This window comes from Zootoca vivipara, chromosome 4 (assembly GCF_965207765.1).
Source record: "Zootoca vivipara chromosome 4, rZooViv2.hap1.1, whole genome shotgun sequence".
NCBI classification, from domain to species: Eukaryota; Metazoa; Chordata; class Lepidosauria; order Squamata; family Lacertidae; genus Zootoca; species Zootoca vivipara.
The window spans coordinates 55,752,536-56,016,574 of NC_142587.1; the positions used below are offsets into that span (position 1 = coordinate 55,752,536).

At 40.2% G+C, this 264,039-nt stretch overlaps 1 protein-coding gene across 3 annotated transcripts; it reads right to left on the reverse strand.

Annotated features, from left to right (window-relative positions):
* Positions 1–16,490: 16,490 nt before the first annotated feature.
* On the reverse strand, positions 16,491–217,297 carry NCAM2 (neural cell adhesion molecule 2). 3 transcript variants are annotated; one of them, XM_035116298.3, is made up of 18 exons: positions 216,426–217,297; positions 119,699–119,773; positions 114,672–114,878; positions 113,943–114,086; positions 106,925–107,062; positions 105,227–105,344; positions 101,613–101,773; positions 99,398–99,543; positions 84,042–84,192; positions 70,406–70,593; positions 68,714–68,810; positions 64,315–64,488; positions 57,572–57,691; positions 55,821–55,942; positions 52,170–52,350; positions 20,711–20,915; positions 18,971–19,090; positions 16,491–17,451 (listed from the first exon to the last, which is right to left on the reverse strand). In XM_035116298.3, the coding sequence occupies exons 1-18, from the start codon at positions 216,475–216,477 to the stop codon at positions 17,340–17,342; spliced, it is 2,511 nt and encodes an 836-aa protein (XP_034972189.2). In that variant the 5' UTR covers positions 216,478–217,297; the 3' UTR covers positions 16,491–17,339. The 3 variants fall into 3 exon arrangements, with proteins under 3 accessions (XP_034972189.2, XP_034972190.2, XP_088524106.1); XM_035116299.3 differs by lacking the exons at positions 16,491–17,451; positions 18,971–19,090; positions 20,711–20,915 and adding an exon at positions 36,412–36,671; XM_088667980.1 differs by lacking the exons at positions 16,491–17,451; positions 18,971–19,090; positions 20,711–20,915 and adding an exon at positions 36,412–36,674.
* Between the last annotated feature and the right edge of the window lie 46,742 nt (positions 217,298–264,039).

Genomic DNA, 264,039 nt, shown 5'->3' on the forward strand with positions numbered 1-264,039 from the left:
TTTTTTTCTCAGAAATTATTTCCTGTAGCACAAATGGATGAACTTTTGCCTATTAATGACTAAAATGAGGTATATTCCATTGAAATATTTAAAAAGGTTACACACAAACCGTTTTTATTTTTTTTGTATGCCATTTTACCATTTCATAAAATTGGACTGCAAGAAGATCAAACCTATCCATTCTGAAGCAAATCAGCCCTGAGTGCTCGCTGGAAGGACAGATCCTGAAGCTGAGTCTCCAATACTTTGGCCACCTCATGAGAAGAGAAGAATCCTTGGAAAAGACCCTGATGTTGGGAAAGATTGAGGGCACTAGGAGAAGGGGACAACAGAGGACGAGATGGTTGGACAGTGTTCTCGAAGCTACGAACATGAGTTTGACCAAACTGCGGGAGGCAGTGGAAGACAGGAGTGCCTGGCATGCTATGGTCCATGGGGTCACGAAGAGTCGGACATGACTAAACGACTAAACAACAACAACAACAACAACAACAACAACAACAAAATTGTATTAACAATTCTATATATATTTCGTATCAAATTTGGACACAACACCACATTCCACAATGGGGAGTGTTCCTAGCAACATAGGGTATACAAATGTCACACCTGCGCAAGGTAAAAGCCCCTTTTGGGGACCTCAAAACTCAGCCAGCAGACCCTGCCGGACATGCTGGGAAAAGAACCTACAGGAGAGGTAGCAAAACATTGTCCTCTAGCGACATCTATACTGTTACTGCAGCTAAAAAAAGCTTCCTTGTGTGTTTGATGACCCTATATAATGTTGTATATATGTGACTCTAAAGCTTGGGTTCAATTTTATATCTGCTTAAAGGGACTTCAAAAATGGTCAAAAAACTGATAATTTTTTAAAAATCATTTTGTGTGAGAGGTTTTTTTTTAATCAAATCTCTTTGAAAGTAAGATTTTATCTAATCTTTAATGTAAACTCATCAAATTATGATACAGGGAAATGAGGTTGTAAAAAAGTCATCACCCTAATGTGTATTGTTTAAAAGTGACAACTACCTCGTCATTCTTAAGTGGATGGGGGGGGGAGGCATTGAGAATGATTTTATTGAATACCAACTATTAATTGTAGTGATCAGTCCATTTTATATGAGCCAATAATCTATTTTAGCTTCTCTTTTGCCCTTTTCAAACATGCCTATCTTAGATAAGGTCTAATCCCCCCCCCCGCCTTTTGTAATTGCTTTATTTTTACTATCTTCTCTGGCGGTATATTGTTCTGGAAATTAGAAATGTCTTCTTCATCCTTTCTGTGATATCTTGAATGATTCAATTTCACATAATTAGATTTTAAACACCACCATGTCTTTAGTGAAATTTCTTTGATTCGGCAGAAGCAGCCTCTTTTGTAAGACAACCTGTGCTTCCACGATGTATTAAAGATGCTTGATGTTCATTCATCGTTCTGAGTTAACAAAAAGTCTTAGTGCAATATGCAAACTGTAAAATAATAAGGATGCTCTTAAAACTGGATAACTTTATAGATTGCACCCACCCCCACCCCCTGCCAAAACCAAACATATCCACACTTAGGGGATAATAGCTGATGGAGAAACAAACCTCATCCAAAAACCACAATCAAGCTTTGAGATCCATAAAACACATTTGTTTGTTCCTCAGTTATATATAACTCATTGAAAGTCAGGATCACTTACATTTCCTTCAGAGGAAAAAAAATCAATTCAAAGTCATTAATTCATTTACTCTGCTATATCAACACAATTTGCCAAACACCAGATACTATATTAAATGCTTTCTTAATCTTTATTGTTGTTGTTATTACAATGTGGTATTTTCCTCTCCAAAGAGGTTTGCTTAGTGATACTGTTCCAACTCTGCTTATCATTCAATTATTTATTAAATTTATACACACACATCCCTCTGGTCCTTTCTCCAGAAGGAGGCCAGGACAGACAAGCATAGAAAAGATAGAACAATTAAAACGTCTAAACCAGTTCCAGAACAGACAGACTAGGAAAAATGATATAGTGAATATTTGCATAATTTTGAGAATATATAGATACTGTCTAATTGTAAGTATTGGCACCATGTAAACCAAATCAATCTCCACTCAATTTTTGCTTTCCAAAGGATCACCTGGGGCAATTAATGTAAAAATTTCCCAGCATTCAAGTGCCATAAGTCAAAGGACATGTTTCTGAACCAGGAGCTGCCTCTACTTGCAGAGCCTTATCACACATTGTAGAACCCTGTATAACCAGTACTTGACTGGTGATGCCTAGCTGTTATATTTCATGCAGTTGTGTTCATATGTGTGCTAAGAATTATGGCTACATAATTCTCTTAAGGCTTTGCAACGGAGCAAGCTGTATATTTAAACAAATGAAGAATACTGTGACTGTTATGAAAGGTAACTACAATCCCCTGAGATTATTTCACATAGAAAGCTCAAGGCAAGGAATGTATCAGTTTTAGATGAATCTATCCTATACTTAAAAGAATTAGCTTTGGGATAGTTTTTTTGAAAGCATTTACATTCACCGTTTTGACATTCCACTCCCTCAACCTTTTCACTAGAGAATGAATAACATGACACCCTAACTTTAATACTTTTTTAAAAAAAGATGGTCCTGTGATTTAAATAAGGGTTATTTTCAGGTAAGAATGCATTGGATTGCAACCTTAGGCTGTCATGTAGCAGATAGACTGCTTAAATCTTACTGTAGTCAATGTGATTTAAGTGGCTTAACAGGGTGCACAATTTTTCAGCTGGCATGTTCCAAAGGACAGAAAGGCAAATTTGGAAACCACGGATCAAAGCAGTCAATCCACACTATTACTACATGAACTAAGGAAATAAGGCAGGCAGGCAGCTTGCCTGCCTTATGGGAGAAGGAAAGCAGAATGAGAGAAGAACATCAGGAGAATTTTTGGCAAATCTCAAGCAACAGATGTGTCTGGGATTCAGAGCTGTCTCAGGGACAATTGCTAACATACGGATGGACAGAGGGAAATGTGGATTAAAATATAAATAAATAATATGCTGAGTGGAGTGCAGTGACCCAGGAGAGAGAAAACAACAAGACATTCTATTTAGAAGGAGCAGATGATCAGGCTGGCTGATCAGGAAATTAAGCTGTTGGGAATGATGGCTAGATTCCGAGTGCTTCTAGCCATGTCAACACATTGTTCCTGGTGTGGATGGGCTCCGGTCCAGATCTTGATCGTTCCTGCAGCATTTGCTCCTGTGGTAAGCAGTGAAAAGGGCTCAAATCAGTAACATCTGCTAGGATCATTGAGCACCTTGTTTGCTAAAGGCTTGAAGGGGCAAAGCCTATGATAGCTCATCTGTTCCTGCATTGTCGTAAGTGGGAAAGCAATATTGGATTTCACAGCACACAAAGAAAACAAGAACAGCAAGAGTTGTAAAAACATAGCCTTCTTCAAAAGGGCCAGTGTTTGTGTCGTTTAGCTTCAGAAAGAAAATGATAGGATACCGTAATAGTTCATCTAAACGTTTTAAATGACTGCTCCTACACTTGTACCTAGAATAAGCGTACATTTTCCCACAACATTCCTGTGAGCATTTTAATGCAGGGGTGGATTAATCTGTCAATTTCAGTATCTCCCAATTTCTAATTTTTCTAATCTGATTTTTGTGGGGGGGGGAGTTCACATGAAAATCCATACCTTTTTTTGTCTGCATTTCTCCTTATATCTTTATTTTGGCAGCCATTTTCTATAGTATAATGCATTTTTGTACATTTTGTGCTGTACTCTTATGTTAATATATGTTTTTTGGTATGCATATTTTGTCTGAAAAACTGCATCACAAAATTTGGATAAGGCAAATTTCAAAAGACAGCCATGCTCCGAAAGAGTGAATTGGGTAGGTTCAAATAAAAATGTGAATTTCACAAATATTTCCTCAATCCCTAATGTAATCAATTTTACTAAATGGGTCTGTGTGGCAGGATCTCATCTTGCATATACTATGGGAACTGCATGTAGTCTATTTCTGAAATTTGTACAAAGTCTCATGGGCTCACACCTATTAAATGTTTTCCCAAGGGAGACTCATGTAATACCTATCATAATTTCTATTCATTTATTTTCCCAGGCTTTAAAACATCTTAAACAGATGGGAGTACTGTGTTTTATTCTTCTGTGCTTTCAGGCTTCCAACAGATAGGTTTTACTTCTGATCTTCTTGTTGTTGTTACTGCTGATAATATTTTCAGTGTACTGTATGGTTCCCTGAAGGAACCATTGTGCTGTGACAGTGCAGAATGCAAATTCTGAAAGTGAAAATAAATAAATTACTGCATTAACACACACAAAGAAGTTAATTGGGTTTATTTTTTTATAGAAAAAAGGGGAGCCAGAACTCACCATGGATGCCTCCCTTGTTCACTTATAATGGCAATGGTACCCACCTGAGAGGAGCTGGAACAGAGTTTCTGTGAGTTCCGACTGAAAAATACCCAGGCTATTATTGAAAGACACTCTGTTCTTGGCAGTTAGAGACAGGTTGCAAACATTTACACAGGCCACATTAAGGGATGAATCTAACTAAGACACTGTGAGAGCAATGGAACTGCTTATGCAACCTCCCCCTGCACATTTTCTGTACCTTTCCCAAATTTGCTATGAAGCGTTGCTGGGAGTAGATTTGGGGCAAAAGGGCTGGGAAGTTCCACTACACAACCAGAAGTTCTACTGCTTGTGCTGGATGACCTTGCTGGATACAACCAAAATGTTTGTTACCACTGAAGAAAGATGATGTTGCCAGACACATCTCCCTTGCTCTCACCTGTTGGGAATTGGTCACCTACCCAAGCATTTCTATGTCAAGAGGCGAGTGATTAAATTCCCTATTTTGTGGGAGGTGGCAACAATTAATGATTTACCCTAAACTCTCAGGCAAGTTAGGAAAGGTAAATGGCATTATTATTCTCTCCTGTTACATCATCAATGGCCTTAACAGATTAGAGAACTGGGCCAAAGCAAACAAGATGAATTTTAACAGGGAGAAATGTAAAGTACTACACTTGGGCAAAAAAAAAAAAAAGATGAAAGGCACAAATACAGGATGGGTGACACCTGGCTTGAGAGCAATACATGTGAAAAGGATCTAGGAGTCTTGGTAGACCACAAACTTGACATGAGTCAACAGTGTGATGCAGCAGCTAAAAATGCCAATGCAATTCTGGGCTGCATCAATAGGAGTATAGCATCTAGATCAAGGAAAGTAATAGTACCACTGTATTCCGTTCTGGTCAGACCTCACCTGGAATACTGTGTCCAGTTCTGGGCACCACAGTTCAAGAAGGATACTGACAAGCTGGAACGTGTCCAGAAGAGGGCAACCAAAAGAGAAGGTTAAGGGGTGATATGATAGCCATGTTCAAATATATAAAAGGGTGTCATATAGAAGAGGGTGAAAGGTTGTTTTCTGCTGCTCCAGAGAAGCGGACACGGAGCAATGGATTCAATCTACAAGAAAGAAGATTCCACCTAAACATTAGGAAGAACTTCCTGACAGTAAGAGCTGTTAGACAGTGGAATTTGCTGCCAAGGAGTGTGGTGGAGTCTACTTCTTTGGAGGTCTTTAAGCGGAGGCTTGACAGCCATCTGTCAGGAATGCTTTGATGGTGTTTCCTGCTTGGCAGGGGGTTGGACTGGATGCCCCTTGTCGTCTCTTCCAACTCTAGGATTCTATGATCATGAATTATTTGGAAAAATGGATATCTAGCATCTGCAGGAGGCCCAATCCTATATCTATCCTCCTTCCTTCTTCCAGGCTTTTCTCCGCATGGACCAGCTTCACACATACTTCATTTGAGTAGACTCTGAAACTAAGATGTTCAACAGATAAATGCAGATAATGTGAAACGTTAACCATATTAACTTCTTAAGCACTGATCTTGAGTGTCCAATGCTTGCAATACTTGTCACATTATTTGTGAGCAAGCTACAAGCCAAGAATTATTTTCAGAAGCAATTTGCTATAGGTTTCTGTATTCTAAGCACTCAATCATAAAACAGGGAGAACGTTCACCAGATGAATTATTCATTGCTGTTTAGTCACCCAGTCTCACTCTAAGAACAGATGGCATTTCACTTCTTTTTCATGTTTCGGCTTTGATATGTACATGCAACATCTTAAACACCTCAGAAGGCCTTTTCCCGATTTCTATGAAAGTGCAAAATCTCATGCCACTTCCACGTGTGGAATTTCTAAAAGCAACAGCCACACAAGGTGCAGCAAAACCAATTTAATTATTATGCATATAATTAAAATGGACTACTACACTTGTTTATTTTTAGAAAGAAATCGGAAATGATAAAATAAGGGCAGCAGAGTTTAGATGCAGATCTTGATGCAGCTCCCATACACAGCTAGCAGCCCTAGATAGGAATGTACAACATTCCAAAAACCAGTTCACTGAAGCCTAGATGAGACGGACACCAGAATTTTCATCTAGGTGTCCATCTCCATCTACGCTGAACTGCTTTCATGCATATCAGGTCTGAAAGGGCCAATCTATGCTACAGACTTAATGCGTTCAGTTCTATCCAACTTACTCCAAATAATATTGGGGTTATATGTTATATATGCACATATGTATATATTCATTCAATTTATCAACTCTCCTGAGAGTGATGCGCAAAGCATTTCATTGTGGTCGTGCGCCTGCCATTAATGTTGACTGTATATTTGAAAAGTATTTTCTGGCTTGTATTTGTGCTATAAACATGATGATGAAAAATGAATGCTGTCTAAATGCAGGCTGACTTATGTCCATTAATTTTAATGGGGTTACTCTGAGTAGTACTAACATGAATACAACTCAAGGTCTTTATCGTTATCTTGGTGCTGCTGTGGTTCATCACCAAGAGGGACAAATGAAAACTTATGGCATATTTTGATGGTTGTTCAGAAAAAGCAAGAGATACATAATTCAAAACAATCAAGTACTTTCTTAACCTTTGGACAAGTAAGGCAGGGATAAAAAAATTACTTAGCTTAGTCATATGCCTCTAAGAACAGTTCTCTATTGTTGGAAGAGATTTAAGCAACTGAAATGACATAATTATGATTTTAATAGTGATTTGTACATGTTTTTAAGTCTGATCTTTGTAAACCAACCTGAGACCATTCACTGAAGGGTGGAATATAACTACAAATCATAAATAACATTAAGAATAACAGAGGTGCCTCTATTAGGCCTATAAAATTATATTCATTTTCCATTAATGGGGGGACACAGGCTGAATTATCATAAAATCATTAGGTATTGATTCTGTTCTCTTTGAAGCCACAGAGATACATTTTAAGTTTGTTGGCAAAGATCTTTAAGTAGGCAAAATATTCGGATGAACAACATTTGTTTCTAGGATATTATTATTTTCTAATTATGGCACATCTGTGTTTATTCATATGCAAGTGTGGGTTTTCTGGCTGGATAATTGATGAAACAGAAGATGCATTTTTATGTCTTCCAATACATTATCCAGGAAAAGCATTTCATGCAGTTCAGTGACATAGTCGCTATTAAATCCTATGTAATTACAAACCGCTATGCAGCCTAAGTACATATTAACACTGAGCCTATACACATAAATACCAAAAATGTATTTATTGCCATGCCTATGAGGTCAAAAGCAGGTTTAAAATGAAAATTCACACAATATGACACACATTCGCATGCAAGGAAAAACTAACTAAAACTAAGGCGATATCAAGAGTGGTTTTACTAAATTGCTCCAATTTACTTTCAATTTTTCCAACACTGCAAATTCTACCTAAATTATTTCCACTCCAGTGGATTATTCCTTTTAAATAAGATTGTGGCCTGGTTCCCACATCACATTAAACCATAGTTTAATGTGTAACCATGGTTTAATGTGCAATAGCAGCATGATTATGTATGTTCTTCAAAGTCTAGGGAAGCAGAAGTGTGAAAGCTAATAGCTCCTCCATAATAACACATTATAGCTCTATTCAGATGTTATCCCCCATGCATAGGACCACTGTGTGGAAGAAGGTGGGTCCCCACTACCAATCTCACAATGCCTCCCACCCGCCACTGGCTCCACACCTTCTAACAAGGGAGTATTCTCCCTTGATGTGAGCATGCATACAAAGAGCCAAGGAGTTCTTCAGGAGGACCCAGGACAAAATAGGAACTTGAGAATGGAACTTGAGAGAAATTGCTATTTTGATTATTAGGTGTGAAATACTTACAATGCAATCTCTTGATGTAGAGGAGAAGCAAGCTTTGAGGGATAACCATCAATTAAAGTCCTTTTGGCAAGGATGGATCAATAAATAATGAACTTTTTTACCAAAGTAGGTTTTTTTCCAGAACTATATATGGAGGTGTGAGATGAGGCTACTTTCTGAATCTAGGCAGGTGAGGGTGCAGCCAGTGCCTGAATTTGAGGTCACCAGGAATCCTGATACGTACAATCCTGGACAAAGCATGGGGTATAAAGGCATTGGATACATGAAAAATGAAATGTGGGGAAATGATATCTCTCCTCCAAAACTCCATATTTTGATATAAATGACAAATGTTAATGTTCCTTTACTTAATAAATTGTCATAATGTGTCAAAGCATCAACACCAGGAATGTTCTGCATTATTATTATTATTAAAGAGTTGATCATTTTTTCTTCTCATCCTTTGTAACGCCATTGTGTAGTTTTGTTCTGCCCTAGTTTTATTTAAACTGCCTTTAGTTCTCTCATCTTACGCATCATACTTATTGGATTTTCATTAATGTTTCTCTTTCCTTTGTTGACTCAAACCTTTTGGTTCCTCAAGCTTCTCCTTGCGGCGCTTTGCTCTGTGTTTTTTAATCTTTGGCCACTGGGTTTTCTTACTAACAATCATGTGTGCTGAAGATATTGTCGTTCATAGATTCATTTAAATGTGTGAAATTGGAAGTGGGCCCAGAGAGTGTGATCTCTTTCACTGCTACGCCAGGTGTTCTTTCCCCAATATGAAGGTGTGAACAGTTCTTTTGACAAATGCTTATCTTTAATCTCTGATTTCTCTGTGTCCTCTTATTCATGGCCTCCTTTCTTTCTTTTTCTTGCTTGTCAAATTGTATTTTTATCTCTGTTTTTTCACCTTCGGACTTTTTCTGTTTTGGCTCCCTTTATGAAACACATTTACCGTCCAAAATTCATTCATCTAATTCTGTTCCTCTTAAAAGAAAAAACAAACAAACAAAACCCAACATGCATATTGAGACTCAGTAATTCCAGTTACTCATTATTTTAGCACTCTCCCTACCGGTACATAGAGTTTTTGTTTGTTTGTTTGGTATTTGGTTTGGTCTAAATTAGGTTGTAAGTTAATTGGCCTGGCTAGGAATGGCAAGTGAGCCTCATTATGTTCCTCAACACTGCTGATCCTTTCTCTTTCCCCCCAAAACTCACAGACCAAGGTAGTGACAAAAGATAACTGCTGGAAATTAGGTCTCAGTTGTGCTTTATGACACTGCTGTGGCAGAATCCTAGGTGCAAAAGTAGTTTCCAGGACTTTAACATTTGTAGATCAGAAAACAATATTGTTCAGGTTCCAGGAATTCTAGAGGCAGGGCCGGCTCGTCGTAGACCCCCGGTGGCGCAGGGCACCATGGCGCCGGCCCGCCCGCTCGCTGGCCGGCCGGTCCGCCGGTCCGCTGCGCAGCTGTGCGCGGCGCCCACCTGCCCACCGCACTGGGAAACGGGGTGGGAGGGCGCCGGAGAGATCGCGCTGTGCCTGCCCGCCCGCCCGCCGCGCAGCAGCGCCGCACCCACCCGCCGGGAAACGGGGCGGAAGGGCGCCGGAGAGATCCGGCGCACCATGGTGACAGGGGCACTTAAGACGGTGCTGTCTAGAGGAGTGGATTCGAAACTTTTCGCCCTGCAGACTGCTTTTAAACTGCTGCAGACAATGGAAATACCCCCCCCCCCTGCCACCCCACTATCAGGCCTGCCATAATCATTATCATCACCAAAAAGGGGCTAAAAGGGTGCTAGGAGAAAACTGTAATGAAATGTCATCCTTTGGTAAAAATAATCAAATAGTGAAGAAAGTGTATCATTGAAAATTGTTGTTGTTGTTGTTTAGTCATTTAGTCGTGTCCGACTCTTCATGACCCCAGGGACCAGAGCACGCCAGGCACTCCTGTCTTCCTCTGCCTCCCGCAATTTGGTCAAACTCATGTTCGTAGCTTCGAGAACACTGTCCAACCATCTCGTCCTCTGCCGTCCCCTTCTCCTTGTGCCCTCCATCTTTCCCAACATCACAGTCTTTTCCAGGGAGTCTTCTCTTCTCATGAGGTGGCCAAAGTATTGGAGCCTCAGCTTCAGCATCTGTCCTTCCAGTGAGCACTCAGGGCTGATTTCCTTCAGAATGGATAGGTTTGATCTTCTTGCAGTCCATGGGACTCTCAAGAGTCTCTTCCAGCACCATAATTCAAAAGCATCAATTCTTCGGCGATCAGCCTTCTTTATGGTCCAGCTCTCACTTCCATACATCACTACTGGGAAAACCATAGCTTTAACTATATGGACCTTTGTCGGCAAGGTTAATTATATGCTATTCATTGAAATAGCTTTTTATAACTTTGTTTCCAAGAGATGATTCTGCAGTTCTTTATACAGTTTTCTCAATCTATGCAAAAAATATTTTATTCTCTTGGAAACTATTCCAAACACCACTTTTTTTCTTAGCATAGGCACCTAGTTGGCTATGCAAATTAACACAGGTTCTTCATCCTTGCCTGCTAATGGAGCTCTGAGTTTGCAGTTCTTAGGTGGAATTATTTGTAATGTTAGCAACAGTGCATGTGTAGAACTAAAGACTCTGTGATCCAAACTATCTCATTGACAATAGCAATGTACTTGAAGGCTTTCCCATGAGTGCTATACCAATACATCATCCTAAGTTGTACTGCAGAAGGAATATACTATTTTTCTCATTTTTGATACCATGTCGTTTTTGTTTTAAAATGTCTTCTGGAAAACTTTCTTTGGAAACAAAATTTGGAATAGTAAAGGTTTTTTAAGTAAATGCTCTCCCAAATCAGCTTATTCTTGGCAGAGGGACAGAAATGGAAAACGAAGCATTTCATTAAAGTAAAAGTCTCTTTACTATTAATATACAAATGGTGAAGAGTGACAAATAATTGATATAACTGTAATCCATACTTTCAATATCTTTCATAAATACAAAACTTCAGCATTGCAGTATCTTTTTTTTACAGTTTAGAATATATATATACAGCATTTCATAGGGACATAAAATTCCGAAACGATGAACAAACGCACCCCAGTTGTAGGTAACGCAACAGTACAGTAAGTGGATCAGATGGCAGATACCATATGAAATGTTGAAACAAAAGAAAAGTTGATGAACAAAAAACTGTTAAGTCTTAATTTTACTGTACACAGAATCCAAAATACCTACTAAATGTTCATTTTTTGCAGGATAGCTATCATTGTCAGAGTAGGCTATATATCTGGAGGCTTAAAATGCTCTGTCTCTTTTTTATTATTATCCACTTATGTACATTCAGAGGCTGTTGTGATGATGGCAACTGAATTAAATTGCATGATTAAGGAAGTAACTCAAAGGTCCCAAGAGAGGGCAGCAGATGGCTGCAGGGTGCAGTGGTTCCCAATCTACATGGATTGGACAAGTCCTGCCATTGAAGGCCTCCTCATGGCAGTGGCAGAAAGCTCCACTGCTGTTGCTCCTCTGCATTCAGACTTCCAATGGCAGTAGAGGGTGAAAAGGGGTATGATGTGGACATGTCAGGGGGGACTGGGGGAAGTCTTAGATCAGCAACATCTGAATCCCTCCTATGCCCCCGAAGAAGGAAATGAACTGACTACAGAATGAAAAAAAGGGGGTGGGGAGCCATTCCCTTGACCTTCTGCCTTGTACACACAACATGGCAGGGCTTAGGATATGATGGGTAGTCTTCCACAGACTACTCCCTGCCTACAGACCCACTTAGGATTGTTCTGCCTGAGATCTCTTTCTGAGAACAAATCTCCTTACAGTTTCCATTCAAAACAAACAAAGGTTTTTATGTTATTGTCCACCTATTTGTCGCTCTCTGTTGGCTGCACCATCATTTCAGCATTTGCCTCCATGGGACCTGTTGCTGTCCTATCCTTTTCCCCATCTTTTCTTGTTTTGGTCAGCTCTTCTTTTACTGCCCTACTGCAATCACATGGAATCAGTGGGACTTCACATTAATAAACTTCAGTTGTTTTGTGCCCATCCACACCACACACCCAGGGCAGGTCTACAAGAAAATCTTAAATACAAGCAGAATGGAAATCACAATGCCTTTTTAAAGAGAATTTTTAACTAACAAACTGTAATTGGCTCAAAGACAGCTCTCTAGTTTCCCAGCTGCATCAGTAAATTGATCAGGTCTTCATAATCTAAATGCAGGTCACATTTATACATGAATGATGAAAATGTTGCAAATTCTGTGGCCAGAAGTCACTCTGTCTGGTGAGTGATGATACATAGCAAAGAAGTTATCGTGTGTAAAGGGAGCGTCTCACTTGTGGCTACTTACCAGGGTTCTGAAAAAGAAGCATATCTAACTGAATTCCTAAAAAGATTCAGGGGACCTTTGCAGTAATTTTGTCAAAGACACTACATTTTCCTTATAAGACCACCAGCCAGTGATTTTAACTGATGCTTAGACCTGATAGCCACACCCTGCATAGAAATGATTGAACTGCATGCTGCAATAAGAGTTCTTGGTAAATAATTTATTGTTACAAGCAGAGGCAGTGAATTCAATACGAGCTTTGCAGGCAACACTCCTAATAGGTTTATGATCCACTGAAAATTGAGGGATAGTGCGTTGCAGATCTGCCCCCCCCTTTTTTAGGAGAAAAAAAGAGAACAGAATTAAATGTTAAGAGTTAGAAATATTAACACAGGAGAAGGCTATTTATTGATAAGATTGCTCTAATAAGCCTTTGCTATGATGATATAGTTAAATACGGTAAGGCAATAATTGAAATGGGGATTTTGTTTCTCTCGTTGCTTTTGTAGCAGATGGCAGTGTCTGTTTTGTTTTAATCTTTTTCAAAAGAGCTCTCATTCTCTCTCTCTTAAAGGAAACTTGAAGACAGACGTCTGAAAACCCATAACTACATTTAGCAACATACTAAACAAATACAAACAAAATGGCTATTTTGCCAGTCTTAGGTGGGTTTGGGTTTTTCATGGTCCCACTGAATAACATGATGGCTAAGGTGTATTTGCATATGCGAGAGCGTAAGCAAGTCTGAGGCTCTCTATTCACTGAAACGAGGGATCTATAGATACATGACTGGAGGTGGGTGTTGTTTTTTGCTTGACTAAAACAGAGTGACATCCTACCCGCTCTGTTACTTACCTAGCTAAGTAACAGGAGGAAATGACTCACAATTTGGCACTTAAATGAGGAACTTATTTCACAATCATTAGACAAATAATTGATTTCTAATACACAGTTCAAAGCTTGGCAATATTTAGTGGGATTTGTTGAATGATTAGATATTGTCTGTCTCAGAAATTGTTTTATTGTGGACTATTGCTGTATATTTCTGTAGATAGAAACTAGACCTCTCTCTCACCCACCCACCCACCTGTGAGCTGCTTATGAAGGACAATTACAATCTTTCATCACCCTCCTTGGTGCTATTTGTTTATTATTATTGATCTAGCACTCGAGTTGCCAGATATTCCTATATACTAATAGAAAATTCATTCTCTGAGTGTCAGTCCAAGAAGGAGGTAGGTGGTGGGCGGGCATAGCTGCCAAGTTTTCCCTTTTCTCGCGAGGAAGCCTATTCAGCATAAGGGAAAATCCCTTAAAAAAGGGATAACTTGGCAGCTATGTGGGCGGGGCGGGATTAATGGAGGAAGGAGGAAGTTACATATCATCTCATTGATGACTAAGGAATGAACGCTGGCAATTGGGGGGAAGATGGAAAACTTGGGGAGGGAGGGAGTATCCTAGAAAGGGGAACTCTCCACACCACAGTATTTCAAATGTTTCTAGTGAGAAGTTGGAACAATGGACTCTAGTTGATAGAAATCTAAAGCACTGGTATGTGCTATAAAATAAAACATTGAATATGAAATTAACTACAGCCATTTTGTAGTTGATTTTCACATGTATTGCATTGTTCTGAAATTTAAGAAAATGCCCTATTTAACTCTTAATTGTGGGATTCTATCATGTTGGTTTCATTATGCAATTTTTTTGTATTTGTTGTTTGAAGATAGGTTACAAAGATGCTGTCAATCACTTGGAGATTTATTTATTTATTTTTTGAAAACATGAACCGTATATAAACTGTCTAAATAAAGCAAAAAGTATTCAAAGTAATTTAGAAAAACTATATTTGTCTTCAAATAAGGAACAAACTGGCTCTGACATATGGTCCCACATTACCAGACTGTAGGACCATTAATGTTTAGCAGTTCTGGCATGATGACACAGGAAGCCAGTAAACATGTTATGAAAAGGTCTAATTATATATATATATATATATATATATATATATATATATATATTCATACCCATTCCATATATTTCAATAGTGTATGCCAGAGAAGGTGAATGCTTTATCAGGCTACTAGTGGATGGAAACCTTGGGCCCAGCAGTGCACCCCTCCCATGACACCTTCAGCTGACAGCCTTTTGCTCCCCTGTTTGCCGCTCAACAACAGCAGTTGCATAATGCATTCCTCCCATGCAGAACTACTGTTCCATATATTTATTCACAGCAAAGATTTAAGGGGGAACTGGGAGCTGATGGCAATTTTACCAAGGGTCAAAAAAAGCACAATTTTGTATTTGTTATTTTATTTCAATAACAAGCTTTACGTCTGTAGAGGCCAACCCAAATTTAACTGCCGAAGGGTATGATCCACAAATTGTTCTACTGCCATCACAGCTATCCAGCACAACAAGGCATGCCTAGGGTTTGGAGACTGCAGTTCAACATTCTATTTTTATTTGGATTTAAATGCATCTTAAGGTTATATGCTTAATTCGATCCCAAGCTAGAGAAGATATTGCTGGGAAAAATTATGTATAGAATCCAAGAGAACAGAAACAGCATTTAAAAAGTCAACTGGTTTCTTGGATATATTTTTCTTTATTGTTTAAATGCAGCTCACTCAACCTCAGTGTTATCTTTCTTATCACCTATCATTTGAGATTCCTCCTAAGACCCACATTTTCCATTGCTTTTATTGTTTATTTGTGTAGTTGGTTTATTAAATTTGTATACCTCCCTTCATCTGAATATCGCAGGACAGTTCACAACATAAAAATACAAAATGAGAACGCAAAATGCATAATAAAAGCAACAACAACAACAACAAAAGCCAAAACCCTCCCACCCAATAAAATAAATAAATGAAATTTGTTAACTGTTCTGCTAACTGCAATGACATTGAAAGATTAGACAAATTCATGGCAGATAAGATTATCACTGGCTTCCAGCCATGATAGCTGTTATAGTTCCAGCGCCAGAGGCAATCTGCCTCTGAATGCTAGTTTCTTGGAATTGCAAGTGGGGAAACCATTGTTGCACTCAGATGGTGCTTGTGAGAGTCCCAAAGGCATAAATTTGGCCACTGTGAGAACAAGAGAGGCCTTTGGTCTGATCAAATTGGAAACTTCTTATGGTCTTAACAGTTATGTCCATTTTTGCAAAATAGTCACTTTGCCAAGCTTAAGTGACAGGCTTCCAGGAACTTCATACTTTCTGATTTTTCTAAACTATTGGCCTTTAACTGAAACACACTGGCACTTAATTTGCCCTGAAAAAATGTGCCAGAAAAAATGGTGCTGTCTAGAAGAGTAAACAACCTAAATAAGTTGAGTATCTGTGAGGGATAAATTGTGCATTGTGGTTATTATTAAACTAAAACCAGAACAAAGTGTGTAAATGATGCTGAATGCTTCATAGTTTGCATTGTATAAGAACTATCTGGCCCTGGATCAAAGCAAAGCAAAACAAAAACCCTAAAGTTTATCTGGTGCTAATCCTACTCAGATTAGATCCAATGAAATTATTGAATTTAAATTAGTAATGCTTATTAATGTCATTTGGTCTACTCTGCATAGCACTAACATTGGTTCTGGTGATTTGTTCCACATGGTGAAGGAAGTTTTGGACTTAGGCTTCTCACATTTCAGCTCTACACATTCCATGGCAAACCTCTTGAAATAATTGGTCATGTGGCAGAAGGAAGGGATAAGTTTTCATGAGGCCTGGTGGTGGTGGAAGTGAAAATTACACAGGGCATGGCCAAGCCTAAAGAAGTTTTTTGAATCTTGGGTTTGAGTTTACGTGAATAACTTTTAAAATATATATTAGAACAAATATGATTATTGTTGTAGTAAACGAATGAAAGCAAAAATGTGCATGTTATGTTTCTTTATAAATACATTGAGGCAACTCAGTTGAGCTTGCATTTATTGTTGTAAGACTTGCTTTGAAGCTGAGTGCTATGGTCATAGGTCAGGATTCTTATTTTCACAACAAAATAAGTTTCGACATTTTTAGCTTACACATGATCTTCCAAACATAAATACAAAATATCTGAAGCACTGAAATTTCTGTGGACTTTTGATAGGATGTGATCAATGTCTTCATCAAAATAGTTCACAACTTTTGTTAAAATCTGTACATCAAACCTACAAACCCTTCATTGTCTGGTGTGACGTGCAGGGTTAACAGCATAAAGAGGTTGTCTACTCTGTGTCAAAGATCAGCTGCAGTCAAGTCACTATTTAGCTTTGCCAGCCACATATATCTAATTTCTAATGGAGCCTAATATTATATCTCTATATATATAATTTGTTTATATATATATATATATATTCTTTTAAAGGCAACCAAAATCTTTTAAAATTTCAAGTACAAACAAATATAAATGTATATGGCACTTTCTCTCTGGGTTTAATTTCCATTGTAAGTGGTACGGCTGTCAGGTGTACAGTCTGTGGCTAAGGGGGGTTTCTTGAATTTTTATAAATAGATTTCTTCAGTGATAAAATAAATTACAATATTTATATTGGCTGATTTGCCAAACTGAGACCACGGGACCGATGTCATCCAGGACTACAGACTAAAACTATTGAAATAAAGTGAAAACGGACCGTCAACGGAAGTCATTTGAACTACTTCTGAGAATTATTCCATCTTAAGTTGCCCGAGAAACTAAGGTCAGCTGTAAAGTTTTGGTCACAGATTTATTTGAATCCAAATGCCTTTTATTCTCTTCTAGACAGCTGTAGTTGTTGTATTATGCTTTGCTATCGTCTTCTTTTGACTGGATGATGTCATTAGAAACTTTGATTTCTATAGTATCTGAATTTAAAACTTCTTTTCCATTTTCTTCCTTTAATGGCAGTTTCCTGTGAGAAAGTAAGGAAAATCAAAATATTACATTGGGTGTAATATTTCATGGGTGATTTTTTTGGGGGGGGGGTTAGATCATTTTTTTGTTATTCAGATTTTGTTGAGAGCACTACACTGCTGCATTGGCAAAGCTTTTAGTTTCTCTATGTGTCTCTTCCTCCCCACCCCACCTTCCACCACTGTTAACAATGTGCAACACTGCCAAAAAAAAATATGTTCGTGCAATTGCATCAAGTTTCATTTTGTGAAGTATTTTACTGATGCCCATGTGTTGTTGTCTTTCATGCTCAATAGAAGCTTTTATTCTAGTAGAAATAGGTTTAATTGTGTTTTTAACATTGCTGTAAATCAGTTAGAGGCTTTCCCATAAAAAGTGATTAACAAATCTAATAAAAACTACTACTAGCAGGCAGGGTCCCCCAATCTAGATTGGGATGGGGGGAGCAGGTTTAAAGCCCCCCCTTTCTCTCTCCAGCGTCCGAAACCAGATCAGGCATTCCCACACCTGCCATTTACATTTTTTAAAATGATTTCAAAGGTATGTCCATTTAACCAGCTACATTTGGATTGGGACAAATATCTTCCAAAACAGGCAATTGCTATAAAATATGTATTATATCATGGAAAATTATATGTTGTAAGGTACATTAAAATTACTTCTTTCCATAGTTTTGGGGGGAAAGTTGTTGTTGTTAGTGCACAACCTACTGCCTATACACTATGGAGATGGTAGTGTCATCTGGAGCTAGGTCACAGACCCACTTACATGGGTTCAGCCATGAATCATCCCCTCTGCTCATTCAGTTATTAGTAGCAGGCAACACAAAGCAACTACCCTGACCTTCTTAGCTAGCAGCTATTGTTCTTCTTAGCTAGCAGAGAATGCTAATTCTGTTACCCAGCAGACTGTGGTTGGGACTTTCCTGTTGATGTCAAAAAGTGCAATGCTCCAGAGGCTGGGGTCAAGGCAGCGAGCAACCACAGCACCTGCTTGAGCTAGTTTGTCATGCTCAACACTGAGCTGAGGGTCAACCACAGACCTATTTGATAGCACCATCTTATAAAAATTAGAACATCAGTCTGCTGTAACTAAAGCGTAAGTTGATTAATAGGAAGAAACACAAGGCTTGAGAGAAACAAGTCGATAGAAGGACTGCATGGGGTGCCAACTTGAGTAAACTAGGGTGGGGCAGGGAAACCCTGCTCCATATACAGTAATTGATCAAATGACATAGTGCATGGATGCCATTTGAAGGGTAATACCCATAAATTTAGGGGGTGGTCCCCTCAAATATTTTATTGCGGGGGTGAAGACCCCTTGAGCCCTAGGAATTGGTTCCTATGCTGCAGACCAATCAGGGGAGTGCAATGGGGGTCGGCAGGGTGCAGCAGGAAATTGCTTATGTGTATATAATGTGCTTTGGAACTTATGCCTCCAGTCTTGGGAAATTAATCTGCTGGACATTCACTTTTGAATATACAGGGTGTGGCGTTATTAAAATGTTGACTACATACTCTGGTTCTGTTAGTGGTGTTGTTTCATTGGGTTCATTTACTGGACTTCCATCTTCATGATTGGTAATTCTTTCATCTTCTGTTCTCATTTCGACTATCGGCTCTTTTGATCCATCTTTCCTAAAGAACATTGAAAGATTCTTAGCCTCACTTACTTTGTGGTAAAAAAAAATATGTTGCATTTTATTAATTGTCAGTATTCGGCTTTCAAAATCATGGAAGAAAAGCAAAAGGGAATTATAATTAATACTGATAAAATTATTTTAACATTATTACACCCACCATTGTCACCTCATACGTTATCATACATTTTAACCTCAAACTAATATGCAAAAATAAATGTTATATCTAAATAATAAATTGAGAGTACCAAATTGTATTTTTCAAAAACTAACATTGAGGCTAGCAAACATAATATCTGATCTTTTCATCATGACAAATGATAGTAGCCATATTATAGTTTCAACATATGGATAAATTAATATGCTTTTCTGGAGAACAAAAAAGGAGAAAAACTCATGCCTTTCTCATATAAACTGATGGTAAGATTTTCAGAGCTGTAACTATATGCTTGCATAGACTTGCCAATTTCATTAATGTGTTATGTTGAAAGACCCTTTTCCTTTTCATCACAGTAGCATCAAACGTGTGGGGCAGGAGATGGAATCATTTTTGAGTGCTGCTTATATATAAGGACTTTTAACTCCCATTGCTTAAAAATACGAGAAACTGATCAGCATCTACCTATCTCTCTCACTGAAAGCAACCAACAAAACATGAATGTGCTTAATTTTGGCTGAATGGGATTCATTATTTCTTCTGTCTAAGTACTGACTGAAAGCAGCTTTCCAGGGGTTTTAGATGATGGTCCTTCCAAGCTGCCCCTGGAGATTACAGGGATTAAAGCTTAGATGTTTTGCATGTTCTCTATCACTGAACTACAGCTCCTTCCAACACTGAAGCCTCAGCACAAAAAAATCTATTAAAAATCTATTAAAATCATAAAGTGCAATGTGTAATTCTGCCTTTCCTTGGCAATATGGCCCATCAATAAAAATGCATAGGAGCAGGCTGTAAAACTACGATCCTAAGCACATTTATTAAGGAGAAAGTGTTGGGTTTTCTTAATATTGATGTGGTCAATGGTGCTACTCAGAGGTGTGTGTTTGTAATTATAACCTGCATGACAGCACATCTGTGAGCTCTTGATAATTCAGCACACCTGTAGTATCTTAACAATTTAACTAATTAGCAGGGGGGAGTTTACCTGCTGCACCAAATGCAGCAATGTGATAGGATAATTGATTATTTTGAAAACTGTATTTAAGTTGACCAAATGCTTTGTATAGTACTGGCTGGTGTGGCGTGGTGAAAAGGGATGTTTTGCAGCTGTTTGATTATTATTTAAAAATAAAAGATAAGCAAAGATATTGCGGGCAAGTTTTTATTGCATCGCCCCAGTCACTGCGCAGACTCGGTTGGCAAAGAAAGTCCAACAGAAAATCCAATTGGACTGACCTGCAAGGACTGGAGTGGCATGTCTGGACTTTGTGCCAATGTCACCTGTTGGTACACCATTGAAATAGTGCAGCAGGCCATAAAGAAGCTGTAGTTAAATGACGCAGTGAATTAGCTTTCTCAACCTTGGAGACCCCAGTTTGTTCTGTGAATAGCAGTTCGTGACAGATTCACAATACACACATGCTTGTCCTTTGGCTAAATGTTGTGACTAATACTCACAGATATGCAGCCTTCCCCTCCTCTAGCTCTTTACTCTTCCCACTGGAGCCGCTCTTCTTTCCACAGATCCTTCTGGTGATGCACATCAGCAAACCACATTGCCGTACAAAGAAGCAGCTGACATCAGTCACGACGAGGATTAATAAAAGGGCAGCTACACCCAGTCCAATGACTGCACCGAGTCCAAGTCCATTAAAAAGTGTGTCTTGAAAACAAACAAAATAGACAAAGTTAATCTGGTTAATCTATGTGATGCATTCAGAAAGGTTATATGTCTTGATGGCAGGCCTGCTTTTTCACATTAAAGCTCTTAAAGTACTTCAGTCTTTTCTAGCAAAACAATTTTCTTCTACTGCAATGCAGTATGCATTGTGTGCCTGCTGGCTTTAAAGCGTGGTAGTTACATGCAAACTAGGAAGAGTGTTTTGTCAGGTAATTTAGCTACAGAATTCAATGGCTGATCATGTACTTTGGAGATAATCAAACATTATAGCTCAAAAGGGGTGTTATTTTTAGAACATGCATTATTTGATTGATGGTTTGTCAGATCCCATCATTCCACTGTTGAACGAAACGGAAAGGTTATATGTAAATACTTTTTTAAATGCTACGGTTAGTACAAATAGACACTTTTCAAAGTTAATTGTGCAGCTATTAGTTCACACTTGATGAACTCCAAATATATTTTTGTACTTATTCCAGTGTAAACACACAGAACTTCATTAAGTTTACTCTGGAGTTGAAGCAGAATAAATATTGGTTGAAAACGTTTATCCAGACTACACGTCCATACAATTGGCCTTTGGCAGACAAAATCGTTTGTGAGGGATAGGGAACCTTATCTGAAGGTAATAAATAAATAAATATATAAATGTAGTTTTAAAACCATTAATTTCAAATTTCAACACTTTTAATCTTTAGTCAAGTAAATTATTTTACATAACTTTTCTACCCCACCCAAGTGCATTATAGTAGACAGAGATCATCTAAGCCAGGCATCCCCAAACTGCGGCCCTCCAGATGCTTTGGCCTACAACTCCCATGATCCCTAGCTAACAGGTCCAGTGGTTGGGGAAGATGGGAATTGTAGTCCAAAACATCTGGAGGGCCGAAGTTTGGGGGTGCCTGATCTAAGCCTACAAAACAAAATATTGAATTAATTGCATAATTGCACGTGACTGGCTGGCTGTGTCATGCCTTTGCAGCTCTAGCAAGACCTGGCATATTAGGAACATACAAAGCTGTGTCGCCTTGTATCACACCATTGGTCCATCTAGCTCACAACTGTCTACACCTGGGATGGGGAACCTGTTGCTGAACTCCACCACCTATCACCCTTGAACATTGGCCATGCTGACACTGAAAGGAGATGAGATCCAACTTCATCTGGAAGGCCACAGCTTTCCATTTCTAGTGTACACTGACCACCAGCAGTTGGAGATGTTGGGATTTAATGGAGCCTTTTCACATGTACTTTGCTACTGAGTTACAATCCTGACATTTCTTTAGCAACAGTAGCAGCAGCACCCTCTTTTCTGCAGTAGTAGTCTGATATCTGTGTTCCAAGATATATCTGGGCCTTGGATGTCAAAATAATAATAATTGCCAGTGTGAGGTGTTGTCATATGGCCTTTAGTCAACCCTTAGTAAGAATGGACATGGATAGTGGTGGTGAAGAATAGAGAATTGACAGATATCATGAATAAACATTAATAAAATTTGTCTATTTGTTATGTCTCGTCTTATTCTGTTCTTACATGTGTTAAGTACTTGAAGCTGGAATGTTGACTGCTATATTCTAGACATCAAATAGTAAATATGATCTGAAAGCCTTATATAGACCAGAGCCCCAACACATGCAGCGCTATAAAAACAAATTTCAAATAGTGCAAATCTATTACTACCAAAAAGGATGCTGACACAACTAGAAAGGAAAAAAAAGTAGGAGTAGAAATTAAGAGTGGGAGTGGAGCATGTGCTCTTGTACTTAGGAGAGGACTAAGCTTGAGGTCGGGCACTGCCTTTGAGAAGTGGCTACAGATTATGAGTTTGGCTGGATCAGTTGCAGATATGTAGACATGAATTTCTGTGATGTTCCCTCTGGATATGAGGGAAATATAAATTCCTGATTACAGAGAGGCTTCAGAGAGTGTTTAGTTTAATGTATTTAAAAGGCCCCTTCAGATCTTCATACTGAGGTCTGAAATGGAGCCAGCATGCACAAGGGGATGCTGAGGGAGGCAGGGTTTCCATGCATGCCCCCTTCCCCCTCCCCAGTTGAAGCCCTCAGATGTTTATCCAATGCCTGAAATATGGCTTACACTAATTTAAATTGTTCACCCACTGAAAGCTTTGGGCAGGCAAAAATGGTAACAATGCCATAAGTAGATCTTATTACATGTAGAAGAATGTATTTGCAATGTATCATCTAACATTAGAGAGGCTGTTGTTTTTGTTTTTGCAGTGCATGAGAAATCTTCCCTTTTGAATCCATGCTGAATCAAAGAGAGCACAAGTCTTTTCACCTTCACCCATTTCTTGTTTTCTTTTAACCCCTACAGCTGAAAGGCGCTCTGCATACATCATGCTAGCATACTCAATATAGGTCGCTGATGTGTTAATAGTGCACCATGGAATGAAAAAAAAATCAAACCTATCCGTTCCTAAGGAAATGAGCCCTGAGTGCTCACTGGAAGGACAGATGCTGAAGCTGAGGCTCCAATACTTTGGCCACCTCATGAGAAGAGAAGACTCTCTGGGGAAATAAATAACTCTGATGTTGGGTAAGATTGAGGGCCCACAAGGAGAAGGGGGTGACAGAGGACAAGAGGATTGGACAGTGTTATAGAAGCGACCAACATGAATTTGACAAAACTCTGGGAGGCAGTGGAAGACAGGAGTGCCTGGCGTGCTCTGGTCCATGGCGTCACCAAGAGTCGGACACAACGAATCAACTAAACAACAACATCTGTGCACCAATCCCTTCACAACTGTAGCTGGGCCATGGGAAAGTTTGCATGTTTAGTGCTTTGTCATACATTGCATTTCACAAGACATGGGAAATGGAACTTACTGATTAAAGACTACTGGGCACCCAAATTCTTTCAGTAGCAGCATAATAAATAATCTCTTTAATATAAGATTGCATAGGTCTTTTTGGTGAATTGTACATCTTAATCCCAGAGAATCACCTTTGGTTGAAGGATGGTACAATTGTCCCATAATGTTGCACATAGCAAAATTCAAAGTAACTTTGGGAGGTCCTGCTTAGGCCAAATATCTGAAGAAATATTGAGGCAAGAAATTAAAATAGAGGGGAATGCTGCACTTTATTTCTTATCCCTCCAGGCTCTGTCATTAATTATATGACTCATAATACAGTTTGGAGGAGTTTAATGAAATTGGGACAATTTTCTTTCTTTCTTTATGTATAACATAGGAGCAGTTAGGCATCACAGCCAAGATAACGACTGGAAACTATTATAAACATATAGAATAATTTTGCAATACCAGAACACTGTTCACTGGCTTATATGCAATTTCAGAAGGTCTAAGGGCAACAGTCACAAATTTTGATTAATGATTCTGACTGTCTAGCTAAATAGACTGGTTACTTTTGCATTCCATTTTAGATTTCTGGTTAAACTAGCCCCAGTTTGAACTGCTGTCCCTAATTCACAAGAAAATAGTCCGTCAATCTTATCTTTAGTTGGTGAAATTCACCCAAGCTTTCTTACAAATGTATTTATTAGCTAATTATTATTAATGCCCTTTATCAGCTATGATCCCAGGGTCATAATTTAAAACCAATACAAAATGCAACCATAAGACAATGCAGCAAGAGGACAACCTTTGGCTTAGTAAACATGCTACAAAAAGCTTAGTGTAAACAAGCATGCACACGGCTGCCTCACTCCATGAATCCTGCTGCTGATGTGCAGCTCTGAGCTAAGCCCTGTGGTGCTTGATCTGTAATGGCAGATTCACACATGCTATCATACATTGGTGAACATTAATGTGTGCACCGGCTCTGGGCATAATAGATAAATTGTTCATTGGTGTCATTTACTGCTGCATAGCTTAAATCAGTTCTTTGAAATCTTCAAATATTTGTGCCAAATATTTGTGTTGAGGTGGCTTTGCGAAACAAAGACTCGGGCTTAATTTTAGTCAAACCTGCAATCTATTCCACTAGCCCAATGACCATTTTAATGCCAGGGGAGGGAGCAAAACAAGTACAGTTTGGAAAGGGGGGGGAATGAAATTGAGAAATAATATAGGAAGAGGCCCCTTAATTCATTAATCTCATTTCCCTGGTCCAAATGGCTGCATTGCCAAACAACTGGATGCATACTTTGGTCTAAACTTACAATCTATCGAAGAGTGAATGGTTATTTATGATTAAGTATTTGGAAGCCAAATGCAGAGAATTCCATACAAGTGAGCTGAATTTATATGGATTTCACTTCAAAGTTTGAATGAAATGGCCTTTAGGTATGCTCTCTGCCCCCACTTTCTAGCCCGTCTCTCAGACTTGCCTTGGGTTAAAACAGATATTACGCCAAACCTCAAGTTCTCCCTACATATACTACATCTCACACTATCAGCAAAAATTGCTTTGTTCCCTTCTCCCTGTGGGAGAATTTTGTGGGCAGAACTCTGCCCACCAATAAATCTAAAGCCCTACCATCTTTTCTTGCAATGCTGATGGATTTCAGACAGTGAGCTTATATTACTGTTAGGCTTTTCTTTCTGTGCAAATGCTTATTGTTTCGTACAGAACTGAATCACGAGATTGGCTTAGGATAAATCCTGTACAAGCAGACAACTGCAGAGGCTGCAAGGCATTGATTGTATCCAACAACCCATGAGTGGCATTCTGCTTGCACAGTAGATCTTCCCCTTCTCCCACCCCTTCAAAAAAACCCTGCTTCAGAAGGTTCCCCAACCCCTTTACAGAGATTCTGAGGGTGCATAAAAAGGAGGCTGCTGGAGATAGGGAAGGAGAAGAGGAGAAAGTTCTGTTGCATAAGTGGGAGCCTACTACATGAGGGTGGCAGCATTGGATAAAACCCTAAATTTGTGTATCCCTAGTGTGCAAGTCTGGCAGGTAGAATCCTCCCACTACATAAATGGCCAGAACAAGACATGATTAAGTAATGCTATCCATAACAACTATAGTCTGATCATGTGTTTTCAACTCAATCTTTGGTGAGTTCCTAAAACTATAAAGCCCCATTTAATCATCTTGCTCCTGCTGAGAATAGCACATCCCTTTATTCTTTCACTTTAAGTTTTTGGTGTTTTTTTATGTGATGATTTAATTTATTAATTAATTGAGTGGAGCAATTAATAGTTCTAATCCCATTAGCAACAGAACTGATTAGAATTTCATGGTTGAAGGAGTCAAGAAGTGATCTGATTCATGAAGGGATATAAGCAAGAAAGGAGACAACCTCAACAGGTGCTAAACTTAATTAGCCTAAGAAGCAGCACAACAAACATTATCTTCAAGTTGCCCCTAATGAGCAGTTTATATCCAAAATGCATTGAGATGCATTTCTTCATGTTACATTGTTTCATGACACTTGCAGAGATTATTTTCTCTCTTGTTTCTTTGTTATCCCCCCTAATCCACCAAAGAAACTCGCATACTGTACAAGCTTCTGCATTGGGACTGCTCTTTGGGACGCAACCCCATAAATACGACATATAGCTGGGGAAGTGAGAAGTCCTTACTTTCAGCCCTCTTGGAAATCCTGATCACATAATTGGAGACAGATTCTGAACACCCAACTCTCAACTAAAGATGCCCACTGTGCAAAAAGCAAAAATAAACCAAAGCAGACTTTTTTTCCATGAAAACAAAAAGCTCATATTTTTATTTTTCTCTCCCTCTAAAGGCAACTTTGTAGAATTTTCTCCACCACTTTCTTGTGGTGACCACCATCATAGAGCTTGAGCTATTGTTACAAAAATTTCTACAGAGAAAATGAAAGTCTTTGCAGAATGCTGAATAAGGAGAGATGGTTTTGCAAAGTAATGCAATTGTTAAGCAAACGTACATCAAATTTTAAAGAAAGGAAATAAAATATGAATTTCATTACACTGTGTAATGAAAAATCTCAAATCTCAAATCTCAATTGATCACATATTTTCATACTTAATTCGACTGAATTGAGTGTCAGCCATTTGCAATTGAGAATTCAGCATTTTGCAAACTAGTCACAGATTTTAAAATAGTGGGCTGTATACAAATGTGCTGATTATTTCCTTATTTTGATTGACGTTTGTCAAAAATGTACTGGTTCCACAATTCTGTCGCTTTCAAATATGAATAGCTTTTCATAAATGAAAATGGCATGCCTTATTTATGGTCCTGTCAAGTTAACTATAAAAACATATTTGCCATCACTACACCAGGTTCAGCAAGAGTTTCTCAAAAACTTTTGAATGTGTTATCATTCCCAACCCTTTGAATTACAAATATGTTAACTATGATAGAGGGCTTTGTTCTGAAAATATTCCATCAAAGCAGAATCAGACAAATGAGATGGCATGTGAAAATTAGTATTAGCAGGTAGTACCCATCAATATATAGCAGAGCTAGTCAACATGGCTCCTTCTACTTCCAACATCTCTGATCATTGGCCATGCTGGTGAGGCTGATGGGAATTCTAATAACATCTGTAGGACACCACAAAGCTGTATTTTAAAGGACAGCATTTTAAAAATGATTCTGACTACCTGTGGTTGCAGGAAACTAGCTGCATGTGACAACTTGGGGCTCAGTGCATCCAACCAGTTCTATACTTCAGGAAGCCAAGTAAATTATGTGGACCACTCATTCCCTGCACTGGTCTATTCTTCTGTTTTAGCTTAGAAAAAAGGGAGCCTTTATGTAATCTGTTGTAATATTTACCTGCATGGGAATAAAGGATTGTATCCAATGCTAGTATTACTCAGAACAGGCTCTTTGAAATGCATTTGTTAGTGGTGTTCATTAGTTTGAATGTGTCTACTCTGTCGAGCTAGCATTGCCTACAGCCCATAATTACTAATTTTAAAAGATGCCGAAATCACCACGACATTCATTTCAAATGATGGTTCAGTAAATGGGAATGGAATACAAACAATATTTCTTATTGGTCCCAGTTTATTTCAATTTGAAATAGTAGACATTGAAGACCAAGCTTTGGAAGGTGAAAATATTACCAACAAAATCTCAGGGTGGTGAATCTATATAGCTTGTCAGACACTGTGCCCTCCTTGGATTTTCTTTTTAAAAAAATATTATTAATAAATTATCAGAGTAAAAATTAATTAAGCAGTTGCTAAGAGCTATTCCTCATGTGTTATTTTCCTCTGTACATCAATATGTTGGAATCAGAATAGGGGAAGGGAATCTTCACCCTTGGGACAGAATTCAGCTCTCCAGGCCTAAGAAGGCCCTTGGGATTGTTCCCAGGTCACACCCTCTCTCCCTGGACCATGCCCCTGCTCTGTGCCTTCCTCGGGTTGTTTTGTCTGGCCAGGATATGTCCATAACTGTGAGAATACATCTTGATATGCAGGATGGGAAAATGTCTATGCGGAGAGAGGGCCTCTGTCTTTTACGTGGCTGCTGTAGTCTACCAAGGGCAAGAATCACCTCCATTGCTCCACCCACTTTTGTGTCTGGCCCTGCCCACAGCTGACATGCAGTCCCCATAAGTTTCCTTGTGAAAAAATGTGATTCTTGGACTGAAAGGGGTTTTGTACCCCATGTATGGAATCTTACTGGAGGAGCACCACATGCTGGTCGCCCCCACTCCCACAACCTTTAAGATAGGTCTCTGACTTAAGACGGAACAGGTTTAATAAGGAAGCAGGCACTTGTGCAGCTCTTTTGAAAAATGCTACCAAAATCACAGGCCTGAAATTCTTAAGTTGCATGGCATAGCGCCTTTGCCCTAGCTGCTGCCATGTGTACAACCAAGTTTGAACAGATGCATATATGTCAGACTCCCACAATACTATTGGTATAGCTACTAGGGCTGTATCCCAGATTTGACCAAATCCCAAGCCAAGTCAACATGATTCAGGTGGGTCTCGGATTTGGTTGATTTGATATTGAGGCCTAAGTATAATTGATGGATTATTTTTATTGTTAATATGAGCTGACAATTTTGCTTGGTATTTTAAATGTTATACTCAGACACACACATACACATACATGGACACAAACACACACACACAATCTGAACACTATTATGTTTTACTGAAAGATCTTAATGGTAAGCTAGGTTCTATGTCCACTGTAAAGAAGCAGTATGCCTCTGAATAGCAGTTTCTGGGCATTAGAAATGGTTTAAGGTCATGCTTGTGGGTTTCCCATAGGCATCTAGTTAGTCACTGTGAGAACTAAATGCTGAACTAGACTGCTCTTATAGCTACATTACATTTGGTAGGGTTCAGAATAAGAAGCAATAACCACAAGGTGATGATTGTTTTTTCTTCAATATTTTACTGATAAGACAATACTGTCCTTTGACTTAAAAATAAATAAATCCTGAGAAGAATGTTTTACGATTAACTGTGATGTGGAAACGTGTGGATTAGAACAACAGTATATTTATATATAATTAAAGAAACTACTGCTAAATGAATGTTACATCACTTTTCTTTATTACAAAAATGGCATAAAGATTACACAAAACAAAATGGACATTAAACAAGTAATGAAAGACGTGCATAAGGTTACATATGTTTTTGACATTACACTTGGGAAGATTTTGTGGGATATTACACTTACAATGTGCACACTTGTTTTAAGGGAAATATATGACACATGACAGTAACCATCAGTGTGTACCAAAAGCCATTGAGACAGAATGTCAATGGGACATGAATGAATGAATAAAGAGTTACACAGTGCTTCATAAACTACTTTAAAACTATATATTTCTACATTTGGAAAGAGTTTTGTTTTTAAATAGCATTCCAGAGAAGATATTTAGCATTTACAGTTTCTCTCTCACACACCCACACCTACACCTAAAATCATGGCTTATTGGTAATGAGAAGCAGTGACTCATGAACTTTAAAACCACAGTTCCCCATTACATCTGACCTTGGGGAACTGTGGTTTGCTCTAACCAAAGCTAGTTAAAGCAAACTAGGGTCAAACTGTGGTTTATGTGATCATTTGAACCAGGCTAGTCTAGCTTAAGCCAGCTGTTGGGAACCTTTGGTGCCCCAACGTTGCTGAAATACAACTCCCATCATCCATTATCACTGACCATACTTGCTGGTGCTGTTGGGAGCTGTAGTACAGAAACATCTTGAAAGCCAGAGGTTCCTCATATCTGCTTTAAGTGAACCAGACATATGCTTGATATGCTTGATTTATCTTTCATGTGTTACAATTCAAATATGATTAGTAACTAAAAGAAAATAACAAAATAATGTTAAGACCAACTTTATATCAAATTAAAGTAATTATTTTACAACCTGCAAATATACATTCCTGTAATTTGATTACTGAAATAAAGAGTTTACATTAATGGAGAGCAACATGTTTTTGTATCCAGAGCTCTAATTCTACAAAGCTGAGTATTGCTAAGTAGATGTCTTTTAAAGATTATGAAATACAAGAACAAATAAAATGCTAACTGATTCTAAGATCGATACACAATGCTCAAATTATTTCAATGTGTCTACTCTGGGCATGGCTGAAGCTCGATATCATTCACAGTTTTGAACTTTGTGAATTAGTGGGTGTTTTAATGAGGGTAACTGTATTGCTGCCTAGAGAATTAGATTTAGATGATGCTCTACTTGTCACACCTTTAAATTCTTAGAGAATTGATGTGGCCCTCTAATTAAAAAAACCCATAAAAATATGTTGCAATAATTAGAGACATATGTTATTACTCACTAACATAGTACTTACTATTTAGTTAAAAGCCCATGAAAGGGTGAGATTGGGGTAATAGCCTCTGGACTCACACCATCCATCTATTTCCCCCTTTCCCCAACCTATTTCCGCTTCCTTTGCTTCAGCACCTCCCCTTCACAAGTCAGACTCTGTTTCATGGATCTCCCTCCCTCATTCAGCACCTCTGCGCTGAAATTTCTGCCCTTCATTTGAGCACTCAGATGTTTAACTTCCCATTCCACAGTCACAACATCACGTCACCTCCTCCCTCCTCACCCATATTTTTCAATGTTGAGATAGGTCAGAGCTGGATTAGGAGCTGTGAATAGGATCCTGCCCCTTGTTTTGTCCACAGGGAAATCCTCACTGAAAGATGACAAGAGAAGGTGTAGGGGCTCTTCACCTCAAGAGTTCCAACTTGGGCTCCAGGTTATGGGTTCCCAATGGCACCTGCAACATAACATGACATCATGGTGTCATGATGTCACGTTAATCAGCATGCCGCAGCAGAGCTTCTGAGGCCTGGTAGGGTCTCGGACGCCTTAAAGATCATGCCCAAGGCCTCCCACGACCTCTGACGTGACTTCTGGTTTGTACCGGAAGTCATGTCCGAAGGCCTGGCAGGGCTTCCAGCATCGTCTTGGAGGTTGTGTTGGGCCTCCAATGTGACTTTGGGTAGAAACCAGAAGTCACATCGGAGCCTGCAGTGTGGGTACCAAGCACCCAGAAAAAAATTGTGGGTGCCCAGGCACCTAGGGGACCTTATACTTGGCACCTATGCTTCACCTACTTTCAGTTTGAATGCCTGAAAGTTATGAATGCCTTTGCCTTGGTCAGTGTAAAGGGCAGCTGATTCTGCCCCAAACCCAGCCACTGAAGTGTTCCTTTCCAAATAAGATCACTCACATTTCCAGTGTTGTCTCTTTGCTAAGAAAGAGTTAGGCTGCTGCTGCCTTGCTTCCAGGTATTTTTTGAGAGTTCACTTCCCTGGTGTAACTGAGAAGCCATTTCATAGTAGCAAGACAGTTCTAGGCCTAAACCATCTAGAACAACCAATTGTTGCTACTCGATAGTGCCCATATAGACTAATAGCTGTAATAAGGAGCAGATGACACACATTTGGTAGCAATCCCCTCTGTTTCCCTATATATCCTATAGTATGCTTTCTATATGCTCCATTTATATATGGTACTTCACTACTCTTGTGGGGATGGCTCTTTATTGCTTGTATGGAGACATGCAATTTAAAGCTCTTATTAGAATCAGCAATGCTATAGGCAGTCATTGTTGACTGATTATACAAATTATATGGGAATATTTATTTATTTTTTAAAATATTTCTAGAGCATTATTCATACACAGCAGTAAGGCAGTATACAAAAAAGCAGAATTACAATAAAATTGCAATTAAAATAAGTTTAAAAAAACAAATAGGGATTAGAAGCCAGCAGAATCCTCCAAAAAATAAAATAAAATGCATTTTCAGCTAGTGCCAACATCAAGCACATCAAAATATGTGCTTCCTGCAACTCACAGGAAAGATGGTTTCACAGGGAGGGTGAAACTTTAACAGGCCCTCTCTCTGTGGGTTGCGGAACAACCTAATATGTTCCTGAACATCTGTATAAGATATAGCCCAAGTGGTTCCTTCCAGATGTGACTGATGAATGGGGCTGATGAAAGTTGCAGGCAACATCTGGAAGGCACAAAATTGGCCACCCCACCTTAAAAATTCCCAGTTCTATTTTAAGTTCTATTGTTGTTATATTTCTATAGGCTCCATAGTAGGTTTACATTAACATGACGTGCAGATCGTAGAAGGAAAGGATGCTAACTAACAGCAACATCTAGTATCTAAATGATTATTTACTCATTAATTTTGACAGGTCAGTCAAACTGACAGGCTTCAATTCATCAAGGTGTTTAGGCTTATGCATATTTAAAGCATATACACTAGCAGAGAGGATATGCACATGGTTAGGTATTTTTAGGACATCTGCCTAATGCAGATTCCCAACACATTACTAAAGGTTTTAGGAACTAAGAAAGTGTATATAAAATAACATATCAATTGTAGCTCATTAATGTTTTGAAGTTGCACAACAGTTGCTAGCTATTATTTGCTAAATTATAAATTGCCTGGTGAAGTTCCCAATATGAATATGTTGAATGATACCCATAAAAATAATCTGAAAAAGAACATTTACTTTCCTAAATACAATGCATAAGTGGATATCACTGACCATTGAGAAGTTTCAATCTTATGTTCTGTATTTGAAGCACAGATTGAATGATAAGCTTATTACTATCCTACAATTTTCATGTAATCTATTTTTGCCTTTAGAAAAAAAATGTATTCCCTGGTATATTAAAAACATAACAAAATTATTAGACCTACCTATAGTAGTTGTTTAATCATGAGACCTATTAGATGCCCAAAGGTAACTAGTGCAAATTGTCTGTCCATGTAAAATGGACATATGTAAAAATGATTAATTTAAAGAAATAACTAATTTTCTTTATGGAAATCTATGGTTGATGCAAGAAAGACTGAGCAAATCTCTGAGTGGGCAAAGTTAAAATTTTATATAGGAAAGCCAGACAGAGATGTCCTTTTGCCCTATTCTGGAATCACCAGCATGCTACGTTAAGTAAAAGATACAAATGAAATCAATGTAAATAATCAGACTAATAAGGTATCACTATTGTCATAGGATATCATGCATCTCATATAATATTATGTTTTTCAGAACTGAAAACATCACCCCAGTAGCTCTTTGGGGAACCTTTGGACTTGCAGATGTTGCTAAACAGCAAATCCCATCAGCCCTAGCAAACATGGACAATGGACAGGGATTATGAGAGTTGTAGTTGAAGAAATCTGGATATTACTTTAACAAGTAAGGGCAAGGGGAGAGTAAATCAAAGTTCCCTTTTGTGTGGATATGAGACTAAATAATATTGGAGACCCTTGGAGCTAATCCTACATCTGATCACTTGCTCATGTTCAGAGAGTAGAGAGCTATTGATGGCTACTAGACATGATGGCTATATTCTGCCTCCGTAGCTGGAGGCAGCATTGCTTGTATACCAGTTGCTGGAAACCACTGGAGGGGAGAGTGCTCTTGTTCTCAAACCCTGCTTGCTGGTTTCCCAGAGGCATGTGGTTGTCCACTGTGAGACATGATGCTAGACTTGATGGACCATTGACCTGATCCAGCAGGCTCTTCTTAAGTTTATGTTATATTTATGTGTAATAAACTACTTTGTGGTGTGTGTGTGTGTGTGTGTGTGTGTGTGTGTGTGTGTGTGTGTGTGTGTGAAGAAATTATAATTGTGGCTATAATGGAGAATACTCTATTCCAAAAGTTTTTAACATGGGGACATTCCTACCAAACATGAATAAATGAACCAATATTTCCACCTCCAATGTTCTGGAGAGGTTGCATTAAGTATGAATGTTGAACGTGTAAATTTATGTCTAGAGTCAATGGATAGAACAAACACCATTAGATGTACAACTGGATAAGTGTTTAATGTTTCTTGTATCTGTATTTGTTTAAAAACCAATAAAAATGTGGGAAAAGAAGTTATAAATATGGATGGGATGTGGTTTATCTTGGGCAGTACTTCCAAAAATTATCAATTTCAGGCAATGTCAATTATTTAATTATCCCAATACATTGATGAAATGGCAAACTAAAATAAATACTTTAATGAGGCTAAACAAGAGATACATCCTACATTGTTGCCTTAAGGGGGGTAGGCTGGCATTACTGCATGTTGCTGATTATTTTTATGCTTGTCAGTTGAAGGATTTATCAGGAAGCATCATGGCAAGAAATGGAACAATTTAATCCTTAACGTATTAGAGGTTTGGAAATAATAACTGATATACAGTAAGGTTAAAATAGAAGGGAGAACCGTATCTTCAGAACAGTCTACTAGCTGCTTCCAGATGTCATCCAAATTTCATAAAGTAACATTTCAGAGATGGAAAGTTCTAAGCAAGCATGAATTTACTGATAGCTTTAAGAAGTGAAGATATGAAAGCTGACGAATGCAATTCTGTTCCCTGTTGATTTCCATATATGAAAAATATTGCAGAGTCTGAAAATGTGTTTTTCACACTGTTTTAGAGAAAGAAGTTCATTTGGTGGGGAGGAGGTGCAAATCTTGCTTTATACCTTTTTTAGGTAAATGAGAGCACAGCATACCATAATTGCCACATAATAAAATGGGAAGTAATTTCCAGAGTGCTGGATCCACATGGGAAAAGTGGTGCTCTTCCAAGGGTAATAATTTCCTCCTCCATAGGAACAGATGTGACACAGGTGAAATGAGGCATATTGATATCTCAGTTCTGATGCTGTTGAGTGACATAACTACAGAAACTATACAATAAGAGCTGTGGCCTTTGGGTTATTATTTAAAGTTAGATTTTAAATTTCACATAGAGATTTATTAGAGGTTTGTTATATGGTAGTTTAAAATCATCAGGTATTATAATTATTTATCTGTGATCTTTACTTCAATATGTATTTCTAGATATATGCTTTAATGTGTTAATCCTTTATATTAGCTGAACATTTATATGTATTTATATGAAAGAATATGTTTTACCCTTAATAGATAAAAAGAAAGACCTTTCCCTATAAATTAATCCCTGTCATTCCAATAATTTACATACTAATAAGGCCAGTGATATAAAATATTGCCTATTACTGTGTTAATAGAATTATCACCAATATCTAATCTGGTGGATGTACTGAAAAGTAACAACATTTGGTGTAACTGTCTCATATGGGAATGATTACTATTTTTTGTAAAGAAGTATTAGTTAAGGCAGGAATGGCTGCATTTTACCTACAATAAATAGTATATTTTACTCTCAGTCTTGAGAGAGGTTTTAGTCGTCTGAAGAATTGTGATAGGAAGGAAAAATAGAAAAGGATTGCCTGGGGAAGTTACAAACCCTACAGAGGTACGAAATGGCTGCTTGTTTGTTTTTGAATATACAGTATATATATATATAAATCTAAACTATGTTAAAATATATATTAGGCAAAAACACTCTGGCCTGAAGTTCTGCATGCATTCCAATATGCTTCTGCAGGTTTCCCCATTGACTTTAATGTCAGAAATAACATTGTAGAGGGATGTATAAACAGGCTCTCCCTGACAGCATAGTGAATGGAAAAGCACAGGTAGGGACAGCAAAACTCTTTGGGGTATTTAAGAGGTCCCAACTATATTTAATAGTCCTTTAGAAAGGGCTGAACTTCAACACTTTGCTTTAAAAACAGAAATAAACAATGTCATAAGAAATAACAAAGAGCATATAAATACATCTTAATAAAGGCACAGCAATATGCATAGTGGCATATATGAAACCAAAGTATTCTAATAGACTATTGAAGTCATGTGATAAAATTGAACTACAGGTCAACCCATGGCTCAATGAATAACTATGCTTGTGGTTGTTGCTGTTGTTTGGCAAAGAAACATAATTGAGACAGAATGGCAACATTTTACTCCAAACCATGCTACAAGTAGCTAATCATGTTGTGTGTTTGCCATAAGATTGAAACTGTTTCCACAAGTGATGCTAAGAACCTATCATTTTGAACTGAATCTACTTCTATACCATGAAGATTCTACATTCAAATTGCATATGCATGAAACAGAAAAGATGATTTAAGCATCACTTGTGAAAACATTCTTAGGGTTTCCCCAATGAAAAAAGCCACTCGTAAGTAACATTCATTCATGCATAGTTTCTTCAGTTGCTTTCATGTTGATGCAATATAACAAATGTTTTAAATGAGCTCCAGAAAGTCCAATAGTTTCCAGGTCTGTTATTTCCCCTTAAATAGGAAGTTCACAGAAAGAAAGAAAAACCTCGTACAATGTTCTGCATGGTTCACCACCAATATGAAAACGTGCACAATAGACTTATGACTATAAGGAAAACAAAACCAGCAGCATTCAGCTGCCGTGACTGGCATCCATTTCCACCTTTACGGGCTTCGCAGCAGGTATCTGCTTTGATGAAGATTGATATAAAAATCAGAAGTGTAAGAAAAAAATTGACAAAAATGAACAAAAATATTATAAAATGTGAAAGAAGGAAATTAAAAGGAAACAGTGATAGTGAGAAAGAAAAAAGAGAAAAAATAATTAATGCAATATTTATACAATGTCAAAGACATTTACTTAAACTAATTACTTTAAAATGTTGAAAATGTAGGTAAATGAAGGGCCCTTTTTTAAAAAAAACGTGAATCCAATATCATTTGAAGTAGGAGGAATTACCAGGTTAAGATACTGAATATACTTTCAGTAAAAGTGCACCATAAGAGCCCTAGGACAACAAATATGAATTCAGGTAGAACCACACCATTGCTAATCCCATTTTAGTCCTTCTAGCTATATTATTAGACAAGCCAAGATGCCATGTTATCACAATATTGCTGATCAGTGTACTATTCAGATGCATCTGAACCCAGTCAAAATCTGATATATTTGGCAAGGAGCAAGATTGCAATGGATCAAAATGGCCTCCCATTCACCAACATTTAATACCCTGCCAAGGTGCAGGCAATAGCATTATGAGTCATTATGTTGCCTTCAGCTGATCTGCAGTGAATACTAGTTAGATACAGTTCTTTCTGTTCCGATACTTTGGAAGTACTGAGTGGCTATGCATTTTTCATCTTTTAAAGTGTTGGTAGAAGTTCTATTGAAGTGGCTGAGCTATAAATCAGTTTGGCATATATTGCTACCCTGTGCAAGTTCCTCATGCAATGTATATGGGTGGTGGTGGCATGTATGAAACCCAAAGCTCTATCACATGAATGGCCTTATCTGATTGGTAATAGCAAAATACCATTCATCCATTCATGTTATGTAAGAAATAAGTTGCACTAGGAAATAAAAAATGTTATTCAGGTTCAGCGCAGGGCCACAGAAATCTATGGCCATATGCAACTCAAGTCCATTAATTTCAGTGGGTCTATCCTGATTATGAATTAGATGGATGTAATCCATCTTCCTCCCAATGAAGTACCTCAGTTCTAGCCATGTCTACTCAGAAATAACACTTATTGAATCAAATGAAGCTTATTCCCAAGTATGTAGGGTTATGATTGCAGCCTAAGTGTATTTGACACCTCCAGTCTTTGACAAAGAGAAGAACTGGGGAAGAACAAATGGAGGATGAACGTTCTCTTCCTGTGCCCTACAAATCACTGAGGAGCAGAAATGGTGGGTGAATGGGAGGATATATTAGTTCTGGATTCATGCTCAAACATATATGTTCCCATCACCATTTTTGACATTAGTGCCCCAGTGCTGGAGAGAAACTGGCTGTGAACTATTTCACAACAACATAGAGGAAGCCTCTGATTTCATACCTCCTTCTCCAAGGGAGATCCAATGGAGCCAAGACTCCTATCATTGTAATCATATATAGCAAATGCAACTAATAGAATTTTGTATGCCTCTATCCTACAGGAATTTAAATGTAAGATTTCTAAGTAATACATGTTGGGTTTCTGACTTTCCGCTGCGCTTTCTGGCCAATAGCTATGTTTCACCTTAGCCTTCTCACATTCCATTGGAAAATTACTTCAGATGCCTCTGGATCAGCACATAAGCTTCTGAGGCATCAGCCCATTTTAATGCTGGGGAGGGTGACATTCTGCTCAGAAGAAGTATGCAATTCCCAGCAGGCATGTTGCACTTAGCCTGGCCTATACTACTTCCCCCAACTACTTTTTTTCTTCCATTAGAGTAGAAAGAAATATAGGAAGCTGCTGTGATACAAACAGTGCATCTCTCCAAGAAGGGCTTGGAGAAGTGAGGTTAAGAACATAATAATAGTCTGCTAGATCAGGCCAGTTGCCCATCCAGTCTAGCATCCTGTTATCACAGTGCCAACCAGATGCCTGTGGCAAACCAGCGAGCAGAACATGAGCACTTGGGGTTTCCAGCAACTGGTCTTTGGAAGCATCGCTGCCTCCAACTGTGGAGGCAGAGCATAGCCATTATAGCTGGTAGCCATGGATAGCCCTCTCCTCCATGAATTTGCCTAATCATCTTTTAAAGACATCCAAGTTGCTCACCATCACTGCCTCCTGGGGAAAAGAGTTCCATAGCTTGACTAGCTATCTACTATGACTCCCAGGTTTCACTCCTGCTCTGTCACTTCCAGTTCAGATCCCTTGAGTGTGTATGTTAAATTAAATTTTTTTGGGTCAAACATGTACCACTTTACACTTGTTTACATTGCATAGCATTTGCAATTTTACTGCTCATTCACTCACTTTGGAGAGGTCCTTTTGGAGTTATTCAAATTCTCTTTTTTTTGTTTTTGACAACCCTGAACAATTTAGTGTCAGCTGCAAACTTAGCCACCTCACTGCTTACTCCTAACTCTAGATCTCTAGGATCTCTCAGCTGGTTGAGCAAAGGCACTTCCTAGACATCTCTCGGATGACAGCAGAAGGAGCAACATTGCACAACCCAACAGCATTGATCAGATCTCTGTTTCTGTAGATGCCACATCTGAGAAATGAGAAGAAATGGAGCACAAAAAGTAAAGATAGCAGTGATGGTCCATAAGAAAAATTACACACTCCGTAGTAGGGCAATAATTTTATTAGGTCAAGAAAAATATCACAAAATAGTGTCAGATTTGTGTGATTTTCTCCTAATAAACACATTTTTCTTTGCAGTGCATGTTTATGCAGTGAATTTATCCTAATATAATCCATTTTGTATGTAATCCTCACTAATATATTCGTTTTTATGCACAATTGTTCCTAACAAATTCATTTTTGATTAGTTGGAGAACTGAGTTGAAAAAGTCAGGTAAGGGCAAATTTCAAAGAATAGTTGTGTCTCCATTCCCATAGTATTTCAGAAACTGGGTGTTTGATAAATTCACATTCAAATGTGAACTGAATTCTCCAAACCCATCCCTAAAAGGAACCATATAATTTACCCACTTATAGTTCTTACAGAGCATACTAGTGTGGCAATGTAACTACTCACTGAGGATGCTGTAACGTGCTTAGCGGTAATGGGACAGAGAGGAAGAAGCAGAGCTGATTGTCAATATTTCTTTCCCATAGAACCCTAAAGGGTGGACTCAGAGACCCACAATGGTTCCTTACTCAGGTTCTGCTTGGCAGGTTCTAATCACAGTATCCCATATACACATTACACACACAGCCCTTATAACCTGTTTTCTTTGGCTCACCAAAGTTTGGCTCACCAAAGTTTACACTCAGACTTCCTCACTTGGGTATCTCTTTTTCACAGCTCTTCATCTTACAGTTATCTCAATGTGCCTATGCTGGCAAAAAATGGCTAGAGTTTATCATTCATCTGTACTGGATCACAGCTCCAATTGCTTCTACAATTCAGCTGAGCTGTGCAAAGAACAGTAACATGACTGAAGCTGTGTGCATGTTACTATTGGTGTTTGAAGATGAGTACTACATGTTAGCCACAATTGATATGTAACCTGTAGTTTCTTGAAAAATACTCCTTAAAAAGAAAAAAAAAACTATTAAAGCTTTTTCATAATGCAACAAAATAAAAGAAACTAATCTCAATAAAAACAAAAACAGAGAGAGAAAGAGAAAACACCAAAGGAAAGCAAAAAAAGAATGGAATAAAATGAAAAAGGAAGAAAAATAGAAAGAAAATTTGATTTTCTGTCTGTCAGTTACATAAAATAAATAATTCAAAACAAACATTCTAGAATGACATCCAACTGATCTACTTTCTGTTAGGTAATCCCCCCTCAATCTTCTGACCCAAATGTCTCAAAATAATTCATTTTCCTTTTCACACAAAAAGTTCAACAGTGGTTCTCTAATTCTTGTTTTTAATAAACGTCTACAAAGGTTTTTAGCCAATCAAATGTATCAACTTTTTCTCCAATAACTACCATTCCTCCATATAAAACAGTAATAACTCTTTCCATATTTGTCCACATAATACTCTTTCTGCTGCGATCATATATTAAAATTATATCCCATAGTTCTTTACTTATTATGTATTCATCAATTCACACCCAGTTCAGTTTCTTCCATTTCCTGTTGATTTTGCCATGGTTCTGCATCTTGATTTTTAAAAATTACTCTTCTGTTTACACTTCATTCTACTCCAAGATCAGAACTCCAGCATTTGGCTGTTTCATTTCTCTAAACTCCTGTGTGAAGGGCTTCTTCTGTTTCACCATCCACTGCCTCCACCTCTACAATTTCACCTTCCTTTTCTGGCAATCCTTTATCCATTTTGTTCTCTGAAGTCTCTGTGTCATATTCAATTCTTCTTTCCATTTCATCCTTCTCTGGTCTGCTTTCATTCACCATTTCATCAATCTTAGCTCTAATCACTTTTATTTGCTCATCAAACATTTCCTGAAGGATGCCAACAGTCAATGGAATGTCCAACAATGTATTTGCGAAACTGAATGTTCTGGATCTTATTAACAACTCAGTCTCATGCCATCTTCACCTTAAGAGCTTAACGGCACTATCTCTTATCAAAACACATTCCTTTCCAATGGAGGAGGTATGAAGTGGCAAACTTACTATCGATTTCAAGGCAACACTTTCATCAAGAAAACAGAGAATTAAAAATAATAAAATAAACATGATCAGCATCAGAACTCCCTTGACCTTTTAAAACTTTATTGGTTCAAACAATTAGAGCATTTTTCCCCTGCCTTAAGCCCTTGATCAACTTTTCTTAAAGCCAGAAAGTAGCTCACATGCCAAATTAAATTTCCACCGGCAGACAGAAATATTTCTCAGTCATAAATTATAACTGCCTTAGAGATCATTAGAAAAAGGGAGGCTTTTCAGGCTCATGCCCATCAGGGCTCTTACACAGCTTTTGGGCAAAATGTTGATTCCTCTACTCATAAGTTGCCCGTCCTTGTTCAGGTTCCCAGGAGCTGACAGCTTCTCAGTCGCCCAGTATCAGAGTATCAGATGCTAATCCCCTGTTCACTCTTATCTCTAGATTACTTCTGGATCCACAGCTGTCTCTTGAAGGCATGGTTTAGCTTCTGTTAGGTTTGGCCAGTGGCCCAGCTGCACCCTTACCTGGACAAGGATAGCCTAGCTTCTGTTGGCCAAAAAAACAAAACAAAACCTCAAAAAAGCTCAAAAACCTTTGGCAACCTTGGGACAGGCCTCTTTTGTGGTAGCTCCCCATTTGTAGAATGTTCTCCCAGGGAGGCTCAACTGGCACCTTTATAATATATCTTTTGGTGCCAGGCAAAAACTTTTCTCTTCAAACAGGCCTTTGGCTGATTAATATTCTATGACCTTTTAAATGTGGGGAAGGCATTGTTGGTTTGTTTTGATTATCAGTTATGTTTTATTATGTATTATTCTGTTCTCATTTCATATGTTTGTGTTGTGAACCACGTTGTGATCATCAGATGAAGGGCAGTATACAAATTTAATTATTAATAACAATATTTTTACTGAATCTATATTGAATCCTCATTGTATCACAAACATTCTACCCAATGATGTAGAGAACATATCTATTCTTTGGATCTTAGACTATGTACTTAAAACTAGGGGAATATCTTGTTTTCCATTTCTCCAGAGGTAGGACCTGGACCCATAGATTCAAATTATATGTGATGAGTTTCTGCCTGAACATTAGGAAGAACTTTCTGGTAGTAAAAACTGTTCAACAGTGGACTCTATTGGGAAGTTGTGTACTCTAATTCACTGGAGGTTTTTAAAATAAAGGTTAGATTTCCACTTCCAACTATAATTCTTTGATTCTATGCCAGGCATCTGAAAATAGGGACTGCCTAGAAGTTATTTTGTGCAAGTTACTTAAACAATTTTTCTTTTTTCTTTTTAAATGAAAGACATTAGAAGGAAAAGCAAAACAGGAGAGGAGAAATCACCCAGTGTAGGGGAAAGCTACTATGTAAGCACACTAGAAATATATTGATATATAGGGTTTAATGCAAAATACAGAGGAACAGTTATCATCATTTTACCATAACTTATGATAAATGAAATTGAACCAAGTATATAATATATGCATAATTTGTTTAAATACTAAAATTACACTTTAAAACATTTGGGAAGTTCATAGTTACAAGCATTTTATGATGCTTCTATATTGCAGAAAAGAAGTGCATAAAATGCAGGTCCACTTGTTGTTGGGCAAATTCATTCTTCAGGATTGGGATGTCTTATAGCTACTTCAGCCCACATTTGAGAACAATGCCATAATAACTTTAATTATGTAAAGGTAAATTACTTAGGGCAGTAATACAAAGTAATGTGTTCTCTTACCGTGCCCCCCCCCATATCAGTTATTTAGTGTTCAGAAAGTGCTGAAGTTGGAAAAATATCATAATTTAATTTCAATTTGGGTAACGTAGCCGACACTGATGATGATGACGATGACAATGATGAAACAGATTTACATTTTGCTTGCTGTAGAAAACGATCTGCCCCTGGGTATAACATTCCCAGCAACTATTTTCACAAGTGCAGGAAAGGCTAAAAAAAGGTTGCACTTACTCCAAATTGTTGTTCATTGATCAAGTCCTCTATGCAGTCACACACATAGAACCACACATATACAAGTCACAGATTCTAAAGCTCTAAGCAGGCTGGGGTCCCTTTTTCACTGATGGGTTTTGACCTAGTGGACATGTGCTGACAGTTACAGATATGTGCATTTTTACCCATGTTCATTCCTACAACTGATGACCTAGGCAAGGTCGTAAGTGTTTTCAGGAGTAAAAAGTCTGAAAGGCTGCTTTTCACAAGGCTGCAGTCAATCTTTGCTCAGACATCCTGGGAATAATGTTTGAGGTATAGTTCACACAGTAGAATTGCACAGATCTGGAATATGGTCCACTGGAATGTGCCAATACAAGTAGAATCCCATATCTTGATGAAAAAATAATAAAATTGAGATGTAGAGGATCATATTATCATGCTCCATTACACTTTGGAATTATGACTGTTATATTTATTGGAATTTCTCTTCGTGAAAGTATCCACTTTAAATTGCCCTTTGTACATCAACTTTCCCCCTAAAACATGGCAGATAGAATACAAAAGACTAACATAATTTGGTCCAGAATCTCCAGAATGGGCTCCATCTTTGATGTCTTGTGCTCTGCTAGGGCAAGGAAAAAACACTTCCTTATCTTGCCAAGATAAATCTAGAACAGAAAGGAGCATAGAACCCATTGTCATTTGTTCTAACAGTTTAGAGCTAAAATGCCCAGCAGAGTTTGATTCCCCCTTCATGCCATCAAAATCTGGCTTTCTTTCCTTTGGACATGAATCTACTGGGCAATTAACTGTTTTGTTCTGGAAGACAGTGAGCTGAGTTGTTTTGAGAACACCTCTAAATCCTGAAGTCATTTCTGGGGTGATCACAAAAGAGGTTGCGTGATTTTAGCTGCCTCAGCTACTTTCAGTTTCCAGTGAAGATTCATTTTGTAATTCCTATTTACCTGGCACAAGGCTGTGTAAACTTGAGAAATAATGTAACTCTTTTAAGAAAGAATTACTGTAACTACAGAGGAGATGTCAGTAGTACATCACTAGAGTGAGTCTGTACCACTCACTTCCCTAATTCCCATTTACTCTTTGATGGTCTATAAGTGTTTTATCTGTGAGTCATCAGTGTGTCAGTCCCTTCATGGAATGTGTGCAACTCACTACGTTGCTAGTGCAGCTATTTTTGTAATATGGAAAGACCAGCTGGCTCAGGAAATTCCAAATGAGCATCATCTGTTCAGCCATAAAAAATGTTCTAGCAAATAACTGTAGATCTTGTTGATCCAGTCTGCAGATGCACCAAATGCTGGAGTGTTCATCTTTGGCCCTGTTTACTTTGAAGTTTTATCTCTGAAGCAGACAGTATCACTTGATTTCAGCAAAAGATATTCCTGGGTCTATTTGTTAAATGAACATTTTTGCTTCTCTTTCTTTCACGTTCTTTAAGGCGACATTGCCATGAGTTTTCAGTAGGGTGTCATTAATTGTTTGGCACCATCCTTCATCCCATTTGCTACTGCACTGAGTCACATTCCAGGGGTGTACATAGGTCAGCAATGCTTTAAACAAATCTCCATGCAACATATACTTTCTTCATCAATTATTTCACTGTATGGATCTTTCAATTACACACAGTACTAGGATATGTGGGCAACTTGTACTGCAGTTAAACAGTTTAAATTCAGCACTGGGAAACTGAGGCCAATTATTACTGACTTTATTTTGTATGCCATATTTTGAGAATGTTAACTACAACACAGCCATCACTGAGGAGATGCCTGTGGCATGTAGTGGATAGATATATTGGGGTACAATAAATGTAATTATTAAGTGCATCTTGGAATTTCAAGTCAAGCCATCCCTTCCTTTGTGGCATTGGGTGAGAATTTGGTGCCTGCTCTTGCAATCAAGCACCTTCCAAGATTATTCCATCTGCAATTTCTGTAGTCTCCTACCCAGAGATCACAGCTACATTTATTATCTAGCTTTCTCATATGACTACTTCCTCTAGAATTCTCAATGAACAATCCTTTTTTCCATTTCCACTTTGATTTCCTGTTTATTGTTTTGTATGCTACAGGGAGTGATACAGCTAATCCTGCATGGGCCTGCAGTTCATGTTCAGAGATCTTACCAGCTTTCAATATAGAGTTTAAATTTCCAGAAATAACATCTAAAATATACATTTACTAGTCATGTAGGTGCAACATTCAACTCTACTTTTGCATTTTTATCATTTGTTGAATCCTAATATGTGGTATAAGGAGTTTAATTCTGGGCAGTTTGCACAGATATAGTAACAAAATAAGATTCCCAGCAACTATTTGTTGATTTCTGTGTATCTTGTTTGTGCAGCAGTCATATTTATTTAGAAGATTTGCACACCATCTCTTAATCAGGTTTCAAAAAGTGGCTTATAACAGGCTACATAAATTAAAACAAAAACCCAGGAACCCTTGTTCCTTAGGCTAAAGCAGAGGCCAGCGCTCTTCTGATAGCTAGACACAAGATGATATTTCACTTGTTGTGATGTTCTTCCTAGGAGAGAGAAGGAGCAGCATCTCATTGGTCTTTGTTTCTTTGGTTGATGAGAGGACATAATGGTATTCCCTTTGCTTCTGCACTTCCAGTTTCATATTCATATGTCAGTCATTGTCAAAATAGATTTTTGGATCATATATTCTCAAAAGTGCTGCTTTTGTGGTAAATTATATGCATATTACACCCAATAATTTAACTTTCCCAGAAAATGCTGTCCTTATTTGTTTGACTAAAGCAATGGCAACAGTTCAGTACCCTCAACCTTCCTCTTGTTCAGTTCAATCCCTTTGGTGGAGAGGAAATCTGCTACAAAAGTTAACTCAGTAACGGCAAGCACACTTTCTATCAATTCAGTTATATATTTTCAGTTCAGGTAAATAGTAATTGAATTAACAGGGGGGCTCATTGGCTCTTCCATCCTGAATAGTGAATTAATTATACTTTCAGGTGAATTTAGCATTTTGGTGTGTGCCTTTACTGCTTTTTGTCATTCTGCATATCTTGAGAGTCTTTTAAAGAATCAAGCCTTGCTCATGAGAAAGCTTCTCTTGTGACACATTGGCTGCATTTACACATTAATATTAAACAGTGGTTTAGCATTATGAGGATGAGCTACAGTAAGCAATGAACTCATGTACACACAGGTCTAGCAGTACATCCCCAGGAAATTGTTTGTTAGGCGAATGTTTGCATAACAAATTGCATAACAATTTCCATTATTTCTTATGGCAAGATTTATAAACCATGACTTGTCCGATATCCCTCCTTGGCAAAAGACAAAAAAAGTAAGGAAGTGGGCAAACTTCGACTGTTCAGATACCTGAATCCGCTGCTGCTGCAATGAAGTTTTGGTATCATTCTTTGTGTTCAGATAACTGAGATTTCAGATAATGAGCATTCTGATTTACTCCCTTCCCCTGGTGGGGTCTTGAGGAGTTTGGAAGCTTTTGCATCTGTTTTACATTATCTTAGTGTTGCATCCCAAACCTAAAATGTGGCAAACTAAATATGGTTTATTGAAACAAGCCTGCTCCATAACAAATGATTTGAAACATACCAAAAAAAATTCTTCAGATACACTGAAACAGAAATCACCAGACCCTTATATATACTGAGAGGGTGGGGAAGGGTATTACTCAGAAGGATGGTCGGAATGAGTGATTGGCTGTTAGGTGTGGTAAACCTGCTGACTACTGTTAACGACTGCAATTGGTCTTACAGGGGGAAAAGCAAGGGGTATAATGAAATCATTCCAGTAGCACCTTAGAGACCAACTAAGTTTGTCATTGGTATGAGCTTTCGTGTGCATGCACACTTCTTCAATTACACTGAAACAGAAGTCACCAGTATAGTCAGAGGGTGGGGAGGGGTATTACTCAGAAGGGTGGTGGGAAGGGGTGATTGGCTGATAGGAGTGGTAAACCTGCTGACGACTGTTAACGACTGTTAACGACTGCAATTGGTCTTGCAGGAAAAGGCAAGGGGTGAGATGGCTAAAGATAGCTTTATCATGTATAATGAGATAAGAATCCAATGTCTCTATTCTGACCAGGTCTCTCCATGGTTTTAAGGTTGGTAATAAGTTGCAATTCAGCAACTTCTCTTTCCAGTCTATTTCTGAAATTCTTTTGTAGTAAGACAGCTACTTTGAGATCTTGTATAGAATGTCCTGGGAGATTGAAGTGTTCTCCTACTGGTTTCTCTGTCTTGATTTGAAGGATTTAAAGTTGGTTTGTTTCTATGATAGTTTGTTTTTTTAAAAGGTGAATTCATTTATTTATTAAATTTATACACTGCCTTTCATCCATAGATCTCAGTGCGGTTCATAGCATAACAATACAAGATAAAAACACAAAATATATAATAAAAACAAGAATGAAACTATAACCCGCCTCTCCCCGCCCCCTCCCACAAACACATTTTAAAAGATATAAGGTGGTTGAAGAGAAATGTTTTTGCCTGGGACCTAAAGGTGTGTTTGTGTGTGTGTGTGTGTGTGTGTGTGTGTGTGTGTTTAATGTTTTTATTAAAGGTTTCTTGGTTTACAAAAGTATGTGTAATGTCTCTTTTTCCAAGTTACATTTTCTACAGATCAGTTTCATTTGTTGAGACATTAGTGTTACATTTGAAGGTGTATAATTAAGGAGCACCATTATAGAGAACAGTGTCAAAAATTAAGACAGCTCTTAAAACAGTTTTCATGTATTGGATTATAATAAATAATTGATATTGAATTGGGTCTTTTCTTCAGCTTAAATTCTTCAAACTACCTTAAGCAGTGAATATTTATATCATTCATGGGATAAAGTACTGTGCAGGAATTTGAACTTTTCCTCCCTCTGTTACTGTTGGAAAAAGTTTGTTGCAGCCTTAATTATATCCCTGATAAGGCACTACATTCGTGTGTAGCCTTAGGACAATCACCCCCTCATTCTAATCTATCTAAACGTGTGTATTGAGGATAAAATGGGGAGGGCATCATAGGAGCCAACTCCTAGGGTCTGGGGTTGCTTCAGGGCCCCCTAAAGTATTTGAGCCCCTCCACCAAGTTGATGGGCATTGCCATTCATATGGTGTGTGTGTGTGCTCTGTATTTTGATCAATTATGTGGGGTGGGGCTTACCTGCCCCCCATATTTTATTCACGTTGGTCCCCTTGCAGGGCATGTACACCACCCTGCACTTGTTGGATGAAAGGTGGGGTGAACATGTAATAATTAACAAGCACCATACATATTATCTGTTTCCTCTGTTTCTGTGCCAACAAACGAAGATAGATTTTATTCATCTTATTTCCTGCACAGTTTTCACTGATGCTATAGAGAGTTCTATACAGCCATCTCTCCCCTACCCATTCCCACAGTGTTGCAAAACATTTTGAGCCTTAAATTTTGCTAGGGGCCACCAGAGTGATATTTCAAACCTGTTTTTACTTTCATATTTTAGCCTTGGGAGAAGTGCAAGTGCATAATAGAAGTGCATATGCCAGGTGAATTTCCTGTTGCAGCGAGATCAATCAGACTACTCACATCAAGTCTCAGAGAGTACTTCAGATCTAACATGTTTCTATTTTAAATTTAATTTTATTCTTTAAGTAAATCTATATGAGTGAACTGAAAGCTCTTTTCTATAGTGATGAGACTCGGAAGCAGGTAGCAATTTTGTAAGAGGCTTGTACCCTAGAATATCTTGAAATTAGGTACTGAATCCCCCTTACCATTACAGAAAACTATGAAGCCAGAAAGAAACTCTAGTTGCAAAACTAAACAGAAGTGTTTCACACATTTCCAATGGGGGATTGCAGAAAAGAATATATCAGTGTTGTGTTTATTCAACCTCCAGTTCATAAGGCTGTCACTGTGAGTAATTAATGAAAATATAAAGGAATGGTTTAACTTGATGAACACTGACATTTTTTTTTGCAAGTATATAGCACGACATGATCACATTAAATAGATTATCTATCATCTCTGCCTATGACAAAATAGGTTTGGTCAGGAAGAGTGAAGATTCTTTAGCACACGTGACGGCACTTTGTTTGAAAGGGTATGCAAGACATTCCAGTCAGGGACATAAAAGGTCATAATATTTGTGGGATCTGAAAACAGTCCTAAATGCAATGACTGATGGGTGCGTTTCCATGAAATAATTGGCTTAAGTCCATAGTCAAGAAAATACTGCTATGTAAGCTGAAAGGTTGTGACTGGAAACAGCAGCTATTCATCCCAAACATCAACAAATAAATTCTGCCTTGCTGATAAACACAACCACTTAAAACATTTTAAAGAAATTGATTCACTGAAAGAGTCTTAACATGTTGAGAATTATTGTACATCAGTTAAACTCTAGAGAGATCTGAGATATGTCTAGAAGCTTTCAATTTTATCTAAAAATAATTAATGTAGATTCCTAAGATAGCAATCATCTTGATGAAGATGGTTGATCAAGTGATCAACTTCTACCTTCAAATCACCCAATAATATTAGTTTTAGTTTCCTACCAATTTGCTCTGGATACCAAACTGATATTGATCCAATTGTGAGACCTAGAAAGTAATTGAGGATGGCAGAAAGCCTTCTCAATGGAGTTACATTTGATACCAAATGTGTCACAATGACCACGTTTGAATGCTTGATTAAGGCTTCATAAGCAATAATGATACCCAGACTTATTTTCCTGCTTCGTTAGCTCAGGCATAGTTCCATAGTTCAGGTGTAAAATGGAACGCTGGATTAACGCAAGCCAAAAAGTTCACACTGCTAGATAATGGGAACAGTGTAGGGATGAGAGTGTAGCCAGATCATTTATGCATGGCTTTATTAAAACATTGTTTACAAAGTCCTGGATGATTATCCAATCATGGCAAATGTCCATCTTCCCACCCATTGTCTTGCTCCTTCCCTTTCAACTTTTATTTTAATGATTTTTTTTTAAAAAAATGATTCTGTAGAAATAATCTATTAATCACAGACAGCTATCTCATTTAGGCTTGTAATTTATTTTCTGCAAGGTTTCGGATCTTGCACAATTTCTTTTGTGATTCTGAATAAATTTTATTTGCTTTTTATTATGCACTAGGGACAAGAGAGCAGGTGCACATGAAGAAATAAGCAGACTGAAACCATGTATGGGGTAAACAAATCCACAACAAGGCTACAGGAACACTGGGGTTTGGCAAGGCATGATCAGTGGTGGGAGACAACAGAGGTCACCACCACCCTTTTAAGGTTAGAATGGAGATCAGGAAAGACACAATCTCTCATCTGGTCTGTTTCCAGGCCCTACCCAGCAAGATTTTGAAATCTGAATTTCACATCATTACTAGAATTACAATTTTTATAATTCCTTGCAAGTTTGAAAATTCATTTGAATAGTTCGTGAAAATGTGATTGTATTCTAACTAATAGCCACAGAGGAATGATCTAGTGGACTATAGCTGAAAGAAACTTTTGACAAAATTTCACAGGGAACTGAACACTCAAGTCAGAAGTCAGGCAAACAAGGCACCATTAGTATTCTTCAGATTTCTAATTAAAGTACCTATTGGTAACTATTGGACAACCTGATACCAAACAGTCATAGAGAAGCTGTGGGTTCTTGGATTTTGTCAGACACCAAACTCTCATCAGCCCTGTGTTTAGACATGATGGTAATCCAACAACATCTGGATGGCCACAAGTTCACCTCTTCTGGTATGGAAACCTGTGCCATGACACTTGCAGAATGACCAGCATCATATGCTATACAAGTGGGACAGATGTTACCTGACTAACATGCTTTCAAAAAGGCCTAGCATGCTCTTTTCTACACTATGATCCAAGGGAGGCATTGCAATTCCACCAGACTTTAACATCCCAGGCAACAAGCTGCTAGCAACCCCCTCCTTTAATGTCACCCTCCAGGAGTCTGTTGTTTGATACTCCATGCAGTACCATGCAGAGACTTCTACTAAGTGCTACTGCAACAAAACCAATTACTGCTAGGTGGATGTAACTACCAAACTGTAGACCGTAAAATTGCAGAGATATGGTAAATGATTTCTTTTGAAATAGCTACCTGTCAGCATATGTCAGTGCATAAAATGCAACAGAATATTGTAAACCTTATAGCTGGTGATTCTGCTAGTAATAAGGAAATATTCATATCAGTAATAAGTAACTGTGTGCCATTTGAGATATTCCATTTGTAGTGCTATAACTGTTCTTTGTTCTGATGATTTGGGCAGCAAAATTGTAGTGGATCGCCCACACTAGCTGTCACATGTTGCTGCTTTTTTGGAGGCTGATTGCTTCTTTCCCCACTGTCCATACCAATGGTGGGATGTGTTCAGATTGAGAAAGACCCTGTGCCTGTAATCAGACCCCTTCCTTTCCCTTGTGCCTGAAACCAGTGTAAGAGTTATGAGACAGGGTACTGACAGACCTCTTGCAGTCACACCTAATATGCTGGAATTCTGTTTGTGAGGGAGATTAGGCAGCAGGAACTCTCTGAGTTTTTGGTCTTAGCTATGGACAACCTTCTATCAAAAAAGGCCAAGGAGGTTAAAGAAGTGCAAAGCTAAATTGACTTAAATCACACACCATGAACAGCACCCAGAATGCATGGAACTGCACAAAACACCTTCCACACAATGAAAAGATTGCAGAATAATTCTGGATCTTTCACAAATGTCAGAAATTTTGCTGAAGAAGAAAAAGTGGTTTGATGACTGCAGTGCTTTGGAATAGTGATGAAATAATGCTGCCATGTGGAAGCATGTAGAAAAATAAAGATTAAAGCCCCACCAGTTATAATGCTACAAATGGTATATCTGGCAGGGCCTGAAATGTTGAAGATGTTTAGAAAATATAGAAAACCAATTCTCCACTAACGTTAAAATAAGAGCAGAAGTAACTGTTAGTAGTATGTTAGAATTAACTTACCTGTAATTATATTGGGCTTTGGTGGCATGATGAATTCATACACAGCTGGTTCTGAATATCCCAGTCTGTTGGTAGCAGTAATTTGCACTTCATAGACCATTGTCCACTGCAACGGTTCTAGAATAATTTGGTCTTTATTACCTTGAAACTTTTTCACTTCCCATTGGTCTTCCTTATCTTTCTGTAAAAATGCAAAGAACAGTTTAAATTGTGATGAATTTAGTCCTTAAACTGAGTACAGTTGAAAGCAAGCCCCAAACTACAAAATCAGTCATCTAATATATGCCTGTACTTTCCTATTAAGCATATAAAAACAACTGACCAGGAACCACTGGTATGGAGAAGTGGTGTTATGCTGTTCCCTTTCAGACAATAGAGTTGTTGCCACTTGCTGAGACAGTGTGGGAGTTACATAGGGTTTGGCTAGGCTCTGTGGATGTACTTGTAAGAGTTTTGGATTGGATGTACCCACACAGCTGGGACCTCAGTGCTACCCTGCACCTTCTGTAAGTGGCAGCAACTCTGCAATAACTTTGCTGTTGGGAGGGCTCAGCACTGCCCCTCCATACTGCATGCTCCTGGTATAGCCCTGGGAAGTCTCCTTTTCTGGGGGGCTACCTTACTTGGAAGTTGGGGGGGGAGAAGCAGCAGCCCTAGCAGGAAAAGGGATTGGGGGGAATTTCACACTATCTTGGGCAACCTTTTGGTCTGCATCTCCAAGCCTTTCAATCCATGCACAGAAGTTCCTCTTTCTCCTTGTACAAAACCAGTTCTGCCTACAAAACAGGAACCCTTTCTCATATCTGTCTGAAATTTGACAAGTCTAATTTCTTGTTTCATTCCAAATAGATGGAAAAAGCAGAAGATACAGATAGTATAATAGTCACTGGTCTTCCAATGAAAACATTTGGAAACAAATGAAATAATAATGAGAAGAACTAATGAATAGCAAAACATATGAGGTTTTAGTAACAAAAATGAATGTAATAATTAAACAAACAAATTCTTGCCCATCCCTATTATCTAGAGTTCACTGGTACAACACTCTGAGAAATATAAAGTACAGAAAGGTTTGGGGAAAGTAGTAACAGTTATTTCTTCTGTAGTAATCCACCACTATGGCACAGCATTACTCTCAACAAAGCATTTAAAGCAATGGCTTCTTTCTAAAGTAGCACTATATTGGATGAAAGAATATTATTTGCTACTTGTATTATATAGCTTTTAGATTTTTAGGAGCATAAAGCAAAACAATTCTGACTCCATTCATTTAAACAGCTATGCTGGGTGGAGATGGATAGATATATGAGATCTGGGAAACAGCTATAAATGTAAAGTCAGAAAACAGAAGCAGATTGGAGCTCCTCAGGGCCTCTGCTTCATAAAAGGCAGTTAAGCCTTTTCTTGATCTAGTTGCCTATAGGTAGCAGAGGTAGCAGTGAGAAGAGAAGTCTTATACTTGCCCACACTTACTTATATCTATGAGGGATGGGGGGGAATTGATTTTGCACCCATATCAATGAAAAATTACCTTAATCACACTTCACAAACAAGTATGTGAACCAAAACACAGCTATCTTTCAAAACCTGGACTTCCCTGAATTTTGTGATGTTCTCCAACCAAATAAGTAAAGATAAAAGACCCCTGGCAGTTAAGTCCAGTCATAGGCAACTATGGGGTGCAGCGCTCATCTCGCTTCAGGCCGAGGGAGCCGGCGTTTGTCCTAGGACAGGCATGGCCAAATTTGGCCCTCCAGCTGTTTTGGGACTACAGCTCCCATCATCCCCAGCTAAAAGGACCATTGGTCAGGGATGATGGGAACTGTAGTCCCAAAACAGCTGGAAGGCCAAGTTTTGTCATGCCTGTCCTAGGAAGTGGGTGGTGCTGTGGTCTAAACCACTGAGCCTCTTGGGCTTGCTGATCAGAAGGTCAGCAGTTTGAATCCGTGCAATGGGGTGAGCTCCTGTTGCTCTGTCCCAGCTTCTGCCAACCTAGCAGTTTGAAAGCAAATCAATGCAAGTAGTTAAATAGGTACTACTGTGGCAGAAAGATAAATGGTGTTTCCGTGCATTCTGGCTTCTATCACGGTGTTCCATTGCACCAGAAGTGGCTTAGTCATGCTAGCCACATGACCCAGAAGGCTAACTGTGGACAACGCTGGCTCCCTTGGCCTGAAGCGAGATAAGCGCTCCACCCCACAGTCACCTTTGACTGGGGTCCTTTACCTTTACCTCCAACCAAATAATGTATACAAAGCACATGTATTGGATAAAGTGAAGTGCATATAATAGAAAATTTAAGATACAAAAATTCATCATAATAGGGAAAGCTGCACAAAAATGTGCATATCCATTGAAACTGCATACAAAAATTTGTATATTAAGACAAATTCACAACTTTTCATGAAGGTTTTTTTATAAATGAATAAATCACAACTTCCTGCAGAAATGTGGAACACTGAATTTAAGATTGGAAACTGAGAGAAACAGAAAATTACAGATTAATCCACCCTTATATAACATATGTATCTGAAGAAAGAAATTCACATGAATTTATTAGGACAAAGGAAAGAATGTCAATCAAGGTCAACCACAATTAAAACACACTTTTCACTGTAAAAAAGCCCATTTTTAATGAGAAACTAGCATCACAATTAGCTTCCAAGAGCAATTAATGTAAGTTGGAAAATACATTATTAAATAAAATCATATGAATACGCACAGGAAAACACCATCAAGCAAGGGTTGGACAACGTGGCCTACAAGATATCCTCCATCTTAGTTCATTTATTCATGTTTTATGGAAATTCCCCCATGTTTAAAACTTTTGGAATTGAGTATTTTCCATTATATCTGCAATTTCAAGCCAACCCATTTCTCCAAATCCTGCCTTAGCCCTATTCTGTTTGGACATAGAGTTATACTCCACCATGCACCACAGAGAACTAGTGGGCTTCTTACTGCCTGCAGCACACTTACCGGTAGTGATAGCTCAACAATGGAAGAACCAGACTGAAATACACCTGAACATATGGGAAAAGAATGTATTGCATACAGCAATGTGGGAATGTCTGTGGGAGTCTCTCACTAGACACAGGAAGGTAATTCAAGACATCAAGAAAAGAGACACCTTCCAAGGAACGTGGACCCATTACTTTAACTATTTTAATGACCCAAATCCAGACCTTGCTAGACCAACAACTCAATATTCTCAGTGGAGAGAGTATGCTAAGTGATATGTTATATGTGTAAGTTTATGTCTAGAGTCAATGGATAAAACAAACACCATAAGGTGGACTACTGGATAAATGTTTAATGGTTGTTGTATTTGTATTTGTTTAACAACCAATAAAAAATGTGTGTGTGTTTTAAAGTGTGCATAGGATTGCAGCAGATACATCCTTTCAATACACTAGTAACTGCCCCAATGTGAAATCTGCAATGGAAGTCTGAGTTTCTTGCTTGTAGATACTGTCAAAACATATTCCAGAGGGGATGTTTTATAAATTTGCTGCAACAAGAATAAAAAAAGAACCTTGTGGCAACTTTAGCACAAACACAGTCTGGGGAAAGATTTTGTGTGCTTTATTTTAAAAGATCAAAAGAAAAATCATAACATAAGCATATTATTGAGATTAATAAAACACTTACACTTCTGTATTTTACAATATATTCCAAAATAGGTGCTCCTCCATCATCTTGCTTTGTTATGCTAAGTTTAAAGCTTTTCCCACTGCCTGGTTGTCCATGAATAGCTGGAGGGCTTGGCTCACCTAAAATACAAGAGGAAAAGAGATATGCAATCATTCTATGGTATAATTGTTTTATTTTATTTATATATGTATTTTTAGGTTGCTCTCATGTTATTTAACAGATGTGAGTTGATCTCAATCAAATGAAGAAAACCGCACAATTTTATTGGGGAGCTGGTCTTAAGCACCACTTACAGATATCACTGAAACAGTAATTTCATATGAGGAAGTATTTACAATTAATGCAAACATTGTGTTATATTTCTATTGAAAAATATAACTTTAATAACATATCTTTCCAAAGACTGACTGGGTTACAAAAAGACCACCCAGGGTACAATCCATTCCTGAATCTTACATGGGTAAAATCCCATGTGTAGAGAGGTAAACCAGTGCAGGATCTGTCTCCCCACTCCTGGCTGACTCATGGCTATGGCTACATTAACAATAACTATGCACCATACAGCAAATCACATGATGCTCTCCTTCTAAAATCTCTGGCCTGTGAGTTACCAAACTCTGTTTATGCAATTTATTACACAAACACAGACTAGAAAGCAACCATATATTTTCTGTTGCAGGACAGGTTGAGGAAATTGAAGCAGTGGAAAAAAGGGACAGCTTGCTTATACAAGCTGTTGCACAGCAAAGCCAATTGTACTCTTAACGCCTTGAGAGGAGGGATGTAAATTAGGAAACCATGTTGCTGTTCCTTTTGTTCTCTCATGTGTTCCCAACCAGAAGCATTTGTGCCCCACTCCCCATGGTCCCCTATCTGAACTATGTGAGCAGATTAGAAATTCCCATATGTTCATAGGTAAAGGAAATGATTAATAAAAATTGCTCTCCTCACTGGTATGCTGCAATAAAAAAGGTAATTGAATTTCATTTTATTTATGGAATATTACTTTCCCACAGCTTGGGAAAGTCTTTAGAGAACTTAGGTTTCAGCAGATACCCATTAGTTACATGAATAGTATGTACCTGTAATGGATATATTGTGTATATTTGGAAGCAGTGGTATAGAGAGTCTTGTTTACTTTATGTGTATCCCAGAATGAAACTGTTTTCCTGCTATGTATCCCAGTGCACCAGAAGGTCAGCACAGAATATAGCAAAACATAACTCACAGATGGTTCACATCAGGGATGTAAAACACATTTAATATACTGTTACCAGTTTCTGGGTGCCCAATACCCTCTAAATTCCTGGGTGCTGGGGTTTAATCAGTGTGCTGAGAATTAAGGTGAGCTAAATGGCAGGCTTAGCTCCCCCCCCCCCAATCCAGGATATCACCTGGGGGAATTAGTTATGGAGTACAGTACAATGATGCTGATGACCAGTCATCAACACATCAAAAGAAGATCCTTGGAGTCTGGGGAAAAGGAGGTTTCCAGGGATAGCAGTGGGTGTGATGACCCACAGGAAAGAAAAGTCTCCCTTTAAAAACAGATGTTTGGAGGAAGGGGAAGCATGGAACATCTTGGTGGGTTGGCCAACACAGAAGGGGGAAGTGTTGTTTTCTGCAAGTTCTTCTGGGCAGCAGAAGAAGGAAATGGGCAGAATGGGCAGCAAATAAGCATCCAAAGTATCACCTAAACTTGATTTTTCAACAAATATAATCCATTAAAGAGTAAGGAGATTACTTACGAACTGGCAATGTTTGAAATATCTCAATTTTGCTATATTCTCCTTGCCCTTTTCCATTTACAGCAGCAACCTTCATTTCATATGTTGTATTAGGTTCCAGGTTGCTGAGAATAACGGTTGCTAAAAAAGAAGAAAGACTTTGCTTAGAAACACACACATGAAATAGGATATAGCATTTTGTAACATTGCTGCTTCAGTTACTTCAAAACCATTTTACAAATTTTATACTGAGGCAAATATATTTTTATATTTAAGCGGGAATATTAAGTTCTTTGCCAATAGGCAAATTTGTTTTCTGCTTCACACAAGAATGCTGCTATGATAGTGCAATCAGCTTTGGTGTTATTAGTGACCAAATTATAAAAATACGTAACAGTGAGCATGATACTATCTATGTTCCTCTAGATTTGTGATCACAAGTATATTGCAGGATGAGGGAACTCAACACATCTAAGGAAACATAAATATCCCATGAGCACATGTTAAAACAATAATCCCTTGGCACTATCTCAGTCATTGTTGGATATTGAAGGAGAGTGTGGTTGTCCTGGAAAACTGCAAGCCTGAATCCAACATAGAAATTTATTTTAATCTACAGAATAAAAGTATAAATTATAATGTTTAATAGATAGCACAAGGGAGGGGGAGATGACAACAATTTTCAGCACAAAACAAGGGTCTGGTAATTTCTAATATGTGAGGTGTGTCTTTTTACAGAATACTTTTGATAGGGTGAAAGCTTTATCAAGTATTTGAGGGAAATAAAATAATATTATTGTCTGATTGTTGTGTGTGTGTGTTTTATTTAAAAAACACAAACACTTCAACTAAATTGTGTATGGATGTGTAGTTCTTCTATCTAGCAAGCAAAAATAATTTTTGAAGCATGCCAGCTTTTCTCCCCTTCCCTTTCTTTAAAGACACTATTAATTTTCATGCAGGAACTGTCTCACTAACCCAATTACCTCAGTTTGCAATACTCAAATAACAACTCAATTCATAAATTGTGAGTCAAGAATTACATTATAAATGTCACAAAATAGCTGAAATGCCAAGTTGCACTTCCATAATAAACAATTTGTATGCTAAAGGTTAAGACATATATGCTAATTAAGTATTGCATTATACTTTCTTTTAAATCAATTTGAAACCTTAGGAGGTTGCAACAACAAATAATAGGAGCTTCATTTGCCCTCCAACTCTTCACATTTCCCTCTCAAAAAACAACAACAAACATTTAGTTACTCTGAAATGAAGCAACAATGTTTTAAATTGGGATGAAGTGGTTGTAAATTGGGATGAAGTGGTCTAAGTGGTGACTCCTGGGCACAGCTGGCTTTATATCCAGAGTGCAGACCTAAGAGAAAGTTGCCCCTCAGGTCTGCTCCCCAAGCAGCCAGCATGGCCAGTAAAGGAGGAAGTGATGTCCTCCCCTGGCCACGGAGGGACCAGAAGATCAGACTGGGCCAGCCATGGCCATGCTAAACCACAATTGCTGCTCCTCACCAGGATGACAGTAAGAGGTCCTTCTGTATGAAGGTGAAACTCTGATCTGTCTGGAATTTAAGAAGCAAATTTCCTTTAGGATTTTTGGTTGCCTTATCTAGCTACCTTTCCATGTCCCTACAGCTAAGCTCAGTAGCAACTGAAGTGCATGTCAAACCATGGCGCCTCTTTACTGAATCTGGTTATGCAAGCCTTATTATCCAGATTTCACATTCAACTTCTACCCCATTTAAAAGTCAAGCAAAGCAACATTTAAAATTAGAAAAGAAGGATGTGAAAAATAGGGAAGAAGTGGAGGAGAATGAGGAGGAGAAATCTTTCTACCTTACATTAAGTAATGGGAACAGCCACCTTCCCCATGAAGAAACAGCAACTGGAAAGGTATCCCATGGTTCTACTGCATACCCTACTGCAGTAACACAAAGTTCTGTATCATTCCTTGCAAGATCCACATATCCAATCAAGCTGCAAAATAGGGTTGCCATATTTTGCAAAGCAAAAAAGAGAACACATTTGCTAACTACTTTTAACTATGGATCGCTATGAAGACTCTCATTGTAAATACCCCTACTATATGTAGACTATAGAAGCTGTGATATATCTCTATGTTCTGTAATTTTCAACAACAAAAAAAGAATATTCAGTTATTTGTTTATTTAAATAATTACCCTCTATTTTTGCTATATTTATTGTAACTATGAACTGCAACTGTTTGGCTGAAGAGAAAAAAGAAAAACAATTCTCCCCAACGCTTCAGTTAAAATTGCTACAGTGGTTACAGAAAGAGGCAGCTTCCCTTACTTCTGGCTATTTGTGGCACAATAACAAGGGATCTGAGGGGAATCAACTGTTGTGGCCGGGACAAAATTAATGCAACCTTTATAACAAAGGGGTTAAATTATATCCTGAAAACCAGGCTGCCACACTTGCTCATGTAATCAAGAAAAACAAATGAAACGACCTCCCACACAGCTGACACATGCACACTAACCACGACTGAAAAAGGAACAATGAACTTAAAAGAGGGACCCCAGTCAGACTGTACTTAATAATAATAATAATAATAATAATTTATACCCTGCCCATTTGGTTGGGTTTCCCCAGCCACTCTGGGCGGCTTCCAACAAAACATTAAAATACAATAATTCATAAGATATTAAAAGCTTCCCTAAACAGGACTGCCTTCAGATGTCTTATAAAAGTCAGATAGTTGTTAATTTCTTTGACATCTGATGGGAGGGCGTTCCACAGGGCGGGCGCCACTACTGAGAAGGCCCTCTGCCTGGTTCCCTGTAACTTGGCTTCTCGCAGGGAGGGAACCGCCAGAAGGCCCTCGGCGCTGGACCTTAAGTGTCCGGGCAGAATGGAGACACTCCTTCAGGTATACAGGACCAAGGCTGTTTAGGGCTTTAAAGGTCAGCACCAATTATGCTTGGAAACGTACTGAGAGCCAATGTAGGTCTTTCAAGACTGGTGTTATGTGGTCTTGGCAGCCACTCCCAGTCACCAGTCTAGCTGCCACATTCTGGATTAGTTGTAGTTTCTGGGTCACCTTCAAATGTAGCCTCACGTAGAGCGCATTGCATTAGTCCAAGTGGGAGGTAACTAGAGCATGCACCACTCTGGTGAGACAGACCGCAGACAGATAGGGTCACAGCCTGAGTACCATCCTCACACTAGTGCCCAGTTAGAAAAACTCATATTCTCACCCACTTAGTACAAACACCTGCACACTGCTGGTAACAGCAAACAGGATTAAGTTGAAACCCAGGGCTGCCACTTGCAGCATACCAACACTGAATCATCCCCTGGCAGTCACACATCCTTGAGCTCACCCCGGGAAGCCGTGTAGGATTCTTTAATAGGGGAAACACACACACACACACACACACACACACACACACACCAAGGAAAGTGTGCCTGTAGGAAGCCAAGCAGAATGTCTAACAACAAAACTCCCTCTTCCTCAGCAGGAGCACACGTGCACACACACAAACACACTGGACTCTCCCTTTCACAAGCAGGCAAGCAAGGATTATGGAAATAATCCTTGAGCCAAAAACACACACTCACACAGGCAGGGTAGAGAGAACCAGTACTCTTCTAGCATGTTCACTCACCACCACTACGGACTTCAACTCCCAAACTCTCCCTCCCCCCAACATTTTGCCTAATTTTAAAAACCTGCCCGGACAGACCATAATGGACACGCATCCCAGAGTTTGACTGTAATATACGTAAGATACAATAGCAGAACTATTTTGCTAGAGAAGTATGGAAACTAAAATAAGTAAAGAAAATGGGTTCAGTTTGGCATTTGCTCCTCCCCACTATAATATCTTCTGAGCAGAGTTCTCAGGCAGGGGCTTGCCTACGGGTTGATCAAGTTGGCCCCCACCAAGGGTGTAGGCCCAGGGTGGTGGTGTAAAATCATTCATCTCCACCCTTGTTAGGAGTGGCTAGGACCCCATTTGCATTCACCCTGGGTTGCTGCTCCGCTGCTCAAGCCATGGGGGCGGGGGGGGGGGGGAGAGGGAATACAGCTGCTAGCCATGGGTGCACCTTTGCCAGGTACACCTCTGTTCTCAGGAAACACCTCTGCTTTCCAAATGTGACTGTGGCCAACTCCCCCTCTCCTAGATCTATCTACCAGTACTACTTCCAATACTATTCCAGAGGGTAAGAAGACATTCCAGAATAGTTTGGCCCTCCACTGAGTTGGTAGTCTTTCAAAGACAAAATAAGCCTTGGAGTCCACAGAAGATGAAGGCTGGATCCAACCCACTCAAACCTTGAAATGTTGTCAGCCACAGGCCATGGAATGAGGTGGCAGGATCCTTAATGAAACGTTAAATTGTTCATTTTTTTTGTTATATCTGCACATTTTCTCCCCCATTGTTCAGTGGCATTTCTTCAACCCAATTAAATGCACCAACCAATACTTTACACATTTAGTTCTGTAAGAGCCAGAAAATAGAACAAAACATTGTTCATTCTGAAGCTACTAAACACTATGTATGATGGACTTTGTATGAATGGGTTTTAATTAGTATGTTCCACGCCCTGTGTTATTTTATTCTGCAGCTTTGTCTGGTCCAGTAAAAAAAGAAAAGAAAAGGAAGAATGTTATCATATGAAGGACCAGTTCCAAAACAGTCTGTGAAGTACTGCAGTTATAATTAAATGCATGCTATATAAATAGATGTGTAACAAGTAGAAAGCTTAAAATTTTACATCTGTTTTCAGAAGTTCAGCCTCTGGAGAGAAAGTGAACGATAATGAACGATAATGCTGCCATCACATAACCATTAGAAATCACATTGTTAATTTCTTCATTTTACTAGTTCTTTTAGGATATGTGTATTATTTCTGACACCACTAATTCTCAATCTCCCAGATTCCATTTAAAGTTTCTATATTGTAATAAAATAAAGTCAAAATGTAGCACCACACAAATACAGCATATTATAAGAAAATAGTATGTCTGAGGGACACACTAAACTGAGATATTGATAAAAACACATACACTGTGGCTTGTGTAATAAACAACTTATTACGCTGAACAGCCTCAAATGCTATTCGAGTGAACTGTCTCCAAACTACTTGAATATATGGTGTGAGCCTATAGTCTGATTTAATCAAGAAACTGGAAGTGTAAAATTCTATGCAAGGATCCACTATGCATGTAGACTTACTTTTATTTTTAGTATTAAAAATGTTTTCAATAACAAAAAGAATTTTAAAATGTATGTAACAGATATGCCACAGTTATCAAATAATGCATAATGCATACTATACAAATATTTGTGCAATGTTATACTTCTAGTATTGCCCAATTTTTATCCAGCAATTATAAAAGTTTTAAATTCTTGCATTAATTTATAGCATTAATTATGTTAATAAATGGATTTCCCCAGCCATTTTTTTTGCAGGTATAGATATTAATTTCCCATGCTTTGCCTAAATAATTTTCATGGCCACTAATAAAAACATTACAGGCATTATAATTCTTCCAATGTCTTTAGCTATCTCAAAACACAGACAGGCTAATACGGTCCTTCAGATTGTCTGGACCTTACCTATATATGTATAGCCACTATATATGGTATTAAACATACAAACATACCCCAAAGCACCACCAATTTTATATATAATCTACTCATGTAATCTTGCACCCATTTACTCAGTAATAAACCCCATTAAACTCCCACATGTAGAATTATGCTCTTAGAGTACTTAATATAAAACAAACAAACAAATGCCATCGGAAAGCTGGTCCAATAATTATCTTGGCTCATGAATTTTAAAGTGTGCTTGATATATTTCTTTATATAAAATTCCATAAAATGTATATCCACTTAGAGAGGACATTTGCATTTGTGTTCGCTTGACTTTCCCTCTGTCATTTTCCTGTCCAGGTAATGCAACTTTGTGTATGCAAGAGTTAAGTGTGGCATTCCTCCCCCCCCCCAAAAAAAAATTCACATATACTCTTATGGGGTGTGAATTGGCAATGACTAACCAGAAAATATATATTGGGGTCATAATGAAAATGTCATCCTAGTGTGTGGTAGCTGTGAAAGGAAAATCCTGATAGGAAAAAAATTGAAAATAGTGTGGCTGTATGTTGAATAATGTGTTTTAGTCACCACACCTTAGGATTTTGTAGATCAGAAAATGCTTGAGAAAAAGTCAACTGATAGTCAAGGGGCTGGAGCAACCCTGCTTTGAAGAACATCTTGCTTGAGGGCAGCATAGTAAAACCTACTGCTTTCATTTTGAAACTTTAATACACTCTAAAATTACCACAACTATTTAAAGATGAGTATATGATATGATGTGATATGATATGATGATATGCCAACCTAGCAGTTTGAAAGCACGTCAAAGTAAGAAGGTAAACGACATTTCCGTGTGCTGCTCTGGTTCACCAGAAGTGGCTTTGTCATGCTGGCCACATGACCCGGAAGCTGTACGCCGGCTCCCTCGGCCAATAACGCGAGATGAGCGCTGCAACCCCAGAGTCAGTCACGACTGGACCTAATGGTCAGGGGTCCCTTTACCTTTTATATGATATTAGATATTTTATATTTGTGTTCATTATTTAAAACATGTTGGTTCCCCATTAGAGAATGTGCTCTCCCACATAGTACCATGGACAGAAATGAGCATTTAACAAGTATTTTCCTTTTATATTCATATTATGAATTATCCCTGTTTTTCCTTTGCAGACTCACTCTGAACTCCATGGGAAAGAACGACTTTCCATGTTTCCGAAGAGACTTCTTTGACATCCACTTGATAATGATGGATTGGGACGCCCCCATGTGAATCTGGTTTATTGAAAGAGACTTTTGCAACCGTCTGTGAGATCTCTATAATTCTTACTCCATGTGGACTGGATGGTACATCTAGGGAAGTTAAGAGATAAGTAACTAGAAATTATATTCCTTTTCAATAAAAACATAATACTGTCTTCAGCATCTTGAGAAGAACATGTTATAAAATGTGTACTGATCCGTCTTAAAATGTCAAAACCACATTGCAGAAACATAAAATGATATTCTGTAGCTAATGTAACAGCAATAAGAGAGTTACATGGTTTCAGCCTGTTTATGGTAGCATGTTAAGTTTGTGCTCACGTGACTTTCCCTCTGTCATTTTCCTGTCTATGTAATACAATTCCCCATCTAATTCCATGCCAACTCTAACCATCCTAAATATGGATGGATGACGAATTCATTTCAACTGGATCTGTACATGGTTGGTGGTTCCAACCTGACTAAGCTCTGCACACATCAGACTTCTCTTGCATCAAGTGCCAGCTTATATCTGAACCACTGATGCCTTGTCAGTTTTGTTTTGTTTTTAAAGAAAAAGTTAAATGCAAAGGTTATATGCAAATCTGAATGAGAAAAGGTATATTATACATATGGCACATATAAAAGAGTCAAATATTAGGGTGTAGTAAAATTCATCTCCTCTTGTGACCAGATGCTACAGATGTTTGTTTGCAATAGGTTATTCTTAAACTGCATTGTGAAAGAAAACAAGCAATTCATCTCCTGGCTCAGTTTTGCTTGCTGTTAATTAACCTTTAGAGTCCAAAACAGCCTGGGACAAAGCCAATGTAATGACTTGCTTTGCCCACATGAAACAACCCAAGCCTCAAGATCAGAATCAGACGGCCTGCTGTCTGGACCATTATCGGCTAAGACCTGATTGAAGTGTGCCATGGAAAGGACTTCTTATCTTCTGCATTTAGATGGCTTATAAAAACATTTTTATTGCAGGATGAGCTTGATGACTGACTGAGCAATCCAAAGCCCTGCTGGGCTCATTTTACCAGGACAGGAGGGTGGCTTCTATTTCTCCTCCTTATTGCATTCTCTTTATTCTCCTTCTTTTTCTTCTTCCTTCTGTAGCTCTCCACCCCGTGGATTTTTCTTACCATTGGGAGCACAAAATAATTAAGCCAGCTTGGGGAGGGAGGAGGAATGTTGGATAAACAGGATTCAAAACATTCTTCAACACACACCCTGTTGTGTTTTCTCAGCCATTAGGTAACTGATGATGGAGAAGTAACAGCAGTTGATTCTTTCTTTACCCCAATCACTGCAAGGAGACTGAACTGCCTTTCCAGGGACGATAGAAGTGACCAAAGTCTATGTTATTTATTTTATTTGCTGTTTTTAATGTTGCTATTCATTTGAACTGGATAGAAAAAATGTACCAAATATATATATTTTCCCCTGCAACTTTTTCCAGCATTCTTGTTTATTAAATCATAATCCTTAACAATGTATATCAGAAAAGTGAAATAAGGTTGCTGATTTTTTTTTCTTCACTGGCCTTTATAGTGGCCTTAACAAAATAGGGGTTTTCAAATACAGGGCTTAATATATTTTCAAAGAATTGCTGTAGTACAGAATAAATGTTAAACAAATTACATGCCATGGCTGAAAGATGCTAATGTATTCTTAAAACTGCCATCCTTCCCCTTAACACAAAACTGTTATATTAACAGGTATAAATATACATTTCTGGGGGGCTGCAGTGCTTGTGAAATATTTGCTTGGTAAACAGTTTTTCTTTGTTTTCAGTAAATTTATTGAGCTGCATAACCCATTATTTCTTCACACAAAAATGTTCTGCAGCAAAAAAAACCCCAACTCTTTGTCTTGTAAACTTCTCTTTTAAAGAATGTATTAAGGGCTGTCCTCATAAAACTTATAAAAGAAATGTTAATTGCTTATGAAGGAGGCACAGTGACATTTAGCCAGCATAATCAACCTTTAAGAATTGCAGAACAATTAGAGCAAATGAAGTCAGAGAGAAAGCTACGTACATAATCACCACCTTGCAACTATCTAGCTTTGTAATGAGATTTGTGTCTTTGATCCACATTCTTCACAGGTGTAAATTACTATCATTCCAGTCATGCCTAGTCTACACCAGAAGACACTTAGATTTATGTGCTGTGGTGTAAAATGTGACTAAAATAAGTCATAGTATATCAAAAGCGGGCTACAATATCTCTTTATAGGCATGTAAACCCACGACTAAACGACTAAACAACAACAAACCCACTGCAATAGTGGGTTGTGCATCTCACTCATCCTGCACCATTTGCCCTTTTCCTCCATTAACATTTTGTGAGAAATCAATGTGGTTTGCAATGCAATCCTACTCACACTAAGGTGAAGACTCACTGAGGCCACTAAATTACTGATGGTGAGTAAACTTCCTTAGGATTGCAGTGTTAAGGGCCCTCACTTACTACAGTTTGAGAATTTCTGGACTAACCATGTGTAACCATTATTGTACCATGTATATAAAACTTTACTGTGAAATGCTGAGCTTGGGTTGACAGGCTCTGATGCAGGAGGAGGAGGAGGAGGATCAGGGCCGTCTTAAGTGTACGGGGCACCATGGTGTAATGATCCCTCCGGCACCCCTCACACTCCGCCAGGCAGGACCAGGCGCAGTGGGCAGCCAGAGGGCACGGCGCGACAGGCAGGGACGCTGCTAGCTGTGCTCCACCTCTGCCTGCTTGACTGAAGCAAGATGGCAGCAGTGGCAGCAAAGCTGCCTCCATCGAGGGAAACCTAGACCTGGACCTGAGCTACCTTCCGCCCACACTCCTTCAAGTCACAGCGAGCACAGACAGCACTGCCCCAGAATGCTCCGCGGCACCTCATTTGCATGCAGGAGGTGTAGGCGGAAGGTGGTCCACGTTACCCTTGACAGAGGCAGCTCTGCTGCCGCTGCTGCCACCTCAGTTCAGCCACCGCTACCGGGAAAGGAGCGGAGCGGGCGAGGCGGAGGCGGAGGTGCAGACGGCTCTGTGTGCCTCCTTGATGCACCCCCTGCTGGACGGGCACCCTGGCACACCACGCCAGTCAGCCCAATAGGAAGGATGGCCCGGAGGAGGAGGAGGAGGAGGAGGAGGAGGAGGCAGAGAAACAGAGGGAGCCTGAATGCTGGGAACCTGTCAGCAGGGCATTTCACAGTAAAGTTTTATATACATGGTACAATAATGATTACACATGGTTCTTGCCTTTCCACCCCAACTTCTGTCGCTTGGGAAAAGGGAACAGGGATGTCACCTAGAACCAGATGCCATGTCTGGAGACTGGAACTGACCCACCCACCCTGTCGTAGCACACATTTGCAATTTGAACATTCCTGTGAGACGAGTGAGCATGTCATACCTCATCTTGGTGGGCAGAGAGTGGAAACTTCTTGAGACCTAGTTCTCAGATTTTTGCATTGCTCTTGAACTCCTGAACTCTTGTGTCTGCTGCTGAGCTTTTACCATAATTTGCCTGAATAAATATGTCTTTCTTACTTACTTACAAGTAAGAGCCCTTATTTGCATATTTCAGGGTGGGAGCCTGGACAGTAGCAGTTATTGCCATAATGGTGGTTTTGAGGGTGGGAAGAGAAATTTTAATTATGCCTATTGTTGCTAACCATTTTGCTTTCTCGTTGCCAAAAGAGCAGGGCATATATGCAGTAAAATAAACAAATAAGTATTTGAAATAAGTGATAAAGAAGAAGGCCTTCAGTGGTATTCCCTCTTTTTCCTCTTCACATCCCACAGAGGCCTGTCAGGCTTGCTCTCATTCTCTTTCCCCTGCCTATCTCTAAATCAAACACACTGGTAAAAAAGCTGAATAATTTCATTTATTCAGGCAAGTGTCTCCAGCTTAATCATTGTATGCTCTCAAGAAACACTTCACCAATCAGATTTTAGGGCCAATTATATGATCCAGTGTTGTTATGGTTCAAAAATTATATGTTTCCACTATTCATAAGCTATATTGAGATTTTCACTTCTGCACATTAAGTAGGCTTAAACATTCTTTATCCATTTTTCATTAAAGTATTGCTTCTCATGAACTACCCTGAAGCAGTTTACAATAGGAAATATATATATACAAAAAATAGTTTAAGCAAATGCAAATATAAAAATAATTTTTAAAAAAAACACAAACTTATGCCGCACACACACTTTAAAACAAAAGCGCACATAGCCTAAATTAAACTCAGTACAAGCTGGGATAAGTATCTACATAGAGAAAGTTTGTTGAAATAATATATATATATATAAACAAAAATATTTTAACTTACCAGCTAAAGCCAATATATATTCTTGATATCGTGTTCCTATTCTATTGGTGGCTGTGCAGTTGTACCGACCAAAATCATTGTCAGATGTAGGAGAAAACTTTAGGGTCACAACAGGGGAGGGGAAAAATAGATAAATACAAATATGTATCAGTCTGCATGTAAAAATATTTAAGCAATTTATTATCTAGTTTTTACCCCCCCCACCCAGAGAAATAATAATAATAATAATAATAATAATAATAATAATAATAATAATAATAAATAATAGTGAATCTAGTTACATATCCATCTAGCAACTGGAAATGGTTAAGCATAAATATCCACTGCCATTGGATGGTCATCTGTCATAGATGCTTTAGTTGATATTCCTGCATTGCTGGGGGTTGGACTAGATGATAATAATAATAATAATAATAATAATAATAATAATAATAATAATAATATTTATACCCTGCCCATCTGGCTGGGTTCCCCCAGCCACTCTGGGTGGCTTCCAACAAAACATTAAAATACAGAAATCCATCAAACATTAAAAACTTCCCATGGGGTTCCTTTAAACCCTACAGTACCTATATTCTGTGATTAACATCAATACTGTACAAGGTTTGAGAAAGAGCCTCCATTCTGGAGGCTTGATCCTGCAACCAGCAAGCACAGAGTCTAGTTGTAAAGGATGTCATATAGCTTATTTGCTAAAATCTAATCTGTCCCATCTCCCTTCACCTACTTGTCATGTACACAGGCCAACTGCAAGGAATAAGAGGCCCAGTAGTCCATCTGTCCACTGTACAAGTTACTTTTGATTTGAAGTAGCCAATGTTGTGCCCTATGCATGCTGTTGGACTGCAACTCCTCTTATCCCTCACCATGGACCATGCTTGTTGGGACTGATGGGAGTTGGAGGATACCATACTGGGCAATAATGTTGGAAAGAAACACTGCTCTAGAGCAGGCATCCCCAAACTGCAGCCCTCCAGATGTTGTGGCCTACAACTCCAATGATCCCTAGCTAACAGGACCAGTGGTCAGGGATGATGGGAATTGTAGTCCAAAACATCTGGAGGGCCGAAGTTTGGGGGTGCCTGCTCTAGAGCATAATTTCACCAAGTTTAGGGGCTCAGCTGCATAAACCTTGCTGGTATGCACAAGACAGGGGAGAAAACAGGGCTATATTGAATCTTGTCTCAGTCCTCTGCTACAATAACATTGGAACTGCACTTGGAGAGGATCAATCCTATGCCTGTTTATTCTGAAGTCCTTTTGAGTTCATTGGTGCTAACTTGGGATAAATGTATATAGGATTGCATACCATATTTTTCTGTGTATAAGACTAGGTTTTTTCCTAAAAAATAATGTTAAAAATTTGGGGGCGTCTTCTAAACAGATAGTGGCAAGGGTGGACTGGTGATTGGTTGTTGCTGCAAAAATAGTGGGTGTCTTATACATGGGGGGCATCTTATAGATGAAAAAATACGGTGTGTGTGTGTGTGTGTGTGTCACACTGGGAAGAAATAGACGAATGCAAGTAAAGAATAACAAACCATATCAAATAAATGACAATGTGAAAGGGGAGGGTGAAGAATCCCTCATTAGAAAATAATCTTAGTCATATTTGATACACAATTGTAGAAGCAAAGATATTATGATTTTTAAAACAGTATTTAAGTTGCTAACGTGGGTTCGAGGTCTTACCTCTAGTATCAGTTTGCTTCCAGCACTGTGTGTCTTTAGATGAGTTGAGTTTCTTACAGGTAAAACTAGTTTTCCTTGTCTCCATTGAATAGATGCTGATGGATTGGACAGAACATCACAACTTATATTGATGGGATTTCCTTCCCAGGAATAATATATTGTTTGATTTGAAACAAAGACGGGGGCATCTGCAAAAAGGGGGGACATATTGTAAAAGTGTGTTCTTGCTTTCTCTTCAGTCAACCCAACACTATTCAAGATGCTATAGAGATTTCAATGACCAGTTATATCAGTGTGTAATATATAAAGAAGTAAAATAAAAAAATTCCTTCAGTAGCACCTTAAAGACCAACTAAGTTTATATTTTGGTATGAGCTTTCGTGTGCATGCACACTTCTTCAGAAGTGCTTCTAAAGAAGTACTCTGTAATAATTTCTGAAATATTATTAGCACACCTCCTATTCTATTTTGTTCTCATGAACAAAATGTTTGGCTTTGTACCGCACTTTTAAATACATTGTGTGAGTAGAGCACTGATTACAGAAATTAAATTTACATATTAGTCAAAATTAAACAAAATTAAGCTTACCCCAAATGCTCAACACACTATATGTGTGCACAATGCAAGATCAACTGGAAAACAAATCAGGCTACTTGGAGAAACAAGCTATAGTTTGTTTGTCTATTTGTGAGAAGATTATAGTTGTTTGTTGAACAAATCATGGTTAAAGGAAATCATGGCTTAGTGAACATGCTTGACTGCATTTTTAGCATTGCTTGTGTTAATTTGTTGTTGTTGTTGTTTAGTCATTTAGTTGTGTCCGACTCTTTGTGACCCCATGTACCATAGCACGCCAGGCACTTCTGCCTTCCACTGCCTCCTGCATTTTGGTCAAACTCATGTTCATAGCTTCGTTGAGAACACTGTCCAATCATCTCGTCCTCTGCCGTCCTCTTCTCTTAGTGCCCTCCATCTTTCTCAACACCAGGGTCTTTTCCAGGGAGTCTTCTCTTCTCATGAGGTGGCCAAAGTATTGGAGCCTCAGCTTCAGGATCTATCCTTCCAGTGAGCACTCGGGGCTGATTTCCTTCAGAATTGTGTTAATACTCAATGGCAAGTAGCTATTAAAATTATTTTTTTAGAAATTAAAAAAGCCAACAACCTAAAATCTGATTTAAACTTAATTCTCACATAGCTACATGGTGTGAGCTACACATGGCACATAGCAAACAAGATAGGATAAAATCCCCCTTTTTCCTCATTAAGTACAGTTTTAGGGTGGAAAAAATTGTACCTAAGCTATTCTCATCAACACTGAAAACAAACAACTAGCTACTTCACCACTGCTAAAAATTGTCATCTGAAACATCTCACTGTGTCATATCATGCCTTCACTTCACCTTCCCTTGATTACAGGAACATGATCAGATTTGTATGTGGCTGCTGCATAATACCTCAAATGGATTCAGTTAGAGTGACCATATGTGGCATTCATAAGCAGAGGCTACAGAAGATGCATTGAAGAAGCTACAGAAGAATGTCAATGCCAGGGACAACATCATTAGGCACTCACTGACCTTTGATGCTGCAGGCTGTTCACCCTTCTGATCATGCAAGGATCAATGAGAGTAAGGAGGGAAACTGTGAGAATTGGGCCCAGAGGGAAGGAGCATGCTACTGGACCATACTGAGGAGCTGGGCCAAATCAAGGAAGGGGTTCTACAAGAATGCTCACAGCTCCCCATCTTCCTCTGGATGGCCACCACAAATTGAAAGTTTAAAATAAGACTTTAAAATAGTGACTTAAGATGAATGGGTTTGCAAACCACGTGCAATGAGATAAGATCCATAAGTGGGTAGTTTCTGCAGTAACAGTTCCTTATATTTAGCAAACTTATGAAGCTCTCAGTAATGCAAAGTGGATCAGGATATTGTTTTACGGTATGTATTTTTTGACAAATTTTCTGCCCAGGTGTTTTGCTTTGCTGATGTTAAGCTGCAATAATGGCATACTGTATACTGTTCAAACCTCTGTGAATTCTCAGATATTCTGCATGCATACTTGATGAAGGCCATATACCGTAGCAACATGAAACTTAGAGCGTTTAATATATAATAAAGAAAGCACCAATTCTCTATTTAATAAATTTATACCACTGGGTGGCTTATACAAGTCATATAGAACACAATATGAAAGCATATATATGCTGCTGTTTTAAAAAACACAGCAATAAACAAAATGCCGGATAAAAGCAGCAATTAAAACATTTCTGGAGAGAGAGAATGAAACATAGGAAAAATAGAAAGGTCTTTGTTCCAGAAAGACAACATAGTTCCCTGCAGATGAGCACCCCATAAACAAGGCTCAGCCATTGACAAGACCCTATTCCCATTTCCACCTGCTTTATGAGACAGCAGGAACTCTGGACCTCAGGCTGTGTTAGAAGCATCTTTACAGATACCCAGGTCAGAAACCATTTAGGACTTTAAAAGTAAACAACAGCATTTTGAGACCAAAAATGAACCCGGAGCCAGTGCAACAGCACCAGTAAGGTATGACCCCACCATTCAGGTCTAGTTAGCCGATGAGTAGCTAACTAACTAGCTAACAGTTTCCTGACAAATGTAGCTCCACATACAACACATTGAAATAGTCTAATTTGGGGGTTACCACCACATGGATGAATGAGGCTCGCTATTTCTAGCCAAGTAGAGTCATAGCTAATGCACCATCAAAAGATGTTCTGAGCTATGGAAGCATGCTTGCAGTGACAAAGCTGGATCAAGAAGCACCCCAAAATTGTGGCAACATTATGTAGAACAGGTTAAACGCTCATTGGACAACAAACTGCCCATCAACTGTACCTCCCTGTTATTTCAATTGTGTTCCCCATCTCCATCTACTTTATTACAGACCTAATATGTTCACGTCAACATCTGACTCAGGTGTAAAGCATACCGATGACACCAAACATTAAACCTGTGGGTGATGTCACTCGATGGCCTCAGGTAGATGTCAAGATGCACATGGAAAAAGATGGAACACTGTGGGGCTACATAGCATACTGGGTTGAACAGTAGTCCCATAGCACCACCTTCTGGAAACAGACTTCTAGATAGAAATGGAATGAAAATGGAATTGCAATCCACCTGGGGGCCCTATTCATTTACACAGAACTAGACCTACAACAGCCTCCTAATTTATTACTATAAACAATACCCCAAATTCAGGCATATTTGACCCCAGTGCTAGAATGGTCCAGTCAGGTTTTCTAATGAAGGAGGGTTAAAGAAGCTACAAGGATTTGAGGAAAGTGTTCAATACTGCTAAATATAAAATGTAATTCTCCCCATTCCTTTCAGAGGAGGGAAAAACCCTCTCAGGCCATTATTAAAACGATGAGAAGTGGCTTTGCATAAAATCAATACAGAAATTATGCAGAGCAGCAAACCCTTGGCTGGAAACTGTCTCCATACATTTGAATATTTCCATTATGTTTAATGCCTTAGAAACTGTTAGGAGAATACTGGATAATATATCACTTGTCACATCCAGCAGGTAATTCAATTAATGATTTCTTAGATCCAACCCTAGTGTATGTTCAGAGTTGTATCCAAAATTAGATATGGAAATTTACCTGATTCAGCATATGTGCCTAGGGAGCTATGATGGCCAGGTATAAATGTGCTTGTTAAACAGATGGCCAAAGGCTTTCAAAATTTAGTGTATTTCCCTTCTCCAATGGGGTGGGTGGGAGTAGAACCGTGTGGCTTATTTATGCAATGTTCACCTTTTACTCACAAGCAGCTAGTTTTTTTGGCTCAATGTAAAAGACCTTTTTTTGGGGGGGGGGGAACCTTTCACCTCCGACCTTCTAATTTGCTAATCCCTTTGAATAACTGGTTTTATTGGATTGTTTTACTATGCAACTGTTTTGAATATGTGTATCCGCCGCTGATGCTTGTGTTTAGCATTTCAAACATTTTAAGTCAGAAATTTTATCTGGTTTTCTAGTTGTGCTTTTGTAACTTATCACTGAACTGTCAGGAAAAATGAGATATACCAAATCTGGTAAATAAATAAATATAATTTAGGTGGTCGACAGCATAAAAACACAAGCTAAAGCACAAAATGCATAATCAATACAAGAACAAAACAAGCCAATTACCCTTCCCCTTTTGATCCAACAGGTGCCCATGCTAAGGTAAGAATTTTTAAAAAACCATTCCTCCCCCTCCCCCAGTTTCCCCCAGTGCTCCCTTGAAAACTGGTTACAGAGTTGTGACATACCCCCACTTTCGGAACAATGGCATGGGGAGATGCAAGGAAGATAGGCAAATAGGCAAAAATGTCCCTCTTCCTTTTCCTTTAGCAGGCACATCCACTAGATCAAAAGTGCTTTCTTTAGCATAAAATAATCAGTTTCTACCCCAAATAGTAGAACCCTATTATGCATGCTTCAATTCCTTTTGCATCTAATCTATGAATTCTGGTCCTGCTCATGATCCCTATTCATATGCATAGCCCTCTCACAGAAGAATTATTTTTTTATTCTTTATTTAAGTATTAATATCATGCCCTAGAACCAAGTTCTCCGGGAAGCTTACTACAATAATAAAAAGGAAACTAAAAATGAAAGAAGCTGTTCACAGAAGAGATCCATTCATGGTACAGCTGACTGCTACATAACAGCACTCAGGAACGTGTATGCTGAGTGAGGCTCCACAAGGAGCAAGCTCTGTTTTCTCATGACTTCTTATTAATTTAGAAACATAGGAAGCTGTCTTAAAACAAGTACAACCTTTGATACATCTCAGTAACTCAGTATGTCTACAGTGATGGCAGAAATTCTTCAGAATTAAAACCTCTATACCAGGCATAGGCAAACTTGGCCGTCCAGATGTTATGGGACTACAACTCCCATCATCCCTGACCACTAGTCCTGTTAGCTAGGGATGATGGGAGTTGTAGTCCCAAAACATCTGGATGGCCGAGTTTGCCTATGCCTGCTCTATACATACCCCAGTCTTGCTTGGAGATGTTAGGGATCGAACCTGACACCTTCTGCATGCAAAGCAGGTGGTCTGTTTCTGAGCTACAGCCATTCCCCTATGGAACCCTTGAAAGCAATAGACTTTGCTCTGCAAACAGTCAGTTTAAGCCTTTTGCATACTGTTAAACTTTTATGAGGTGGAAGAAGTCTTCCAAGAATTTGAACACATTTTAAGATTACAGTGTTTATTTAATAAACATCATGCATTTTTAGACCAGTTTCTTAAGATTTTTATTTTATGTTTGTATGTAAACATTTTCACAATGGCATTGCACAGAACCAATGCAATAATTAACTTAGGCAGACAAATTATAATGGGACAATTGTATTAGTTTGTTGCAGTAAAAACAACAGTCCTGTGGCACCTTAAAGACTAACAGATTTAGTGAAGCATAAGGATATGTCATAACAAATCTGCTTGTTTTTAAGGTGCCACAAGACTCTTTTTCATTGATACAGATGGTGAGATTTCTTAGAAAGTAAACACACCTCAGCAGATCCCAACTCTCTAAATTGATGAAGAATTCCCTGTAGCTTCAGTGCTAATGCATGTAGCAAATACGTACATGTTTGCCATCTTCATTATAATATTGAAAGTGATGCTGCCTTGTTTCCTAAACATATTATGTGTTGGATCCAAGCTTCACTTCTATACGTCTCCTTCCATCCATTGAATACATTTTTTTATGCGTTCCTATGATCTTCAGAGACCTAAGGAGCCTTTTCACTTCAGAGAGATCGTTATTCTCTGTGGGATCTCTCATGGCAATCTTTGAAGGCAGCAACTGCCCAGTACTGGAAAATACTGGTTTATTCTAGTGTGTCTGTAACTGTTCATTTCTGCTGAGACAGCAGCAGATGTCATGTTACTCTGTTCTCTATGTGTTCTCTGAGCCAGAAAGATAGATCTGAGCTCAGTGAACTGCCTGCTCATTCTTTCACTTTACTTTTCTTCTCTTCTCTACATATCCTCTGAGTTTCTGTATATTTATTCTTGAAGTTGGTTTTTGTTTTGTTTTTGCAACTAAGCCAAAAATCATTGGTAAAAGTTCTATTTGCTAATGACCTTTGAGTGTTCGTGATTTTTTTAGAACCAAAGGCCTCCAACAGGCTTCTGCAACTCTGCTATCCAACAAGACAACGAGCACCTTGGGATTTAAGGCTAAATCTTGTCAGGATCCTTATTCTGGGGCCTTGAATGTTATCATTAGATCTTCTCAATAAATGTGTATCTTTTACACCATCACTCTCCCTCAACTTTTTCTCCCCACTCCCTTTTTGGTTTACCAAAGGGATTAACAGCCCAAATGCTTTTTAATTCTTAGCTTTTCTTCCAGTGTTGCTCCCATCTACATGCAGCTCCGTGTGCCACCTTCCATACTGTTCTGGAGGGTTTCTAACCCTCTGCGAGAATGTGGGAAGTGGCAATTGGGTCTGCAGGAAGATGTGGAATCAGCAAACATCAACTTCCCCATTCACCATTAGCAGGAAAGTCTGAATCCAACCCAATGTTTTTAAAATGAAATATTCTGTGAAAATTGTAAAGTTGCCCACAAGCAAATTCAAAAAATAATAATTTTGGAGCAGCTTTCCTGAATATTCAACAAGGTTTCTCTAAATCTAGAATATTATGTCTCTGTTTGGGGAATCTTACTGAGTGTATGAGGTAGCATAACAACTGCAGTCATTCCTAATCTAACCAATGTTTCTCAAGCTTTTTCAATAAGGACTCCAAACTGAGTATCAGGCTGCATTCAGACATCATACAAACTATAATTGTGACATTAATGCACCACTGTGAGCCTTGGGTATGCATGTTCCTCATGTCATATCCTCTTACAACATGATTACAAGTGGGATTTTTGCATAACCACCTCTTGTGCTATCTGAACAGGCAAACTGATCAAGGTGGGTTGTTTCAAACAGTTTTTTTGATCACAGGTAGGTAGCCGTGTTGGTCTGACATAGTCGAAACAAAAAAATAAAAAAAATCCTTCCAGTAGCACCTTAGAGACCAACTAAGTTTGTCATTGGTATGAGCTTTCATGAGCATGCACACTTCTTCAGATACACTGAAACAGAAGTCACCAGTCCTGAGATGGTATGTTTGATGTTGTTGGGGCCAGTAATGGTGTTGTCCGGGTGTATGTGGCAGCAAAGTTGGTATCTGGGTTTATTGCAGGCTCTGGTACCAGTGTCCATGTTAAGTCTGGTGGTGGTATTATTGTGGGTGAGGAGTTGTTTAAGATTGGGTGGCTGTCTGTAGGCAATGAAAGGTCTTCCTCCCAGAGCTTGAGAAAGAGAACTGTCATTGTCTAGGAGAGGTTGTAGATCTCTGATGATGCGCTGTACTGTTTTAACGGGAGCTGTATGTGATTACTAGTGGTGTTCTGTTATTTTCTTTTTTGGGTCTTTGCTGCCACATACACCCGGACAACACCATTACTGGCCCCAACAGCATCAAACATACCATCACAGGACTATTTAATTGCTCATTTTCTAATATTGTGTATGCCATCAAATGCCGACAGTGCCCTTCATCTCTCTATATTGGACAAACAGGCCAAACCCTACGCCAAAGGATAAATGGACATAAATCTGACATCATGAATCACAAGACAGAGAAATCAGTAGGAGAACACTTCCATCTCCCAGGACATTCTATAAAAGATCTCAAAGTAGCCATCTTATTACAGAAAAATTTCAGAAACAGACTGGAAAGAGAAGTTGCTGAATTGCAACTCATTACCAAGCTTAAAACCATGTAGAGACCTGGTCTGAATAAAGACATTGGATTCTTATCTCATTATACATGATAAAGCTACCTTTAGCCATCTCACCCCTTGCCTTTTCCTGCAAGACCAATTGCAGTCGTTAACAGTCATCAACAGGTTTACCACTCCTATCAGCCAATCACCCCTTCCCACCACCCTTCTGAGTAATACCCCTCTCCACCCTCTGACTATACATAAGAGTCTGATGACTTCTGTTTCAGTGTATATGAAGAAGTGTGCATGCACACGAAAGCTCATACCAATGACAAACTTAGTTGGTCTCTAAGGTGCTACTGCAATGATTTTTTTAATTTTTTTTATCACAGTTTATCACAGCAAGTTGTAGTTGGGGGGACAGAAGCAAAAGCTTTCAAACTCCTCTTCACAGCTGCACAAGTACAAGCAAGTGGGGAGCATGTAAATGCAAAACTAGCTGAAGTGCATTTACATCACAGTAATCTATGAATTAATATATGGATAAACACAGCAAGGGTACCTTTTAAACCAACCATTGAGAAACTGTGTTAAGGTGGAGAAGAAAAACACAGAACAAAATTTAGACAAAACAGAATGTTGTTAGCAAAGAATTCAGACACTGAAGGGGGAATGGCTTTTCCTGTCTCTTTACTGCCCTGTCAGATCATGTGCACAAAAAGGGTGGGAATGCTCATTGACTTGGCATTGCTACAGGAAAAGGAAAAACATGCCCACAGCCAGGTGGACCTTTTATCAACTATATATTATAAACTCCCTCTTCTATGATAGGGATTTCACTTTATCATGCAATATTTTTTTTAATGGCTTCAATAGTCAAATACAGTACAGTATATAAGAAATAAGCTAGGAAATAAGTTGGATGTCACCTGAGAAGCTTCACAGAGCTACACCTTTCAAAGATGGAAATGGATTCAAACATAGCTGCCAAGTTTTCCCTTTTCTCACGAGGAAGCCTATTCAGCATAAGGGAATTTTCCTTAAAAAAAGGGATAACTTGGCAGCTATGGATTCAAACAGTATTGCAAAAATTGTAGCAGCTGCTGGCTATTTCCCAGGCCCACTTTTAAAGGCTTAACAATCTTTGAATAACATAGCTCAGACAGCATTCCTACATATATGAGCAGGGATGTCAAATCAAAGGTGAGGGTCCTACTTTTAGTTATATCAGCTTAAAAGATCAGGACAGCAAAACAAGATCTTCTCAACAGAAGCTCAGAATCTAGAATAAGCTCCCATATGACAATGGTTTTTGCTAATGTTAAGAAAACATTGGAAAGCACACGCCTTCAGGCTAAAGTTTTGGAATCTGAATATATTAATAATACAAGGCATTGCCTGTGCCACCACAACTACAACACATTAATAGTTTAAAGTTGCAAGGATTTCCCTCGCCAATTGCCCATATTTTCAAGCATTCTTTATTTTTCACTATGTTCTTTGCTTTTCCATACAAGTTTATCTTCAATTTAGTTCATTGGGTATTTAAAAAAAAAAAAAATCCAAGAGGCTTCCGGTCCAGAGGCTTCTGGTCTGCAGCGCCGGCGAGAGAACGCAGGGACCTCGAGCTCCGAGGCCCCTGGCATCGCGGAGGGGGGGGGAATCATTGTATTTCAGGACCTTCATTTCTGCCTCAAAGGTCAATGTATGTCATAACTGCTTTTATATGCTTTTTGGTGGCTCCTACTTAAGTAGTTTATTTGCTCACTGACATCATTAAGATATATCACTGCAATAAAGTTCACATGCTGACAGAAAAATCAGTTCCAAAGGAGTAAATGCCAAATCCATTTTTCAGTTTAAACCCCAGCATGCCATCTTTAAATATTACTTTTTTGAAGTTGTTTATAAGTAATACCAAACCAATTTCAAGACAATATAAAAAGTAGGTTTTAAAAATGAGCTTAAAGTTTTTAAATGAGTGGAGTTAAAGATGCTTATTATGAGATAAAGATAAAGAAAAGTAAGAAAAATTGCTGACAAACAGATCAGCTCTTAAATGGGTTGCTTTTGTTTTTCTTTTGAAAAAGAAATTTTCTATGAAGAAAATTGCTGTATACAAAACTATTCAATACTTCTGTGAAGTTAAAGAAAACAGTTTCTGAACTCTCTGAGCACAATCAAGATAATTTACAGCACTTTTTGGTCCTACTGAAATCTAGAGGACTTTAAAGTGATCTTTGGCTATATCATGACAGATTTTGTACTATGTGGATTTGTCATAGGTAATGTGGGTGTCACTAAAATAAGTTTGCATTATACCAAATTGTACAGAGATTAGTTCAGATACAGAGGTGATTTCCTGAGTTCACTAAATAAAAAAGCCAAAAGTCAAGAACTAAAACAAGTTATTTCATGCTTCAGGCCAAGAAAATTGCAGGAAAATTATTATTGATAATAAGTCCAAACAACTTGATCCTGGAATCCTCATGCACACAAAGTTGCACTTGTATTTAGCGTTCCAATATGCAGACTCTGTTCTATACTAACACCTAGAATTAAACATTAGTATGAATGCTGTCTAACCCGATCTGTCACACACATATTGGTTAACCTATATCACCCCAGTTATCAGAACAGATGATAGAGCAATTTGTATTAAAGATAAGCAGCTACTTAGTAAAACTTAGAAAGCTGAAGTATGTGGGAACTCAAATATCATAGTACAGGAAACAATTGTGGGTGGATGGGGAAGAACCAAATTATGAACATTTCAAAGGAAAGGAAAGACCTGAAATACATTATCGGGTGGGAGTGGGGAGATTGGTAGATAGAATTACTTTTCAAGCCCAATATTGTCACTACTGAAGCACCCTATTAAAACTACTTAGGGAATTATGAAACTATGGTTCAATAGTACTTTGTTCGTTTTGTTTACCATCAATAAAATAATATTAGAAAACAAATGTTTGCAGAATACAGTATGAAAACAAAAATATTGCTGGTTATTATGTGACACTATTTTATGAAAACATGTTGGGCTTTGTGCAAGGACTGCTTCATTGTAAACAAACCTTCAGGCCTTTCACGTGATTTTTGGTACCCCTTCTTGAAAATGTGTGAAACTCTTTACAAGGAGACAAACAGTGTGAGCATCCAAATACACATCCCACTGAAATGTATAGTGAGGGATTATTAATATTATAAATTTAGTGCAAATGCAAAGTCACTTCCGTAAAAGTCCAAGAAAAGCATTAACCAGTTAAATGTTGGTTTAAAGCTCTTTGATTAAGCCCCGTTCCATGCCCAATAAGCATGGCACACCTTTGCTTGGTGGCACTGTAGCCCATAGATTGCAGCAAAATACTGGGCAAGGTTTTGCCCAGTATCTTCTCTGTGTGATGGGGTCATGAGAAAAAGCTGTCCCATGAGCCCTTGCTGAAGACGGGAGGTGAAAGCCCATATAAGGCTGCTTTCCCTGGTTCTCACAGCCATTTTGCTTTGAGAGCTTCCTACCCACCTATCTTTGCATTAGAACCTGGCCAACAGGTTGACTCCTGGCGTACAGGTTTTGAGCAATCCAAACCCAGCGGATCCATTCCATCAATTTGGGGCTTGTGGAATGATGAATTAATCCTGACCCAATGCCATGCCAACCCTTGTCCTGCCTGCTGTTGTCAATAAAGTTTTGGCCTGATTTTATCCTATCACTATTGTACAGTATGGTTATTTTGCTGCTCTCATGGGTCACATAATGTGCCTGCCTGGGCAATCCCAAATTCAAAACCACAGCCCTTAGGAATCCCAAGAAAACTAAGTATGTAAGTCCAGTGCTGCCAACCTAGGTGTTTAAAATGCAAACAGTAATCTAAGTCTCTTACAACACAATTCTACTGAGAAGTAAGGACCACAGAAGTGAATGGAACTTAATTCTAGTCACAGATAAGTGTTCATAGGACTACAGTCCAAGTAATCCAATGGAAAATAATTATTTCACTGCTTGGAGGTGGGGGCATACACCAGTACTTGAAATGATAATACAGCTAACCCTCCAACATTTCTTAGATTAAAATAAGGACATTCTATTCTACCTCAGTATCTTCCCCTGTACCCCCTACATATGTGCACTGCCAATGGAATATAAGAAAAAAGGCAAGGGTGGCCAAGTTATCCCAGTGGGTTCATACTGTACGTTCCACCAAGTTCAAATACAAGTGTTCTCAAGTTCAAAATCTTACACACATACTGTAGCATTCCAGTCAGTGAAAGTATACAAAGGGATTCACAACCCTTTTAGACCAGGCATCCCCAAACTTCGGCCCTCCAGATGTTTTGGACTACAATTCCCATCATCCCTGACCACTGGTCCTGTTAGCTAGGCATCATGGGAGTTGTAGGCCAAAACATCTGGAGAGCCACAGTTTGGAGATACCTGTTTTAGACTGTTATAAGTGTAAATTTACATCCCATGGGCTTCCAAGGAATAATACTCAAAATGTGGGTTCTGACCTGCTAATTTTTTTGCAAATCATTTATCAGTTATGGAGACATTAACTCTGCTGGGGGGGGGGTGTCAGTCTATATGACCAAGGTTACCTTTGCATATACCGTATATACATGATGACGGCACACATACACACATGCTAAAAGGAGATTAACGTGCAACACGGCTACACCTCAGGTACACACAAGCTCCCGAGTTACAGCACCCTCATGCTCAAAGGCTTGCATAGCGCTTTAAAAGCCTAACACATTTATTTGCAAATTCAAAAGGGATTGAATGAAAAGCTTAAACACACACCAGCCCAACGGAATTTATGTAGCTCCCAGCCTTTTAAAGACCCCACAAAACTCCAGCTTCCCGGGCAGCTTTTAAGGAGCTGAACTGTGTATGGCAAACTGCCAAAGGAGAAGCAGAGAAGGCCTCATGTCTGCTTTGCCCAGTACCTGTCAAGTGCCCAGCCTGCAGGTGGGCATCCTCATCTTGGTGCTCAGCTCCAGAAATGTAGCCAATGCCTCTCACCCTCAGAGTCTCTTTCTCTGCCCCCCCCCAAAAAAAACATGCCCCTGTGTATGTCTCTTCTCTGTAGCCAGCCTGGCTCCTCTCTGGCTATGAAAGCTAATCCCAGTGACCTCAATGGGGCTTAATCCCAAGTAGACAAGGCTGGGTTTGGGAGAGAGAAAGAGAAAGAAAAAGAAATCACTATCTAACTTTGCAAAGCCATGCAGAGGCAGCTGCTCACCCATTGGCTCTGAGGCGACTGTTTTGCTCTGGGGCCTTGCCCAATGCTCCTCTTGCCAAGGAGACCCTGGCAGTGTGAATTACTGAGAGAGGGTGGACAGGCAACTGTGCAAAGTGAACTACACAGTTAAGAACATTTCTCTCAGTAGTTTATATAGGAGAGAAAGGTGAGGACTTCAGGAGCCAAGATACTCTGAAAGAGCTGCAAGCTAGTAGCAATTTTGCCTACAGCTCTTTTAAAATTGGGACAGCCCATGGCACAGGAAGAAACCATGACGGCTTATTGGTTTTCATGGCAGTCCTGGCATAGTCGTGACATTTGGAGACTATGGCTAATTGCTGCTCTCTTTCCTTAACCATACGTGGAACTCTGATAAGGTTGATTTTGGATCCAATATATTTGTCCAATTATCTATTGGACTTTATTTCACAAGAGAAAAACATTATACTGAATGCAGTGATGCAGTACACTGGAGTGTTATGAAAACTTTTCTATGTCACAAGGAAACTTTCTGTTTTTTAAACTCAAATAATTAAAGGCAAATTAGAATTTTCAATCAGAATTATTTTAAAGAGTGTATTCCCATTTTCCTTCCATAATACAATTTAGGAAAGAGAAAGTAGAACTTACATTCAATATCAAGATACATGCTCTTTTGGTGCCCTCCAATTCTACTTGCAGCTTCACAGTCGTATCTTCCCGAATCTGACAACTTCACATCTTTAATGTGCAGTGATGATCTTCCATGTTGCCCTTTGACTTCTACCCGGCCATCTGGGCTCTGTAGACATTCAGGAAAGAAGTTTTTGTGTAACTTATTTTGCCTTCAATTTATTTTGTACTAAATGCTACTAACAATTGTATCTGAATGCATACCTCTTTTGAAAACAGACCAATTTTAATAAAGCTTATGACATATTCTGGATGTTTTAAAATAGCATTTTAACCATAATATATGCATCAGTGTTTATTGTGTACTTTGCATAGTGTTTATTCTGTACTTTGCCTTAAATAAATAGCTTCATGCTGTTAAAGGATTAAAGTTTCAGTCACCATCTCACACAGGGCTGGTTCTCCTAGAGTCCTTGCGATAATGATCTATGTCAGGTGAGGCAGATAATGATAATAATGATGATAATTTATTTATACCCTTCCCATCTGGCTGGGTTTCCCAGATTTTGAACAGATATTTGTGGATTTCTTTTCCAAGATGACCTGATCTATGTGTCTCATGGAATGGTGGCAACCAAATGATAGAGAAAAGGCTTTATTGAAAAAGTTCCAGGTATACCGTAGTTCCTGGAATCTCCACATATAGTTGGCATAGGGCCTTGTCTGAAACCTTGGAAAACTGTTCCCCATCAGCATAAACAATGCTAGATGGACCAATGATCTATGATCTAAGGTCAGTCTACGGCACATTCCTGTGTTCCTATTACTAATATGTGAAACTTGCATGTCTCTGAATGCTGAAATGGTATTTTTGGCAGTTTAAACATTATCAAAATACAGGTAGGTAGCTGTGTTGGTTTGCCGTCAAAATAAAATAAAAATAAAATCGAAAAATTCCTTCCAGTAGCACCTTAGAGACCAACTAAGTTTGTCATTGGTATGAGTTTTTTTAAAATAAAATCAAAATACACATTTAAATAGCCTCTGGATTTTTTTTTTAAAAAATACACATTTAAATACGTATTTTGAGAGGATGTTTACATTTCTGATTAATGCAGTTATGGAACAAAACAGAAAGTGGCACAGACAGGAAGCAAACAGATTTTGGCATCTCTTGGCCAGGAAACCAATCTGTCCTGCACTCGCTTCTCCATAGTGGTTACACACATGTCTGTACCAATATAGGCTCATCTTGATTATCTCCTCACATTTTTGGTGACTATAGATTGGATGGGTCAGGCCTACATATGTAAAGGCATGTAGACTGCATGCTCGACATCATAAATGCATGGACAATATACTTTCTGCTCTATATACGGTATGGTACTTGGGGACAGTGTAGAGGCTGAGGCTTGCTCCTGCACTTCAGTACACATGGGACACTGATGCTGGGACCGTGAATAAAATGAAAGACACACTCACTCAACCTTAAAGCACAGTGTATATGTTACTTGATGAATATAATGGCTTAAAAATTATAGAATAAAGCAGTCCTCATTTGAAGTGTTCTGGTTACATTATACAAATGTAAAACCAGAATATTGAGAATTGGTTCCCTGCTTTTTCATAACATAAAGTAACATATCACAAAGAGATTTGAAAATACTGTAATAGTTATTTTCATTCTAATCAGATTGACATATTATATTGAAGATATCCATGAATAATGCAGATGTAAAACACTTAAAAGAGTAATGCTGACCTACATGTACCTAAAGGCTGTGCAAACTACAAAATGCAAGTAAACTGTCTAGCATAGTGCAAAGAAACAGAAGGGCTAAATGTTTCTTCTTATAATGACACAATTGCTAAAGACAGTCAATGTCTTGGTTTTTTTTAAAAAAAAACTTGTGAGGCATTTGCTTTGAAACTGCAGGTAGCCTTTAGATTTTGTAGTTTTATTGAACTTGTTTCAAAAACTCTGCAATAAAAAATAATAAAGGGCATACAATGTTGTAAAGGAAATTGTAAGAGAGAGGGCTTGCAGAGAGCAGCCCACTCTGCTTACTTCCACCAGATGGGAGAGCAGCAGCAAGTCTGGGAGTTCAAATCAGGAACAGGAAGGGTTAAGACGGGTCCAGGGCTCTGCAGAGTCCTGGTGGCTCAGCTCCAGGTTGGTAGCAGGGAAGCAGGGGAGGAGCTAGCTTCAGCAGGGGCTGGAAAGGAGGGAGGAGAGAGAACGGCACCTCAGGAGCCTGGTTTGGGACCACGGAGGACCCATAGAGCAAGGAGGAGGGGCGTTTGGAGTCTTAAAAGGGGGGTCAGAGCCCACGAGACGCCATTGTGGGCTTCTGCCCCATGCAGAGCAGACATGATTTGAGACATCTCACCACTGTATATAGCATGCACAATAAAACTATGAAAATCCAGAGGATATGTGGAGTGCTTACTCGGGAGTAGCCAACACCCCATCTGTGACAGCAAGCCCACAATCTCTTGATGGCTACCCCGAGGGAAGAGGGCTGCAAATGTAGCAGCCGGCATGAAGTTGGCAGCATCTAAAGCAGAAGAGAGAGATGCCGAGGGAGGATTGGCATGAGTTGCCAGCACCCTGCAACTATGGAACGGCTCAAGCACCAGGTAGGCACCCGGGCACAGGGGAAGCCAAGCTTAGTGAACCGAGCAGCTCGGAACACAGCCAAGCCAGAGGAGCGGAGGCTGGACAAGCAGAGAGGACACTCTGGACGGGCCAGCACTTTGTAGGGCGACCCTCAGCACAAGCTGGCTCTAAGACTGAGAGGCATGGTGGCGTGGAAGTGCAGGAGGCTGAGAGGCGAGTCCGGGCAGAGGGGACAGACGGAGGGGAAAGGCAGCGGCCACAAGTTCCCATACAGTCCCGGGGAGGCAGCTGCAGCACAGCACAGCCCCCTCCAGCCAGATGTGATGCAGAGGGACAAAGCCCGCGCGCGGGTACTTTCAAACGCTGACGCGGGAAAACAGAGGGAAGAGAAAGGCGGGAGATGCCTTTACAATGCACCCAGCCACTGGGTGGAACACTGCCCCCAGAGGAAGGAATGGCGAGAGCAGGCAGGCACAGACACAAGCCTGGATGCCAGATCAGGAGGGGAGGGGCCAGGCAGAGCACCAACAACTGAGCCCTCCTGTAACACCCCACAGCACGACAAAGAGATGGAAGTGAGTCTGCAGCTGCCAAGAGGCCAGACCCAGGAGACAGTCGGGCTTCTCCGCAGGGGCAGCAGCAACGATTTCCTATCGGTGGACTTGGCTAAGCAGGATCAGATTCCCATTTTCCCAAGGGAGCTGCCCATGAGCGTCTTGACCGTAGGCGACCGGGAATTGCAGGAGGGTGAGGTCACGCAACAGACCCCCTCTCGGAAGATGACAGTGAACAAGCACGCAGAAGTGCTAGCTTTGGACTTAATGGACAATGACCCTGTGGGCAGCCAGCGCCGGGGAGATCTCACCTTTGGAGATGCAGACGGCAAGGAGCACTGCAGGAAAGAAGGAGAATCCTCAGGATCGCACCACATCAGCTCCCCAGGCGGATGGAACGACGCAGAGGCGGGGATGCAGGAAGAGAAACTGAGCCAACTCACCAAAGAGGACACTTTTACCCAGAACATACGGAGGGACTTGAGGGAGAAAAAGGGGGCAGGGGAAGGGCTTGCCGAGAAAGAGGGGTTACTCTTTAGCAATGATGCCCGGTATATGCCCCAGGACTCCCTCAGAGGGAAGATTCTCAAGCAATATCATGACAACCCCACGGAGGGGCATGCAGTACATGTCTTCACGAGGCTCACACCCAGTAAGGCCAGTCTTGGGCGAAACCCCAGAGCCTTCCCAGAGCAGGGGGAGGGGGAGATTGGGGGACCTCCTATTGAGGCATGGGGTGAGAGGAGGGAGACAGTACACCAACAACTGGATGGAGACGTGGCAAGGGGCAATGAGGCTTACAAGGAGGGGGCAGACCATCACAGGGGACTGGAGAAGGTCTTCCACGGAGGGGACAGGGTCTGGCTGTGGTCAGAAGGCCTTCCCATGGGGGGAAGGGGGAAGAAGCTGGCACCCAGAAGGCTGGGGCCCTTCAAGGTTCTGACACAGATCAACCCTGTCACCTTCAGGGGGGAAGCACCTACAGCGAGAAAGGTCCATCCCGTGGGTCACAGGTCTTTGCTCTCACACTTTAGGGAAAGCCCAAGGTTCAGAGGACGTGACACACATCCAACACAAGACGCTGACAGGAGGGAGGGGGAGGAAATCACACAAAAGACACTAGACAGAAGGGTGGAGGGAGAAGGCAGCCAAGAGGTTCCAGAAAGAAAGGAAGAGGAGGAGGTCTACAGTGCCACAGCGAGCCCGGGCTCCCGGTGGGGGGAGGGGGGGTTAAAATGTCTGATGGCCAGGCAGGGCACTCCTGCTTCCCAAAACGCGGAGGCAACCACGCACACCATGCAAGGGGAGGACCGCACACTGGAACTGCACGCTCCTTTCTCCCACAGACCCAAACCACCACACGTCAGTAGCACAGGGAACACAGAGGGGGAGGGCGATCCCAGGTGGGGAGCAGGGGAGACGCAGACCCAAGGAGCCCTCCGGGAATCGGAAGCAATTTTCCAGAGGGAGGAGGAGGATGACAACGGAAGGAACTACACGGACCAGCCACCCAGCACCGACGGGGAACAGGATTTTACACACACTACAGAGGAGGAAGACCTGTCAGGCTTCCAGCCCTCTTTACAGACATCAGACCAGGCAAACCAGGCCTCAGGAAGGGGGGGGGAGCCTGGAGGGGGGGTGGATGTAAGAGAGAGGGCTTGCAGAGAGCAGCCCACTCTGCTTACTTCCACCAGATGGGAGAGCAGCAGCAAGTCTGGGAGTTCAAATCAGGAACAGGAAGGGTTAAGACGGGTCCAGGGCTCTGCAGAGTCCTGGTGGCTCAGCTCCAGGTTGGTAGCAGGGAAGCAGGGGAGGAGCTAGCTTCAGCAGGGGCTGGAAAGGAGGGAGGAGAGAGAACGGCACCTCAGGAGCCTGGTTTGGGACCACGGAGGACCCATAGAGCAAGGAGGAGGGGCGTTTGGAGTCTTAAAAGGGGGGTCAGAGCCCACGAGACGCCATTGTGGGCTTCTGCCCCATGCAGAGCAGACATGATTTGAGACATCTCACCACTGTATATAGCATGCACAATAAAACTATGAAAATCCAGAGGATATGTGGAGTGCTTACTCGGGAGTAGCCAACACCCCATCTGTGACAGAAATTATAATTAATTCATCAGTAGCAAATACAGTCTAGAGAAAGGCACACCAAAGCCCCCCTGAAATGAATGGTAACAATTAAGCACTTAAATCCTGCTGATTTCAGCTGTATTCAAACATGCCTAAGGTTTTGTGATTTGTAACAAGTGGCAATTTTGTGTATGCAGAAAAATGTGATACTGACACAAAGTTTGGATCTAGAGCTCCTTCTTCACAGTGTCATTCTATACATCTGCTCAGATGTAAGTCCCTCAAAGTTCAATGGGGCTGTCTGTCATCTAAGTGGGCACAGAACAGCAACCTCACAGTGCTAATGGCAAAATGTAAAAAAAACTGAATTCAGATATCATCCAGTGCTGGGATGCCTGTGACCCTTCTGAAGGACTCAAGGTCCCACCAGGCTCATTATAATGACCAATATAGAATACAGATCAAGAGGTCTAGGACCCAGAACCCAGCAATACAGGGGTGAAGGCTGCTGCACCATAGAAATAAGAAAGTGGTAAAGAGTGGAAAGAGAGGTAGATACATCAGTAATATGCAGATCCCAGTGTGCCTATGCAGGGCCAGCTGTAAAGGGGTGGATCTGCTTATCTATGGAATACAGCTAATGCTCGTCCTGTAAACAAGCAAGACCACCCACACACATCACAATAGATCAGCTTTCGCCTATGGCACAAGTACAAAACATGAACTAAATGTGCAGGCAGAACCATTTGCTGAACAATGAGCCAAACTACAGACTACACTTTGGGTCATATATATTCAGGAGAAATAAAAAAAATTAAAATAATCCTAGCAAGCATTTGCAGTTTTTGTCAGATGGGCAATCTGAGATTAACAGTGTGTAGCTCAAACAATGAATCAGTGAATCAATGGCAGAGATATCAAAACACATGAGTGAAAATACTATAAAAATTGCCAGTTGCATTCAAGTAATCATACCCACAAAACTCATCCTTCCCCCATCACACACCACTGGCTCTAAAAAAGCTAGCATTCCTTCCCCCTTTGTATTGTGTGCAGCCCATATACTCCCCTGACAGTTCTCATCCCAGTTATTCCTCTTCCATCCCAACCTGGAGCAGCCACCTCTTTCTTACTTTTGTGATGCCAACCCACTACTTGCCAATTATATTGCCTGTAGTGCTGCCAGTACAGTCTGTGTTTGCCATTAGAATGGCAGCTCACACATTATGGGAAGGTTCTGAATCACACAATGAGCCAAAGAACATAAAGCAGGCTCCCTTCTTCAGACCTTTGATGAATGTATGACTAGCAGGGTGAGCAGAATGAAAAAGATAGAGGATCACCCTGCGCCCCTGCTCCATGCAATGTTAATCATATGAAGGTGAATGTCTGACCAACGAACTGAAACTAGCATGGGGGAAAATAAAAGAGGATGCCTTAACCCCAGTGTGGCTCTCCTTTATTACACATAGCACAACAAGACAACAAGAACCCGCCGGCAGCATACAAATAAATATGGCTATCTCGACCCAGCAATCCCTCCCCCTCTCACACACAAACAAACTCATTGCAGTCATCTGAAGTCAACTGACAATGCCCTGGACCTTCCAATCTTTCTTACTGCCAATGAAAACTAATAAATGAACAGAAAGGGAACCTACCCAATATGTCACAGACACAAAAACCTTGCACATATCACTATGTAACAGAATAGAAGTTTACTTCCCCCCTCTCTCCCCCTCTCTTCTCCCCCAACCTGATACTGGTACTGACTACAACATAAATGTCTCATATCAAATATAACTGATCTGTAGAAAAGGATTTATGATCTGAAAACACAATGTACTTTTGTTACCCAATAATTTTTAAAAAAATAAAAACCATTTAAAAAATAAGACCAGAAAGTGACTATAAATGAAAAACAAGTTAATATAACAGGATATTGTACAGGGCTACAGTGGGAGGGGTAAGTAACCTTGGGGCAGAACTTTGCACAAACTTCCTCTGACCACTTTCATTGTTTCCATAGACTTTTTAGGGCATGCAAGGGCTGCAGAAGACAAAGAGGAAAAAATAAAGTTTGGATGTGTGATCTGCCTTACTCTTCTCCACCCACTGAACAAAACTCACTGGTTTAGCTGCTATTTTTATCTTGCTACCCATTTGCCTTTTTATTTATTCATTTATTTATTTATTTATATTTGATACATTAGCATATATAAATACATTATTTATGTGCTACATATGGATTTCTGGGCCCTTACTGAGCATATAAATAAATAAAATGAATCGTCCCTGAACCAGTGTCCATGGGTACTTTGATATACATGTGGAGTATGTGCTTCCTGTTTACATTAATTGGTGAGGATCACTACACGCTCAAGGGGAATCTAACAATGAATGGTAACCACTATTCAAATTAAAAGGGAAGTTCTTACACCCAAAGCCCTGTGACTAGAACAAAAGCCATAAAAGGTTGAAGGAATGGTGGTGATTACACAAAGGAAATTTTAGAAATTTCATTTCAACTTTTGCCCCTATAATATGGATATCCACAGGCTACCTAGGACTTATTTTGCTTAACATTCCTTGAGACTGGACATGGTTTTTTAAAAGACTTTCATTTGTTTTAATAATAAAAGCTAAAGGTATATATAGACCTATCATTTGAGTTATGTTGTTAAATAAACTAATATTTGACTACAAAGCTGTAATACTTTTTCACACATTGTCACCACTTCCAATGCAAAAAGAAATACGGTACATTTCATGAATATGTTGCATAAAATCTAATATAAAATAACACAACAAATGTAGTTTTGTTACTAGTAGAAACAAACATTTTCTCCATCCACAATATTGAATTTAACTATACATATTGTATTTGTTTATTGCAAAAATACATATATATATTCTTTAAAAAAAAACAACCTCAAGGCAGTTTACAAAATGAAATTATGTGAGGAAAACATCATTAAAATACAGTTATGCAATACTATGCATATTCACCCATAAGTAAGTCTAGGACTTACTTCTGAGCAAGCATGCATAGGATTGTACTGTAAGCAAAACAATAGCATCAAAATAAGGCTAAGAATATAGATATAAATATGATAAACAGACATAGAAGAACACTTTTATTTTAAGAATAAGGATCAGACTCAATATAATAGGGTCAGAAAGCTGTCCAATTTACTTTCAAAGGGTTATATCCAACAGTGGACTTGCTGTAGCCTAAGCAATCCTTTCTACCAATTGAAACCCTGTATATATTCCATACTGTTCAGAGGGTCCTCCAACTCTCAGGAGAAACTCTTGGTGGGCATGAAGGGCTGCACTGGATAAGGTGGATTTGACACTACACAGGGGAAAGGAAAATAAGAGCAGACACGACAGGGATGTAGGCTACTGGGCAAAGGTAACAGTCCCATCTGTTAGTCTGCCTCTGTCCCTACCCACCACTGGCATGTGAGCTCTGGGAGACTGCCTATGAGAGACTGTAGTCCTTCAGCAGAATTTCAATCCACTTCCAGAAATCTTACTCAGAATTGTATTCAAAATATATTCAATAAATTTGAGTGTTAGTTTCAAGAGTTTTTGTTTCAGCTCTGTAATTCTTTTATGCAAACATCTTCAGGATTTTTGGATGGCAATCAGTCTAGAAATGATTTTATTAAATAAATAATTAACTCATTTAAGTAAGTCAAAGAAAAGCAACCCAGGTGATTTGTATAACCAGCAATATATGCGTTGTTGCATTAAAATCTATGGTTCTTTTTTGCAGTAAAAGGGATAACATCATAAAGTTCTCATATTGATCATTTTTAATTAGATGGAGGATAATATACAATGTGAGAAGAGCTGTAAGCTGTAATGGCTACAGTACTTGGATTACAATATCTTTAATAAGCTTGTCTTCTTTTGTAGAGATCTCAGTGTCCATACGTAAATTTCCACAGACAATTACATGACAGAGTTAAAGGACTAGAACAAAATTATTTACAAAGAAATAAAATTCAGAAAAGACGGTGGCACTTTTATTTGTTCCTGAGTAAAAGTTTGAATTACTGTTATTTTTAGAATTCTGTATAACAACTACATAACTATTGCACTATAGGTTGATGTTCGTAGCCATAATGCATTCTCAAATGCATTTCTGTTATCAACATGTTCACTTGGTTTAGATCTAAAGAATGCCATGTGTCACCAGCTATAATGACAGGAAATAGAGCCCCAGTATGTATAATACTGCCATTTCTCAAATGTATGATGTATATGACAATATTGGTTTCTTGATTGTACTACAATCTGTCCCCCTCAAAAAGGCAATATTTATTAATAGCAGTCATCAGGAATTGAGTACCTATAATTGCCACAAGTATAGATGGTAGGAGAGCCAAAGCAAGATGATGCCTCAATCGTATACTTAGTTCTTCACTGCTACTATTTAATTCAGCTGCTGTTTAGTTCAGCAGGCAAAAGGTAGCTGGCTGAGAAAGTCAAATATATGGTTTACTCATGTTTTCAGGACCAGATTTTACTGATTTTCAAAAGGATCCAGAATCCTGATTAAACAGCACTGTATTTGAAGTCCATGAAATATATCTGTTTGCCAAGAAATGTATTGCATGTTGTATGGTTGATGAACTAGCATCCACAGGAGAGATAAATAAAACAGTACAGACACTTGCAAGTCAGGCTTCACTGTCAGACACAAGGTAGATCAACTCTAGCAGTAAGCTTGTTCCTCAAGTAGAAGAAAAGCAATGGAGACAAAAAGTGCTAATCTGAATTGAAGGTGTTATGAAAATTCCAGAAGTTGAAACAGATGGCCAAGACTTCCTAGGCTGAAAGCTACCTTTGATGAGCAAGGGCTGTTATTCACAACAGCCACCAATGTGGAGAAGCTGAGGGAAGCTCCCTTCTGGGTTATGGATGCAACATTCACAACATTCCCCACATTCTTCTGGTAAATGTATTCTATCCATGCACCTGTTGGAAACAGCAGAAAATTCCAGAGTATTGCCATATGTATATTCCTTATTGTGCACTGATTCAGTCATGTTACATCTGAGTCTTGCATTTGATTGTGATTTTCCCCCTAAATGAAAGACCTTGAATGGAGTCTATAAGTGCAGTTTATTTCTCAGTTTCACGCAGGTACTAATCATTGCAACATGCTACAATTTCCTTAATGGGTTTATATACTTTCCCCCTTCAAAGGGAAGAAATAATTTGTAGTCACCCATTTAAGAGTTGATCAGTATTTAGGTCATTATATGAAATCTAATCCTGAAGGAAAGCTGTTTTGTTGCTTTGGCTTTCTGTCCATCTGTAGACATAGCAGCTAATTTTAAAGATTTCAAAGTAGAAATATCACTTGGTATGTACTGAAAATTGCCTGATAATTATCATTACATACAGGTACAATAAGTAATTTCTAAAGGACATGAGACATAATTTAAGAAATGGTAGCAATATGAGACATGATTAATCACTGCTTTATGCTGGTGTTTTCATGCAACATTTTGGTTGGTTATAGAAAGAGGTGACACAGGGCATTGTACATACCAAACCCAATACTACTTCTTCTGTTCTTGAAAGAGCCGGCGTTGGTGCGCCTGTAATTGTAGGAAGGTAAAAAAGGAAAATAATGAAGAAAAATGATACTTTAAATGTTGTTTTATTGCTAAAAGAAAGTAAAGAAGCATCAGTAATCATACTGAACAGAAAAAATAAAGGGAACTATATTGATATAAGGATACTAAAAACTTCACTGAAATATGATATCAGGTACTGTCAAAAACTGCTCTGAAAATTCCAACCGTACAGAACACATAGGGGTGTAAGAAGCTGCAGGGAGGCAAAATAGAAATCAGCTCCTTCCCTGTTCAATTGACTAAGGTCTCCATTAGTGGAGCAACATCAGCTGGATTCTATCCTTTATGTTTATTATTTATTTATTTATTAGATTTATATACCACCTTTCATCAAAAGATCTCAGGGCGGTTCACAAGATAAAAATGCAAGATGTTTCCACTGGTGTTTCGAAAGCAGCTCAGTATAATCTAATGCTTCAGTTTTCATTAATCTGTGCAATTAGACTATTTTGAACAATCTGCAAGTGTTTAAAATATAGAGGCTTGAGATAGGGAGGAAATTACTGTATAGGAAACTAAATTTCTTGAACAAAAGGGTGTGGAAATGAAGATGACAAAGCAGAATTCTGTAAGAATTACTATAAGAGTTCTACAAATGAATAAAAAGTACAACCATAACATTTCTACATATTTTTTATGGAGCTAGAAAAATAAAAACGCATCTACAGGTTTCTGATCAGAAGACACATTTGTGATAAAATTAGAGCCACGAAAGTTCTGCATATTGGGCTCCTTTGGGAAGAAGTGCAAGATAAAATGTAATTAATTAATAATAGGATGTTACCCTTCATTTTTCATACTCAGAATCAAATAACTTGTCCATTAATTTTAAATGCTCTGGATATGACTTAGTTGGATATATCAGTCATAATAACCAACAATGTCTTAAAAAGGTCAGTTTCACTGATCATGTTATTACACTTGCAAGAATCATGAGCACACATGGCCTTATTAAACATCACCTTTAACAAGCTACAAAGATGTAAAATAAATATTTGATAATGCTCTTTAATGTATTAAGTATATTTTTCATATTATTTTATTTCATGTATTATCAGTGCATTTGTACTGGCAACCATGCCAACTATATTTACAAATGCACAATTATTATTATTATTATTATTATTGGGGGGAGGATGCAAAAAAATGGTTCTTGGTGGATTACTGATACGTATCACAGTATCATTTAATCACTGATTAGTAAGTTCATGCTGTGGTAGCACTTGGAGACATGAATAAAAAATGTCATTTTTAGTAATCTAAAGCAGTATTTGCCATCACAATACAGTCCAAAATTCACTTAAGATGATGTACCGTACTAAGACTGGTGCTGAATTTAAGGGAAAACAGCACTTGCAGTTAAAAACGTATACCACCCCACTTCTTTTCAGTTATCCAGTAGATCACATTTGATATTCAACCTTTCAGCATGTATGTGCATATGCTTTTTCAGCTGCATTCAAACATGCCTAAGGTTTTGTGATTTGTAACCAGTGGCAATTTTATGTATGCAGAAAAATGTGATACTGACACAAAGTTTGGATCTAGAGCTCCTTTAATGACTTGACTGGTAGCCATATGTGATAAAGAATTCCATGCAGTAAATGTGTGGAATTGCAAGACAGTGAGTATGCTGCTTGGCTGAGTGGAGAAACAAATTTCTCCAGCAGCCTGATTGATATAAACCAATTTTCTTTTACTAGTCTGTTAAGAGGGTATTGTCTGCTGTTTCCATGCTTGCTGTGGAAGAAATGACTTCACAAGACTATTAGCAGGCTAGTAATGGGGGGGGGCTTCTTTATAAAGTGAAATCATGCCCCCCATTTAGTTCTCAGTCTCCCCTGTTTAACTCTATCCCTTCTACTGATGTTCTTGTATAGTAATTACAATAGTTTCAACAGCAGAAATAAACAGAACCTATAAAAATTGCAACAAACAGAAACATACTTCACATTAAATTCCAAGAAAATAAAAGGATAGGACTTGCACCATAGTAATAGGTTAGCACATTACAGAATGACCAGGTATTTTACAGCCTATCCCCTGTGAGGTTCAATGGCCGGAGGGAAAGGAATATAGATTGCTTGTATAATACAATGTGGTACATTAGAGTCAAGTGATATAAATTAAGGTCTACTGTACACTGTTAATTTCCCCATATTTGACATGCTAGTCATAACCTTACAATTATTTACACAGTGCACAGGACTGGAAACCTATTGAAACTGACAATGAAAAACCTTGCCAGGTCATTTAACTGAGTACCCTGGTAATATATTAAAGTACTTATTGGTCCTCTCGCAATAAAAATGCCCTAGCTCCTTTCATCTCAACTGTAAACAAAAAACAAAACTTAATTGGACATGGGTGGATTTTTAAAAAGAAAAAAAGAAAGAGATCTCCCCGCCCTGTAGGCTGACCTGGTCAGCCCTTGCTACTCTGATATCTTTTCAAAATGAGTTGAAAACAACTGCTTTGCAAATCTTTTTCTAGATCAAGAGTAGTCATTTCCTTCAGGATTTCTTTACATGATTCTATTTTGGATTCTATTCTTTGCATCACCATCAGATGGTCTAGAAGAAACAGGATGAGAACATGTATTGAAAAACTTATTACAGTAAAGTTCAAGGACAGAGTCAACAAAAGCCAGAAAGGCAGAAGCAAAGAAAGCCCAATTCCAAATAACACCATTTTATACCCAGTAAAATACTCATGAGAGTATGTTTAATAGGCATAACCAACTCAGCTGAGATCACCGTAAAGAACAGCTCCAAACAGAAAAAACCAACATCTTCAAAATAAGCACAATCCTTGGAAGTGCATAGTTTCAACCACCTTCTCAAAGTATACTAGCACATGCAAGATAAACTTTGCCAGTTGCTATAAAGAATAACAATTTATGAGAGGAATCATATCTACAGTGGTGTACAGGACATTCGACTTTGCAATAATAGCAATGAAATCTGATACCATGTTGTATTGCTGTATTGTGTACCACAAGCCTTAAATGTTGCCAGTAAGTGTCATGTATGCCTTGCAGCTAGAGGCAACATTGTATGTAAAATGTTAATATTTCTAGTCTTTTACTATGGAGAAGTTACATCATTAAGGGTATGGTCATCCTCCTTACACAGCTTGAGGCCTCATGTTTCTAGTTCTGGGATATAAGCCAAATCAGGAGTATACATAAATTCCCCAAAGGACATCTATCTTATTTGTGGAACATATTTATCTTCACACAAGGCATGGGTATCATATAAAATTTGCTATAATTCAAAGAGGTCACTATTAGAAGAATTCTAGTGGAAGATTCAAGACATTAAGAGAATTTTAAAAAGTATAGTAGTACACACATATAATTGTTTTCTTTAGTATTCACCTCTTGCTTTATTATCTTAATACTCTCAAAGAGTGTTATGGTATAAAACAAGCAATGTTCAATAAGCTCATAAAACTACATTAAAAACACCAGCAAACAGGTCCAACAAAATAATTAATAATAACTAAAGCAGTGGGAAAAAAGAATTCAGAGCTGCAAGGAGTTGGTTGGTAGCAAGTAAGGGAATATGTGCTGGGACTAGGGTTAATGGAGAATTGTACATAAATATGAAGACTGGAACTTGCCATGAGAAGTCATTCTCAATACCACGTCTTACTCATTTCCAGCAGCTATAAAATTTCATATTTCCAATATAATCTTTATAGATATATCTTTATAGTTAGGTATCTTACAACCCGTTCTTTCCATATTCTCTTGCATTCCCAACAAGATCCATCAAAACAATATCATATTACAAATAGCCCCAAATCTGAAGACAATGGGGATTCTGTATAGTCACATAACTAGATAGTTCTTTCTCATAATAATATGTTCAAATTATCCACAAAATACTCAATGTGACAAGCCCTACAGATTTTGAAGAGAACACTTCGTCCTGCAGTTTGTCTTCAGGATTATACCTAGATAAAGCATATCAAGGCAGCATGTTTAAAGGGGAAATACTGACATTCTAAATTACTGGGGAAATGTAGAGAAATGTCCTGTATAATTTCAGCAGGAAATTTTTAAGAGATTAACAAAGTATTCTTACCCATGCTTATTCAGAAGCAAATCTTACTGAATTCAATAGCACTTACTCCCTGTAAGTGGATATAGGACTGCATTCTTAAAAAATGTTCCCTTATTTTGGATTGTCTGATCTCTGTCCAGAAAACAAGTTTCAAGGAAGACCATTTCCCTTAAAGTCTGTGGAACTGCTGTGGTTAAGTATTTTCTCTTTATTTTCCTCTCTGCTGGAAAATTGCAATTCCCACACTATCGTATAAATATATAAAAGTGCCAGACTCAAAGTTATATTGGTATTACACCTTTCCCCCATCCCCATTTTTTCCCAGTAATAAAGAGATATATTTAGCCTTCATTCAACATAATCCTGATTCTTAAAAAATAATAATCAAGGGATTTTACCTTGTCACCTTCAGAGAATGTGATTCCATCAATTGCTCTTTTCCAAGTAATTTCAGGGACAGGTTCTCCTTCTGCCTCACATATGAGGGTAGCTTGGCCATTTTCAAAGGTAGTTTCATTTTTAAGTTGTATTATTTGAGGCTGTACTGTTAGAAATATAATTTATATTATTCATTCTTGATTTGAATAAATATGAACAATGCTATTTGTTTAGCTGGAAGATTTATAAGCTACCTTTCATTGGTACCAATACCAATGACGATACAACATAAAATAAATTATTAAAAGACAATAATAAAAGAAAGCATCAGGGAACAAAAGAGCAACTCAACAACTAAGCAGAGGAAAAGACTAAAACACTAACTAAAAAGGATGAGTGTGTATGCCTTCACTTGGCACTATGTTAGTGTTGGGTGGGTGGGATTCCACAAGAAGGTTGCAGCATGGAGCATAGGCATAGGCAAACTCGGCCCTCCAGATGTTTTGGGGCTACAACTCCCATCATCTCTGACCACTGGTCCTGTTAGCTAGGGATGATGGGAGTTGTAGTCCCAAAACATCTGGAGGGCCGAGTTTGCCTATGCCTGCTCTATCATGCATAACTTCAAGTCTCCCCTAGCAGTGGAATGCAAGGAAGAGTACTTGACAATTGGAAAACATATATTTTTTGTTCTGAACAGACATAAATATTTAGCAGGACACACAGAGAGAAAGGGCATTATTGGAAGCGCATCAGTGCCCCAGGGCCTTCCTCTTATAGAAATTTGCTATTAACTGGTTTCTGCAGGTAACTATGCCAAATTTATTTTACTCAAATGTATTACCAATTGAGTGCCTATGATAAATGAAATTCTGCACATGTGTGGTCTAGCTTTCATCACAGTAGACATCCAAAGCTAGCGGATTTTAGGTGCACAGGCAGACATTGTTTAGTGTTAAACCCATACAGGTGATGAAAACATTAACTGCTGTGAAACCAAGTGAATTTCTGAAACAGGCTTGTAACTTACAAAAGAAAAGAATTTAACATAGTCGACTAAACTAATCAGATTTATTCATTTGGCAACCATTACAAATTTGAAAATACAAGGAATACATGTCGTTGACAACAAAGAATCTTGTAGAATAGTAATACATTAAATCAGAGGTGGGGAAGCCTGGGTGTTTCCTCTTTCAAAATCTAAAATTTAGCAATAATTCAAGTCCCCTTCTAGCACTAATCAGATCATACTTTTTGTAAGGCTGTGAGTACATGTAAACTAGAAAAGAAAAGAAAAGATAGCCATTGAATAAATGAAACTGGAAATTGTTGGTTTCGGTGTGTGATTTTACTAAAAGAATGAAAGTTGTATTTCAAATTTAGAAAAAAAAAGTTGCAGCAAACCCATATAACTTTAAAAAAGTGGTCTTCTTCAATGCTTCAGTTAACTGCCACAGGATTCTCATAGTGCTGTTTGTGCTTACTGAGGAAATGGGGGGAGGGGTGTTTTTCAAGATAAAGATGGGGTGGGGATTTCCTACTCCTTTGAAACATTTCCCTCACTGTGTTAAATAATGCTAAAGGCATTTGGAGCTATCTTCTAGTTTCAAATCAGAGTGCTTGGCTACAATAAAGCAGGAAAAGGGGTAATGTCTCTGGGTGGTCCTGCATTTTTGCCAACCTGACAGGCACTAAGCTACTCAAATTCAGCGTTAGAAATAATGGCAGGTTATAGCATCATTGTCCCTCCCCTAGGTTATCCTAATGAATCCTTGGGGATTAGCATCAGGGCTGGGAGGAGAATCACAATATTATAATCCCCATTCCCTGAGATATGTTGCCTTATGGAAAATCTAAGTTTCCTTTAAAACTCCTCAGAGTTTACAAGTTTGCTTATTCTCCCCCCCCCCCCACCTTAGGTGACATTTCTGGCAACTTGGACATATGTCATACATCAGGCATAGGCAAGCTCAGGCTTCCAGATGTTTTGGGACTGCAATTCCCATCACCCTTAGCTAACAAGACCAGTGGTCAGGGATGATGGGGGTTGTAGTCCCAAAACATCTGGAGGGCCGAGTTTGCCTATGCCTGCCATACACCCTTGCACAGGACCTCCAAATTTGTCTGAAATCTTTATGTGAAATTCAGTGGCAACTTTAACAATACAACAATAATTAGAATATGTACTCTAATTTTGAACAGAGTTCAAAGGTAGATATAGCAAGCAATACTTACCAAAAACTTGAAGAATTGTCTGATTTGTCATCTTTCCCGCTTTATTTCTTGCTTCACAGATGTAAGGTCCAGCATCAATATTTTTGATATCTCTAATGGTCAGTTCTGTATTGCTTCCCCTCAGTGCGTATTTTTCATTTTCCTCAATGCGTTTTCCTTTCCTGAGAGACGAAAATGATTTATAAGCACAAAGCATACTTTATCATCTGATCTAAAACAGGCAAGCATTTCAAAACAATATCACTGTTATTATTTGGGATGTCTTGGGCAAGATAAAGTGACTAACATATTAAATAAATAAATAAATAAATAAATAAATAAATAAATAATGATAAATAAGAATACGAATATATCCACGATCATTTCTAGTACATAGCATACTAGTGTCAATAGTAACACACAATTTCTTGGTTCACTTGCAAATGTACAGTGTTTTTTTATTTTTGCAAGGCAATTCATTTTAAGAGGGCTCACTGAATAATTGAGGACTATGCAAATTAATTACCTATCTCCTGAGGTCAAATTATTTATTAGTTTCAGGTAAATTCAATATAACCTCACACATTCCAACCTTCTTACTGGGTGTATGCCTCCAGTCACGAGAATTTAAATATATTCTCACTGTACTACTGAACTTACTACCCAGAGTCACTTCATCATGACCTGTGGCCAATTTTGTGGCCAATCACAAAATCGAACAACTAACAGAATAGATGTACTTTCATAGGCTCCATTCAGGCAGCACTTTATTAGGTCTTCCTGTCATTGCCATACCTGTTAATTTTCATGTTTTATGAGACCTTTGACATGGCATAAAAGCAACTTTTGGAAATCTACTGGAATATAGCAGAAGTTTAGCATTAATTTACATGTTAATTTTTTCTAGAAATATAAATCAGTTTGCAGCCCTGGAAATATCATGGAAGCACATGGGTGGGGTGGGGTGACGTGTCCAGTGACATTTGTTCTTGTGTTACACCATGGCCACTGGTGTGAATAAATATGAATACATTTTGAAAGCTTGTGTTAGCTATTTCTCTCCTACTATACTCAATACAGTGGTACCTCGATTTATGAACACAATTGCTTCCGGAAGTCTGTTCATAAACTGAAGCGTTCATAAACTGACACGAACTTTCCTACTGAAAGTAATGGAAAGTGGATTAATCTGTTCCAGATGGTCCGCAGAGTACTTAAACTGAAGCGTTCATAAACTGAAGCGAACTTTCCCATTGAAAGTAATGGAAAGTGGATTAATCCGTTCCAGACGGGTCCACAGAGTACTCAAGCTGAAGCGTACTTAACCCGAAGCATGGGTGTAATTGGTTCCAGAAGTCTGTTCATAAACTGAAGCGTTCATAAACTGAAGCGAACTTTCCCATTGAAAGTAATGGAAAGTGAATTAATCCGTTCCAGATGGGTCCGCGGCGTTCGTAAACCGAGGTGTTCATAAACCGAGGTGTTCATAAACCGAGGTTCCACTGTATACCAAATGCCAAAGGGATTACAATTTAAGCAAAAGGGACATTATGTTGTTGTAGTAGGAGGAAGAGAAAACCTGCAATATTAGCAACAATCCTGCTTCATTGTTGCAAATTATAACTGCTCACACCATGCAGAATATTTCTTCAAGGATATGGGAAGAAAAAGAAAATTTAAAAACCAAACCAAAAATAAACCCCCACAGCTAAATACTGGTTATTTTCATCTTTAAAAGAAAGCTTTATACTCCAAAACATGCCGTCCTCAAACAGGCAAATAGGGGTGGGGAATTTCCCTGAGGAAATAGGAAGTTCTGCTTATGTCAGGAAACAAGGATCTGAATACCAACAGCTGAGATTGCAAAGAATTCTTCAAGAGATTAATAATTTAAGAAAACGAACAATACTAAAAGAAGGCATCTATTTACATTTTTGAAAGATAAGCCTCAGAATTTTTTTAAAGATGTTATCAAGGGGACTTCTTTTCACTCAATAATTGCCATTGAAAATAACGTTTTGATAAAATCTGTTGATTTAGTTGCTTCTATCTATGAAGGAACTTTTCTGTAGAAAGATCCATAAGGTCAGATTTCAACCCTTCCCGTGAGCAGAAGAGATCTCATCCAGCAGTTTATATACAGGTGGGCACTATAAAAATAGCATGTACAAGTCTACTACTGTGATTCTCAACATTGAAAAAAATATTGCTATGAATAATTTCATGCTAGAGTGAGTATAGTACTGGAATTTCACCCCTTTCCTTTTAAAATCTATGCATCTATGTGCAAACTGCATCAGTTTGCAAACTACAGCTTTTATAATATTTATTTAAATAGATAAGCAGAAAGAAAAAAGTTGGTAAAATAACTTCCCTGAGAGATGACCCCTCGTGCTTTTAACATAACGAAATGGTATTTTTATGCAATACCTGAGACAGATTTTTCATGTTCAAAATTGCAGAAGCGGCGTTGAGAAGGAGTATGCTTCTGCACACACTACTGGAAATACTTGTTTAGACAGAAAAACTCAGATTTTTTATTGACTTTTCTCTTAAGCATCTCTTTGCTCATTACAATTTTGCATATGAGAGAAATATGAGATATGGGACAGAATCCCAACAAAATGTTTTCTGGAAAAGAAAGCATCTCTCATCAAGAGGATTAGTAAATAGAAATAAAGTTTGATCATGGACTGCATTATTTATATTCTCTGTAGCAATGTTTCTAAACAAATTACCTTATCCATATGTGGGAATACAACTGAACTTATATTCTAAAAAGGTAAGGTAAAGGATCTCTGGACAGCTAAGTCCAATCAAAGGCGACTATGGGATAAGGCGCTCATCTTGCTTCAGGCCAAGGGGTCATGTGGCCAGCAGGACTAAACCGCTTCTGGTGCAATGGGACACCATGATGGAAACCAGAGTGCACAGAAATTCCATATACCTTCCCACCGCAGCGGTACCCATTTATCTACTTGCACTGCCGTGCTTTCAAATTGCTAGGATGTCAGAAGCTTGTATTCTACATCCAATGGGCACTGAAGATTTGCATGCAAAATGATGGAGGCCCAAACCACCTCAGTGAAAAAGGGTAAGAGAAACAACCCAGCCACACTTTCACTGGGTAGAATGGAGAGCTGCACATGATGAAAGGCCTCCAGAACTGCTCTCGTCTCCATCTACAGTACAGCAGATTGGGGTGTGTGTATTGCACCCCTCAGTCCCTGGAGACTTTTCTGGATGTACTGCTGGGTAGACAAGCTTATGACCACACTGAATATGAAAGTCTGAACTTTTGCCTCTCCCCAGCTTGGCTGAAGCACTATCCACTTTGGCAGTGTAGCTCAGATATAAACAAAGTGAATAATATTTTATGGTCTGTGTCTTTCTTGTATTTACAGCCTTCAGACAATGTTTTATGTTTATTTTGATGGTTTCAGATAGCACAGAGTCCAATTCCATGACATTTCCATCAGGAATAAAGCAAAAACAAGAACAACAAACCTGCTCAATTAGTGACCCTTTAAAAAGAAAACAAATCCCTATGAGCTCAAAGGTTCATTTTCACTTCAATATTCAAATGTATACTGTATTTGAAATATCTCTGTTGCATATATTTTAACTTAACTTACCTATACCAATTGATTTCAGGTTCAGGAGAACCCATGGCTCTGCAGAATAATGTAATTGACTCTCCTCGATCTGCTGTGGCATTAAAGGACTTCTGTAGCAATGTGATAGCTGGAGGAACTGAAGAAAATATGGAAAATTGATGTAAGGTTAGATAACTGAAAGCACACAGATTCCTCTTGCTCCTTAAAGTAACTTTGCTATAACCATTTCGTTTTCAAACCATAAATGAGGCCAATGGATAAGTTTGTTTAAGTAAAATTCAGTTACTTATCTTCCTGAAAACATTTTGTGATAATACCTGATTTTACTTTCATCAAGAATATTAGCAGTTTTTAGTTTCAGTTTAGTACATTCAGAGTTAACTACAGTACTTCTATCAGAAGAAATCATGCATGTTTAAACCTTAATTGTTAAGCTCTAAACTGTTAACTCTTAGCATTTTGATGCCCTTTTAAAATTAAAAATGTATCATGATTTTTTGACATAAATGCATGATAGTTTTTTAAAGGTTAGAGCAGTACAAATGCTTTAAGGAATTCATTACTGGAAACAGGAAAAATGCCTTAACAATAGCACCTTAGATTTAAATATCTACCGTAATCACTTCAAATGAATTGCAATTAATTGCTAACTACATATTCCACACAAATTTGTAAACATCAAAACATATGAAACATAATGCCTTTTAATTTTTTTGTTTGGTGCACTATGTTTATTAAAATAACACTCCTCTTACTTTGAGTAGTGTCCTTTAGATGACTACAGCCTGCTATCAACCCTGTTGGCTGAGTTTGCTGAGGCTCCTAGCCAATAGCTGACCCCTACTCCCCAAAGCCAAACCTTTCAAGGAATGGAGGGAACTACAGGCACCAGAAACATCATACCTTTGAGAATAATGAAGGCATTCATGCTATAGGGAAGTTTCTTTCCTGGTCTGCTCAGGCTAATGAGCTCAAAGATTGGTTTTGTAGCCACAACAATATCTCAGGGTGGTCACTAATATCTTTTTACTACTTTATTTTTTATTATACTATGTCTGCATGTGGTGCCTCAGGTTAAGAATAGTTTCAGGTTAAGAACAGACCTCCGGAATGAATGAAGTTCTTAAGTTCTTAACCAGAGGTACCACTGTACAGTTGTATCTAACAAAATCATAGAAGATGATTCATTGCAGCACTGCCACCTTCCTAGTATGGAACTGCCTTTCAGCTTATGCAGGGCACCTTTGGACCCAGGCCTACGCCTATCGTTTTAATCAAGATACTTCTACTAAACTGAAGACTATTTAAAATATAGGGTTTTCGTGGATACATGTATGTAATAAATGACTACAACCCTGGTCACATGTAAACTTTAGGTGCACAACAATAGTCACAGACATTAGATTTTATACATATGTTTGTGTGTTTGTGTTTGGTTGCCGCATCATTAAATGAAAGTCTTAAGGTGTAATTTAACAAGCTGATAAAGTTGCTACAGTAATGAGCATAATATTGAATCCTTGATTATTCTGAATTCTATGAGTGAAGGTTTTCTCAATATAACATCTAGCCCAATATCTATTATAAGCTGGAACGTGAACTCAATGGTAGACTATTCTCTCTCTCTCTCTCTCTCTCTCTCTCTCTCTCTCTCTCTCTCTCTCTGTGTGTGTGTGTGTGTGTGTGTGTTGAGAACTGTTCAGTTTTGCTCCTTACCGTTTACAAGTACAATGATATCCCGAAAGTCGATTTCCCCTCTGGCTTCTACTCTTCCTTCACATCTGTAAACACCTTCATCACTTTTATTGATTTTAAGAATTTGAAGATTATTGTTTGGCAGCATGGCAAACCTATCTGGAAAGGCATGTAAGAGATAAAATAGTATCAGTAAGTGAAGGCACTGCTGTAAACATGGTTGTGAATTGAAAAGATTTAAGCTATTCTGCTACACTATCAGAGAGCTCATCAACAAAACATATTTCAATTTACAAGTAAAATGTAATCCTAGAAGCTCAGTTATCCTATATCAAATGCTTCATGGTGTCTTTTAAATTTTTTTTAACAAATGTACCTCTTATAAACAGCAGCTCATGCAAACATGCATTTTTGCTTTCCAGATACCACCTGAAAATGTAACTGTAAGTAAGTAAAACCTTTATTGGCATCAAACAAACTCGCATACAAAATAATAACAGATTAAAACTGTCACTGTGGCAAACGCTGTGCCAAGAGAGGGAAGGGAATAATCCGCCATCCGCTTTCACGACAATGGGGCTTCCGGCGACTCAGACGACTGCAGAGTACAACGCCGAGAAAATAGTAAATTAAGATATTGAGCCACCATCTCGGTGAGGACCGGGTCCTTCCCCAGCAAGAGGAACCGCAAGATTTCCCGCTCTGGTCTCCCTCTGGGAATGCAGAGCCGGTCCAGGAACCGTTGACGAAGGTCGACGTAAAGGTTACAATGAAAAACCATATGTGGAAGGCTTTCCACCTGAGGGTCATGACACGGACAGATCCTCTCATCCTTCGCCCTGCCCGAGAATCTTCCCCACAGGAGGTTCGATGGATTTGCATTGAACCTGGCCAACGAAAATGCCCTTCTTTCCTGTGGGTTCAGTAGGAAGTCAAGATAGTTAGGTTTTGTTTCATGAGCCCACGGGAGGTGGAAAAGAAGGGGGGAACATGTTGTGCCTGCTGCCGCTATAAGATCCTGTCTCTCAATGTCCCACAACCTAGTAATGACTGTGGCTTTGGCAGATTGTAAGGACATTGAGCGGAGGAGTTCTATTGAAAGCCCCAGTTGCAGTACCTTCCTATTGAAGTGTTGCAGCCCTGGGGGGAGGAAGGTGTCCGAAAGCATTACCTGGAGGAAGGGATCTCTGTCAGAGTTGAGGCAGATTTTTAGCCAGAATATAAGGAATCTTGCCCAGGCGACAGATTCCACCTTGTGTTGAGCTCCCTCTAGACATAAAACTGCATATGGGACGCATCTTGGAACAGAGAAAATCTTGTAGAGAAAGGTTGATTGCACTTGCTCTACTGTCTGGGTGAACCCCGGGATCCAGATTGGAATGCCGTAGAGCAGTTGTGAAATGGTCTTGGCATTGAAGATCTTGAGCGCAGAAGGGATATGTGAGTTGCCCCTTGTTGTAAAAAATCGCGTAATTGCCTGCGTGGATATCTTACTGGCGTTCACCACCACGCCTCGATGTGGAGACCAGAGGAGCCTATGGTGATAGGTGATTCCTAGATAATTGAATTTAAAGACCTGCTGGATGGGTTTACCTCCAAAAACCCAGCTATAACTCGTGCGTGAGTTACCAAACACCAGGATTTTGCTTTTTTCAAAGTTCAAGCATAAGTTCATTTTGGCCATGTACTCAATGCAGGCAATTACCAGACGCTTTAGACCTATTCTGGTCCGCGAGAGCAAAACCATATCGTCCGCGTACAGGAGGATGGGAATGTTTATGGCCTGGAGTTTTGGAGTGTGGGCATCCACCTGCTTTAGTAATGGGGCTAGATCGTTGAGAAAAAGATTGAAAAGCGTAGGAGCAAGTACGCAGCCCTGTTTAACTCCTCTGTTGATACTGACTGGTGTTGTGATTTCATTCCCAGAATGGATTTTTATGCAGCAGGTGTTATTGGTATAAAGCTTTTTGATCAGGTAAAGAAGTCTGGGTTCTAAGCCCATAGCCTCCAATTTGGCCCAAAGCAACCTCCTGTCAATGGTATCAAATGCCGCTTGAATGTCCAGGAAGGCCGCATGTAGATGTTCTTTATAGAATCGTGTGGATTTGGCGACTAGGTGAGACAGCACCGTGCAGTTTCGTAGGGTCGATTTTCCTGGTCTGAACCCAGCCTGTTCAGGGCCTAAGATGTTATTGTCATCGAGCCAGGTAGTTAATCTGTTTAACAGATGCTTAGCATATAATTTCCCAATGTTAGAGAGAAGACCTATTGGCCGATAATTTGCTGGCAGCTTTTTGTCACCTTTTTTGAAAATAGGGATAATTATGGATTGTTGCCAGGAGCTGGGCATAATTCCTGAGCTATCGACCAACGTGAACAGATCAGCCAATATCGGAGCCCACCACTCCGGTTTAGTTTTAATCAGTTTAGATGGAATGGCGTCCGGGCCAGGGGCCTTCCCTACTTTCATCTGATCAATTAAATTTATGATTTCTGACATGGATACTGGAGGCCACTCATCTAGGAAAGAGAGAGTGTTCTGATCTTGCCTGTCCGGTGGGATGCAGTTGTCGAAAAATACTGACTTGAAATGATCTATCCATGTGCCCGATGGAATTGAGGTTAGCTGCTCATTCTGTGGCAGTGGGGGATCTGCTACGGCCTTCCAAAATTTTTTTGTGATCTCTAGATTGTATGGCTGAGAGTAAAATTTCCCAGCTTTTCTGGATATGTCTTAACCGGCCGAGCTGGATGGACTCCCTTAGTTGTTGAGTTCTAGAAAAATAGATGTCAGGTAGGCGGGAACTGCCCGATTCTCTGGATTCTCTGTACAGTTTCCTGATTTCGGCTTTCATAGCTAAAGTCTCTTTGTCGGTCCAATCACCTGGGCTCCTTTTCTTAGGAGGCCTATGTGAGTGCGTGTGGGACAGTTCTGTTATTAAGATGTTAATAAATTCCTCGAACCGAGTAATTCCCTCAGCTGGAGTAAGAGCACCTTTCTCTGCTGAAAACAATTGGGTCACGCGGTCGGTTTTTACCAGGCCTTGGAAGAGAGACAGAGTGTGTTCGTTGGTTTGTATCCTTGGAAGCTGGAGTCTTGGTTCCTGGGGGAGTGGGCTGTTTAACTGTACAGTCTTGCTCAATGGAAAGACAAGCTTGCAGTGAAGAGGGAGATGGTCACTGAGCATAGGATCGCCTATGTAAAACTCATCCACGAATGGCGTCATTCCAGCAGGTATTATAATATAGTCCACCACGCTGTTCCCCTGCGGGGAGATATGGGTGAAGTTCCCGGAGCCTTCCCATTCCGTTAGCCCATTAAGCCATGTCAGGGCCCTGGTGGTAGTCAACTTGGTGAGACGCAGACCCGCCTGGTTTATTACTGGATCCAGGGATCTGCGTTCCCAAAGACAGAAATCTGGGAGGACAGAAATATCCAGGAGCTCCCAGGCTTTTGTGTACACTTCCCACCCTTGGCCTAGGCGAGCATTAAAGTCTCCAGTTAGAATGATAGGTAAATCAGGGCAGATGAGGTCCAGATTCTCGAACACATGTGTAATGAGATTCCATTGAAGGTTCTTGACTGTGGCAGTGGGAGTGGGAGGAATATACACGTTGATCAGTAACATTTCCTGGTTCTCCAGCACTATCTTTGTTACTAGTAGTTTACAGGTATCATTTGTCGACAGGATGTGTTCGCATTTTATATGGGGAGCCACTAGAGTTAACAATCCACCTGAAGGTCTGCCTTTCTTGTGGCTTTTAGTTGCCGGAACAGAGTAAGCGTTGAAACCTGCAAATTCGATGTGATGTAATGACCAGGTTTCTTGTAAACAAACTACATCATGAGCCCTTAATAAGTTTGAGAACTCTGGAAGGCATAGCTTTGGAGACCACCCTGCCACGTTCCATGATATCATTTGCAGAGAATTGTGCACCTGACTCCTAACCGCGGCATCAAGTCAATCTAGGAGAATATCAGGAGGATGGTTATCGCTTGATGTCCCAGGCGGCCCCAGGCGCGTTTCCACCACTACCGTTGGAGCGTCAGTTATTGGTCCGTGGGCCCTGGAGTCTTTTGCTAGGATGATTTGGGGGACTTCTTCACTCTGCCCCGTATAAGGATTCCGACCGGCCTTAGATTGCTGGGAACTGGGAGACTGAGATGGCTTGGGTTGAAAGGCCAACAGATTGATGTGGCCGAAAGGGTCCTCGATGACTCTATTGCAGGTTACATGGCGTTCCGGATTTGTTTTGAAGGCATAGACTTCACCGGGTGGTGTAGATTGTAAAAGGTCAGCAACTGTATCTTGGGGTGGATCGATTAGGGGATTAAAGTTTAATGGGTGTTGTGGTTTGTCGCCTTGTATTGGGCTGGAGGTAACGGAAGTCTCCAGTTCAGGCATCGAGGCGTATGAAGGAGAGTGCATTTCAGATTGGAGTTGCTTAGGCGGACCGGGGGCGGGCGCGTCACATGGAGCGTCCTGGGAGCCAAGAGGAGGGTGTAAAAAGTCAATTAAATCAATTGCAGGCAGACTTTGGTACAGTGCAGGGCTGTCCGAGTCCTGTTGGGCGATGGTGTTGCCCATACGAGAAGGTCTCGTTTCCAGCCCCCCGTTCACTGGTTTCTTGAGACAGACAGGCCTAGCTTCAGAGCAGATGGCCCCTGTCCTGATGGGTAATGGTTTGCAGATCTGGTTAGCAAACACTCTTGTGAAATAGATATGCCATTTCCTTGTGCAACCGTTTAGTTTTAGGATTCTAGCAGGTGGATAAGTAGATCTAAAGTTAATAACCAGCCGCTTCAGGAAGGACCCAGTGGGCAACCATAGAATGTCCACAATCTCTGATGGACGTAGGACGTGCCCCAGCAGTTGGGACAGAGAGTTGGCAACTGAGAGTTTATCTACCCAATTGTTGTAATTCAAGGGGTGGTTTCCCACTAGCACAGCCAGTTTATGAGGCTGGAGTTGTAGATTCAAGTTATGTGCTTGTTCGTCCGGGCCCTTTGCTTGTTGTGCGGAGTCGACCTGCAGACTTGGGCGGGGGGGAGCCGGACTGGCAATGTAGTCAAACTGGGGAGGAGTGGGTGGTCGTTTGGCCAGGCTGAGCACTTCCTCGAGCTTCTTTTCAATGCCGTCCAGCCTTTTATACAGGTTGCTGATTGTATGCGATATCAGTTCAGATTGGCAGGTTAGCAATTCCAACATCTCTCGATCCGCAAAAAGTTGGGTGGATGATTGTGGTATTTCGGATAGAGAAGTTTGGATTTGCTCAGAGGGAGGGGCCTCCTCTTGTAATCCCGGGGCTGGCTGCCCCTCGCCCACCATACAGCCAGTCACTTTATGGGCAATACTAGAGGCAAGAGCAGCAAAACTGTTTTCAGTAGGGAAACTATTGCAAATCTCTGCCAGGTCATTATTGGGCAAGAAGTCACTGATTTTCATCTGTTTCTTGGCTGCGTCCACGGTCTCATTGGAATGGTGCCTGGAACGCTTTTTCCCTCTCATACCAGCACAGACGGAGAGGGGGAGAAACCCCACTTAGCCCAAAGCAGAGTGAACTGTGCTAGTTAGTGTGCGTTCTCTTTAACAACTCACTCCCTTTCAGTCTTTATCTACAACGCTGACTTGCAGGTTTGCAGATTTGCAGGTATGTGGGAGTGGTAAAAGCATAAAAGTATAAAAACATAAAAACAAGCTTAAAACAATCTTAAAATGCCATTAGTACCCTCGGAAAAAAGCTTGTGAGGCTTGTGAGGCTAAGTAAAGGAGAATAAGGAAGAATCTTTACCAGGCACTCTCCGAGGCTACCTTCAAGACGCCATCTTAACTACTTTATGTTCTAAAATGTAGTAGCCAAGGCTCCCAAAATGTAACTGCTGTAACTCAATGTAACTGCTCATCATCAATAACAGCAAGCATGTTTGCAGGTACACTCTCAGTGTCAATCAGCTTCAAATGGTTGCAACCTGATATAAAGTCAGGTGACTGACCAGTGGAGGCACTGCCCACCTGTCAAAGATGGTCTACAGTGGGGTTAGGAAGGAGAGGTTCTGGCCACCTGCTGAATCCATTGCCCTACCTCTCTCCCAATGTATCAATTAGAAAGCACCCACAATGATTTAAATAATCCAGAATCAACTGACTGATGGAAAATAGGATAGCAGAATACAAAGAAAGAATAATTCAATGCTCTAAATCATGGCAAAATTCAACAACCATAGAGCAGGTATTTATATCTTTTGTTAAAATCCAGTCATTTTCCTGATGTTTAATTCAGTTTATTTTAAATAGTTCTCAGAATTTACTAAGGTAGTATAGAAATTAAAGTAGAATTGAAGTCATGTATGAGAAAAATATGGTCTTGAGGGTCTAATCCAAAGACCAAACAAATGAAGATTAACATGACGGTTCTTGAATTCATTGGTCTCCATGACTAACATAATTTATAGCCAAGTTTGAAAGCTAAAAATTTACAAATGTCTCCCCACAGCTGTTGACTAGAATTATTTACTTTTGTACTTGGCAAGAGTCTACCTAACTGGGGGGTTACTTAACAAGAAGGTACCAAACATAGCCAGTTTGTAAGTTCAAGAGGGATCCTGAGTAGAGAAGTCTCAAACAACACAGTCTAAAATAACCAGGTAGACAGTCCTGTGGCCACAACTACCCCTCCTTTGGGAAACTTCTTTCATCACTGAGTTTGTACATAAGAGCCAAGTAGTCACCAGGCTTGTTTTGTTTTGGCCAGTTTTATCTTCTGGCTTTCATTTGCCAATCCCTAAGCTATTTATTTGCAATGGAAAATTTAATTTCAGAGGGATATATCAGGAAAAGGACTGCATCATGATTTAATAGTAACATTAATTGCATTCCCCATCTCCAGCAATCTAACATCTCAATGACCACATTTTACTCACTATTTGGTTAACACAATAGGTGTTTCAATACTATATCAGAATATTAACGTAAGCGCCTTTAAACTGGTTGAATGTAGAATGAAAACAGATAATTTAAAGAGTTACCAAAATACTAACTGTCAGCAATATTTGAGACTTCCTCATTTTGATACAACCAGCTGACAATAGGTGCAGGTGAACTAGTAACGCGGCAAATGACCTGTACATCTTCTCCCTGTACAAATTCTTGTGGGGATGGGATATCTTGGAATGTGAGTTTTTCTAAGAAAGAAGGAAAGACCGTTTAGTTAGTAGCTTCTACCATTTGCTGAGAATTCCAAAGTACTTAGGTAACAAATTGAATTTACTTACATTGCACTTTAAAATGTTAAAAGTATTTCACATGCTAGTTGGGTAAGTACGATTATCATACTGTTCTGTTGCAGCAAAAAGACATGGTTGATGGCAAAAATATACAACAGGGCACCAGCGCTGTATTATTTATTTCATAAAATTCATACACTGTTTGATTGTTGTTGTTGTTTAAATCACATCAAATTTGTTTTCAAAAATACCAGAATACCCTAAGTTTCTATTAACATAGACAAAACTATTTCAAGTTCAAAGTAAACCATAAATTACTATAAATGAGTCTTCTGCTGCCATCTATTACAAAAAAATATGTGTAAATTTGCTTACTTCAAAGTAATCGTTGAGTACATACTATACTTAGCACTGAGTAGCCCCAATATAATGAATACTTTTGATATAAAGTTTACAGAGCATGTATATTCACCATTTTCTGTACAACATGAAGGAAGAGAAGCCTCACTAATGAATTTATTTTCACCTTTGGATTTTACTTACGGTAAATTTCCAAAACAACAGTAGCCTCTTGAGTCTGTCCTCTAGAATCTGTTGCTTGACACCTGTATATTCCAGCATCTTCCACATTGGCATTGTAGATTGTTAACCGTGATCTGACACCTTCTTTCTGTATTACCACTCTTTGATTAGATACAATCTTCTCTCCTTGTGGGTTGTACCAATCTATACTCTCAGCCTCACCAATTACTAAAGGAAAGAAGAAAGACAACAACATACATAATTAATATTGGACAAGGTATCAGATATAACATTTCTTTAAAATATGCTATGCTCGTGTGCATCAGTTTTATTCTATATTTTGGGACAATATCAAGTACTCTCACAATATTATGTACAGTAGGGATCTTCCAGAAGTTCTATTTTGTTAGGGGTGTGCATCTGATTTTACTGAATCCTAAATTAGAAACAAGCAACACAAAATGGCAGGTTTCAGGCTTGTCTAGGATTCCCATATTTCAAGAAGTAAAAACTCTGGTGATCTCACAAAAAAAATAAAATCTCAGCAACCTTTTTTTGGAAATAAAGCCCCCTAAAACCCAGGCATTTCCTATAAAATGCAACACCCCCCCCCCCAAAAAAAGAAGGCATGTCTGGGATTTTCCAGATGTATGGCAAGCCTAGGGTTGTCCAAACCAAAGAGGAATCTGTCTGAAGTGCCTTGAACTGAAGCAAGTACAACAAAAGCGATTTGGAGATACTTTTCATTTTTATATGTATGGACAGTGTGCCTGCAAAAATCAAACAGTTTCTTCCAAGATTCCAGTGTAATGAGATTCCACTGTAAAAGTGGGGAAGCGGAAATAATTTAATTGGGCCTTCGCAATCACAATGCTTCAGGGAAAGGATACTAAAGTACCATACTTGTTTTGCTAGTTCTGCTAATGGCATTTTTTCCCAAAATGATAGGCGATCAAGTCTTTCTGCCTTTGTGTCATTGCCCAAACATCCATTCCTACATTAATATAATTTTTAAGCTGCTTGTAAAAACAAACTCTCAAAACAACAAAAAACAAACCAACCATTGTGTCTTGTATTTGAATAAAACAACTGAAAGGTAGAGTATATTCAAGAACGAATTATTCATTAGTGGTTGACATTTGATTAGCTGGGTTTTGTTTGTATTACTTCTTTTTGTAATAATCTTTAATTATCTGCCATTAACTCAAAATTCAATTGGTCGGAATGAGTAGCCATAAAAATAATTACATGGAATGAACTTTGTACTGTCTCCTGTCCTAATATCATTTCAAAGTTAGAAAGTAGTGACCCCCTGGTTTATAGACCTAATAATGTATACTTAAATTCTAATGGGATATCTCATTGTCTCCTGGCTATGATATGACAGTAAAATCAACTCCTTTCAGATCTCACTTGGAAGCACATTGCAGAGATTCTGAAGCATAAATGTAGTGGCAATGTGATTTTCAGACTTAGAAGGAAATTCCACCAATACTCATTAAATGAAACCCCACATTGTTCAGATAGTTTAATTTATTCAGTAGCCACTGAATAATTCGTGCCAGAACATTTCTCAATGTTTCAGTTCATTATACATTTTTAATGCTTTGTAATGCATTTGCAGAACAGGTGGAGTTTTCTACTCAGTGATCTACGTGCCAGGAAAAGATTCCTCTCTAAATTTCCATACAGAGGGTTACTATGAAAAGCTCAGGAGTACATCCAGTAAAATAGAAAGCAACTCCATTCTTGCTATCTTTTCAGAATAGAAGAGGGCACACCCAGTGCCACTAATGTTTCCGACCAGCTCAGTTCATCTCTCACTTAATTGCCATAGTTTGTACCCTCTGCAGACTGGCTACTTCAACATGAAAAACTCAATTCCTACCCAGGGCTGGCTCTACCGTTATTTAGAGGTGGTTCCTGCATTAATTTTGGGGCCATGAAAGAGTAGCAAATTATTAGTTATTTAATTTATCATCATCATCATCATAAAATTTACATACCGCTTAATTGTAAAAATAAAATAAAATATATCAAACCAGTTTACAAAAAGTTAAAGAAACTGAGAAAAATTCACAACCATACTTTAAAAGATATGAAATTTATATTTTATTTTACTGCCAAGAAGGGAAGGAAGTGCTTGTGTGATTATTATTTTTTTGCTTCAGATATACCATCCTGACTTGCACCTTAAGACTAGTGACTCCAGACCCATAGAGAGGAATCTGCATTTCTGAAAGTTTGCATATAAGGGACTGTTTCACCAGGTGCCTGCGATCACCACATGGCACTGAATGATAAGAAAACACAATTCAAGCAAAGCACATTCTGCAGTGTTCAATGCTATTGGGGGGGGGGAATAGAGTTCTAGAATACATAATTTATTCAATTCATGCAAAGATCAGGGACCATTTTCCAATCAATCAAATCAAAATCATGCCAGACATTATTCTCAAGTTAGGTAGCTGCTTTCCAATGCCTACAAATATTTATTTTTGCTTCTGTAAAAGCTCTGTGGGACCAGGCTTCCTGTAGAGAGTACCTATGTTGCTTTGTAACTATATATAATCTAAAATAATAGGATGAAATATAAAGTACACACAACATTTAGCATCCAGGTTGATGCATCAAAAATAGTATCACAAAATATTACACAATATTAGGTTGAAATGGCACTCTTCCTCATAAAACTCCAGCACACATCTGGTTCCAGGAAGTGTATTTTGTCCAGGCAGGAGGGCAAGCAATAAGCACTATTACTATGGCTATTATTTTTTAAGAAATAACTCAACCAGGCTTAATGAGATGCAGAACCTCAATCACTTTGAGGGAGATCCTGAGTAACTGCTATGGGTGTATCAGTGAAGGACAATTTAAAAATACTTGTAATACATGCATACATAAATTCCAATGGTTCTGAAGGGAGAATAGGGCTCCACTTTTCATTTCAAGCCCTTCAACAACATTGTCATTTATAAGATTAATTTCTTAGTATTGATATGCCTTTAGAGAGTTGCATGTTAAGATCCCCAGGAGCTTCCCAATAAATAAAGACACAATTGAAACAGAATATAGTTTTAGGTTATGGGCATAATTTTGGCCACAACCGATTACAGATAGTGAGTGGTTTGTTTAGGCATTGGTTCCCGACTGGCTGCACCTGACCTCAGCAGGGCAGCACTGACAACTGGGCCCCACCATATCGTCAGTACAGGGGAAACATTGTGGGGGAGCAATGGTCCAGGATCAGACTCAAGTTCACCCCAAATGCTCCTAGGGACTCTTGCGTGGCCCTACCCCCCAAAAGGAGTCAACAAAAGCATGGTGAATCCCTGGATTCCTTTAATGGAATACCTTTGTGCATTGGAGGGGATGCTCCAACCCATGCCCTCCAGACCACCTTGAACCAATGCCTAACCACCAAACCTCACAAAGTTGTGACGATTTGCTACGTGGCAGGTGAAACCCAAGTGGCACCAGCCAATCCGCCAAATGGGAAAATTCCTACCGGGCCCCTGCCCCAACAGCAGGTGACCCACGATGGCATAGCAAGATCATAGCAAGACCCTAAATATAGGGAGGGAGGGTGGGTGATCCGGTGCATGAAGCGAAAAGAGGAAGCTCTACGCAATGTGCAGCAGTATATAAAGGTCCCTTGGTTAATACACAAAATTCCCCATTGGCCAGATCTGCCCAGCAACTGAGGGACCACCAATCAGGTTGTTGTGGCTATCCAATCGCTCCCACCCCCACAAACAGTGAGGTCAGTCCTGATGATCTCACCGCAACACGTGCCCTCTGTGAGGAGGACTTGTCATTTCTAAGGTTGTCATTTCTAATACAGAAAAATAAGAATAAAATGGAAATTTGGATGGCACTCAGTCTAGAGATTGCCACTTGTAGAGTATTTTTATTTGGGGCCTGAGCTACAGTTTAGGGAAATCAAGCAGAATATTCTGTGGACTCTTAAGGCATAGCTGCCAAGTTTTCCCTTTTCTCATGAGGAAGCCTATTCAGCATAAGGGAATTTCCCTTAAAAAAGGGAGAACTTGGCAGCTATGTCTTAAGGTAGACAAATTTCTTTATCTCGCTAGACATATGACACTTCAAAATGCAGACCTGATACTATAGGGTGAGATTTTCACACATTTGTGCATGAATGGCTCATAATTATGGCCTAGCAAATCTGTGCTATCTTAGATTCCAAGCAACAAATATTTGAAATTTCCTTGCTCAACCACTTCCTTTCTTCCATCAGCTCATAGCTTCTCCTTTCACTGATATTTATGTAAGATATTGCTTTCCCCCATATCCTCCACAGTGGTGAACAAAGGCATTGTGACACCTGGGGCGGGGCGTCGCTACGTAGGGCGCATGTGCAGCCTCACTACATACAATGCATGTGCCGTACGTAGCGACGCTGCACATGTGCTGTACATAGCGGTTTGCCGGCGGTACCGCCCCAGCGCCGTATGGACGGTGCCGGGATCCTCTGCTCATGGCTACAGCCACGAATGGAGGCTCTTCTACATGTGGCTGTAGTGGCGATGGAGGGATCCCATCGCCATCCGTATGGCGCTGGAGCACCGCCGGTGGCAAACCACTATGTACAGTGCATGCGTGTGACGCCGCACATGCGCTGTACATAGCAGTTTGCTGCCGGCACTGGGATCCTCTGCACGCAGCTGCAGTCACGATCGGAGGATTCTCCACATGCGGCTGCGGCGGTGCAATGGCTGCTTGCGCCGTGGCGGCAGGGTGAGCCCCCGTGCAGTGCCTTCTTGTCACCCTCCCAGACATGGCACCTGGGGCGCACCCCCTGCACCCCCAGTTGTAATGTCACTGATCCTCCAATCTTAGATTCCAAGCCTCAAATACTCACATTCTCATCATGCCAATCAGTAATCATTGACCGTTGCAATGAACAACTTTGTTACACTTCCTTAACCATCCTGACACTCAGCTGGTTGCCTCCTATTAGTGTACACACCAGTCACATGTGGAAGGGGATAGAAGTCAAGTTGGAATTAAACAAATATACATACCTGTGCATGTGAAGAATTTGGATACACCCACACTGACTTCTACCTTGCTGAGGGAAATTGACACTTGTAAAAGTGCTGTAAAATAAAATAAAATAATTATTATTATTGAAGCAGAGTTTTCCATATGTCCACAAAGAGAAAAACTTCCACATCTTAAAACCATAAATAGAATCATGTCCCTACAAATTAGATTCCTCTCTGAAAGAGCCTTACATTCTACCTCTTGGAATACTTCTAAGTAACAGGCGCCACAGACCAATATTTAGAAGCAGAATCCAAATATTAGAGATAGACATACTCATGTATAAAAAAGGGGGGGAAACAGTTAATGAGATTTTTTTAAAGAGACAATCACGCTATTCTAAACGCATCACACCATGTATTAATTTTTAAATACATTTAGCTAAACTAAGCTAGATGAACTCAATGGTGTCTAAATTATTCACACATAAGTAGATCTACATGGTATTCCTTGAGTGACATTGTCACAGATTGTTACCTGCACAATGTCCCCAAATTACAGCCAATTGCCACCTGCTATTTTCCTTCTGGAAACACAACAACAACAACAACAACAACAACAACAACAACAACACCTGTGGCAATAAAAATGACCCTGAAATGCATTGAATTTTGCCATTGAATGTGTTTACTACAAGCCAATGTTAGCAGACTAGGATGAATAAAAGATCAAGAAAGGTCAAGAAATGGTGTGGCATATCCATATTTCTCTAACCAAAAGCAGTTCTCTTGAAGGTTTCTTAATGGTGTCAGAAAAATACCCCATTCACCATTAATGTTAGTTAACATTGGTTCTCAGCTGCAATGGGAGTGCCCCCCCGACAAGTTACAAAATTATCAAAACACTTTAAAAGATTTGTCATTTGTAAAAGGGGTCATATTCTGTCTAAAGAAATCCATCTTGCTCACTACTCAGCCTTCCGGTCAGCAGAACTATCACAAGAGTTGCTTACAAAATGATTCTGTGCTCAGTCTGCTTGCAGTCAACAAGCTACAGCTTTCCTCTCAGCTATGAATCAGACTAAATATTAATGTTTAGTTTGCAGCTGCAGCTCTATTTTTTAAATTTACTTGATTGCATATGTGAGGAACCCTGAAAGTTATTAGGAGAGAGAGAGAAGAGAGAGAGAGAGAGAGAGAGAGAGAGAGAATGTTTCCAAAGGTTAGTAAAAAAATAAAAATAAAAATCCAATTTGTGCCCTGCTATCTACTATAAAAGCTTAAAACTCATCAGAATATGTTAAATCACTCATTGCCAATGAAACAGAATATCATGCTTACTGAAAGGGGACAGAAGACCATGGTTCTTCTTAGCTACATACATTTAAAACAGGAAAACAGAATTCTGACTAAATTAGTGATGCTGGCTTCTAAAAAGTTCCAAACTGCATGCAGAAAGTAGAAATTGTCCTCCTTTTTGGGGGGAGGGGGTCTTCTGGTGCTTCCCTCACAGCAAGAAGTGAAGTTACAGGGAACCAGGCAGAGGGCCTTCTCGGCAGTGGCACCCTCCTTGTGGAACACCCTCTCATCAGATGTCAAGGAGAGAAAGAATTACACAATTTTTAGAAGACATCTGAATCAGGAAGTTTTTAATGTTTGACATTTACTATGTTTTTATATGTTCTGTAAGCCACCCAGAGTGGCTGGGGAAACCCAGCTGGATGGTGGGATATTATTATTATTATTATTATTATTATTATTATTATTATTATTATTATTATTATAGCAATGGGCCTAGCTGTAATGTTTAGCTGATTAATAGGCTAGATTAATTAGTGCATTTTTGTAGTGGTTATGCTGATTAATTATGCTTCACATTGAAATCATTCGTTGTTTTTAATGGGATGCAGTCAAGCAAGAAGGGCACCATAGTGTTGTTTATGTCCCCCTTCCCTACCCAGAAGAGCCCCTTGTGCTACCAAAAATCTATTTATGAGGGTTGGGGACACTTCAGAGCACTATGGGACTGCAATATTTGCTTGCATTGGATGCAACCTGTAGTATTGTTATGCTACACGGACAGACACACAGCACAGCACAACAGAAAACCTATTCAGGCATTATGGAAATGGATTAAGTTCTTCCATGAGGAGGAAAGCAATTGAGATGAATATGTTATCTTCAGCCCTTCCCTGTTCCTTTTCATCACCTTCCACAAGTTGGTTGGAGAACCACACTGCAAAATTTGAAGACTGAATTTCCAAAGATTGCTGAATACACTAATATTCAGTTGGCACAGATTGCTCCTCAACTTAAACAACATGAGGAGGAATAGAATTTGAAGAATGTAAGACACTGGTATTTAAAAATTCTAAACTACACTTATAAATCTAGGCACAACTCTAGTAGTAACAGAATAAAGGAAAGAATGTAAACACATGTTCTACATATGGTTATTTAATATTTACAAAATAGAAAACAAAAAAATACCATATGCCCTCTTTCCCCAACACAGCCAGAAGCATCATTTCTGGCAAGGCTTTATGTAAATACGGTTTGAGAGAATGAAAAATAAATAGGTAAATCCCTGATGCAGATTAGAATCGAAAAGTATTTCCTTGGTGATTAGTTGAGCAATCTGTGCTTATGAGGTAGTTAAGCAAACTCTATTACCGGTTCATGGAATGTTCTCCCATCAGTTATTTGAAGTATGACATTTAATTAAAATGAAAATATTCTGGAGGGATATCACTGTCCAAAAAAGTATTATGTCATGACCAGATGTAAAGCTGTAAAGACACGGCAGGAAGTACTAAGATGATGTGATGAAGCTACTGCATGAAAGGCAGGAGAAGATCAGTTCTACAGTAACTCGCATTTATGCTTGTGCAGGCTGGAGAGAACCCACGGTTATTCACTGGTGGGGCATCCATCACCCTACTGGTTTACTGTGCTCAGAGTGGAGAGGTGAACGGCCCTTTATTCCCTACCTCTTGACAACAATGGAGGAAAACATTACACTGCACGTTTCTCCTCTGCTGATGGAACAATAAGTGCAGTGGAGCTGTAAAGAGGAGTGTTGGGGAACTTCTAGCTGGTTTAGACATCCCACCAGTGTGCATTCATATATGTTTCTAGAGTAACGCTTATGCCACTTCTATAAGCCTCTCATACAGTCATCTTGAATAACATGTAAACTTCAGTGACTTACAACAGCACTTCCTCCTCCTCTACCCTGCAGTCCCCTATGCACGCTCAAAATCTGCTGAAACATTGGGGGATCCTAGAGTAGATTTTTTTAGGAGTGTGGGGAGAGGAGAGAAAAGGGAAGTATTGCTATATAGTACCCTTAGTGTCTCAATTTACACATTATATTTCTCAAGTTGCTTGTGCACTATATTGGAAGTTAATTCTCCTTTTGCTATTTTCTATTTCTCCATATTTCTTTAATTACTGTGGTATCTTAGTTGTCAAACTTAATCCATTCCGGGAGCCTGTTTGACTCCCGGAAGCATTTGAAAACCAAGGCACGACTTCCGATTGGCTGCTGGAGCTTCCTGCACTCAATGGGAAGCCCCGAAAGCCGTGTCAGACGTTTGGCTTCCAAAAAATGTTCACAAACCAGAACACTCACTTCCAGGTTTGCGGCGTTCGGGAGCAGATTTTTTTTTCAGGAGCCAAGGTACTACTACAAGGTACCACTGGTATCCTACAGACATATTCTACAAAAATTATTTTCTTATTTTTCAGAGAACAACCTTAAGCCATTAAAAACAAAATGTAAGATAGTCAATTCCATTTCCACAATACACTATTGATTGTTACTAAGTGATATCCAACAACAGTCAATTCAAATATTATCTGAAATGTGCTCATGCGTAATAATATGTTTCTCTATTTCTAAAAGCTAGAAACATGAATCGTTCCTACACCTAGAACCCATTCTCAAAATTCCCCTCCCCACTGGAAATGTTTCTCCATTGCAGTAACTCTTTACCCATGCTGTACCACGTGCTTACCATATAAACAGGCTCTATATCTGACCTGTTGTCAAGATAGAAGTGTTTCTATTATAATTAAAGCAACAATAGAACTGACTTTTAGACAGGTATGTGACAGTAGTGTATATAATGATTGAACTAAGGTTACCAGTTGTTGTTTTTTTACAATGAATCTGGGGACTATTTTCAATTTTCATGGATTTTGTATGGGGACTGATTTGTAAATCCAGGGACTGTCCCCGGGAAACAGGGATGTCTGGTAACCTTAGATTAAACCTTGAGAAGTTGAGAAGCACCATATTGTGGAAGCTTCCCAAGTTATTTTGACCCACTGTTATAAATGTGCACTCTATTTTAAAGATGAGCTCAAGTGTTTTGCTTTGCTTTTGAGTTCAAAAACACAAAATTTGCATCCCTGAATGCTCAGCCTTGCTTATTTACGTACATTGAAATTAGCAAATCTGTTTCCTCAAAAAATGCAATTGTGTGATGATTCGATCAATATTCTTAGACAGAACCTATACACATTTAAATAGATCAACAAGAAAATGTATGGTCTAGTTAAGACTCCTACATTGCAGGGGATCACTTCCAACTCTACTGTTATGTACTGAGCTGAATCCTAGAACAATAGGATTCAGAATCAGCAGGAGCTACCCAATCCAACTCCAGGTGGAAGTGAATCCGCAACCTGATTGGCCTGCTGGAGCAGCCAATCAGGCGGCTGGCAGAAGTGAATCTGCTACCTGATTGGCCTGTAGGAGCAGCCAATCAGGCTGCAGGCAGAAGTCAATCCACAATATAATTGGCCCACAGGTGTAGCCCTGAAGTAGCCAATCACGCAAGGCCCATTGTGTAAATAATGTATATAAGCAGATGGTTTTGGGAAAAGAGCCATTCGTCTTCTCTTCTTCTCCTTGATGAATATGAGCTGAATAAAGAGCATGAAATTCACTCTCGACTCCGAGTATATTTCATCTACAATTCTGTAATCATTAATTATTGCAGTGGGAGGAGAAAGATTGGTCTAATTATTGTCCTCTGCATGGCAACCCCTGCCATCCTCCCAAGTAGCTTTATGGCATCAGCTTTTGGCAGTTTACATTGTGCAAACTTCCAGAGGTCCTGTAAGCTGCACCTGCCAATTTTGACAAAACAAAACTTTAAACTCTATTGACGTCACTTAGAGTTTATTTTTCCTCCTCCCATATTTGACAAACAACAGTCTCCGGAGTCCCAAAAGTAATGAGGGATGGTTGTTGTATTTTTAAGTGTTTGCCATTAAGTTTCAAATGGGAATTTTTTCCATCTATTGTTAAATCAGTTATCATATGTATTTAAGAATTTAGGAATAATTCACAAAATCACTGAGATTTATCAATACGAACTGAAAACAAGTTGACTAATTGAAGAGTTGAAGAGTGATTCTAAGTTGTTTACCAATGACTACTCTTCATTATACTGATATCATGTTCCTAGCCTGACTGTGTGTAATATTCATTGTATCATCAGGCAAAGTTATCTTAGTTTCTCTACTTATGGGAATGAACTAGAAGTCACACAAAGTTCATTCAGCCCATGGGATTTTAAAGATGTTTCCAGTGTAAGAAGAGTGATGCAAGTGTTTCAACCTTTGGTACAGAAAATAAATATATGGATGCAACAAGCCAGAACAAATTAGGTGCATTTAAATCCCATTGTAATAAATGAACTTTTAAAATTTATGGCACTACCTGGTCAAAGGTAAATATTTTAAAGTCTAATTTATCTAAAAAGGAAGCTTAATCACAAGCTTAACTCTCTTCTGTTGAAATCAGTGGCACTTAAATATACTGAACTTTGGCTTGATCAATTATGTTAAGAAGTAAGTTCCAATTTCAATGACACAACCTGAGAAGTTGCTATCCTTAGCCCCAGCCTGAACAGTTGCCATGGTAATAATGTGCTGAACATTGTTATATGCAACCTTTAGTAAGCTGGTCTTCTTTCAGTACCTATGCCTTTAAAAAAGAAGAAGCATTATTTATGCTTAATTGTGCGTGATATTTTTCAAGGCCTATATGGACCTTGAAAAACTATGTTCATAGGGCACATTCTTAATTCCTGACTAACACAACTACACACCTAGGATTTGGGAGCTCCCCTCTATATTGAGAAATGCTTTGAGTCAAGTCTTGAAACTCAAAATTTTAATGCACAATCCTAGGTGTATAACTTTGGTTAGTCAGTGATTAGGAATGGGACCTATAAACATTTTCAGAAGGCCCCTGGTGTCCTGGCTCAGTTTAATACAGAAATTTGTATTAATATGTGATTAGCTTCACATACATTATTTATCTAACTTGTAACCTAACTTTCAGAGGTACAAAATGCCCATTCATTTTAATTGGAAGCAGTGAATCAGCTCTCTTGAAAATATACCCTTGGGTATAGGAAGCCCAGACTTACTTTGAATTATACTGCTGAAAACTTTTTGTAGAATCAGTGCGATTAATTTAAGTTAAGGTAATTTGGGGTCAGAATTCTATTACATATCTTGAACTTAATTTGGACTATCTTAAAAGATTTTTTTATAAAAAAATGAAGTGCTTAGGATTCTTGCTAGGAAGAAAAGTCTAATAGCACTAACATCCTTTTTGCAGGAGTTGTAACATTGTAGTAGCTTGGATTCAGAGGTCTGGAAAACTGTAGATGGCGGGCAGTAAAAACCCCTAAAATTCTAAGTAGAAGGCTTCTATTTAACATTTTTGGAATACTGTATCCTCTTTTCCAAGCTATGTCAAAGCTGTTTTGCAAATTAAAAAAAAAAAAAACAATTCCCCACACTGTATCACCATATTCCCTGTGGGATGTTCTGATGAAATGACTGCTTTACCCTATCACTAATGCCTGAATATTCTTGCACAGAGACTTCTTCATATAAGAACACACACACACACACACACACACACACACACACACAAGACTATGGAATTATGTTCAGTTGTTTGCATGCAGTAAATTAAACATTGTTGAACTAAAACTTTTCAGCACAGCCTGAATATACTTGCACAGAGACTTCTTCATATAAGAACACACACATGCACACACACACACACACACACACACACACACACACGACTATGGAATTATGTTCAGTTGTTTGCATGCAGTAAATTAAACATTGTTGAACTAAAACTTTTCAGCCATTAAAGCATTGCTAGGGAAAGCAGTGGGACGCAGGTGGTGCTGTGGTCTAAACCACAGAGCCTAGGGCTTGCCGATCAGGTTGGTGGTTTGAATCCCCGCGACGGTGTGAGCTCCTGTTGTTCGGTCCCAGCTCCTGACAACCTAGCAGTTCAAAAGCACGTCAAAGTGCAAGTAGATAAATAGGTACAGTGTTTCTGTGTGCTGCACTAGTTCACCAGAAGCGGCTTAGTCATGCTGACCACATGACCCGGAAGCTGTCCCTCGGCCAGTAAAGCAAGATGAGCGCCACAACCCCAGAGTTAAGTCCGTGGTTGAACATAACCATCAGGGGTCCCTTTACCTTTAGGCAAAGTAGCAGCATGCTGTGCTGGAAAGGGGTAGAGGTTGCCTAAAATCTAAAAGTGTTTGGGCTCAACTCAAGAGTGAAAGGCTTGTAGTTAGAGATCTGCTATGCATGGCACTACTGTACAGGCTATTTTTAATGCCCCAACATTTACACTTTAACTATGATTGTTTCCAAATTAGCATTGACCCATTTGTTTCAAGCAATAGTATTCAAATGGTATAACATTTCCGTTGAAATTATTTCAAATAAAATGGGATGACCTTAAAAGAGGATTACAGAAATGCAGTGAAATATAAAGCAGCTAGCCACGTTTTTGTTCTGCCTGCACTGTTGGAGCAGGTAGAACAAACCTGGGAATTGCAGATTTGGGAAAACTGGTGCACTCAAGTGCTGCTTATGGGATTCTCAAAGACATCTCTGTCTGTCCACTGTGAGAACAGGAAACTAAACTGACTGCTTGGGCCTTTGACCTGGTCCAGCAGAGTTCTTCTTATGCTCTTAATGTCTTTGAACAAGTATATACATTTATATGGGCTGTGTTCTCTTACTGCTCCTTTCCCCTCCCCTTTCTTCTGCATGACTGCACAGAGCATGGTATGGCACAGTCTACCGTGTTTCCCCCTTTTTTTTAAAGACACCGTCTTATAACTTTTTTCCCTCAAAAAAACACAGGGGGGGGGCTTACTTTCGGTGGGATGTCTTTTTTTTTTATTACCGGTATGGTATTTATGGCTCAGGGCGCTGGCTCAGGGCGCTGCTGGGCTCTCTTGAGTGCTCGGCGCTGCAGCAGCCACCGGTTCTGGATGGCGGGGTGGCAGGCGTCCTTGGCTGGGCCAGGCAAGGAAGAAGCAGTGAGCCTAGCGGTGGCGGCAAGCACGGAAGCGGCAGGGATGGCGGTGGACGAGAAGGCGGAGCGCGGGGACGCAGCCAGCAAGGCGGGAACGCGACCAGCTGTTAAGCGGCGCTCTTGGAGCGCTGCTTCACAGCTGATCGCGCTCCTGCAGTGCCAGCCGCATGGAGTGACTCTGTGAGTGGAGGTGCCTGTGGGGGTTGGTTTATTTTCGGGGTATGTCTTATATTTCTCAAATGCTTAAAAACCCTGCCATGGCTTACTTTATGACTACGTATTAAAAAAGGGAAAACAGGGCTATTTCTTATATTAGCATCTACTTCTGCAATGTCTGTAGTCATAGGTCCAGTGCCTGTTTGGGATTGCTTTTTCTTTTTTTAAGAAAGTAAGCACTTAATGAAAAGTGCATAACTTTTTTTCCAATAAGTGCATGGATTTTGGCTACGTAAGTATCAGCACTAATCCCTGAAGACAGAAAATATAATGAGTGATTCATCCCCTTTCTCTAAACACAGCCTTCCAGCAATCTTTCTAATATCCAACACAGAAGGTCTTTTAAAAACTCATCATTTAACAAGTTAATGAGTTACTGGGGTATATAGATCTGTTATACAAAATATGGAAAAGAATCAAATATGGGGAAAGGTAATGAGTAACTAAAAAAAGATGATTTTGAAAGGGCAAGATACACCTCTCACATGGTGTTTGCCATTCCAGAAAGCTGAATATGATCCATTTTTATATCAATACATTTCCAGAAGCCATTTGTTTTGCACATACACAAAGTCAATGAACACCACCATGAATTAGAGCCTAGAAGCAAGAGACCTCAGTGCCCAGACATTATAAAAATCCTTAGATTGGCATAAAAAGTCAAATTACATGAAAATCTGCTCTCAACTAACCCTGTCCCTCCAAAAATAGCTAAGAAAATTGCTGCATATTTTCTGAAGAAATAGAGAATAATAAAATAAAAAATGTTTCTATTGCAACTAAAGATTGAGGATAGTTATGAAAAAGGAGGTTGCAGTATAGAATGCACCACTTCTAACAGCAGGTAGGAGAACCATAGTTTTGGGAGTTTTTTTATACTCACCTTTTTATAATTCCCTTCAGAAAGAAAACCAGCACAAAAATCCGCAAAACGTTTCTCCCTGATTGACTGGTTTGTACTTGTGGGGAAGTTATATTATTTTTTTAAATGGACAAGAATTAAAAAAAACTGGAGCCCCGAACCAATAGTATGCAGCAGTACAATTCTATATACCGTGTCAGCAGTCAATCACATCATTTCCACATCATTTCCACATCATTCATTTGCATTTGTAAACCCAGGGTCAGCTTGCAGTGCTTACTCTCAATCTAAATTTTAGCATGTGAGAGTTTGGAACTTCCCACTGCTACTTCATTCTCAAGAAAGGGTAACTAAAACCTTTTAAATGACTTTGGTGCCCTCTTGTCTGGACACTTTCTGTTCAGTAAGAGCATACTGGCAAAAGTTCTTATTAATGCACATCTTGTCCTTTCCTGCTAGAACCAGGTTGAAAAGATATTCAATATGGCTAACTTAACTCAGCAACCCAAACCCCACAACAATAAACAAACCCCACTGTAGTCAACCAAAGACACTCAACCACACCCTAGGCCACCATAACCTCTCTTACCACCATAGCTGCCAAGTTTTCCCTTTTCTCACGAGGAAGCCTATTCAGCATAAGGGAAAATCCCTTAAAATAAGGGATAACTTGGCAGCTATGCTTACCACCAAGTAAACATAAGTGAATAGAAAGAGAACCTACCCAAGTGACGCTGGCACAAAACCCCCATACATACACTAAGTAAAAGAACATAAGCTTTACCACCACCCCCTCTCCCTCCCCCCTCTTTTCTTCCCAACCCTATACCGCATATAACACCAATGCTTCACAACAGATGTAACTGATTTGTAGAAAACACAACCTGAAGAAAGAGACAATGCATGTGATTTTGTAAACAAGGGAAATCTTTAATAAAAAATATTTTTAGGAAGAAAGAAAGAAAGAAAGAAAGAAAGAAAGAAAGAAAGAAAGAAAGAAAGGCAAAAGATATGCCCCACAGGGATACCAGGGATTTACTTTACAGAAAGCCCCACTAACGTTTGAGTAAGGATACACAGGATTAGTTACAGGTAGGTAGCCGTGTTGGTCTGAGTCGAAACAAAATAAAAAAATTCCTTCAGTAGCACCTTAAAGATCAGCTAAGTTTTTTATTTTGGTATGAGCTTTCGTGTGCATGCACACTGTATCTGAAGAAGTGTGCATGCACACGAAAGCTCATACCGAAATAAAAACTTAGTTGGTCTTTAAGGTGCTACTGAAGGAATTTTTTTATTTTGATACACAGGATTGTCCATTTCTGAATGCCTGAAAAGTGCTATGGTATATTTTTGTATAATGTATGTAATGTAGATGGTTTTGAATTGATCAAAAAAAGGCTTTCCACATACCTGCCATCCATATTGAAGAGCAAATGTATATGGTGCATTTAAATAAGGTAGTGTATTATACTAGTATTAGATAAAACAGAAATTGCAACTAATTCTGTCTAGACTGTGACAAAATTGTTTGAGGTAATTTGCTCAAACAATGATTAAAAAAGCACTTGGTGTCAATAAAATTGAGTTTTTTTGTTTTATCCACAATACCTAGATCTCAATGGCCACAATCCAAAACACTTTACAACTACTTCCATGAACCCCAGAGGCACTTGGGCTTCTTGAGCAGTATAATTTTTTAAAATCCCTCCAAAAGTTTCAGCGTCATTTACCATAGGCAGCTGGGGAATGCCTGCAGTTTCCCCTTTTCTTGCAGTAGCTCCTTGCCAGTACAACAACACTACATTGAGATGTACGGTAGCATAATTCCAAGACAGTCCTTAGGGTGTGGGGAATGGTGAGTATCAATGGAGGACATTGTCCATGTAGTGTCATTCCAAGGGCATCCTGGGGGAAATAAGACAGGCACTGCTGCCACAAGCACAAAATGGAAAATATAATTAAAGTGATAAAATAGAAGAACAGCTGCCAGTGATAAGTGTAAGTTAACACTCCAAAAAAAGGGGGGGGGGAGAAACTTTTTAAAAGTCTCCTTGAAATACCCATTCACCCTCAATTTAATCGGCTAAGCCCTACAAATCTCAGGTTCTCATTCTTTGTCCTATTTCAGGTGTTTGTTACATCAATATAGTGTTTCTTGGTTCCAGTCACAATTTTTATATAAAAGGATTAGCCGTTTCCCCAGCAGAACAGGCATTTTCAGATTGCCATTCTTGCATACTCAAGACAGCAGTGAGAATCAATGAACACCCTGCAGGGCAGTATTATTTACAGTAGTGCAACACTAATGTCCTAAAATTATGCCCTAGGTTGAAACTTCAGGGAACCTCCATTAGTATAGGCACCATTAATCAATTAGTTTAAGTTACCAGAAAAAGAAAAAGAAAAAAGAATTACATATAAATAAGGACATTGCTTCAAAAATAAACAGAATGAGCAAGGAAAGCAGGCAAGGAAAATAACAGTACTATGTTAACCGGTACATTTTAGGAGTTTGCTTGTATGATTAAGTGCTGAAACTCTGCTTCAGCAACTGCAGGTTTAACAACATATCAAATGGAAAGAGGGTGCCATTAAGAGATAAGTACTTTTCAGACTTTTGCACAACTCCAATCTGCAGTACCTCTGCAGAGCACCAGATTATTTGGGATAGGGATAGCCAGCCCAATACATTTTGGCCCCTGAGGTGGACCTCAAAATGGTGTCTCACTCCACATCAGGAAAGAAGGTGCTACAGAACAGCTATGTTAGTAAAAAGGAGGGAAGAAAGATCAACATTGGGATCTGCTTCCCCTGTGGATTCTGCCACCTGAAGAAGTCGCCTCACTTTGTATCATGGATGAGCCAGCCCTGAATAAAGATTGGCATCAGACTCTACTTCCCTTAGGGATCTTGCCACCTGAAGAGATGGCTTCACCTTGCCCCATGGGTGGGCTGACCCTGGTTGGGGGTATGGAAGGTATCCTACCACAGATATTAACTGCGGCCTTTAACTGATCTGAAGTATTATGCAATGTTTATTTTAAAGCTTGGAAGTCAGAAACAAAGCAGTACTGAACATAACAGTAAAGGTAAAAAAGAGGAAAGCTGCTGTGAATATCCTGTTTCACATTACAACTGCAGTACTCTTAAGTGACCTCAAATTTCAAGTGGACTATCTTAAGAGTAGTGTCTCAGATTTCTGATAGCCAACAAAAACTTTTTTTCTTAACTGAAACGGGAACTATATTATTATGTTTTCCAAATGTTTACTCTAGAGCATAGCTGCCAAGTTATCCCTTTTTTAAAGGGATTTTCCCTTATGCTGAATAGGCTTCCTCGTGAGAAAAGGGAAAACTTGGCAGCTATGCTCTAGAGTTGGAAAGAGGACACATTGCACACTTTGGAAAGGAATGATACAAAGAGAGAGCAGACAATCACGTAGAGAGAGAACTTTTCTGAGATGTGGTGCAAGAAAGGAAGAAACCAAATGATCTTATCATGGTACCCTGCTCCTGCTTTAGTCAAAGCAACACACCTGCCTGCTTCTTCCACTGCTCTCTACTCACTTTCCAAAATGGTGTGTTGGCTCCTCTCTCTTGGAAATGAACTGAATCAACAACAATAATGGGACTGGTTGAAACTGTCCAGAATAAATTCAGATTGATCCCATGACAACAATCAGAGTAAAATTGGGGAAAATATTTTGAAGTGCTTGCAACAGATTTGTTGTGGGTGTCAGTCTGCAATGGACCACTTTATGCAAATTACTGGGCTTGAAAGAAGGCTATGGTTGGTCTTGTTGCCCTGCTTCAACACTATTTTTCCACAAGGAATTGTCTGTGGGGTGGGGCATGAACTGGGGCTTGTCTTCATGATGATGGTTACAAAAATGTTCATTTCTCATAATTCGCAATAAGAATGCAGGAACAACTAGAAAAGCCTCCCCTCCCCTCCAATAAAACCACAGCATGCTAATAACAACAACAACAACAACAACAACAACAACAACAATAATAATAATAATACCTTTATTTTCAATGTACAACCTGTGATGAAATTAACTGAGCCTCCCCCCCCCCACAAACAGTCAATCTCATTGCACTCTGTGTGCTTGTCGCACAGCACACCAACCCCGAAAGTCAGTTGCACTATATTATTTTCCGTTCAGCAGCCTAACAGCCCATGGATATAAACTGTTTTTTAGCCTGTTGGTATGACTGATTATACTTCTATATCTCCTGCCCGAGGGTAGAAGATTAAAAAGGTGCTGGACGGGGTGCAAATCATCCCTGAGAATTTTTCTCGCTCTCCTAAGGCAACGAGCCCTTGCAATGTCATCTAGCGGGCTCAGGGGAAAGCCCATGATATCATGTGCTGTGTTCACCACCCTCTGTAAAGACTTTCTGCCTGTGGCTGTCAAGCCAATGTACCACACTGTGATACAATATGAGAGAGCACTTTCTATTGTGGACAGGTAGAAGGAGGTCATCAATTGTTGTTTAACATTGTTCTTTCACAATGAGAAAATGGAGTCTCTGTTGGGCCTTCCTATCTACTTGAGTTATATTGCTTTTCCAAGAGAGGTCTTCACTAAGGTAAACTCCCAGGAATTTAAAGGAAGAGACTCTCTCCACAACACCCCCCCCCCGATATACAACGGGGCTAGTTTCCCTCTCTTCCTCCAAAAGTCCAAAAGGGGCAAGAAGCAAAACTGAGACCGATGCCAAGCCCTTTTGAGTTGGGGGGTGGGATGAAATCTGAAAGTTCTCCCATCAGTGTGCACTCAATGCTTGACCATTTTTTCTCCTGGATATTCCCAAATCCTGAGTATGACACTGCACTTCTCCAGTCTCTAAGAGATCAGCACCATAGTGATACCCTTTCAGAAGAAGAATGAAAAGGCAAGTGAAAGTGCCTTTGTGAGACTGGTGGGGTTGATAGAGAAGAGAATCATTTACACGTTTCTTTTCTAAAATCTTCTTCCAGCAGCCTAGAGTGCAGTCATTAAAGCTTCACTAGGACAATGCCTTCAAATCAACAAGCCTCTTCAGTCTTCCTCTTTCCCTGATGTCATTGCAATGATATAATTAAAAATGGTCCTATTAACCTTTGCTGGTTCTGGCAGATGTACAGGATGCTTAGTTGTATAAGAGCCACTTGTTCCCAATTAAGTTATAATGGACTATCTTTAAATACAATAAACATTGATTGATTGGTATAGTTTTTAGAAACATACAGTTTTTGATTTGTACATCCAGACCTTTTGTGTTCTTTAAAATGTCAGAACTCTACCAGTGCCAGAAAATGAGGGGCAGGGCATGTGTGCGTGCACACACACAAACCACACAAACACATATGCACACACATTACATATACAATGGAATGTCCCGCCCCGTTTCCCAGCACGCCCTGTCGCCCTGCGCCACCCAGCCTTGCTGTAGGACCGGCCCTGTGACAGTACCAGGTTCACCCGGGGGGGGGCATTCCATTGTATATCTAATAATCGGAAAGAACAAACAAAAACTGCTTGGCTGCCATCAAGGTTTTAAATACACACTGCACACCAATGCATATAACTTAATCATAACATCACCACTCTGCCACCGCCCCCACAAGTCACTTGAGTACAGGGTGATTTGAAGTGAAGAAATGATGGAAGGGTGTTAAACCTTTTCCCCAACCCACATTACATGATTTCCCAGCTTGTTTTCCATTCTGAATACCAGCTAAAGTTGCTTTACTGGGGGTGGAGGCAGGATAGGTGTCACCAGGATTCAATTACATGCATTTGAATGTAATTAGTAGCTATTTCTTACATGTTCTACTCTAAATACTTTCTACTCTAAATACTCTAAATACCTACTCTAAATACTTTTGGTAGAAGATCATGATAGAATAAGAAATGAAACTGAGCAATGTTCTCAAATTGCTGGAGAAATGAATATCTACATGACTAAGTAAAACCAATTAACATATCTAAGTTAAACTTGTTCTCACTTGCTATGAGGAATTATTATTCTTAAGTACTCTAGGGATACTGTTGACTACTGATGAGTAATGCAGATTTATAGGGCTGATTCAGACATACTCTGCTGGATCTCTCAGCGGCTTTTGACACCATCGACCATAACATCCTTCTGGACCGTCTAGAGGGCTTAGGAGCTGGGGGCACTGTCATGCAGTGGTTCCACTCCTTCCTCCTGGGCCGTGTTCAGAAAGTGGTGGTGGGGGATGAGTGTTCAGACCCCTGGGCTCTCACTTGTGGGGTGCCTCAGGGTTCTGTCCTCTCCCCCATGCTTTTTAACATCTATATGCAGCCGCTGGGAGAGATCATCAGGGGGTTTGGGCTGGGTGTCCATCAGTATGCTGATGATACCCAGCTCTACCTCTCTTTTAAATCAGAACCAGTGAAGGCGGTGAAGGTCCTGTGTGAGTGCTTGGAGGCGGTTGGAGGATGGATGGCGGCTAACAGATTGAGATTGAATCCTGACAAGACAGAAGTACTGTTTGTGGGGGACAGGAGGTAGGCAGGTGTGGAGGACTCCCTGGTCCTGAATGGGGTAACTGTGCCCCTGAAAGACCAGGTGTGCAGCCTAGGAGTCATTTTAGACTCACAGCTGTCCATGGAGGCACAGGTCAACTCTGTGTCCAAGGCAGCTGTTTATCAGCTCCATCTGGTACGCAGGCTGAGTCCCTACCTGCCCACTGACTGTCTCTTCAGAGTGGTGCATGCTCTAGTTATCTCTCGCTTGGACTACTGCAATGCGCTCTACGTGGGGCTACCTTTGAAGGTGACCCGGAAACTACAACTAATCGAGAATGCGGCAGGTAGATTGGTCACTGGGGGCGGCCGCCGAGACCACATAACACTGGTCCTGAAAGACCTACATTGGCTCCCAGTACGTTTCCGAGCACAATTCAAAGTGTTGGTGTTGACCTTTAAAGCCCTAAACGGCCTCGGTCCGGTATACCTGAAGGAGCGTCTCCACCCCCATCATTCTGCCCGGACACTGAGGTCCAGCTCCGAGGGCCTTCTGGTGGTTCCCTCACTACGAGAAGCCAAGTTACAGGGAACCAGGCAGAGGGCCTTCTCGGTAGTGGCACCCACCCTGTGGAATGCCCTCCCACTAGAGGTCAAAGAGAACAACAATTACCAGACCTTTAGAAGGCATCTCAAGGCAGCCCTGTTTAGGGAAGCTTTTAATGTTTGATGGATTTCTGTATTTTAATGTTTGATGGATTTCTGTATTTTAGAATTTCTGTTTTGTTGGAAGCCGCCCAGAGTGGCTGGGGGAACCCGGCCAGATGGGCGGGGTATAAATAATAAATTATTATTATTATTATTATTATTATTATTATTATTATTATTATTATACATTACAGAACATAAAATCAATTACTCACAGCTGAATGTGAATACTGAAAAGCAGTATGTTCAAGATTATGTTAGGTAATATGGAAACTCTGTTTTTGAACTGCAAAGGCTGTTTAAATCCATATGTTAATCCAGTTAATTCAATATTATGCACTCCTCACTAGATTTTGAATACAGATTTGTTGATACATTACCAGGTTCAATTTTGCCATGAAGGTACTCCAGTTCCATTTGTGCAGACAGGAATTCCATATCCTTATGCCCAAGTCAATCTTATCTCACTTTCTTTGAAGAAATGGGATATTGGGGGCTGAATATAGTGTCAGACTAAAACAGGGGAGACCCAGGATCAAATCCCCAACTAGTCATGAAGCTCTCTAGCCCAAGATCAGCCTAACATGGTAGCTCAGTTGGTTAGAGCAGTGCTCCCCAACCTTTTTATCACCGCGGATCAGTCAACGTTTGATCATTTTACTGCGGCCCGCTGAGGGGGGGGGGCGTTGATTGTTTCGTGGCCCAGCGAGGGGGGGGCATTGATTATTTATATTTTATTTATATTGTTTTGATTTTAAAATTTTAATTTAATTGTATTTAATGTTCCTTGGGTGGCCCAGTACCAATTGATCCACGGACCGGTACCGGTCCATGGCCCGGGGGTTGAGGACCACTGGGTTAGAGTGTGCTGCTGATAATACCAATGTCACAGGTTCGATCCCCATATGGGACAGCTGGACATTCCTGCATTGCAAGGGGTTGGGACTAAATGATCCTCAAGGTCCCTTCTAACTCTACAATTCTACGATTCTATTAAAAAAAAAGTAGGGGAAGTAGCCTACTCTTCCTTCAGCTCTGGAGACGAAAGGTGATCATGACTGTAATAAATAGATAAAACAGAACTTGCAAAATCTTGGAAATTTGTGTTGAAAAATAACAGAAAAACAATTATCACTTCACCCTGGTTCTTAGTAGGCATGAGTCCCAAAGGTTCTGTCACCACAGAGGTGTAATTGACAAGGACTTTTAAAATAGAACCTTCTACAGTGAAGGATCTTCTCCAGGCTAACTGCAGAAGTGGGTAAAAGACTGTCTTTCATTCTTACTTTTACAGATACTTCCCCAAGCTTAAGCAAGATGTTGTGTGTTCAGTGGTCACTTCTTACCCTGTTTCTCATATTTTAAGACATACCCATAAAATAAGCCATAGCAGGATTTTTAAGCATTCAAGGAATATAAGCCATACCCCGAAAATAAGACATAGTGATAGGCGCAGCAGCAATGCCGGCCGCGGCAGGAGGAGGAAAAAAAATAAGACATCCCTTGAAAATAAGCCATAGTGTGTATTTTTGAGAAAAAAATAAATATAAGACATGTCTTATAATATGAGAAACACGGTAGGTGAAAAGGAAAATGGTTATTAATGATATCCACAAACCCCAGCCCCCTGATTTACCTCAATTTTAGCTATACTGTATCACCTCACAGCTTTGTAAAAAAAAAAGTTGGGTTCCCTACAGTTGGGACTTCTAGATTCACTATAATTCAAGCATTGATCTAGTCCCCACTATAAAGTTTTCAACGAGAAGAAGGCACACTGTCAAGCTTGAGTTCAAAGAAGTCCGTCATTCAAAAATGAAACTGATAAGAACTTCCCCTGCAAAACTACAACCATCCATTTTATTTCTCTGCTGAATGAACTTCTCTGACTTGCCCCATGTTTTACAGCTGCAAGGAATGGGTTAACACATAAGAATAAAGATGCTAATGAAACTCATAGTTATGGGGCTTCGGCCAAACAAGACAGAAATACATATAGCTCACCACTTTGTTCTGACCTTAAAGAACTGACCTATATTTTCATTCCACTTCTATTCCCTTTGTGGTGTTGGTGTTGTTTTTTTTAGTTTTTAAGGCTAAGGGCAGCCCCCCCTCCCAGTTTTTAATAAAGAAAACTGAGACAATACTTGTCTGAAGAGCAAGATAAAAAAACTGGGTGGTTATTTCTCCTGGTTGAGACAAATTCCTAGCTAACTTATCTGACCTAGCCAGCCAGCCAAACAATGTCTCATCATCCTGCCACTCTTTAAACCCTTTCATTATTATTTTTTTAAGGGCCTGGCAGGTGCAGCAATGGTGCCACTTTAGTCATTTGGAAAGTGAAGGTGCAGATATAGCATGCTGTAAGAACATCATTGCAGTCCTGCTGGTTTAGACTGAAAGTCTATCTAGTAGTGGCAAACTACAGTACATGTTTGCTGTGTTGCACCATACCAAGAAAAAGAAAACATTGTGTCATTCTTTGGAAACAGTCCCCACTGCCCAGAGCATTATCCATAGTGGAGCCACTAATAACCTTACATTGTATGAATCAACAATTCTGTCCAAATAAGAGTGTTCATGATCAATGAGCAAACCTGTTTTGAAAGTAAGCTAAGCTTTTTTTTTGCATTTGCTGAGTTTAATGTTTTATTTTTTGTAGGGAATATGTTCAGAATTTCCTGGACATATCTGGAATACTGCTGTCTGTAGCAGGGGATTTTCACTGTTTGAAATATGGCAACCCTAATGTTTTGCTGGGACACGGGTGGCACTGTGGGTTAAACCACGGAGCCTCTTGGGCTTGCCGATCAGAAGGTTGGCGGTTCGAATCCCCGCAACGGGGTGAGCTCCCGTTGTTCGTTCCCTGCTCCTGCCAACCTAGCAGTTCGAAAGCACATCAAAGTGCAAGTAGATAAATAGCTACCACTCCGGCAGGAAGGTAAACGGTGTTTTCGTGCGCTTCTCTGGTTCGCCAGAAGCGGCTTAGTCATGCTGGCCACATGACCCGGAAGCTGTACACTGGCTCCCTTGGCTAGTAAAGTGAGATGAGCGCTGCAACCCCAAAGTCATCCGCGACTGGACCTAACGGTCAGGGGTCCCTTTACTTTTACCTAATGTTTTGCTTACCCTGGTCTTTTCAATAGCAGAACACAAAGCCTCTCTGCTTATACAGTACACCACTGGTAGCTGGGGTGAAATCTGTTCATACATTAGAAAATAAAATGTCATCAATGAGTCTTATTCAATGTGCTCTGAATTTATATGGGCCCATTTGGCACTATTGCAATGTAAATAAAAACCCTACATGCTCTCTTAGAACTGAGCTTTTTCTTCTCATAGGCCATAAAGCTTTCTTCTTCTTGGTACATTTATTATTATTATTATTATTATTATTATTATTATTATTATTATTATTATTTTTCTGGACTACTATAAGGTTGCACTTTGTATTCTTAGATTCCTACACATATTTTCAGATTTAAACCTGGCACTTGCTTGCTATATAAAGGTACCAACACATCGACTCAAAACTTGATTTCACACCATTACTGCAGATAAATATGCCAATGCCAATGCTTCAGATGATGCCAAGCACAAACACAGCATGCACAAAATGTATACTGCCATTTCAGATATAAACAATAATTACTTTCAGAGCATATCAACTTCCTTCCTGGAAAGGTCTCAGTAGTCTTGTTTGCAGAGAGAGCCAGTCAGATACACCTAGACAGCTCAACAGCAGGACAGGAAGCCTCTTCCCCCTCATGTTTTTTCCCAGCTGCCAATTAGTAATTATTCTATAATGGCTTGCAGTACAGCAAGGAATAGCTCTGTCCTCCTTGAAGTTGTCTAATCCTTTTGGGCGGGGGGGGGGGAATCATTTATCCTATATCCTGAATACAATGTCATTGCTACATAAGCAGTGGGGTGTGGGGTAGGGATAGCCACCATAAACAAGAAGGGTAGGATCAGAGATCAGCAAAGATCTAGAAATGTATTTGTTTCCCAGTTTGCTGTCTTCTACGCACTCAGATGGCTGTGTGTGTGTGTCCTATTATAAGATTCCCCACCACACACATACAGAATCTGTTTGACATGTAGCTAAGCTATTTGAAAGTTAACAGTTCTATATCTTCAAGACACATGCATTGGTCCATAATGGGGTGTGTGGGTGGTGAATCAAAACCCATGGTTGGGCAATGCCTTTATTAGGACCAACCAAAATGTCACAGAATAGTGTGCAAGCTTCATCATTATTTTGTAATATTTTGGTTGGTCCCAATAAAAGTGTGGGGTTTGGGGACTTAATGTTGGTTTAATTATTTATCTACAAAAAAAATATTAAGAACAACAAATAGACATAACATGTGATGCAGACATATAATGCATAAACTAAACAAGAAATTGGAAACAATTGTTCATATTGTTAAGATCCTTTCATACAATCTATTCATATATTGCACTTGATAAAGATACTGGCCTGATTTTCACCTCACTTTAAAACAGAAATCATCCTAACTATGGGATTGTGGTTTGCTTTTCTACAAACAAATCACAAGTGGGAACAAAGCTTTGTTTTTGGTTTATTAGTCATGGTTTATTTGAGCTCAGGTTTAGACATGCTAAGCCAAACCATAGCTTAGGTCCTGGTAGAACAGCACGCTTCATAGGCATGGGGAAGGAGTCAATAAATTGTCACTTTAGCCTTATTCACCCCCATGCTGCATGTCCACCTCTAAACCATAGTTAAACTTAACTGTGGTTTAAAAAGTTGTGTGAACCATACAATTGCAGCCGTACATAGGTTATTTCACAGTGACAATGTTTTAGAAATGTGTCCTCATAGTTTTGGGGAATATTTTGTAACATACTAAAAACGGAAAATACAATTTTTCAACTTCCCCTTGCAGTGTTGTTCTCAGCAATCTTTATATCATTATCATTATTTTATTTGTATGCTGCCTTTCCACAGTTAAAAACAATGCTCAAGGCAGCTTACAACATGACAAGATTTACATAACTACAAAGGTCATATTCAATTAACAAACCGTATCAAAAAATACACAGTCAAATGTAAAACAATTTCCACATAAATAAAACCCTAAAACTAAGAATACAGCATTAATATCACAGTTTAAAATGTCACAGGTAAAAAATAAGAACAATTTTAAAAAGACAAACAAAACAAAACGGAGCACTCTCTGCCCAGCAGCAGCGGCAGCAGTTCTTTATGGAGCCCATCAGGTCCCACCTAGGCAGGACTGGGGCCAGCGGAAAGAGTACATGCTAGTAAACCCAGGTTGCAGTTAAGCATGAATGTTACATAGCTACAACTACCAAATTTGAGCTATCTAGTCACACTTTAGTTCTTTTACAACTTCTTAGCAGCTGTTTCCCTGGCATACAAGTGCATGAAATCTTCTGAATTCAAAAGGCAGTTGTTCTTGAATTCTTTGGCTGCTGTTTGCTATGGGTATGGAATTCATATTGGTTTTCAAGTGCAATGTTCCCCAGAGATAATAAAATGCCTTTGGGAAGCTGAGTTATTTCTCCCCTAAGTTATCATAGTAGTCTACGCAGATAAAACTAACATTTCAATATAGGATGCAAGGAAGTAGGAGTAAATAACATCCATGTCCTATGAACAGTTATACAACAGGAATACCTCACACTGAACTTAGTGGGCCTTAATCCACTGCGCTGCTTGGACTTGCAGATCGTAAGGTCGGAGGTTCGAGGCCCTGCTACGGGGTGAGCTGTTGTTCGTCCCAGCTCCTGCCAACCTAGCAGTTCAAAAGCATGCAGTGCAAGTAGATAAATAGGTACCACTCTGGAAGGAGGGTAAACAGTGTTTTTGTGTGCTGCTCTGGCTTCGCCAGAAGCAGCTTAGTCATGCTGGCCACATGACCCGGAAAAACTGTCTACAGAAGCAGACAAACACAGGCTCCCTCAGCCTGTAAAGTGTGATGAGCGCCACAACCCCAGAGTTGTTCGCAACTGTACTTAACTGTTGGGGTGCATTTACCTTTATCTAATCCAAAGTAAACATGCAGATTCGTAGGGGTTGATGGTCTCTGCATGCGCCCCCCATGCGTTTGAAGGAGCCCCCTCCATAAAAATGGCCATAAAAATGGAATGACTGGGAAAATGTCAAAGAACTGCCAAAGAACTGAGCATCTTTAAGAGACTCTCTTCCAAGTCTCTTATATATCGTAAGAACTTGTGGATAAAAATGAGAATTGTGTAAAGAAAAACAACCATAATAAACAAGATGAAATGAGTGAGTTTAGTAGTTGGTTGTTTTATTTTGTAAGTTGTTTCAGATGCATTCCAGATAATGTAACATTTGTAAATAAATGCATAAAGACTCGAAATCCTTATGTTTTCAAAATTATCAAGAGTTTCCTTTTTCAGCTTTATGAAAATAGTTCTGGGTAGAATAATTTGGGTTTAATTTAACATTGAAAGTGGTAACATGATCTTATTCAAAGGTTTATTTTTACATTCTATGAGCATTAGGAACAACTTATTTTTACAAAGGTCTTTTCAGAATCCAATGATTTGCTACATTCCATTTTCAAGAAGAAGCTATTCAAAATTAGATTAAGCCAATGTGTTCCCTTGACTGAATTTAGATTTATTAATCTGAGCTCTGGTTCAGGTCACTGGAATTTGTTTGAAGTGCAAATTAAAATGTCCTGCACTTTTTCCTCTATTTTATCCATTATTAAACTGATTCAAGGTTATAATTCTTGTCCAGTATTATGTACAATGCTTTCCATTTTTTTATGCATTTGAGAGGCACACCTTAAAAAACACTGCACAGCAGCTATGTTTAATTAACTTCAAAGATACACTATGCTATTGTTAGCAACTTGGGAAAGCAAGTTAATAGTAGAAACACCAAATAAATTGTTCAGATGGAATCGTTTCATAATTCCTAAGCACATGGATTTTTCATTAATAAATGGAAGTCTCTTTTTTGAGGAATTGGTTGAATATTACTGAAAATATTATTTGTCATCAATGTTTCTTTCAAACAGGGTAGGGGAGAACTACAAATGGATAGTTCCAATACCAAAATTGGTGCTTAAGTATGCAAATTACATCCCAGCAGGAGTCTGCTGAACATTACATTAACAGGATGTTTTTCATTCATTTTCTCCTGGATCTTTTTCAGGCCAGAAGGAAGATATATGGCTGATCGCTAATATAAGCTTTGTAGCAGTTTAGGGCTATAATGTAGCTCCTCATTGTGAGTGGGATTCTACTAAAGACACACACACACACACACACACACACACACACACTAGTGATTCTGTCAAAATATTAAGAGAAATGATGCTCAGCTGGCTAGAGTCCTGTCAACCACCATCATGTCTTAAGCCAGTTCTTCCAAGGCTGTAAAGCTTCAAAGGCAGATAAAGACTATTGGCCTGCCTGCTATAACTGTGTTTCCTACTGATAACCAAGGCTGCAGAGGTGGGGAACCACCAGCCCATGGGCTTAGTTAGACCCAGAACAGGTCCTAATTTGCCCCATAAGGCCATTTTCCACAAAGCATGTATTTGGGGATAAACAAAGCTACTTCCAGTCTCTGTTGAAGACAGAAACCTAAGTTGCAGTCTGCACATGAGTCTGATAGATATGGATCAGAATACTTCATACAGTAATTAGCAAAGATCAAATTCCTCAAGCATCACTTTATACATTAGAGAAATGCAAGACCAAACCTCCTTTGGTCATGCAGATTTAGATTCCCCAGGCTGATTCCTTTAAGAGACCTTGGTTTGTCACATCAAGTGCCTTATCCAAACTCAGCAGCCAATACACCAGTCACACATCTGGTCACAGTAAAGGCCTACATCATGCTGATGTGGGCCTGTGATTGCTGCCTAGTCCCACTAATATTCTCCCAATATGCAGGATGGTTGGTGATCTGATGAGCAACTAGGCTCTCCGGTGCATAGATCCATCCCCTATGCCATTCCAAACACTTTCCCCATCTTCAATAAAGTCATGTTTATTTTTAACTCACTTTTCTCTATATGTAGGTGTTGTGCCTGTATCCCATCCTGTTTCACATTGGAAGCACAAAGAACTTCGATACTGAACAATGAGTATCTCAGAAAAAATAACATATACTTCCACACCATTCTTCTTGTCCCAACACAAGTCTTTACAGGCCAGCCTCTAGAAAGGTTATCTGGAAATGGCTTAAATATCGCCAAGCTTTCTACCAAATCTCCATGAGAAATCTCATTACATTCTGCTTAGTTTTCCATGTTACTAGCCAGTTGCCCTATAATAATAATAATAATAATAATAATAATAATAATAATAATAATTTATTATTTATACCTCGCCCATGTAGCTGAGTCTCCCCAGCCACTCTGGGCGGCTCCCAATCAAATATTAAAACAATACAGCATTAAATATTAAAAGCTTCCCTAAACAGGGCTGCCTTCAGAGGTCTTTTGAAATTAAGATAGCTGCTTATTTCCTTGACATCTGATGGAAGGGCGTTCCACAGGGCAGGAATTTCAAATTTCAAATCCTACTGCAAAGATAGATTGCTGATCCTGACCACATAGTTCCTTCCCAGCACATGATGAACTATAAATTTAATTACTGCCCAAAGTCCTTTGTGACTATTGCAATATTTCTTTTTTGCTGTATGACAAAGTGTTTTAATGTAATAATGCAATGCCCTTTCAACAACACAATGGTATGATCCTTGTATATATTTTTAAAAATGCTTAATACCTGCCCTTTTCTTCTTTCATGGCTAAAAAGTGTATTAGCAACTTTAACTGCTGGAAAATCTGATATGAATCAATGGAGCATTTGGGGCTGTACCATATCATTTCCTACTATATCAAACAACACATAGGGTATTAGCTTTAGTCTTTTATATACCATGTTCTGCAACACAGATTTTTTTTTTAAGGAAGAGTAGATTAAAACTGAGACTTTTAATACTGGAAATGCATAAATACTCTAAACACATGAATGAGTTTCACTCTATTCAATTTTTCACCAGTTCTCACCCCCCCCATGCCTATAGTACTGCTGAACCAATGAACATGACTACTGAAGTTTCTAAGCACCTGCTAAAGTAGCTATGTATTTTAATACCAAAGACAGATAATATGTCCTAGTGTGACTTCTCTCATTACCATAATTCTAAAAAGAATTTAACAACAACAACTAGAAAACACAGTGAGTAACCATGTCCATGTAGTTATTCAATATGTATCAGTCTGGATGACCTTAGGGGGGAAACGTATTTTCAATTCTATTTCATGCAACAGCATTACTGACCAACTTGTCGGCAAAATCAGTCTGACATGCATAGGGCTAGTTTGGATATAACAATAACCATTATTTAGTGCTATGGGAACAAGCCTCCTTGAGCCTTGGGTGCAATCTCGGCCTTCTTCATCATGGTGATGAGGAACAGAATGATGTCTGTTTTCTGGTTTAAATTAACAACAGTTACATGCAGTCTGTGGACAGTGTGAACTACATGATTTATTAAAGCAAGCCAAAGTCAAATAATGGTTTCTAATCTGGGCTTGGTTCAATAAGTGATAGTATAAGCTAATGGTTCTTTCTATTTTGGTGTCCACATCAGGACACAGTGTGCCGCCCCATTGTACTGTACCTGATGCCTGATGATCGTCTTCCAAAGCAACTACTCTATTCTGAAATTAAAAATGGAAAGCGTAATGCTGGTGGTCAACAAAAGAAGTTTAAATACTGTCTCAAGGAAAATCTTAAAAAATGTAGTATAAACACTGACAACTAGGAAACACTGGCCTGCAAGCGCTCCAGTTGGAGAACAGCCTTTACGAAAGGTGTCATGGGCTTTGAAGACACTCGATCTCAGGAAGGAAGGGAGAAACGTGCTGAGAGGAAGGCACGCTTGGCAAATCCACACCGTGATCAACTCCCGCCCGGAAACCAACGTCCCCACTATGAAAAGACGTGTGGGTCCAGAATTGGCCTCCACAGTCACTTATGGACTCATTGTTAAAACCGTGTTTATGGAAGACAATCTTACTTGGCTATGAGTGATAGAAGAAGAAGAAGAAGAAGAAGAAGAAGAAGAAGAAGAAGAAGAAGAAGAAGAAGAAGAAGAAGAAGAAGAAGAAGAAGCACCCCTGACAACCCACGTGGTTGTCCACATGGCACACGTGGTTGAAAATCCCTGGTTTAACCCATTGAATAGCACACAGAAAACTATTTTGATGGGTCGGATGAAAAGTATTCTTGCAAAAAAGCAAGTCAAGCACATAATAGTATATGGACCTACATGATATAAGAAAGAGAAAAGCAGAAAGATAAAGGGGTAGAGGGACTCTCCCCCCCTCACCTTTTTATACATTTGGAGAGGAAGGGGGAAATGCATCCTACTATGAAGAAAATCGAAAACATTTGAGAGCAGGGGGTAGTTGGTTCTGACAAATCAAAGAGTAGATGAAGCTGGTATGTTGCAAAGACAAGAGAAGCCCACTGTTTTAGGAAGTAACTTGGGAACAAAGACTAGCACAAATCTTTTTGACTGTGAAGAACTGCTGCTGGGAAAATTGTATACAATGCAATGCAATGCAATGAGTGTGATAACAGTACAAGTATAAGCCAACTGTTTTTTAGGACTATTAGAACATAGTTTTATAGAATCGTAGAATTGTAGTGTTGGGAGAAAACCACGGGTGATCTAGTTCAAACACGTGCAATGCAGGAATCACAGCTAAAGAATCCCTGACAGATAGCCATCCAGCCTCTGTTTAGAAACCTCAAATGGAGAATTTATGACCTTCTGAAGGCATTGACATAAACTAGTCATTCAAGAGGGCATTGATATATATACTAGTTATTTGCTATTACATAAACCAAGACGCCCTATCCATGGGTACTTGGGTACTGGACCCCCATAGACTATGCACTACTGGCAGGATCTGGATTTTGGTTACAATGTATATTGGTCTTCAAAAATGACTTTGTTTTAATAGGCTGCAAGCATGAACATAATTGCTTTGAGTTCTTTAAGACTTTTTCTTTGCACATTTGTGGTTGATGAAACTTGGACAATAATGTGTCATTAACTCTTTGTCAATAAATACAGATATGAGAACGAAAATATTTACTGAATGCATAACATGCACATAAGCTGAAATTATTCCAAATATTGCCATTAACAAAGGTAGAAATAGGGAAGTACCCAAAATATATCAATTGAGCCCACTCCTTCAAACTTGGATGCTTCTCATCTCCTTTCACAAGTAAAAATGTTTCATTCAGAAGCAGGTGCCAATGGACAATTAAAAGTTCAATGCCTTGTTACCATGGAAATAAAATTAGAAACATTTGCAGCTTTACCACATTCAACCCCAGTTGTAAGATTTGAACCACATTATTATGTCATACAAATAATAATCTATTAATGAACAGAACATTTAAAAATAAGAAAGCTCCGGAAGAAAATCTGATGAAAGGCTTTAACATGTGACACAATGGAAAACATCAGTTGTGTCCATAGTTATCAATCTGACCTTTACTGATACAGAAGATCCTTCATATTTCATGGCATTTCTCTGAGCTCATTATTTCATAAATTGAAATATCAATCATAAAGACTCTCCAGAATATTGATGAATATAAAGACATGTGGAATAATCATCTGTAACAGTATTAAAACAGCAATAATCTGTCTAGTGGTGAAATAAATAAAAAATGTTTCATACCTTCTGTAATTCTTGTTTTGTTTGCTAATTTTTGAAATGTAAATACCCAACATAAAATAGCAGGCTACATCTGTCACGAGAACAAACAGCAGGAATGAGAAGAACAGCTTGATAGGAATATGTTCCACAGTAAAATGTCAATTAAATATCTTAAATGTATTGATGTATGTGCACTACAGCCTACACATATTAAAGAAAATGGCATCTACCGGTACATGTTTCAGAGAAAAAGAGGTGCATATACTAACAGAGATGCATGCATAGAATCATAGAATTTGTTGAGCTGGAAGGGACTACAAGGGTCATCTAGTCCAACCCCTTGCAATGCAGGAAGACTTTGCCCAACGTGGGGCTTGAACACATGACCCTGAGATTAACGATCTCATGCATACGCACACAGTAAACCACCACAATTTAGAAGGGGTTGGGTTTTATTATTCTCAATTCTTCTTATTTTTACAATTATTTTTGAGCTGTTTCTGAATCTGGTTTGCCACCTGTGAGGGACAAGGGATACAGGGAAGTCCCTCCCATCTTAAGTTCCAGCCCAACCCCAAGCGCTGGAGAGAGTAAGGAGAGCTCTGCCTCCAGCGGAGAGTCAGGAAGTGGTGTCCGAGGCTCAGGCAAGGTTGTGGAGCCCATGCCGCAGGTGGGACAGGAAGTTGGACGCACGGGGGGGAGGCCGATCCCCCCAACTCCCGAATTGCGACGCAAACGTAGGGGGAAGAGGTTGGGTCTGCCAAAGCTTTGGTGCTGGAAGAAAACGTGCCAATCGCCATTCGGAGGTTCTGACACCTCACCTTAAGGATGCATTTTTACTGCTCTGAACACTGTAAATAATCAGCACTTAATAAAAGCCTTAAAAGACCATGCTGGAGTCGTTACTCTAGAGTAGCCATATCAGGCCCTCTGACAGCAACCTCCGAATCTTTTTTTTGGCTACTTTGGAGTGCAGCGATGAGCGCTCAAGAGGCTGAGCATTGGAGGCTGGAGGCCGAAGCAGCGAAGCAGGAGCTACGGAACCTCACAGCGCAGGCACAGCAGCAATTGCATGCCGCTCAGGAGGAAGCGCGAGGGGCGCAGGAGGAGCTGAACAAGCTGGTGGACCAGGTGAGGACAAAAGAGGAGACTGAGAAACAGTTAAGGGTGATGGTATTGGACCTGCAGAAAAAGTTGGAAGAGGAGAAAGCCGCTAGAGGTGGGGGGGGGCGCCCCAGCCGCAGCTAGTCCAAGTGAGAAGGGGACAGAGCCTAGTCACCAAGTTTAGCGGCGACCCTAGGGAGTACCTAGGATTCGAGACAGGAATAAATTATGCGCTGGAATTGCATGCAGCAGAATTCCCAGATGACGCGCACAGAGTCTCCTTTATCATAGAGCATTTGACGGGGGCCGCCCGAGAATGGGTAAGACCGCTCATCGCGCAAAAAAATCCTTGCATGAAGAACGCAAAATTATTTCTAGAAGCTTTAAAAATAATGTACGCTAGTGACAGTGAAATGGAGGCCACTAAACAGGAGCTTCATAACTTAACACAAGGAAAATCGACAGTTAGGGACTACTGGGCGAGATTCACCATGCTGGTGCACAAACTGGGGTGGGATCTGCAAAGTGAGCCAGTGAAATCAGCCTTCTACCTGGGTTTGCACGCAGACGTTAAGGATGAGCTGGCAAGAGGTCCTAGACCGCGGACTATGGATGAGTTAAGCAAAGCGGCACTAGCGGTGGGGTTGAGACAGGAATCCAGATGGAATGACAAACAAGCGACGCGCGCAGCAAAACCTTGGTTCCCACGCTCCCAGGACAGACCACATCACCAAACCCCACCCCAGGGCCCGCCCCCAGACCCGCCCAGACCAAGCCCAGAGCCGGAACCGATGGAGATCGGTGGAGCGCGCACGCGGGCTTTTCAAACCCCGGCGGCGCCAAGACGCAAGGAGGGAAGAGGCGGGAATTGCTTTCTCTGCAACTCCCCCCGGCATCGCGTCAGAGACTGCCCTCGTCGCAGAGAGTGGCAAGGAAAGGCGGGAACGGTTGTACCTTCCCCCACTGAAGCAGCACCACAGCAGGGAAACGAGACAGCCTGGCTGCAGGAGACAAGGGGCAGCAGCCAGGCACAGTCAGCAGACAACAGCCCCAGCCCGCCCACCCGCACAGAGAGGAGCAGAGCCAGCCCACCCCTCCCAGAGCAGGAGTGGTTCTAGAAGTCACGCTAACGCTCCCAAATGGCTATCCCCTGACGGTCCTCGCCTTAATTGACAGTGGTGCCTCAGCCAACTTCTTCTCGAGAAACTTTGCAGAAGAGCACCAGATCCAGCTTCTGCAGCTGGATTTTCCCCTGCACGTAGCCACCATTGACGGCAGAGAGTTGCTGGGAGGGGCCATCACTCATCAACCCCCCCCCCATGAGAATGACGGTGGGAAGGCACTCAGAGACACTGGCTTTCAACGTAACAACCATCTCAGACCCCCCCATCGTTTTGGGAATGAGCTGGCTGGCGCGCCACGACCCCTCCATAAGTTGGCACCAGAGATGCATCACGTTTGGGTCGGACTTTTGTCTGGAACATTGCATGCAGCACCAACCAGGGGAGGGGCCTCCAATAGCCACGGTGGCCACCATGCATGTCAAAGGGGGTGAGGCGATACCCAAGCAGTACCGGGACCTGCAGGAGGTCTTCAGCGAAGCGGAGTCCGACCACCTACCCCCCCACAGGTCTTTCGACTGCCAGATCAACCTGGTGCCAGGGGCAACGATACCCCCAGCCAAGCTGTACGCCATGTCAGATCAGGAACTCGAGGATTTGCGTGCGTTCATAGACAAGAACCTCAAACGGGGGTTCATCAGAGAAAGCAAGGCAGCAGGGGGCAGCCCGGTCTTCTGGGTGGACAAGAAAGACACGCAACAGCGCCGTCTTGTGGTGGATTTCAGACGGCTCAATTCAGTGACAGAGCCAGTGGCTTTCCCCATGCCCAGAGTGGACGATCTCCTGACAGCAGCACGCAGGGGCAAGATTTTCACCAAGCTAGACCTGAGGGGGGCGTACAACTTGATCAGGATCCGGGAAGGCGATGAGTGGAAAACCACGATGTTCACGCCTCTGGGCTCTTTTGAATATCTGGTGATGCCCTTCGGGTTGCAAGGGGGCTCAGCATGCTTCCAGGCCTTCATGCACCACGTCCTGGGGTCCCTTCTCTTCAAGAACTGCTTGGTCTTCCTGGATGACATCCTTATCTATTCCGCTGACCCAGTGCAACATGTGAAGGATGTCAGGGAGGTATTGCAACGCCTGAAGGAGAACCACCTGTATGTGAAGCTGGAGAAGTGCAAGTTTCACACCAGGGAAGTGGACTTCCTGGGCTACAAACTGTCAGACAAGGGACTGGCGATGGACAAGGACAAGGTGCAGGCCATCCTGGACTGGCACAGCCCCAGGACGCGCAAAGATGCCCAACGCCTCCTAGGATTCGCCAATTTCTACAGGAAATTCATCAAGAACTTCTCGCGGGTTACGGCTCCCATCACGGACTGCCTGAGAGGCAAGCAGAAGTTCAGGTGGACGCCAGAGGCGCAAGCAGCGTTCGAAAGCCTCAAGAGGGTGTTCGCGTCCGACCAGAACCTGTTCCATGTGGTGCAGGATGCGCCCCTACGCGTGGAGACAGACGCTTCAGACCGGGCGTTGGGAGCGATCCTGTTGCAACTGGACGCCAACAGAGAGTGGAGACCTTGTGCCTTCTTCTCCAGGAAGCTGACACAGCCTGAACGCAACTACACGGTGTTTGATAGGGAACTTCTTGCGATCCACGCTGCTTTCCAGCACTGGCGACACTTCCTGGTGGGCGCCAAGCACCCCATCCAGGTGTGCACAGACCACAAGAACCTGGAGTTCTGGAGAACGGCCAGGGTGCTCAACCAGCGACAGATACGGTGGGCAGAGTTCTTCTCGAACTTCAACTTCTCCATCCACTACATCCCGGGGGAGCAGAATGTCAGGGCGGATGCCCTCTCCCGCAAACCAGAGTACATGGAGCAGGAGTTGCCACCAGCGCCCAGGCACATTTTCCCCCCATCAGCATGGTCCTGCGGAGCAGCAGTGGTGAGCGAGGCAGAACTCACAGCACTGACGGCAGCAGATGAGTTTGCCTCCCGCATCTTCAGAGAGCTGCGAGGGGGGAGGCAGCAGGCTAAAGACTTTGAGGAAAGGAGGGGTTTGCTTTTTTACAGGGGAGCCCTGTACCTGCCCACCAAACAGCTGAGAGGTAAGGTCCTCAAGCAGATGCACGACAACCCAACGGCGGGTCATTTCGGAAGGGACAAAACCACTCACCTAGTCATGAGACACTTCTGGTGGCCAGGGGTGCGGGAGGATGTTCGGGATTATGTAAGGGGATGTGACACCTGCCAGCGAGCAAAGGTGGTCAGAGCGCCACCAGCAGGTTTGCTGGAGCCATTAGCCACACCGCACAGGCCGTGGGAAGTAGTGTCCATGGACTTCATCACAGACCTGCCGTCGTCCAGGGGCAAGACCGCAGTGTTGGTGGTGGTGGACCTCATGTCCAAAATGTGCCACTTTATACCGTGTGCCAGGGCGGTCTCGGCAGAAGAGACGGCCAAACTGTTTGTTGACCACGTATTCAGACTGCATGGATTGCCTTTAAGAGTTATTTCGGATCGTGGCCGCCAATTTGTTTCCAGGTTCTGGTGGCGGCTAATGAACCTCCTGCAGGTGGAGGTCAGTTTGTCTACGGCTCGGCACCCGCAGACCAATGGACAGGCGGAGCGGGTCAACGCCATTCTGCAGCAGTACCTGAGATGTTACGTCAGCCAGAGGCAAACGGACTGGGTGGATCGCCTGCCACTGGCAGAATTTGCCTACAACAATGCGGTGCACGTCTCCACAGGGGTGTCGCCCTTTAAGGCCAACTACGGGCGCGACCTCAGATCTTTCCCGGAGAGGGAGGGGGAGGAGGAGGAAGAGGGCCCACAGGCAGAGGATTGGGCAGAGGACCTGGAGACGGTGCACCAGCAGCTCAGAGAACACTTGGAGAGGGCCAAGGAAGCGTACAAGAAGGGGGCAGATCGCCACAGGCGACCGGGAGAGGTCATCAGGGTGGGGGACTAGGTTTGGTTATCCTCGGAAGGTCTTCCCACCAGGGGGCGATGCAAGAAGTTAGCACCCAGGAGGCTGGGCCCCTTCACGGTCACGCAACAGGTCAACCCGGTAGCCTTCAGGCTAGCACTGCCTGAGGACATTAGAGTGCACCCAGTGTTTCATAGATCGCTGCTGTCGCCGTACAGAGAAAGTACCAGGTTCAGGGACAGCGATCAGCCTCCAGAGGGAGGGGGGGAGACGGGAGACGCCCGACAGCTCAATGAGGCAACTGAGATTTTAGACTCAAGGAGAGGGGTGAGAGGGCTGGAGTACCTGATAGCATGGGAGGACACTCCGCCGTCCCACAATGAGTGGATACCGGCCACGGAAGTACCTGAGGAATTTTTAGTGGAAGAGTTCCACGCCCTGTTCCCCCACAGGCCCAAGCCCTGGCACATGGAAAGGGAGGGAGAGGGGGAGGGGCGGGAGGAAGAGATCGCAGGCAGCAGCTCTCCATGGAGATGGGAAGCAGAATTTGAGGATACGGAAGAAGAGGTGTGGGTTTCACCGAGGTCGACTACGTCAGAGGCAGGAGAGGACTGGCAGAACATTTTTACTCCCACCAGCTCTGACGCCACTGACTTCTTGGGATTCCCGTCTTCTCAGGGGGAAGGAGAAAGATCGCAGGATTGGGGGGAAATTTTTACACCCACAGGCTCGGATGCCACAGACTTCTTGGGGTTTCACTCGTCCCCAGCAAGCAGAGAGCCCCTAGGGAGGGGGGGAGAGGAGCCTGGGAGGGGGGTGGATGTGAGGGACAAGGGATACAGGGAAGTCCCTCCCATCTTAAGTTCCAGCCCAACCCCAAGCGCTGGAGAGAGTAAGGAGAGCTCTGCCTCCAGCGGAGAGTCAGGAAGTGGTGTCCGAGGCTCAGGCAAGGTTGTGGAGCCCATGCCGCAGGTGGGACAGGAAGTTGGACACACGGGGGGGAGGCCGATCCCCCCAACTCCCGAATTGCGATGCAAACGTAGGGGGAAGAGGTTGGGTCTGCCAAAGCTTTGGTGCTGGAAGAAAACGTGCCAATCGCCATTCGGAGGTTCTGACACCTCACCTTAAGGATGCATTTTTACTGCTCTGAACACTGTAAATAATCAGCACTTAATAAAAGCCTTAAAAGACCATGCTGGAGTCGTTACTCTAGAGTAGCCATATCAGGCCCTCTGACACCACCTAATAAATATACTCTGCCCTTTATATCAGAGTTGGGGAAGCTTTGGCCTTCCATGTATCAACAGACTTCAACTTTCATCATTCCTGCCCTTTAGCCATGCTGGATGGAGGTGATGGGTGTTGGAGTACAGTATCTGCATATCCAATAGTTCCCCATTTTTGCTTTAGACTGTCATCAAAACATTCTCTCAATAATTATAGTTAAGGGCATTAAAAGTATGTGTTATATATCATGTTGAATAGGTAATTTGGAGAAACTTGTTATTCGTTCACTGCAGAAAATAGGAGGAGGAAAAAAAGCTAGTGCTGACCTCACTGAATTAATGTTTCATAGGATGGCAGAAATTTTAGATCTGTTTACTGATGTTTCATTGTTCATTCTAGATGGTAGAACATCTCTGGTTTGAAAACACTTCTTTTCAATTATGTTCATAACTGGATCAGGGTACAGTTTTCATGTGTTGCTTCTGCTGCTAGGGAGAATGTTAGGCAAAAGCAAAGTACTTGTGGGTTGTCGGAATCCACACACTGAGATTGAGTGTGAATCTATTTGCTTAAATCTACATATGCACTCCTGAATTCATAAGCTTACAGAAGAAGAAGAAGAAGAAGAAGAAGAAGAAGAAGAAGAAGAAGAAGAAGAAGAAGAAGAAGAAGAAGAAGAAGAGTAGTAGTTTGGATTTGATATCCCGCTTTATCACTACCCGAAGGAGTCTCAAAGCGGCTCACAATCTCCTTTCCCCTCCTCCCCCACAACAGACACCCTGTGAGGTGGGTGGGGTTGAGAGACTTCAGAGAAGTGTGACTAGCCCAAGGTCACCCAGCAGCTGCATGTGGAGGAGTGGAGACACGAACCCGGTTCCCCAGATTACGAGTCTACCGCTCTTAACCACTACACTGCATATGTGCACACAAGTGCATCCACACACAAACACACTGTAACATTATTATTTTAATGGTTTACAACACAAAACTTCCAAAGGGACTTATTTCACATATATTGCACTGAAAATACATTTGAAAACCAATGTTTCAGCTTCTGTATAATGTGATACTTGTATCAAATAAATTCTACTATTAAAAAAATCAAAGCCATAATAGAAGATGCTTAGAATGCTTGGCTATTGTAAGGGTGACTCCCTACAGGGAGCCATCCCCCATCATCCTAACGTCCACCTCGCCAAGCACAGGGAGCAGCAGTGGGTCTGAAGCAGCCAGGTGGGAGGGGAGAGACTTGGAGGGAGAGAGAAGCCAGTGTGCGGAAGGATGGGAAAGCTCAGGGGAGGAGAGATGTAGGCAAGGGCTCAAGGATGCAGGAGAGCCATTCCACCGCCTTGAGCAGGAGGAGGCGGAGAGGGCATCGCTCCTTCAGGTGCAAGAATTAAGGAGAGCACCGCGACGCAGGTCAAGGGGGATGCGTTTTGGGGTGCCCCGACTACTTTGCTGGCATAGAAACAGACGTACGCCATTGCTGGATTCTGATTCGGACTGAGAGGTCATGTTTTAAGCTATCTCTGCACTGTAAATACTTTGCACAATAAAAGTCTTTAAAGACAAACTGGACTCAAGCGGAGTTACTCTAGAGTAGCCACGACGACCCTCTGACAGCTATGAAAGGTGATTGGAGATCCTCTTTAAAGAAGATCTATGTGTTTTTAGTATTGGATAAATAAAGTGTAATGTGCCCCAGATGGTTTAAAAAACCGCAGTAACCTTTTGTAGCATTATTCAGGCCTTGTTTTTTTATTCACAATATTCTGCATTTCTGAGTGACAACAAGCGTCCAAGACAGGTTCACAATAATAGAAAATAATACATAATAACACAGTAATAAAATCCTTTTTGAGGGGGAAATTATGGCCAAAGCTCTCTCCTTGGCCTTAGATGTTGCAGATGCTGCTGGCAGTGTTCTTCTTTCAACTTATGTCTTATATATTCTCTTACAATATACACAAATCTTCATGCACACAAATGTTTTAGTCTATACATGCCTATTGTGGACTGCAACATGGTAAGCTTATAGCATCCAATTAAAATGAGCTGCCTGCATGTATAAAATAGCTACCATAGCCAGAGCAAACATTTGACAGAAATCTGAAAGCTACATTTGTAGCCATCATGTGAAAAATGGGATTGTGCAGAATCACCACAACACAGGCAAAAATCCAGTTTTATTTGAAAACCATGTTTCTCCCCAGGAGGAGTGACATTTACTTAATACTATTTTTTTCCACATACTTTCTTGGCAAAATAAGCACCCATTAGAAACCCATTCCAGAATAATTGCATTTTCTAGCTTGATAATGATGCACTTTCACAACGTTATGCATCACTTAAGCTGAATAGAAAATAAAAGTGACTTAATGCAATGAATAGTGTTGCATACAAAGAAATCTGTGCCATTTGATTTCCCAGAAAAAGTAAAACACAAAGCACAATGGGGCTTAGATTTGATGCTCTTGAATCTTAAATGAACTTAAGGTGGAATATATATATTTGATGGATCCTTAATTATGTCTGTGCTGAATAGTGCTTACAGAAAGTAAGGCTTAACTGATTTCCCTCTTAGTTGTCCATGACATTGCTTAAAACAAGACCGGGGAGAGCAGTGGAATACACTTCCCTCATAAATTCAACACTGTATGTCAAACATTGAGCATATAGGCAAGAAAAGTATTCCTTGTTATGAATAGGTTTCAATGACAACAAAGCTCAGAAATACTGAAGAAGCTAGCCATAGTTAGGCATGGTCACCCACCTAATTGTAATAATATGCCCACAATATATACCTGACAGAGGGGGGGGAGGGAGGAGGAGGTTGTGAGAAGAGGAGCAATGATTAAATGGTAACCAGAAATCTCTTTTCCCTTACTTTCCCCACAGAAGAGCCTAGAAATTAGCATGTGCACCCAGCTGGGAAGGGCTTTGCAATCCAGACACTATGGCAAGGAGGATTGGCCCCATGGTGTGGAATAGATAAATCTTATATTCTGTCTGTCTGTCTCTCCAGTGCAACATATTGGTTTGTTAACAGAAGAAGTTATCTCATTCACTTACTTGTTCCTGTGTGCTGGAAAAGGAACTGCTGTAGACTGGACCCAATCCACCCAATCAAACCACCAAGTAAGAGAGAGTGAGTAGAAAGAGGTGTAAGCTGCCCTCTGGTGCTAAATGCATAATTGCTGAAGGGTGTTATGTTTATAATTTGTTGAAAATCATTAAAAATTGTATTTAGAAAAACCAACTAACTTAGGTCTGCACAATTTCTGACCATCATACTCAAATGTAGTTCACCACTCACATACCCTGACAACCACTAGATAGACCAGGCAGGAAGGAAAAGAACAAGAGGTCTTTCAAGCCCCTGGTGGGATTGGCCACACATGTCTGCTCAAATGAGTTTGAGCAAAGGAGAATGCGTATGTGTGTGTAGCATCAGAATAGGGCAAGGTTGCTTATTGAATCAGCTCTGATGTAGAATGTGTTTCAGGCTTTCGAACTGCATAGTAACTCTTCATTAGCCACAGTTGTTAAAAAGCAACAAGAATAAAATGGATTCCCTGCTATCATTTAATATTTGTGATGCTTACATAAGACTATGAGATTATGTATTAGTAATCAATCATAATTAATCTTCTACATCCCCCTCTCCCTCCACAAAAACATACAAATGTTTTTTTTCAGCAGCAGCAGTATTAATTAAACAATATTTCTTTCCCTATCACCAACTTTCAAATCAATTGATTCAGAGCTGCTTCATTCATTATTCTATCAGTAGTTCATCCTGATAAAAATTATTAATAGAGTTCTCCTCCTCCCCACATTAAAGAGACCCCCCTGGCAATATTCTTACAATCTCAAGTGTTAGGAAAGCAAACAGATGATCTGCTGTGCACTTCACTGCTGTAATATGAAGGTCTCGCAAACAGATAAGAAACCATGGGAAATGACGGCAACATTTTACATAAGGCCAGACTTCACTTTACCTAAGACACATGTGCCAATGAAGTCAAATAGTATGTAGCGTCAGAAATTAAGTTCTTCAGTTTTGAGAACTGTGTGGAAGAAGAGCAGATGGCTACAAAGTTGAGGCAATGCAAATTAGACCTCATACCCACTTTTTTTTGGGGGGGGGGGTACTTTCACTATACCACAGATGTTGTTGGACAATTGCTTACATAATCGCTGACCATTGCCCATGCTGGCTGGACCTGATGAGAGTTACAATCAAACAGCATCTGGAGGGCCACAGGTTCCCGATCCCTGGATTATGCTTCAATAGAGCCTCAATGGCCAGGAGAATATTTTGGAGGGTGGAGGAAAGATAATCATTTAATGTGGTAGCCATAATCCTTGCAAGTGAAAGAACTGAGAAACCCCAACTAAATCCACAGCTTCGGGATATGGGGCAGGGAACCAAGCTAATCATTAACATTTAGGAGTTTCACCATGGGGCATTTGGTGGTTGTATTAATTTAAAGCTGTCCCAGGGACTCCAATTCAAATCATAGCAGTAATACTGGGGAAGGGAGTGTTTAACCCTTTCTCAGTGTGCCATATTCCAGATCTGAAACACAGCCTACTTACAATAATATACAAGTGCAAAGCAAAGATGTTTATTCGGCTGTACGCCCATCATAAAACACAACAACACAACAAAACAAATCAAATAAAAACTGCAGACTCGTGTGGTACAGGCACCTATATTATTCCCACAGATATACTAATTGCAACATTTAGGAGGGGCTGACCTCACTTGGGGAACATTTGGTGAACTTGTGATGTTGTTGGACTCCTCCTCCTATCAGCCCCAGACAGGATAGCCACTGATTAGAGAGCGACGCAAATTGTACTGCAGCAGCAAATGGTGGACCACAAGCAGAGGCAAATGTGCTTCAGCGGTTGCATAATTGTATGCCACAGAATGCAGAAAAGGGATGTGTTCATGGTGAGCTGAATTTCGCATATCAACTTTAGCTAACTAACTCTGGCTGCAGATATCTAGGTTTAAACACAATTAGGGATAATGAAACTATAAAGTGATGTTGGCATCCTTTCTGATCATATATCTAGCTTGTCTCTTTCTTGTAATGAGCTGGAAGAAAAGTTATGTCTATGTCCCATTAAGAACAGACCGGGGGGATATGTCTTTCTTAGGATTGGGCTGACTTTCAAGTAGTTTCTATTCTCTTAAAAGTGAAGAATGAAAAGGATGCAGGTTTGGTATGAAGAAGTGTGAGATTTTAGGACCAAAAGGCTGTGTACACATTACTGGCTTAAAATGCAGCTAGGCCATTCTTTTTTTGTCAATTTGGATGGAATCTGGTTTTATGGAAAACACATTAAAATGCAGCATTTCATAAGGAACAATAGGTAGCTGGATATAGGATAAGAGAGGTAAGCATTATGGATAATGTCCTGTGTACACTGCTCCCAAAATCAGCAGAGGGAGCACTCTGAGTAAATGGTGAGTGTGGAAAATGCTAAATGGTTTGCGAAATGTTCAGTGGTTCATCTAGTTCACAGTGACACACAGAGTGACAGGAGTTATGTGTAGCCTGAAGAAAATATGATATTTTAACATTTAAAGATGATGGAACACATTTATTTTCCGTCACTCCAGATGCTAGGACTCAAACCAAAAGGTTCAAACCACAAGAAAGGGAATTTTGTCCCAACATTACAAAGAATTTCATGGTGGTTTGAAGTGTCTGGCCACAAAACAGATCCTATCAGAAGGCAGTGAACTCTCCCTTGTTAAGGGTTTTTAAGCAGAGACTGGATGGCGACCTAGAATGGATGCTTTAACAGCAGATTTCCTGCATTGGTAGGGGAAATGGACAAGAAGCCCTCTGAGGTCCAATTCAACTCTGTCATTATACATACACCTCCACCTAAGTCATGTATCTACCAGATGCCTACCAAATGTTCATATAAAAGCCTCAGAAGAAAGGGGGGCACTGTTGAGCCACTGTTGAGCTATTCTTACTCTTAGAAATGCTCTCCTAAGAGAAGGTTGTTAATGTTTACCGGTAGCTAAATATTCCATATAATTTTAAACAACCATTTCTTATGCTAGCAGGCTGTCATCAAATTATAAGAACCCATGGTCAAAGCTCATTAAAGTAAACAAGCCCCTGGTGACATTGCTATCTACCAGAGGAAGTATTTTCAGCAGTACACCTATTCCCAAACAGGAACAAAGGGAGCTGCCACATTGACATGATCATTACTTACATGCTAGAGGGTTACCGATATTCTACTTTTGTTTTGTTTTCAATAGCCAAATCAGCTTTCCTAGATTCCTATAGCCAGCTTTGGCTTATTTGGTGCTTTCTTTTACAATATGCATAATACATAAAACATAATGAGTGACTGGGGAAGCATAGCAGTGTGCAGATGTTGGGAGAAGTTGGCTTTCCCATCTTAGTCTTTATATATTCACTTTTAAGGCCAATCAACATGAATATACCCTGTAGTGAGTATCAATGAAGGCAAGGGCTTATAGAAAGTACATAGAGGGGTTCTGACGAAGCTGTAATTTAATTGGATCTGGGAGCTTTCCAGAGGTGAATTAGACAAAGGCAAAACTGTTTTGATACCAACTCCAGAAGCCCTCCTGAGTTGTGTCCCATGGGATGGCTATAAGATTGGATGGTGCTGGGCAAGGTGGGGCAGAGCGCTTGGAAGCTTTTGCATACTGTACTTATAGGTGTCCAGAACTTGAACAAAAACAACAGATAAAACCCAAAGGCTTGTGTGAGAGTCTAAAGTACAATCAAAACACAAGGTGTTTTGGAAAGTCAAAACAAACAATAGTGTTTAAACTCAGCTGAAATTAGTTGTCAGTCAGAAGCATGCTACATGAGAAGGAAAGAATAATATTTAAGGATAGTAAGCTACTAATATTTGAAAGAGTAAGAAACATAGACAAAACTAATAAACCCAAGGGAACATATTAATTCAAGAATAGATTTATAGGGTCATTTTCGTATAGATGTTGGTGTGAGAGAGAACACTGCAAACTTAAGGTTTTCTTACATATAGATATACAGACTGAGAAAGTTGCAAGCAAGCAGGCACATGGATAGTGCCAGTTTCAATTATTTTTTTTGCTTTCTTTTTATATTTTTTTATATCCTTGTACACATATCATGTTATGCATTTTTAGGCATCAGGTTGTAATGCATTCCAGGGGATTCAAATAGACCAAGTCTTACCAGGACTCTACACTTCACTATCACGTTTATTTAAACAATTTATATGCCACTTAAACTACAATTAACAAAACATAAAAAGTTATAACTATAAAATCAAGCTTTCATTGAAATGTCAGCTGGAATAAAAGTCTTTAGTAGTCCCAGAAGTTCAACAAGAATCAGGTTAGTCTGAAACTAATTTACTCAAAGCCACCCAAAACAATTCTTAACTGAACATGAATTTCAACCAAGTCCAACAGACATCACTGCAGCCAAAGGAATCAAATGTTGTTTTAGAGTGCAGCAGTATATTGAGAAGAGATTGCATGCCTTATCCTGCCTACTTTATCAGAAGCTCTTCTGTCAGACGAATTCCACAGTACAGCACTTTTAAAATTGTGTTTCTCATTTAAAGTGCAATATAGATTCTTATGTCATTAAATGAGACAGGCAACCAAGGATGGGAAGGTACAGCAAAGACAAAGTATCTTCTTTAAAAAAAGAAAAGAACATTTCTCCAAGATATTTGATGGGGGAAATGTGTGACAGACTCATAGATCTTTATTATTTCTCAGCGAGCTTCAGAGGTGTGGGATTTACATTGCAAAATTTAACTTTGCCTAGATAAATTCAATATTGGTACTTTCAAAATACTCCCTGACTCCAAAACAACAACCCTGTGACACGTTGAAGACAAAGAGGTTTAATAATGATGATGATGATGATAATTTATTATTTGTACCTTGCCCATCTGGCTGCGTCTCCCCAGCCACTCTGAGTGGCTCCCAATCAAATATTAAAACAATACAGCATTAAATATTAAAATGCATTGTTTAGTCGTTTAGTTGTGTCTGACTCTTCGTGACCCCATGGACCAGAGCACACCAGTCACTCCTGTCTTCCCCTGCCTCCCGCAGTTTGGTCAGACTCATGTTGGTAGCTTCGAGAAAACTGTCCAACCATCTCGTCCTCTGTCGTCCCCTTCTCCTTATACCCTCAATCTTTCCCAACATCAGGGTCTTTTCCAGGGAGTATTCTCTTCTCATGAGGTGGCCAAACTATTGGCGCCTCAGCTTCAGGAGCTGTCCTTCCTGTGAGTACTCAGGGCCATAGCTGCCAAGTTACCCCTTTTTTACAGGGATTTTCCCTTATGCTGAATAGGCTTCCTCGCGAGAAAAGCGAAAACTTGGCAGCTATGCTCAGGGCTGATTTCCTTAAGAATGGATAGGTTTGATCTTCTTGCAGTCCATGGGACTCTCAAGAGTCTCCTCCAGCACCACAATACAAAAGCATCCATTCTTCAGCGATCAGCCTTCTTTATGGTCCAGCTCTCACTTCCATACATCACTACTGGGCTAACCATAGCTTTAAATATACAGACCTTTGTCAGCAAAGTGATGTCTCTGCTTTTTAAGATACTGTCTAAGTTTGCCATTGCTTTTCTCCCAAGAAGCAGGCATCTTTTAATTTCATGACTGCTGTCACCATCTGCAGTGATCATGGAACCCAAGAAAGTAAAATCTCTCACTAGCTCCATTTATTCCCCTTCTATTTGCCAGGAGGTGATGGGACCAGTGGCCATGATCTTAGGTTGTTTTTTTTAAAAAATATGTTGAGCATACAGTTATTTAATTTCCAATTTATTTGCCTTAAATGCCATTAATACTAAAATAACAATTTAAGAATAAAAGAGCTCTCCAAACAAGTTTCATCTAGGCCTCATTAATTTGGCTCAGGAGGCAAAACAAGAATGCCAAGCTTTGGCTTCAGCAGCTGTTCCAGGCAAAACAAACCAGTGTATGTGTACTGGCTTAATCCTGGAAGTATATTTGTTTGCTTCATTGGGTGCTAAATAATCAAGAATTAAAGGTTTAAATCCTAAAAAGGGATTTTAAGAAATTGCCTTCCTTTTCAAATTTACCCATAGGAAGCTAGTCTTATGGGATATTTATTTAATGATTTCTGTTGGCTACAGAAAACTAAGCTGTCTTTTAGTTCATACCACACACTCTGAGTATTCAATTACAGTCTACTTGTGCTCCAGAGTCTTATGTCAACTGTTATAAAAGCAAGAGGATCAGGTATAAGATTCTTTGCCTACAAGGTTCAAAGGAAATGCCCGGAAGAAAATTATATATAAAAATTGTGAGAAAAGTCTGCAAAAGCACATAGTTGAATGTAGAGGAACCAATACTAATTCAGACCAGTTCTGCATGCTGTTGTTAGGACAGTTCTCCTACAGACCAGCCCAAGAAATCCATGAATTCATAGGTGTTGGGTTCTTGTATCAATCCCTGAATACTTTCAGTAGTGACAAAACTTTATTTAAAGATCTCTCACAAAATAAAAGGAAACCATTGGAAAGGCAGCTAATATACAACCTTTATCTACTGCAATCATCTTCTTTACCAGAAAGCTCAAGAAGGAAAATACTGTACAGAGAAAAAGCATTGTGAAGTGGGGGAAACTACTCCTTTTAGATAACAGAAAAGCAAACTTGTACCTCCACCCCCCCAAAAAAGCTTAACAGAAATGGTTCACTATCAGAAAAAGAAGAAGTTAGAACCAGAAATTGGACTTGAGACATGCCTCATTTGGCCAGTGGTTTATTAGGCTGCAATCCTAATGGGGCAGCTTTACAAAACTGAAGGTACTTTCACCACCATTTCCTATGCCCTGGACTTATGCCAGCAGAATAGAAGCAAAGATGGAGCAGTGCTATTCTGTTGTTCTGTCTTTCTTCCTTTGCCTGCTTTCTTGCTTTTGATGACAACCAATATGAGGAAAATTCGCTCTGCCCTCTCCAGGTCTGGATTGGGCACGTCAGAGAACTGGGAATTTGATGGGTCCCAATCTGCCTATAGAGCTGCTGTTCAAACATTCCGGCCCAATGTTCCAGCTATAGCTTTGCTATAAGTAGGGAAAGGGCAGCAGAGGTTTTCTGCAACAGGGTGAAAGGATTCAATGTTAAATCCCTAAGGTCAGACCTCCCAATGCCTCCTATTATGCTCTTTCTGATACGCTTTCCCAGGGACCATAGGATTGCACAGTCTATCTGAATTCATCCCATTAAGTGCAGGGGATAAATCTTTTTATAACATTATTTTTATTATTATTATAAAAAACACACAACATTTCCATGAGAGGGTAACAACAACAGCAGCATAAACACTCTGTTGACTTACCTATTTTAAGCATATCAGAAGATGTCCCGATGAAGAAGGTATGTTTTGTTTCATTAGGGAGAGTAAATCCAGGCGATGTGGTTGTATTCAAAAGGAGAAGAAGAAAGAGAAAGACAGAAGAAAATCAGTTTGTTTAGACTTTCATGTAGGTTGTTTGAATTTAATACACGCAACATATTTTGCAGCACAATTATGCTTCATTTATACTAATAATTCCACCATACAATTTAGCTTTGTCTTACTCTTCCTTGGAAAAAAATAAAATATCAGTAACAATATTGAAGCTAATTACTTAACCGTGCTCAGTAATCAGAAGGATTACTCAAGAAAAACAAAGCCTTTTAATACCAGGTACATACATAAGCAGAGAGTGGAATAGGAGATTGCATCATTGACACAGACACTCATGTATGAACAGACAATATAACACAATTGTGTGTAGCTCCAAAATATTCAGACTTGCTCATACACAAACACTATGTTATAGGGCATACAAACACTATGTTATAGGGCATGCCAAGACCGTGAGGCACAATCATGACTCCCCCCCCCCTTCACACTTATACAATTAGACCAGTCTTCACCAATCTGATGTACTGGTTGGGGATGTAGTACAAACCATGTGAAGGTACCAGGTTGGCCAAGACTGAATTAGAATATCAGCATGGGGTTTAAAGTACTGTGTACAGCCACTCTTAGAATAAAAATTAGCTCCTTCTCATTCCATTCCTTCCTTCTCTTTGGGTATCAGCTGTCTTTTATATAAAGAGCTTCCTTGGTTACAATGGCGCAACCTACATAAACAAGGCTTTGTCAGTAGATTCCTTGTTTCTTTTTTTGTCTAAAAAGTGTTATACAGCAAAATCAAACACAACATAGGGAATACAATATAACTGCAGCATGTGTTTGGGTTTCATCCAAATATCTAATCTGCTGACACCAAATGCTCTATCTTCATGAATACGCAAAGGTGCATTGTTCTATTGGTAATCAATATTCCATCCTTGTTTGTAAACGTTCATTTAGTGGCAGTAAAACACTAAACAATGCAATAAAACAGTATAAATATTTTAGCATATTTTCAATGAAAAGTTCTCAAAGTATAAAAACCAACTTCTGTTTAGAAATACAGTTCACTACAAATATCGGAGCCACCAATTAAGAGACAGGAAAGGATGCAATTGGGCCATGGCAGCCTAGACTTTCAACAAGGGTGCTGAGTAAGTAAGGAGGCAAAATGTGAGAAATTGAACAAATGGCAAGCAGGCTGTGCCTACTTCACTTTGCACATGTTTCAGGTTATGGAGTTTCACTGTTCTATAGCAGACTTCCCTTGATAAGAATAAGGTTGTTGGAGGCAGTTGTCTCATTCTATTTTGTGTTATGCCACACCCATTCCATGGCAGCCAATATGTGACTGGCAATTCAGAAAGCTCTCAAAATTTGAAATGTGCCCATTAGTCCAAAAAAGTTTGGCAAGCCCTGCCATAAGCCAATGTTCAAGTAATCAAAGAAGAGCTCAGGAAATAAGTAGAGTGTGAGGGGAGTGTTTGCTGCCCAGTCGCATGCTGACCACAACCCAGTGAAGGGGAATGGTAAACCATAGAAAAAAACACAGGATATTTGTATCAGGTTGAAATAGGCCGCAACTTTTTATTGATTGCATATCTAAGTAGGTCTTCACCAAGACATCAGGTGAATATCAAGCAGCCCATCTGCTGCTGGATAATTTGGATGATGTCAACCATGAGTCATGGGCGTAGGCAGGGGGGGCAGGGGGGCAGCAGCCCCCCCAGAAGCAAAAAATTAATGTATTTTACAGACCATAACCAGCACTTTCCCCCTCCAAAAACTGAAGTGGAAAGGGCTTTGCTTTAGCGAGAGCAGCTCGGTCTCCGCTTGCTTGGGGGGGGGGGACACAGCTGTAACAAAACCACATAAAATAAATAAAGCAAAGTGGCTACCGGTAGTTAAGCAGTTAAGACAATGGAGCAGATATCCCCAGGCAAGATTTGATGCTCACCACTTCACCCTATTGTTCTTCAGTGGGAGTTGTTAATGAGCATTCAGGGATCGCATTAAGAGTTCTATTGGCGATTTAATGAGGGTGCAGAGGATTCAATTTGGCTCTGCCAGGTGGCTCTACAAGGCTAAAAGGAAGTGAATAAGAAAGGGGGGGCTGTAGATTTGATAGACACAGTGATGTTTATAAAAAGCAGTGGTGTTCCAGTCTGCCCCTCCTCCTGTATCTGTATACTGTAATCAAGCAGAGAGAAAGCTGCTTACAAGGCTCCTGTACAGGCGTACCAGTATCTTCCTCTTGCTGCAGAGTTCCAGCATCACAGCATCACCCAGAGGCACCTACAAATGTGAGTTATCCCTCTCTCTATTTCTTCCTTCCTTCCCTCCCTCTTCCATCCTTAATAAAATACTAAGGGGGGGGGCAGATAAGCCCCACATAGAAAGCCCATCGACATGGGGGAGACGACTCTTTCAAATACAGTATTTGCCAGTAATGGGGGGGGGCATGTAGACCTCTAGGAGTTGGCTGCTATGCCTAGGACAATTCAAGAAAGCAGAATGATGCATATGCTATCGTAATATATCAATAGAATCATAGAATTGTAGTCGGAAGGGACCACAAGGGTCATCTAGTCCAACCCCCTGCAATGCAGGAATTTTTTCCCAAGGTGGGGCTTGAACCCACGACATGGTTGAAATATTATGCTGATATGCAGCAACGCCTCAGAGCTGTCGTGACTGCGGCCGTGCCTTGCCTTGCCCTCGCCCGCCCTCCCACCCCCTCTCGCCTGCCCGACCCTCCCGTCCTCTCCAGCCAAGCAGGGTAGCCGCCGATGCTGCCAGCCCTAGAAGCACAAGGTGGCCGCCGCCACGATGTCGCCAGACCCGCTGGCCCTGTAGCCCCGCCCACGTTCCCACTTCGTGGCCTCGCCCCTCCTGTGCCTTGGCCCTGCCCCTGAACGACCATGGCTCCCCCCCCCTAGTTTTGAACCTGGCTACGCCCCTGCCGTGAGCTGAAAGTCACTCCTGTGATGCACCAGGTGTTTTCATCCAGACGGTCACCACTGGGAGAGGTGCTGTGGCCCATAACCCCCCTTGTGGGCTCCCAGACAGCGATACCCCTCCTGGACTCCTTTAACGGGGCACCCATTGAACTAAGGATCCAAATCGATGCCTTATTCGCCAAAGTTATGACAGTGCTTATGAGGTAGGCAAAAACCTGCAGAAAGAGCAACTTATTTGCAGGGGGGGGGGAAATCCTCCCCTTCCCCCAACACAGCGACTGTATACAGTGGTACCTCGGGTTACAGACACTTCAGGTTACAGACACCGCTAGCCCAGAAATAGTACCTCAGGTTAAGAACTTTGATTCAGGATAACAGAAAGTGTGTGGCGGCGGCACAGCTGCAGCAGGAGGCCCCATTAGCTAAAGTGGTACCTCAAGTTAAGAACAGTTTCAGGTTAAGAACGGACCTCCAGAACGAATTCAGTTCTTAACCTGAGGTACCACTGTAAACCATAGCAAGGTCATATGTTGGCCTGCCCACTCATCTTTGAAGAAGCCACTTAGAGTCTAGTGGACGGATGGTAAATCCCATGTCAGTTTCCCAAGAAGGCGACTTTCCAAGGGTCACCATCTTAAATACTGTGGAGGCAGGCCTGGTCTAGCCCCCTCCACCACTCTCCTGATTGGCCTTCCCCACCAGACCAGTGCAACCAAAAGGGGAGTCACTGGGCACCCCCCCCCCTGAAGCCATGATGGAAGAAGATGGCCTAATCCAGGACCGGCAGCAGCTCCAGGCAGCAAAACACTGCCCACCAGGAGACCCAAGTGAGCAGGGAATCTTGGATTAGAATTGGCCAAAAATAAGAAAAGCCATTTCCCAAAAATATTGGGAACTGGCACATATAATTTACAAGCTAACCTGAAATCACACTCTACCCCACCCCTCCTACATATATGACAGTTTCACTCAGAAGAAGGGACTTTCTTGGTTGTATGAAGTGTTGGCAGGCATTATGGAACATATCAGTCTTCACGGTGGTGGCTGGTGGTGGAGAGTTGTACTGCAGAAAATGGATGCTTTGAGCCAAAGGCTCGTCAGCTGCAAGATACCCAGGGCTGGCTCCAAGGCAAGGCTGGGTGACGCAATGTGCCAGGGCGCCGGGCCGCCAGGGGGTGCCACGCTGCTGTGCCCGCCAGACAGCCGCGCTGCAAAACGGGCCGGGGAGGGGGGCGCCGGAGGGATCTTCGCACCACAGCGCCAGGGCACCACATGCGCTTAAGACGGCCCTGCAGATACCCTTGTGGCAAAATGGTCCTTGGTCAGAGAGTGGTCATAAACCTTGATATAAGCTCTGACAAACATTAATATCTTTTCAATGCTCCCACACTTTAAGCTAGGCTCATTTGCTGAGGTTAGGATACAGGATTTAGATAGAATGGTGGAGGATTCAAATGGCTACAGCATTTGCATGAAAGTATGGTGAGCTCATGATCTACAGTATGTTAAACTCTACTTGCCCTTCCCCTATGTATTAACTAGTAAAGGAAGGAAAACTCACACAATACAGGCATGATCACCTCCTAAATGAACTGCCAATTTATAATTTCTACTCAGCCATTGAGCTAAAATATGAGACACAATAGAATGAGAGTCTCTGACACACTGCCTCCCTCCTACAGGGTCTCAAAGCCAATATCCTGACTATTGGTTCTCTGCCATGGTGCTAAGGTTATGAAATGCGCTTTTGATCTATTTGTTTCTTCTTTCATGAGTTGTATTGTGTGATTTTTCCTAGCTGCTTTGAGTGTTCTTTAAAAAGAAAACACGAATAAAAGAAATGGTTAGAAAAAGAGAGCCCCCAGTCCCTCAGACCTAGTAACTTAGCTTGAAATTGAACATGATCTATTTTTCCTAGGAAAAGGAAAGAATCCAAGTTTGAAATCCCCCTCCCCAACTTTTTTCAAGCATCTTGGCAGATCTTTTTACATTTCCTGTGGAAGATATTTTTTATAGCAGTTAATCATTTTTTTCAATAAGATAAAATAAAATAAAACCTCTTAATCCTGTCACCATTGGCTCACCTTTGGGTTTTTTTCGTGGGAGTTTTTTGTTTGTTTTTTGTTTGCTAAGTTATAAGCACATGAAGATACAAGTACGAGGACCCTAACTCCAGAGCTACCTTAGACATCTCCAGCATCTCCCCAGAACTGACACCAGGCCCATCTGCAGCAAAAGACCTGATGGGACATGTGGATGAGGTACATGATCCATCCGCAAAAGTTCCCTCTCCTATGGAATCAGAAGGGAATATGTGGTTTGCTGACTGCTCTTAATTCTTACGTGGTAAGCTGCCATTTTAAGGGGCAGAGTAGGTGGGTTAAAAACATAAATGCAGCATATGAAAGAAACTTCTCTTATTTATTATGTGTCACAGTGGCCGGAGTGGGCTACTTCAGAGTAACGACGCTACGCAGTTCTGCATTTTATTCTTTTATTGGTGCTGCGTATTTACAGTGCTGAAGTCATTGCTATTTACACGGAGTGATGTGGTCAGTCGGTTTCAGAACCTCCGAATGGCTTTTGGCGCGTCTTTCTCCAACACAAAAGCTTTGGCAGACCCATCCTCTTTCCCCTCCTCTTTCTGCGTAATTCCGGAGTTGGGGGGATGGGTCTCCCCCCCTTATTCGCCCCTTCCTGTCCCACCTGGGACCCTGGCTCCTCTACCTTGCCTGAGCCTCGGACCCGACTTCCTGCTTCCCCACTGGCATCGGAACTCTCTTTGCTTTCCCCTGTGCTCGGGGATGGGCTTGAACTCAGGAGGGGAGGGACTTCGCGATATCCCCTGTCCCTCACATTATGTGATTTGAATTATTTGGGTAGAGAGAGAAAAAGATGCTGTTGGTCCCTCCAGTCATACCCAGCCTTCTTTTAGGCAACATATTCCAAACAAATGGTAGTTTCCTGTTGATTTCTGTCACATCCTGCTGGAGCAAATAATCTATAATGAGGTGTCAGGCTACATTATATTATATTTGTAAATCTTTGTAATTTAATACCACAGGCAGTAATTAGTATTTAACAACTGTCATACATGCGAGACATGTAAAAGGAAAGGAAAAACGTCTGATTTTAAGTTGACTCTGCAGTTACAGATCAGGCTAGCAGGATAATCTGTCCTATTATCATTCATTCAGGAAGGGGGCACTATCTGAAAACTCATCAAATTCACAAGAAGGAAACAATATATTGATCCTATGAAGTTTTTGCTTTTTACCTGTCAGTCTCTCATCATCTCAGCTGATATGGCAAATATAAATGATAAAGATTTCTTTTGAAAAAGGTAGTTCTCAATGGGCAGCTGTCAAGGACTGCCATGAAAGTAAGGCAGCTATCAACCTACCAAGAGAATTTAAGCGGCTGGAATGTGTTCATGCTCAAATAGTTTTAAAACTTTTAATGTACTGTACATCAGTCATTTTTACACCTTGAATTTCTGCTCCCCAGTGAGGGATACTAACTCGCATTCTAGAAGCACTTTAAACTGCCTAAAACTTTCTGTGAAGAGTAACATTCATACATTTACAGATGGTGCTTCATTGTACCCATGCATCTTACAAATTAATATATTTAATATTTATACACTAGTAGGGAGCAGCTTCTTTGACAAGAGCTAAGAACAACTGAACCAACTGTGCCAGTATATAATCTTTACTCGAGTATCTCAGAACGAACTGTATCATCACTAAGAAGCAATTATGGAAATTAAGTCAGTTCAAAGGCAATTTAAGCTCAGCATCACTGATCTTAGGACCAAACAAGACAAGTGTGTTTCCCACCAAAAAGAATAGCTACATCTAATTTCTCTCTCCTGTAATATCTAGTCTCAGCTTTCAGGCATCCCCAAACTTCAGCCCTCCAGATGTTTTGGACTACAATTCCCATCTTCCCCGACCACTGGTCCTGTTAGCTAGGGATCATGGGAGTTGTAGGCCAAAACATCTGGAGGGCCGCAGTTTGGGGATGCCTGGCTTATGTTAAGATCTAATGGTGTTCTGTGTTTTCCCACCCCAACTCCACAGGATTGTTTTCTGACAAATTCCATTAGTGGGGAAGGGGAAGAGAAATTAGTCATGTGGCACAAATATGTTTCACAAAACTTCTATCTTGGTCCTTATTCTCCTATTATTTACTTCCACATCAATAGTAGGATACCCAGGCTCTTGGCAATATATATGTCAATACAATGACAAGATCAATGGGATGATTCCAGGATTAGTCATGCTCAGGCTAGACTCGCTCAAACCAATACCATTGATTTCAATTTCTCTCTCACCTGGATCCAACCCATATTTAATTTGGGGGTGGGGCAGAGACTTAAAACTAGTGGGATCTGGTCAATAGTTAGCTTCTGCATTTTGTACCAGTTACAGTTTCTGGACATTTTCCCCAGGCAGCCTTACTCTGAGCTATAGACTGGAAGTAACCAGTGTATGTAAAACCAGCCTTTCTTCAGGAATGAGAAGGGACATACTAGCTGAAGCTGAGAAAAAGTGCTGCTAGTCATGACTTCTACCTGCCTATTCAGGAACAAAACTGAGTTCAGAAAGACCCAAACTACTTATTTGCTATTTTGAGAGGAATATAATCCCATTTAGGGCAGGTCGCACACATGTCCTAGTTCAGGAATCCTTTCTACTAACAGGATTTCAATCTTGTCTGGGTAAAGCGTCAGCTTGTTAGCGTACATCTCAGACACTGCTTCAGGGTTTCCACTACACTTCACAAAGCAGTTTTATGTAACAGCTGAACAACACAGTGACAAGATGGATTCCTAATTAATTCCAGAATTCAAAGGCCATGGGCTGCAGATTAGTTTTCCAATATCACCTTCTTAGACCTGCCTGCCAGGCATGATCAGAACCAGCATAAAATTCTACATCCATTAACAAACTCATCCAGGTAGCTCAGAAATATTGTTGATGGCATCAAGAACCACTTTAAGCCCTGGAAGATTCAACAGCGATGCACTCCACCTGACTGTCTCCAGAAAAGATGAAATTGTCTGCCAAGGTGATAAAAGCAGTTTCCATTCCTGAAGCAGATTGGAAATCAAACTGAAAAGGATACAAATCCTCCAAATGATTCTGCTAGCAGCATAGTAGTGGTTATCATAGTAGTTATAGCTGCTGGTGTAGAGGCAGATTTGCAACATTGGGAGCTACTTGCTGATATTGTACTGAGTCAGTGGCTCTTCTGGGTATCTCTTTGGCGCTGCCTCTGCTTCATTACTAGGGTTAAGGCTGCTTGCCAGATTTTGCAGCAGCTCTAGTTACCTCTGGTTGGATGTAATACCTGCAGCATCTCACATCCAGGTTTCTATCACCAAAGTATCTACAAATTAATAGAATTAGAAAAAAAATGCAGGCAACATGGATGTTAATTTAACTGGGATTAGTGTTCATGAGCTGATTACCTGAAGTGTGTTTAATAGCATCTAAATTGTATTATGCCCAAACGTTCAGTGGGATTACAGGAACAGTTTGATGCTGAGTTGGTACTTATTTAACACTCATTTAATGGCAGATTATAAGACATTGCTAAAAAGCAAGCATTGTTTCTTAAAGTATTTGACAAAGCAGAAACTTCTGCTATTGAACCAGCCAAAACAATGTTTAAAAGACAGTGGAATTGTACATCATTTAAAATATTGTACATCTTGGGGACCTCTACAGGAGAGGGAAGTTTAACAGTATAGGACTACTGAATGTATATTGTGATATGTTCCATTTACTATTCATAACTACAGCCACACCTGCACTGAGCTAAGTAATCCAGTTGACAGTGTATGTGTCTAAAATCTGTCTTGACAGCACCAATTCCTATACTGTTCATTAAAGTTTCATTCAGCTCAAATAAAAATTACCCAATATGCAGTTTGCACGAATCTCAGGCAGATTGTCCATGGTGTCAGTAGATTTTCAAATCTCTTCCCACCTGTAAGGTTGTCATGTAAGGTATAGTTGACATGTTAATATGAGCAGTCCCAGTTAAAGGGAGTTATACAGTACTTTAGCAGGCTTTGAGCCATAATTTAGTTCTGAATGTATTTTTCTTCTGGGTGTTTAAAACTGATGTGAGTTTGTACTTCTTTAACCAATATGCTGATCCTAAACACTTAATCTAGTAGTGTATCCACTGTGACAACCTGATGGGACAATATACGTGTGCCTGGCACTTTTCTGACTTCTAATGTTGGACTTTTGTTAACTTTGTGCTTTTTTAATGCCATGTTTTATGTTATGTTTTATTTTGTGCTATGTTGAACTGTATACTGTTTAAATATTTTAATGTTTAGTAGTCTAGGTTTTAACATTAATAATAATAATATAAATCAGAAAGGGTGACCCAGTTTTAAATGCCAGTTGAGAAAAGGCAGATACTTCATATTGAGCCACTTTTCCACTCTATTCCATGAGATTCCAAAATGTACAATCTCTTCAGGTCTAAGTAGCAGCAGGGGGAGGGTGTGAGGACTACCACCTTCCACTGTTCAATTTCTATACCTGTTTGGTATTGGGATTTCTCAGAAATGTCAAGCCCACATAATGATGTATAATTGCTTTCTTGGTTTTGTTACACAGAATTTTGCCTACAGGGACACAGCTTATTTCATTTTGCTCACCAGACCAAATGCTTCAAATTACAATATGAGTTAGGGTGAAATGGAGTTATTTATCCAAGTCATAATTCCATTAAGATCCTTTTGTATAAACCCAAACACCTATATTTAACTTGCATTAGTAATGTAAATTTTCTTGTTGCAAAATTAGACACTGAAACATGAGAAAACTTCCCACAATAATATTATCATTAAACAATATCTCTTCTGCTTTCTACAGATAAGAAATGGCACGTTACTGGTAGCACAAAATATTTCTCTCCCCCCCCCCTTAAAAAATAGAAATAAGACATAGAGGCCACCAAACATGCACAGACTCTACACACTCTACACAACTCTACACACACTAGAAAAGTGAACAGTGGGACTTGTGTCTGACTCAGAACATGCTCATAATTGTTCCTATAGTCTAATTTCTGGATGGCCGAATGCTATACAGGGGTATTGTAACTGCCCACCTTCAATTTCTCTGTTCTCTCCTTTCACACTTTCTTTCTCCCTCATTCTTTTTCTTTCATGCCCTTATTTAAATTATTAGACTAACAAGAAATGTTGGAGGTCTTCACACCAAATATAATGGCAAAATTAACCTGCTTATATGTCTGGACCATTTATAATCCCAACTTCAATCCAATTCAATTACTAACAACAGCTAGGATGCATACTTGGAAATCAAGGTTCAATTCCATATGCTACTTTCCTTGGAGCAATCTGAATTTCATAATTTAATGTAATCCAAGACGATTCTTGAAAGTCAATAAAAATCTAAGGAGCTGAATTTTATTGAAGCGTCCTTATACTGGAATTTATGCTGGAAAAGGGATTTAGTCCAACAAGGATATTAAATTTTATAAACCACGCTATATCACAAAGTATTATCTTTGTCTTTGGGATGATTTATTCTCTGAAGAAACAACCAGGAGCAAAATAACACAGATTATGCTGAGAAGATGTGTGTACAGTAAGGAGAAAAAGGTTTGAGATGCATTTTAGGAAATGAATAGAAGTTTAGAGATTATGTTTTTCAAATGATAATAATAATAATAATAATAATAATAATAATAATAATAATAATAATTAATAATAATTTTATTTATACCCCGCCCTTCCCAGTCAAGACCGGACTCAGGGTGGCTAACAACAAGAGTATCAAAGCAAGCATAAAAGAAACAATTCAATTAAAATACAGATTAAATGCAATGTTAAAATTCAATTTTAAAATTAGCAATCTACAAGTGGAACCTCATTTAAATATCTGTAGGATAAAACCTTAGGGGAGGGTAACACCAGGGTCAGACTGAGTCAGTCCAAAGGCCAAGCGGAACAGCTCTGTCTTGCAGGCCCTACGAAAAGATGACAACTCCCGCTGGGCCCTAGTCTCCTGAGAGAGAGTGTTCCACCAGGTCGGGGCTAGTACTGAGAAGGCCCTGGTCCTGGTCGAGGCCAGTCTAACCACCTTGTGACTCAGGATCTCCAGTATGTTATTATTTGTGGACCTTAATGTCCTCTGCGGGGCATACCGGGAGAGGTGGTCCTGTAGGTACGAATCCCGTAGGCGGTCCCGTAGGTACAAATACATGTTAATTATCATTTCGCTATCATTAAAGTTTTTTATTAATCCCCAGATGAATAAAGAAACTAATTAAGAAAGGACAACCACCATAAAATACTGGTTTGTATGCAACGGTGTCCTGCTGATGGAAGAATCTTTGATCTAGTAGAGGCTACCATTAGCGGAACAGGAAGAGAGGTGATTTTATTTGGTTCTCCATACTGCCTGCAGCCCCTGCCCCTCACACTGCCACCTTCAATACTGAGTGGCAAGGGCAGCTGCCAGGTAACACATTCATGGCTTCCCTTTATGGGAAGATACCTTTTTCTCTCTAGTAATGCCAGGGAATTTATCTGTTTGAAATGCAGACAGGCAGATTTGCCAATGTTTAGGTTTTACCTGCCTGCATTTGTTTTTGCGACTGGTGCGAGTTTTCTTTCTACCAAAACATTTACTATCAATTCTTCATTCCATGTGTGGGGCAAACAGATATCAAAAAAATCAATAGGTTAGAAAGTGAGTTCATAATGGTCAATGTCAATGTGAAGCTTTCATACGATACTATGGGCACCTGGCATATTGTAATATTTTTAACTCAGTAATACAGAGTCTTTTTCAGTAACAGAAAAAAATATTAATTTAGGGCAATCTCAACAACCATATTCTCCTGAACCTCCAGAATTCTAGAAGGGACAAACAGGAAAAAACAACAACAAATAAGCAGAAACTCCCCCTTGCGGCTGCTGGCACACATTACAGCACTTGCAGTGTTAAGTTTGAGTGTTTTGAACTCCACAAAGAACACAAAATAATGTCTGACCTAGAATGCAAGCACAATTTCCCAGTGACAATTTGCATAAGTTTCACTACTTATTTCAGCCACTTCCTTCATGCAAATTGCTGCTGAGAAATAGCACCAGGATTCAGAGAGGCTTAAGGTCATACATTGCTTCTTGAAGACAGCAGCATGTGCAAGGCTGCTTGGCATGGCTGAACAGAAAAAAACCAGATGCTTAATGTTGATTTTGTCTGAGTTTTAGGCCCATTAGGAAATGATAACTTCTACTAAGGCATTGACTAACATTTTTGTAACCTCCCATTTTCATACATTATATCCCAGAGCACAGATTTCTTTCCCTCCATCCCCCAACGTCACAAACAATGTTGACGTGCTACCGGAAGGCTCAGAACCATTGATTATGGGCTGGAGAGAGACTAATAGTTATGCACAGCTCCATGTTCCTTCCTAACAATTACTATTCCTTGCAGCCCTGCTTCTACAACCCTTTTATGTAACCTTATCTCCAAATGCCCTGCCATCCATTTCCCCTGCTCTTTTTATCTTCTGTCATTCTAATCGTTGAACACATACAAATATGAAGCTCAGCTGTTCTAAATTTCTGAACTTGTAATGGAGAAAGAATATATTTGCAAAGTGAGTAGCACCATGCAAATGTACTTGATATACATAATTCATTCTAAAACACAATACTTTGAGCTTCCTTGGAATAAATTTGGATTCCTTTGGTACATAGTGCAGCCAGCCCCCGTTATGACACAAGCATATCTGAATAGCTGTATTGTTTTTGTCATGCTGATCAGCTTGTTTCCATTTTGCATCCAGTGAAACTTAGTGTCTAATAATTGTGCTGCATTATAAATGATAGCAGATAGTCACAAACATCAAACTTGCTCTTCAAGGGGATTTATCAATATGCGATTTAAATGTAAATTGGCAAGCATCTTTAGACAATTCCGACAAGAAAAATAAAGCCTCTGGAAAAAAAATATTTTCTAGCAGAGCATTCTACAATAAAAACAACAGTATAAAATGTATTTTTTTTAAAAAAAAATGCATAAATTATACCACACTCAAGATTTCTGAAATTCAGTCTACCATGATTTATCAAATCCATACAAAAGAAAGGAGGATTACTATTCATGTGAAAAGTGATAAGAGAGAAAACATGGACATGAACGTTTTGATCAATTGGTTATGGTGAAAGTTGTGAATGAAGTAAGAAATATTCATCACATTTCAACTGCTTCACATTACCAAAATTGTATGTGTGTGTGTAAATATTTTATAGCATCTCCTTTATTTCAAGAACAGTAATAGAAATCTCTCTAAGAAGCTGTATAACAAAAGAATGGTTGGAAATGGCAGAGTGTGATGGAATAATAATAATAATAATAATAATAATAATAATAATAAATTAATTTGTTATTTATACCCCACCCATCTGGCTGAGTTTCCCCACATGGAGTTAGAGATAGTTACAGGTGACAATTAGAAGAGGGAGGGAGGGAGGGAGGGAGAGAAGTAGGAGTTGGAGAGAAGTGAATTTGAGAATGAGGGCTCCAATAAAAGGTATGGTGCTTGTATAACATAACAAGGGAATCAGGTATGGATATGGATATCTGGTTAGGATATGGGCAGAACAATACAGCGAGGGTGGGAAAGGGAACATCTGTGGCCATAAAGCTGCCAAATCCCAAACCCAGACAGTCTTGCATAGACCAGGACAGGGAAGAATCATAGAACTGCAGAGTTGTAAAGGACCACAAGGCTCATCTAGTCCAACTGCAGCTGTCCCATACAGGGATCAAAGCTGCAACCTTGGTGTTATCATCACCATGCTCTAACCAACTTAGCTATCCAGAAGGTGATGGAATGGCTGGAAAGGAAAAAGGTATGCTAGCCCCAGAGCATACTTCCCCCGTGTCCACAGGGTTGTAGTGGGGGATGGCCAGACTTCGCATTTACTAGATCCAAAGCCTCTTGCAATCTGCCACTGACACTCCTCCCTTTTGCCCCATTAGAATGGTTCAAAAACTTTGGGGTTAAGGGCAGCTGTAAACCCCCAAAATAAGAAATCATATACTGAAGCAAGACTAATTGTAATATAATCCTAATAAAATGTGTGGGTTTTAAAAAGATAATTTTAAAAAGAGTTAATCTAGCAAAGGAGACTTCTTTCTGAATAAACTTCATGGATTCTTCCAGAATGAAGGCCCACCTCCCCACCTTCCCCCAAACATAGTGAATCAATCATCTGTTAGCTGAAGGCTGTATGCAGGTATCACACAATAATGTAAAACCCAGTAGGTCCTAGGAACAAATAAGCAATTGGGCTCTAGAGGAAAGAGAGGGGTTTTTTTAAGAAAAAGAAAGAAAGAAAAAGAAAGAAAACACAATTTTCTCATATCTGCTATATATGTAGTGAGAAGTTATTATTACCACTCTGGTTTAACCTATAAAGTGACACAATCCAATTTAGAAAGGAAAACAAACAAATCCTTTATGAAAATGCCAAATCACATCAGAGTGACACCTGATTTCATTCTGCTCACTGAAGTATTTGATGATGGAGAACAGCTAATGTGCCACCAAATCCCATGGGGACTGAAGCTACAGAAATGTAATCTTCTCATGTCTGCACTGTAATGCCTTTTACATGAATAAATAGAGTATGAGATTGCCTTTGCAAACTTTTCTTTTGAAGTCATTACTGGGAAAAGCACTACAGTATTATGACTCTTAAGTCTACTGAGATAAATAACAGCTTCTATTCAAAGTAGGCATGGGAATGCTTTTGTTGGACCCATTGTCTGAAAAATATGCAATTTGAGTTACACGGAAATCTTTTCCCTTTTTTTTAGGCAAAGTGAGAAATTAGACAGTTTTCAGCTATTTTCCTAGCCCTGTTACCTATGCCTGTAAATATCTTTGTTCTTTTCTGGTAGACCTCCCAATGCTGTCTTAGTAAACTTTCGATGAAGCTAAAGAAATAGCTGTACTTTAAACCATATCACATTGCTAGAGTTTGAGAATGAAAGATGGCTGCACTTCTATACCTGCTTACATGGGAATAAGCTCTGCTGTACTCAGTAGAACTTGTTCCTGGGCACAGGACTGCACAATAAGGATTTTTTTGGTGTGGTTTGTTTTGTACTCAGATTAGCAGGACAGCTGACAATAAATTGAGAAGTGGGGAAATCTGAGAAGGCAGAAGCAAACTAGGAAATTAATGTGGAACTGTGAGACTGACATATCATCAATGCAGTAAGGCATAATTGTGGAAAGTATACAGCAATGGATCTTGGATGGTAGGCAAAGGTGAGAAAAAGCTGGAACGCTTTTGCCTACAATCACCATTCAGTACTGATTGGAAACTGGAGCTTATTTTCTGAAGCAAAATCCAATTAACTGCAAGCTTGCAGTAGGAGGTCTTCTGTTTTATCAATTGTGTAGCACTTAGTGGTTGATGGACACAGAAATAAACATTCATCTTTGCATGGAGTAAAAAATGTCAAAAATGCCTTCAAAAGCTAATGCATGGAGCCTGCAAGACTGGAAACTTTACTAATTCAATTCAATTGATGAAATAATTTTTATTTCCTAGGTAATGACTTATTATATTTGCCCTAAACATTCAGTGCTCTCCCTTATATTTCCTGTTTTTATTTCCAATTAAAGGCAGTTGGTGTATTTTAAGGAATATTAATAAATCTGAATAAGAAGCAATGCTTGTTTTACAATCTTAACCATAATCAGTATAGAAACATACAGCATTTTAACCTAATGGACATTTCATTCTAAGTACTACAACTTAATTCAACAGCACAATTTAGCTTATTTATGGGCATGCACTGATGAGGTCTCATTAAGTTCAACAATAATTCTCATATGTAACCAATATTTAACTAATTCAAATTTAGCCAATTTCATCAAAACAGAGTTATACTGTTACACTGGATATAAAGATTTCAGTTTCATTTATTTATTTTAACCCCAAAAAGGCCCCCAAAGGCTTTAAAAATGTCTGTAATAAGACATTTCCTTTCCTTACAATTAAAATCTAAAAGGCATAACACAAAAGGAATAGGCACTGTGACAGAGAAGGAAAAAGGCAAACAGGGAAGCTAATATTTGGTCACAAAGTTCTTGCAGCAAAGAACAATTTTGGAAAACTTTTCAGGAAGATCCAAAGATATGAGTCAGGCATTCTGCTGCTAATTTCAGATGTGTGTTAAATACCATTTTATGTTGACAGGTCTATATAATTGCTTACATTTTTTTTTAAAAAAATATGCAAGTCATGTTTATGATTATTTTGAATTATTTTGAATTTGTTTTTACATATCTTATGTTTTGCTGTATTTGCTCCAAAGTTGGGGGTCCCTCTGGAACAGTGTGGGAGGAGAGTTTGTGGGCTAGCAGTGAAGAGGAATTGGCAGAACATATCTCCCCTTCCTCCTCCAACACGGCCTGTTCAACCCTGGCGCTAGCCAGCAGGGCACATTTGCAGCCTATCAGCTGATGAAGCACTCTCTCCTGGGATGCTCTGCATCCTCACACATGCATTGTGGCATTGTGATGTCAAAGCCCTATTTAATGGCTAGTCAGCCTTCCCCTGCCCTCTTCTCCCCAGTACCTGCTCTTCCTCCCTGTCTCAGTGTGACATGCTGGTTGCTTAGAGCAGTGGTTTTCAACCAGTGTGCTGTGGCCTTGAATAATGGTCAGGGGTTCTACAGGCAACAATGACCTCTGTTCCTCTTTCATTCCTTCCCTCCCTCCCTTCCTCTGATACCCTCTTGCGGCTCTGCCTCACAAAGGCTTGCACAGCTGTTTGTTGCAGGCAGCAGCCCTGGCTACAAGCTCCCCAGGTGAATGGTGCCTCTGGATCTGGCCAGGGGGTGCTTCCCAGGCCCCTGTGGGGCAGTGTGAGGAGGCACCTCTCTTTGGGGAAGGGGGGCAGCTCAGAGACCAGGGGTGGCAGCTGCGGCTGCCCAGATGACTCCCAAGGAGAGGGGAGAGGGGAGGAAGCTGAGGGAACACTACACAAGAGACTGTGTTCAAAAAGGGGTTAGAGGCTGCTAGCTCTGCAGGCAAGGGCTGGGGTCCTGAGTCCTCCAGGCATAGCTGCCAAGTTATCCCCTTTTTTAAGGGATTTTCCCTTATGCTGAATAGGGTTCCTCACGAGAAAAGGGAAAACTTGGCAGCTATGCCTCCAGGGGTGCCATAGAAAGAATGTAGTCGGTCAAGTGAGCCATGGACCTAAAAAGGTTGAAAATCTCTGGCTTAGGGGACAAGCAGGCATTTTTGGGTAATTACCATTTTGGGGTTTTTTCTCCATCTACCCCGTACTGAATAGCTGGGTGGTGTTAAAAGATGGTCTGCTGTGCTGTTAACTAGGTTAATCTGGTCTTTAATTCATACACTTTTTATGGATGTGCAGGAAGAGGAACAGTTTTGTTTCAACCTTGTGATCCTAGTTCAGTTCAGCCTCTACATCTTTTTTGTTATTTAGCCATCAAATCACAAGGTTCTCCACTGGATAGAAGTCTGTTCTGCAAATGGAAGGAGCTCTTACCATTTGTGGAAGAGCATGCCTGGATTCAGCCCAATAATTTTAGCAAACGCAGGATGGAGTCAGGTTATCTACAGCTAATCATTACAGTTAAAAAGCTGGCAAGAATTCAGTCTTGGTTATTTGCTTCAATACTTCATACTGAATCTATACTAGTAATGAACTTATTAAAAGATTTACACATTCATAGTATGTTTAAAACAACACTTCTAAAAATCTTTATTGAGTGTGTACTTCAAAACACATTCTAGCAAAGCTCCAATGAGTGTTGTTTTTCTGTCTGGGATTCCTGCAAAGTTATCTTGTGAATCACACAAGAGACACTCTCTTTAACAGACAAGCACAATTTCAGGCATGCTAATTTTACTTTAGATTTCATAGCTAGAGTATTTCAAGATAGGAAAAGGAAACATTGCAATGTCATAATGAAACATAAAACAACAGGGAGAAAACTACTTTTTGACTTATTCAGTAATTCCCTCTTCATGAAGAAATGAAAAATTCATGAAAAATGACTATTTTGCAGGCTCACATTATTTCCTAAACTAGTCTGACTGGTTCACCCATGAGGATAGCTTTGGGCAGGGAGAAAGGGAAAATAAAATGCTGCATTATTCTTCTGTAATATCCCAAAGTAGGAAACCGATGCATATACAACTTCATACGATACACATCACACCAAACAGGAGACAGGTGAGTTCTTATTAATTATATGTTATAATGTGACAAGAAGCATGAGAACAGGAATGACAAGTAATTGATTTCTCTCCCTCCTACACACACAAAAATTGTAACGACGCAAGCTACAGTTGGACCTAGAGAAATCTGCTCTTGGACTAGGAGAAACCACAAGTATTATCCATGCATGATATGGATGTTTGCTAAGCAGAACAGAATTAACAGCCCACATATAAGGAAACCAAAGTAGAATTCTGCATAATCCAGGCTTCCTACGGTAAACTTAGTGCTCTCAATGTTGACTACATCTCCGATCACCCTGACCACTGACTATGCTGGCTGGGACTGTTGGGAGTTGGGGTCCAACAACATCTGGAAAACCATAGGTTCCTTTCCCCTACTTTTGAATGTCTGGCTTCAGCACAAAGTTCTCTGACCTTGGATATTCTTTGTAAGTCCGGATAGGTTTCTTTTGCAGCATTGATGACCACACGCTTGAGGTTTTAGACAATTTTGTCTACCTGGGCTCCACCACAAACAGTGACCTCTCTACTGATGCTGAGCTGGACAAACATATTGGCAAGACAGCTATAGCAGTGTCTCAACTCTCCAAAAAGGTATGGGAGAATGTGATGCTAACATCCAATCACTTGCAAATGACTGCAGTGTCTGCAGACAGTCAGGTCATGCATCCATAGCAGTGACCAGAGGAGGAATGACTGCTAGGAGGAGTGCAGAGAGAAGAAACGCCAAGGTGCAACTGCAGTAGCACAACTAGATGCCTTCATCTGTCCCAGCTGCAATAAAACATCTCTCTCCTATATTGGTCTCTACAGCCACAGCAAGCACTGTAACCTTTCAACCCATCAATTAACTGCTCAAATTCATACTAACTTCTAAAAATTTCCCTCAGTCTCCAGCCTTATATTTGATGCAGTGGAAATGTAATTTTAAAATAATCTTATACAAATATTTTGCATAACCTTCTGATGATTATGTCATAAAATATATATTTGCTCATCTCCGGTATGTTCTCATGCAGGTAAGAAGGAAGAAGCAATAATACTACAAAATAACAATTTTATAAGTTTGGATGGCATTATTTTTGTGTAATGGTACTATATTTTAATTATAAATTATTTAAAAGAAAGCATTCCCAATTTGTTACATTTTCCTCCTATGTCTTACATCAGAGTATGGGACAATATAAAAGGTCAAAGGTCAAATTTTATGGAGCCAAGCATAGAGATAATAGTCTTGTTCGCTCCTTCCTGATATTTTTGCCACACTTAAAAAAAAATGTAGGTCAGTGGGTTCAGGTGGCAAACTATTGTACAGTAGCATCTTGTTATGTAGAGTAGCAGCTTCAGAAGCAATTTAACTTTACTAAAATGTGGCCACTGGTTCATGTTGATTTGCCTAGGGAAAGCTACTGAAAAGTCAAATGAGTAATCATAAATACCTGTACGAAGGATCATTTTTAAAATTATATTTAGATATATTATGAACACACACACACACACACACACACACACACACACAATTGTGGTTTGATTGATGACAGACTCATAGATTCAGGCAGAAGAGGTCATGCTTAAACAACCTTTTATAAAAATTACTCCCATGAATTTAAAAAAATGAAAATTCAGTAACTATAGTATATTTCAGTTTTCAGAGAAATATTGACACGGAAGATTAATGGCCAAATTAAGCAGCCACAGTACAGAAAGCAAAGCAAGGCTCTGAATATAAAGTCATTTTATACAGAAAGCAGGGTGGTGGGGATGGGGTAGAGAAAGAGAGGGAGAGAAGAGAGAGGGGGGGAGGGAGAGACTAAGCTCTCAAATAAAAGTAAATAATAGTAAATGCTTTTGAAAGCAGTAGTTGCAAATATATATATCTGAAGAGGATGATATAAAGTGAATTTCTGATGTTAAAAAGTGGTAATACCCTTCGTCTACAGTAGTTCCATTTGGGCACAAGTGGCAAGGACAGAAAATGGTGTAGAAGTAGCAGAAAGAAGGAAGGGCAGCAACCTTTGGCTCTGACTGCACCCCTTTTGCATTCTGCCCCTTTGCTTCTGGCCCCATTACCCGCTGGTATGCAGCATCTGACAGATTACCCATGAAAGAGTAAAAAGGTTTCCTGCCCCTGTCCTAGGATCTGGACCAGGCAAGTCTTCTCAGAGATAAAGATGTTCCATGTGTGCTAGACTGTTTTTGTACACACCGTTATGAAGTTAACAGACTAAAGTTTTGAGGCTTACTTTCTCAGTATGATGGAGAGAAACAGGGTTGTTACTTTTTCTTGCTGGATGAGTGGAGGCCTATTGCTAAAAACTGATATAGTAGTCATCTACCAACATATGTACTGTTCCTGAATGGTGGGAAGCACGACATTTGGAGTACATAAAACTGAAACGTGTAAAATCTAATCTATGACCCCTTTCAATGAAACAGAATTTTAATAACAATTTAGTACTTCCATGCACAGCCTTAAATCACATCACTTAAGTGTTTTCAGCTTTGTAGCCTGTTGATTTTTCAAAAAGGTGATGTGTTTAGCTTTCAGAGGAAAAGCATAAGTAAATATGTATAGCTTATACTGAACAATCTACTTCTATTTATAAGCGTACAAGAATTCAAGTGCTTATTCTGTTTTTTAGACAATGAAGAAGTGAGACTTAGGTATACTTATCCCTACATTATATTCCAAAGCAGAGACACTGCTTATTTCCTCAAGCAAATGAATGCTCAAAATCCAATAGAATCAGATAACTGAGCCTTGAACTTGGCACTCAGCACAGTATGTACAACCTAGTCTATGACTAAAGTTCTCCCTCCTTAAAGCATACCCTCTTTTATTTATTAAGCTTTAGACACTAAGGAGTGTGCAGGTACATCTGAGAGCAGCGCAGGTACAATTACAAAAAGTATTTGTAAGTCATGGCTTTGCCTTGATTAATGGCAATTGGCAACCTGGAGAAAGCACACAAGAAACATTAAAGCTGAGGGGCTGAAGACGTTAATCACTTGACTTACGAGTCCTCTTCAACTTTCAAGTCAGGATCAGAACCACAGCAACAGGTGAATGGGGCTGACTGCCCTGGGGATAAGCTGACAAAGCCTCTGTAGTCCCTACTCACCCAGTGAAGTTTTAGGACATAGTTGCCCCTTCTGCTTGCAATTTCACATTCCATTTTGCATTACTTCCAAGGGTCTGCAATTCATTCTACTCTGTGGCATTCCCTGCTTCCCGCACCATTTAACATTTACTTATCAGGGCTGTGAGACTACACCATCCATTTTTAATAGTTTTACTGTGGTTCCGTTCTTCTTGACTAGGGCATTTTCTGGTGAATGGCAGAATTTTAAAATGTTTTAAGGAAAACAAAATAGAAGAATTTAATGGACGCAATGCATAGTGCTCTTCCCCACATCCAGTACCCTGTTAGCTCCTGTTAAAGAAGACAATGCCTGTTATCTTATCTTGCCATTTCCCCAGTGAATTCTTAAGTAAGAGTTTTACTTCAATTTGTGTGATATTGTGTGATACAGCTTCTCCTCTGGAAACATTAAAAATGTATTAGTTTTTCACTACAGAGCTTTCAGTAGTTCATAGTGCCATGGAATATAAATTCACTTAGTCTTTCAATTAATCTGGCCTCAATAAGTCCATAAATAGGTTAACACCTATTTGCTGGAAAATTCTATTCCACCTTAAATTGAAGACATGGGATTCTTGTGTGTCACATGTCTGCTTACATTCCAGCAGTATGCTGGGAACTTCTGCTGTGTTATTGCTTTTGCTTTGACTTTGCGCAGTGTGCTCTGCTGATAAAGTGTGACCAGTGACTGGGAGACCTGGGTCGCTGATTTACGTCGGAGCAGAGGCCGATGGGTCTTTGCAGTGGGACAGCCGGAAGGACACGATCCAGCTGGGGGCAAGCCAGCTGGCCTTTCGACCCTCTGGATGCCAACACTATTCATTATAGCCTTACTTTTTATTACATCAATCAAATCAGATTTTAGGAATTGTTAACTTTATATAGCCGTGTCTTACATTTCCCCCACAAAGACACCCTTGGAACTTCAAATCATGTTTGTGTCCCCACTCCAATCAATCAATCAATCAATCAATCAAATCACTTGTATATCTTCCAGTGAAGGAGCTGGTCAGCTTTTTGCATAAATCATCTCAGGGGTGTTGCTAGGATGGGTCCTGCATAATTTTCTAAGTGCCCCAAATTCAGGAGAAATGGAATTGGGCAGCAGTCTGGCTCATTAAGAAGTATATTTATTTGGAGAAATAAAATTATTTAAGAGTATTTTATCTAGAGATGACTGCAGGCAATTCAGAGATAATTCCATTTTTGTTTGAAATCCCAAACAAAAACCTTACGTCCAAGCTCCCTTAAAATGTTACTTGTGTTTAAGATATTCTAAAGATGTGTGAGGATATGTGGACTATGAATTAGGACTCAGAAATGGGTTTTTTTATTTATCCACTGTATAAACCTATATTCCAAGAAGTTATACCTGTACCTCATTTTTGAGAGAATTAAGAATGTCACTAATCTCTACATCATCATAACTGAAAATGAAACTAGGCTAACAGAAATCCTTTCCGTGTGTTACTCATGAGTAGGCAATTTCAGAAGATCTAACCTATGACCAATGCTATTAAAATCTGCAGACCATGAACTATCTGTATTATTTTACTCTATTACTGAGACCTGAGGCTACACCATAGATACTAGGGATGGGATGTCATACAAGTATTGTCTTCTCTTTCAATCCCTTTCCCCTCCACTACATACTTGTATACAGAAAAAGGAAAAAAAAAAACCTGCCTGGCCAGAGGCCGAATGTCAGTGGATTCACACTATTATATATATAAAAAAAGCTTTTTCTTGGAAGAGAAATTTTTATATTTCAGTTTCACTTGAATGAATGCATTCAAGAGGTGAGCTGGGAGTCTGGGACGTAGGAAAATTGTATGTTTGTATGGCATTGTCCCAATAGTGGAAGAAATTATTTGCTCTTCTTCCTGTTAGATTGAATTGTGTTTATAAGGTATAGTGAAACTGTAGTTTTGTGAGGCTGTTTCTTGATTTAAAATGGTGGAGTGAAGGAAATGCATCCTCTGTAATGACACTCCTGTCTACAATACAGATTTCCCCACACCAAGGGAATATGTACTATTAACAACGTCCATAGTGATTGGTACATCTGAGTACAATTATTTGTACATCAAATGAAAGCACTCTGAAATGCATCTGTCATTATATTACATTACTTCAGAGATTAATTCAGCCTAGGAACTCTCAGATAATATGAACACTTCTTGTCTTTGTCAGCCATTTATAGGATAAAAAATCCATGCCTCAAGAAAGGAAAAGCTTCATCAAGATATCTTGGTAGGCTGGTTCTACTGATTTATCTTTATCTTTTGTTTCCCTTCTGTTGCTCCAGCAGATATGTAAGTGGAGGGGGAGTGTGGATAATGACAAGCAATTTCATTCTGGAACATGTGCATTGTTCAAAAAGATCTTATCAACTGAAATTGATTACTAGTCTCTTCCAGTGCTTCAGGTTAGCTCTCACAGTCCCTTTTTATGAACCAATTCACTTAAAGTATTAAAATAATTACTAAGAATGGCTTTTGATATGAAAGAGTTGCTGCCAGCATGATATGCAGCCATTCTCAGGAAACTATTTTCCCTGTGATGATAGCGCAACTTGGAAGCATGTGGGTTAGAAAGAGCGAGGCCATTCACTGGTCCTGCCTCCTCTAGTCCATCGCCATGACTAGCCACACTCTTCCCCTCATGCAATTCAGTCTTGGGATTCAACATCTATAATAAAGCTTGCGGGTAAGATGACCTGCAGTATATGGAAATGTTTTGAACATGCAGATGGGGTCGAATGCTGAGTGAATCCCACCGTAGGCATACATTGCTTTAAAAAAGAAGTCAGACTCCGAGGTTTTATCATTTATACTCCATTGCTATTGTGATAGCAAATATCACACAAATAAATATGATCACAAACATTTTTTCCTTTTTCCTTGCTTTTCAGAAATGAGAATGAGGTCACAAATTGGCATGTGCTAACATAGAAAACAACGCTAAGCACTCTACTCACAATGGTAAGCTGGCCTGCTGAAATAATATTTAAAAAGATGTGATGAAGGCTTGTGAAAGTGGCTCAATAAAAGTAGAGGTTATTTGTTGCCTAGGACCTACAGTGTCCAGAAAATAACAGGAATTCAGCAAGTGTATTATACAAATATCACTAGAGTTCACTCTTCCTGGCGAAGACCACTATTCCACTGTAATTTAGCACACATTTCAATTTCAAAAGGCATTTTCAACGTTATGATATGGTATATGTCTAAACATCAAATTTATTCTTATTATAAACCACTCAACCAAAGAGAGTTTAGCACATTTGTAGAGAAATTGCACACATGTTCTGCCATTCATACACTTTTCTTTCAATCATTTCAGCAATAAAATATTAGAAAAGGAAATCAAGTAATTCCATTTCACATATAGGTTGGCAAAATTACAGGGGCATATAATTTAAAAGTACAAACCACAGTCTAATTTCCAAAAAAGAAAATTGTAATAAAACTTTTAGGTTTAAAATAAACTTTTGCCTGCTGAAGCAGAAATGTGAATGATAATGTAGTTATGCCAGTTGATTTATATAAGGCATATTACTTGCATCTAAGTAAATAAGAACCTAAGAATTGCCATGCACATCTAAGTACCAGTGGGCTGACTCAAGACCAAAACTCTTATGGCATTACATTCTTATTTATTTAAATATTTCAGGTGTTTCATTCTGAAGGCTAAGAATGAAGTGAAAATCAGTATAAGAATGGGGAAAAGGGAAATAGGGGTGGTAAATAAACTATATATTCAAATTGCAAATGACATTCCTTTCTTTGTAATGCGAAAATATAATAGCCCTGGCACCAATGTCATCTGTCTAAGCGGGTCCCATGTTTTGTTGGAGGAACTAGACATGGAAGAAGGGGTAAATTTCTTTACAGGTGCAAGATCAGCCAAGCCAGTTGCTATGGCAATGGCCCAGTGCTGTCTATATAAGTGATTAAGGCACATCAGCTCAGCGGTCTGGGCACTTGTGCTGAATGACAGTCAATAAGTTTGTCTGTGAATTGGAATAGTGTTACGTCTTGAATTGCTGGAGCAACAGATATACTTTGTGCTTGTATATATCTGTATCTGTATCTAAAACCCTACAAACTGTATGTATATATCAGTGTATGTAACTGTATTACTGCATAATCTTCTGCAGCAGTAAAACTATTTGGACCTGAGCTGCCTGTGTGTGGTGATTGGAACTGGGGACAAGTTTCCCTATGTGGGTACCTTAGCTCAGATTCCCAGCACCCTTGACATTCATATATTAAGTGTGAGTGTCTACGAAGGAATCACACATGTCATGCAACAATAGAGCTCTAATTGGTACTAAAGGCCTGCTATCTCTATTAAGATCTTCTAATATGGCTCATAAATATTTCTACTTATTGAATCAAAAGTGGAAAGGGGATCAATAAAACCAACAAAAGTCTCTGGTTATTGTTGTTTTTAACTTGAGATATTTATGAATCAAATGATTCAGTATAAAATATTGATCTATAGCTGGCTCCAAACCCAGCCTGCTTGTCTGCCAATAAGTAATTCGTAAAATAAATAAAGCAACCAGTTTCTGAATGGTTATTGCCATGAAAATAATACATATATATGTTGTTATTAATATACATAGGTAAGTGACTCATTATATATAAATAAATCTGGACCCATTCAGTCTAGATCCAGGATTAATGGAACAAACTGGCTTTAGTTGTCCAGGAGAGGAGGGTGAAGTGTTACCCTGCTGGGCTTAAATTCTCAGAAGCTTTTTATACCATCATCCATGGTAAAGGTAAAGGGACCCCTGACTATTAGGTCCAGTCGTGACCGACTCTGGGGTTGCACGCTCATCTCGCATTATTGGCCGAGGGAGCCGGCGTGTAGCTTCCAGATCATGTGGCCAGCATGACAAAGCTGCTTCTGCCAAACCAGAGCAGCACATGGAAACGCCGTTTACCTTCCCGCTGTAGCGGTTCCTATTTATCTACTTGCATTTTGATGTGCTTTCGAACTGCTAGGTTGGCAGGAGCTGCGACCAAGCAACGGGAGCTCACCCCGTCACAGGGATTTGAACCGCCGACCTTCTGATCAGCAAGCCCTAAGCTCAGTGGTTTAACCCACAGCGCCACCTGGGTCCCAGCTCCATCATCCATAGCAGGGCTTTTTTCAGAGGGAGCTTACAGGAACTCAGTTCAGGAACCTCTCAGGTGGGTTCCATTGCCATTCTAAAAGAATGAGGAAAGTGATTCTGGTGAGTTCTGGTACGTCTTTTTCTGATCTTCTGAAGCCATATATTTTCCTGAGCTGGCTTGATGGATTGGGGGTGGTTTTGCTCTTATCTTCAAGGCTGGTTTCAGAGGGAAGCATTGAGGGCTGATACTTCAACTTCCTGGCAGTTGTGCTACAGGGTGCTACAGGATATCATATTGTCCCCAGTGAAGGTGCAACTTTTCAGGAAAACAATTCATAAGGCTCAAGATAAAGGAACAAGTCACAGGGCATGGAGGAATTTAAGCAACATACCCACTCCAGAGAAAGAGTAGCATTGTTGAGGTGAAAGGGCCTAGAAGAGGATAAAAAATAAAAATAAACATGCATGCAGACCTGAGCAGGGGTAGTGGTGATAAACCTTTATTCAAAATCACATCCTTTTACTCTCAGCTTGGACAGAGTAACCAACTTTGTATAGAAGGACACTGCTCAACTGTTCTGTATTTAATATGTGGAAGATCCTGGAATGCTAGGAACTCCAGAAAATACATGTCTAAAAGGGAAATTAAAGGAGTTAAGGACAATAGGAAGTATTGAATTGCTGCTACATTAAGAAGAAATCTCATTTGCAGGGCCGTCTTAAGCATATCTGGCACCCTGGCACCGTGGTGTGAAGATCCTTCTGGCGTCAGGGTGCCCCGTTTCCCAGCGCGGCTGTCTGGCGCCCCGGCGCCCCGCACCACCCAGTCTTGCTGTATGGCCGGCCCTGCTCATTTGCAATATTATTTCAGCAGCAGCTGAGACTCTTCCACTCTTACCTGTTGCCTCAAATACACTCACATCCTTTATCACCATTTATTCTCAGGCAGACTTCCAAGATCATACACGGTAGTGGATTGGTCCCACTTTAGACCACTTAGTTCAGAGGTGGTAGACAGGATCCTGAGCTCTGCCTCCCCAATGCAGCAGTCAGCCACCTGATTTCATCATGACTCTTTTTTTTAACTCCGCAAAGCAAAAAAAAAGATTATTCTGCAGGCACTGGATGGATTAAATTGTACTGTACCTGCAAATGGACTCCCTCCCCTCTTTGCAGCATAGATTTAGTTCAACTTGGGCTGCAGGTGAAAAATGTTCCTTTGCAGGCACAGGCTTGCAAAGAAATTCAGCAGGCTTGAAGTCACTACTAATAAACAAAGCTTCAAGATCTGCTTTCAGCAGGGATCATTTACATTCCAGATTTCCTGATCAGGAGCTTGAAAATGCAGCAGATCTCAACAGGGATGCATTTGGTGCAAGCTTACCTGCCAAGGAACAATTGGGAATGCACTTCAAGACTGCCAATATATTGTTGTTGTTTAGTCATTTAGTTGTGTCCAACTCTTTATGACCCCATGGACCAGAGCACACCAGGCACTCCTGTCTTCCACTGCCTCCCGCAGTTTGGTCAGACTCATGTTGGTAGCTTCAAGAACACTGTCCAACCATCTCGTCCTCTGTCGTCCCCTTATCCTTCTGCCCTCTATCTTTCCCAACATCAGGGTCTTTTCCAGGGAGTCTTCTCTTCTCATGAGGTGGCCAAAGTATTGGAGCCTCAGCTTCACGATCTGTCCTTCCAGTGAGCACTCAGGGCTGATTTCCTTCAGAATGGATAGGTTTCATCTTCTTGCAGTCCATGGGACTCTCAAGAGTCTCCTCCAGCACTATAATTCAAAAGCATCAATTCTTCGACGATCAGCCTTCTTTATGGTCAAGCTCTCACTTCTATACATCACTACTGTGAAAACCATAGCTTTAACTATACGGACCTTTGTCGGCAAGGTGATGTCTCTGCTTTTTAAGATACTGTCTAGGTTTGTCATTGCTTTTCTCCCAAGAAGCAGGTGTCTTTTAATTTCGTGACTGGATGGTTAAGTCTAGTCAAAGGTGACTATGCAGTGCAGCGCTCATCTCACATCAGGCTAAATACTAAATATCTCCTACCCGCATACATCAAATGACTTTTACCATATTCACCATTGCCTCTGTTTTTTAATTATTATTTACTTTCATTGGAAGCACAGTCCCAACCTAAACTGAAACTCATTTTTTATAAAATATATAAATCAATGCCAAAACTCATTTAACAACATTCTTTTTTTCTTTTAAACTGCTTTCACCATCCCAAAATGAATGCAATATGTATAAAATCATTTATGAGGACCAAATGTATTGTTATTACCTCGGTGCTCTTCTGAAGCCTCTCAAATGGAAAATCTTTAAATGTAATGATACAGAAAAATGATACCATCTTAAAACAGAATGAGAGCTCCAAAGACTTTGGAGTTTATGATTAAGAAATAACAACCCTGGCATATTAATATACAGTGGATTAATTCTGTGGAACAGTTTTCAATTTTAGCTAATCCTGTTTGCAAAATCTTCATCAACTAAACAGATGGATAGTATTATTAGAAGCAGAGTATTAAAGATGGATTACTGGAATGTCCAATATTTGACAAATGATAATGAGTTAAAACAGCTGAGAAGGAAAATCCTTTTGTCCTTTTATGAAAATCCTGATGGAGATGAACAGAAAAAAACAGATGACACTCTTAAGGGAAGTGAGGAGTGAAAGACAAAATTAGATATGATAATTTCAGTGAATTCCCAAGATTCTCTTCCAAATGTCATGTGCTCTTAAAGAAGCTTGAAAAGCTTGAAAATCTGCTGCAGCCAAGCAAGGATGAGGGTGGTAATTTTTCATAAAGCTTTGAAAAAACTATTGTCCCCAAATGGAAATAAGGACATGAGACATGCATTATTCGCATGGCACAAATAAATACCCATTGCATCATAGCTACCACTCTTTAGTAAGATGATAACTCGAATGACCACATCCTTTTGTCATCCCTGTCAAGCAATTCCACCCTGGTTCTTATCCTGGGATCAACCAGTATCTGACCATTGCTCATCACACACAGTCCATTCAAGTAGGGAACTATAATCCATCTCACACTATCTAATCTATGACGTCAATGAAGCTACCAATGCCCTGTGGAAGACAAAATCCCTATTTCCTCATGCCAATTAGGTACAGCAGCCTTCACTGCAGTGGTGTCTCTGGATGCCGCCACCAATATAATCCTGGTGACTTCATTTTGTACCAGCTTCTGTATTTCCTTCAAATGAAGACACATGGCAATATTCTAATCAGTAAATTGGCAGTGGATGAATAGCAGAGACTAGGCCACGCTTCTCTAGGTATGGTCTATGCTGGTGTACTACCCTATGATGTACCTAGCACTTCCAAGTCCAGTAAAACCTCAAAGCCGCAAACCTGTCCTCCTAAAAGTGTACAGTATAACCCCATCAATAGTCAGCAGCAAAGCTCTATTTAGAGCAGTTGGTTTTTCCATGAAGAACCTTAATCTTATTTGGTTTAAGTCTCAGCTAGTTCAGCAAAAACCCAATAAAAAAAACACCTCCACTAGACCCCTATTTACGAGTATGACAGCCTCCCTGGGGTGGGTAGATGAAGATGAAAGGTCATGCCATTCAGCACTTGCCTCTTGAAAAAGTCTTCGCATTCTGCATGGCAGCAGAAGCAAACCCAATTCAGTCAAACATCACACACCTTGTGAGCCATGACATGGTGTTCTTCCTCAAATTGGCATTCAAGATGGAAGTGGCATTATCTGAAAGCTTCATACATTTCCACATACACATGTGACATGCACATGTCACCTTTGCAGTTCCCTCACCTAAGTGGTGTATGGGATGCTGCAGGAAGTCAAGTAAACAAACTTGACAATAAACTTTTTATAAATTAATACTACCCTGTCCAGTGCCTATTTTGGTTACAGGTGGGTAGCCGTGTTGGTCTGAGTCAAAGCAAAATATTAATAATAAAAAAATCCTTCAGTAGCACCTTAAAGACCAACTAAGTTTTTATTTTGGTATGAGCTTTCGTGTGCATGCACACTTCGTCAGATACACACGTCAGATATCTGACGAAGTGTGCATGCACACTTAAGGTCATACCAAAATAAAAACTTAGTTGGTCTTTAAGGTGCTACTGACTATTTTGGATACTGTACTAGAGGGACTTTTAGTCGGATGAAGCAGGGTACTTCTTAGTTAATAGGTAAAGACAGCTTTGCCATTGACTTTAATAGCAATGTGACTGGAAAATTCCTAATACCTCTACCGGTAGTTTTGAAAAGGATCTTTTATTACAGCAAGGTTCAGCAGATGCATGCTTGATCGCACAAACATTGCATTTAAAAAAAAAAAACCACCAAAAAAATCTATTTTGTCATTAGTATATAATCATAGAATTGTAGAGTTGGAAGGGATTATGACATCATCTACTTCTATCCCCAGCAATGTGTGAATATTTCATCCAATGTGGAGCTCAAACTCACAATCTAGAGATTGGGATTCTCATGCTCTACTGATTTCAGATTTCGACTTCAGATTTCACAATTTTCAAAGATATTTCATTTACTATTTAACTAGAATTATAGGCATGTCTCCAATTTTATCCTCCTTTACCAAGACAATACTAGTGTGTCATTTCCCATACAGCCCCAGAGTTCAGATTTTATAAAGTTTAACTCAAGATTCATATTTACTAAGTACTAAGGACAATCATTCATGTATTTGTTTTGTTTGTTCATTATACCATATAAAGCTGTATACCAGCTTTCATCTGAAGAACACAGGGCAGTTCACAACAAAATAAAAAATGAGAACACAAAATACATAACATAAAAAACCAGACCTATAACCCCTCCCACAGACACATATTTATTTATTAAATTTGGACATCATTACCCAGTTTGGTTTTTTATCACCAAGTCCTCCTGCAACAAGGAATCATAGAATTGTAGAGTTGGAATGAAACTGAAGGGTGTGAGAAAATACAGAATAAAATGTGGAGTAGGAATTTCATGAGCAATCATAACATTATCTAAGGACTGTTCATGTGTCAGTTGATTGAACCTCAAGTGGTGACTTACTCTTCCATATCAAGCACTACGTAGCAAGTATTAATGTTACTTCATGCTGCCCTAAGCTCTGGAGTGTGTCAGGAAGCCAAGTGGGCTCCACAAAGCGGGAAAGCATCCAGATGTTCCAGAGTATGGCCAAGGCATGGACAGGAGCACCAGTCATAACAGCTGGAAAATCCCCCAGAGCCATTTGAAAACCCACTGGATCCACCAGCCTCCAAGGGTGGATCATCTTCATTGGTCGTCACCTCTTTGGAAGGGAAAAGGTGATGAAAACGTTGATTTCAGCAGAAAGTGACAAGGTCCAGAGTGTGGTGTGCCTTTTAAGGGCAGACCCATGGTCATAATGGCAACTATGAAGTCCTGAGCCACCCCAGAACCAGTCACCTTGGCAAAGTCCTCAATACTGCCTCCCAGACCAGTTCTGCCAGCTCAGGCAGGGAAACTAGTCCTCTTTGATTTTATGAATTTGCACAGTTAAAGATCAAGAAACAATGGTTCACTACCTAGGATAAGATATCCAAAATGAGCTTATACAGCTTCTAGCAGGTGCTATAAAACAAAGTTTTAGCACATGCAAATGCAGACAAATACTACTTAATTATTCTGGATGGCATACCTGATGTTAGTCATATTGAACAAATGACAATGAATGTGCATCATGTTGATGTAATCAGATAATGAGGTATCTGAGCTTGAGGCTATCATAAAAAGATTCTTGGGATTTGTTGCACTAAATTTGCAGGTGCCTTTATGACAGAAAGTCTTCCTGGACAGCTTGAGAAAATTTGACTATCAATTGTGAATCTATGTGGTCAAGGCTATGATCATGAAAGGTTATGATCATGGGAGTGACATGAAACGCAAAGAAAATGGCAGACAAAAGAGACTCCTGGACATAAACTGTTTTTTGTCCTCTTCAATGCACACTCATTAAACTTAGTAGTCAATGGTGCTAAGTGTTGTCTGGGAGCAACTACCCGGTACTTTATTCAGTTTTGTTCTGCTCATATATAATTATTCCTCTGCATTGACTCAACATTGGAAAATTATAACTAGCCATGTATCAGATTTAGGAATAATTATTATTATTATTATTATTATTATTATTATTATTATTTATACCCCACCCATCTGGCTGGGTTTCCCCAACCCCTCTGGGTGGCTTACAATAGGAAAATGAAATAAAATAATATATTAAACATTAAAAGCCCCCCTAACTGTTAAGCCATTGAGCAAGACAAGCTGGGAGAGTCAGACTGAGGCTTTAAAACCACTAAGATATCATATTGGTAGTCTATATAATGCTTTAATAGAGATTTTTGATGGCACAAACCTAAAAGGTTCTATGGAAATATTTTCTAAATTTAAGCTATGGCCCTTGCCAATGCCATTAGTAAGTTTAAGTTGCGGTATCCCTTGTTACATAGTGCAACATCCTTTTTGAAGTCAATCCTACAAGCAAGCTACTGCAAAATAAGGAAACTGATTTAAATTCAGCTACAAGCCAGTTGCAAGTGCTCAAAAATTACCTTGTGAGCTGCAGGTACGATGAGCGTTTTCAACAAGTTTTGATAGAGGCTAGTGAGATTGCAAAGGATCTAGAAATGCTATCAAACTTTGAGACAGAAATGGCAGTTTGAGTATGAGGCCCCAAAATAGGCACCACAAGAACCAAACCAGAAGTTCAAAATAGGTTTCTACTATGCTGTCTTAGACATTGCCAAACAACAATATAATTCCGAAAGCTACAATATAGTTATCTGGCTTCCTGTGTGATGTATACAGTATCAACATAAAATCCACTGGAGATGCACTTAAGGCCTGCACGAATTTTATGCAGAATGGAAACAAATATAATGATGCTGAAGATAAGTGCTGTGATCTCGAAGACTTTCAAAGTCTATGTTGCTGCAAGGAATACTTCTCTTTATAATAAAACAAAAAACTCCTGTATAATGTGCTTCATGTTTTCATTGCTTTAAGGATCCTTCTCACACTTTTAGTGTCAGTGGCAAGTGATGAACACAGTTTCTAAAATCACCAATGTACAAAAAAAACCTAGTTTATGCTCAACTATGTTGCTTTCAAACTGCCAACCTAGCAGTTCAAAAGCACGTTGAAGTGCAAGTAGATAAATACTTGGTGGGAAGGTAAAAGGCATTTCTGTGCGCTGCTCTGGTTTGCCAGAAGCGGCTCTGTCATGCTAGCCACATGACCTGGAAGCTGTACGCCGGATCCCTCGGCCAATAAAGCGAGATGAGCACCGCAACCCCAGAGTCGTCCGCGACTGGACCTAGTGGTCAGGGGTCCCTTTACCTTTACCTTATGTTGCTTTGGTAACTATATAAACTTAACATGCCCAGTCATCAGAACTTGACCTGAAGCAATTGGTGGCAATATTTGCAAAGGAAAAGGCACACAATGTGAGATTTTTATGTGCCTGAAAATGAAATTTTAGGAGACTTAAAGCTTAAAATCTTAAAATCACAATTCACAAGATGATTCAAAATGATATGTGTGCTAAAACATTTTCTTTTGTATTTGATAAGGATAATCAAAGATTGTTTTTGCAATTTAAGATAAATTTAGCAGTTTCAAAATTTGTACTTGATTTTTTCTTCTAGGCATTTGCTTTTGAAATTCGAAGTTAGCATTGTTGTTGTTTTTTGAGGGGTTGAGTGCAAGTAGTTAGCTTTGCCTAGGATGCAAAATAGCCTGGCACCAGCACTGACTGGGACTTCACTACCAGCCGTGCCACAGTTCACAATAAAATGAAAGATAGGTTGGAAGTGGAAGAGCCTCCAAATAGTGCTTCTACCTATAGGCATATTGTGGATCCTTCCACCCCTTGTCATCAGCAAGGAAGCTTGTATAACTGTGTGCTTCTTTAATTACTGAGCCAAAAGATTCCCAATCCTGTGCAAGGTGTAAGATTTACAACCCTTTTACACTATTCTGAAACAGAGCTGAACCAGAATTTTTGGTCCAGATTTTTATTTGGGGTATGTGCAGAATATAGGCAATAAAATAGGTGGGGGGAAACTAGTCACAAAAACTGCAGCAGGGGAGCAATCAACTGCAGCAGGGGAGCAAACAAACATTTTAAGAGAGGAGCAAATATTTTGGCTTAATTTACTTAATAACAAGGTGGAAAGTCCCCACCCCACCCCTGCTATTTCACTATTTTAAAAGCATGTACCAGTAGCTGCCCACAGCAAGCATGCCATAATTTTCTGCGTCCTGCTGCAGGAGGGATAAAATTGCCCATGAGAACACTACCATAGAAATCACACCATGCAACTGCTAGCAATGAGGTGGGGGGGGGGTCTGTATGTTGCCAAAGGGACACTTTAAAAAAAACTAAATAGAGTCTGGTGGTGATTTCCATTAGCATTGTAGCTCAAGAAGAAAATGTTAGATCTCCCCTGCCAACATGCTATAGTGGGGATTGCCCAGGATTAAAATTCACAAATGTTAGTGCAACGAACCATACAAATAACCTAACATGTAGGTAGATCCTGTATCCACACACAAAGCAAAACACTGACATAATGGTAATGCTATTGGGGTGTGTGTGTGTGTGTGTGTGTGAAAAGTCACCACAATCTCTTCCCTGGGGCAGCAGTCAAAGTGCATATATTTTGCTCAACAGTTTATTGTTAGTCTGCTCATGTGCTTCTGAGTGTGAGATGATACTTTACCAGGCCCATTATAATTTTAATATGTCCATTACACAGTACTTTCCTCCTATTCATGCTCTCAGATAACATTATTGTAATCACTCTAGCTAAGGGCTTTATCCTTCATACAGGAGGGAAAGGGAAAGGTTTAAATCAGAAAGCTTGGAATAATCATGCACTGCACTTTCTGTAAAGAGCACCTGAAAATTACCACAATTTTATAGTTTATCTTTAGCACTCAATGATCCAACAGCTATGATTTCAAGAAATAATAAAAGAATCTCCTTAAATTAGGCTAGGTAGACCCCAAAATGGGCTTGTCATTTCTTAACCATTTGGTCATTCTTGGGAATCTAAAAATATAGAACAGTAGTGTTTTAGGGAAAGAGTTCATTTTCTTAGGTGGCTATCAGGTAGTTGCATTTTCATAACAAAAACCTTCTAAAGTCAATGGCTGGCATACCTCTGGCAGCTACCCTGCACAGATAAAAGGGCTATATGGATTAAAGCTACTTAGCAGTCTGGTCAGCACTGCAGAGCAGCAACATTACAAACAGAGATTTTACTAATTAGAAAGGCCTTTTCTCAGTGTATTTCATGAACTGCTAGGAAAAGTCCCCTTCCCAATAAAAAAATATTTCAGAATCAGATATAAGATACAGAGTATGGATGCCTAAATTTCAGTGTTTGGCTCATCCTGTAATTTTTCAGTGAACTTTTACAGTTATATTTTGAAAGAAGCAAGAACTCAGAGTGACTATTTGATACAAGGGATGAGAAATTCAGTATTTCAACATTCCGTTTTGCACTCTTGTGTTTTCATAAATAAGTCGGCTTCTATGCACTAAAAGCAATTATGAAAATCCACATTTAAAGACATATTTTTAAAAAATATTTCATCTGAAAATACACATTTCTAAATATATTGCAGGAAGTTTTTTGAGCTGAGAACTGCATTCAAATTTTTGGGAAGTGAATAAGTAAGTTCTGACCCACACATCAGTCCAGTAGGAGCAGATCAGATCAGTTTATACTTAAAACAAATCAGAATGAACGCTCAATAAATAGCTGGCATCGTCACATACAGGAGTACTCACTAAACTCACTAAACAAGTCATCTGGAAAACAACTTCAGTCTCTTTCATAATGATGAAAGATGTCATCTCTTTGCAAATAATACAGTTGGAATGTTCTATGTCACCATTGCACATATCTCATCTTCCATAAGAACATTAGAAGAACTGGATCGTATCAAATGTCTACCGTATCTAGTCCTCTTTGCTAGAGCTGCCAACCAGACTCCTGTGGGAAGCCCCAAAGTTGGACATGAGAGAAATTGCCATTGTTTGCTTTTGTCCCCTGGTGATTGGCACTCTACATCTAATACTGGAGATAATATATAGCCACAATATACAGTACCCATTATTATTAGCTTTATTCTCCACGATTTTTTCCAAGTTGGGAACCATAATTAGGCATGGAGAAGGAATCTACCAAGTTCAGATGGGCTGACATGATTTGATCTAGGCATAAATTGACCTGGATCAGTTCTTGAGTCCACTCCAAATTCACACTTCTGCGGATCCAGTTACAAGGTAGTATGAGGATTACAGCACTGCCTCTACAAGCTATTTCTTTCCTTTAAATGTTTGAAAGCAGATAATCCAGCCATCTGGAGCCACAACAGCAGTTCCCTCAGGGAGTGATGTCCCATTGCTCTTCAGGAGAATTGTACAGGGGAAAACATGGCTGGCTCCATGTAAATAGTAAAGGCCTTTACCTGCCTCATGTTTTTGCATGAATTCTTAAAGAGGTTTTTTTTCCTTACAAATATGCATAGAACCAGAACAGCATAGAATTAATCCCATACTCATGCACAGTTGGAATAAACTGGATTTTGACAGATCTAGCCCTCAGGATATTAAGACATATAGTTTGGTAAAATAGCACCTGTCATGCAAGCAGACGGTCCCAAGTTCAATCCCCAGCATCTCCAGGTGCAGCTGGCTGTAAAACTGCCTGTAAAACTGAACAGCTGCTGCAATTCAGTGCAGACAATTCTAAGGTGGAGGGACCAATGGTCTAAGTCAGGCATCCCCAAACTCCGACCCTCCAGATGTTTTGGCCTACAACTCCCATGATCCCTAGCTAACAGGACCAGTGGTCAGGGATGATGGGAATTATAGTCCAAAACATCTGGAGGGCCGAAGTTTGGGGGTGCCTGGTCTAAGGCAGATTATTGTGTTTCCCACATTGTGACAAGAGTTCCATATTTTAACAATGCAGTATTGAAAAAGTATTTGCTTGTTCTGCCTCTTTCATTATTCAGATTTGTGGATGACCCCAGGTTCTAGTATTAAAAGAGCAGGAGATTTCCCTCCATCTCTCAATCCATCAATGCCCCGCCTTACTCACCTTTTTCTAAACTGTAACACTCCGGATTATGAAATGTTTCCTCATTTGGGACTTGCTTCAACTCCTTCATCATTTTGGTTGTCCCTTTCTGCCCCCTTTCCAGCTCTGTAATATCCTTTCTGAGATACTGCAAGGAGCCCACAGTTCGACATGTGGTCTTATGGGCAACTCCTCTCGTGTTTAAAAGGAGGGAAGTTTCTATGTTCTAATATGTACGAATGCAGGGGCATATGAAGGGGTGTGCGGAGGGGGTGGTCCACCTCAGGCACTGCCCTGGGTGGGGTGACAAGATGGCCCGCTGCCTCCCCCCAGCTGTAGAGCAACGGAGGGCGTGCATGCAGTCAGTGTAGGCACCGCTCGCGCCATGTCTGCATGGCGTCTGCATGGGCTGTCACTTGCATGCGGCATCTGTACGGGCTGCCGCCGTGCATGCACAGTCCATACGGACGTCACACATGCATCACATGCGGTTTGCCCCGCCCCTCGGTGTCCCACCCCTGGTGATGCATGTGTGACATCCATACGGACTGTGCATGCGTGGCAGCAGTCCATACAGATGCAAGTGACAGCCCATGCAGACGCCATGCGGACACGGCGCGAGCGGTGCCTACACTGACTGCATGAACGCCCTCCGTGCATGCAGTGGTTTCCTCCACCACTGTACCAATGGAAAAGTATTTCATGGAGCACTGCCCAAGGGCCACATTCCCTTGGTAGTATCCATAGGGGGGGGGGAGAGAATGGGACACATGCCAATTGTGGGAATGGTCAGAGGCAATGGATGTGACTCTTAGCTTTGTACAGTAGGCTACATTATACAAGTCACGTTAAAATATGAGGTTCTAGAAAGTAACACTCATGCTCAACTCTCCATGCAGAAAAGCAAGAGGCATTATCACAGAAGAGCACGTTCCTGATGAAGAAAAGCACTCAGTAAGGTTGTGGAGAGGGCATGGCCTGGGAAGTGTAGGCGGTTATAGGTTAGTGCTGTAACAGACAAACATAGCTGCCCATATTTTTTGTTGCTGCTGCTGTATAAATAAAAGATATACAAGCAAGAATGATATAAAAAGATTAAAGTCACTTCTAAGCAAACTACACCTACAGCACATTAGGACTTAAGAAATTTCTGCAGTACAAATCCAACTTGAAGGTTTCCTGAAAAGAACATCTTTCAGATCCAGACATTTACAATACAATTCACATTCTCTGTGAAGCTTGGGGTCAACTGCATTGCCTTGAACTCCCCTTACATTTCTTTCTTTCACGTGCCACTGATTTTCATATCAAAGATTTACGCGTTAAGCTTCAAACTTTATTATGCAGCATCAGCTTCTAATTCTATTAGTAATAGACATACAGTAGCTGCATGAATCAGCATGTTTGCATAGTAGTATGTACCATAGCACAGATGTTCCAGTGCTATGACCAGTGGGTCCCAAAAGAGTAATTAACTCTTAGAATTCTTACTTGCGTCACTCTAGACAACACTGACTTTAAATAAAGACCAAGTGATACTTACCCACATGTTTAGTAATAGGTAGGCATATATTATATTAATGCTTATTATATTAATGTAAAGGCATGGTTCAAGCAACACTGGAACACGATGATGTGTGATGAAAATATTAAAAAATGTGCATATATGCCAAAAAGCAGGAGTAAAAAAACTAAATCTACAATTAAATCCAATCATATCAAATAATATATTTGATATATTCAGAAAGATTCCATTTTTATAGCAGTAACATAGGATAGAACTAGATATGATTTGGACTGTACCGACACGTCTTAAAATAAATATTCCTGTAAAAGTACCAGTCTTTTTAAAAAAGGAAAAACATTACATCATAACCCTGTAAGTACACAGAATTTATGAGCAAAAATAGCTACAGAAATCAAATGCAAATCTATGGGAAGACCCATCCAAGCGCTTAGCAGTTGTTGGAATCAGAGCCCAGAACTGCCATAAATGGCACAAAGCCATTTAATATCCAATCACCCAGCCCCAATGCTTCAATGACTAGCAACATGATTTGAATATTGAACATTCTGAAACAGTTTGAAGTTGTAATATAAAACCGGAAACTAAGCCACCAAACTCACATGATATGTATAAGTTCCCTGTTATCTAAAATGCTATATCCTTGGAATCAATACATTCAGATTGTGAATCACAGATTGTGAATAACAGTTATTTCCATAAATAAGAGCAGCACACCTGTTTTTAGTATTTACAGACCTGTTCTGGTCTTATCTCACATATACAGAGATTAGGACCACTATTATTATAATTTAATATAAACAGCAATAACTAGAAGCCTGTAGCCAAAGAGTTGAATGTTTCGTTCAAATCAAAATGAGGCATTCAGCTGCAGAAGCAGTGGTCCTCAGGGCAGGACTTTGGGGAAGAGGTTCAGAATGCAGAGAATCTCTAAACACTGCAAAATAGTAAAGTAATACCCACTTCTTATGGGACATGCAGGAGAACAAAAGGCTAAGGAGTAAATCCTACACAAATCTGGAATGAAGCCCCTAAGTTAGTTAGACGGCACCTTGTACGTCTCCATCTGGCAACTCCTGCAGCCAAGCTGGTGCCAAATACATTGCTCTGTTTTCCTTTGGATCACATCAGTGAGGTCAAGAAGAGGTCTTGTTATCTGAGCAGCCCACAACTTCCATACACATTCCCCAGGCTTGCACCCCAGAGTGATTACTTCCCTGATGTCAACTCAGCAAAAACAACACAGGAGGCAGCAGTTATGAGTTTCTGGTCTCTGCAGCCACAGCAGGCACTGTGATACTCTGGTGGTTTGACTTCAGCTTTGGAAGTGCACTCTTGAGGCAGACAGATGCCACAATAGAAAAGTAACACACATTGCCATTTAAAGAGAGGGTCCCATAAGATGAGTGAAACCTAAGGGTTGTCTGGTCACAATATATTAGTGACAGTAGAAGCTCTTTCAGACTCCTGATCAGGGTGGGGGACCTGTGGCCCTCCGGCTGTTGCTGGACACCAACTCTCATCAACCCCTGTTAGCATGGCCAATGGGAGTTGTAATCAAACAATACCTGCAGAGATGCTGCTAACCAGTCACTGCTATTCACATGATCTCTTGTTTTGATTAACATGCCTGCTCCAGTGCTTGATGTTGCCTTGGTTTCTGTTTTTAATCCACAACCTACTTTGTCCCACTTCGTTTGGTCCCTATGGCTTGAATCCTGAGATGAGGAAATATGGCCCCCCTGACAAAATACTGGTAATGTAAACTTTGTGAAGTGCTAGAATTCTGTTAGGCGTCCATACTTCCCCCTGCTTCACTTCAGCATTCCCCAAGAAAAAAAAAGATTTTAATCTGTAGAGCAGATATGAGCAGGAAGGTGCCAGGTTGATGAACGTAATTCCCAAGTACCTTATTGTCAAAAAATTATATATCCAGTAATTAAATGTAATGTGGCCATGCTGGAGCTCCAGTGAGATTTCCTAGCAGAGAGCATAATATATTTGAAGCAGCTACTGCTTGCCATCAATTTTAAATTTGGTACACAAATGGTAACATAAGAATGATGCTCTTGTTCATTATTAAAGCCCAAATTCTATGCAGCTGCACTCAGGAACAGGCATGAGGATCCTAGTGTAGCTGCAAAGGCACAACTTGTTTCTTCATGTTAGAACAAGGGCCTGGTGTCAGCACCAGAGCCCTGCACAGCACACAGCTTAGTATCAGCATTAGTGCCATGCTAAAACGTCTCTTGAATTCCCCCCTCCCAATCAATCTCCATCAATTAAAAAGAAAAGAATCTGCATAATAAAATTATCAAAATGGAGTTCTCACAGGTGAGGTGCAGAGTTTTGTTGTGCTTATTTTCCAAGTGGCCACAGGGTTTTGTGAGCATCCTGAAAACCCTATAACCTCTTCAGCTGAACTCTTCTAAAAGCATAGGAAGTTGGGGGTGGGGTGCTTCGGGTGCATACAACAGCTGTTAATTTTTAAGTGGTCGGATTTTAAAAAGAAGAAAAACCTGCAATATTTCCCCTTAAAAATAATGTCAGCAACTGAACCAGTCTCATGTGCTTTGTACCATCTCCTGACTTTCTATTCTTCAATGAAAGCTCCTTTCTATGGACCTTATCCAGAACAGGAATCACAAGCAGAGAATCAGTAGAGGGCTGGAGAAATATTTACAGTAATGGAAAGTAAAATGCACACACATTACCCATGGCCATCTCAGAACAATAAAGCAAGCTTTAAGATCTGAAAGCACCTAGAGAATGAGGGAGAAAAAGTGAAAACCTTTGAGAAACTGGAGGACAGATTTCAGCATAACTTGAATCAGCATGCAAAGGACCTCCTCCGGGTTCCTGTTTTGCACCCACAAAAAGGTATGAAGCATAGTATCAAGCTGTGTGAGCGGCAATTGTCATTATTTGGGGTAAACAGGATTTCATTGCAAAAGTGAACAGAGTTATCCCATTTCCCTAGGACTATGGCCATAATTATGTTACAGAATGGCATGTCTCTACATGCATCATCTGTTCAAGAAAAACAACCACAAGATCAAGTTGTAGGGTACAGTGGGACTGAGAAACGAAGATGATCTCTGACATATGTACAGCCCAAGTCATATTTGCCTTTACTGATAATGATCAATCAGTGCCCTGAAGTGTGTTTTGCAAGGTTGTTTTTAAAAGTTTATCTTACTACAGAGGTTGCACGCCACCCCCATTCTCTGCCGAACAGTAGCATGAATCCAGGAGTTCCAAGAGCTCGTCTGGGATGTGTTTCCACTGGCAACACAGAGGAAACTAGGATCCTTAATAAACATGGCTTATTGTACACATACTGCATTTACACCTGGGTCTACTTTGGAGACAGTTCAGAGCATTACATCTCACGAAGGGCTTGTTTCCCACAGCAGTGCAGCATTGAAATCCAAGGCAGCCTGAACACCATCTCTGTGCCTCTGTCCCAGCCTGCCAAGATGGTTCTGGCCTTCACAGCAGCTCATTCAGTCCTCTCCCTTCTTTCCTAACCTCTGAATTTCAAAAGGACACTACATACCCCTATTACCCAGGCAACCTCCCCATCTCAACTCTGCTATTGTCTTCAGCTAACTAACACACAGCTGGTGGGGAAGACAGCATCTGCATAGTCAATTGTTCTTTAATGGCCAGTACTTAGTTTTCCTTCTCTTCTAAATGGTGTCACTATCAGTGATCTCCTGAGCAGGAAAACTGGTTCAGCCTGTATTGTTTATTGGCCTGGCATCTTCCCATCATTACTCCAAATATTATCTAAATTCTACCATGTATTATTTTCTAACATTCACTAACTCTATTGCACCCCTAAACTCTGTTACCTCATATCTGTAACAATATATTCATTTATGTTGGGAACCTGGTCCATACCTCATATCACATGGGGATGGGAATTCAGACATGTTTTGTATTTAAAACAAGAGGCTATAGATATGTGCATCTGTCTTTATTTTTACAAATGTAAAAACAGCCAACAGTGTAAGTTTTCGAAATAAAAGCATTTTTTCCATTGCAAAATTGATTACTTTTCCTTGCTACAGAATCATTAATTGAACGGGAGAATGTTTGCACAAAGACAGCTATCAGTTGTGCAGAATTATTTACAAGAAATATTTGTTTTTACTAGTTATGCAAACTTGTTTAAATCTATTTCCCTTGAGATAAGATACATATTACTCTGATTGAATTGTGTAACATTTTGTTTAGAGCTCTTCAAAGAGATTTGTCTTCAGACATCAGCAATGAAGAGGTACGTATATGGAATTAGAGCTGGAGGAACATGGAGAGAAAGGGACACTATGTGGTACAGTCTGAATGTAGCAAGACTAAATACACTGTTAGCATTTCACAGAAGTTGATTCCATGCTCTTGAATAAAGGAGTAAAAGTTTTTCAAACACTTGCATGATCAACAATGGAGAAGACATAATGAGGATTGTGACAAATGGCTCTATATACTATTTAGAACAAAGGAAGCCAACATATAAGTATCATGTCCCAAGCAGTTACAGTTACATAGCCCAAGTTCAATAAAGGAACAACAAAACACATGCCTACACAGTTCATTGTCATAATAAATGTTGCATGTTGAATAATATGTCATAATAAATGTTGAATGTTGAATAGAAACTTTCCCTTGCAATATCAGGACAGAATGCAGTAACACAGTCTCCAGAGCCTATCAATGTTTTTTGCATTTTCATGGCCTCTTTAACAAATTTGGTAGTCCTGCATGACATAAAGTAATTGTCTGGCCAATAAAAATGTGTAACATTAGAGCTCCTTAGATCTGAATACAGACAACATTTCCTTATAAAGTGTACCACATCCCTTTTCTTGAGAACCAGGTGGAAAGTATCTATTCTCACCAAGTTGAACCCCATAACATTCCTTTACCTCCATCAACTGCAAAGGAATTCAGGCTACATTTAGTCAACCACCACCTCAGCTCATGTGAACAAATAAGGATAGATATGGGGTACTTTCTTGGAAGAATATTATTATTATTATATAGCTTATTGGAATGGCATTCTATTACAAGTGCCCTTGTAGTGTGAATTTCAACATCATATAGCTGTTCTTATATGTCATATAATCCTGAGTTGTCAGCCAGGATAACCAGTGTTTGGGGAAAAGGGGTTTTCCTCATCTGATAATTAACAAAAAACCTCCAGGGGCAGTGGAGTTCAATGTACTTACAAAACTATGGTGACAATAATGAAGACAGTTTTCAGAATCCTACCACTTGTAATGGGAGACTTGTTCAGTTACATTCTAGATGCAGAGAGCTCTGATGACATCTCCCATGCTGATACAGCAACCATGATAGATTAGAGCAGGCATCCCCAAACTGCGGCCCTCCAGATGTTTTGGCCTACAACTCCCATGATCCTTAGCTAACAGGACCAGTGGTCGGGGAAGATGGGAATTGTAGTCCAAAACATCTGGAGGGCCGAAGTTTGGGGATGCCTGGATTAAAGTAAAACCTAAAATGCATGAAGCCTTGAAGTACAAAAACTTTGAAAATGCTTGAGCACACCTTAGAATCACAGAATAAAGTATTGGGATAGTGATAGCATCTAAAAACAAACACTACATTTAAAAAGCAAAAAAAACCCTGCTTCCTCCAGTTCAGGGGTCCCCAGACTTACCGGCGTTTGGGTCGGTTCCCACCGTGAAGATCGCGCGGCGGGCCGGAGGACGGGGGAGCGCATGCCTGTGAGGGCCGGGGAGTGCTTCCAGGGTGGAAAAAGGGCCGAAAATCCATTGTGCGCATGCGTATGGGCCTCCCCCGACCCGGAAGTGCACCAGAAATGACCTCTTCCGGGTCAGGAGAGGCCCATACGCATGCGCACAAAGGATTTTCGGCGCTTTTTTCCTGACCCGGAAGAGCGCTGCCGCGCTGTGCGCCGTAAGAGCGGGCGGCGGCGACGGGCGGCGGGGGTCGTCGCGGGCCGGATTGGCAGGCCAATTGGGCCGCATCCGGCCCCCGGGCCGTAGTTTGGGAACCCTGCTCCAGTTCATCACATATATCACTCTCCAATGTACTGTGGGATGCTGTCAAAAGTGCAGGTGTCATTGTTAAATTCAGGGACATTTTGAAGGCCTTATCAGTTGCTGCTATATTATTATTATCATTATCATTATTATCATTATTAACCAGTTATTAGTTTTGATCCAAAGTCATGCTTTAGAGTAGACCCGTTAAAATCATAGGGTCTACTCTAAGCACAACAAAGTCTGGATTTAACCACTTATTTGACACTTTTTTGAGAGGACAAATATATTATTTGAATGAGTTACACATGTCAGAAATGATTCACAGCTGTGGGTATCAAGTGGGTAATCTTAACACTGCTTAGCTGAGGTCATATTAAAGTGCTTTTCTTTTTTTATAATTTATTTATAGAATGGAAAGAATAAATTTGTTTGTATGTGATGTGATCTAACAAAACTCCCCCCAACCATTAATGTAAAGGACCTGGTTACTAGAGCACATGATACATTACACATATAATTCAGAATTTTCAGCCCTCATGTTCAGGCCCAGAGACTATGCCACAAACATCTGAATTCCAAATAAGATTTACTTCCAAACAAAGAAGATATTTGAAAGCAATTATTAAACTTCCAGAAATACACTTTTGCTGAAGTCATCCTATTCAGACAAATGCTCCCATTGATTTCATTGTGTGTGTGTGTCACAGAAAGGAAGAGATAAATAGATAAAATGAGAAGAACAGTTATTTAAAGCTATTGAGCAAATACCACTAAATTTAGACTCCGAATCTGATTTGCTGAAAAGCATGAAAAGTTGAAATCTTAAAAACCCGGCCACAGTGTATTTTCTTGTAAATCTGTAGATAAATTAAATTCTACTGCCATTTAAAAGCCTACAAATTCAATACCTAGTTTATGTCGAAAGCATATTGCATTTGGTTGTCGCCACATTATTGTATCTAAAATAGCTGATACAGACAGGACAACACAAGAGGTCGATAGGCCTAAATTTGGATCTTTCAAATCTCCCTTTTTCACTGCAATATCTAAATCCTTGCAATTTGATGTGGCAGCAGTGGTTAATAGATCAAGGCAGTGTGTTAATGGAAGTGAGTGTGTTTGCAAAATGGTAGTAAAAATATTCCTGTTCCCAAATCTGCCATGTACATATATCTAAGGATTCAGATGTAACAACTGAGCTGGCCTACTTTAGAGAGAGGGAAATACTACTAGGTAGAGTATTTCACACAAGAAATTCTGATCAATCAGAGAGACAGAGGCATTTGGCCAAGTGTGCACTATATTGTAAATGTAGCCAACAACAGCTCTCACACAAATGCTTTCTACATGCAAGTACATATACAAGAAAATGGAGTGCTGCATCAAGTGTACCATCTGTGAGATTTATCTAAAGCTGAACACTGACCAAGGTATGCTACTGATTCTTTTTGGTTCTTATTTATTACTGAGGATTTGTGTTGAGACCAACTCAGGGAACATGATACGTAATGAATAAAAGTAATAAATAAATGAAAATAAAATAAAATAAAATATGGCTTTAAAACTAAGAGAGGCCTATGAACTTCACACAGATTCCCATCAGAAGAATCCCAAACAGAATTAATACACTACTATCTCTTTTCATAGAATCATAGAGTTGGAAGAGACTACAAGGGCCATCCAGTCCAACCCCCTGCCAAGCAGGAAACACCATCAAAGCATTCCTGACATATGCCTGTCTAGCCTCTGCTTAAAGACCTCCAAAGAAGGAGACTCCACCACACTCCTTGGCAGCAAATTCCACTGTCAAACAGCTCTTACTGTCAGGAAGTTCTTCCTAATGTTTAGGTGGAATCTTCTTTCTTGTAGTTTGAATCCATTGCTCCGTGTCCGCTTCTCTGGAGCAGCAGAAAACAACATTTCACCCTCCTCTATATGACATCCTTTTATATATTTGAACATGGCTATCATATCACCCCTTAACCTTCTCTTCTCCAGGCTAAACATACCCAGCTCCCTAAGCCGTTCCTCATAAGGCATTGTTTCCAGGCCTTTGACCATTTTGGTTGCCCTCCTCTGGACACGTTCCAGCTTGTCAGTATCCTTCTTGAACTGTGGTGCCCAGAACTGGACACAGTACTCCAGGTGAGGTCTGACCAGATTTGTCTTACAAATAATCCTTTTAAGTAGATGTATATGGATTAAAGCCAATTGAATCCCATTCAACAACCAGCATGATATTGTTTGTTAGTAAAGAAAGTCCTTTCTGACATTTTTTTTGGGGGGGAGCAAAATGGTTAAATTTTTAAAATGCAACTTTATCCAACCAATTTTAAAGCTTTTCTCTCACAAAGTAAACAAACTTTCTTCGGTTTTCTTTTGTTTTAAGGTCATGATGTTCTTATTTTCAGCCAACAGAGCACTCTTGGCACATTAACATCCTCTATAATTACCTTTCCGCATCAGCCCAATTCTCTTTTCAGGAAGGATTGTATGAGATCATTCGCCTGTGCTATGCTGTTTATTTTGAAGAATATAGCGAGGAAGAATAAAAGCCCTGACATGTCATCAGAATGTAACTCTGTGTTTTGCCAATCAGTTGCTCATCAGGGCAAAAGTAGCAGGAATAGCTACCCTTGTTTGAGTGCCAGGGCGCTTTAGGTAACTGTGAATGTTAGCAACATTGCTCTTTCCATGCAAGACTTTTTTTGTAGTTCAATCAAAGAAGAGGGAAAATCAAAGTGATTTTCTGCAGTTGTCTAATATTACCTTAATATTACAAGCTGACACTTGTCCAGTCCCATTTTAAGAAGTGATAGTGAACTTCCTACAGACAAGTGTTGTGTTTCAGAAGGGGAGATGAGAGCGTCAGGTAAGAGCCATATTATTTATTCATATGTACATTTACATCCAGGCCTTCGTCAAAATCTTTCTCAGATCATATTGAGCACAACAGAAAGATCAGAATGTACTGTACTTTACTTGTTTCAATTCACCATTGCACAGAAACAATGTCCTCATCCATCATAAAGCTAAGCAGTGTTTGAGATCCCAAATAAGCATTAATATTAACACTATGAAATCTTAACCTGGCATCCCATCATCCTCCATAAATCAGAACTCCGTATAGTAACAAAATGGGCTTAATCTAGTTGCTGTGAATTGACTTTTTACACATATTGTATAGAGACAACTTCAATGTTGCAAGCCAACATTTTTGCATCTTTTTAGTTAAATGTGGGCCTACAAGGATCTAAATTATCTAGACACTTTTCAGATATTACTTTTAAAAAAGACAACATACTCTTCAAAATGTGTTTTTGGAGTGCATATCGCAGCAACATTATAATACACTTAAATGTGTTGATTTGCGCCTTCTTATTTAATTATGACATTGATCAGCACTCAGGCTTGGCAATTTTTCACTTCTGCTATTCTGGGCAAACAGTTGCTTCAGCTCAAACATATCACGACTGCTTAAAAATAATGCATTATCCCTTCACCAACCTAACAACACAATGCTTTCCAAAAAAACTAGCTTCAACTATGCTTCATAAAATCCACATCAACTATATTACCAACATAAAACCTGAACCTTGGGGGGTTTGTATATCTAAAACAAATGACCCCAGTGATTACTGTCTATTTTATTTGTGCCTCCCATATGCTCTCCCACTTCTTTCAGTTATTGAGCGATAAAAGATTCTAGATGAGTACACAGTTAAGAAGGTATTAGGATTCCCAAATAATTCTGACATTTTAACCAACAGAATTGTTCCAAATTGTTCCCTCCCATTTTTCCCTCAAGGTCCCCCACACAACAAGATATATGTGTTTCTTGTTAATGAACAAAGTTTCTTTTCTTAATCCACGCCTTTTGTTTAGGCAATTTTATTTAGCCTTTTATTTAGTTCCACAATTTTAGCAATCCGTATATGGGTTTCAGTGAGATGGATTACTCTGACAAAGATGCACATACACATACAAACATAAGAGGGATGTGGTGGATGAAAATAACATGTTGTATTAGTACCCTTAAAAAACCATGAAACATGGTTTGTAATTGACTATGAAACCCAATGGTTCTGGACAAGCCACTATTTCACAGAACTACTGTATGGATGACCAACTATAAAGCACATTGCATGCTGAAAAGACCTTCAGAAATTATTAAAATACAATATCTCTTCAATGCAAATTTTATCAAAAGCAATCTGACCCAAAGAACTGATCTTGAAGGTATATGGTCTAGTTCTACTGATGAATAAATAAGGTCTGGCCTTGGATGTGGTATTCTTCAGAGTTATGCCAGATTGCGAGTTTGATCAATAAATATGTTGTTTGCAATTATGTCATTTTTAGGACATTGAATCTTCCCAGCTGAAGAACAATATGAATTTGCAAATTTGCACCCATCTATTTCTTGAACCTTAGCAATACCATGGTCCACAAACTACCCTGCTAAGCAGATGTGAATGCTAAGGCTACTGTCTTCCATTGCCTCTTCTCTTAGCTCTAACTGTTGTTCTGTTGAATATCCACAGGGCAGTACTAAATTACTAAATACAATTGATCTGAAGTCTACCCAGAGATAGCAAAAAAGAAAAGAAAAGAAAACAGCATTTTCACTTAAGATAATAGCATCCAGTGACTTACATTCCTAAGGCCATGAGATACAAAATAATTATGTGAGATAAAGTCCTCGGTATCCCTTATTATCATTGGTTTGAAAATGTGCAACAGTTTGCTCTTAGGCATTTTATAAACCTGCATTGTTGATGTTGCTTTTAAAAAAAGATGCTGCAGGTCTTAATTCTAAACGTGTGTGATGGAAGGGAAGCAGGGCAGGAATATGGCTTGTGCAGCTAATTTGCATATCACTGCCTGTGCTCAGCTGGGGGGGGGGGAGAGATGAGAACAGAGAATTGAAGAAGTCACATCCAAAATGTCAAGCTGTGCTTGAAGAATGATAGAAGACAGACTCACTCTCTTTCTGCCTGTGTAAAAGCCTTGCTTTGACATAGAGTGAAATTAACAAACTTAGCCATTTCAGTAGAACTCTATCACCCCCTGCTGGACAGAATAATTCAGTAAAAAGAGCAACCTAGAAAATGCAAGTCCAGAAGCAATCCCAGTTGGTGAAATTCCACCCCCCCCTCTTTTCTTAGATATGCTTTATAAATAAAGTGCATGGCATGCATCTGTCCAGATTTTCCCCAGCACACACACACACACACACACACACAAATATATATATATATATATATATGAACTTCCATGTAGCAAGTTGCCATAATGCCTATAAATCCTTTCCCAGGGAGGGCAAAACAAGCTCCTCCAGCAATTTAACTGACTCTTTAAGTCATGCCAAAAACTTGTCTAAACAGTTTGAAACGCTGCAATTAATTTGCACAAAGAGGTTCTGTTAGTGCGCCCCATTCATACAGTGCAATGTTCCTTCTGCCTGTCCAAAAGTAGTGGAATCCTGAAGTAACCTAGGAGTAAGAAGCACACAACAGGCACAGACGAACCTCTGTTTCAAGCGAAGCACTGCTAAAATGTACGTTTAAACAACACAAACATATATCCGAAAACCAAAAGCGGCGAGGTGCAGCTTCTGCCTTTGCCTACTTATTGCAATGCAACTGCCATTCAGTTCTAAGGATGTATACATGCCATGCCACCACCTTGTATCAGAACGGCTGCGTGCATACCTACAGATACACAGATGTGCCATACACAACACAGCACCCAGTGTCTGCTGATGGCAAATTTAATCCAAGAAAGCTCTCCTTACAGAACCACAAGGAGACAATTTTTTTCCTCTTGTGGGGCGGGGGACGACGACACCTCCAGATTTCCTCACTGGCAAGGACTCCCAACCCCTTTCAAATTCATCCAAATTGGGTAAATCCAGTTTAATTAGTATGTGAAGAAAGGTTTTACATTCAATCCCATTCCTTTTACGTACTGCAGTACCAGGGGAGGGGAGGGGAGGGGGGAAATCAAAATCAGCTGTGAAGAAACAAGGACAATCATTGTTCCGAACGATCAGAGAAAGATTAGCCCCCAAGAAAACTGCAGTTAGCATACTCGTTCTCCCTCGTATATCACAGATGTATATATCAACGGGGAGATCTTCCTCGATTTAAGAAGGTGACCAATGCAAAAGGCAAAATGATATTTCAAGTGTCAGGCGGCGGCTGCTAGTGGCGATATGAGTGTGAGGGGGGGGCATTATTTTAATTGCATTATAAGCATCAGGAAGAGATGGAGGGAGATTGAGGGGCTCATGGAACAAGGAAAGGAAGGGAAGCGAGGGGGGAATCGTTCTCCTACCTTGCCCGCTACTGAGGAACAATCCGAGCAGGTAAAGAGTCAGGCGGTTCATTTTCAGGAGCTCCCGTTGGTGGACAGTTCCCAAGTTAAAAGGCGCCGAGCGGAGGCGAAGCCAGCAGTCTCACTCCTACTTTGCCGCCGCCTCTGCTGCTACTGCGTCGCTTTCCTCGCGCTCAAGTCTCCTCACCCCTTCAGTCAAAGGCGCGCGCCCGCCGCGCGCCCGCTCGCACATAGACGCGCGCAGCAAGAGCAAACTCCAGCCCCGAAGCCTCTTCACGAGCGCCGTTCGCCGAGTGACTGCAAGCGCCTCTTTGCGCCTCGCTATATCAAGGAGGCGGCGGCCGTAGCAGCAGAGGAGGAGCCGTTACACACACACACACACACACACACACACACACACGAAGGAAGGAGTGGGAAGTATCCCTCCGCCGGCACACATGCACGGCTTGATTTAAAACACGCGCACACACACACGGGAGCCGGTCCAGCTCGACGAGCGGTGAAGAGCGAGGAAGGGGAGAGGGGGATTCTTCCGCGCCTCCTTGGCGCTCAGGAGCTGCTTCTTACAGCATTCCGCGCCTTTCCCGCCCTGACGGAATGCCGCCGAAGGGGAAACGGCTCTGCTTGCTGGCTCCGAGCAGGTTGTCGAGGAGAACAGGAAAGGGAGCTCGGCTCTCGGGCTGCCCCCGGAGCTGTGGGGAGGCGCGAAAGGGCAAAAGGCATGTGGCGAGGCCAGGCAGAACAGGAAAGAGAGCGGGGGAAAAAAAGTTTGCAGGAGCTGAAAGGCGACGGATATGCAGATTTGGAGGGGCTGCGTGGGCTCACATGCCTGTGAAGTGCGACAGGTTGCACCGAGGTGCGGGGAAGGAGGGAGACGAGTCGTGAAGGAAAGGCTGCTGGTGTCTGTGGTCAGAAAGGTTTCTACAGTGAAAAAATCTATCTGCCGGAGAGGGTGCTGCAAGCGGGGTGGGCTGCGGTGGGTGAGGCTCCAGAACAACGCTGGGAGTGGCTGTCTGTAAAGACATGACTGTATCTGCGAGGGGAGGCGGTTTTCTTTCTTTTTTCCCCCTTTTTTTTAATGAGGAGGAAAACAAAATGGCTGTAAAGGAGAAAAGAGAAAACAAATCAGGCATCTGGAAGGCCACCTGAGACCAACGTGGGGATGAATGGCTTGAGGCTATGCCGTCCAAACGGGAATGCCCAAAGTTGAGGTGAAATTTCCGTGGGGAATATATAGGACATAACGGGAGAGCAGGTGAAAGGGCAGAGAGAGATGACCCATCACACAGTGGACGATGAGAATTTAAAAGGCTCTGAAATAATATGCATGGTTGAAAAGGCAAGGAATTGCTAAGTGGGGGTTGACACACCAGAAACAAAGATTCTCTCTCCAAACCAGCAAGTCTGCAGGAGAAGGAGCTATGCAACCCGTGCAGGTGCAGATTGGCATCTGGATTGTTACTTATTGCATTTATACCCCTGTCATTTCTCCAACACACTCAAGGCAGCATACCTAGTTCTCTCCCCAAATGCATCTTTGCAAGAACCCTGCAAAGTACATGCTAGATTAAGGGATAATGAATGCTCCAAATCTCTCCCCTGAACTTCATGCTGAGTTGGGATTGAACCTGAATATTTCCAGTCACCAACACTGTAATAATGATGCACACCTGGCTTCCAGTGTTCACCTGCATTGTGCTTCTTAGGGCACCCCAATGTAGCGGTTTGACCCATTTAAAGTGGATGAATATGTCCATACCCTTATGAGGCCATTGATTGGGTGCAGCTAGAGCTGAATTGGCTCCATATCTTTGGGCCAGTGCTGGTTTATATCTAAAATTAAAAATTAGGAACATGAAGTTTGTAATCAATCTCACAACAAACTATCTGAAAATGTTCAAAAATTTGTGTAAGGCAAGTACTTGCTTCTCTATTCATATTAGCTAGAAAGCTGTCATTTGGGATGCACACTGAGTTTGAACCAGGAACTGTCATTCTTAAAGTCGACTCATTGAAATCAGTGGTTATTAAGTCAATCATGGGCCTACTCTGGCTATTTTCACACATCTGAATTGCTAGAAATTTCTGAGAACAGCATTATTATGAACTACGTTAAAAGAGGGGGTATGAAATGCACCTCTCCACTGTAGTTATTAAGATTGAATTTGGTATCTATGGAGTTCTTTTTATACTAGGGAAATCTGAAAATCATACATCAAAGTGTCAGATCTCATGAAATATGCCGTCAAATTCCAGCATGGAACAGTGAAACATAACAAAGGCTGTGTTGGGCTATTGGACTTCCAGTGCCACTTTGGAACATAGAAATATGCCTTATACTGAGTCAGACTCATTGGTCCATCTACATCAATACTGCTTACACTGACTGTCAGTGGCAGCAGCTCTTTGGGGTTTCAGACAGGTGGGGTTCTCTGCATGCAAAACATGTCTCCTGCTATTCAGACAAGACTCTCCCACAGTTAAATCAAGTAATCTTTAATTCAAGTAAAAGTGATTTGAATTAACTTTTCAAAGATTTTCAGTAGCAGCTCAACACATATAACTATGCTTTCAAAATGCAGTCTGAATTTACTAGCATATTGTGGGGTGGGGGGGAGATTGAGTGCTCATCCGTCTACACACTTGTCAGCATGCCATCTGTATTCTCTAAGAACAAAAAAAATCATGTTTATATGATGACAGTTAAGGCTTGAAGGAAGGAAGATTAAAATAATAATATATCCAAGAAAATATAATAACTTTTGTGCTAGGCATTGCTCTCGATTTCCAGCTTGGACCTGTTATTTCCTAGGTACCAGGCAGAATGGAAAGAAACGTGGATTTACAATTATATCAAACGGAGAGGAAGACACAATGCCAGTCTCATGAAGGCAAATGGAATAGCAAGAGCACTAGGATGGGAGTTTAATTACATGGGGAGCCTACAAGGGGATGAAAAGAATAAGGAGAAGGAGAGGGGGGGGTATGTAGGAAATATTAAAGGAAGTACTCATTAAAAGAAGGTTTATGATAAAGGGGCAAATAGAGAGATAGTGATGCAGTGATTATGCAGACCTGGCAGAAGATGAGTAAAATCTTCTGAGTGTTGTTATTATAAGAAGGCTTTAGAGACTGTGGCATGGACTATTTGCTACATAACCAAACAATGGCTTAGCATGGTGGCAGGAGGACCAAGGAAGGAACAAAGGAGCTACAATTTTCTCTATATGTAAAAATGTACATTGCTTGTCCATGGTTAGTTATGCGTCGGTTAAACCACTGGATGACTACTTCAAGGCTCAAGATAGCATAACAAGGAGAGAGAGCCATGATGTTATTTCATTTGATACAAAATATTATTTTTGTCTTTTTTAAAAACTGTAAAGATTTATCATTGAAACCATATTTCACCTGGACCTACAAAAACATGCGTATATCCTCATAGGCCAAGGTGATGTGAAATTCTCATATTCCAAATTAACCTTGTTTGAGCGTTCCGTTGCATGTAATTAAAACTGTGTGAACCAGGAGAGGAGGACTGTGGTCTTTCCCCCCATCTCCCCCACCATATGCCACTTGCTTAGATAGCTTAATAAGAAGTGAGTAAACAGAAACCTGTAAGATAGTTCCAGCAGTAGTTGTTAGCCATGGTAGCTAATAGAACATCCACTACTTCCTTAATGCCAAGCTTGTGGACTTCCCAGGAGTATTTGGTTGGCCATGGTGGGAAACATGTTGCTGAGCTAACAGGTCTGTGATCTGATCTAACAGAGCTCTACTTATTTTCACTGTTGGCTAAATATTTAGGGTGAAATGTATACAGACGTAATGTATACAGATTTACCATGCTCCCTAATTCCACCATTGTCTGATGTCTTCTGCCTAGCATACTGTAGCTCAGTGGCCAGCGTACAATGTATGTTCAGAACGACTTCATTGTATCTTCAGTTACAGGAAACAAGTACATGCAAGAAGTCTGCCTGAGACTCTGAGAAATTGTTGCTATTCACAGTACTGGATACATATGCTAACTTGGAATAACACAGTGTACCTCTGCTTTGTCATTGTACATTCATCCCATGGTCTTCTGCCCACCCTTCTGTTGTTCTGTATAGTTCCTGAAAGCTATGCCCCACTGAGACAGGTAAACTTCTCAGTGACCCCCAGGGCAAGTGGCCAGCATTTCACATTTATTGTTGTAAGACACTGTGCTTTTTATACAGGCCTACTGACACCTATTATTTGGTTTTGTCCCCATAGGTTATAGCTGTGTTGGCATTGTATTCCAGATTTTACAGTGAGCATTTCTTTGTCATTTACAGCCCCTGAGTTGGAAATATGTTCAGAGTGCTTGTGTTCCCTGCTTTCTTGAACTGGTGCTTGGTATTCACTTTGTTGGTTGCTACCAGTCCTCAGGAGAGCTCACATCCACCAATTAGATCTAAACTGCAGGTTTCTGGCCAGATTCTTTTCTAGCTGGACAGTAAAGTATTTGGTGAATAAGTGATTATTTGAATGCAATTTCAGGGTTTAACTCCCCTCCCCCCTCAATGTCACCTTCTTCCCATACTATTGTGTTTATTCACTTGCCAGTCTTTTCATGTTAAAATATTTAAATAATATTAGGAAAGTGGGTATTTGGGAGCCTTCCATATGTTTTGAAAATGTCACAAATTCTCACACCTATTCATTTACTCGTCTATAAAATTGCTGGTTTGGGCTTCTTTATTAATGCAAATAAAAAAACCTATTCCTTTTATATGAATGTAGTAGATGGTTTGCGTGATGTGCAATCAATTCAATGCTATGAAGGACCTTTTCTCAGAAAAATCAGCACCTAAAAATACATGTATATATATTTATAACCAGTGAAGCAAATGAAGTTTGCACTCTCTTTTCACATTATAATATAGCAAGAAAGTTTTACTCGGAAGCTATATTGCATTGCTATTTGCCAGTAATGAGACTGTTATCCACCTGGTCCAGAGAACCCCATGCAAAGGCAGGCAGTTTCCATTTATATGACCTGAGCACACATACTGATAGGACCAAAGCATCATATGGCTTTAAGTCATTTAAAAAATACTGGACATAGAGTGGGAACAACTTCTAAGGTACATTGAAGATCTGATGTTCCATCCTCTACCACCTTTTGGGCTCCAACGCCTATTCAGGCAGGCCTCTTTTATCATTATTGTGGGCGGATGCTTGGCTAGAGCTCCTTGGTTCACAGCAACCTTTTCTCTCTTTGAGATCCACCTCTCCATGACTACCTTGAGGGAGGGAGGTGATGTCTACTAATCAAACTCTTCTGCTTTTCTCCACTCTCTTTATATACTTACATAATTTCAGACTTCATAGCTCACTTTTCATTGCTCTGCAGCACAACTTTAAAGCTAGAATCCAGTCCATGGCTATTGTACCTCAATCCACCTCATCCCCTTTCCCCTCCTTTCAGCATGCCTGCAGTCTTCCCTCTAACGGGGTGCACACATCACAATATTTTACAGCAGTAGTTGATATGGCCTGTAGAATACTTTTATATGGGTTTTTTTTTAAGCCTTTATTAATAATTTTTCTATGATATAATAACAACAAAATAGAAAATCATATAACTAATAAGTTGCCCTCTCTCAGATTTATTGGTGATTTATTTAGAATTTATTTGTATTTTGGCAATAATTCCTATAGACTTAGGGCCGTTTCAATGGTTGATGCTTCTGCTGTGTGCTGTTCAACAGAGTTATCGGTCACACCTACAAGATCAGAATCAGTAGCTGTAATTGATGTCTCTATTCATCAGCGAGGAGCTGAAAATGTAGCAACCCCCAACATTGTCCATGCTGCCAATTGTGTACACATGTTGTCTGCAGTCCCTTGGGAATATTGTGGGTAAGCAGGGTGTTTACTACTATTGCAGTGTGCTCATTATATGGCACTATAAATTGATTGGGCCCTGGAAATTCTGTCTCTCCCGTGAATGATATCAGTGGCCAGATGCAGACAAACTTTCTGAGGAAAACTGAGATGATTTTGTTAGGAACAAGATGCTGAAAGTATATCCTGAGGCCTTTGTGAAGGCAAGACAAAAGGCTGTCTTTAGGAGAAAGAAGCAAAATTCTTCAGTGGATTCTGGTCCACTGAAGGTACATTAAAGTGGACAGGTTTGTGTAGGAAAAATGACATGTATTGCTCCTCTAATTGCTTAAATGTTTTTGGGAATAAGGATAAACTCAAGGATATGGTAAAGTGTTTCTCCCAATGAAGACTGAAGGCCTTGATTGAAAGCCCAATAGAGTCAATAGCCCATTTCCTTTTATTTCAGGAGACATCCTGCACTGTGAATAGCTTGTATAAGTACCATTCTTTCTGTGCTCAGCGCTGTAGAGCCGGGTAGAAAGTATGGCATGCCTACAGGTTTTATAGCCATTATATGTGCTGTGCACTGACAGTATAAGGCAGGCATAGGCAAACCCGGCCCTCCAGAAGTTTTGGGACTGCAACTCCCATCACCCCTAGCTAACAAGACCAGTGGTCAGGGATGATGGGAGTTGTAGTCCCAAAACATCTGGAGGGCCAAGTTTGCCTATGCCTGGTATAAGGCATCCATTTCAGGTACAAAGAAATCTGGTGCAGGTTCTTGGGAATACTGTGTTGGAAATCATCAAAATATAGGGAATTCCAGATGAATCTTGTGAGTGTCCAATCACACAATGACAACTTCTGACAGTCATCAAAATGAAATCGTCAGTCTCTACCAGCACATTTCTCTAACAAGTTGGGGAAAATGCATTTATTTTGGAGTAGTCCTAAAACTAAGATAATATGCCTAAAATAGCCAAATCTTGAACAAGCCCTGTTTTGGGCCTATGATAACAGAATGAAAATGACAATAACGAAAAAGGTGAGGGGTGATGGCCAATACCACACCAGTGGAAATGACAGGACTTTCTCCTTCATCTTCTCCCACCACATCCTCTGATCCTCTGAGGCAGATTTTGGGAGCTTGTGGGTGGCGGCAGAGGGCGGGGGGGGGAGGGAAGGGGATTCTCAGGTGTATTTACTGATATGTGGATGACCTTCCTGGTGAGGTGCATCAGTGTCCATCATTACTGACTTTCATATTGTATATGTATATGTATACACATACACACCAGGAATAACAACCTTTAAATTAGTAACTGTGAGATATACTAGTACAATTGCTTTAATAGTGGATGAGGACACAGACTTGGCATGTATAACTGAGACTTGGGCAGATGGAACCGATGGCTCTACATTGGCCCAGCTGTGCACACCTGGATACATGGTGCAGCATATTCCAATCAGAAGGGTAGGAGAGTTGCAGTTTCCTTCATCAGGAGACCAATCCACATGGTGTCTGGGTTTGATGACTTGTTTGTGGTTTTGAGACAGAAAGACAGAACAAGGATGTTGCTGGTATACCATCCACCCCACTCTCTGCAACCTCCCTGACCAAGCTGACGGAAGTTGTCTTAGATGTGGCATTAGAGAACTCTCACACAGTGGTGCTGGTGGACTTCAGTATCCATGCTGAGGCTGTCTCAAAGGGGGCTGTCTCAGTAAATCAGTGATCCAACACGTAGTTGGGCATCCCTTGGCCTGGTCTTTGTCTCACAACAGTTTAGCACTATTCCATTGGGCTCACTGTGAGTACATTATTGCAGATGGACCGTTTCCTGGTGAGATTTGGGCTGAACGTTGCTTCTCCACTCTGCAAGGGTGTGGGACCCATGTAGTTCAGATGTAAAAGCAATCTTTGGGAAGGAATCAGAGCACATGGAGGGGTAGGGTATAGATGGAATGAGAGCAGGTAGCATATGAACCTTGTTTCTGCAAGGTCAAACCAAGACTTAACCTTACATCTGAACCTAACCAGAGACTTACCACTTTCATTTTAGATAATAAATTCATGTTAACAGTTGACTCTATAGTTTTAAATGTTCATGAAATAGTTCCCAGGTCAGTTTGGTAACTACAGGGGCCTTTTAAGTATTCAGTACTTGAATCTTTGTAATAATGACTAAAAGACTCATGACAGGGCCTGGCTCATGTCCTTGGAAAGCCTAGTTTTTTTTTTTTTAAAAAAAAACAAGCTTCCTGCCTGATGCCACAGAAAATTAGGAGTTATTTTCATACAACAAGCAAACACAACTAAGCTGTCATCTTCAAACATTTTGAATGAATGTTGATGAGCCAAATTGAGTAATCATCGAAAATGCAATGCTTTCTCACAATTAAAAATACAATTGAGTAAGCACCAACATTGATTAGAACAGTGAGCAAGACCATTATAATGATGTGTCATGGTGTAGCAAAGATGAAAAATATCAACAAAAGACTGGTGTTAGCATGGCCTTTTCTGTTTTAAAAGGATCTCAGAGTACATATTTTAAAGATTTAAATCTTTTCCATTTACTTTAAATCTGGAAGGGGCATTCTTGGAAAATTCATTTCCCTATAATATACCGTACAGAAAGTTTCTTGAAATAGCTTTCTTCCAGTATAACTTATATTGTTAGGGAGTTAACTAGGAAAGATTTGCTTTTGAAATTGAAGTTTGTGAAGATTATTTGTCCACAGATATCAATACCAACAACCAGTTACTGGTATAGCAAAGGGTGAAATTTTCCTAGAATTTAATATTCTGTCCAGTGTAGCTCAAACAACATCTAAATTGTGTTAATCATTATAATTGAGGCTAGTAGCAATAACAACAATAATAATTTCCATATTCATTAGATAGCGTGGTGTAGCTTCCAGGCTTCTATTGGTGATGGTGATGATAACAGTCTAAATTCTAATCAGAATACAATCATAAGTGTACTCCAAACCCTCAAGGCCGCCTTCTCACTAGGATATATACTGCAAAACTCTCTCTCTCTCTCTCTCTCTCTCTCTCTCTCTCTCTCTCTCTCTCTCGTGTGTGTGTGTTTAGAAAACTATCAGGGAAGTTATTATCTAATTAGAATAAGACCCAGTAAGTGGATTAATAAAACAACTCCGGACAGGAGCACTCTAAATTAGTGTGAGAGGAATCAGCCTCAGGGGAGATATGGCAGTGTGATGAACAATGTGACTGTTTTGCACTTCCATTGTCAACTAGCTTTCTAAAGCAGAATCATCAGTATAGTTCCAGTGTGGTGTAGTGTTTAAGAGCGGCAGACTCGTAATCTGGGGAACCGGGTTTGTGTCTCCGCTCCTCCACATGCAGCTGCTGGGTGACCTTGGGCTAGTCACACTTCTCTGAAGTCTCTCAGCCCCACCCACCTCACAGGGTGTCTGTTGTGGGGGAGGAGGGGAAAGGAGATTGTTAGCCGCTTTGAGACTCCTTCGGGTAGTGATAAAGCGGGATATCAAATCCAAACTCTTCTTCTTCTTCCATAGCCACAGATTCTCCGTGCAGCTAATAGTGTTATTCAGATACAAGTTTCTTAACATTTTTATTCTTTTCTTGTTTAATGATACACCTTTTAATTTAGGAACAAAAAAATGACCAACATTACAATGAAGTTCAAAGAAGTTAAGAAAAGCATGTCTACTGATTAGCAATCATTAGGTAAACTCCAAATATTGTTGCTTTCATCCATGCTGCACTTAAAAACACAAAAACAGTTTTGTATATGTAAATGTGACTAACTTATGTTTCATTGATTTCAGTGGAATTAGCATGATTTAGGCTACAATCCTAGCCCTAGTTAGCTCAGAGTATACCCCAGTGATTCAAAATAACTTTTTTCTGAGTATACTGTACATGGCTAGTGTGCATTCAACTCAAAGTTACCAGCTGAAAGAAAAGGACACTTTCAGGATCCCTTACTTTAATGATGAGCTACAGTGTTATCATGAGCACATTTCAAAGAGTTTTCCCACTGATTACAGCAACAGTGGCAACAAACTCCAGCTTAAATGCAGCTGGGAGACCAGAGTGCAGCATTCACCCTGAGCCTGTGTTAGTGTCACTGTTTCTGGCTATACTCTTATCAGAAAATGCCAGCTTTCCAGCCTGGAGTCTGTATAATTTATCAGTGCTGCAAGAAGACCATACTTTATAACTTTGGACTGACTCACATTGCCAATAGCAATCATGTGCATAGGGTGTGTGAACCACATCCTTCTGTCCGCCACACACCTGCTGATTGCATGGAGGCAATCTGGTATGGATCAAACAAATTGGCTTCTCATATGTATATATCAAAGGTCACAGTAAAATTGCAAGTCAAGACTGATACATGTGAACATTACAACAGTCAGGTTGTAAACAGAAAAAGTCATTATATTAGCTTATAGCATCATCATCCATACACCTACAACAAAGTCACCACTTTGATAATATAAGCCCTGATCCCCACACCCACCCTCAAATACCAGTCAGCAATCTATTTTGTCTCAAGTAATCCTGGCTAGCTTCTGTGTTTTGTTTTAGGTTGGCTTTGTTTTATTTTTGTCTTCCCCTACATCATGACAGCTTGGCCACTTAGTCAAGCCATCTGGATCCTTATACTAAATCATTACTGGAAAATCGTGCAGAAACTCAACTTGGGGATCCTTGTTTGCTTTTTGCTTTTTGTGGCAGACAATGTTGTGAATTACACAGAAGGGAGAACAATAATATGTGATGAGGATGTGAGTCAGAGCATGGAGGATCAAGACAGAAAGAATAACATATTAACTTCAGGTTCTTTAGTAGGCCAGGCTCTTAAATGTTCATAATTCATGTCACAATGCATTTTATCACTCATATGGCTGCATGATCCTCTAGGTCCTCTTGGTAGCATCCCCATGAAAAACAAGGACCTGAGAGATAGGAGCACCAGTTGCCATCTGAGGATTCTTCTGTTTCTCATACTTGATTGATTCCTGCAGTTGAGGTTAGAAGTGATCTCCACTGATTATTCAACTTTCAACTATCTCCAATACCTGAGGCATATCACCACTTGGAACATCTAGGCATGGCTCTTCCTACCCTCACTTGCTGATGTCACCCCTCTGGTTGCAATAAGTATGTCACTTAATATTGCCATATAAATAGCAAAATAAAGAAAAATCCTAACACCTGTTACATGAAAATTTCAAGTAGCATAAATTACAATGCACAAATACAATTAAAGCCCAGGAAAACAAAAAGTTCTACAATGGCAACCACAGTTCTAGTTGTACACACACTGAAGCTCCATCTCTTCTTATGACTGCGACTTTTGTTAAGTTACTCACTGCCTGTTATTGCATAATATTACTTGTCTTTGGCTTGTCCCATCATTCCATGATTCAAAGCTATTTCTACGGTATCCATTTTCTCAATCACTGGTGAGATTCTGGATGAAAAGAGAGCTTTTCTCACTTTAATTGAAAACTTTGACACAAATTAACCTTGAATTTTCTCCAATAATCTCCAATATGTGTTTTTCCCTCTTGAAAAGAGAACATGGTTGAAGGAACTTACACTTCCAATGATACTATCTTGTTTTACAGTTGTCACGATACCTTTTAGGATTATCATGATTTATTTATTGCTTGTGGGTCAGTCTACATAGATTCTTTTTATGATGATTTTTAAAGGCTAGGTTATTTTTTGTACTCAACAAAAAGCATTTTTTTAAAAAAAAAACTCAGAAGTTTGTGTGGCATATTTTAAAGAACATGTATCGGAACAATTGTGACTGCAATCCTAAACATAGGAGGTAATGGTGCCTTCCAGATGTTTTGTGCTCCAGCTCCCATTACCCCCAGCCAGCATGGTCGAAGGGATGATGAGAACTAGTAGTTCAGAATATCCAGAGAGTACCACATTAGCTGCTTCTACTATGCATACTAACCTGAAAGGAAACTCCACTGGAATCAATGGGACTTAATACTGAAGAGACATCTAGAGGAATTCTGAGAGAAGGTTGCTTTAAATTATGTTGCATGGAAATGAATTTGGATGTGGCTGTATGCATACTTTCCTGTAAATCTTATTTATAAATGGAATGTACTTCTGTGTTAACATGCATATGATTTGGATGCACACCATGCACCTGATCCTATTCATATTTACTAAAATAAATTCCACTGTGTTCAGCAAGGTTTACAGGGAAAAAAAGAGTTTCCTGACTGATCACTATGATGCTGCTCTTTAAAATTTAATGTTGAAAGTAAACAACTTGCAAAGCATAATGAGTTTGGCATTCTTAAGCCACATATAAAATGTTGTTGTTGTTGTTGTTGTTGTTGTTGTTGTTGTTGCAGCAGCAACTGGAACCAGGATAAGTGACAAGGCATGTAAAATGGGTGGAACTCAGGCCATATTTTATTTAAGCAAACATCTGCAAAAGGAATTAATTGTGTGGGCAACTATGGACAAGTATACTCTGCCAACTGGGTCATGACCACTTTACCTGGACCACACAACTAAGGCACACAGGGAAACCCTTGGTCTGAGCCTCACAGCTCCAGTCAGATGAGGCTCATTAGCCTCAAGGCAAGAGTTCCATGGCTCCTACCAGCTGGCCTCTGGAGATGCATATCACCTTTAAAGGTGCCTAATACTGTTCATCAGTATACCTAATATCCCTTTCATTCACACACCTTCCTGTCAAATGTGACCAACTAGAATATTTAAAGATGCTGGCCCACTAGACCAGGGCGGTCCAACTTTTCATACCAAGTTGGCTGCAGGAGTACTTCTACACAGAATCTGCAGGCCACACAGTGCCTTGTTGCTTGGGGATGGGGGGAGCAAGGCCAAAATTTGACTCATGCCCCCCAACCTTGTGCTGCCTTCCCAAAGCTGGTGAGGAATAAATGCATCTTTGGGAAGCAGGCATAAGGCTTTAGTATGAACCTAGAGCCTGCCCACTTTCCTTCGCAAAGGTGGAAGATCACTAATTAGGTTTTGGGAAGGAGGAAGGAGGCCTCTTAGAGCCCTCACCACCTTCCCAAAGCCCAGCCGAGGCTTTGAGATGGCAGTGTGAGAATTGCAGGGGTGTGGGGACATCAAATGTTGCCAAGGACCACCCATAAAGGTTTTCTGGGCCACATGCAGCCTTCGGGCCACATCTTGGACCACCCTGCCCTAGACCATTAATACCCTCTGCCATCCAGTATAGAGAAGTTGGAAATACTTGCCTGACAAGGGCTGTGTGTAGACAAGCAAGAAGTTCCTACTCAGCCTCAAATCAACTGGAAAGGTTCCTGTTCTGCATCTGAAGGTGGGCTGTGTGTGCGCTAAGAATTGAAAGAGGCTGAGGGGGCCTATCTTGGGCTCATATAGCCTCTTGGTCCATCCCAGTATCTTCCTCCTCTGGTCCTGCTGCAGAAGATGTGCACCAGCCACAGTACCACATGGACCAGGAAAGCAGAATTCTGTGTAGACATAATTTTGAATGGTAGCATGGTGATTGTATAGACCCAACTTTTGATTGCCTGCCCCAAGATGCATCTATCCACCAGCAGTGTACAGTTCAGGGAAGACTTGAACTTGGGTGCCGAACACATTTTGATTAGGAATGGGCTAAGAGGATTGTATTCACCATAGACTGCTGATCCATCAATACAAGGATTTTTCCTTGTGCTACAGAATGTTCTCACTCTGCAAATATGTTCTGGGAGTTTCCTGACCCCCCCCCCAACAGATTTGGGAGTGATGTAGGGCTCATGAGTGGAGGGGGGTGAGTCTCATTGTGCAAGTGATAATCCTGGTGCTCATTGTAGTTATTTTGTTGAATACCACCAATAGTCTTCAAATATTATGGTCTCTTCAAGAAGTATTTATGTGGTTAAGCACTTTGGGGCAGTGTCCCATGATAATCATTACATTTAAAACATATCTTAGTCAATAACAAATGCATCACTTGTTAAATACTGCCTTTGATCACAGTAGACTTCCTTAGATTTCAATTTGTCCACTGTAACTTACTGTCATGATTTTGAATTTTTTAAAATAATGTTTTTGACAAGAAAGATGCCCAACTCTTAGAGTTGTAGACTGGTAGGTGGTTGCCATGAGCAGAAAAATGTTAAAACGGGCAACACATTTAGTGTCTGTTATGTGTGAGAATTGGGACCCAGGTGGCGCTGTGGTTAAACCACTGAGCCTAGGGCTTGCTGATCAGAAGGTCGGCAGTTCGAATCCCTGTGACGGGGTGAGCTCCCGTTGCTTGGTCCCAGCTCCTGCCAACCTAGCAGTTCGAAAGCACGTCAAAATGCAAGTAGATAAATAGGAACTGCTATAGCGGGAAGGTAAACGGCGTTCCCATGTGCTGCTCTGGTTTGCCAGAAGCGGCTTTGTCATGCTGGCCACATGACCTGGAAGCTATACGCCGGCTCCCTTGGCCAATAATGCGAGATGAGCGCGCAACCCCAGAGTCGGTCACGACTGGACCTAGTGGTCAGGGGTCCCTTTACCTTTACCTTTATGTGTGAGAATACATTGTGCAATTTAAAATCTTTTAGCATGCTGATTGAATTGGAATATACCTGAGTTTAGGCTATAGGGAAAGATGAAGGAAAACATAGGGACACAAAGCAGCAGAAATACATTTCTGTTTAAGCCAATTATTTTGCCATCAAAAGTTATACAGACAGCATTCTCCCTATTGAAGTGCAGAGTGTTTGAGGACTGGGACATTCACAGGGAAACCAAAATGCTTGTTTACAGAGCTATTGTACTAACCAACCTTACTGTATGCTTGTGAAACATGGACCACTTATAAACGCCATCTCCAGCTCCTTGAAAGATTCCATCAATGGTGTCTCTGAAAATTTTTACATATCATTTGGTAAGACAGGCGAACTAATGCCAGTGTACTGGAAGAAGCAAAGATCATCAGTGTTGAAGCAATGATTCTTCAACATCAACTTCATTGGACTGGTCATGATGTTTGGATGCCTGATTATCATCTTCCAAAATAACTTCCAAATTCCGAACTTAAAACTGGAAAGCATAATGCTGGTGGTCAACAAAAGAGGTTTAAAGACTGTCTCAAAGCAAATCTAAAAAAAATATATAGTATAAACACCGACAATTGGGAAACACTGGCCTGTGAGCGCTCCGATTGGAGAACAGCCTTTACCAAAGGTGTCATGGACTTTGAAGATGCTTGAACTCAGGATGAACGGGAGAAAGGTGCCAAGAGGAAGGCACGCTTGGCAAACCCTCACCATGATGAACTCCCTCTCAGAAACCAATGTCCCCACTGTGGAAGAACATGTGGATACAGAAGTGGCCTCCACAGTCACTTATGCACTCACTGTTAAGACCGTGTTCATGGAAGACAATCTTCCTCAGCTACGAGTGATCGCCAAAGAAGAAGATACAGAAGAATGCATAAATATATTTGTTATGAAGATGCAGGAAAAACACCTGAATTATGACATTATGCACAAATGGGTACAATAGGCTAAATATATAAATTGCGTGATTGGATTTGAAATAGAAAACCTGCTGAAGGGAAGGAAGGAAGGAAGTTGTATGCTCAGCACAGCAGGAGGTTTTGTATTTGATATTATAATGCAAAATGTTGTTTAAATAATAATAATATATTTTTAAAAAAGAAGAAGATTCATAAATCCAACACAATTCAATTTTATCAAAATGAACTTCCAGCACAATCCTTATCAAGTTTAAAGGTAAAGGTAAAGGGACCCCTGACCATTAGGTCCAGTTGTGACCGACTCTGGGGTTGTGGTGCTCATCTCGCGTTATTGGCTGAGGGAGCTAGCGCACAGCTTCCAGGTCATGTGGCCAACATGACAAAGCCGCTTCTGGCGAACCAGAGCAGCGCACGGAAATGCCTTTACCTTCCTGCTTGGAGCGGTACCTATTTATCTACTTGCACTTTGATGTGCTTTCGAACTGCTAGGTTGGCAGGAGCTGGGACTGAGCAGCGGGAGCTCACCCCGTCACAGGGATTTGAACTGCCGACCTTCTGATCAGCAAGCCCTAGGCTCTGTGGTTTAACCCACAGCGCCACCTGTGTCAAGTTTACTAAGAAGTAACTCCTATTGAATTCAGGTAAGCAAGGTTAGGATTGCAGCATAGGATTGCCTTCATTCCCAAATTAATTGTGGATACAATTCACACATGAGTTTGAGAAAGAAGGTTTATTATTTTCATTTGCAAGCCATAGAGAACAGCAGGAGAAGTATTTCAGTATTCAACCAGTCCGCACTCCAAGTAAAATCAGGATGTAGTGGGAACAGAGTTTGGCCCCTTCAGAATTATTCACTGAACCTTGATTAGCATAGGTCTATTTGAAATTCATAAAAGCCGAACAACTGTTTAACTGCAGTACTCCATGTGATGGTAAGATGTTAAAAAGGTTGGCCATCTGGGTTTAAAATGTGCCATTTATTCCTGCATCTGCTTTCATTTCTAAAATTCCCTCTAAATATTGAATTAGAAGTAGTGATATGATGCTGTCCATCAAAATATTGGTTAGGAAAGAAACATGACTTGACTTTCTTTGCTTGTACAAAAATCTAACATGGAAAAATATGTATAACAATGTGTATGTACTGCAACAAAGTGTGGCAGTGCATCCCTAGCACCCAACAGAAGGGTGAGTATGGGACCATCTAGGGTCAATAAATGCATCTACATTAGTGAGCCTTAGTCCTTTGTTAGTTTTATAAGACATGTTCCATGGTATGAATGGTGTCTAATTACTTGTTGTTTAGTTGTTTAGTCATGCCCGGCTCTTCATGACCCCATGGACCAGAGCACGCCAGGTACTCCTGTCTTCCACTGCCTTCCACAGTTTGGTCAAACTCATGTTGGTAGCTTCAAGAACACTGTCCAACTATCTCGTCCTCTGTCGTCCCCTTCTCCTAGTGCCCTTAATCTTTCCCAACATCAGGGTCTTTTCCAAGGATTCTTCTCTTCTCATGAGGTGGCCAAACTATTGGAGCCTCAGCTTCAGGATCTGTCCTTCCAGTGAGCACTCAGGGCCAATATATAGATACTTCCAAAATGGGACTAGAATTTCCTTCAGAATGGATAGGTTTGATCTTCTTGCAGTCCATGGGACTCTCAAGAGTCTCCTCCAGCACCATAATTCAAAAGCATCAATTCTTCGGCAACCAGTCTTCTTTATGGTCCAGCTCTCACTTCCATACATCACTACTGGGAAAACCATAGCTTTAACTATACGGACCTTTGTCGGCAAGGTGATGTCTCTGCTTTTTAAGATGCTGTCACTATCTCCCTCACATTTTGCTTGCCTTCTCTTCCCCGCTATTTGTAAGGCCTTGTTGGACAGCCACTTTGCTTTCTTGCATTTCATTTTCATTGGGATGGTTTTCGTTGCTGCCTCCTGTACAGTGGTGAACGGTGCCACCTGGCTGCCTGCGGTGGCACCCCCTGGGGGCGGAGTGTCGCTCCACAGTGCACATGCATCCTGACGTAGCGACCCACGATGCATGGACCAGGACGAACCAGGACGGACTGCACATGTCCGCACATGCGCAGTCCGTCTGGGTTGGCGCTGCTGCTCTGCTCGGCCGGTGTGCTCTGAAGGAGAGTGTGCTATGGAGCGGGTTGCCAGGTGGCGGTTTGCTTCTTACTGCTCTGCTTCTTCCTGCTTGGGAGGAGGAGGCGAGGGGCGGGCCATTGACTGGGGGGCACTGCCCTCGCATGCTGCCCCACGCTGCCCCGGCCAGAGTGGAGCTAGGCGCGGCCTGCCCCCTTCACCCCTCCCTTGCTATGCGCCTGCTCCTGTATAATGTTGTGCCTCCATCCATAGTTCTTCAGACACTCTGTCCACCAAATCTAATTCCTTAAACCTGTTCCTCATTTCTGCTCTGTATTCATAGACGATTTGATTTAGATTGTATCTTATTGGCCCAGTGGTTTTCCTTACTTTCTTCAGTTTATGCTTGAATTTTGCCACAGTCAGCTCCAGGGCTTGTTTTTGCTGACTGTATAGAGCTTCTCCATCTTTGGCTGCAGAGAATATAATCAATATGATTTTGATGCTGCCCATCTGGTGATGTTCATGTGTAGAGTCATCTCTTGTGTTGTTGGAAAAGAGTATTTGTGATGACCAGCTTGTTCTCTTGACAGAACTCTATTAGCCTTTGCCCTGCTTCGTTTTGAACTCCAAGGCCAAACTTGCCAGTTGTTCCTTTTATCTCTTGAATTACTGAATTACTTATCTGTGTGTAATTGTATTTTAGCTTGGAAAACCAGAAGTTTGTAGATTAAATTAGCATGAGCCCAGGAAACTGAGTCAGGGCAACCTTCCATTTTCTCCTTGCACAACTCAATTCATCAGAAAGAACCAACTGCATACCGGTAGCTACAGACCTAGAAGCATGTCTTGGTAATGGCAAGAATATAATAACAGGCATAATAAGAAGTGCAGGTTTTTTATTTTAAAGAAAAGGTCCTGTGATATAATAACAGGCATAATAAGAAGTACAGGTTTTTTATTTTTAAAGAAAAGGTCCTGCGACTAAGGCAGCTGTTGTTTCTTTGTCAGTGGTATTGATTTTAGATTTTCTGCTACTTGAGCCTTTTTATTTCCTTCTTTGTGCTATTGGAAAAGAAATGCTTTGTGGGTATGGCAAGTGTGCTAGCATTAATGTTCACATCAAGGACCTTTCCAGTGGTGGTGGTGGGGAAAACCAACATCTACACACTTCTCTAGGCTGTATACTTGTGTAACTGTGATTCAGTAACAGCAGGTTGATACTGCTAAGAGTCTTGTGGACCTTATAAACTAACACACTTATTATGGCACAAGCTTTCATGGACTAGAGGTTACTTCAGCAGATGCAACACACTGCCTTTTTGAAGAAGAGGACTTTAGTTCAGAAAAGCTTGTGACACAATAAATGTGTTAGTCTAAAAGCTACTACTAGACTTTTAGCTCTTTTTGTTGCAACAGGAAAAAAAAACCATGGGTACCCCTTTGGAAGTAGTGTGATATACTGCCCTTGTGATATTGAAAGGGAATAGAACATTGTTGCTTTAAAGGAGGGGAAGCATAAGAGCAGAGCTGATATTTAACAGAAGAGTTATTTCTGAGAAAATTGCTGAGCTTTCTTTTTGTCACCCCTTTGGGGGAAAAGGCCACTTCTTTTGTAGAATTTTCTCTAAGTGTTCATAACCATTTTTTGTGGCATCCACTGTATTTAACAGTGAAACAAGCCAGTGGTCAATGAGGACATATTCCCCCCTGTTTCATCTAACTACGTCCATATTTTCCCGAGTTATTCACTCTTAAATATAATTATTTTCCATCTGTGTTTCACAAAGCACAGTATGTTTTTATCTCCCTGCCAACAAATGTAAAGATACCGTGCCCAACATTTACAGTTCAACAGCATAGAGGAAAGTCCAGACAGATGGTACTTCTGACTCAGAAAGACATTTTTCTTCTAGGCAACTGACGGGATATGTTGATTTTCAGTTCTGACCTCACTTTCTTGTAATAATCCTGAACAAGATTTATTACTTTGGATGGCTGTAAAAAAAGCTTTGGTAGTAGGAAAAATTCCAGATCCTCAATAGAGGCATCTCTCCAAAATATTCTTTTAAAGAGTTGCTCTTTCTGGCACTTGAGATCTTTGTTCAGAAGTACTAGTTTTTGTTTTTTAAAAGTACTGATGTTCCTGTTACATTACTTACTTAGGTTTTACTCCCTAAATTTAGTCATAGAGTTAGGTTTTGTATTTTATTTACATCTGTATTTTAGTCTCTCTCAATCAATCCTATTCATTTAACTTTCAGTTCATAACCAGCCTACTTGCTTGCTTTTCAATCCATTCTATCCTTCCCAATCCAACACAGTCCCTTCTTTAATTTGTTTATTGTCCCTTGTCTACATAGAGATTACTTATTAGTCTTCAGTTCTTAGTTACTTAACCAGTGCCGTAACCTTATCATGGCTCTTTTAAAAAACAAATTAATTAATTTTTGGAAAAACGGGGGGGGGAGGGGTGGACACATGGAACTACCACTCTGGAATATGACAGGGTTAATTTCCTCTTGGCTGACTACACTTCAGGTTTCACACACTTGCATTAAAATGTGGCCGTTTGGGTTCCCCAATGAAAGTACTGTAAATGGGAGGATTGAAGCTTTGATTTTCTGAATTTTGCTTCAGATTTTGGGTTTGAAGTACCCCCCTCCATGTAATCTGAAGCAAATGGGGCCCTATTTCAAAACACTGAAATGCCCCCCTCACACAGCCCTAATTTATATTTCCCACAATACCTCAGAACAATGTCATGTTGGGTTTTCTCTAGAACTTTGTAGGAGTCTTAAATGACGGTTTCAAGCTGTCCCTTTTACCCACTTCCCACAAGCATCCTCTGACCTGAAGGCAACCCTGCTTTCTAGATGCCACCCATACAAGAGGTAAGAGTAGCTACTGCATTGGGTGGAATCTTCTCTGTTGCAGCTTCCACTGGTTCAACAGCTCCACCAGGGACACCAACCTTCCAGAAGACATACATGCCTTTCACCTATTCATTAAAAACAATTTTGCTTAATTATATATTCAGTAGCTGTTCTCTGCTGCTTAAGATTTCTTGATGCTATGTTTTTTATAGTTTTCTGTTACTTTTTAACCCATTCATGACAAAAAATAAATATTTTATTTTATATTTATAATATGGAGAATTTTCAGTATTTTATGTGTCACCTATATCTGTGAAGGTGGCTATTATTGACAGTTTTTTGCATACAACCAACCTCCTTTGGGCTTGCTACAAAAAAACACCATCCCAACACTATTTATTAATATTTGAAAAGGGCTGAGGTTCTTAGATAGAAAGTACCAATGAAATGCAGGGCACTATTATAATATGAAACACTTCAAGCATAGAAAAGAATGTAGAAGCATGGCAAGAAGCTCAAGTAATGCAAAGACAATTTCAAGGGAAGGTGAAGCAGAGAATAGGATGTATATTAAAAGCCAGGTGTGTGCATGGGGGGGGGGGGAAATGCCACCAGGAAAGTGGCTAAAACCTTTTAAGAGATAGTATGGTAAATTATTGTTGGAAGCACAGACATTGAGCTATACTTCAGCACTCTCAACAAAATAGGCAATGGGAGAGTTGATAGCATATTTCTTCCAGCCAGAGAAAAAAAGGAAGTAGCATCACTTCAAAAGGAGCAGAGAACTCTTCTAGTCTTTCGAGTATATAAGAGGTCACAATGGATGGCATTGCCAGGAGACTAAAGTTATGTCACCACTTCACATGTTCCTCAGCCTCTTGGCGCCAAAAGCTTTTGCACAGTAAGGAAAACTAAGCAGAGGTTTGGCTGGATAGGCAAATTAAGATGTCTTTCTCACCAAATGAAGAACGTTTCTCATCAGAATTTTCTACCTCTGTGTACCTTCTGTTAAGCTAGCAGGGGAACTCCCTGAGTGCACAAATGCCATGCCTGCCTCAGAGTCCAACCCCCACTGTACTGTGCTTTTGGTTGATTATGAGAGCCCCCAAAAGTAAAGGATACTGTGCAAGGAAGTACTGTAACTCTCACTCTAAAAGCCAATGGAAAGTTCATCAGCTACTCTGTTGTTATTCTTAATCAAGCCAAGGACAACCATGTCTCTTTGTATCCAAGAGTCACCCATCCAGAACAATCTTTTGGTATCTTAAGCCCTTTACCAAAGTCTATTTTACTAAAGTCTATTTTAACCTTTGTGTACCTGTTTTTTGTAAATCACCCAGAAGCCTATTTTGGCTTTAAGTGATAAATAAAATGATGGTGATTATAAATATGACTGTTCTAGATTCCCTTAACTCAGTGAGTCTCCCTAAAGCTGTCCAAGTGTCTAATCTCCTTATTTTTACTGTCAGACCAGTTGCCTACCAAAGTTTAGGAGTGTCACCTGGTGTCCACCCCTTTTCCAGTCTGCTGCCACAATAATATGGATAGGTATGATTTTCCCCCATCCTCTTTCAACCTCTTTTGCCAATTCCAAAAGCAACTTCTCCCTTTATGCATGCTGAAAGACCACAATACATTCCACACAACTGATTCTACCCCACCTCTTTCTTTCCCTATCTCTTTCTGGGAAAGCTCAGAGTTAATAACTTGGCTACTAATTTACTCTTTCTATTGATCTCATTTTCTGGAAAAGTGCTGACTGTTCTCCATTGCACCCCAACCTTATGGGGTACTCTGAAGCTTCCATTCACAGAGTAAAACTGTATTCCACCTCACATTACTAAAGTTAGTAGCAAGATTGTCAGGCCTGGCATCCTCCCTTCATCCCCCTTCTGTGCACGGTTCCATGTATCAGAGCATCCTGCTATCTAGTTCCTTCCATGTTGGCTGCCATTATGGTGTTCTGGATAAGCTGTTAATACCAAATGGTTCTCATTTGTAAATACCAAACGGTTCTCAGAGATTACTGACTGAACTGACCCAATTTTAAATTTATTATGGTTGTAGCTCAGAGGGACAATTAACATCCAGGGCAATGCCTACTTAGCTTTATTAGACCTATCTAGGTTTTAAAACAAACAACCCTAGATCCCCGAAACCAGGGATAAGGAACCTCAGGCTAAGAGGCCAAATGTGGTCCTCCAATCCTCTCTATAAGGTCTTCAGAACTCTCCCCAGGCCACATACATCATTGGACCTGCTTTGCATCCCATGGCTAGGATGTAATAATTGCTTTCCCTTATCCTGATTCGCTTATCCTTGAGCTCCATTAATGCTTCTGCCTTGTACGTATCAGTGAAGGAGAGAGAGCAGTGTGTAGAAACTAGCCTACAAATTGCATGTGTTACTTCACCTTCTTTTGCCTCTGACCCTGCCCACCACAGCGATGTGGCCTTCAGAAGGATACCCCAAAGGAGTCAATCCTTCAAACTAAATAGGGTTCCCAGTACCTGCTCAATGCCTTGCAAATGATGCTGGATGCAATGGACCTGCCCCAACTTTTTTTTAGTCAAGATTATAAATAATTGATAGGTGGAAGTTGTAGGCAGGATTTACCTACTCCAGAAAAAAAAAATCCATGACCACACGGCAAGTGACATTCTACAAGGTCAGCAAGCATCGTAGGCGCTACGAGGTGCTTATCTGGATAAAGAACTGTCTTGAAGAATGGAGACAAATGATATCTGGGAGAGAAAACACTCCAAGATAGATAGAAGTGACAACTACAATGCTGCAAGCCTTCGTATTAGCCTCCTTTGTGTTAACTCTATATATCAGTTACCGGAAAGAAGGAACATCTAGCCTAGCAGGATACAAAAGATACCTGTGTAATAGAACATAGCTAAAGGCAGGAGCATAAAGCTTTGGCATTGGCCTTCTTATCTCTTGCTTTGTTGAATGCCCTAGGAATATGATGTAAAAGAAACTAACAATTCTTTGTATGTGAATCACCTCAAGTCCACTTGGTTATTGTTCCACCGGCCCCATGTCCCTCAGATGCTGCCACTTTCCAGTAGGAAATTCACATTTCAGAAGACTGTGCTTCCATAGGGTTAAGCAAAAGGAAACTAAAACAAAATCTCTGGTACTACATTTTAAAATTGGACTGGGAAAAGGGTAGTTTATAATATACACCTATCCAAATATACGCCTATTTGGAAACAAGCTCCACGGAGTTCAATAGGACTTACTATCATGCAGAGAATTTTTTTTTAAATACACTAAATGAAAACAATGATGTACACCACCTTGAGCTCCTTGAAGGGCAGGTGGAGATCCCAGATTCTTTTAGTTTGAGGAATATTGTAGAAACTCAAAGAACAGTAATGTACTCTGTCCCAGTCACAACCTGCCAATATCAGTAGATAAACAAATACATCAGTTTCTAAATGCCAGAACCAGCCCCCCTAAAACCCATAATGGATAGAACACAATATATTGACAATCTATCAGATGGCGAGGCTTCTGTCTTGTCAGTTTAAAAAGCTCTATAGAGTTGAGTGCTCTTCTGTGCATTGTATTTTAATCACCTCCTCATATTATTTGCAAACACTTGATACCAACATTCTTGGTGTCAAAAATCCATAAAACAATCATTTTATAAATAGCATGAAATATCTCCTGTGGTGTTTTATTGGTGCACAAGAGCCACAAGAAGTTTCCAAAACAATTGAAAGGATGTATCATGGTGTCATGGACTGGCCAGATGCAGAGGAGTTTTTGCATCTTATCAGACTGATTTGAGCATTGAAGCTGTAGGAAAACATCATCTGAGTCCTTATTCACCAGCAACTGGGAGCCAGGACACTAGTATTAAGCTTTGCTCCCAGACTTCAGAAGCCTGTCAGGTACTGTCCTGTAAACTCTGGCCACAGCTTTATTAACAAACTACAACATGAACCCTTGTTTAATGATTAAGTCCAGCCTTTACAAAAGTTAATTGGAATGGGAGGAAATAGCTAAGATATTGCTGGAGGCACATAAATCTTTTGTTAACAAGCCCTTTAGGCAGCTTTAGGTAAAACAGGCCTCAGCTATTGGGGGACCAGAACCTTGTGAGTGAAGCAATCATTCTCAGGTTTACTCAGGCTTCTCATAAAATCATGTAAGAATGTGTATGATATGCTTGAAATGCATTAGGCAAATAAACTGAAGTGCTTCTCTAAATGAAATATTTCCTTTTGCAGCTTTTGAGAATTGGCAGCTGAACTAGTCTAAATTCCTAAAATCCATTCCAGTTTGCCCACCACAACCAATGGCCTCTGGTTCCCACTTTTGCTTCAAGTACTTGCTGCTATCACTCAAGGAGAGACTGGTGCTTCCAATTTTATTATTATTATTATTATTATTATTATTATTATTATTATTATTTAAAAAATACATTTGGCCAAATTTAACAGTGCCACATTTTCTTGCCAGTTTCATTTATTATTATTACTGTTATACCATCTGCATACAAAAGAAAGGGATTAGCACATTCCAACCTCAATAGCTTGAAATCTGAAAATAGACACAAAGGAAACACCAGGGTAGTAGATGGAAAGGGAGATGGGGAGAACATGCTGCTTTGGGGGGAGATAAATTGGGTAATGAGTATGTGATTCTTTGGTGTCATTTACATGCCATTTGGTTTTCAGGAAGGTACTGGAGTTAGGGGGCTGTTTTGTTCACAGAAAAGTGGGGGAGGGGCTTGAGGAGAGATCTGAAGGAAGGCAAGGAGGTGGTCTGGAAAGCAGTTTTGCAAATAAGGGTGAAGAGTTGTTCCTGTGGAGCAGGAGAGTTTGGGATGTCTGGGGAGCTGGATGAACAAAGGCCACTATTAGGGATCTGTTAGGCTAGAAGAGCAGAGAGACAAGGCTCCAGAACAATGAACATGGGAATGAAAGTAGCTCCTGCTCAGGGGTGTCATGGCCATAGAGGCTAGTGGTGCGAGGCACCACAGCACCAAGTTCTGGAGGGCGCCTCCTCCCTGCCGGAGGAGCCGCCCTCCAGCCCCGCTGGCAGCACTGCCCTTGCCCGCCTCCGTCATGCCGCAAACTCCGTCTTTCCTCACCCCTGGTGGGGATAGGTGCCATAGCAAGGCAGCCTGGCCCCGCATGGGTCTGCGAGCGTGGGGAGTGTCGGGTAACACGGGGATGTGGAGGCGGGGCGGGGGTGTTAAGCTAGAGACCTTTGGTTAGAACTCTGATTAGAAACCCGCCTCAGCTAAGGAACTTCGTCGAAACTCTGCCTCCGCCATGCCGCCCAGCGCCCGGACCTCCGTCCTGCTGGAGGAATCGCTCTTCAGCTGCTGCCCGCCCGTAGGGAAACATGGGGGTGGGAGTTGAGCTGCGGCACCGGAGGGATCCTTGCACCATGGCGCCAGATAAGCTTAAGATGGCCCTGCTCCTACTGAACATGGTAGGAGTTACTTCTGAGGGCTGCTGCTCCAAATGACCTGTTTATTGACCATTCCTTCTGATTTGCTTGCACAAAGTGATTGTTAGACTATGCCCAGTCTTTATTAAGCATTCATTCCAATTTGCCTTGAGGTTATACAGCAACAACCATTCATCCTGCATTGATTCTGATTTGCTTGTGTGCTGTTTATATGTCTTCCCATCATTCATTCATTCCACACTTTTCAATGGTTTTCCCCGTCACTTTCCTAATTGCATGAACTTGGTTTCTAGGGTGTCAGAGTGCTTTAATCCACTTTAACTGTATAAACCCAAATTTCCCAGTGTGTGCTTGATTCATTCAAAGTACTGCCAGTCTAGAGGTGCACTGAATTAATGCACCCAGAGTTGCACAGGAAGTGGTTTGAACAAATGTATTGCTGTCATTTATGATGAAAATTTAAAACTGCATGCCTGAGCTTTTCGCCTTTCTATAAAATCATATGTGCCTAAAAGCAAACCTTAGTTGAAAAGGTTTCTCTGTATAGACACATTCTCTTCATGCACCATAAGCTGATATGCCTGGACTCCTCATACTGTAATGTGCCACATTCATTTTTGATATTCATTTTGAATATCTTCCATCCTAATACAACTTCCCATTCCTCATACCCTTTTGTTGCAAGGATAATTGACCCTTGTTGACCTTATCAGGATTTAAAAGCTGACAAAAATGCCCCACTGCTCAAAACCTGTGATTTGCATATAAAAATTACATAGTTGTGACTTTTGCTAAGCAAAAAATTGCTCAATGATTGAACAAAAGCTATGAAGATAGATTTCACTTAAGTAATTGGCTCTCTTTCTATTACTTCTGGTCCATTAAATTTGTCAGTAAAATACATGAGCACATAAGGTCAATGATCAAAGAATGTTTACAGGTGTAATCAGTTTAAAATGAGATAATTAGGCACATTATCACAGTTAAGTGAATTGCAGAAATTAGAAATGGGAAAGTCCTGTTAGGTCACTTTGTCAATCTCACAAGTGAAGCTGGTTTGTTTTCTAGATTGCCAAACAGGAGTCTTTTTTTTTAATACACTATTCTAGATGGGAAATATTGTGAATAGCATTCCTCAAAGATTTTACAGATGAAACGGATCCAGATTTTTAAGGATGAAAGTAAGAATCTTACTTGGTCCTACTGGATATGTCACTAAAAAGACAGTATGCATTAATAAAATATTCAATGAAATGTCATTGAGGATTGTGTCTAAATAAATTGAAGCTAATATGGCAATGGTGCAAAGCTGAGCTGGTCTACATAAAATATATGTTCATAGAATCATAGAATCATAGAGTTGGAAGAGACCACGAGGGCCATCCAGTCCACCCCCCTGCCAAGCAGGAAACACCATCAAAGCATTCTTGACATATGGCTGTCAAGCCTCTGCTTAAAGACCTCCAAAGAAGGAGACTCCACCACACTCCTTGGTAGCAAATTCCACTGCCGAACAGCTCTTACTGTCAGGAAGTTCTTCCTAATGTTTAGGTGGAATCTTCTTTCTTGAAGTTTGAATCCATTGCTCCGTGTCCGCTTCTCTGGAGCAGCAGAAAACAATCTTTCTCCCTCCTCCATATGACATCCTTTCATATATTTGAACATGGCTATCATATCACCCTTTAACCTTCTCTTCTCCAGGCTAAACATACCCAGCTCCCTAAGCCGTTCCTCATAAGGCATAATTGTTCTTCCCTATAGAGCATTTTAAACATCACCTATATTTTCTTGTTGCCTTTTTTCCTATGTCATCATAAGCACTAGGCCTGATCCTGAAGGGACTTGCCGTATTTATATCTAAGGCAGTCTTAGGGATGTTTCTGATTCTGTTGAGATGTATGACCATATGAAATTTATGAATAAAGGTCTAACAATGTAAGAAATGCTTGAATAGATAAATGGAACTATCAGGTTAAAAAATAATGTTTCAAACCCTCAGTGAGTTAGGGACTTCCCCTACATGCAAAGACGGTCTCAAGTGGATTGAGTAGATAAGACCAACAGTGGGTCCAATGGTGAAAAAGGCAGTTTCTGCATGTGCTGTAGAGGGAAATGAGGGGCAGATGGGTCAAGCTGGAAGGGTAGCCCATCTAGGAGAAGAGAAACTCTGACCCTAAAGCTCCCCAGCCTTGCGGTTATATTCTTTTATGAGAAAGGCTTCAGGAATAAACCCCAAGGAAAAATTCCTACCTGCTGCCTTGCAGGGCATCTTTGGGAGAAGAAAGGGATAAGGAGCAAAACCTATACAAATCCAGAGTGGAGTCCGTTAGATGGCTGGATATCGTCTTGTATGCCTCCTTCCAGCAACTCCTACAGCCAAGCTGCTGCCAAATGTATCAGTCAATCAATAAACTTTATATGCATAGCCGACAGCCATAGCAACAGAATGCACACAATATACAATTAAAAACAACATGGATAAAAGGATCAGTCATATGACTATGATTGCTGCCAAATGTATTGCTTTCCTTTCCTTGGATCCAGTGGCAGAGGAAGGGAGGGCAGTGAGGGCGGGCCACCTCGGGTGTCACCACTGAGGGGGGTGACAAAGTGCTGGGTGGCACTCACCATGGGGCCTGCAGCGTGCCTGAGCCACACGTCTCTCCTGGGAGAGACATGGTGGCTTGGGCTCGCACAGGCTCCACACTGCCCAAACTGCCCACTGCCTCCCTCCCCCAGCTGTAGTGTGGCTGAATGGGAGGAGGCAGGCAGACTCTGGAGGCCCCGTGGTGCACCCTGCTCCTATGGGTGGTGTGCCCTGCTCCTGGGCACCCCATTCCAGGCCTGAGCGGTTTCCTCCACCGCCGCTTGGACCACATTAGGGAGACCAAGAGTGGGGTCTTGTCAAATAAGCAGCCCAGGACCTTCATGTACACTGCCCACTTCTAATTCAGCAAAAATGATCAGAGGCAGCCGTTACAAGTTACTGGTCACTGCAGCCACAGTAGGTGCTGTTATTCTCCAGCGATTTGACTTTGCCCCCAGAGGCTCATTCTGTTGTCTGTTGAGACAGACGGGTGCCAACAATACATGTCTACTCAAAAATAATGCCAGTTGAATTAAAATGGGCTTACTGCCAAATAAGTGGATATTGGATTACAGCCTATGCAACCTGGGAGTAAGCCCTTTTGATGTCCATGTGGGTCAACTCAGAACTTAATGTACAGTGGTACCTCGGGTTACATACGCTTCAGGTTACAGACTCCGCTAACCCAGAAAAAGTACCTTGGGTTAAGAACTTTGCTTCAGGATGAGAACAGAAATTGTGCTCCAGCAGCGCAGCGGCAGCAGGAAGCCCTATTAGCTACAGTGGTGTCTCAAGTTAAGAACAGTTTCAGGTTAAGAACGGACCTCCGGAATGAATTGAGTTCTTAACCCCAGGTACCACTGTATAGGATTGTACTGTTGGCATTTTATTATGAGGTTGACTTTCGTTATATACATACAACATAATTGTAATGAATCCAATTACATATCCTTGCAATTATTTCATTATTCCCCCTCATCTAAGACTCTATATAAGCAGTGAGATGCTACATTATATCAGACTTTCCAATCCTTGGCTAAATTATCTATTGCTTTGGGTGGACTTTCTTTCTCTCTGCCCACCCCCCACCCCCAGTACCTATATAGTTTGGAGCGAAGCTGTAACAGACACTCCAACATTGTAAAAGAAAAGTATTTCCCATTCTACTCATAACTAAGTTTAAGTCAAGACTCAGCTCTCTCTATAATAGACCTCTGTATGAGAGTAGAACTGTTGGTCGATAATGGGATATGGTATTAACCGTTCAGATCTGAACATGAATGGGAACAGAGCTGAAGTCATTATTAGCTGAAAGTTGCTAGGGCAGACTCTGCGAAAATGAGTTGATCACTCCCAATCAGAAAGAGGAGAGAAGAATGAGAAGACAAGCACCTCCCAAACTGGCAGACGTTAGGGAGCTATTTTGCACTTGCACCAACAGGCTTCTATTCCATTCCAAGAAGATGAGGAGTCCAAGAGCACTGAGCTGCACAAAACTCTGTTCTTTTTTTTCTTCTATAAGCATTCCTTCCCTGAAAGATAAGAAATGTATTTGCACAGGAAGCTGGAATCTTCTACTTTTTCCACTGTTTTTAAATGGAAGAGGTCTCTCTAAGCACTGTCAATCTGCCATTTCTCATGAGAGTCCTTTGCACTCCTTTCCCCCTGCTCACCTCCCCCTCAAGTCTGTTCCCCCTGCTGAATTAAATCAACTTCTACTGGAGCCTGGAGTATTTGGAAGGCTTTTAACAACAGACTCTGCAGGGAGAGAAATGCCATGGATCAGCCTTGAAGGTTGAAACAGAGGATTTCAGCACACTTATCCACTCTAATCATAGTTATCTTGATCATGCAGTTTATATCCCCAGTGGCCAGCCAGAGCTGTGCAAGTTGGGACCATGCCTAGAAGGTAGGCACACTGCCTCTTAACTGTTTCTCTGCAGCTGTAGTTCACACTGTCATGTTTTGTTTCAGCAAAAAGTCTAGAAGTTCATTTCTGGTATAACCTTCTGGAAAAGGAACACAAAAAACTGCCCACCTTTACCAGCAGCCTTTGCATTCACCTCTGCAGCACAGATAATAATAATAATAATAATAATAATAATAATAATAATAATAATAATAATAATAATAGTCTTTGTTTCTGAAGGATGTGGACATATTCCAAGCTAAATCCACCTGTGCCTTAAGTTGAACTTAGGAGTTATGATATGTACATGAGCACAATGCAGACTTTTTGAAGAATGGCAAGGTCAGTGATGACAAGGAGGGCTCATGCCTTCTGCTGACATGCATTGGGTGACAACATTATTCCTTTGATTTATGATACAGAAGTATTTCTATGCTGTCACATCATAGGATAACATGGTGGTGCACAAAAAAGCATGAAACACCATTTAAAACAATACAGTAGTAATTAATGTGACTGGTTAATCAATTTAAGTGGGACACGGGTGGCGCTGTGGGTTAAACCACAGAGGCTAGGGCTTGCCGATCAGAAGGTCGGCAGTTCAAATCCCCGCAATGGGGTGAGTTCCCATTGTTCGGTCCCAGCTCCTGCCTAGTAGATAAATAGGTACCACTCCGGCGGGAAGGTAAACAGTGTTTCCATGCACTGCTCCAGAAGTAGCTTAGTCATGCTGGCCACATAACCTGTATGCCAGCTCCCTCTGCCAATAAAGTGAAATGAGTGCCGCAACCCCAGAGTTGGTCATGACTGAACCTAATGGTCAGGGGTCCCTTTACCTTTACCTAATCAATTTAAACAGCTACAAAGACCTGCCAGCATAAAAAGCACAAAGATGCCTGGAAGTCAAAGGATACTACTGAATGTCTGCAGGCCAAATTCCACAAGATAGGATCGGCAGCACTAAATGTTTGGCTTTGAGTGAAGGTGAGTCAGGCCTCTGCAACATGGGGGCCAACTAACAGCACCTCTGTGGATCAGCTCAGTGATCAAGTTGGGATATAAGGGCTCAGGTATTCCTGAAGGTATCCTGGATCCAAGTTGTTCAGGTCTTTGTATGTCAACACAGGAAATGGGAACATGTCCCCGTAGCATTTAGAAATGTTTTTTTGGCCCGAAAGTCCCCAAATTTGTGAACAGTCTTAATGCATATTATAGAAGAAATATACGATAAAAATGCAGTACATATGCTAGTGCAATCAAAACACTCTCATTTTTTAATAATAATAATAATAATAATAATAATAATAATTTATTTATTTATACCCCGCCCATCTGGCTGAGTCTCCCCAGCCACTTTGGGCGGCTCACAATTGAAATAATATGCAAATTCACTCAAAGATACTAGTTACATAATAACATCTAGTTACCAACACGTGCAGCACACACAGGGTGGCAGAAATCTGCAATTCTCACTGCCTTCTATGCAAAAGCAAGGAAATATTCACTGGCATCTTTCTTATCATATGGCATGTTACATGCTGGACTATTCCAATACATCCAGCACACTCTTTGTGTATTCTAAAGTGCAGGTTTTTGCAACACTAAGGCGTGTACAGAGGCCTCTAACTGCCATCTCCCAGCCTAAATATTTGTGTGGATCAAGAAAAAATGGTAGCAGGTTGAGGAGTCAATAGCATAAATGCTGATGCTCTACACAGTTTCTCCCCACTCCCAGTTACTGGTTTGGCTGCCCATCCTAAATACTTATAGGGAACTGGAAGAGATGGTATCAGACCCGATTAGTAGACAGACCAATAACAGGTAAACACACATCCCTGCTCTAAAACTAGACCATGGTCCTTAATTGAAGTTTAAAAATTCCAGTCGTTATGTAATAACAGCCGATTCTAGTAACTGAATTTGAAGGTTTCAAAACATATAAGTCAAAACACTGGCTACTTTTGCCTCATCTGTTTTTCCCCTTCCTGCTTCGGAAATAAAATCTTTTATCTGTCTGTACTTTGAACAACACAAACTATTGCTAAATGATATTGACAACCATAAATAGGGAACAAAATTACAATAAAAATGTATCTGACCACCCCACATTACAGAACTGAGGATCAGATAGATACAAGATACTCTTAGAAATCTAGTCATGTTCAAACAACTTTGCTATTCTAAGATATGGAGATATTACACACTCTACTTGGTAATGAGCCTGCTATTTTAAACCTATACATTTTAGCTGGATGGAAGAAAAGATCCTAGTCCTTCCAGCATTACAATTTCCTAAGTAATGGATTTTTTGGGGGGAGGGAGAAAAAAATCTTATTCTAAGTCCCTGAATAGCTTTATGTTGTATGTAAAGTGGTCTTCTTCACACTTGCAACTGCTATGAAAGGGGAAATGAGATTTCATGGTAATGAAGGAGCAAAATTAGGCTCTAATGTTCAGAGGAGGTAAGTACCAGGGATAAATGTATGGGATAATGCACGGATGCATTGAATTGCTAAATCCAGTGCATGTCCAATGACACCAGCCCATTCAGGTGATGATAGTGGTAGCTATAGGTGGTCCTTTTCTGTACAAGCTTCATGGTTGTAACCCCTGAAGAAGGTCACTCTAACAATTAGGATTGGTAACCCATTAAGTTTCCTTTAACAGCGCTGTGAATTGAACCTGTTCACCTCACCTTGGGCTCAAGTAAGTATATTCCTCTTGTCCATGTGCCATTTCACCTATTCTGCAGCATCTTTCTTGCTGGATTCATGGTTGCGTCCTTTAGCAGAGTCAAGTGAAGGGATGTACATTGATGGCGGTTTACAGGGAGAGACAGAAGAAGAGAGACTCACTCAGAGTACAAACTGAAGAATTTCCACCACAAAAAAGATGGGCAACACTGGGCTTGAGCCCCTAACTGGTAGAGGTCCTTAGTCCTAGCTAGGCCTCAACAAAATCAAGAGCTGTGTTTGGGCTTTCTGGAGCTGGGCTGAATACAAGCTTCTTCAGCATTGCCATTCACAATGGGGCTTGAATGAGTGGGTGTTTTCTTTCCTCATAACAAGGTAAGCTTCCTCAAATGGAGGGGCTCTGCAAGGCAGAATCAGTTCCCTCTTCTGCCTAGGAAAGATAAAACATTACCTGTGTTAGGCTCATCTGGTTTAACTTCCCTTCAGAGAGCTTAACCTTATTAATTAATTTGGAGCCTGGTCACACTCAACTTGCTTTCTTCTGTTTTTCTTCATGAGCATAGGGTGCATATTTTGGAATTCTGTGCTTAAATAACACTATCATCTGGATATTGCCTGCCTAAGGTCCTTCTTAATCAAGAATACGCCATGCAAAATTGCAACATGACTCTTTGTTTTTCTACTTGCTTTTTTTCCTGGCTGTTTCCACAACATCTGTTACATTGCAAAGATAGAGCCAAGCTCCCTGTCATACAGAGTGATACCAGAGGGTAACCCTCTATCTCATCAGCTGTTAAAATATATTGCTGCTCAGAAAGAACGTGCATAAAGAAAGCCCCTCTCCTAGTCCAAGCAAAGCACAAAAGGCTAGTGAGCATAACCATTGCAGCCAAACAGCACACAGATCTTAAAACATATTGATGCCACATGCTGGCATTTTATTTAAAGGCTTGTTCAGAAAGAGTTTTCCAACAGGAACAGGGGAAATGTAGAGTGTTCCAGATACTGGAACCTATCAAGGAACCTATTTCCCAGTATTGACTGTCTTTTGCATGTAAATGGAATAGCTAGATCAGTGTTTCCCAACTGTGCTGACTGCGGCCCTTGGGAATCTGTTAATCTGTGTTTCCCATTTTTCCAGTCTTAAGTTTGATTTTCTACATTTGCCCATCAGTTTGTGATTTTTCTTTTCTTTTCTTTTTTTAAAGAAGGCCTTGTTCATATTCATCACCATTTCAGTGCACCCCCTCCCCCGATATACACATTCCCCCCCCCCATGCAGTTTCCCCTAATAAGCAGTGCCCAATTTGGAGAAGTACAAATCTGAAAGTATGTGTTTCGGTCTGTGTACCGGTACTTTTTCAGAAAGGACGATTCAGGTAAGCCCACATTTAACTGAAAAGTGAATTGAAGTTTTTCCCTGCCCAAACTGTATTCCAAAACTTCTGTAGGGCACAGGCTATGGGTTGACCTATGGCACAGGCTATAGGCCATGTTAGTTCTCATGGAATGAGTAGGAGTGCAAAACAGAGTAAGGGAAAAGCTAAAATGGTTTTTCACTGATGTACTAAGCAAATTAGAACTGCAGTTAGATATATGATTTATTATTATTATGGGAAGGGTTAGTATTTTAAGTCCTTACTTAGAAAACTCAGTTCTATATATAAAAAGTCAACAGTGATGCAAGCGGAAGGTAAATTTATATTCCTAACCTTAGGTTAAGGAATGGCAAATGGTACATGGAGAACTTCATAGCTGAAATAGGATTGGAAGGTGGGCCTTTCTGACCCAAGTCCTACAGGAATTCCTTTTTATTTTTTTATTTTTATTTTATTAAAGGTTTTCTTGGTTTACAAATATATGTGCAATGTATCGCATAACATTTTTACAAATCAGTTTCATTTTTTGAGACATTTGGAAGAAAAGGGGGAGAGAGGTAGATGGGGGTAGGGTCGGGTGACAATGTTTCTTTTTTGCTTAAGGTAATATGTTTTACCTCTCCCACTTCAACATGATCTGCTCTATTTGTGGACCCTCCTGCCCAGTCTGTTAAGTGAAGCCCTTGTAGTTCTGCCTAGACCACCAACTGAAAGCTAGTCCACAGTCTCTGCATTGCTTACTGCCTCTGAAATTGATGTTGCCAACATTCAGTTATTTAGCTAGTAGAGGAAGAGCTGAATGTTTTCCCTTCTTTTGCCATGTCTTGCCAATCAGAAGGACATGGGCAAGGAATCAATTACTACCTGCATGCTCCATACATTTCATACATCATCCCCATAGAAACGGAGGAGAGACGAAAACTAAGTTGCACTCCAGCGCACATAAATTTCACACAAAAGCCTATGTGCCTGTGACAGGGAACTACAGGAACAGCCATGCCTGCTGAGTTTGCTTATTACATTTGTAATCCACCCTTCTACCAAGGAGCTTGGGGCATTGACTAAGCCCATCCTCTACGTACTGTATAATCTACTCAGCAGTGCTGAGAGAGCTATTTGGCTAAGTAATTCTGACTTGCCCATGGTGAACATCATAGCTGGATGAGGATTGGAAATTGGGTCTCCCTGCCCCAAGTGCCACACTCTATCCTCTGAACAAGAAGGCTCTGAATGGAGTTCCTCTCTGTTTGAATTTTGCAAACTCATTTATAGCATCTCTTCCCATAAGAATCAATTTCAATGCATAAGCGAATTTGAGACCTGGGCAGTAGAGCGGTAGAACTGCTTTGCATGCAGAAAGTTCCAGGTTCAATGCTTCTCATGCAGATTTGGGAATGTCTCCTATCTGCAGTCTTGGAAAGCCAGTCAATATAGACAGTACTGAGTTAAATGGAACAACGATATGTGTTACATGCACACAAGTGTACATGAGACACATAACAGGAGATGCTGAAGATTGTATCACATGTGGCACCCCCCATCTTATTTCTCCCTTTTCTTCTGCACTGTCATTTGTGAAGAAAGAATGGGTTTCTATTTTCCTTCAGGTACACTACTTGCACTGAGCTTCCAGCATACATGCTTAAGGTAAAATAGGTGCTTACACATTTTTTATTAACATATTCCTATGTTTCCCCTACATTGAGATGATCTCCAAGAAGACAACTTCCCATGTACAAAATGGAGTGGGGGGGGGAGAGATGGAGGTAGTCCCAAGGAGATGCTGACTGGGAGTACACCCCACCATTATTGCGGTGCCACATGCTTTTCTGAAGCCATGTCTGCGACAATTGCTGTACAGGAATGTTTGTTTGTTTTTTAAAGCAAGATCTGGAAAATGTTACAAGCAAAGTAGCATTGGGATTTTCATCTGTCATACATGTGACGAGACCTTGGAAGTCTCTTTCGGCTAGTTCTACCCCATGGACTATTTCCATATGCCAGCAGTGCATATGATAAAAGGCAGAAGTTAGTAGGATCAGTCATATGTGATTTGGTCAAAAGCAACATCCATTCACACAAATCCATTGACACATACCCAGGCATTCACACAAATCCAGCCAGGCACATATTCTTCCAATATCTCTCTCACTCCATTTGAAATCCATGTTTTGTTTTGTTTTAACTCTCCATTACTACCCATTCTCCCTTCCCTTCTCACACATATCTCTGTCTTTCTTTCTTTTGCACCCACACCAGCAGCCATTCATTCTCTCCATTCCTCTACCCATCTATCTCTCTCACAGCCTTTTTAAGAAACACCCAAGGCATTGCTCTTGCAAGAAGCGTGGATGCTACAGTCTTCATTGTTCACTACTGCTTTCAGGCAAGGAACATGAGTTGCCTACTCGCTCTGTCAAAATTGCTTCTTTGCTCAGATGCGATTGCTTTCCTCCCCCAAAGGTAGGTTCCTTTTCTTCCATGCTCTCCCACATGTTGTTTTAGTGGCAGCATGGTGGAGGAGAGGCCATGGACACAATGTTACTGTTGTCATCCATCTGTCTCAGGACAGTACAGCCTCAGGTCAAACCATTGGAGAGTTACAGTGCCTGCTTTGGCTGTAGAGGAGAGACATGTCTTATTGCAGGTGGGGCAGATGAAGGCATCCGGTTTTGCTGCTACAGGATCACCATGGTGATTCTTCTCTCTGCAGTCCTCCCAGTGGTCACTCTGCTCACTGCTGCGGATTCAAGACCTGACTGTCCAAGAAAAAATGCAAAAGACCTTGTCGTGGATGTTTTCGGCATGAATTATAAGTCGCAGGCCAGGAATTTTAACCAAGGACCATTTAACCTGCCTTCAATTCACATTCACACTACTTTTTGAATACTCCTATTCCACTTTAACAGTAATGGAGAATCCTTGGAGTTATAGTTTGTTAAGAATTGCCAGGATTGTAGATGAGGAAGTTCAGTACCTTTAGCAAACTACAATCCCCAGGGTTTCCATGGGAAACCATGACTGTTAAAGCAGAGCAGGAATCTTTAAATGCATGGTGTGGCTGTGACTGATCTGTCAGTATGGATGATACTTCCTTTGTGTATCATCGCAAGGTAGCCTCGGGTTCTAGGACTACCTCATTTTGTAACAAATGAAGAGTTTCTGAATCTTGGCAAACTAAATAGCACAAAAGGTTATTTAAGATGACATTAAAATTCTGACAAAGAACACTTCTCTGAGGAAATGAAATGCTAACACACTGACACAATATCCTCTACTTATGCAAATAACTAGTTATTGATTTCTTGGTGACAATCCCTCTGTCATGTTTACATTTACATAAAGAGTTGTCTGTTGGAAAATATTGCACAATCAATAGGAGGAAAAGAACAAAGTTAATGTTAGACCATTCATAATTGCAAGCATTTAATACTACATTTTTTATTATAAAGTTAACTTTACAAATAGTCTGGGGTTGGAAGAAGTGGGTACACAGCTTGTCAATACTTCTGGATCCTTTGCTGTCACTTGAGGGGGTATTGTTTTTGTTTGTTACTATGTTATATATTTTTGTGTTTTTATATTATAAACCATCCTGTGAGCTTCAGATGAAGTGTAGTCTAGAAAATGCATACATAGATACACCAATTTGATGGAAATTGCATTGATAATGTATATGACAGTCTGTTAGAAACATGTTAGCTTAAACAGGACTGTGTTATTGTCAAATCCAGTATAACAGGGCTTGGGACAGATAGATCAGGCATAGGCAAACTCGGCCCTCCAGAAGTTTTGGGACTACAACTCCCATCACCCCTGGCTAACAGGACCAGTGGTCAAGGATTATGGGAGTTGTAGTCCCAAAACATCTGGAGGGCCGAATTTGCCCTTGCCTGAGATAGACTGACAGTGTAATGGACAGAGTCAAGGATATTTCCACCTAAAGTGCACTGTAATTGCTTAAAGAAGAAAAAGTGTATTTTGGTCTTTCTTAGGAAAGGCAGGAGGATCTTTGGTGGAAAGCCAGTTTCAGATGGAAACAAATTAGTTAATGATAAATTGCATAACATATGTAGTTCAAAACACAGCTAGACATCAGGCATGATTTGAACAATGCCTGTTTGAATCTGATATTTATCTTTCAGTCTGGGGTTAAGTTCACTTCCCAGACAATCTTAATATGGTGGCTGGGAGGCAGGGCAGTGAGTTATCATGCACATGCAGGACTTCCACCGTTTCACTGAGCAACAAGTTAGACTAGGGAGTCAGGTCACCTGATCCTGCTGGACTTGAAAGCTACAGGAGACCTTCTGGCCATCGGCGGTGGTGGCATGTCAGAACAACAGAAGCCAGGCTAACAGTTCCCTTCCCTGGTGACCTGGTGACATGGGCATCATACTTGCTTTTTATCCTCTCTCCTGCCATACAATGTTTATTCGGCCTCTGCAGAATACCGGCAAGCTAGCAGCTAGATAGAAACATGATTAAGAATCCATTACACTTAAAAAAGTTCCTTGCAACCATAGGGTAAGTGTTGCTGTGCAATCAAACACTTTGGATAGGAAGGACATGCAGGCTGCTATGTCAGCACAATGTCTCAGATCATGGTTATGCTGGCACTGCAAGGATACTAACTCTTGCATCACAGGAAGACTTGCCAGTGCAAATATTTAGCATCTAAGTTGCCAAGAGCCAGTGATTAAATCTTGATATATCTGCAGCAATTAAAACTTGACATCTTGTTTCCAGCCTCTAATACCCAATCTCTATCTTTTGTACTGTCCCCTCCTATGAATTAGTTGGATAGCTTCCACCTGCCTGGAAACTTGGGTGCTTTAATCTTTCATCCCTTGTATTGATAATCAGTACTTTGTGCATCACTGCAGCACTTTATAATTATAACCTGATTCAGCATTAAGTTAACCAAGCTAATGCGACTTGTAGTCTACAACAGATCTGCAGTCTCTTCCTCTCTACTGTTGTGGAATGAGCTTGCAAAGGATAAGGTATTGAGTATCATGAATATGTATCCCGTACATAGAACCTGCCACAGTATCCTGATTTTATTTGATAGGGCTTTTTTTGGAGAAGTCTTTCTTATTTATTATTATTATTATTATTATTATTATTATTATTATTATTAAAAGATGAAAACCCAAAATATAACATAGGCATGTAGAGTTGCACAAGAGTTAAAATAACAAAGTCCAGGTAAAGACTATCAACTTTATCAGATCAAGCAGAGTTCTAGATTTGCCAGGCTTGTGAAAAGCATTGTCTTGAAAATGATGGCTCCACTGTATATGTCATAAATGAATGCCAAATCATATGAAATGTAACTGGAGGTTTTAGTCCCTGTCAAAATATCAAATTATGTATGATTTTCTCCACTATAGCTATGTTCCAGAGTGGGTGGCTCTAAGCATCCAGTGTAGGATTTGGGGCTGTTTTCCATTGTGATGCACATACTATTGGGCTGCAAAAATCACATGCAAGACCAATTCTTTTGAATATATATTTACATTAGTATCATTAAAAAATATTCAGTAACATTAATTTTGGACAACAAACAACAGTTTCTTTAGTAATATTTATCATTTGTCATCATTAAATCCCAAAAATCTTGCACCAACTGCCATTTCCCACCATAAAGATTATGGTATGTACCAAGTTTATTGCAACCCCTCCAGCAATTAGGTGATATAGAAGAAAATATGGCTGACATTTGCAAAGAAGTGAGATACCATATGTGTGATCAATTTTAGGACTTTTCTACTATGCTGGAGAAGTTACAAGCTCTCTCTATGGCTGACTGTGTTAGGGGAACTTCTGGCACTTCAGCTGCCCAGAAAGTTTTTTCATCTCTTTGTTCTGCACCCTCTAAAAGTGATCTAAATTCCAAAGTCTGTCACAATTACACTTAAAACCCACATGTTCATATAGCTCTTTATTACCGTGTTTCCCCTTTTTTAAGACACCGTCTTATAACTTTTTTCCCTCAAAAAAACACACAGTGGCTTATTTTCAGGGGGTGTCTTTTTTTTAAAAAAAAAGTGCTGGTACAACTGGGACCCACTGGCTCAGGATGCTCGGTGCTCTCTTCTGCACATTGCTGGGCGCGTTGTTGGCGCTGCCAGTTCCGAGCGCCTGCAGGGTGGGGTGGGGGTGGCAGTGCTTTAAACCCCCAACCCTGTAGAAAGCAATGGAAGTTATGGACTGTAACAATCCTTAAGAGGCGCAGGTCTTAAAAAACCCCTGGTATCACCCTTGAAGCACAGCCTTCCAAAGTCAGGGGGGAATAGGTCTGTTTAGACAAAGGAAAGGATCGGGGGTGATTCTGTGCCCTGGGACCCACAGAACTACTTTAAAAATCCCAACCTGGGGGGGGGGGTCAAATAGTGAAGCCCCATAGCCCTGTAGCAACAGAAGGCACATTCTGAAGCACCCGAGCTGTTCGGTTCCATAAAAAATCCAGGAATTGTAAAATTAACAACAATAATGGGGGGGCACTCTATCCAAAGAGTTAAGAAGGAATGGGAAAGTGTTGAGTTATATATGGAAAAATATGGAAAGGAAAGTTAGTTAAAGATAAAAAATAAATAATTATCGCAAGGGGAAAAATAACATCATAAAGGGTAATAATATTAAATATAAAATAGACAACACAACAGAAAAAGCAAGTATATGACTAAATGAGATCGCACAGGAGTGAGGGAAGTGGGGAGAGAGGGAGGGGGGTAAGGAATGGAAGGAGGCAATGGTTGGAGGAGGGTATAGGGGGATGAATTAAAGGAAAATTAAGACTGAGAAGCGCATGGTTTTTGTTTTTTAAAGATGCAAAGGCTTGCAATCAGCCAAAGTATAGAGCCCAACTTCTAGGAGACTGCGATCTACTTGCGGATTTATAAACTGGAGGTGATCTACCCCCGTTATATTGGTGTTCAGGTCAGAGTTGTTTTTAGAGAGAGGAAATATCCCATTTTTGAGGTTAAAGTAAAAGTTCCTGACCTTTTTTTTATAATGAGGAAATGCTGCTAAAACTCCGTTCTTCATTCCACGAAGGGGAGAGGGGGCGGGGCCGGGTGCTCAAAGACAAAAGAAATGGAAAAGGAGATAGCGATCAAATCCAGCCTCGCATTCATGCAGCCGTCGGGAGAGGCAGGGGCTGCAGCCGAGTGCTGCTTCACAAACAAACGGGGGAAAGTGCTTAGAACCCAGAGAATCCAGCTGAAAAACACGAAGCAGCAACAGCAATTGCACACACACCATCCCAAGCCAGCACAGTAACCAAGTCCCAAAAGCAAGAAAGGACTCAGCAAACACTGCTGCGGCCGGCGTTGCTGCTGCTGACTCGGGGAGCTCAGTGATCTCTTCCGCACAGCGCCTATCACTATGGCTTATTTTCGGGGTACGGTTTATATTTCTCAAATGCTTAGAAATGCTGCTATGGCTTATTTTATGACTACGCCTTAAAAAGGGGGAAACACGGTATATTGTAGAAGGCTTTGGATTTTTTTGGAGTTTTCCACACTCAGTTCCATAGCTTCATTTGCATTTATTTCTATTACTTGTGTCTTCTGAGTTATTTTTTCTAATTGATCTTTAATAGTGTTGAAGCCTCTTTGCCACCTTGCAAGTAAGGAGGCATGCAGATTTTGTATTTTGACAGTAATTGTCTTCATCAAGGCTGTTGTTGAAGCAATATCTGCTAGTCCAAGCTTTTCTCCCTTGGTGGTCATTTTGTGTACTTTTTTTCCACTCTGTTTTTCTTGATAAGATTATAGCAAGCCGGAAAGAGAAGACTCACAGTTCTGGAAGATATTGTTTGCTGCTTTCATTTGCAAGATCAAATATATCTTTAGAAAGATTCGAAGTTCAGTTTAATCCATTGAAATCAGTTGTAAAGACTTGTTAGAATAAGAACTGTTTCTAAGAAACTGCTGTTTGACTCTTTGCTGCACCTTCCCCTACAATTTTAATTGATGTTGATGCCAGTTCAGCTAAACCTCAAGAAAGGTAGAGCTTGGTCTAGTTCAACTACAGGGCATGAAAGACCAAGGGAATTAAATCATTTCTTGTTTAATTTTTGTTTTGACTGCAGGTTTTTTTTAAAAAAATAAAATTAAATACGATCTCCAAATATTTCTATCTTCAGCTACAAAATAGCCACCTTAATTATCTGAAAAACCTTTTCAGTACTGTAATGAGTTACCAGGAAACAGGATCACCTTTCCATAGTTTCTAGGTTCAATTATGATTCAAACACATTGTTAAAAATAAAACCCAATTATATGTACATAATTGACAAACACTGTAGCATATTGTTTTCTGTGAAGTCCCCCTTCCCACTCGTATAAACAAATTTCTTATAAAAATGGTCTGTGAAGATCCACTTCAGCTGTATTTTTATATCTTCCAAAATAATTCTGTGTCATTGGCAACAAGCTATCTCTATTGGAAGGAGCTGACCTCCTATCTAAGGTTAATCCCTGATAAACTAACAGATAAATGGATGAAGGGTCTACACAAGCTCTAACAAAACCTATAGCTCAGACTTCAAGAAGTTGTTTCCTAAACAAAATTCTAAGCACACTTACTAGGGAATGTCTCCTTGAACTCACTGCGTTTTACTGCTTGTGTTTAGAATGGTGTTGTAGATATGGGAAAGAACCTTAGCTCAGTGTATACAGGAGGTCTCAGGTCAAAATCCACCCAACCTTTTCTGTTGTTCTTGTTAAATTTCTCAAAGGATCCCAGGGTGGCAACCAGGCAAGCTTTATATATATAATCTAAAAACAATTCCAATACAGATGCAGACTTTATTGTACACTTAAAAGACCTGTAGGAAGAGGAAGGCTTTTACTAGGCACTGAGCAGATAACAGAGATTGCACTCTCAGGAGGCAGAATGTGATGGAACGGACCTCTGTCTAAGAACCAGGTGATGTTCTCAGTGTACAACAGTGGCCAAGGTTGACAACATCATCTGACCTGGAATAAGATGGCTTCCTACATGTCCATAACAAAACTGTTGAACACAGAGAGAACCCAAACTCTGTGCTTAAAAAAAGTAATAAAATCCACTCCCCCATGTTCTACTCAGTTTTCCAGCCTGTCACTGTTTCCAGTGACATTAAGTTATTTTTATTTATTTCACAAAAAAATTATACACCTCTTGACTGTAAAAAAGCCCCTCAAAGCAGTTTTACTAGAAGATAAAACAATAAAATCAATAAAAAATCAGAACTGTACTTTAAAACATGGAAAAGTTAAAATACTAAAACAGATTGAAATTACCTCATGACACATTACTATATGTCACTTGGCCAATACCTGCATATCCCTGAATTCAAAGAGAGCTAAGCGTACAGTATAATCATTGTTAATTTTAGTAGCACTAGCTTCTATGTAATTATGTTTAGGGCTATGTCTGGGAGAATTTATATCTGGTGCCAGGGGAAAGTCTGCACTCCCTGACTATTTCTGCAATGGGACAGGCTGATCTCAGTCTACAAGAGATGGCCCAGAAAGCAGAATGTTTTATTAAATTTAGAGGAGTACAGCATGGCTAGGAAAGTCGATACATTACTGATCATTGGCCATGCTGGCTGGGGCAGGTGAAATGTAATCCAAAGGATCTGGAGGGCACCAAGTTGGGGAAGAATAATGGGTCATTCCTCTAAGATTCTGGAGTTGAGACAGGGTTGAGATTTAACCCAGAACAGCATTATTGAAAGGAAGTAATGGAAAATATGGCATTAAAGTTCCTGAAGAGTTTGCCAGAAGGGTGGGAGTAAGAACCCTTTAAAAAACAGTAGTTTGGCAGATAAGCAAAGGACAGCCAAACCAGCAGCAAACCTTTAGAAGAATTACTATTGCTTCTCTTACTTGGATCACCTATTCTATTGCCTGTAAATTCAACCCAGTCTGGGTGGGGTGTGATAAAAATCTGTCAAGAGTTTTGCAGATAAATTTGTCTAGAAACAGACTGTGTTATCTGTAGTAGTAGTAGTATTATTTGTGTGGAAAAGCTAATAGTCTGAATTATGGCAGGAATTCTATATGGGCCAAAAAAGAAAAGGTAAAGGGAAAGAAAGAGATAGAAAGAGGCTGTAAAGGGAAACGAAAGCATATGGCCAAGAAAGAAGGCGCTGCAAAATGCCACGGTGGTGCCTTCATTCTGGCAGAAGATTAAATGAGTGTATGTCCTTACTGAGCTCACATGAGAACCATTGCATGGCAGAAGGCTTATGTGTCAGGTCTGTCTATTTTTCACAGTTGTTTTGAAATAATAAAAAATAATCACTCCGTTCAAGCCAGACTAATTCCAATCTGCAAGGATGCAGCTTTGTGCCATATTTCTACACAAATATTTGGTTGATGGGAGTCCAAACATGACAGATTTTCAATCAACGTGTTTTTTAATATGGATAAGTTTACTTGTGGCTTACGTTTCCAACTCATCCAAATAGATTGTGATCATAGGGACAATTCCTACATTCAAATTGTGAAGTTACCCAAAGCAGTGAAATGTATTTTGACATCCACAGTGGGACCACTGATGGGTACAAGAATTAATTAAAAATAAACTGCTGAAAACTATATAATACACTGACCACACATCCCAAAATATATTTTGTTTGACAAAACTGTCATTCACAACTGCCAATTATCCTTTATCCTACATCGAATACCACATGCAAATGTTCCATTTCCTTGAAAGAAGATATATAGGATTTTGATAATGTATCACATTTTCCCCACAAGAACAAAAAATAGCTCAGCTAGGAATCAAACTATTGCTAAATCAGGCACCGTTCCTCTGCTCATTACTTACTTTCTAGCAACAAAGAAATACGTTACAAAGAAATACGTTACAAAAAATGTGATTACAAAATGTCTCTCCTTCCTGCTACCTGGCCATTTGGCCATTATATCTTAACAATTCACACACAGAGATACACCTGAAAAAGCAACACCAGCACCAGCAAGGGTAAACAGATTAAGTTAAACTGCTTTAAAGCCTGGAAAACTAATGTTTTCATCGGCTCTGAAAAGACATCAAGTTAGTCACCAGGTGAGCATCCTGAGGAGTGAAGGTCCACAATCAAGGGGCCATTACTTCAAAGATCCTTTTTCCAACAGCCTCCCAATGCACCCCAGATGGTATCTGGAGCCTGCTCAATATACTAAAATGGACAGGTGCATGTGTGGAGACAAGCAGTGTTTTGATCCTAAGCTGCAAATAGCTTCAAAAGATTAGCATATTAAAATGAACCTGGAAACAGAGTGGAGATAAGTGCATAAGACAAATCACCAATGCTAGTTAGCAATTTAGCAGTGATATTTTGAACAAGCTGCAGTTTCTGAATTGTCTACAGAGGGCACCTCTCGTCTTGCACATTAGACTTTAATCTGGAGGTTGCAAAAGCATGAATAAGGAGTAATTGATTAGAGAGGTAATAGGTGAATGGGTACTTAAATGTACATTTTCTGAGTCTAGACATGGTAACATGTCAGACATTAATGAAAGGGAAGTGAACTTTATGCTTCTAGAATTGTCCTTCTTCTAAAGCACAGAACACTTGCCTGATCAAATTCAGTTACAGAACAAACAATTCAGTTTCAATTTCTGAACTGGGAAGTCAGATAGTGATCTGTTTTGTATGGTGTTTCCATTGCTGTAACTGAATAGATTTTTATGCCCATGGTTTTTACTTAATGTTACAGTTCAGTATAATATCCATCTGGACGTTCTGATAAAAGAATGTGAGATGAACCACCCATTATTGCAGATCAACAAAGCAAGTCACATTGATATGATTGATCTGAAGATGGCTTGGACGACTCACTTGTCAGGCACCTGGATAATCGTTGTTCCAAAGACATGTTGTGCATTTTCCTACTGGCAAAACTATGTAGAAAACATGTTTTTGACTTGTGAATATTATATCTGGGATTAATTTTGCAAATACACCCAGTACCATAAGAAGGCAGTTCTTTGAAGGTACGGGTGATTGGGCTGAAAAGCATTAGATTTATACATATGGTGGCAGTCGAAAAATGAAGATCTGAAAGGTAAAATGAATCAAACTCTTTGGCATTGACCTTTAGGAATGTTCCCCACATCAAATCCAAGAATACTTTGGAATAGCTGCTGGTGGAAATTGTGAGCCCTAGATCATATTTCCCAGAACAGTGTGAGATCCAGCCTGGCATGGCTGCTTCTCATGCCATTGGAGTGATGTATAAATGCGCCAGGTGACATGGCTAATCTGCCCCAGCATTGCCCTTGAAGTTTTCACTTCAGATGATTCAACCACATTTTCTTCTTTTCAAATATTACAGTGATGGCATAGGAAGCAGCCATGCCACAGTGGTACCCAAGCTGTTCAGGGAGAGCATGGGCATAATTTAATCAACCTCCAGACTTGAAGTGGTTACTATATGCTATTCTGGTTCTCTGTGTATGGACTACTCATGTTAAATTTCTGGAAGGAAGTGATGGGTGGATTTTGTTCTAAGCCTCATGCAAAAATTGCACACATTCTTTCACAAAAGCCAACTCTTTAAAAATATCATGGAAGTGCACAATAAAATTGGTAAACCATAATAAAAATGTAACATTTTGTATTCCCCTATTGGTCATTCATTGGTGTAACAAAGAAAATGGTTAGTATGTCTCTTCAATTTATTATTGATACAAGTGATCAAGTATTCATGATGGATATAACCTGTTTTCCACCACATTCACCAGCTTAAGTCACTGTCAGACTTATGTCACTTTTATAAGGTTAGCCAAAAATTCTAAATGAGTAGGCTTCTTCATCTGTAGTAGTTTCTGTGGCACCTTGAAACCTCACAAATGTCCTGTGGCATATGCTTTTGTAGGCAAGACAAAATCACTTTATCAGAACATGGAATGACCAGAGGTCCTTGCCTCTAGAAGAGAATAGCATAGCCCTTAAGGTTTCCTTCCTCCACCTGTTATCCTACAGCTGTTTTGGCTTACAGCTCTGTTCAGCTCCAACCAGCATGGGGCTGGCTGGGGCTGATGAGAGTTGTAATGCAAAACAGCTGGAGGGCACCAGGTGTGAGAAGGCTGATTTTATGGATCACAAGCCAAGGTAAGGTTTCCAGCACTAAAACTTCAGTCTTGACCTTACAAAGTCTTCTAAAATGTATTTCTGATTTTGTTTTGTCCAAATATAGAGGACAACATGAGATTCTCTGCTATTAACGTCCTTAATCAAGGGCTTGT

Excerpts from the sequence above, each read along its gene's own strand:
- NCAM2 (XM_035116298.3), bottom strand. The coding sequence starts at position 216,477 with ATGAACCGCCTGACTCTTTACCTGCTCGGATTGTTCCTCAGTAGCGGG. Across the intron at positions 68,811-70,405 it reads GAAGCAAACTGATACTAGAG|TTTTCTCCTACATCTGACAA; the intron begins GTAAGACCTCGA and ends GTGACCCTAAAG. Across the intron at positions 64,489-68,713 it reads ATATATATTGGCTTTAGCTG|ATGTACCATCCAGTCCACAT; the intron begins GTAAGTTAAAAT and ends TAACTTCCCTAG.